The sequence below is a fragment of the Cupressus sempervirens genome, chromosome 1 (genome assembly GCF_028749045.1).
Source record: "Cupressus sempervirens isolate cs-2001-9-10 chromosome 1, ASM2874904v1, whole genome shotgun sequence".
Lineage (NCBI taxonomy): Eukaryota > Viridiplantae > Streptophyta > Pinopsida > Cupressales > Cupressaceae > Cupressus > Cupressus sempervirens.
Genome location: NC_143118.1, coordinates 50,343,548 through 50,631,905, shown reverse-complemented (window position 1 = coordinate 50,631,905; position 288,358 = coordinate 50,343,548). Strand labels below are relative to the sequence as shown.

General features: G+C 34.7%; 1 protein-coding gene across 1 annotated transcript; it reads left to right on the top strand.

The window, feature by feature from the left end:
- Positions 1–164,136: 164,136 nt before the first annotated feature.
- Positions 164,137–167,071, top strand: LOC149576119 (pectinesterase 2-like). Its single transcript, XM_089795036.1, has 2 exons — positions 164,137–165,115; positions 166,401–167,071. Exons 1-2 carry the CDS (start codon positions 164,149–164,151, stop codon positions 167,069–167,071), a joined length of 1,638 nt encoding a protein of 545 aa, XP_089651162.1. The 5' UTR covers positions 164,137–164,148.
- The last annotated feature ends 121,287 nt before the right edge of the window (positions 167,072–288,358 follow it).

Below are 288,358 nucleotides of genomic sequence, written 5' to 3'. Positions count from 1 at the left end.
TCATCAGACTAAGTCTACTAAGCTTAGTTGGTCAGCAAGGTAAAGGAAAAAGTCTATTGAGCTTAATTGGTCAACAAGGAAAATGACAATCTACCAAGCTTAGAAGGTTAGTAATGAAAATTTTCTAGATAGTTGTTACCAAGCTTTCAAAGAATTTAGTTGTTACGGAGCTCACTTGGTCATAAAAGGGAAATATGGAAGAAATAGTTCTTACTAAGCTCTCATGGATAAAGAAGTAATTTAGTTCTTATCAAGTCAACTTGGTAACCAAAGAATTTTTTAGAAGTTGTAATGTTAACTGAGTCAAGATGGTTAACTCAAGAAATTTCTAGAAGTAGTATCTACCGAGTAGGGTCAGCTAATGAAGGATTTCATTGATTTTTGAAATAATGTCTATTTGTCCAAAGTAATATTTGTAGCTAACTAATGTATGGTTATTTGGTAAATGTAATATGTGAATGATCTAACTTGAAAATCTGAATGGTATAAATAAGAAGTCAAGATTGTGAATTCTAAGTGTTAGTGATGGACTAGATGTGATATGAAGACTAATTATTATGAAAGTGAATTTTGAAGAATGATTAGAGATCACTAAGGAACAACAAAGCTATACTTGATCAAGGAGGATCTAATGATGATGAAAAAAGACCTATAATCAAAAAAACTAGTTGCATCTTAATTTAGGTCATTCATTGTTACTTTCTAACAATTGTAGTAGTGATTTAAAATCTCTTAACAGAGTTGGTTTAATAGCCATTTTGTAAATCCTCTAACAAGGTGACAATTTAGTTGAATTGTTCTAAAGAACTCTAGCAAGGTCACTCCTAATAGGGTGATTAAATCCTCTAACAAGTTCACACCTAATAGTGTGTATTGTAACCTTTAACAAGGTTGGCTCCTAATAGGGCTCACTTCAGAAGAGTGAAAATTGGTAGCTAGTTACTTGGTGGTTTTTACGATATTGGGTTTCCATGTTAAATCTAATGTCTCTTGTGTTCATTTTATTTTACTTTTGCATGCATATTATTAATTATGAGTGCTCGATGATTAGTAACTAGTTAATCTACTAAGTTACAACATTCTTATAGTATTGACCGAGTATCAACAATAAATAAGTATTAAAGACATCTAAGGGATCTATGGATTTATTTTTGTGGTAACTAATTCACCCCCCCTCTTGGTTACTCCATCTATAATTCCAATAGTAGAATAGGTCACGAACCTTGGATCCAAGTATCAAACTTCAGATCACATAATAAAACATCAGCAATGAACTCTCCTCCACCTTCACTTTGCTCTGCTTATCTTCACATTCTGCTCTTCATGTTGCTTACAATAATTTACTTGCATCCATGCATGATCAAGAAAAATTTCCTTCCTTTATACAAAATCCGTATAACAATTCCTTGAGCTGGCTATTACACCTTCTCAATTAATTATTATAAGACCTCATTAAGAACATGTTACACTTAGTGATAACATTAATTTTTTACCTTGTAAGTTGAATAACTTTTGTACATGTAACATTATGATGAGTGAGCTTAGCTACATTATCTCTAGGATGTCTTCTTCACATATTTAACTTTGGCTTCTCAGAATAACAAATCTACTAAGAGATATATCAAGTTTACCAAAACATGCCTTTGTCAACTCTATCTCATAATTGTCATCACCAAAACTTGCATAAATTTTTCCAGACTTAATATCTTATGCTTCTAAGGTTAGTTGCATATACTAGACACTTAGTAGTATCTCCCTTTAACCTCACTTAGTGGAAAATCTCAACTGTCTATCCATGCCAACTTGATCTTTCCATTACTCTTCTGTCAGATACCATAGAAAACTACTATGTTGACATCAATGACAAACATAGTCAAGAATGTAACATATCATCATGATAGTAATCTAATAATGTATCTACAATACTCCGCAATAAGAATATCATCAACATTCATGCTTCCAACAAAAAATTCCTCCAACTTATTAATGTGTCTTAGATCTTCTCAAAGACCTTTCCAATCATGGAAGAAGGAGTTAACATATGGCCCACCCAACATGTGGCTTTATCACAAAAAAGGTTGCTCTATTTTCATAGCTAGTGCATTGAGGTGGCATGGAGGAGCTTCATGGAAAAAATTTGGCATTTCCCACATCCCTTTGGAAAATGCATGTGTTTCTTGCATGCACACAAAAATTAAAGTGCCATCAATATCATTGTCAAAGGTGTAGGAGGGGGATGGGTGGCCATGCATAAAGAGATGCACCACATCATGCCTCACTCCACCCTCACTCTTGTTATCATCACCATAGAATTAAGATCTATAACACTAATTTTTGCTTCCTCCACCACTAATTTTCAAGTGGGAGACCCGAATTTTTTTCAGCAATCACTGGAATCAAGTTAAAGAAACCAGAGAATCCAAGAAGTGTGCCTTTAAAGGTACTGAGATGACCTCAAGTTTGATGTAGCAACTAAAGATCATGTGTTGGTAGTAGTCAAAAAAGGCCAAGTTGCCAACCACATGGTGCAAGAAGATGCTGACAATGGAAGGAGACCAAAAGGCCACTGATGTGGCACATACACTAATATTGAGGTAAGTTGTAGTCCAAGGTGAAAATCTTTGTGTGTAAATAAACTATATTTCTAATCATTAAGAAATTCCTAACAATCTACCAACAAAGGCTTATAAATTTCTTCAAGTTCTCATGAAACACAATGAAAATATTGGCCCTTCCAAACAAGGCACAAAAATCAATGCACATTAATATGAGAAATCTAAACAAAAAATCATAGTCTCTTCCAAATTATTTTCCTACCAAGTCAAGAAATACATCAAACAAGTCTTTCACATGATCATCATCAGCATCATCATCACTACTCTCCCTATGAGCAACATAATCCTCAATTACTTTCACAAAAAAATCATTAAAAAAAAAATGATTTCATTTCATGCCACAATGAAATCCTCCAAGATCAAACCAATCAAGAAAAGGGATGAAATAGAGCCAACCTATCCCTTTAAGGTCCATGCCAACCTAGCCTCCTTATCCCTTTAAAGGGATAAGGAGGCTAGGTTGAGATTTCAACTTGGTGGCATGTCCCTTTAAGGTCCCACATTTTAGTTGAAGCAAAGAATGGGAGTCCTCTAGAGGATGATAATGTTTTCTCTTTGGTTGTGGCTAACTCTTCTGATTATGAGAAGTAGACTTGCATTTTACATACTTAGAGGGCTGACTTTCTCGAGCACCAAGTTCGTCATGGAGAAGGATTGAGTGAAGGGATCTCTAAGGAGGTGGTACATGGGGAAATATATGTTTCTTTACAGTCACATAAAATGGTTGAGGTTGAGAAGGTGGTATCTCATTCTTCAAATGGGATTATCCATAATTTCAAAATAATGTTACCCAAACCATCATTCTCTTGTCTCGATGTTATGGTAAACTTTTTGGAGCTAGGTGTTTGGCCCTAGAAGTCATCTAATCCTTCAAAGGTCCTTTCTCAAGTCTATAGAACTTTTTTTTCATTGTTGGGTTAGGAATTGGAAGCTTTGGTAAAGTTTAACTCCTTGATCTCTTCTTTTGAGAAATCATAGAAATTTGTGAACTATAGGAAAAAATTTAAGTAGCAAGTGTCAACGATTGTCAATAAAAGGACTAGGAATCTCATCAAACTAGATATGGGGGGCAAGAAATTAGGCCCTACTAAGAAAAATAAAAAAGAGGCTCAGAAGTCAGCCAGGAAACAAGATATATCAAATGGAAAATAGAGGACCATCCAGGAGATCTTCTCCCCTAGTTCTAAATGAAGATTATGTCCTAGAATATAAGGGGACTAATGGTTCCCATAAGAAATATGTCGTGCAGAATGTGGTTATGGATCATAAACTAGATGTTTTGTTAATCCAGGAAATTAAAATGTCTAAAGATAATGTTGAAGTCCTTTCTCTTTTCTTGAATGGAAAAGTGGTTGGCTGTGATTCTGAAGGAGCCTCAGGAGGTGTGGCAATCTTTTGAAATAATTTTATTGTTCAAGGTGAGGTTTTTTTTGTCTGAAAATATTAATATTATTTGTATTAAGTTTTCTCATATTAGGGATAATTTCACTTAGATTTTCTCTAATTTCTATGTCCCCAAGGTATGTACAAGATTATGGTAATCCAAAATATGGCCTTAAGTGCCAGTAAAAAATTAGCAAATTAGGGTTATGTAAACTTGACACATTATTTTAAAGTAGTTATGAACATTATATCAAATAGTTTTAAGAAAATTATAAGTAGGGAATTGACTGTATTTTGTAAAATACTAGGCCCTATCTAAAAAAATTGATTGGTCAAAATTTTGGATTTAAATAGTACAAAAATTTTAGGACAATTTTTTTTTAAAATAGGTGTATGTCTGACCACCTTAATCAAAATCAAATAATTTTTAAATATAATTTTGGGTATAAGAAGAAGAACCATGCTTAGATGTAGTACATATTTTTGGGTATTTTTATTCCAAATAATTAATTAATTATGAATTTTATACTATAACATTTTTAGAATAAATAAACTCTCATGTCTCACCACCTTAACTAATTGAATTTTTACAAAAGAAAATCCTCTTATAGTAGGAAAAGCACAGAATGTGACCCAAGTTTTGGATTTCAAAAATGTTACACCGTTTGAAATTTATAGTTATTTTTCAATTAGTGTGTAAATCAGTTATTTACAAACATCTTCATTTGAGATTAACCAATAAGTACTTATTGAACTCATAAATTGTCAGTAATTATATTGATGGAATCTTGAGATTTTTCTCAAGAAACCCTTTACATTTCATTGAAGTTTGATGAAAAAAGAGTTGTTAGATGCTCAGTCAAAATTTGAATGTCAAATAAAGATGGCTCAAACATGTTTTCTTAGTTGACTAAATAAGATGGGTAAATACCAAGCCTAATCATGTACCCAAAACCAAATTGGGTATTCAAAAACTTTGGGTATGTGATCGAGTTTTGTATACCCAAAAAGTGGCGACAAAATCCAAAAATTGAAATTTCAAATTTTTGAGACCACATTGTACATTTAAAACCAAAAGGTTTACAAACATATTTAAATGTGTTTGAGTAGTATTAGTATTTAAGTTATAATAATAAATTAATATTCTTATTTTATTATTATTATTATATATTATATAATAAATACTATTATTATAATATTATATACTGTATTAAATATAATTACATAGTATTTTATTTATTTTTGATCAGTAAGAGGCCAAAGCCAAGATTAGTTATTATTATATTAATTATTATTAGTTATTAAGCTCAAGTAGATTCAAACCTAAGACCTCACACATACGAGGCTCACAATTTACCATTGTGTTGTAGGCTCTTGCCTCTTGCCTTATAATTACAGAGTATATTAGGATCATAGTACTATATATTATTAAATATATTATTAAATATATCTACTATAAAATATATTTTGACATAGTATTAGAAATTATTATATAGTATTATATATTTTAATAAATAAACATAATTTTTTAATTATATTTTATTTTATTCGATTGAACTAAGTTGTCATTTCAATAGTTAAAATGACGCATAGGGTAAACTATGATCCCTTATGATCCATTAGAACACAACATTCATGTCCCTAGGAACACATGTTGTCATGTGAATGGTTGAAAGGGGTCATAGGGTAACTTATGACCCCTTTTGACCCATCAAAACACATGTTATTATGTGAATGATTAAAAGAGTTCATAGGGTAGCCTATAGCCCCTTTCAACCCATTAGAACAAAAAATGCATGTTCCTAGGGGTCCTTGGTGTATATCTCTAAGTCTAATTGTCTATTAGTGAAATGTTGGCTCATGATTTAATAGTTTTGAAAATAACAAAGAAACTAGACCAATGCATCTAAGGCTAGCAATTTCCTATGATGGATACACTCGACTACAATCTTGGGCCAACTATAATGAATAACTCCTTCACTTTAGACTCAGCAAAACCTAGGCGGGTTAACCTTGAGGTTCTAATATATGGTACCATTGCAATTTAACCATAAATGTGAACCTATTGATAGTAGATGAAACCCTTTTATCTTTTGATACTCATGTAATAACATAAGAAAAAAATAGCTAAAAATCATAACCTATGAACTCATAAGGTATGTGAGGGTTAATTCTTTTCAACCCACTACAAAATGTGAAATACTAAATTTATTTGATTAAAAAGTTTTGTGCAAATGCCCTTCATGTCACCTTGCATCTGATTTAGTGATCAGTGCCTTATCCATTGAAACATAGAGTCATTACTAGCAAGATGACCTAACTTGATTTCCGTACAATTAAGTTTGTCAACTAAAATCCTTAAATTCCATTCTTACAAAATATCCCCTCCATACACCCAGAAACCCTATCAGAACATTGAAGCATTTACCTAACTCCTTGAGTCAAAAGCAATAATAGATCTAACATACAACTCATCCAAGCTGCCTTAAATCAAATGAACCTTATTCATTTAATCTCAAAGTCAATAGCATATGAAGAATTAGGAGATAGAATAAGAAAACCTAGATAATTTGTGTAAATCCCCTTTTATATTCATCCTTGGAAAGATTGAATACATAAATAGATAAAACTAAATGAATCTCTAGATGATTCACATGATCTAGCATCAATTTCCACTATCTCACAATAACAATACATGAAATGAAAATAAATCTACACAAGAGTGGATGTGTGGCCTTCACTGCTAGAGCTCTACTCAATTAGATAGGAAGTAAAACCATCAACAACCTTGGTTTCAAAGTGAAAACTAGAACCCTACTTGTATCACAGAAAAACTAGCAGTCCCAATATCACAATAGTGAGAAACTTCTCTAAAACTAGAACCATTCCAATGAATGAAAGAAAGAAATATATAGAAGGAGAGAATTCCCAAATCTGATCTAAGAATGACATGTTTCCACTTGAAATTCCATCCTTTGTAGTTGCAAAACCTCTTTCCTCTTTCAACCCATTTGATCTAATTTTGTTTTCTTCATTATCCTATAAAAAACTTGTGAATATCTCTATTGAATGATGAAAACCATTAAATCATAACTCCAACTTCAATTCCTGAAATTAATCACATTTGAAAACACAACATTCTCAAAATTGAAAATTGGAGTCAAATTATACTAGAATGGCATAATATCCTTAAAACTATCCCAATAGACCTTTTATTATGTGTTTTTACCATGCCTGTAACTTTGTTTCCAATTTTAGCCCATTTCACTAAGAAGGCTCAAATTCCACATTTCTATCTATAGCCACTCATGGTTAACATCTGCACAAAATCTAATTGTAGAAATGGAAAGTAAATCCTCTCTCGATTTCAGAAATATATCATACTTCATATTTTGGATATAAATCATGCCTCTAAGGTCCATTTTAATTTTTAGGCCCCGAGTCAAGAACAGAGCATTAAATTTGAAAAATTAAAACTACATAGTCAAAACTATATAATATTATTAAATTTATATCCTTTTTAACACTTTGAACTTTAAAAATCTGAATGTTGAAAAACTCTAACCCTTTAATTTTGATTCCTTTTCCATTCTCCCTTTGCCACTTGCCACCTTTTCTTTTGTACCAACTATCTAACAGTTGCCAACTATTCATGTTGCACTATTAGCCCTCAAAGACTGTAGGCCAATGATATCATCATATGCCACATGTCAAAGAGGTACTTGCCCACATTATTTAAAACTTGTGCACTTTCATATTGTGGTCATGTGCCACCCATTGATCTCCTTAAGATCGGCAATCACACTATTTTGTTCTTCCATAACACCCAATCAACTGTATCAACTAATAGAAAACCTCCACGTGAAGCAGTACATTTTGAAAAACTCCACACAAGCAGGTTCATTATTCTCTTCTAAAAAGGTGGGTCCCTAACATTACATTTTCCATGCATCAGGTTGGCACTCCCCCACTTTATCTAACCAGTGAGCAATTTCAAAATGTGGGAAAGCACTAGCTGTCGATCTTTGAAAGATTAATGGTGGAATAGCTCAAAACCTTTTGAAAATTTGAGATAAAAGTGATGACATGAGTGAGGACACATGTCAATAAGGTGCTTACCCCCTTTTTTTATCTATCATGTAACTTCACCAAGCAGGATAGTGCCATCCATTGATTAAGTCAAGATCAACGGCACTGGAGCCAAGTGATTTTATTGAAAACCATGTCAACCCAAATAGCTTATGGAATTTTTATACCTATGATATAGAAGGAGAACAACTGTAAGTAGTGCTAGTTTATCTTGTGGCATTAGCATCATCATGGACACATGTCCACAAGGTGCTTCTCCACATTATTTAAATACCTCGCATCTTGAAAATGTGGGCAAGCGCTAGCCTTTGATCTTGCACAAATAAATGATCACAAAAACTTGTACCTTTATATCATCCAGTTAGCTATCATGACCAATAGTATATCACCTTTCAAACCAACATGCTTTGATAGGTCTGACAACAGCACTAACTATAATATTAATTCTAATAATTTATGTGCCCATGACATGATCCTTTCCAACTTGGCCCATACATTTCATGTCCTACCAATAAATGTGCTTTGATTCAATATGAGTTTACAAACTAGTATGACTCAGCATCCTTCTTCACAACTTGGTCCCATTATGCCATGTGGCGCATTGACACTTGCCCGCATTATTTAAAATTCTTGTAGGTTCTTAATGTGGGGAAGTGCCCTTTGTCAATCTTACCAAGATCAACGGTGAGTCAAAAATTGTGCCCATTTGGATCTAGTGAACAATATTGACCAATGAAATCTGTTCTTTTTGCTCTAGTTTATTTGACAGTAGCCATGAGAAAACTTCAATACTACATTTTGACAAAGTGGGTCCATGTCATCACTATGTGCTACATGTCTCATTAGCACTTGCCTGCATTATGTAAATGTCATGAAACTTCATAAAGTAGGTAAGCGTCAACCCTTGATCTTGACAAGATCAATGATCAAAAAAATTTGCATCCTTATAACATCTAATTAGCTAAACTGACCAATGAGACATTGCCTTTTTCATCTAGATCACCTGAAAACTCCCATAGAAGGAACATTAGTACTTACCTCTAAAAAAGGTGGGTCCATGACATCACATTTTCCATGTGTTAGGCTGGCACTTCCCCACTTTATCTAACCAGTGAGCACTTTCAAAATGTTAGCAAGCACTAGATGTCAATCTTTGAAAGATTAATGGCAACAAAGATTAATGGCAACACAATCTAAATTTTAAAGGTTGCTAGTAGCACATCATCTATCATCATCTTGGATAAGTGTTAGAATAGTGCTTGCCTACATTATTTAAATCTCTATCAAATTCATCAAGTGAGCAAGTGTTGATTGTTGATTTAGCATAGATCAATAGTGTAGGAAAATTCAATGCAAAGTGTCATCCTTATTAAATGGGTCAACCAATGACATCACTGGAAATTAGAATGTGCACTGACAAGCACTGACAACTCTATAGAAAAGGTTTGACATATCTAATAGGTCCTAGTCTTTGCAATGCAATTATAACCCAACATCACCAAGTGCTATGTGGCATAAAGGTGCTTTCCCACATTCTTTAAAAGTTGAGCAGATCCATCTTGTAGGTATGCGCCCACCATTGATCTTGGAGAGATCAACAACTAGCCAAAAACAAACCATCATAGTTAAGATGCTTTGTGAAACACTAAATAAAATAACCATGGTTAGGATAAAGGTGACTAGGGTAAAATGGTTGAGAAAGGATTTTTAAAAGATATACATGAAAATTTTGAAATAAAATATTTTAAAAGGACTAAAACTTTCGATGCATATTTTAATTCAAAAAAATGAAAGCCCTACCCTTGGAAACATGGAGCACAAACAATATTAGGGTAACATTAAATCAAGGGTTTTTGTTTTATGACAAACAAATCTTGAAACACAACCCTAATTTTGAATAAGTAGCTAAATTTTCACTGTAATATGCAAAAATTTTGAATGGTGAAAAATTAGGCCAATAGTGGCTCTATTTGGGGATGGATGTTCCTTGTGGGTTTGGCAAGGATTCAGATCTCTAGGTGAAGTAGACCACACACTTGACAACAAAAGCTTCTCTTGAATAGGCTTTATTGAAAGCAATAAATGTACTCCTACTATGTACAAATGATGGCCCCAGGCCAATGGAAAGTTTTAAAAACTCCTTACCTCTATTATATACCTGATTCCCATTGACATTTTCATGAGGTAAACTAAAATTATCTTTCTCATCAATTCCACCAATCAGATTAGCATCTTGAAATAGAACACTTGGCAAAACTAAATTTACACCTTCATTTTCATAGTGCATGTAGAAACCAGACATATTTTCTTCATCTTGCTCACTATGAAAATATGAATCAGCATGATCATAACTACTAATATCAAACTAAAAATGATCATCATTAACTGATTCATGGACACCTGCAACTGGAAACACAAAAGTTTGATATTCTACTTCATTCAACAAGTTACACGAATCAAATTGTAACTCACCTTGTGCCTCTGGATGTGAAGAGTATGTAAAATCTGATTTCTCCTTGGCTATAATATCAATACCCCATAAATCAAACTAAACATACCTCTTCAATACAACCTCTTCACACTCAAACAATTGATTAAGTACCAGGTCATAAGAATCATCATGAAATTGCATGTTCACAATATGCTGATCCGTATTAGTGTTTTCCTCAAATAACTCACTAGAATAAATCACTTCATTAGTATTACTTTCCTCATCACATGAGCAATCTAAATGTATCTCAGCCTCATGAAAACAAGAAAATAATGAACCAAAAATAGACCTTATCTTTACATTTTCATTCTCAACATAGAAGTCATCATGTGTATTGATATATGGATTATCATCACATACACCTCCCAAAATTAACATATCATATTCTGAAACTATATCTTCTTCAACATAAAATTTAGGGGAAATGTCTATACCATATGGAAATGCAAAATGTGGCAAAGCACAAGCATCCTTGGATAAATTTGCATACCTTTCAAAATCATGAGCCAACAAATCTTAAATCTCATCAACACTTAACAAGACTTCATTACTAGTTTCTTTTCCTTGGCTGTGATTATTATCTAGATTGCTTGACACATTTATAATAATAGACTCATTAGTAATACATCTTGAAAAATTAGAACTCTAATCATTCCATAATCATTCCATACATCTTCTTCTTTAGTCAATACCTCAACAACTGATATCTTACAATATTTACATTCATCACTAGAAGAAAAACTCTTACTGTTGTTACACTTTTCCTCTTCTTTACAATAAATCATCATAACAAGATGATTCCACATCATGCATTTCATCAAATTGCTGATTACTGTCCTCTAATTCATAAAATTGAGACTCTTCATATTCAATATCACTTTCAATGGACTCATTGCATTCACTATCATTAGATTCATTAGCATTCAAAGCACTTTCAATCTCCATGGTAGAATCTTGGATTTCACAAATCTTATCTAATCTTGACTTTGCTAAACAATCAATAGAATGTGGCATAGAAACCTCTAAGAGTACCATTGGTCATGAAGACTCCTCAACTCTAAAAGATGTATCAATATTCATAACTACTTATTTAAACTTCATATAAGTTTGAAATCTTAAGACCCTTAATATTACCAATTGTATTTCTTATGCCAATGATGGTCTTATCATGAATTTCTCTTTTCAATGAAGCAATATTTGCATGAATACTTTCAAGAGTTGGTACATCATTTTTAGACCTAGACTCCGAGTCCATGTTTCAAAATTTTAAACTCCTATATCTATTTTCTTAGTGCTTAAACCACTGGATGGAGGCAACCATTTTGTTCATTCAACATTCATGAAATGCACATATATGAAAATTGAAAATACCTTTTATGTGTTGTTGTTTGAAACCTCTGATCTCCTAATTGGCACTATGTAAACATAAAATCCTTCACACCATAGATAGAATCCTTGTAGAGCCGCCAACTCCTTGAAGAGGAAAATGAAATCACAATAGTGATTCACCTTTTGAAATCAATTACTTCAGCAGATACGAACAATCACATAAACTATCAATCAAGAAACTTATACTTCTTCTTTCCAAACAAACTAGATCTGCCCACAAATACTAAAAGCCTATGATATTAAAATAAACCATGCACTACCATAGAGATTTAGACTAGAGTCGCCACTCACACTTTGTGAGAAAAGATTTTGAAGCAATTTACAACATGCAAATTCTGAACCAGACTTTCAATATGGAAAAAACTTATAGAATATCAATACATTGGAAAGAGACTACACTTCATAAATTGATTCTTAACTCTGAAACTTTCTCAACAATATATGAAAAAACTAGACTAATTGAAGATAGAATTATAATAGTCATAGAACACAATTTACATCCAATTCTCACATCATACTGCTATCCATGAACATAGATTAACTGGGGAACACAATGCCTTGCATACAAAACTAAAAATAGGTCATTTTGTTGGTGACTCAGATGGGCAAAACCATACAAAAAATAGGACTAAAGTATTCAATTAACACCAAAGATTCTTGTTCTTGTAACAAGATGTATTTCCATGTTATCTCCCTAGTGGAGTCACCATCTTGTTGGCTCCTGATTTAACAGTTTTGAAAATAACCAAGAAACCAAACCAATGCATCTAAGGCTAGCAAATTCCTATGATGGATACACTCAACTACAATCTTAGGCCAACTATAAGGCATAACTCCTTCTTCACTTTAGGCTCTACAAAACTTAGGTGGGTTAACCTTGAGGTTCTAATAAATGGTACCAATTTAATTTAAACATAAATCTAAACCTATTGATAGAAGATGAAACCCTTTTATCTTCTAATACTCATGTAATAACATAGGAACAAAATAGCTACAAATCATAAACTATAAAATCATAAGCTAAGTGAGGTTTAATTCTTTTCAACCCACTACAAAATGTGATACTAAATTTATTTGATTAAAAGGACTTGTGCAAATTGCCTTCATCTCAGCTTGCATATGATTTAGTAATCAATGCCTAATCCATTGAAACATAGAGTTATTATCAGAAGGATGACCTAACTTGATTTCCTTACAATTAATTTTGTCAATTGAAATCCCCAAATTCCATTCTTAAGAAATATCCCCTCCATACACCTAGAAACCCTATAATAACATTGAAGGATTTACCTAACTCCTTGAGTCAAAAGAAACAATAGATCTGACATACAACTCATCCAAGCTACCTTAAATCAAATGAACCTTATTCATTTAATCTCAAAGTCAATAGCATATGAAGAATTAGGAAACAGGATAAGAAAACCTAGATAATTTTTCTAAATCCCCTTTTATATTCATCCTTGGAAAGACTGAATACATAAATTGGTAAAGCTAAATGAATCTCTAGATAATTCACATGATCTAGCATCAATTTCCACTATCTCAGAATAACAATGCATGAAATGAACTAAATTTTGCACAAGAGTGGATGTGTGGCCTTGATTGCTAAAGCTCTACTCAATTAGACTGGAAGTAAAACTAGCAACCACCTTGGTTTCATAGTGAAAACTGGAACCCTACTAGTATCATAGAGACAACTGCCAACCCCAATATCATGGTAGTGAGAAACTTCTCTAAAACTAGAACCAATGCAATGGATGAAAGAAAGAAAGATATAGGAGGACAGAATTCTCATATCTAATCTAAGAATGACATGTGTCCACTTGAAATTCCATCCTTTGCAGTTGCAAAACCTCCTTCCTCTTTCTAACCTTCTGATCTAATTTTGTTTTCGTCATTATCTTGTAACAAATTTGCAAATCTCTCTGTTGAATGATGAAAATCATTGAATGATAACTCCAACTTCAATTCTTGAAATTCATCACATCTGAAAACAAAATATTCTCAAAACTAAAAATTGGAGCCAAATTATACCAAAATGGCATAATATCCTTAAAACTATCCCAAAAGACATTTTACTATGTATTTTTACCATGCTTGTAACTGTGTTTCCAATTTTATCCCATTTCACTAAAAAGGCTCAAATTTCACATTTCTGCCTATAGCCACTCATGGTTAACATCTGCATAAAATCTAATTGTAGAAATGGAAAGTGCATCACCTCCTGATTTCAAGAATATACCATACTTCATATTTTGGATATAAATCATGCCTCTAAGGTCCATTTTAATTTTTAGGCCCTAGGTCCAGAACAAAGCATTAAATTTGAAAAACTAAAACTATATAGTCAAAACTATATAATATTATTAAATTTATATCCTTTTTAACACTTTGAACTTAAAAAATCTAAACATTAAAAAACTCTAACCCTTTATAATTTTGATTCCTATTCCATTCTCCCTTTTCCACTTGTCACCCTTTGTTTTGTGTTGACTATCTAACAACTTCCAACTATTCATATTGCACTATTAGCCCTTAAAGAATGCAAGCCCATGACATCATCATATGCCACATGTCAAGAGGAACTTTCTTGCATTCTTTAAAACCTATGCACTTTCATATTATAGTCATGCACCACCTATTGATCTCCTTAAGATCAATGATCACACTATTTTATTTTTCCATAACACCCAATCAACTATATCAACCAATAGAAAACCTCCAAATGAAGTAGTACATTCTAAAAAAGTACATGCAAGTGGGTTCCTTATTGTCTTCTAAAAAGGTGGGTCCCTGTCATCACATGCGCCATGTGTCAAGTTGGTGCTTCCCCACTGAGCACTTCCAAAATGTGAGCAAGTGCCAGTTGCAATCTTTGAAAGATCAACAGTGGAATAGCTCAAACCCTTTTGACAATCATAAATAAAAGTGATTGTATCAATGAGGACACATGTTAGTAAGGTGCTTACCTACTTTATTTATCTATCATGCAACTTCACCAAGTATGAAAGAACTATCCATTGATTAAGTCAAGATCAATGGTGGAGCCAAGTGATGTTATTGGAAACCATGTCAACCCAAATAGCTTATGGAATTTTGACACCTATGATATAGAAGGAGAATAGTTGTTAGTAGTGCTAGTTTATCTTGTAGCACTGACATCATCATGGACACATGTACACAAGGTGCTTTGTCACATTATTTAAATCTCTTGCATCTTGAAAATGTGGGCAAGCACTAGCCTTTTATCTTGCACAAATCAACGATCACACAAACTTGTACCCTTATATCATACAATTAGCTATCCTCACCAAAAGGATATCACCTTTCAATCCAACACACTCTGATACATCTAACAATGACGCTAACTGTAATATTAATTCTGAGATTTTTTGTGCCCATGACATCATCCTTTCCAACTTGGCCCATTTATGTCATGTCCTACCAATGAATGTAGTCTGATTTAGTATATCTTTACAAATTGGCATGACTCAACATCCTTCTTTATAGCTTGGTCCCATTGTGCCATGCGACATATTGGTGCTTTTCCACATTATTTAAAATTCTTGTAGGTTCTTAATGTGGGGAAGCACCCTTCATCGATCTTACCAAGATCGACAGTGATTCAAAATTTGTGCCCATTTGGATCCAGTTAGTAATATTGACCAATGAAACATGTTCTTTTCACTCTAGCTTGTCTAATAGTTGCCATAAGAAAACTTCAATACTGCATTTTGACAAAGTGGGTCCATGACATCACTATGCGCTATGTGTCTCATTAGCACTTTCCTGCATTATGTAAATGTCATGCAACTTCATAAAGTGGGTAAGCATCAACCCTTGATCTTGGCAAGATTGACAATCACAAAATTTTGCATCCTTATAACATCTAATCAGTTGAACTGACCCATGAGACACTACCTTTTTAAACTAGATCACTTGACAACTACCATGAAAGAAACATTAGCACTTCCCTCTAAAAAAGGCAGGTCCATGACATCACATTCACCACACATTAGGCTAGTGCTTCCTTACTTTATCTAACCAATGAGAACTTTCAAAATGTAGGCAAGTGCCAACCGTCAATCTCTAAAAGATCAACAATTGCACAATCTAAATCTTAAAGGCTGCTAGTAGCACATCATTTGTCATCATCTTGGACAAGTGTTAACATAGTGCTTGCCCACATTATTTAAATCTCTATCAACTTCATCCAGTAGGCAAGCACTGATCATTGATTTAGCATCTAGATCAATGGTGCATTGAGATTGAATGAAAAGTGTCATCCTTATTAAATGGGTTGACTAATGACATCACTAGAAATTAGAACATGCACTGACGAGCACTAACAACTCTACAAAAAAGGTCTGACACATCTGACAAGTCCTAGTCTTTGTAGTGTAGTTATAACCCAACATCACCAATTGCTATGTGGCATAAAGGCACTTTCTGACATTCTTTAAAAGTTGAGCAGATCCATCTTGTGGGTATGCACCCACCATTGTCCTTGGATAGATCAATGGCTAGCCCTAAACAAACCATCATAGTTAAGATGCTCTGTGAAACACTAAATAAAATAACCATGGTTAGGATAAAGGTGACTAGGGTAAAATATTCAGGACACAATTTTTAAAAGATATACACGAAAAATTTGAAATAAAATATTTTAAAAGGACTAAAACTTCCCACACATATTTGAATTCAAACAAATGAAAACCCTACCCTTGGAAACATGAAGCACAAACAATATTAGGGTAACATAAAATTAAGGAGTTTTCCTTTATGGCAAAAAAATCTTGAAACACAACCCTAATTTCTTATAAGCAACTAAATTTTCATTATAATATGCAAAAAAATTGAATGGTGAAAAATTAGGGCAACATGCCCAACACTTAGTCATTCTCTAGGCAGCATTGGTTAGTCATCACTATGATTGAGCCATCCAAAGAAGGTTGAGCTACAAGGACTTGTTTGTATATCACTACATGTTGAGAAGGTCAAAGGTTGTTGAGCACCCTAGTAGACATTGAGTTAGCATACATGCATAGTAAAAAAATGGAGACTAAGAAATGTAAAGTTAACCTTTGTTGAGTGAGTTACTATATGATGAGCCCATAGAAGCTGAGAGTGAGCATGAATGTTAGTTATGACCAAGCGTTAGAACATTTAGTTCTTGAGTAAACCAATTTTGGCATATGTGTTTGTAATGGCACAAACACTTATGTAAATCATTTTAGCTAACTTTTATGCAACATTTAAGGATTGTGGAGAAAGTTATGGAGTGAATTATGCATTTTTTCAAAAGGCATTAATCCCAAGAATAGAAGATTAACCAATTAGAAAATTCTAAGGGTAAAATGACAAAATGATGAATTATGGATTGTTGACTGTAATCTAGAACATTCTATTATTATATATTTAAAAAGGGTTTTAACCCTAAACCATCATGGTGAGTAAGAAGAAAGTGCTAGGGAGCTAATAAGCTAAGGATAGAACAAGGAAGGCTAAGTTCTATAGGAAGATCATACAAAGAAACCTAAAAATGAAGAGAAGAGCAACGAGAATCATATAAGGAGATTGGTTTTAGACATTAAAGAGAGGAGATTTGTAAACATCTTTTAGAGGAAATTGAAGAATTGGGTACTAAGACATTCTAATAGGTGAATCAGGGCAAATCTCTTAACAAAGTTATTTTAATAAACCTTGTTTAAATCTCTGAATATAGTCCTTACTTTATTTTGAGTTTAAATCCTTTAATCAAGGTAGACTAAACACTCTTATATTGCATTTAACCAAGCAGAACCCTTACAGGGTAGGTCATCAAAAGTGCTCAAATTGTAGCACTAATAGGCAAATTTTTTTGTTGTAGCAATAAAAATTTATGGGTTTCATCCTCACCCTAGTTTTACCTTCACCTTGGAGGGTTTCTAGTTTACCAAAATCTTTGTGTTATGCTTTTATATTTTCATGGATTTTATGCTTAGAGAAATTTCATTTCAACATTACAATTTATGATTAAATGGTATGAGATCTAAGATATGGGATGGATTAGGAGTGAATGTAATTAATATATTATATTGTTAAGAAATGAAAAGTGTTATAGATCCTGATTCACCCCCCCTCTTAGTGTCATGTTTCCCAATAAGACTTCCAACAATCGGTATCAAAGCCTAGTTCTCTTGAAAGAAGTCTAATATTTTGAGAGTTCAAATCTTGGAGATGGAGGCTTACAAAATGGGAAAGATCATTGAGAATCAAATTGTTGAAATCCAAATCATACTACAGCAACTTGAAGCAAGAAAATAAGAAATAAGGAAATCCTTTAAGAAAAGAAAAGATATAGATATTCAATAGAATTATATTCTATATAATTTTTCAACAGTCATTTTCCAAGATTCTTAATGGTGTAAATCTTTTTGAATCTCTCTCTTTAAAAGCTTATCAATGACTAACTCCAAGGTTCTAGATGGTTCTTTTTCAACATGTTGGGTAACTCAATTGAAGATAAATGTGTATGTCCACAAGGAGGCCTTTTTTGGTACAAAACATTCTACACACCTATTGCTGAAATGTAACCACAAAAGAGATATATTTTTATGTTTTATTTTTTTATGATGAATGTAATTTTATCAATGCAACTATATGAATTCCTATTTTAACCAAGTGTTTTGAAAAGAAAATAACAAAGATAGAGTAAATAAAGGTTGAAGAAAATATCTGAAAGGAAAATTCCTAATGCATGTAATCCAAAGTAACAACATGTTTGCAAGTTAACTTATCCAAAGGATCTTGGTAGGAAACTAATAAAATTAGGAGCAATGCTTCCTCAACTCCACTGATACAATCATCAAAGGGAACTTCAAAAATAACCAAAAGATATTTCACATTTCGTCAAATTGTAAGACCACAAAAAGTGCACTCACATGAGACAAAATGTTATATAATAACAAAGATGATCCTTCCTCCAATTCATCATAATAGTAGAATTTATTAACACAAGGAAAACACAAAAACTAAAAGAATGCATGATTATATCAACTATTGAAAATATAAGAGAAGTAACTGAGAGGGGAGGGGTGAATCAGTTACTACAAAAATAAATCCCAAATCTCTTAGATGTCAGTAAAAAATAATCTCCAAAAATTGAACTCTAGTGTTGCTTAGTACACACACTGAAAAATGTTGTAACTTGGTAAATATTGAGAATACTCGGTAAACACTTAACATGAAAATATTAAGATGTTATCTGTGGTTACTTCATACTTTAACATAGTTGCAAACACATTAAATAAATACCATGAACACACTTGACGCCAAGATTTAATGTGGAAACCCAATTCAAGAAAAACCACCAATTGCAACTATTGTCAATAGGGATTGTGCCTATAGCAAGATATAAAATCTAGCTATCCTGTTGAAACATGGAAACTCTCTCAAGTTGTGGGTTGTCCTAAAATGAGAGATGAATCTTTGGAAGCTAGGCTGGTTCCTAAATAGTGATCACCTAATCTTAAATTATATGCGAGATAAGGGGTAAGCAATGAATAACAAATAATGAATACTATCCTAAATGAGGTGATACACCAATGGTTTTGAATGTAACTTCAATCAAATTAACACGAATTATGAAAGACACAATTGATTCACAATACTTAGATAAACATACAAACACAAAAGTGTTTCTATGCAAGGACCGAGATCTTTTGCTTTGAGAGGAATACCTAGGTTTCACCAATTTTCTGTAAAAAGAACAATGATCACAAACAAAGACCTGTAATCACATATATCAAGATTCAAATCTTCAATAAGGAATGTAACTTAAATGAAGGTGAACACAACATTAAAGTAAAAAGTTCACAATATTGCATGAGAATCAATGAGAAGGAACCACTAAATCTCTATAACCAATGTTGAAAAATCTCTGCTACAAATGTTCTTTTATCAACTCAAAATCTACAATGTGCAAAAATCTAAATTCGAAAGAAGATCCTTCATAATGAGGTGAATATACAATATATAGAAATCATAACCCTAACTTAGATTCCAAGATCATGCCTAGAGAAAATTAGTCAAAAATGATGAAAAGTATGAAGAAGCCTCTAAAACCTACTCTAAACCACCTGCCCAACTAATAGATAACTCGAAAACTACCTCTAGCTCCTAAAAATCATGTACAAAACCCACACTCAGATTCATCAAATAACCCAAAAATATAGCATATAAAACACCTCATAATTATGCAAAACATGCATAAAATAGGCTCTCATCACAAAATACATGCATAACTAGTCTTAATTGCTCCATAAATCACTAAAAATGGCATTAAAGTACCCCATCAATGCATAAGAAAATCAACCTATCCTTAGCCTCCAAAAATAGCTCCTCATGAAAGTGTTAACAGAATGTTTTTTTTGGAGTTCAAAAATAGCCATTCAGCTCCCCTTCCTTGCATTTAGTCATTTGAAACCATTAGCTCCACTTAATTCCCTTTATTTTAATTAATAAAATCAAAGATTTTATAATTGTAACCATTTGATTTATTAATTTTACAATCAAAAGTTCTTTTTTATTATATTTATTAATATTATTGTGTTTATTATTATATTTTATCAATTTTTTGTAAACACGTTAGTATTAATAAGTATAATAAAGGGAATATTAAATATATTTTTATAAGTTCATTTAATAATAAATAATCATAATTGTTTTAGCACTTATAAAATATATATATATATATATTTTAAACTTTTAATATGCATTGCATGAAAAATATAACATTTATTCATTTAATGCATATAAAAACTTAAGTAAATGAATAAAAGTAGAGTTTCTAAATATCATAGAATGCCTATATGCATGGACCCAAATTCTTATACAATATAGCAAAGGAATGTAAGAAACTAAAGACAAAAAAGGCATTTGTCTTCTTCATTTTGTTCATTCATGTATGAAGGGAAAATATGGGGTTTTCAAACCCTAGCTACATTTTCTTATCCTCCTACAAATTTCTTGCTTTAGACGCTTGTTGGTTGTAGAATTCCTTCTTCTTGAGCTTCTTCCATGCAATTTTATGTTGTTCTAGTTTGTTTTGGATGCCATACTGTAGTCTTTTGTGAATTTTGTGCTAGTCATGGTCATGAGAAATCTCTAATTTTTCTTCTTTCATGGCCGAAACTCCTATTATGGTACAAATTTGTGGGTTTAATGTGTTGGTTATCGACATTCTATCTACTATGGTTCCTTGCATTTTGGATGGATGTTGTGCTCTACTGGGTGTTCACTATGGTTTTATTTACATCTTTGGCCATGAATTTTGCTATGACTTGAGGTATATCCTACACTTTTTGTGAGTTCTTCTTTTCCATATTTTAGTTGGGCATTTTCCTATACTGAACTTGTTGTATCTGCATTCTGGGTACAAATTCCTTGCTGCATGGTTGAATTCTAAAATATAAGGGTTTTATTTTTCATGCTGAAAGGCTATCATTCCTCCTGGGTGCCAATTCTTTTTGTGTAACCACCAATTTTCTAACCTTGGCAAAGGATATTCATGGGTTTGGTTGCTAAAGTTTGAACAAAGAAAATCTAAATCTTCTAGTTCCTATGTACACCAATCAATCAAATACTCAAACCCTCTAGTCTATGCTCAGAATTTATGATCTTAATCAATGCCATGCAAACAATCCTACAATAGAATACAAGCAACACACTATAGGAAATGATTATCCCTTAAAAGACTTCAAACTTCAATCCAGTGACCCAGTAAGTCTCATAATTTTGATAGGCATTTCTCAAAAGCCTAAGATGTTGTAAATTTATGAGAAATATCAGTGCCCTTGTAAGCTCAAACATACCCAACAATAATAGAACTAAGATGATGGAAATTTACTATAGCAATCATGATGATGTAGCAGGCATGTGCACTGTAGCATTACAGTGTAGCTATGGTGCAGATTATTGTGGCACACTTTTAAATTTTACATGTTTCTTTTTTTTGTTGCTTCCTTTTCAAGGCTAAAACAAAGAGCTTCATCTTGCAAGAAGCTTGGATTATCTTTGGCCTAATTTTCTAACATAACAATTGTTGTATATAGATTAACAAGAATAAAGTCTTCCTCATATAATATTCTATATTTCCTAGAGAAACACATAAAATTAGATCAAAAATCAGTATCATGTGCTACTTCTATTATCTTTTATTTTCTAAATACTATCATGAATTTTATTTCACCTTTCATGAACCTTGAATACTTTACAATAGATTTATCCTCTATTTGGTGGATGCTGCAATTTTTTATATTTGTAGCTTCTCTGTTGATAATTCTCCAATTGCTTTGTATACAAAACTCCATGTTCTCTTCCAATATATCTTGATGGTTGTAGGTTACTGTTGTTCATATTTTAATATAATTATTTAAGCTTTACTCTTTTTTATTGTTCAAAAATCAGATATTGGTACAAAACATTCTTTTTCTTACCTTGACTAGTTGTTGTTCTTTATCTCGTACCATGTTCTACCTGTATACTTTGCTGCCTTGAAATTATTTCAGCTTGTAGACTCAAAATTCTATATGTTCTACATGATTTTACTAAAAGATTTCATACCTATAACACATGTATGTCCCTTTAACAATCTCCTGTTGTCTTCAATCTCTTGCTATGGTTCAACTAGAAGGTCTCATACTTGTAATTTATGTATGTCCCCTCGACAGTCTCCCCATGTCTTTAGTCTTTGCCTCTACATGATTTGACCAGAAGGCTTCATGCTTGTAATTTATGTGTACCCCTTTGATAACCTCCTCATTCCTTTAGTCTTGGCCCATACATGATTCAATTGAAAGGCTTCAAGCGTGTAATTTATGCAAGATCCTTCAACAACCTCAAACTTCATACCTGTATCTCCACATGGAACAAACTCATTAGCATAAAAATGTTTTGTTTTTAGATTTCTCTTTTTCTTTCTTGTCTTTTAACATTTATCTGAATAACCATGTTGTAGGAATAGTGGAGTATAGATGATTGGAAAGATTTACATCGCTTAGTTCTCATGAACTGACCCATCTCTTCTTTCTTTTTTTTTGTAGGTTTATTCCCAGAAGGAGATGTAGGCTCAACCCTTCAACATTCAAAACAAAAAACCTTCCATCTAGGCAATGGATGTCTTTCCTCTTATCTCTTTTTACGGCTTTTTTGTTTATACAATGTGTTTAATTCAAATATTAAGTTAGGAGCTGAGAATGCTTGTGATATCTGAATGCATTTAATTTAATTACTGTGTAAAACTTGAACACTTTTTACCTCATTAAAATAGTTTTGGATATTTCAATGAAAAATGTATTATTTTGGTATTTTTATTATGAATAAAGGTTATCAATTTTCCTATTTACTGATTGTTGTACTTTACTTTCTGCATTCTTTTCATTCTATAATATGTATTCTTAGCAACCAAACACACTTAGCCAGCAAATAAAATACACTTAGTTCAGCATATAACATAGCAATTTAAGAGGTATGTTATTTTTCACTCTTCTAAAGTGAGCCCTACTAGGAGCCAACCTTGTTAAAGGTTACAAAACACACTATTGGGTGTGACCGTGTTAGAGAATTTAATAACCCTATTAGGAGTGGCCTTGTTAGAGGTCTTTAGACAATTCAATAGAAATTCCACCTTGTTAGAGGATTTACAAATAGCTATTAATTCAAATCTATTAAGAGATTTAGATCACTGCTACATTGGTCAGAGAGTAATAATGACATGACCTGATTTGGATGCAACTAAATTGCTGATTATAGATCTCAATTTTGGTTTGTATACTTGATCCTTCATGATCGAATATATCTTTTAGCTTCTCAAGGATATTCTTCTTATCCTTCTTGATTCACTTCCTCTTAGCATCATCAAATCTTCAATTATCTTCCATGCATTTTCATACTTCTAATCCTCAACTTGACCTTATATTTATATCTTTCATAATGTCAAGTCAGCTCAAATACAACTTAGAATAATTAATATTCATCTTCTCAGTCAGCTACCAATAGATAAATCAATTGATATCAATATTCCAAAACAAGAAAACCCTTCATTAGCTAACCTTGCTCAATACACACTAACTCAAAAATGATTTTCCTGTGTTAACCAAGTCAGCTTGGTCAACATTACATATTTGCATAGTTCCTTTGGTAACCAAGTGAGCTCAGTTAATGCTAGTTCTATCTGACATTTCTTTCATTAACTAAGTAAGCTCGGTTAACACCCATCTTCGACAGACTTTCCTTTGGCACCCAAGTTAACTCAATGGATACTACCTTCTGAACTAAACAAATATTGGAATGCTTGATAGCCATAGAAAATTGTCTTCAATGTTCGAGTGAGCTCAATATACACTGACTAGAAATAATATGAAATTTTGTGTAACATCAAAGACAATACATAATTAATCAATTGTTTCAATAAACAACACAATGAAACCATTGGCTCCATTATTATTCATGAACATGCATTCAAAAAATAACAAACTCCCGTAAGAATAACTACACTCATAATGAGAGAACAGATAGCATATATTATTGCATCAAAGTAATGACCTAAGTGACATATTACATCCATGTATTTAAAACAAATCCTCTCTACCTTTTGTGTTAGGAGTGAGAGCACTTTTAATGCAAACTTATTCTAAAAACTAATTTAAAAAATCTAATTATATACACACTAACTCTATAAATGGTGCTAAGTAGGTCTCCACCCTTGTTTATATCAATTAATAGGTGCATGAGTCTTTATGTGACTTAAAAATAATAAAATACTGAAAAGATAGAAGTCATGAGATAATCTGGAAGTCTCTGAAAGCTCTAAAAATGGAAGCTTGACCTTCTTTAGGAATTTCTAGGAGTTGAATTGGCGTCAAAATACATTTTTGATGTATGGAATTCTCTAAAAGAGCAATTGGAAATTAACTATTGGCATGGTTCTTCTTCTCCAAAATTATAGGTGCACTTCTAGGAAAATTGTACTTACACACCTTGGTGACAAGTTCCAAAAATAAATTTAAGTGTCAAAACTAAATTTCTAACATCAGGGTTTTCTTCCCCTTTATACCAAAATGATGTCTAGATGTCTATATTTGAACTTCTCTATTATTTCCACAACTTCACTAACCACTAGTAAATCTAATGAATCATAATCATCCTTAGTTACTTTCCAATAGTTGCTTACTTCTATCCTAGTTTCCATAAAATCCTAAAGCTCAGTATCTAGTTCCAACAATACCTCTTTGATTTTGGATGCTTGTAGCACATCATCTTCTGAAAAAGAATTTTCAAATGTATCTAAGAATTTTTGAACTATTGATTTCATCAAGGAAAGCTTGGTCTTTGGCTCATCTTCCAAAACCTCAAGGCTAGCAACAATATATTACTTTTCTGCTTCCCAAAATTTCTCTTGAAATTTATCCTTTATTTTTTGGATTCCTTCATGTAGTCCCTCCATGACCTTTTTCCCCAAGGATATATTCTCTATCCAATCATCTATCTTATCTAGCTCCTCTCTTGAGTGTATCTCCATCAGCATTGAATACTTTTTCCCCTTTATAGATCTAAGTACTTGTAGATTGTTAGCCTAGGTGCACACTTCATCCATTAGCCCAAAATATTGGTTTAAAATGGAAACCAATTTGTCTATATTAGTGTGGATGTTGAACAATAGGTTTAAATTGCCCTATATTATTTGCACTCTTCTCTCTTTAAAATTGTGATGTGATTACTGGCATGCATCCAAAAATGAATCCAATTGTAGCCTACTTCCTTCCCAATGTGGCTCCAAGAGTGATCTCAAAATTTTCCATGTCTATAGGTCCTACCACCTCATTCAAGTAGCCTCTAGACCAATCTATATTTGAAGACTGGAAAGAACAATGAAGTACTACTATCTAAAACATTTTTTGATCACATTATATTTGTAGGAAAAGAAGCACTTTGTAAATCATTTGCTAATAAAATAAAGAAGGAATTTGAAATGTCTATGTTTGGTGAAATCATTTTTTTTTTGGATTGCAAGTATATCAAATGAAGTTTGGTATTTTCAATTTTCAATCCAATTACATCAAGGAGATACTAAAGGTTTTTATAATGGAAGATTCAAGACCAATGAGTACACCTATGTCTACAAGACATAAGTTATCTGAGAATGATGAATCTACTAATGTGAACCAGGCACTATACAAATCGATGATTAGAAAATTACAATATGCTGTTTTGATGGGGACACAACCCAAACACAGAATGGACACAACAGGAAAAGGGAAATTGTATTAACTATGAAAATAAGCTAGTACATTCAGTACAGAGAAAATAGACTTCATAACATGCCCTATGGGCTTACAATAACATAAATCTTGAGATAATTTCTCCTTTCAGTACCTCCTCTCAAACTCTACTCCAAACTTCCTTTTACAATGCAAAAAATGTCTTGAAATAGACCCCAGAGGGTTAAGGACTAGGAATACATTCTAGAAAGTGCTAGTAGGCATCCACTGACCAAATAGAAGGCTCCAGAAGCTATGTTAGAAGTTGACGCAAATCTAGAAGAATCCAGAAATGGTAACCAAACTTTCAGGAGGCATATCTTTTGAACCGTAGCTCCGATTGACGAATCGTTACATTTTTGGAAAGCTCTCGAAGTGCTCTATAGCCTTATGGACCAGCTTCACTTGTTTTCCATTTTTTGGCCCTTTTTGAGGTCATTTAATGCCCCTAACCTGACTTTGAAGCATTCTTAGGAGGTCTCCAAAGCCTGAAAAACTGTGATAACTTTCAAACCATGGGGCCTTTTAACCTGATTCTTTTTCTGAAATGCTTTAAATTACAATTACACTCATCTAGCCAATTTACACCTCTTAGTTCACCAAAATTATGGCTCAATTACATACTCCTATTTTTTTTGACATTTACACGTATCCCAAGGTGTTCAAATACTCTATCCTAGAACACTGATAGTGGAACTGTGAGAGTTGGAACCTTTATTTGACCCAAATGGGTATCTAGAAATAAAAACAAATGAAAAAAAAACTAAGCCTAAGTACATTTTTTTGGGTGACACAGGATTGCCCTTATACCTCTAGATGCTCTTGCATCATGTTCATAGTAGACTAGATGTTGCATTGGTAGTTGAGATAGTTGCTAGATTTTTAGAAAATCCTAACGAAAATTGCATGAATGAAGTGAAAAGGATTTTTAGATATCTATAAGATATAAAAGACTATGGATTGTGTTACAAGAGAAGTGATAAATTTGAATTGAAGGTATTCACTGACTTTAACTAGGTAGGAAATATTGATGATAGGAAAAGCACTAGTAGAAGTGCACTCTTTCTAGGAAAGAGATCGGTGTCATGCAAAACCAATAAACATAATTATATTTTCCAATCAACAGTTGAAGTTGAGTATTTTGCAGCTATATTGAACTATTCAAACATTATGTGGATCAAGAAGTTACTAGAAGGAATGAAATAAGATATTACGGATTGAATGGTTGTCTACTATGATAACACAAGTGCTATTAACATTTCAAAGAATTCAGTGATGCACACAAAAATAAATCACATTGCTATCAAGTATCACTACTTGAGGGAACTAGTTCAAGATAAAGAAGTGAAGTTAGAATATGTACACACGAAAGAACAAATTGTTGACATATTCACTAAAGCCTTACCTAAAGATCCCCATGTATATATTAAAGAAAAATTAGGGGCGATTCCCCTAAGTAAAGATATTTAAGGAGAAGAGGTGCACTGCATCAAACGTGCTAATTAGAATATCCTACACATTGATGCAGTAAGCTCTACTTTGGGAGATGCCTAAGGTTGATAGTCAAGGACAATATAAAAAATCAGTCATAGATAGATGATAGGGAATTTAGCTTGACATGAAAATAACTACACAATTCAGATCTATGAAGGTAGGAATGCTAAGTGTCTTTGGCATTATTGTCAAAGACGAAGAGATATGTACTGAACAAGAGATGTACCATAGAGGGAGATATGGTATAGGAAATTTTGAACTTGTAAAGATGGGAATAAAAATAATACTAAGGATATTGCTTTTTGGATTGTATGATAATGAAGAGGGAAATTTTTGTAAAGATATGAATTTTGAGATACATTTAGATGTTACGATGTTGAGGTATTTCCATCAATGCTAAAAATGAAGATTTTTTGGAAACTTACAATTGGGACAATTGTCATTTTGTCATTGATGCCAAATCTACTTATAAGACATATTGCTACCTAATCAAAATGTCATATCTATTTTGATTGATAATGAGGAATTGAGAGATTACTCATAAAAATAGCACCTCGAGGAAAGGTTGATGAAAAGGAAGCTATAATGGACATTTGATTAGTTAGACCTTGATAGCACAAAGTGATTATTTATATCAAGAATGTAAAGCTAAGTTGAGCAATATAGTAATAGCTTAAGGGATGTCCATTGATGCTAGTGTCAACTAAGCCATAGTAATTGTTGAGAAAATTTAGTGTTGACTACGCATCAGTATCAACTGAGTAAGTTATGATGTCAAGCCAAAGAGTTCTACATCGACGAAATGATTAAGTGATGAGCAAGTACTAGAACTTAGTAATTTTCAAGTGACAATATTTTGAATATGTTTTGAGGGATTGTGATTTCCAATTGACTTAGTTGATTTCTTGGGATATGTAGATTGTGTTGAAGACACAATTGATGAGTTGAATCATTAAATTCAAGAAGAAGATTAGGCATTATATCTATGATTGGATTCGAGGAATAAGAAGTTTCTAGAAAAGAAGGAAGACAAATAGATATAATGAATCTAATGAACTAGATATTAAGCCTTGAGATCTACAATGATCATGGAAAATGGCAAAGCAAGAATTAGCTATTTAAGGAGGTATTGAGCCAAACTTTAAGAGTGTGTGGAGAATAAAAGAGAGTATGTGCATGGAGAAAATAAATACACAAAGTTGAACACAAGTGTGAGTGTGAGGACAAAGAAAAAGGAATTGCTTCCGCGTATGCTTTTGATGTTGATAAGTGAATCTAAGTAGAAGGCTTAAGTTTTAATGTGAAGGGGGTTGACCACTTGAGAGTTGCCAAGAAAGTTAAGGAACAAAGATGACAATGGGAAGCTTATGAGTTAATCAATACTTGAACTAAATAGTGATCTAAACCTACAAAAGTGAGTTGTAATCATACAGATCAAAATCCTACTATTTTCTTTCTAATCATTGTAAATAATTTATATTGAAATATTTTTAACATAGGTTGACCTAACAATCATTTGAAGGACTTAAAAATCTATGTAAATCCTTTAGCAAGGTGACATTCTAAATGGAATGATCAAAGACCTCTAACAAGGCCACTCCTATTAAGGTGATTAAATAATCTAACAAGGTCACATTTAATAGTGTGTATTGTAACCTTTAACAGAGTTGGCTCCTAACAAATCTCACTTCAAAAGAGTCAAAAAGTGGTGTTATGTTGTTGGTGGTGTTTCCCATATTAGGTTTCAACATAAAATCCTAGTGTCATATTTGTGTTGAATGTTTTATATGTTTTATATTTGATAAATTTTACATTCAACAAAATATGTTATGATTAGGAAAGTGATTTTGTTTATCAATACAGTAGCGACCAAGCATCAACAACATGAGAATAACTATGAATGTTTGATGTTTAATTGTTCAAATGGTGCTTATGGACCTTGAGTAAATGATTCATCCAACCTTCCCCCACCCCCCCAATTATTCTAAAAATTTCTAACACTTGTTTTCCACTAAGACTTCCTACACTTGGACCCCTAGGAACACATGTTGTGATGTGAATTGTCAAAGGGGTCACACAATAACCTATGACACCTATGACCCCTTATGTGCCATAAGAATGCAAGCTACATGTCCCTAGGGGTCCTAGAACCCCTAATAACACATGTTCTCATATGAATGGTTGAAATGGGTCATAAAGTAACCTGCAACCCCTTACGACCCATAGGAACACAACATGCATGTCCCTAGGTGTCCTAAGGTGCGTAGGAATATATGTTGTCATGAAATGTGTTGAAAGGGTTCATAGGTTATCCTATGACCCCTTTCAATCCATATGAACAATTATAATAAGTCCATAGGGGTCCTAGGACCACTAGGGAAATATGTTATCATGAAATCTTTCTAAAGGGGTCATAAGTTATCCTATGACCCCTTTCAACCCATTCAAACAATTATAATAGGTCCCTAGGGGGTCATATGACCCCTAGGGACATATATTGTAATGAAATGTGTTGAAAGGAGCCATAGGTAATCCTATGACCCCTATTGACCCATATGAACAATTAAGATATGTCCATAGGAGTCCTAGAACCCCTAGGGACAAATGTTGTCATGAAATGTATTGAAAGGAGTCATAGGTTATCCTATGACCCCTTTCAACCCATATGAAGAATTTTTTTACAATTGAAAATTCATGTCATTAATAGAAAATGATTGTTATATTCTACTCAAATAATTGATTTATGAAAGTTTGAGGTTCCAATAAATAGGTTAATTATGTATTTATTTTTCAAAATGTATTCCAATAGCTAGTTATGAAAAACATTAAATGCTTACTAAAATGACTTCTTTATTGATAGCTTCCTTCATTTTGATAAAAAAAACTCTTACTAATATCACTCTTTATGTTTCTATCTTTTCCTATTAAATGATAGGTATAAAATGTCAAATGCTAAAAAATCAATCACCATTTATTAATAATTTTATGAATCATATAAACATTATCATCAATACATCCAATCATACTGGTAGATACTATAGATTTTCTAGAGAAGGGACCAATAGATGTAACAAATAACATTTAAGTTCCTAAAAAAATCTTTACTTTTTTAGTTGAATGATGTATCCTCTATGTTAGGGAATAAAGGATTAATTGTTGTAGTATTGATTTCCTCTTTCCTCACCGAAACTTTCTTTATATCACTCTTTACTTATTCATGATTTTCACTAGTTTTACTTTCTTATCCTCATTGTTGGGATATCAGTCTCTACAAATGTGTACATGATGTCCAAACTTGTGAGAGATGTAACATACTACACATACTATTTTCTAGGGTCTAAATTTACCACTATGATTTCTTAGTTTTCTATTCATTGCCTCATGTCCAATGTTTCCATAAATAGTACACATAGTAGGAATTTTACTTTCTCTTTTCTATGTATTTATTATTTTATTTTTTATCATTTGTAATAAATCTTTAATTCTACAATTTTCATGTTTATGCCCATAGTGATTACATGTGTAGTAATAATCTACAAAACTTCCTCTAGATGATCTATTTCTTGGTCTTGTTCTCCATTCATGGTATTTATTACCAAATATGTTATAGTTGTAGGAATGTCCATTATATGGTGTATCTCTTAGAATATTAACTAATCTACTTCCACAAATATTTGATGTATGACCAAGTTTTTCTAAGCTATAACAAGTAGGCTTAGTAGGTTTATTACATTGTGTTTTGACATGTCCCTTGTACTTTTGTGTAAGGTTTTCAGCTCTAAATTTGCATGATTCTCCAACTTCAAAAAAAAAAAATTAGATCGGTATACCCTAGGCTAGATGTGTCTCTTAGTCCTCTCTGAATCTTTAATTTGTCATCAACTTTGTGCATGCTTTGTTCAAACTTTGTACGTCTTTCATTGACTTCATTTTTAACTTTTACATTGTTCTTCAATTTCATAATCTCTTGTCTCATAATTTTAGTCTTAGTAATAATTTTTCTATTCTAATCACCTATTTCATTCAAGTTTTCATTTTGTGTATTGATCTCCTATTTTGGTGTTTAAATAATTACATCATCAAATCTCTAATAGTTTGTTCAATATGTCTATTTTCTTTTTCAATATGTACTTCAGAACTTTCAACATTTCTCAATCTCTCACTTGTACTTTAGTCATTCTCATGGATTGACTCTTATGTTCCCTTTTCATTTCAGAAAACTCTTCTTTCACAAAATATTATTCACCATCAAATATATAGAAGAAACATCATCTTCTTCTAAATTTGCAAGTTATTTTCTAATAGTTTTGCATTGTTGTCTAGACTTATCTACATTTGTTCTAACACTTCCTTTCTCTTTGCAAATGAGGCCTTTGTCTTTCTTTTTAGGTCTTGTATTTTTTCATTATCTACTTGCAAATTGTCTTCTAATTGTCTTTCTCTCCTACACCTTTCCAAGTTCCAAATCCACTCTCAAGCTATTGAACTTTCCCTTTAGAGAATTTATATATGATACCAATTGTTGGAATGGTTAGTAGCAAAAGCAGGGAGGGTGAATTAGTAATTCTATAAAATTTACCTATTCAAATTTTATCATATACTATATCTATAATTCTTTAAGCAATAACTTGTATTCATTAATTTTTATCCATTTACTTATGCAATGCAAACCTATGTTAGCACTTAGCCAAATAGTTGACATCAATGACAACAAAATGATTGATTTAGCTATCATCAAATCTTTTTCTAATCCTTATCAACTCATCATGTAACATATCTACAACATCATATTCATCAATAAACTTAGCCAACATTCTCCTCATACTATTACTTCATTAATTATGCAACAAGATAGTCATCTATAAATGAAACAAAATATGATGAGCCTCTAATAGTTACAAGAGATTACCATGTATTAGAATTAAATAAATATAAAACATATTTTTTTGAGGCATTACTTCTAGAAAAAATAGTCTATTCTATTTTTCTAACAAGCAATATTCACAAAAACCCAAATCTCTAAATGTAGCGCTTGGGAGAAGGCTTTTATTTAATAACAACTTGAGACCTCATTCACTCATATTTCCTAGCCTTCGATCCCAAGTGGTCAATGAGTTCATCCCTACATAATTTACCATAAGAGGTGCTCCATTATCAATTTTACCAACTAACCTATAGAGATTGCTAACTCTTTCTCCATTTAGTGCAACCAAGACTCCCTTTATTACCTTTAGACAACTATTTTCACCACTAAACTAAAATCCTTGTTCATCAAACATTTCAAGTGGAATAATTTTTTTTTTAAACCAAGAACATTCTTAAGATGCTACATAGTTCAAATGACTCCATCAAACATTTACCTCTTCTTCACCATGGCTTCACATGTGTTGTTGTTTCCCATTTAGACCACAACTCTATCAAGATCTCAGTAAGTAGAAAACAATTCTCTATGAGGAATCATCCAAAAGGAAGCACACAAATTGATAATCCAAGCATAAATTAAATTAATTCTCAATTTATTAGTTAATATCTTTCCACCTTTTAGTGGCATCTAAACTTTTGCAATATTAACTTCTAATGTAGTTGAAGGAAGCTTTTCTTTGATTGATTTTGACAATCTACAATCCTTTTGTCCAATGTCCATTTTTGACATAGTTCCAACACTTCACATTTTCTCACCCCTTGGGCTTTGACCTATTTTATCTATATTCAATATTGAATATCTCTTGAGTTTTGCCTATAGCAATTAAGGCTTCAAATTGAAAAGGGTCATTTAGATGTCTTTGTAATCCTTAGAGATTAAAGAAGATACAATAATTTCAAAGACCAACTTCATACATGGTGTAAAATTAATCAAAACCATAACCATGTTCTCCCATAAATTAGGAGAAAGAAAAGTAATATTAATGTTTTATCTTCTTCATCAATCTAACTCTCGTTTAAGATGGCTTTCTTATGAATGTGTTAAAATTATTTAGGTGATCAAATGATTTGTAATGAGATTTATTTTTATGCTTCCTCAAATTATAAAGTTGTCTTCTTATCAAAATTTATTTTTCAGAGACTTTGTTTTAGAAAACTTTGAAAGCTTACACCATAATCTATGAGAAAATTTATCCTCTGCAACATTAAATATAATTAAATCTGCTAGAGATAACTAAATTGTATATTTAAGAACATTATCCATAGTATTCAAACATAATGTGATTTTATTTGTTGGTTATGATGAAACTAACTTAAGATCTAAATTACATCCATTCTTCAATAGTAAATCTTGAATCTTTAGCTTCTAAAGGGAAATATTTGAGCCATCAAAATTTTTGTAGCTCAAATATGATAAGAAAACCTTTTGTTATTGCTTAGCACTCTAAAAAAATTTTTTTTACACAAATAACCTTGATTAGATAAAAATTATAATGAATATTAACAAGTATGGAAAAACTTAGAGAACAAACACATATAACATAAAATTAACATAGAAAAGCCTTATAAAAATATACAAGTAAAAATTCACCAACAATGTCTCACTCTTCTTTTTCTCCAGAATTTTCACAATTACAAAAATATTCAAAATGCATGAACAATCATGACTTCAAGTCAAATATAACAAACGAGTTGCAGAGTCCAAATTACATATCACTTTCTAAATTTAGTAACTATAACTTATACAACTACATGTAAAGTAGTTGTCAAAATTACTGTTTCTTTTGAGTCACCAAAATGACTTACTATTTATAGTAACTCAACTCATACAAACTTTATAATTATAGTAAGTCTCAAAAAAAGTGTGCCTCTGATAGGATGCCTTTGGTGTATTTTCCTTAGGGTGAGTGTCTTAATGGTACATTACATGACAATCTATGATGACTCAACCCCATTTGATTTCTCAACCACAACTAGATCCTATCTACAATGAATTTTCATTTTAACATATGCCACATTTCTAAAGTTATAGCCACATTTGATAATTTTGGTATTGTCACTTACCGAAATTGTCTGATCATATACTATATACCCTTCCTAGACTTAGGCATTTTTCACATACATTTTAAAACATAATTTATTCTTGCATCAAATGATCTTGTGGATCATATATATTTTCATCATTGACAATATCTGACTATTCACTTATCACTCACTTTCCAACATTAATTAACAATATAATTTTTAGTCAACAATATAATTTTCCTGCTCTGTAACTTGGCCCTTTTTCCCCAAATGTTTCTTGGCTCTTTAGCACCCTTTTCTCTTCTTCCTTTGATTCCCCTTATTTACCTCTTTCCCCATCCCTTTGGTTTGGATACCTCTCCTTATGGATCATGGGGGTTTTCTTGGCCCTCCTCTAGTTGCAATAGACTTGGTTATTTCTACTCAGACCATTAATGGGCACCCTTCTAGTAGAGTAGTGAGCTTGGATGACATTGTCTATATTGTTGAATAACCTATTGAAGATTCCTTTATGGATAAAGTTTCTAGGGTTGGTGCCGCCCCCTTGCCACCACCCCCCCCCCACAAGGAAAAATGTTCATGTATTATTAAAGGAAGTAGTATAACAATTCTATATGACATTATTTATGAATTAGAAAATGACCTTGAGATCTCCCTAGTTGGAAAGTTCTTTCTTTTTATGTCATCCATCAAGTGTCTTAAGAAATGGGCCTCCTGTACTTGGGCCTTGAAAGGAAACGTGAATATCAATGCTCTAGTCAAAGGTTTGTTTGTTTTCTCTTTTGTTGTTAAGGAGGATCTCTTTGTTGTTTTTACTAATGGAACTTGGTCTATGTGGCCCAATTCTAAAAAAAATCTTAATGTTTTCAAATAGAAAACTATGTTGGACTTAGCCATGAATTTAGAAGCAATACCCCCATATGGGTTATGCTTCTGGGTCTTCCTTATGAGTTTTGGAATAATAAGGTTTTTAGAGGTATTGTAGAATCTTTTGGCTCTCTCTTGCCAATGTATAAAGTTACCCAAACAAATTTCCACATTTTTTTGCAAGGATTTGAGTCAATGTGATGGAAAAAAAAGTTCTTCTTATGCCTATTACTATTGACTCTATAATTGGTTCTTATGTTCAACCCTTCATTTATGAAAAAGTAAAAAAATTTTGTACAAGGCATAGGAGATTCATACATGTGGATATTTATTTCCCTATTGTTCTTGACAAGGAGAAAGAACACTTAAAAGGTTTTGAGAAGAATGCTTAGGGTTTTGTCCCCCCCTTTCATTCAACTATTACCGTGTTGGTTGATCATGAGTCTCATTTTGAGACTAGGAAGCCCCAGATTCAATAGACCCCTCTTAAGATAGGTAATGGTCCACTTCTTACGCCTTCTTGGAAAAATATTATAGATGAGACAGTGAGCTCTCTTCAACCTTCCTCTTTGAAGAAAGTTAGAATTATAAGTCCTTCTACCCCAGTCCCTACCGCAATCCCCCCCCCCCCCCCCTCAAAGAGAGCACATGCATTTTAATTGTGTTACAAATACCCTCTTTTCCTATAAAAGGGGTCAAAATAGGATTCAATTCCATGCCTCCTCTTCCTATAAGAATAGGCTTTTCTAATGTCCTTTGAGATCCCCAGATTGACTCTAAGAATAACCTTTTTAAGGAGTTTCATTGGGCAGTATTTGAGAAGAAAAAAAAGTAAACTAAATGTTGATAAGGATGGTAGAGTGATAAAGCATTTAGGACATGTTTTAGGGCCTAAGATATGGGACATAGAACCTACTTTTTGAGGAAATTTTTTTGTGGAAGATTGCACGTAAAATGCAAATGAGATTTGAAAACATCTTGAGTCTTTTGATCTTTTTGGACTATCTAAAATTGGAGAAACTTATTCTAAAATATTTTATGGTTAGAATAATTTTTTAGAACCTAAGGAGTCTTAATAGTCAATTGAAGCAACAATGCTAAAATGTACTTTATAGGAATTTAAGGTGGATATTCTACTTATTTAGGAAATGAAGATGGTTAGTGAAGGTCTGGAGAAGGAAGTGAAACATATTTGGCCAGAAGCCTCTTGGGTTTCTAAGAACTCCTAGAGAGCTTTACATGGACTAACTATCATTTGAAATATGAGTAACTTGTTAGGTACTTTTTTCACTCTTCTAATAACTCTATCACTATTTCTTTCCACAATCTATCTATAGGATGGTCTTGGAATATTGTGAATGCCTACACCCCTAATAATAGAGGTATGAAGAAATAGCTCTAGAATTACTTATCTAACATAATGAGAAATTTGAATAATAAAAAATGGATGGTGGTGGATGATTTTAATGCCCCCCACTACCCTTCAGAGAAACTGGGAAGAAATGAAGATTTATCAGATAGAATGGTAGATCTGAGAGAGTTTTTAGAATATAGAACTTATAGACCATGGACATAAAAGTGGATAAATTTACTTAGAGTAATAGGAGATAGGGTAATAGCCTCATTTAGGTTAAGCTTTATTGATTCACTCTCTCCTCTAATTGGAGAGATAGTAATGACTTCCACTTGGACAATAAACCTTGTACTGGGTCTAACCAAAGTATTATACTCATGGATTAGAAAGAGGGAAAAATGATGGTTGGTCCCTTTAGATTTGAAATATGTGGTTGTTTAACAAAAATCTCTAGGATCTAATATAATCTTGGTGGAACACTCCAGTTGTGGCTTCTCTCTTGGTTAATGTAAGCTTGAAACTGGGAGTTGTCAAGGATAAAGTCAAAAAATGGAGTAAAGTTGCCTTTGGCAATATCTTTGAAAAGAATAAAGAACTCTAAGGAAATTTGGACAAAATAAAAAAGAACTTAGAAAATAATCATGAGGAAAATGGATTATTTTTGTTGGAATGTATCCTAAGAGACCATTGGCTATCTATGTTAGCTTGCGAAAGGACTTTCTAGAAATAAAAATTGAGGGTTCAATGGCTAAAAGAAGGTGATAGAGATACTAAGTTCTTTCATAAAACTATGATGAAACATAGAAGTAGAAATAGAATAAGATCTCTTGCCTCTAGTAATAGGGAGAAGGTCACTGAAATGGTAGATATCAACACCAAATTCATCAATTATTTCCTTGAGATGGGAGATCAAGATTTAAGAATTGATAAGCCCCGTGATCTATTTTTTTGAAGTTTATTGGGAAAGTATGATATTGAGAAGGGGAGTGAATCAGGATCTATAAAATTTCTATCTTCTTGAAGCAAAAAAAAATTATTCACCTTTAACCCATCTCATATTAGCATCATGAATCATATTACCATTAATTGAAATAGATCTAACTATTCATCACATCCATAAACATGAAAGTATATTTAAACACATAATAAAAAAGATTTGATTACCTAGAAACCCTCCAAGGTGAAGGTAAAAGTGGGGTGGGGATGACACCCACAAATCTTCACTACTATAACAATAAAGTGTGCCTATTAAGGCTACAATGCTTGATCACTTCTAGTGATCTACACTGTGAGGGGTCGGCCTTGCTAATATCTTACAAGACTTATATAGTCTACCTTGATTAAAGGGTTTAAACTTACAACCAATTAATAACTATGTTAAGAGATTTGAATAGGCCTATTAGGACCACTTTGTTAAGAGATTTATCTTGATTAACTTGCTAAAATATATCAACTCTGATGTTAGATTATGGATCTTCTCTTTCAAATTCTAATGTGATCTCCTATTTGATAAAATTTGTTGTGTCCATCACTTCTAGATTTCTCTGCTTGGTCTTTTCTTTTGACCATCAAAACATAGCTTCTTTCAAACACACAAACACACACACACACACACACACACACACACACACACTTGTCTCTTCAATCTCTACATCATCTCTCTTGAATTAAGGTTTATACCCTCCTTAAATAAACAACTAGAGAAGGTTAAAGATCATAATTAATTATCCAAATTTCTCCATTTTTTCTTAGTCCTTTCATTTTTATAATTTGTAACAATGCCTTCATAGGGATTGATGGCCTTTGAAAAAATGCATAAACAAATTCTTAGCTATATCTGCAACTTTTAAATAATCTATACAAGTTGCCCAAAATGATTTAAATAATTTTTTGTGCCATTCTAAACACATATACCAAGATTGGTTTATTTGGCACTTGAAAACCATGATTCTCATACATAACTAATACTCATGATGTCACTCAACTTTTGAATGCTTGACACTAACTATGTGATCAACATGAACAAGCTATATTTAGCTCAACATTTTTTGACTTATAACTTACTTGGCATAAACTGAAACTCGGTACATACTGGACTGCTCAACAACCTTAGACTTCCTTGACTCAAACTAAAATGTAATTTAGTCCATAACCATTCAGCCTTCATTGACTGGCTCGATTGCAGTGATCATTGACAAACTCTACCTAGGAAATGACTAAGTGTTTGACACTAATAGGCAGTATGACTTGGAGATCAAAAATCTCCCCCTTTGACATTAATGATAAAAACACTTTGTCATGACTGATCAATCCATTCAAAATTTCACTTAGACTATGACTCGGTCTTTATAAAAACTTCACTATATACATCATGTATACATGTCTTCAAAAATAAGTAATACATTCTTCTAATTCCCCCTTGTATAATATATTTATTTTGCCCCTTATTTTTGTCACTTATGGCTATTGGGGTGAAGAGGTCAAACCATATTTGTCCAAAAAATGTTTGTGAATCTATATAACCATGAAAAGTGTATTATCCCAAATTGTTCTAAAAAATTCTAAAATTAAAGTTTTAATCTCGAGTTGAGTACCTAATTCAACTACACTTTCTACAATTGATAGATGAGAATCTTAGCTTGCTATCTCCTTTTCTAATGCTATCTCTCTCTACATTACCTCCAAATTAGGCATCAGCATGGGTTGAATAGAAATCATTTTTTTCTCTCATGTAACCATATGTGGCTTGCAATTCAACCAATCTCCCTTGGGAAACAATTAATATGTTAAAATGAATAGAGCTTCAACTTTCATTCTTGCTCAAAGAATGTCCTATAGACTTTAGGTCTAGATGCACTTTCTCAATTCGATCTTGAATATCTTGTGTTAACCTTGGCATATTACACAATGTATTATACAAAATTTTAATATTCTTTACAAATTCCTCTATATTTTTTACAAGGTTAGAAAGTTTAACTTTCCTTATAGGAATCTCAGTTGACACTTTCTCTAAAACTTGTTTCTCAAATTCCTTTTCAAACCAATGCAATAATTTTTCATTAGCCTTAATATCATCATTTTTAAGCTTCTCAAAAATGTTAACTAATTGGTCTATTAGAGGTGTCCTCTCATTAATACCTTGTATATCAAATGCATCAAGAAAAATATCCTTGATGTCATATAGTACTTAGCTCTATTGGTGTTCCCTTTTCATTTTTTCTTGCTTTATCTTCTTTGCCAAAACATCTTGAAAAATTTGTGTTTGATCAAGAGTCATACTATCAAAATCAACCTTATGAATTATTATTAACTCATCCAATGTCACTAGCTTTCTAGGTGACTTGATCTTCTTCGTCACCTTCTTCACCTTTAGTCTACTGGCACTCAGCAATGTTATATGTAATAGTGGCATTTTAGTACTTGGCCCCAACATCTCTTGGGTTGATGTAGTGATGTTGATTATAATGGTTTTCTTATAAAAATATGCCACCTACTAATTAGGTGTAGTAGTTTTCTCTATTGCAATTAGAATGGAAAGCACTACACTCGGCAGTTGAACCAATGCTTGAACTACCACTTGCTCTTTTCGTTCTTGTGATTCCCTGGTCCTTTCTTGCACAACCCCCTTTATTTCTTCATTATGAGGTCCTAAGGCATCAATTTCATACTTATATTATTTCTCTTTCTCCTCTCCTTTTTTAATGACAAGATTAGCCTTGGGTGTTGGATGTAGAAGTGTAATTATAGCCTTGTCCTATTTGTTGGCACTTACACCTTGTACATTATTTTCTTCAACTGTGATTATTAAATGAACAAGTGTTGAATCCATAGTTTATGAACTCTCTATCCTTTGATAATAATTATTCTATATCAAAATTGTATTGATGCATGGTAGAGGTGTATCTAAGGTTTCATTGATGAATGCTTCATTCTTGAGTTCTTACTTAGTCAAGACAATAATATTTTGTTGTGTTTCCTTGAGTGTGTCTTCAATGGTGACAACATCTTGCTCTTCACACTCCTCTACCTTTCTTCTTATTTCTTCCCCTAGATTATCTAACTCATTATAATCTTCCTTATTATCCAATTCAACTTCAACTTCTTCTTCCTATTTTTCTTCTTCTATTATTGAGGTTAACAACCCAAATTCCTTCTTCCAAATTGATTTTCTTTCTTGCACTACATCTTCAATTTTGTTTTTCCAAATTTTGTAAGCCCTTTTCTTGGGCACAAAATTCTTGCATAATATCTTAGGGCTATAGACATATTTGTCTTCCCTAAATATGGCATAGTCTGGGCTAATGTGGTTTCTCTTATTTATCTTTTAATAGACTATGCCCATTTTTACTTCATATCTATTTTATTATATAATTCTTCTAGGATTTCTTTACTCAACTCTATAGGTCTATATTTGAACTTTATCGTCATGACTAAAAGTACTTGCTCAACCTTTTCTTTATCAATTTTCTTTAAAGAATCATATTTAACATTTTTAAAGCCTAAAATTCTCGCTGAATTCTTGATATTACTATATACCTATGCAATGTCTTCAGGAGATTTCCTAGGAACAACCTAAATTTTTCTCATGTCATCTAATTTAGTTCTTTCTCCTCCACCATCTTCATCATTAAGCATAACTAAAATTATCCTCCTCTATTTCTTCTTCTAACCTTTCTCTTTGGTGGGGACTTTCCCTTAATTGGCTTTCTAATCTTTATTGTTCCTTTCTTTGGCTTGATAGTTGCATGAGATTCTACCTTAGATTCTTTCCTAGTTATTCTTCTCTAAGGTGTGGAGGATGGTGGTGTAATCCCTTTCTTTAGATCCATCTTGACCTTAGGATCTACAATTACAATTTTCTTTTGTTCTAGTGCCTAAGGCTTGGAAACCACAATTCTTTTCCTTTTTTTTCATCTTTTTCTTCTTCATCTATCTTCTCATATTCCCCTTTTCCTTTTATGATCTCAAGGGGTGCCTCTCCAAGTTTACCTTCAAGATATTCTATCATTTTCTTTCTTATCCTATCCATCGTGGGCACTTTTGTTTGTGTAAGTATGTTGATCTTTTTTGTCTCATATGTGTGAAATGGCTTAGAATTATGATCAATTTCTTCTAATAACAAGGTTTTCACTATTGTAGATATCTCATCAACATTCACTTCCTATTTCATAGGACTTAGCCATGCAACCCATGATATGATAGCTTGGGCATAGGTGTATTCAATATCCACCATAAAGAAAATGTGATCATAGTAATAATCAAAAACTAACTTGGGGATTCTCATTCTCTTCTTCATTTTACCTTTGAATTCATCAAAATATCCATCTAAAATAGTTTCAATTTTCTCTCCTAATTTCTCAATGTAACCATTGATTTTCTCAGTTGCAAGTTTGGATTTATCTCTCACAATATTTCCTATGGTAGGAAAGGAATTTTGTACATAAAAGAATATGCACATCACCAGTGGGCCAAACTTACATGAATTTTTTTAGCCTTCTTGATGACTCCAAGATTTTATGCTAAATGGATCAATTGTAGCTTGACAAGATCATATCTATGATCCTTCTTCATAATTTTGTAGCCCAAATATACTACTATGTATGGTACACTATTGAATTGACTCAATTGATAAAATTTGTGGGAAATCACTCAAAATTTAAAACTCAATAATAGGATCCTTAATCTAATCAATAGACATTCCTCAGACATTCCTTTTAGCCTTTGTTTCTTCTTCTATCACATTCTTGGTTTGGCATGGAACAATCTTTAAAAGATCTAGGGTAGAGTACCCATTCACTTGATGAACAAATATCTTTGTTATCTTTATTGGCTGATTCTCTAGCCACATCTTCACATCATATACCCTTCTCAAAATCTAGGGCATGAGTAAGCCCTTTCTTGACAACAACTCTATTCTTCACTTTCAAAACTCCATTCTTGCACAACTTCTCATAAGAATTTCTTAGCTAAAAATTAACGATTTCTTGAATCTTACACATATAGCATGAATGTATAGCATATACCATGATGAGTCAAGGAGTAATGGATGATAACATGCTAGATGTTCTCTAGTTATTGTGACTTCCATATATGCCTTCAATTTCGGCAGGAGGCATGTCTTATTCCTCATAATTTGTGCATTATTGTATTTTAAAGCTTCCTTTCCACTTTCGGATGAAGATGATGTCATAATGAGATAGGGTTTTGAAAAAATTCAATGACTTCATGAAACAACTAATCTTGGTTCACAAACTCCACTTACTTTTGGTTTTGCTAATGACACACTATTGAATCACACAAATTTTTGCACAAATCACTCTGTCAATCACCTTTGAATTACTCTATAGGTTCTCTGATCACTGGGTGAGTAAAAATGATCTACAAAATTATCTATATAGCCTCAAATGATCAAATTAGGTCTTCAATAAATGCTTCATACAATGGTAGGTGTAATAGAGTTGGTTTGGCCTTAACATAAAAAACTTGGTTAATACAATATCTTCCTTCCATTACTCGATCAAGACCACAACTTGTTCATCATTACCACTTTCACACTTGGCTTGGTCAACACATCATCTTGGTTTGTATGGAAGCCCATTTCACATAGTGATACTCCATCATTATAGACATTAATATTGATACTCAACATCAATTATACATATGAACTCCTTGCTTGGTTCTCGCCTCAAATATGTCCTAATGCATCTTGATTTATTGAAATATGAACTTTTAACACATCTTATGTTAGGAACTAGTGTATAATGTACATTCAAATGTACAATTCCTTACAAACCTTCTTTGCTTAGTTAGAAGTAGTGTGATCACCTAATCCATTGGATTAGGTGACCTTACCTTTACTGGTTTCACCACATTCTTCTTCTTCCTTCTTTCTCTAGGTTTGATTCATCTGGTTGTTTGTCATCTCAACAATATTTTCACATTTTCTTTGTTCATTTCTTGGTGTCGGTGCTCTGGTTCTATAAAAAAATTACATGTCCAATCTTGTGATAGCTATAAAAAACCAAACTTCCATTCATCCAACTCTTTTATTTGCCTCTAAAGTGTTTCCTAATGTAGTTTTCAACAATGTGACCATATTCATCATAATAATGACAATTGTACCCTATTTTATTATCCCAATTGTGGAAGTTACCTTGTTTGGATGCCTTTCCTTGATTCTTGGTTGTCCAACTATATTTTTCCTTAGATTTGCATTCTTGGTCTCTATGTTCATACTTCTATAAGTTTTAGAAATATCATTCAAATCTAGGTGCAACAGGAGTATTACTATTCTTTGACCTACATTCATGTGCTCGGTGTCCTTGCTTCTTATAATTAAAATAGTATCCACTAAATTTTGGTTTAGGATTTTCCTTACCAATCTTTTTTTTGTAGATATTTCTTGTATTTCATGGTTTCCCACAATGATGACATATAGGTTTATTTTGTTTTGGTATTTCATTACTATATTCTCCACTCTTTGATGATTCTTCTTCTTTGGTAGATGATAGGTACTTGTTATATCCTAGTCTAGAGTGTCACCAAGTATTATTGGTGTTCTCATCAATTCCTCAAAGTACTTCACAACTTTATCAGGTCTATTCATCCTTTCAATGAGTTCCTTTTTGGATCTTAACTCATTCCTTAGATTTGCAATTTCCATGACCTTTCTAGTCAATTCTTGATTTGAAAGTTACAATTGATTCACCATACCTAGTTGATTGTTTGTGAGCTTCTGTACATCACATGTCCTTCTATCAAGTCTTGTATTCATTTAGCTCTTGTCATCTTTTGCCATTATTTTTTCTTCATCAGCTTTTCTTTTTAGTTGAGTCACTTTACATAGTCTTACTAATTGGATTTCATGTCTTTTCAATCCTTTAACCTCTTCATTTAATATATTATTCCTCTCCAATAGATCCACTATTGATACATCACTTTTACCAAAATTTACATCATCAAGTAGTCCTTCAGTGACTTCTTCTTGATATAAGGTGTCATTATGTTGGATAGAAAATCCCTTTCTTCTCTTTGAAGATTTCTTCAACTCATCTCTTTCTATTTCAAGATGCTATAATATGATCAGTATGTCAAGATTTGGATTCTCAATGATCTCAAGTCTCAAGTGGTTAGACTTTTTCTAAGAGAACAAATTTTTGATACTAATTGTTGGAAGTCTATTGGGAAAGTAAGATGTTTAGAAGGAGGGATGTGAATCAAGATCTATTAAATTTCTATCTTCTTGAAATAAACCAAATGCACTCATCTTTAACCCATCTCATATCAACATCATGAATCATATAACGATAAAATGAAATAGATCTAACTATTCATCACATCCATAAACATGAAAGTAAATATAATTACATAATGTAAAATATATGGTTACCTAGAAACCCTCCAAGGTGAAGCTAAAAATAGGCTAGGAATGGCACCCACAAATCTTCACTACTGCAGCAATAAAGGGTTCATATTAAGGTTAGAATGTTTGATAACTTTTGGTGATCTATCTTGTGAGAGGTCTCCCTTGCTAAGATATTACAAGACTTATATAGTCTACCTTGATTAAAGGTTTTAAAATTACAACTAAGTAAGAACTCTATTAGGAGATTTGAATAGGCCTATTAGGACCACTCTATTAATAGATTACCCTAATTCACTTGCTAGAATATATCAGTACCTAATCCTTCTATTAGCACTCTAATGCTAGATTATGGATCTCATCTTTCCAATTATGATCTGATCTCCTATCTGAAAAACTCTATTCTATCCTTCAGTACTAGGTTTCTCTCACTAGTCTTTACTTTTAACCATCAAAAGATAACCTCTTTTGCACACACACACACACACACACACACACACACACACACACTTGTCTCTTCAATCTCTAATTCATCACTTTTGAATTAGGGTTTAGACCCTCCTTATAAAATAACCAATTGGAGAAGGTTCTAGATCATAATAAATGACCATAATTTCTCCATTTTTCTTCTTAGTCCTTTTTTTTTTTTTGATTGGTTACATTTCCTTCATAGGGATTGATGAACTCTAAAAAAATGCATAAAAAAATTCTTAGCTATCTCCACAACCTTTAAATAATGTATAAAAGTCAACCAAAATAGTTTACATAAGTTTTTGTGCCATTCCAAACACATGTACCAAGACTGGTTTACTCGACACTTGAAAACTTTGATGCTCAATCATAACTAATACTTGTATTATCACTCATCTTTTGAATGCTCAAGACTAACTATGTAACTCAGAATGATCTAACTCTTTTTAGCTCAGTGTCTACTAACTTTTGAATTACTTAGCATAAACTATTACTTCGTACATACTATGGTGCTTGACAACTTAAGACTTTCTAAACTCAAACTAAAATGTAAACAAGTTGATGAAGGCTTCTCCCATTAATACCACAAAGACATAATAGAAATGAAAAAATAATAACAATTTACGAGAAAAAAATGAGCTTCTTATTATCATAGGAAATGTGGAATTACAAAATTTTGATATATAATATGCAAACCCACATGGCCACCTTTCTTACATTAATTTGAAATACATAGTTGTGAACTATCACCTAGAGTTGTCCTAGACAATGTACAAGATTCCTTAAATAGGCACTTTTACACTACCTAAGAAGTTGCTAGACATCAAACCCTAACCCTTGAGATGACCAACTCTAAAATAAAATATAGAGTTGGATTAATAAACTTTTGACATTTATTTTGGAAATTTTGGATGGCCCAACTTCAAAAGGCTATAAATTTTGAACCATTTCTCTATTTGGCTATCATAGCCCCTTTTTTTAAATCTATGGGTTTTGATCTACATGGTCTAACTTGTAAAAACTCTAGTTGACCCCATTTCAGAGCCCATCTAGGACCTTTAATATCTTCAATGGTGAGATTAAAGTTTTTGTGCCAAAATTGCACACCACAAATCTGTAATAACTCCATGAATACTCTTGGTATGGCACTCAACCTCTATTGGTATGCTAATATATCAAAGATGAACATCTACCTCTAAAATTAGGCCATTCTGAGATCGTATGATTGACTTACTAAGTAGCAATCCTTCATAGACAACAACTCTACACTGAGACAACCCTTATTCAAGAAACAGAAAGGAAATATTTTTGGGTGATGAAAGATTGCTCATACACATAAGATGCTCTTGCATCACAAGTCTAGAACCATTTAACCTTCATTGGGTGGCTCAGTCACAGTGATGATTGACCATCTTTGCCTAGCAAATGACTAACTACTATATGTGTGGAATGTGGCCTCTGTTAACACACACACTTCAACATGGTCCTTATTTGCGGATTCATCTCGAAATAAACATTGGATTGTTCATTTGAAAATTAGCTAGCAAGGTGACCTGTTGCCTTCTATCTAAAGGGATTTTGCTTGTTAGATAGCCTCAGATTTGAGGTGTTAAGCAACTAGACCCTCTACGAATGAAGGATTTAAGAAATGAAATTAATCTAGAATGAGAAATGCATTCTAGTCTAGGAACAATTGAAACAAAACTAGATTAACCTATGCATATTAAGCTAAATGAATTTAAACTAAGAATACAAGATGTATGCAAAAATGTGAACAAATGTGAGCAAATGTGAGTATGAATTTCAACAGAAATTCGATGCAAATTCTAACTCATCCTCCCTAAATGAAGAGATGAGGGTGTCTTAAATAGATTTTCTTGGAAACCATCAACGGTTGAGATTGATTTCAATCAACAATCAGGATTGAAGATGAAGTTTAGTCATAAAGGAAGATTCCCAAATTAAAGGGAGTTAACTAACTTAGATCTGAGTGTAAGAGTTAGTCAACTCAGATAGACTTTAGTGTAAAAGCAAGTGATCTGGGTCACTTCTAATTTGATCAGCAGTGAACTAGGAATTTTCCTTTTTTGAACTGAAGAGAGATTTTGGAGAGATATTTAATTTAATAAAATGAGATATGCTCTCATAAATACATTTTCTATTTAATTAAATAATTCTATTTAATTAATTAGAGACACTTTTCTTATTTAATTAAATAACTTCATTTAATTAATTAGGAATGACTTCCCATTTAATTAAATAACTTTGCTTAATTAATTAGAAGTAGCTTCTCCATTTAATTAAATAATTTTTGTTTAATTAATTAAAAATAGGCGTATTTATTAAATTAAATAAATTTACTTCCATAGTACATTAGCCTTAGGTCATAATTTAATTTAATTAAATTGTAAAATACTTTAAATTAAATTAAATTGTAATCAGTAGGTTTAATGTGACTAATATGAATCAATACTTTAGGAATTAAATAAAGAGTATGATGAATGCAGATTTAAGTTTTCTATATTTGACAATTAATTCAAGTAGCGAGTAGCAAAATAAGAATTGCCTAGTGACATAGGAGTTTAGGATCGATCAGAAATATACTAGAATTGGTGATCATGGCAATAAGCCAATTTTGGGGTATTACATTTTGCCCCTCTTTGAATGAATGTGCAAATAGCATGTTCAATTCAAGGAAAATCAGAAAGCATGATGCGAAGATGAGATTGGTTCCAAAGTTGATGATATGAAGACCAATTGATAAGCTTTTAAGGACTGTCTCTAGAACAGAGCTTAATCCCAAGGAATCCAAGTAGAATACCTAGATACCTAAAATTGATAAGCATTTAAAAGACTATCTTCAAAATGGAGGGTAATCTTTAAGGATCCAGATAGAACGTCTAGATACTTAAAATTGATAAGCATTTAAAAAGTTTGTTCAGAATGAAGTTTGACCTTTAAGGATCTAGATTGAACACCTAGATACCTGAGTTGATAAGCATTTAGAAGATTATCTCCAAAATAGAGCTTAACCTTCAAGGATCTAGATAGAACACCTAGATACCCGAGTTGATAAGCATTTAGAAGATTATCTCCAGAATGAAGCTTAACCTTCAAGGATCTAGATAGAACACCTAGATATCTAAAATTGATAGCATTTAGAAGATTATCTTCAAAATGGAGCTTAACCTTCAAGGATCTAGATAGAACACCTAGATACTCGAGTTGATAAGCATTTATAAGATTATCTCTAGAAAAAATCTTAACCTTCAAGGGTCCAGATAGAACACCTAGATACCTAAAATTGATAAAAGATAACAAGGTCCAATCATGAGTCATAGAATCATCCCTAGAACAAGGCTTGATCCTCAAGAGTTGGGGTTTAGACTGTCCCAATACCTGTCCATCAAACTATGAGAAGAGCTGTTATAAGGTTGATCAATTGATGAAAAGATAAGATAGATAAAAAAGATGCCAGATAGGAGGGAAAAAGATGCCCTGAGTAATGAGATGCCCCAAGTGATGAAGATTTAGATTAATTTGAAATTCAAGTTCAATGATGTAATCATCCTGCCCCCTCAAGAGTGAAATCGAAAGATGACACACCAAAAATATAATGTAAAGTAGCATAAAGAGACATTGGAGAAATCCAAGATTCGGTAGAATATGGAAGAGATCAGAATGATCAAAAGAAATATAAAGAGATTAGAATGATCTGAAGAAATATGAAGAGATCAGAATGATAAGAAGAAAATATGAAGAGATCAGAATGATCTGAAGAAATTGGAAGTCAATCCAAAGTGACTTCAAAGTCCAAAAGACCAAGTTTGACCTAAAGTTTACCAAAATTGGCCATGGTTGAGTTGAGTTGTCTATTTCCAAAAAATGGATTTTGAAAATACAAAGAATGTAGAGTTGAAAGGATTCTAAGAATCGTAAAGTATCAGAAAGATTTGGGTTGCACAAGCATTCAATAGCATTGGTCCCAAAATTTTAAAATGCATTTTTGAGGTATTTAGGTGTGTCAAATTTTGAATTTGATCCCAAAAATGGATTTAGAATGGTCCAATTAGCCAGGGGGTGATTTTTTCTCAAATCAGAGCACTTTGAAAAATTTGGTCAACAACTATATAAGGGTCCAAGGTGTCATTTTCAAAATCATTTGTGCTTTTTTCTTCTAGTGATTCTGAGCTCTAAGAGAGATATGGTAGTGAATGTGAGATACCATTGTTTTGAGTGCTCCAGACAACACAACCGACTAGCAGACTACAGACCACTTGTGAGTCATCGATTTTCCATCTTTGTACTTTCACTTTCATGCATGTTTAGGTCATTTATTGCATTTATTAGCATTTTTTTAGGGGGTCCCATCAGTCTTCATGCGAGACCAATCTTCTTTCGCATGAAGGTCTTCTTTCTTTGTGTGAAGAAATAAGGTGCATTGTTTCTTCGCACGTGGTGGGAGGATCTTCACGCGGGAGGTACTTAGGTCTCGCGCAAAGAATGAGATTCTTCATATGAAGGGGATTCATTTCTCATGTGAAAATATCTTTTCTCATGTGACAACGTAATTATTCATGCAAGACTTGAAGAACTTCATGCAAAATTTTACAACTTCACGCGTGATTTCACAAACTTTGTGCAAAATCCCATGACAGTTATGATTAAAATTTTTAATTTTGTGCTCAAAAATTGCATTTTAGTTTGTTTTGGTGTATCATTTAGACTTGATACTGATTGTGTCATTTAGCATTTTTTTTGTGCTTGCAAGAGGTCTTCGGTGATGTTGCATTCAGATCGCACTACCCACCATATGGGGAGTTATTGTGGAGTCTTGATGATGTTGATCGAGCACACATTGCTTGATTGGGTTTGTCTTCATTGTGTCAGATTCCAACCATGATGGTGAATCATGGCTTGCTGATAGCTTTGGTGGAGCATTTCCATTCAGAGAAAAACACTTTTCATTTGTCGATGGGTTAGATGATAATCATCCTAGAGGATATATGGAGGATACTGAGGATCCCTTTTCATGGTGCACAGGTCATCTATGATACAGTGCCCAGAGCAGGTACAAAGGCATTGTCTATTATGTTTGGGAGAGAGCTACTAAGAGGCAGGGCCATCAACTGGGATGAGCTGATGCATACCTACAGAGCCACACATAGGTTGGCATCTGTGTTGATTATATTTTTGAGCTATTTCTTATGTCTTGACAGAGGAAAACAAGGTTTGGAGTGTGGGTGGGGAGCCATGCTTTGCAAGATGTTGGAGGCACCCGAGATCTTTGGGTGGGGTCAGTGCATGTTGGCCCATCTTTTCCATGAGATGCACGAGGTCATCTTCCATGAGAAGAAGACGATGGTGGCTAGAGTATATGTGTTACAAATTTGGGCCCAAGAGCATCTTCTCATATGCAGGCCAATTTTTGAGGATGCCAGAGAGCCCATGGAGCCCTATATATGCAGATATCAAGGGCACATTACCCAGGTCCACCTGGGTAAGATTGAGCAGTGGAGGATACGTTTTGATAACCTGGTGTCCATTGTATGGTGACCCTGGTGAGAGACAAAGGGCTGGGATGATGCCCCCAAAGAGTTACCATGGATGTTCAGTTCTTGACCTTTAGTAGGCAGGACCACATCAGTTATTGAGAGGTTTGTGATTTCATGAGTGTGGCAGCAGTATGGCCGACCACAGGATGTTTCTATTGAGTACTGTGCCTATGCTAGGTTGTAGAAGCATGTTGAGCAAGGATGGCTAGCATGGATGGATCTAAGGTAGTCGATGATAAATATTCGTAGCCTAGCTAGAATTTAGTGGGACTACCTACCAAAGGTAGTAGATGCAAGGATGACACCTACATATCAGGCATTTTTGATCAGCCATCCATTCCCATGATTTAAAAAACTAGTGGGTATGGCAAGGTAGGCATAGAGGCAGGTGCCTTAGTAGTAGCAGGCACAACCATAGCCATTAGGTCAGCCATAGTAGTAGTCATAGGTCCATTACTGGGTACAAAAAATGTAGATTTCCCCATCTCAGATGGGATTAGACCCAAGTGCTGGGGGTAGTGGGATAGGACACAATTGATGGTAGAGATAAAGGATAGAGGAACATACCCCTCAGCAAGAGGCTCCATAGTAGCAAGTGCCACCACAGCCATAGGCACCACTACAGCAACAGGCACCACCACAGTGGCTAGCACCCAAGATGCTTGATGAGGACATGCTGGATCAGCCTATAGCTGGGGTACAAGACATGGTATAGTAGTACTAAGAGTGGATTCATGTGGCCTCTCGATAGTTGGGAGAGTTATAGATTTTAGTGGCAGTCTAAGATGCATAGCTGGTGGAGAGGCAGCAACAGATAGACTGATGGAGAGAGCTCATAGAGATTGCCGAGTAGAGATTGGACCTAGTGCAGGATGAGATCCACTTTCAATCAGCTTGATCTACCTACTATTATGTTGTGTATACGAGTGCAATATCAGATGATACACTGGAGGTCTAGCACTTTTCTTAGTATGCATGAGAGTCTGGAGGCACATGACCTCCTGCCAGACCAGAGATGCCACCACCGCCTACTGCTCCTACTCCTCTTGGAGGCAAGGGTATGGGATAGAGTTGGATGCTCTATGCCTAACTCTGATTTTGATCTCTGGCTATGTATCAACTGGTGTGCCAACACCACATGTATCATTTTTGATCGATTGTGCTTGAGTAGCTCCCATTTTTGTACTGATCCATTCTTTATATATATATATGAGATCTTGAGCTGAGTATCCCTATGTATATGTCATTGTCTATTTTGCTTTACTTTGATGTACATGAGATATCAATATGATGATGATGAGATACATGTTGTACTTTGATATTAATGCCTATGAATTGTGATGTGATTTAATGTGATGTGATTATGAGCATGTAGAGTAGATGTTATGAGTATATGGATGCAATGCACATGGAAATAGAATGACATCTCATGTAGTATTGCATTTTTGTTGCTTGACAGTGATAGGTATTCTATTGAGGAGCATGAATCGATGAACCAAATGCTTGTGCAGCCATGAAGAAACCTAATACATGTGGAGATGCCCCCAGTCCTTCATCACAAAGAGTAGGAATAGAATGACCATCGAATTGTGTGCTTATGCATGTGAAGTATGTAATGCAAGACTATGTTAAATGCAACCCTAGGTCTAGTTACCAAACCTCGATATTTAATCATCACGGGATATAGAACAAAGTTCATAGGTCATACAATTCCCACTAACATTGAAATCATAGAAATATGAATATAACATACATTATTGGTTTGTTGGGATTAAATGTAAGCATTCGAGGCACAAGAAGCCATAATGACCAAAACATTTGTCCCTTTTAATGTACCAAGTTAACATAAGCATCAAAGCATAAACACTAGGATGACCTGAATTTTGTTTGCATACAAACACGCCAGACACATGAGAGATCCATATTATCCTAAGTATTCAGTATTTACTTTGTCCACAATGAACCTTGCATTTGTAACTTTAGATGAAGTGTGCTAGATATACTCGCAATGACCCATACGTTCACTTAGCAGGACAAGTATCAATATTTACTGTAGCATGAAGAGTTCAATCCAACAAACAAGGAGAAGAACCAACATTATTGATGTATTCATATAAAAGGGGTCGAGGTACACATGGCCATCCAATATGAAATGGAGGCTCTTATAGTGGACACCCCTTTTATAGGAATAGATCAACTTATTAGAACTAAACCATAGACAGAAAGCAAAGGAAAGATCATGCCCCCAGTCATTACTTCTCTAGTCAAAGATGACATCACCGAGTTGCTCGAGGAGATATGATAAAGAAAAAAAAAGCAAATAAAGAAAATTCTTTGCATATCCAAACATATCATTTTTGAGTTCAATATTTTTGGGATTGATGTCAAGTGTCAGTGTCCAAAACATGCTTGAAAGAAATCTCTTCAATAGGGTGACAATAGTAGGCAGACACAGTCAAAATGACTGGTGACTAAGATCAAAGAGGGATCTTCATGATGAAGAACCTAAGAGGGACTGAGTGATAGTAGACAGACATAGCCAGGATGACTGGTGAGTAATGCAAGAGAGATCTTCCATAAGGGAATCTAGAGAGATGACCCAAGCAATAGTAGGAAGACACAGCTGAAACAACTGGTGACTGTTGCGAAATAGATTCTATGAGGAGAATCTTTGAAAATAGTGACACTAGTGACAGTAGGCAGATATAGTGAGGACCACTGGTGACTATCGCAAAGGAGATTTTATGAGGATAATCTCAAAAAGAGTGACACTAGTGATAGTAAGCAGATGCAGTGAGGACCACTGGTGACTATTGCAAAAGAGACTCTATGAGGAGAATCTTGAAAAGAGTGACACTAGTGACAGTAGAAAAACATAGTGAGGACCACTGGTGACTGTCACAAAGGAGGTTCTATAAGGAGAATCTCAAAAAGAGTGACACTAAGGGGGAATTCCCTCAAGCTATGACAAGACTCAATCCATGGATACATGAGCAGAAAGTAGGAAAAACAAGAAAGCGAAAGCATGAAAGCAACTATATAGAATAGCTAGAAGATGCACTACATGATGGAGCATTAGGAACAAGAGGCATCTGTTTACTAGGTTTTCACCTTCTTGGCAGGAATTTCTATTTTTTTCTACCATGATGCCTATTTCTAGGTTTTCACCAATGGCACTTTTCTATTTTTTTTTGTTTTTTTTGCATTTTTTCTCTTTTTGATTTTTTTTTTGTATTTTTGATTTTTCACTTCTTCTTTTTTTGGTGTTACCAAGGTGCCTATTGCTAGGTTTTCACCAAGGTAACAATTTTTTTAGGACTTTTTCTAATTTTTAGATTTTTTTAGGACATATAGATATGTACAAAGAGCTTACTAATTTTAGATCAACTGTAAAACCGCTTCAGGTGAAGAGTATTGACAAGTTCTTTAAGCACTCTTTTGGTTGTGGAAAGCTGATAAGTGCCAGATCCATATACTGTAGTGATGATGTACGGACCGAGCTAGTTTGGTTCAAACTTTCCTTTTTGTACTTGCTATTGTTGATTCTTGGGGTTCTCTCTCAGGACAAGATCACCCATCTGGAAGTCAAGTGGCTTGACCTTCCGATTGTAACTTTTGGCCATTCTTTGTTGATATACTCATAGATGATCACATGCCACTTATCGTCGTTCATCCAGTAACACAAGCTCTTGAAGTTGAGCTATCCTATAGTCATCATCAGTGATAATGCCCTTCATAGAGATTCTCAAAGTAGGAATCTCGACCTCTATTGGGAGCACAACATCTGCCCCATCTACCAAAGCAAAGGGAGTCATGCTCATTGGTGTCTTGATGCTTTTCCTATAGGCCCACAGAGCTGGATTGATCTAGAGATGCTAGTCTCTCCCTGACTTACTGATTGTGCGATGAAGAATTTTGAGGATTGCCTTATTGGATGCCTCAGCTTGGCCATTACCCTAGGGGTAATAAATGGAAGACCAATTTTGTGTGATTTTGAATTTTTTGCACAGTTCTTTGAGGTCTTTATTCTTGAATTTTCCTCCATTATCATTAATGATTGAGGATGGTAAACCATATATGCAAATGATGTAGTTTGTGATGAAAAGTGTTATAGTTTTGCCATCAACAATTGTGAGAGGTATTGCCTATACCCACTTTGTGAAATAATCTGTAGCCATGATAATGAACTTATGTCCATTAGAGGAGGTTGGGTGGATCTATGCCACTAAGTCAAAGGCCCATTGTTGAAATGGCCATGTTGTAGTAGAGGGAATCAGCTCTCTGGCTAGAGCATGGATGAGATTCCCATGTAACTGACACTCCTTGTAGGACCTAGCATACTTGATAGCTTCTTGCTCCATTTTGGGCTAGTAGTAACCAAAACAAAGGAGTTTGCAAGCTAGTGTTAGGCCATTGAAATGAGATCCGCAAATGCCCTCATGAACATCAATTAGTGCGTGTTTGGACTCTTCGAGTTCTAAACACCTAAGGAGTGTTTTGTCGAGACCTCTCTATATAGATCATCAACAATAATGACATAATGTGAAGCATTATGAATTAGGTAACATTTCTCATTTTGGGTTAGACCTTCTAAAATGGTTTGATTATGTAGGTAGGAATAGATGTGATAGTAGCAAGATGATTCTTGTCCTATAATAGAACAGATCATCTTAGAATCAGGGGTGTCATAGGCTGGGTAGTGTAACGCTTCCACCAAGAACTCATGTCAGAGATCATTTTTAGGCATTTGTAGTAGAGAGGCCACGGTGGCCATGGCATCAGCTACTTTATTATCTACTCGAGGAACTTGCTAGAAAGTGATGTGTACAAAATACTTCTTTAAGTCATCAACCATGCACTTGTAAGGAATTAGTTTCTCATTCTTTGTTTGGTATACATCATTAACCTAGTTGACAACAAGTTGAGAGTCACCAAAGATATCTAACTGATCCACTCTCCATTCAGCTACAATTTTCATGCCATTGACCAAAGCCTCATATTCAGTAATGTTGTTTGTACAAGGAAACAAAATCTTGTATGCTTTGGGAAATGAGTATCTTTATGGTGTAATGAAGAGTAATCTAGCACCCGATCCTTGTTGTGTGAAGGATTCATCGAAGAACATAACCCATGTGTGGTACATGAGTATCAGAATTGACTCATGTGGGAAATCAATGTTCATTGGTAGAAGAATCTGTATGGGTGCATCAGCCAGTTGATTTGAAATTTGTCCCTTGATAGCCTTACGTTCAATGTATTGGATGTCAAACTCACTAAGTATCATAACCCATTTAGCCAATCTTCCTGTGAGAGCTGCCTTACTAAGCAAGTACTTTAATGGATCTATTTTAGCCACAAGCTATGTAGTGTGAGCAAGTATGTAGTGTCTCAACTTTTGGGAAGCAAAAAAAACTACCAAGCAAGCTTTCTCAATAATGCTATAGTTCTTCTCATAAGAGACCAATGTTCGTCTCAAGTAGTAAATAGATCTTTCTTTCTTGTCCTTATCTTATTGAGCCAACAAAATGCCCAGAGATGTTTTAGTGGCTGAAAATTATAAAAGAAAAGGCTTCCCATGAATAGGAGGCATCAGGATGGGTGGATTGACAAGATATTGTTTGATTTGTGTTAAGCTTTTCTCACAATCCTGACTCCAATTGAATTTCACACCCTTATGTAAGGTCTTTGTGAAGGGTTGTGATCTATCCACCAATTGTGAAATAAACCTACGAATAGATGGAAGCCTTCCCTGTAGTCCTCTCATTTGACTGATGTTTCAAGGTGGTGGCATGTTTTTTATTGCTTCTACTTTCTCCTAATCTACTTCAATTCCTTTTACAGAAACAATGTATCCCAAAAACTTCCCTAATGTGACACCAAATGCACATTTCTTAGGATTGAGTTGAAGACTAAACTTTTCCATTCGATCTAAGATGGGACCCAAATCTTGTAGATGAGTATTGCATTTAGCACTTTTGACCAAGGTGTTATCAACATAGTCCTCTATGGTTCTATGCATCATGTCATGGAAAATTGTAGTAACAGCTCGCTGATACATAGCACCAGTATTCTTCAAACCAAATGGCATCACATTCCAACAAAAGGTTCCCCATGCACATGTGAAAGTCATTTTCTCCTGGTCTTCTAGCACAATTTTTATCTGATTGTATCTAGAAAAACCATCCATAAGTGAGTACATCTCATAGAAAGTAGTCATATCCACGATCATATCAATATTAGGGAGTGGAAAGTCATCTTTAGGACATGCCAAGTTAAGATCATGAAAGTCTGTACAAACCCTGATAGATTTATCATGCTTGGAAACTGGAACAATATTGGATATCCATTCAGCATAATCAATTGTATGAATGAAACCAGCCTTTAGGAGTTTCTCCAATTCTGCTTTGATGACCAATGCAACATGAAGGTGCACTTTTTGAAGCTTCTGTTTAACTAGTTTGGTGCCTAATGCTATGGACAAACGATGCATGATAAGATCAAGATCCAATCCTATCATGTCAGAGTATGTCTAGGCAAAATTTATTTTCTTTTCCTTGAAAAAGGCAATGAATTGTTCCTTCTCTTCAGGTGACAATGATTGTGCCATATGTATAATATAAAGATGTTCTTCTGTGCCTAGGTTAATTGGCTGCGTCGGCTCTATCAACACTAATTATCTCTCTTGAAAGTGACTGGGAAGGACATCAAATATCTCATCCATGGGTGCCTCAGAGAGCTTTTCACCCTTGGATACATCTTTTGTTTTTACTTTTTTTGGTTCTAACACTGCCACAATGTGGTTTTCACCATTGGACCTTTTGCATTTTTCTTTTTAATTGTGTGACTGAGATATTTGATGTTAGCCTTAGTCATGTTGATGCTCTGCTCATTGGTGGAAGACATTACAGGTTCGATAGTATTTAGGTAACAAGCGAGAGCATAGTCATTCTGGAACGTGGGGACTTCGATAGATGTATTAGGGTCCCATTCTATAAGCTCAGGATGTGTGAGTGAGAGAGTAGTGGCTAGTTCAATTGCTTTCATAGTATAGTCATTAAGTGCTTGGACCAGAAATTCGAGACCTATGATGACCTTGTCCAAAAGTGTGTTCAAATTCCTTGGAGTATGAATGTTAGTAATTGATGATTCTAGGACACTAGTTAGATCTAGCCCATGTGACCTAACCCTAGACATTTCACCCACTTCGATTTGGTTTTCATAGACATGCACTTGGTCAATGTCTTTATCAGTTTTTTCTTTTAAAAGAGAGTCAAACTCATATTCCTTAGAATCAATGCTACATGGTGAGAGATTATAGAACTCCCTAACAGTGATAGGAACATAGTCACCTTCATCCTTTGGGTTCTTACACAAATACTCAACATGGCATGACTAACTAGATTCTCCCTTTTTAGAATGATATTTGAACTACTCAATATTGTCCTCAAAAGAATCACTATTATCATCCATAGTCCTAACATGTGGCACAAAGTCATCTGGATCATCAAAGAATTTAGCGAGATCATAAGGGATAGGATGAGGATAGGAATCTTCATCATCAGATTCTTCCTCTTGAGTATTTGACTCAGTTTGTGACTCATTTTCAGATGAAATCTCAGGTGTTGGTATGAATTTATTTTGTCCCAGATGAAAGGGAACCTTCTTAAATCCTAGGCCAGTTGTATCACGGTTGCTTCAAGCTCTTGCTTTGATAGGATCAATTAGGGCATTTTTATTTCACCCAATAGGGCCAGTTCCCTTGTAACCAAATCACTTCATAAGCCTAAGACCAGGTCCATATTTCTTAGGAGTTATTTCTCTAGTTTGTTCTATTAGGTCCACTGGAGCCTCCTCTTTGTAAAACCATGCAGCAATGGCTCTATTTTCACTTTCATCTTCTAAGGGAATTGTAGCCTTGACAAAAGCACCATTATAGTTGGTCTGAGGTGTCAACACGAATGGTTTCTTTGCTTCTGAGGGTCTCCCATAATGTCAAGGAGACTCTAGGAGAGATGTTAATGACAACATTGGTTCAATGTGGTACTCTCCCATGCCAGTTTCTTTTAGTTTAAATGATTGTTCAATTTTTTTCAGCTTATTATCGTGATAATCAGTAGACTCACAATTAGCAGGGACAAAAGTTTCAGCAACTTTGAGCATATTGTAGGTGTGGCTAGTAGTGGTAGGAATAGTAACTTTGGAGCCATGAAATGGAAGCTTAATGCATTGATGGTATGTGGATGGCACACCATGCATCTCATGTATCCATGGCCATCCTAACAGAATATTGTAGGCGAAGGGAATGTCAACCACCTGACAGGTGACATCCCTTTTGGTAGGACCGACGCGAATTGGTAAAACCATAAGACCTAGAGACTTTTATTCCACTTTGTCATATACTTTGATAGTGATATTTTGTCAAGGATCAACAAAGTCCTAAAAATAATTCAATTTTCTAAGCAGAGCAGTGGAGTTAATATGTAGGCTATCACCATTATCAATGAGTACCTAATGAACATGTGTATGATGATCATAACCTCGATGTGTAGAGGTTGATTGTGTGGGTGAGTCAACGAGTTGTCATCTTCCTCAGAAAAGGTCATAAGATATGGCGAGGTCAAGTGACCTACCATGGATTGAAATCGCTCAAGATCAAGATCTTGAGAAACATTTTCCTCAGCAAGGGCTTTATCCAAAATCTTCTTATGAGTAGGTGAGATTTTAAGTAGCTCAAAGATGAAAATCTGAGCATTAGTTCATTTTAGTTGATCAAGAACACTATAACTGGTTGTGGTCAAGTTCATTGTGGGTTTTGCACCTTTTCTAGATGGACCAGCAAGGGCTTTGTCTTTGTGTTGTTGAAGATCTAAAGTAGGAGGCACAAGGCCTTTGAGCACCAACTTGGCATGCAAGTAAGTAACAATGTTAGTATAGTATTGTGAAGGCTTATTATCCATTTCATTGAAAGTAGGCCCCCTCAAGCCAAATGGTGTCTTGGGTTTGTCGTTATTTTTGTAATAACATTGCAATATTCAGAATCTACAAACTCAACCATGTGAATGACATTTTCATCATTGGAATATGTATAGTTGACCTTGTTGTAGGGTTGTGGTTTTGAAGTCTCTCCTTTTTCATAATCTAGGAAAGGTTCTTTGAACACCTTGTAATCCGAGTTTTTGTTATGTCCATCTACCACAAGATCACCAACATCAATCATTTCCTAGACTTTATGGCGCAAGTTTATACGGTTACTAGTTTTGTGTCCCTTGTTTTGGTGATACTCACATAATGAGGTCTCATTCCACCATGGTGGACAAGGTTGTGGATCATAGGGATGAGGGTTATCCATTGGTGAAAGAATCTTATGTTGTAGCAATGTTTTGTAAACCACATCCAAAGGTTCTCCCAAAGGCATATAATCTCATTTGGGTCGTGTTGTCCAAGAGTTTCTCAATTTTTTCCTGGATGTCTTATTGTCAAGAGGAGGTTTCTCAGCATTTTTGGCCACTTTGAGGCCATTTGTGAGATTAAATGTAGCTTTAGTAGGTTTAGGTGTTTCGTTGTCAACAACTCCATCATGTAAAATTTCTTGGTTCTTGTTGATATGTTTGGTTTTATCCCTGTTGGAAGTGGAACCTTGTTTTATGTCTCTCTAAAGAGTGAGTTCACCTTTCTTGACCATAAATTCTTCGATACAGATAGCCTATGTAATCATGTCTTCAAAGGTACATGGATCTTGTAGTTGAACTCTATACCCGAAATCAAGTAAGAGATTATTAGTGAAAATGTCAAGCTTCTCCATTTCTGGGATTTTACAAGAATACTTAGTGTATAGTTGTCTCCACCTTTCGAGGAAAGTGAGGAAAGGTTCAAAAACCTTCTGTTTAATGTTGCATAGATCTTAAATATTGAAAAGGTTTTGAATGTTATGAGAATATTGTTGAACAAATATATTGGCAATTTCATCAAACGTCTTGATACCAGGAGGTAAATGTGAGAACCACTCCAAAGCCTAACCACCTAGGCTTCTAGGGAATAAACACATGAGGTAGGTTTCATCATCTATAAACTCCATAGACAAAGCACCAAATTCTTGCAAGTGATCTTGGGGATTAGTAGTGACAAAGTACTTCTCATATTTGGTTAGTTTTATGCCTCATGGGAAAGGTTGCATGCTTATGCTTTTGTCAAATGGAAATGGAAAAAGAGCATGCAATGTGTATGTCTTTGTGAGTTTCTCTTTCTCATGCATCATTTGAGCCAATTGGTCTTGCATAATTTTCAATTGTTTTTGGAGTTTAGAGGTCTCAATTTTGTCTTCAGGTGTGACAATGGTTTCCACATTGAAATGAGAAGGTAACTTTGCTCCCTCTTGGGCAAGTTTGAGAAAGTATTTTTCTTTCTCTTCATTGAGTAGGATTCCCATGACCTTTTGGAATTTTTTGTCTCTTCAACACTTTTCTATGTGTTCAGGGAGTATTTCCACCTCTTCCTATTCCTCATTGGTGTCATAGTCTTTCTCTTTCTCTTTGTCATTCTTAGGTGTTTCTTGATGTCGACTAAAACTACCATGTTTAGGTTCACGATTAGTCATTATAGGAACATGTTCAGTTTTAGTGTGTTGTGTTTTAAAAAATCCTCTATAAAAAGGATTAGACATCATGTTTGGTAATGCAGGACCTATACCTATCTCAATATCCTCTTGGTACAAACGATTCTTAATTTTTTGCAAGTTTATGGAAAATGTTTGCTAAACTTGAGATGACTTGGTAGGTGAGGGAGATCGTGAAGATGCCTCACTAGCTGAATCAGATATAGATTGAGTAATAAAAGGTAAGCAACCTCTATTGCGATTATGACCCCTATCATGACCACGTTTAAGGTTATAAGGATAAAAAATGTTGCCACTTCTAGTTGCGACAGTCATAGACAAAGACAAAAAGCTAGAACCTAGACAAGAGCTTCACTAAGACTAAGTCTCAAAAAGGACAAGATAATAGTAAGAATGATGTTCACTAAGGCACAAATGGTTTGATTTAAAGGCTAGAACAGCCAGAGATTATGACCAATGTGACACAAAGTATAACAAGCATTAAGACAAGGACAAAAATAAACTTATGAGACGAGACTAGTCAAAGTGCAAGATATGAGCCCTTAACAAAGCAAAGTGTCATTGTTTCAAGACTGTTTGCAGATAGAGAGTGAAAACCGAATGTAGAAAAAGGTAGCGTGCAGGCCACAAATAGCTAAAACAGACCTAAAGTGGAAATGCTAACACAAGATTTCACATGAAAATCTTTATAGGCTGCGTGAAGAAGTTTTTTATTCCACGCAAAGAAGTTTTCTGGATTACGCGAAGGTCATTGACAGTAGTTTAATTTTGCACGAGGAAGTTCAAAGGTCATGCAAAGACTCATGGTAGTAGTTTAATTTTGTGCAACAACAAAATGATTTCATGCAAGGACAAAATTATTTTGCGCGAGACTGAAACAATTTTCATGCGAGCAGGCGGACCAGTTTTAGTACAATGACAAAATTTGACAAGATTTTTGGACTTTTTAGACAGAGTAGATAGATTTATCAAACAAATTGATTGGATATGTAGCAAGGTTGACCAAGTAAGATGTTTGGACAAAGTTTTAAAGTTTTCAATCCAAGAAAAGTGTTTAACAAGATAGTGGGAAGCAAGCAGTAGTTGAAAACAGTCTTGCCAAGGACAAAGCAACTCAACAGGATAAGGGAGTCTTGACCTTGTTTGTTGTAATTGGTTTGGATGTTGTTGATGACTTGATAAAAAATACACTTTATCCCTAGAAAGAAAAATTGGTAGAGAAGGAAAAACCTTTGTCCCACATCTTATGCACATGCGTGTACCTCACATAGCCATGTCACCCCCTAGAGGGCACCCTTGTTTTTGGTATATTCAAAGGACTCAATAGTATGTGCTAAATGAGCACCCTTGTGGCGGGGGATGAGTGCATATACTACCTTCAAATGTCTAGTAGCATTCCTATGGTGAGTTCTAACTAAGAGGTTTTTACTTGGCTTCTAACTAGGGGATGAGTGCGTATACCACCTTCAAATGTCCTTGCACAAAGATTATGCCTCCTTTCAGAGGTGAACCAGGTGGCTTCTGTTCAAATTAATCCTCAGTGGCTTTGTATGTGGAATTGAGGCCAGCAGCCCACACCAGAATCTGAAAGTGCACACTACTTGCTTAACAAGCTAAGGGCTAGTATTGACCAGTGCATAGATAGAGCTTCCCCTTGATATGCGATATCAAGAATTAAGGGGAAGAAATTAATCTGGTCTTTCACTCTACAAAGCATCTTGATTATAGTGAGTTGGAATCTTTAGCAAAAGGAGTATGCTCACTTGAGTCATTCCTAGAGGTTGGATCACTCTGGTAGGCCCTCTAAAGGATTGACATGAACTGGTGGTTTAGATCTAAGGGTCCGAGTTTTTGATTTCCCTCAAGGGGAAAGAGCATAATCCTCTACCCTATTTCCTCACCCAAAAATGCAAGACAAATTAATTACTAACTTGGCTTAATCAATCCAAACTCATTCTTCCTTAAAGATTTTGATTCCCTTAAAGGAAATCATCGTCTTATCATAGAAGAGAACAAGTTTTGGAGAAACACCAAGCTACTTGCCTTCTTTGGAACGCCATCTTTCAGAAGCATCTAGGTTTTTGATTCACTCTTGGTAATGACCTCCAAGAAGTGACAAGCATATTCTCCTATTCTTCCATCTTGCACCCTAGGAAGTTCACAAGCCCCTAATTATACTAGTTTTGAAAGCAAGAAAAGAAGACACACATTGTTTTGTGGGTTTGAAATATTGTCTTTGACAAGCATCCTGCAAGAAAATAGTTAGTCTATTTTTGAGTGGGTTTTAAAAGGAATCTTTGGCTAATGTCCTACAAACAACAGTTAAGCTACAAGAAATCTAGAGAAATAGATCAAGAAAAGCATGTTAGTGAAATCAAACAATCTGAACATCGAAAAATAATGCTTAAAATTGAAACTGTTGTTACAAGATTTTGCGTGAAATCTCTGTCTTGGCCGCGTGAAATTGTTTTAGGCTCACATGAAATTTCTTTATGGCTCACATGAACAAACAGGTGTCATGCGAAGTTTAACACACTCAGGCACCTTCTTGCGTGACACACAGAGAATCTTTGCATGAAGATTTTGGATCTTCGTATGAAAATGAATAGTCTCATGTGAAGATTCTTGAATTTGTACAAAACAGTATAGACAGAGAACACAAAAATGATTTAAAAAAGAAAAAAGAGGCTAGAAAAATTGATTGTTTTGGCCCCACGGTGGGCGCCATAAATGTATGCATGGAATGTGGCCTCTATTAACGCACACACTTCAACATGGTCCTGATTTGCAGATTCATCTCGGAATGAATATTGGATTATTCATCTGAAAATTAGCTGGTAAGGCAACCTATTGCCTTCTATCTAAAGGGATTTTTCTTGTTAGATATCCTTAGATTTGAAGTGTTAAGAAACCAAACCCTCTACGAAGGAAGGATTTAAGAAATGAAATTAATCTATATGATTGTGCAGATTAATCTAGAAAGAGAAATGCATTCTAATCTAGGAACAATTGAAACAAAACTAGATTAACCTATGCATATTAATCTAAATGAATTTAAACTAAGAATGCAAGATGTATGCAAAAATGTGAGGAAATGTGAGCAAATGTGAGTATGAATTTCAACAGCAATTCGATGCAAATTCCAATTCATCCTCCCTAAATGAAGAGATGAGGGTATCTTAAATAGATTTTCTTGGAAACCATCGACAGTTGAGATTGATTTCAATCAACAGTCTGGATTGAAGATGAAGTTCAATCATAAAGGAAGATTCCCAAATTAAAAGGAGTTAACTAACTCAAATCTGAGTGTAAGAGCCAGTCAACTCAGATAGACTTTAGTGTAAAAGCAAGTGATCTGGGTCACTTCTAATTTGATCAACAGTGAACTAGGAATTTCACTTTTTTGAACTGAAGAGAGATTTTGGAGAGATATTTAATTTAATAAAATGAGATATGCTCTCATAAATACATTTTCTATTTAATTAATTGGAGACACTTTTCTTATTTAATTAAATAACTTCATTTAATTAATTAGGAATGACTTCCCATTTAATTAAATAAATTTTCTTAATTAATTAGAAGTAGCTTCTCCATTTAATTAAATAATTTTTGTTTAATTAATTAAAAATAGGCATATTTATTAAATTAAATAAATTTAATTCCATAGTACATTAGCCTTAGGTCATAATTTAATTTAATTAAATTGTAAAATACCTTAAATTAAATTAAATTGTAATCAGTAGGTTTAATGTGTCTAATATGAATCAATACTTTAGGAATTAAATAAAGAGTATGATGAATGTAGATTTAGGTTTTCTGCATTTGACAATTAAGTCAAGTAGCGAGTAGCAGAATAAGAATTTCCTAGTGACATAGGAGTTTAGGATCGATCAGAAATATACTAGAATTGGTGATCATGGCAATAAGACAATTTTGGGGTATTAAAACTACTTGACACTAATAGGGAACATGAATTGGAGAACATCACTATTAGGTAGTATACCTATGTTAGTTTCTTTGGAGGACAATAAGGCTCTAATGAATTGGGTTAATGGGGATGAAGTCAAAAGAGGATCCTTCTCTTTCCAAGCATTGAAATCTTATGGACTGGACGGTTTCCATTGAATTTTTTCCATGACTACCCAAAGATAGTTGGGGAAGATGTTTCTAAGGTAGATTCTAATTTCTTAAGAACTAGTCCTAATGTGGATTACACTATTCAAGCCTACATTTTCCTAGTCCCTAAAAAGGGAGATCCAACTTGCATTAATGACTTTCACCCTATTAGCCTCCATAATATCATTTACAAGATTATTGCTAAAGTTATGGTTAGTAGAATGAAACCAATGTTGGATAAACTAGTCTTGAAAAATTGAAATTGAATTATAGGGGGAAGATGTTGACAATATGGTCAGTTAGATATCTTGATGATTGTCATTTCTGGAAACATACATTCACCATTTCATTTATGCTTTTAGAGATAGAAAATTGTCAAAGTATTAGATAGTTTGTAGCAACACAAAATATATATCTTAAGAGTATGGATGATGCATAGAGAGTTAGCTTATGTGTAGTTGAGGAAAGGTTTGTGACATTTTCATGATGATGTGTACCAGTATGCATGTGTGTATGGATAGTACAATGCAACTTATACTAAGATTAATAGTGAGCATTCAATAATACAAAAGAAAGCATGGCAATTAACAAAGTTGTATAGCTTTGGGAATTATTTTGGCTAAAAAATAATTACTAAGCTATGTTGATCTAACTATGTGGATATTATTCCATTGATTATTTTATATTATGTTAAGTGTATGAAGACATGAAGGCAGATAGTGCAGAGTTTTATGATTGTGTGAGGTATATGTAAAGATCTTATCTTGCACAAATAATGTTGAAGTTGCATGATTAGATGTGACATGCAAATTTCTATGAGTCCTATGTGATGTGAAAAGTAATGTAAGAATAGATCAAGTGCGAGTTACAAAAACAAAGAAAGAATTGTATGTATTCTTATCTTGTGAAGGAATTGAATTGTATAATTTCATGTTAGGGCAGTGGGCTCTTCTTGCATACATTGTAATTGTTCTACCAACTTCTAACAGGATTGTAGCAACTCCTAATCCAACAATGCCCAATCCTCTAACAAGGACTCAAGGCACTATATGTACTTCATAGAATCCTAATAAGGTCAATATCCTTAATAGGATCCGATTGTTTAGTGAATCATCTAGTGGGTATCATATCCACCAAGGTTTTCCCTTGGCCAAGATTTCTCTAGTTAACATATAATGGTGTTATGAGTTCTCTATGTGCATGGTTATATTTAGTGTTCAACATTGTTGGTTTCCTTTCATATGAAAGTTATAAAGTAATTAATAATATTCAATTATGGGAAAAAGTTTGTAATATACTGATTCACTCCCCCCATCCTCTCAATATTATCTACCTTTAACAATTGGTATCAAAACCTAGTTACTTTGAAGAGGCTTAATAGCTTAAGTAAGATCCCAGTGAATATGGAATAGATGAAGAAGAATTTTGAAGAAGCCCTTGAATAGATTGACCTTCTTATTAAAGAGAGACATAACTTGAAAGATGGATACAAAGATGCAAAAGTTTACATTAGTAAACTAAAAGATGAAATTGATGATCTTAAATCTAGCAAAGAACCTTCTATGAAAATTATTGTTAATGATGATACAAAAAATCTCAAGAAAGAGAATGAGATCTTGAAACGTGAGTTGAAAATTATTGAACAAAAGTTAAGTCTTAAGATTAACAGCAATAAGAGTGAACCTGATCTAAAATCTAAGAATGTAAACCTTAGATCCCAGTTGAGTCAAGTGACATCTAAATTAGATTATATTAATATAGAGCATGTAGAGTTAGAAAAATACAACATCATTGTGAAAGGAGAGTTGATGCAAGAAAAATAGTAGTTAGAGAAACTTTACACAAGTTCTAAGAAACTTGATGAATAGTTATTTCATCAAAGACCTATTGGTGTTTTGAAACGCTACAGGTTTCAAATTATCCTAATGAGAAAAAGTTATATCTAGGGGCAACTAACTTCCATCTTCAACATGTCATTTCAAACACCAGGTCAACTATAAGGCTAGACCCTTCTTCTACTTTAGGCTCTAGAAAACCTAGGCAGGTGGACCTCAGATTGAATCTATATGTTACCACTGCTAAACATATTCTTGAATCTATTAACAATAGATTTAACTCTTAATTCTCCTATTAACTCATGCAATGACATAGATTTGCAGTAGCTAAATGCAAGACAATGCAATTCATAAGCCGAGTGAGGGTATTATGTTTTAGCTCTTCAACATAAAAGGGAAATACAATTGATTAATGATGTTGATCTTAGGAAAACATGACATGAACAACATAACCCTATGATCATTCAAAATGATTAGTGCCTTATCTATTGGGAAGTCACACAAATCCCTAACACACATCCCTAAAAGTCATTGACATATGCCATACATTAGGGCTTCCTGATCTATCTATCCACTTTATGAATTAGACATCTACATCTTTTTGAATCTCATACTCAACCTATCCCGTTATGAGATATATAATCTTATGATGATGAATCAAGCATTTACATAACTCTTTGAGCCATAAGAAAAATAAATCAACATATACAACCAAAAAATTGCAACTAAGTTTCATACTCTTTGTTTACAAAACACAAAAGATCACAAACAACATGAATGGGAGATAAGATATTAGAATGAAGACTAACTTTCTATTGAATTTTATTTATTTCTTTGAAATAAATACAAGAGATGCATGAAATTGAAATGAAAAACTACTTAATAGATTAGCACTATCTTTATTCTCATTGTTTGTTGTTCATTACAAGAGAAATCACTGAAGAAAATGGTATCATAGTAGTGAGTGATTTTTCTCCCAAAACTGGAACCAATGGTCTTATAATGGAAAACTAGAACCCCCACAAAGAATGAAAGAAAGAAAGAAATAGAATAGGAATTCCTAGATCGAATCTGAAAACAACACATGTCCACTTGAAATTCCATCCTTTACAACTATAAATCATCTCTCTTCTTTCTACCCTTTTGATCTAATTTAGTTTTCATCATTATTCTATAACAAATTTGAAATATCTCCTGTTCAATGATGAAAACCATTCTATTTGCCCAAAATATCTGAAAGTATCGTGAAAGATGATAAAAATTTGGGTTTAAACTGGTTTGAAGATGACCAAAATTGACCCCAACAACATTTTTACCATGTTTTAGCAAGCCTATAACTATGCTTTCAATTTTTACCAATTCCACTGAGAAGGCCCAAAGTTTACATTTCTTCCTATAACTTGAAGTAGTGAAGACCTATGTGAAAAAAAACTTCATAATCAAAAAGTTTGTCTTCTTTAGGTTTCGACGATATATAATATCACTATGTTTGGTTACCAAAAATCCCCTAAATCTCATTTTGAAAAATCTACCCCTCTGTTATAAAACTCTGGTCTGCACTTTGAAATTTCAAAAAAATTTTAAAATTCTTAAGTTCACACTTTAGTACAAAACCCTTATAGACTTAAAAATTTGGGTATAGGAGCTTTTTAGGAAAATTATTTCAAATCAATTTTTTTAAATCATTCTTGAATTTTTCCCTACCCATGAATTCTGGGTCAACATTCCTTTGACTTTTTGCCACATGTCAACCTCTTATTGGTTGACCTTTACTTTCTCATGTGATTGTGCCACCTCAACATGCCACATCAGTGCCATGTCACCTTGACATGTCACTACCACCTAGCTGGTTGATATGTCACTATGTTAACCTTCCTACAAATTTCCTTTGGTGACATGGCAACCACCATCAGATTCACTATATGTCACAATCTAGTGACCTTTGATCTCGATCCACCACATTAGCACTTTATTCATAGTCTTCTCACCACATGCTACCAAGTGTCAGATTTTGGTTTGTCAACTCTACTACAGCTTGGTCCCACATCCTTCTCACCAGGTTTCAAGGTTTTCTGGCAGATCAACATGTTGCATGCCAAAAGACCTCACTATTTTTCAATGGTGACATGGTTCCATCCTAGATTCTTCAACATTTTTGATAGAATTTGACGTCAATGCACTTGGTCAAAATTTATTGGTTATTTCCACCTGGCCAGCCAACCATGGGCCCACCATGCAATTGCTACCTTTCCAAAAGGATCATGTCTTTTAGACATTTACCATTGGAGTGTGATTGTATTTAAATACTATAAACTATCCTTACATAGGCAATGTGGGATAAAGGCTTAAAGAAAACTCCTCTATCCTCCAACTTTCTTGCTTACAGTCATCTGTTCTCTGTCAATGATCTTTCCTTCAAGAAGAATCCTTTTTTGGAGGAACCCCTTAGTGACACATATGGAACTTGTCATTCCATGTCAGATAGCTACCACCATCATTATTGCAATTGGATCTTTAGTTGTTTTGGAGATGTCCCACTATCAAGTTGTTTCATTATCAAAGTCTTTTTAATAATCTAAATCTAATGCACTCAGTGTTTTAGATTGTGAAGGACACTACATTCTGTGAGGAAAAAACACAACTTTGAAGATAATAGCCTCAAAACCTTCCTATTTCTTAATAAGACAATGGTGTTCAGAATTAAAAATTGTGCTTTGCAAATATGGAAAAGGCATTGCTTCTTGGTTGGGAAAAGATGTCTCCACTTGTCCCCTACTGCTACATGTCGATGGAGTTGTTCCTTAGCACCCCTACTTTTGTGTGGGATATCCTATAATTTCCTTCTTTATAATTGAAAGGATTCAATTAGAATGTCAGCAAGTTAACTCTACTGGTATAAGTTTTAATGGTCCAATACATTTCCTTTCGAAAGCATAGGATAAGGATCTTTTTTGGGGAAGTTTCTTGTTGATACTCCATATTTAATGCTATGACTCTCCTTGCACTTGAATTTCCTATAGATTCCTACTTGTGGTTGTGGGTGTTCCATTCTTCTTTGCCATGGGCTTTCCTTAATCCCCTTCCACTATTGTGAGATGTTCCCCTCTTTCTTATGTGGGGATACACATTGCATATGGCTTCCTTGGTGGTGTCTCCTACTCCATCATGGTGCCACACTTTTGCCAAGTCATAGTGTGCTCTACAATTTGGGTCTCTCAACAAATTCACCCACTTCTATAATACACTAAAGTTTCCTTATTAGAAGATTTCTGCTAATAGTTGCAAGTGAATGAATGGATGACTAATGATTTATCAAAACCTTTTTGAATCTAGAAATTGGCAAGGTCAAACTAATAATTTAATACAGCTAAAGTTGCAAGCTCTATACCAAACTCATAATATAACAACTTTCATTTTGTGGCATTATCATGTGCATCATGTACAAAATTTAATAATAACGGGCTATACATTGGTAATTTAAGAGATCCCTTGATAAAAGAAAAAGGTAAGGACCTTGTATGCCTAGAGACCACAAAGTCTAAAAGTCAGGTTCTTTTGATGCTTCTTTATTGATCCTTCTGTATTGATCTAAAGAAGTGTGTCCTCCATTATATCTTTCCACTGATTCAAGACATGCTTCTAGTATAAGAAATTCAAATGGCAAAGCATTTGGATAAATATTACTTGATAAATTTAAACTTTCTTGAGGCCTCGAGCCAATTGCTTGAGAGCACATATAAAAAATAATGGACCGAGTAAACTTTGACTTATGAGTATTCAAAATTGCTGATTGGAATGAGTGTATGTGGATATTATAGATATATGGTAGATGACCCTCATGGGTGTATATATTTAGATGATTTAATTTCAACTTTATTAATGAACCCATTTTATCTACAACTTCATCCAAACTCTACTTACCATCAAATGATTTTACAAACTAAACATTCCCTCACTGTCATGAAAACCTAGATTCTCTTGATCTTCTTCCATCTCCATCTCAAATACATAGACCTTTCTTGAATCTTCATGTAAAATGTATTCCAATATTATTTCAACATCAATCTCAATAAGTCTATTCACTACTACCATAGGTATTCTACTACCAATGATTTCTCTGACAACACTCCTTTCCACCCTGAGCATGTTTTCCACACATAAAACATTCCACTCACATTTCATGCAACATTATTGGTTGAAGATGATAGGTGTAGCTACCTTTATAAATAAGTTTGTGAGGCATCCTTTTAAAGACTATTAGTTGTAGTTTCAAAGTAGTAGTTGGTACATGTTTTGCAATTTGTTGTATTGCCAAATGCACACGCTCCAAAATTTCACTTTTCCTTTCAAGGTGAGCCCGTTAGTCGGACCTCAAAAAGGGTCTAGCTAAAAAAAAAATCATTTTAATATAAATAAACCTTAAAATTTATCCAAAGAACATCTAAGAGTAATTAAGATCAAAATCAACCACTGAAACACCATTTAAAACTCACTTCACATCTTATTTGTGATCTATGATTTTCTGCTAGCATGGCCTATCGATTGGCTTTAAAAAATGACCCAAATAGGTAACTAAGCTCTAAAATCAAACATATTGATTCTTTTTTCTATACACTCTTACCCTATCAAATCTTTTCTCACAAAAAATTCTCAGTCAAAAGATATTGACTACTGAAGTTGTCCTTTTAGAACTACTTGCAAGCAAAAATGTTAGAAAACCATAAAGCACATTTGGATTCGGCTTTGAAAACTGGGTAAACTGACACTTGGAAAAATTAAAATCATGATATTAGTACAATATCATGAGGAAAACATAAATCTAGGATTTGGGGTCTTGAAAAATAATAGGACACAAATGGCAAGCAGTCAAAGTAGGCTACTCAAAATTTGTAGATTGAAAGCACTGGCAGAAAACTAATTTCTTGCAAATGGAATGGACTAGGAAAGTGTGCTAATAGATTCATCAAGATTTGAAAATTGGCATGCTTAAAGTATTTTAAAATTACAACATAGTGATATAATGCATTCAATCTCACCTATCATGGATTTTGAGATAGAACATCATGAACAGGGCTACTGACAACTCCACTTCTTAACACTAGTAAAAAGTTGCAAATTGCATTTGGAATTGTGTTTGAAAATTGATCAAATGGATTCATAAAAAGCTCAAAATTGAAACATAGAAAGTTTCTAACCTCTAAAAGGAAACACAAAAATACATTTAGCATTTTGGTCAACTTGGTCAAAGTTATGGCAAGTCAAACACAGCCTCCTAGATTCAAAACAAATTGCATCAGCATGATAGCAATAAATGACCAAATTTGAGGGATTCAAAACCTAATAAAATGCATTCAAAATGTATTGAACTCTAAAAAATAGTTCCTATAGTATGGACACTAAACACTCCCAAAGTGGTGAGTCATGAAACATTACTGGGTGCAAGATATTCAATTACAAACATAGCCTCCTGTTGTTGTTTGAAACTTAGGCAAAAATGCAGAATTGGACATTGTTCAAAATGGGCCTTCACGAAATGGCTCAAGATGAAAATTTATCTTCATGAAACACATAGACACACTGAATTCAAGGTGTTAGAAACATTAAACACCTCTTAGGCCTTAAATGGATAGCTAGGTACATATGCATCAAAAAGCATTTATAGGGCTTAATTACTTCAATGGTACTTAAAATCAGGGCTTCAATTTTGAGTCCCAATAGTGGTTCTATCTGGGGATGCATGTCCCTTGTAGACATGGCAAGGATTAAAATATCTAGAAGAAGCATACCATTCCTAAAATAGAAAAAAATTCTCTCGAACAACTTTATTGAATATGAAACAACAACTACTCCTACTATGTCCAAACGATAGCCCCAAGCCACTGAACTTCAATAAATTTTTTTACCTCTATCAAATACCTAATTCTCATTTACATCTTCTTGAGGTAAACTAAAAATTTCATTCTCCTTTGTTTCACCCAACATATCAGCACTTTCAATCACTTCATTAGGCAAAACAAAATTGTCATCATTCTCAAAGTGTATATAAATCTCAAAGACTATTTTATCATCATGCTCACTATGAGAAAAAACATCAGCATGCTCATAACTACTAATATCAAACTGAAACTAATCATCACTAACTGATTCATGGACACTTTCAACTAGAAACACAAAAGTTTGATATTCTAATTCATTCAACGAGTTACATGAATCAATTTGTAACTCACATTGTGCATCTGTATATGAAGGGAATGAAAAATCATTTTTCTCTTTGTCTATAATATGAGTACTCCATAAATTAGACTGAACATTTACTGCAATCTCTTCACACTCAAACAACTAATTAGATACCAAATCACAAGAATCATCATGTAATTGTATGTTCACAATATGCTGATCCATAGCAATATTTTCCTCAAATAACTTGCTAGTATAAATCACTTCATTAGTATTACTTTCCTCATCACATGAGCAATCTAAATGTATCTTAGCCTCATGAAAACAAGAAGGCAATGAACCAGTAATAGACCTTATCTATACATTTTCATTCTCAACATAGAAGTTGTCATGTGTATCAATATATGGATTATCATCACATACACCTCCCAAAATTGACAAAGCATATTCTGAAACTATATCTTCTTGAACATAAAATTTAGGGGAAATGACTTCACCATATGAAAATGCAAAATGTGGCAAAGCACAAGCATCCTTGGATAGATTAGCATACCTTTCAAAATCATGAGCCAACAAATCTAAAATCTCATCGACACTTAAAAAAACTTCATTTTTAGTTTCTTTTCCTTGGCTATGATTATTATCTAGATAGCTTGACACATTTATAATAGTAGACTTATTAGTAATACATTGTGAAAAAATAGAATTCTAATCATCCCATATATCTTCTTCTTTAGACAATACATCCACAATTGGTATTGTAGCACATTCAAATTCATCACTAGAAGAAAGACTCTTACTATTGTTACACTTTTCCTCTTCTTTACAATCATCATCATAACAAAATGAATCCACATTATGCATGTCATCAATTTTCTAATTACTACCCTCTAATTCATAAAACTGAGACTCTTTAGCTTCAATGTCATTTTCAATGGATTCATTGCATTCATTATCATTTGTAGCATAGTCATTCATATTATCATTAGATTCATTAGCATTCAAAGAACTTTTAATCTCCATGATAAAATCTTGGATTTTACCATTGGAAAATAGAGATGGAGTAACTGAGAGGGGAGGGGTGAATCAGTTACCACAAAAATAAATCCACAGATGCTAAGATGTCTTAAAATATAGTTGCTGCTGATACTCAGTAACCACACAAATGAATGTTAAAACTTGATAGATGTTCTATTAAATTATTGAGAATTTAAAGTGATTAACATGCATGCATAAAGAAATAACATGAACACAAGAGACACCAGATTTAACATGGAAACCAAATCTGGGAAAAACCATCGAGTAACTAGTTACCAATTTTCACTCTTCTAAAGTGAGCCCTGTTAGGAGCCAACCCTGTTAAAGATTACAAAACACACTATTAGGTGTGACCCTATTAGAGGATTTAATCACCCTGTTAGAAGTGGTCTTGTTAGAGGTCTTTAAAACAATTCAACTGAATTGTCACCTTGTTAGAGGATTTACAAAATGGCTATTAAACCAACTCTGTTAAGAGGTTTTGAATCAATATTACAATGATTAGAAAGCAACAATGAAGTAATCTGAAATATATGCAACTTATCTATGCTAAATACAAATCTCTATTCTGCTTCACTAGATCCTCACTCATCCAATACAACTTTGTAGCTCTATAAGCATATCTAATCCTTCTTCAACATTCACTAATATATTCAATATTTTCTCATTCCATATCCATACATTTGCACTCTTATTCATCCACACTCTTACATCTTATGAATTCATGTCGTAACCTTTCATATATACCTTATAGATTGTCAAGTCGGCTCAATTACAAGTTACAAAAACTGAAAAACATTAAATCAGTCGGCTGGACAAATCAATTAAACTTAATTCTTTAGAACAATAAAATTATTCACTGCTCGACCCAGCTTGGTGACCACTGCTCTAGAATGGTTTCCCCAATGTTAACCAAGTGAAGCTTAGTAAACATTGCAAACCTTGCAACTTCCTTCGGAGACTGAGTTAATTTGGTAAACACTGACCTTTCTTCGCTTACCGAGTGAGCTTGGTAAAAGCTAACCTTCCTTCGCTTACTGAGTGAGCTCAGTAAAAGCTAACTTTCTCTTCGATGACCAAGTGAACTCAGTAGACATTGAACTCGGTAAACATTGACTTTCCCTTTGTTAACCTTGGGAGCTCGGTTAACATTAACTTTCTGCTACAAGATCCTTTGATGTCTGAGTGAGCTCGGTAAGGGCTAACTTACTGTGTAATGTTCAAGAACATTCGATAGACACTGTAAATTGCTTTGCTGACCATTTGAGCTCGATAGACTCTGTCTAATGGCTGATATGACATTTGTGTAACATCAAAGACAATACACAATTAACAATTGTATCCAACAATCTCCCTCTTTGACATTGATGGCAACACAACATGTCATAGCAGAAATGAAATTTGAAAACAAGTATTTATCTTATATTGAAACACAACATGTCAACATAACAATTCTCCCTCTAAGATAGAAAACTCTCCCTCTTACAGTAATCTCCCTTTGTGAAGGAATTACATAGCAAGCTCTTTATATTTTGAACAAATTTCAAAGAGATATGATAGTAAAACTCTCCCTCTTTGACAACACATGCCAAAGACAACTCAACTCAAATGATTTCAATGTATCTTTAGTACTGATTCATATGCAATATTTCTTGGTTATGTTGCATCAACTGATAGATCTTCAATCTGGTATGAGTTGATGCATCACTAAAACTTTATTTTAATGAACTTTAGATAGGGGAGTGACCCCTAACTTACCTCTTAGATATAAGATTGCATCCTTAGGTAATGGTTTTGTGAATATGTTAGCAATTTGTTCCTTTGTATGAGCATATTCCAATCTAATCTCCTTATTTTGCACCAATTCTCTGACAAAATGATATTTTATTGCAATGTGCTTGGTTTTGGAATGCATCACTAGATTCTTAGATATGTTGATTGCACTTGTATTATCACAGAACATAACAATTGGTTCTTTGATTTCCATATTCATGCCTTCAACAACTATTTAAACTAAACAATATTAGAATAGTTTACTGCTGCAGCAGCATACTCTGCCTCTACTGTAGATTGAGATGTACAATTTTTCTTTTTTCTTGTCCAAGAAACCAACCTCTTTCCATGAAAGAATGCACCTCCACTTGTACTTTTTCTATCATCAAGTTTTCCTACCCAATCAGCATCAGTAAACACTTTCAAATCCAAATTTCCTCCAAACTTATACCATAAACCATACTCTTCGGTTCCTTTCAAATATCTTATTATTCTTTTGATTGCCATCATGTGATTTTCTCTTGGTTTTGCTGAAAATCTTGCTACAATACCAACTGCAAGAACAATATCTGGCCTAGTATGAACTACATACTACAACTTTTCAATCATAGATCTATACAATGTTTGATCTACTTATTTTGATTCATCTTCCTTGGTAAGTTTTAATCTGGTACACATAAGAGTCCCAACTAGTTTATAATCTTCCATTCCAAACTTTTTCAATATCTCCTTGATGTATTTTGATTGAGTTATGTAGATACCATTTTTATTCTATTGAATTTGAAAACCAACAAAGAATTTGATCTCACCAAACATAGACATTTCAAATGTCTTGTTCATTTGTTTTGAGAATTTTTTACACAGATCATCATTCGCTATGAAAACAATATCATCCAAAAATATTTCTGCCAAGACAATCTTATTATTTGGTCCTTCCTTAATATACAAGCTACTGTTATCATTAGTTCTTGGAAAACCAATCTGAATAAGATAGTTGTGTAATCTTTCATACCATGCTCTAGGGGCTTGTTTCAGACTGTACAATGCCTTGTGTAATTTGCAGACCATGTTCTTCTTATCTGGATCAACAAAACCTTCAGGTTGTTCAATGTAAACCTCTTCATCTAGTGTACCATTGAGGAATGCTGACTTGACATTCATCTGATAAACTTTGAATCCTTTGTGAGCAGCATATGCTAGTAAGGTCCTGACTCCTACCAATCTTGCAACAAGAGCAAAAGTTTCTCCATAGTCTATTCCTTCTTCTTGAGCATATCTTTTGCATACTAGTCTAGCTTTGTTTCCGGATACCTTACCATCTTCATCCAACTTGTTTCTAAATACCCACTTGGTTCCAATCACATTTTAATCTTTAGGCCTGGGTACAAGAGTCCATGTCTTTTTTTTCTTGATTTTCTCTATCTCTTCATTCATAGCCTCAATCCAACTATCATTTTCCAATGGATCTTTGACATTTCTAGGTTCAAAATCAACAAGTAAACAAGTACCTTTCAACTTATTTCTTGTCATGGTTCCTTCAGATTTATCTCCAATGATCTGATCTGATGAATGATGTCTCCTGACATACTTAGCTAATAAAATTTCCTTACCTTTTGAATGGATTTTATTATTATCTTCTTGCATTTCAACTTTAGGTTCTGTCTATTCTAACTCGGTAGATACTTGCTCGGTAGACACTGAATTTAACTTGGTTTGCTGTGGCTCGGTTTGAACTTCCTGTAACTCGGTTACAGATGACTTGGGAGTAGAAGTTTCCTAATTCTCTTATGTAACTGGTACTATATCAAGTTCACTGAAGACAAACCTTTTATAATCTTCTGGTTCCCTTTTGCTTTCTTCTTCAGTCCTTTCCATAAACTCATTAACTTTCACATGTGCACTTTCTATGATTTTGTGAGTAGACAAGTTCAAACATCTATATGCCTTACTTTTGCATGAGTATCCAAAGAATATATCTTCATCACCTTTCACATCAAATTTGCCTTTTCTAGATTCTTTCAAAATGTAACATTTATTTCAAAATACTTTAAGGTAACTTATATTAGGTTTATAGCCATACCATAACTCATAGGGGGTTTTGAATGAGTCTTTCTTCAGCTGTACTTGGTTCAAGGTATAAACTGCAGTGCTGATAGCTTCCTTCCAGTATTTGATAGCAATGCTCTTTTCAATCATTAAAGTTCTTGCACAATCCATGATGGATCTATTTCTTCTTTCAGCTATTCCATTTTGCTGGGGTGTTCCAGGGACTGATACCTATCTTTTGATTCCTCTTTCAATGCAAAAGTTATTAAACTCATGTGAAATGAATTCTCCACCTCTGTCTGACCTCAAGCATTTTAATCTTTTCCCTGTTTCCTTTTCTACTCTGGCCAAATACCATCTAAACTTTTCAAATGCTTTTGATTTATTTCTTAGATACATGACTGTCATCATTCTTTAGTAATCATCAACAAAAAGAATGAAGAAATTTTCTCTAGTATAGCTTTCAATTCCAATGGGTCCACATAAATCAGTATGCACAATTTCTAATATATCTTCAGACTAATAGTTTTTACTTATAAAACTAGTCTTTCCCATCTTTTCAATCTGACATTTTTTGCATAGACTAACCTCAGGTTTTTTTTTATGTTAGAAATGCCTCTTACTTTCTTGAATTTGCTTATCAAAATTTACATGACAGAACCTTTTATGCCATAACCAACTTTCTTCTACTTGAGCAATGAAACATGAACATTCACCTAGTTCAAGATAGAACAAGTTACCTTTAGTTTGAGTACCTAATCCAATCAGCTTTCCTTTGCCATCCAATAGTCTTGCTTTACCATTTATGAATTCTACTTTGAATCCATTATTGAGTAGCTATGCCACACTTAACAAATTATGCCTTAGTCCTTCTACCCAATAGGTATTATCACATATAAGTTCCTAGGTTAGAGAGATTCTTTGTCTTCCTTTTATACAACAAGGTTCATTGTTACCAAATCTTACACTGCCACCATCGTAGTCTTCAAAGTATTCAAACTTAGTTTTTTCGCTGGTCATGTGATGACAACAACCACTATCTATGATCCATGTATCATTTTTGCTCATATAAGAAATGATTGCCATTTCCTCATCATTATCAGATTCATCTTTCACAGCAATGTAGACAATTTGATCTTCTTCTTCATCATTAGAATCATTAGAATCTTTAGCCATAAAACATGTTTTCTTACCTTTATCCTTGAATGATTTGAAATATTTCTTGCCATTCCATTTGTGATCTTTCTTTTCATCTTTATTCTGCTTGTTTGGACACCTCGTAGCAATATGGCCAACTTGTTCACATGAAAAATAGATTAGGGGTACTTTACCTTTGTATTTTCCTCTACCTCTAGAATATTTCCTTGCTAGAAGGGCTTCAATTACTTCAAGATCACTGTTTGAACTTTGGTCTAATTCATCTTCACTTTCTAACTGAGATTCCTTTTTCTTTTTGCCTTTCTCCTTGAGTGAAAATTTTGCTTCAAATGCTGATTCAATATTCTTGGAAGTTGGAACATAGTTATCAAAGTTGTCTAGTTCAAATGCAGTCAATCTTCCAACTATAGCCTCTAGATTTATCTTGTGGTTTGCTTCACATCTTCTTTCTTGAATTGCAGAAACTTTGATTGCATAAATGGGAAGTAGAGTTCTAAGAACTTTACTTATAACTGTCTCTTCACTGATATCTCCTCTAGAAGCTTTGATTGCACTAACACATGCTTTAACTCTTTCAACATATTTTGCAATGTTTTCATCTTCTCTCATCCTTATTTGATCAAATTGTCCTCTCAGACTTTCTGCTTTGTCTCTTCTAACATTATCATCTCCGCCATAGATCTCTTTCAGATTTTCCCACATTTCAAAGGCAAATTTACAATCTTTGATATCATCGAATTCTTCATAACTCAGAACAAATGCTATATCTATCATCATAATATTGCGAGTCTTTTTTTTAGCAATATCATTAACAGATAGTGTACCAGCTGGTTCTGCATATTTTTCATCAAGGTATTTTAGTCATGTGTCTCCAATAGAAGCGAAATGAAGTCTCATCAACCCTTGCCATGCTGAGAAGTTATTCTAGTTAAGCCTTGGAATTTCCCTCTTGTAAGACATTCTGATCTTTAGCTTAGATCCTTGAAATCTTTCCTGCAAGCACCAAAAGCTCTGATACCAATTGTTGGAAAATAGAGATGGAGTAACTGAGAGGGGAGGGGTGAATCAATTACCACAAAAATAAATCCATAGATCCTAAGATGTCTTAAAATATAGTTGTTGCTGATACTCGGTAACCACACAAATGAATGCTAAAACTTGATAAATGTTCTCTTAACTTATTGAGCATTTAAAGTGATTAACATGCATGCATAAAGAAATAACATGAACACAAGAGACACTAGATTTAACATGGAAACCCAATCTAGGAAAAACCACCAAGTAACTAGTTACCAATTTTCACTCTTCTGAAGTGAGCCCTATTAGGAGCCAACCCTATTAAAGGTTACAACACACACTGTTAGGTGTGACCCTATTAGAGGATATAATCACCCTGTTAGAAGTGGGCTTGTCAAAGGTCTTTAAAACAATTCAACTAAATTGTCACCTTGTTAGAGGATTTACAAAATGGCTGTCAAACCAACTCTATTAAGAGCTTTTGAATTAGTATTACAATGATTAGAAAGAAACAATGAAGTGATATGAAATATATGCAACTTATCTATGTTGAATACAGATCTTTGTTCTACTTTACTAGATCCTTACTGATCGAATACAACTTTGTAGCTCCATAAGCATATCTAATCCTTCTTCAACATTTGCTCATATATTCAATATTCGCTCATTCCATATCCATACATTCACACTCTTATTCATCCACACTCTTACATCTTATGAATTCACATCTTGACCTTTCATATATACCTTACAGATTGTCAGGTCAGCTCAATTACAAGTTACAACAACTGAAAAACATTAAATCAATCAGTTGCACAAAACAATTAAACTTAATTCTTTAGAACAATAAAAAATTTTGCTTCTCGACCCAGCTCAGTGACCACTACTCCAGAATGGTTTCCCCAGTGTTAACCAAGTGAAGCTCGATAAACACTACAAACCTTGCAACTTCCTTAAGAGATCGAGTTAATTTGGTAAACACTAACCTTCCTTCGCTTACTGAGTGAGCTTTGTAAAAGCTAACCTTCCTTCAGTTACTAAGTAACCTTGATAAAAGCTAACTTTCTCTTCAATGACCGAGTGAACTCGGTAGACATTGAACTCGGTAAACATTGACTTTCCCTTTGTTAACCTTGGGAGCTTGGTTAACATTAACTTTCTGCTACAAGATCCTTTGATGCCCAAGTGAGCTCGGTAAGGGCTAACTTACTATGTAATGTTCAAGAATGTTCAGTAGAAACTGTAAATTACTTTGCTGACTATCTCAACTCGATAGACTCTATCTGATGGCTGATATGACATTTGTGTAACATCAAAGACAATACACAATTAACAATTGTATCCAACATTTACAAATCTTATCTAATCTTGACTTTGCTAACTAATCAATTGAATGTGGCATAAAAACTTCTAAGAGTACCACTGGCCATGAAAACTCCTCAGGTTTGAAAAATGCATCAAGATTCATAACTACTAATTTAAACTTCATGTACATTTGAAATTCATTAAGACCCTTAATATCAACAATTGTATTTCTTATCATTATGATAGTCTTATTATGAATCTTTCTTTTTAGCCTAGCAATATTTTCATGAACACTTTCAAGAGTTGGCATATCACTTTTAGACCTGGATTCTAAATCCATTTTCTACCAACTTAGCTTTGTAAATGTAAAAAGAAAAAGCTAAACGCCATATCATTTGTAGCTTGTGGATTTGATTATGTGCAATCATTTCTACTTATGATCTAAAATTTCTTGCACACAATTCCATCTAAAAGATATAAACAATATTATAAGGGTTATAGAAATATTATAATTTGAAGTTATTGTATTTTTCAATTAAATTTTTTAATAAAAATAATTATTATTATTGTTGCATATTAAAAATATTTTAATTATTTTATTGTAATGAAATTTGTTATTATATGTTAATGGATTCTAGATTTATTAGTGAAGTTGAATGATTTTGAATGATCGTACAAGTGAAGTTGAAGTCGAATGATTATAAGGCTTTGATATCACAAGAAATTAGAAGTCCATAACTATTGGAAGTCTATTGGGAAAGCAAGATACTAAGAGGGGAATGAATCAAGATCTATAAAACTTTCAATCTTCTAAATAATTATCAAACTAACATCTTTCACCTCTAACCTTTATCTCATCAATATAAAAAATCACATAAACATATACTACAATGATTTATTAGATCTAATCTACTAATTAAAACCATAAACATGAAAGTAAATGATCAACACATAACAAAAAGATTTGGTGGGGATGAGACCCACAAATCTTCACTTCTGTAGTAACAAATTTTTCCTATTAGGGATACAATTTTGATCACTTTTTATGATCTACCCTATGAGGGATTTGGCTTGCTAAGTTCTTGTAAGACTTATTTAGTCTACCTTGATTAAATAATTTAAAACTTACAAGAAAGTAAGCACTTTGTTAAGAGATTTACATAGGCTTGTTAGGACCACTCTATTAAGATATTTACCCTGATTCACTATGAAAAAATATTTATCAATACCTAATCCTTTGGTTAGCACTATAATGCTTGATTATAGGTCTCCTCTTTTCATTGTCAGATCCTTCACTGATCTAATATAACATTTTTATGTAGTTCACTTCTCTACTTGGTCACTTTTCCTTGTTTTACCTTCAAACTTTTCTTTTGCATCCAAACCTTGTACACACATATACACCTTAACCATGTTGAAATTGCAGTTTGGATCCTCCTTATATAACCAATTGGGGAAGTTTCTAGATCAAGATCAACAATCCAAATTTCTTCCTTTTTTCCACTTAAACCTTTCATTTTTCTAATTGGTTAAACTCCTTGTACAAGGATTAATGATCCATGATAAAATGTGTAATCATCTCCTTAACTACTCCTTAGTCATTAAAACATTCATTAAGTTGGCAAAAAACTATTTACCTCAATTTTTGTGAAATTCCAAACAAATATGTTAATACTGGCTTGCTTGGTAGATGAACACTCTAATGCTTAGTCATGACTAATCTTCATGTTTTCCCTCATCTTCTTAATACTCAAAACTCACTATATAACTTGGCATAAACTGACTCTATGTTTCTTAAAATGTATAGGAGAACTTAGGGATCATAGAATTTCTTAGCCTTAACTAAAATGGGAATAATTCTAAGTACATTGTTTGGCCTTCAATAGATGGCTCAGTCAGTGATGACCAAACACCTCTTCCAAATACATGACCAAGTGTTTGACACTAATAGAAAACAAACTATAGTGATCAACAATCTCAAAACTAAAAAATAATGCTCCCCCTTAGACTATGACTTGGTCTTCATAAAGACTTCAATATGTTCAACATACATACCTAAATTTCATACTTTGACTTCAAAATGAGTATCAATTACAAAAATTTTAAAAAATCATACCTTTGATATCCATCTTCATAAATTCCTTTTAAGTTATGATTTATTTCCCCCATACATATATATATATATATATATATATATATATATATATATATATTCCCCCTTGTTTTTGTCACTTATGGATGTTGGGTTGAAGGGGTTAAACCATACTTATTCAAAAATGGTTTTTGAAGTTGTAGTATCATGGCTAGTGCATGATCCCAACAATTTCTTATTAGTTATAGTAGATATATCTTGATTTATAGCTTAGCAACAAGATCAATTAAATTGTCAGTCATTGATAGATTTGGATCTTGTTGTGCTACCTTCTTGGCTGATATAAGCTCTTTATGTATAACCTCTAAATGAGGTAACAATATTGTCTTAATAGAGACATTCTTGGCCCTTATTTTACCATCATTTTCCACTAGCTCGGCTAATCTCCCTTGGGAAAAAGTTAATTTATTGAAAAATTTTGAACTAGAACTTGGGTCCATTTTCAAAGAATGTGTTGATGCTTTTAAATCTAATTGTTGTTTATCAATAAAACCATGATTCTCCTTTGTAAAGAATTTGACATCACACACTTTTTTGTAGAAAGAAAGAATGATAGTATTCATTAGATTTGACAATTGTACTTTCCTTATTGCAATTTGAGTAGAGACCTTTTTAATGACTTTCTTCATAAATTTTCTAGAACTCCACTCCATCAACTTTTCATTTGCATCTACATCAGTATTATTTATCTTCACCACAATATGAACCAATTCAGCTATAATAGGAGTATTCTCATCAATGTTTTCCACATCAAATGCTTTAAGGAAAATTTCCTTAATCTTATGTATCACTTGCTTTTGTTGTAACTCTCTCCTCATTTCTTCCTATTTGGTCTTTTGTGCCAAAAAATCTTGCAGAATTTGCATTTGTTCAAATTTTAGATTGTGAGTATCATATTTGGGTATGACAATGACTTTGTCTAAGGTTATAGGCTTTCTAGATGAGTTTGCTTTCTTCTTCATAAATTTCTTCTTTGGTGTCTTTTTTCTCAGTAGTCCTAGTTGAAGTGAGTGTGATGAAACATCAACACTCAGTCTCAATGGCTATTTTGTTCCACTAGCATCCATACTTTTTGAGTCTAACTCCTTCTAAGTTTCAATCAATTATTTTTTAGGTGTACCATTTTGCTTAGCCTCGGATTATGTAGGGAGTTCTACACTCAGTCTTGTCTTTGTTTCCCCTGAATTTTGACCATGTACCTTAGTCACTACTTCATTTTTTTTTGTCTATCTCCTTATTTCCCTCTTTATGAGGTCTTGAGGCTGGTGCTTTTATCTCACCAATAATAGATTTGTCTACTTGTGCATTCATCCCATCAATCTAACCTTTTGTAGTCTGATTGATCTTAGTAGGATCTTCACCTATCTTTTCTTCAATTTTTGATCCACTATGTTCCTCAACATCTATGACCAAAGTGCTTTGTTACATTCTTTCCAATTGTTCATTAAAGTCAATAGTAATAATAGTTATTTCATTAATTGTTATAGTTATCTATTGTTCTATTCCTTTCTCTCCAATCTTAGGATATTCCTTGATTTGAACTAATACTAGATTGGATGTATCAATCAAAGTGTCCTTGATAGATTTTAAATCTCAGTCTCCTTGTCCTAGCTTGATAGACACCATCTTTTTTGGCTTGATTGACTCTAGAGTCACATCAGGAGTTTCATTACTAATGGTGAATATCTCTACTTCTTTTTCTTTTTCTTGATTCATCCTCTTTATAGTCTTTATAAACAATTTAGTCTCACTATATAGATCCTCTTTATTATCCAATTCTATTTTCTCATCTTCTTTTTCTTCTTCCTTAGTTGGTACCAACAATCCAAATGCTTTCTTCCACACCAACATGCTCTCTTCTACCACTTCCTCAATTTTTTTTCTCAAAATTTTGTATGCTCTTCTCTTGCGCACAAATTTCTTCACATAATCTCTTAGGGCTAAAGACATGTGAGTCTTCCCTAAATCTAGCATTATTTGGGCTAGAGTTGTTTCCTTTTTTTGGCTCTTAGTAGAAAATACCAATTTCCATTTAGAATCCATTTTATTATATAGCTCCTCTAAAACACCTAACTCAATGGGAGTATACTTAAAATTTATCATCATATTCAAAACTACTTTTTCTACTTTTTCTTTATCTCATTTGTCTAAAGAATCATATTTTACATGCTTAAATCCAACAAGGCCTATTGAAATTTGAATATTTTTACATACCTTGTCTATATGCTAAGGAGGTTTCTTGGGAAAAATCTAAAATTTTCTCAAATCATCATATTCTATCCTTTAAATCCTTAATCATCCTCCTCTTCATCATCAGGCTTTACAATAAACTTCCTCATTAGTCTCTTCTTTTGACCTTTCTCAGTCTCTTTAGCTTATGGTTTCCTTTTATTATAAGACTTGTCCTTAGCTAGCTTGGTGATTTTCAAAGTTCCTTGATTGAGCTTGGCATCTTTAAGAGATGTTTCCTTTTATCCTTGTCTTGTTACTCTTATTTGCATGGAGTAGGGCGCTGTAACCACTTTCTTCAAGCTCCTCTTGACCTTAGGATCAACAATTAATATCTTTTTGCATTTTGTTGCCTAAGGCTTGAAAACCATCAATTCCTTACCCTTTGATTCACCTTCTTCATAATTAGTCTCTCTTTCTCTTCCCCTTTACCTTATATAATTTGCAAGGGTACCTCTCCAAGTTTTCCTTCTAAATTTTCTATCATTTTCTTTATTTTTTTGTACATCTTTGGAATTTTTTTTGCACCATAATCTTAATCTTAGTAATTTCATATGTCTTGAATGGCTCAACATTCTCATCAATTTCCTCTGATAGTAATGATGTCACTATTGCAAACACTTTGTCAACATTGACTTCATATTGCATAGGCCTAAACCATACAATCATTGGTTTAACTATTTGAGCATAAGTGTATTTAATGTAAACCATGAAGCATATATGATCATAATAATGATCAACAACTAACTTAGGAATTCTCATCATGTTTTTCATTTTTCTCTTGAATTCATCAAAATAACCATCCAAAATTGTTTCAAAATTCTCACCTAATTGTTCGATGCAACCATTAGTCTACATGGTTACAAGCCTGATCTTGTCCCATACTACTTCACCAATGGTAGAAAATGAATTTTATACATAAAATAATATGCATAAGATAAGTGAGCCAAAATTACATGAATTATTCTTTTCTTTTCTTATGGCTCCCAGATTCTTTACTAGTTTAATCAACTGCAACTTGGCCAAATCATAGTTGTTGTCCTTCTTGACAAATTTTGTAACCCAATCAACAACTACACAAGGTATACTAGTTATTCCTCTTGATTTATAGAATTTATGAGCAATCTCCTTGATAGAAAACTCTATAATAGGATCATCAATACCATCAATTGACATCTTGTGGCCATTCCATTTTTCCTTGGTAAGTTCTTTAATTACATTCTTGCCTTGACATTGTATTTCTTCACTCAGTTTATGATAGGGTAACTAGTGACTTGGTGAATGATTGATTTTACAATCTTCACTGACCCATTTTATAGCCACAACTTCATATTGTGTATTATGCTCAAAACTATTTTGATCAACTTGACCTTAAAGACTAGGAAAGGCTAGGGTACAAGTAAGCCCTTTCTTAGCTACTACTCTATTTTCTTCCTTCAAAACTCCATTATCACATAGCGTGTCATATGTATGAACCTTAGCTCAAAATCTCTAATTTATCCAATCTTTCACATGTGACAAGATTGTACATCATGTACCATAACAACTCTTGGAGGGATACATGACAATACACCAGATGTATCTCTAGTCATCACAATCTTAGGATAAGCCTTAAATTTTGGTGGGAAGCATGTATCATTTCTTACAATTTGTTCCTTTTGATCCTTCGATACCTCCTTCTTTCCACTTCCAAATGTAGAAGATGTCATTTCAAACTAGGGTTTTCAAACTTTGAAAAAAATTCACAATGCAACCAAACTCAATTTAAATACACTTTACAAACTTACAAGATTTTTCCAATGACACACACTAGATCTCTACAAACTTTACACAAATCACTCTAGAGTTTCTTTAGAATCACTCTACAAACTCTAAATCTCTAGGTGAGTGAAGAAATGAATACAACATTCACTATATACCCTCAAACATTTGAAATACCCTTGCATTTAATGTTTCATACATATAGTATGTATACAGATAGTATATGATAGTTATCTCGACATCCAATAACAATTTGACATTCATACTTCATTCACTAGGTCAGTTGATTGAGGAGTTCAGTCAACATTATGACTATATCATGATAGACATTAATATTGATGCTTGGCATCAACTATTCTCCAATTATGTATATGTACACTCTACTCAGTTCATGCTTCATGATTGTCCTAATGCATCTTATCTTATACAAATATGGACATCACCTCATGTAACGGGCACCCTAGAAATGCCCAAAAACTAAACCAACTGTTGAAAGTGATTTTAATGTCTTTGCATAGATTTCAATCCACATAACATGAACAAGAAGGAATTTATGCAAATTAAAGATTGAAACACTGCTGAAATAATATTAGTTCTCAAAATGATAAAATCAAATACATAGAAATGGATTCCAAAGGCCAAACCCCAAGGGAATGATGTGTAGAATGTCACAAGAGAGGATGAAAGTCCTCTAATGCCAATAAAAAAATGCAGATCTAAGTTCCTATCAAATGCAATTCACCATCACCTGATGCTAAAAAATGAAGCTCCCACCTCTACTTATACTTTCCCTACACCCTTCTAGAAGGAAATCAAATATTAATTAATTGCAAGTACTAGAAGCTTCCTCCTTCCAATAATTAATGTACTCTCTAGAAACTCCTCTCTTGCAATACAATAATTAATTGTGCTTCTATAAAATTAAATTACCCCCTTTCCAATAATTAATACATATTCTAGAAGCTTCTCCCTTGTAATACAATAATTAATTAAATTAATTAAATATAAAGTAACCTTTTACTTTTTAATTTATTTAATGACTTTATAGGAAATTAATTTAATTTCCTCTTATGCTCCACTTAGCCTTTGGAGAATGTGAAGGCTAAGAAATCCACTTAGATGCTAAAAAGATGGGGACATTACAGTCCACCCTCCTTGAAATTGCTTGTGCTCAAGAAATCTAGCAACACAATGAACTCCAACCTCCACTTGGATCCCAATTGAAGTAGTATGTGACATCCTTGTGGACATTAAACCAACTACAAACTAGCATCATCAATACCAACTACATGTACTATAGCCTAGCACCCAAAACTTGTGTTGATGATGTAGAAGTCATAATGTCACCAGAAGGAAACTCCATAGAAGATATATAAAACCTCTTCTTCCTTGTATCCATCCACATAATATATATTGGACTGAAATCTTGATCATCACCAACATGCATTGAAAAAGATATCACAACAAGAAAACCATATGCACTCATACCAACTATATCAACAATAGGTGTAGCCATATCAAAATATGTGGACATAGGAACAACATTAATTACCATAATAGAAAACTAAACTAAACCTGTAGTTGATGAAAATTCATAATCAGAAACATGTGCAACATCATTAGGACACACATCAACAACTACATGTGTACTACTAAACACCTTGTTGGATGGTTTGACTGATACTAAAGTGGCTGCTGATCTGATAGTATCCTTGCATTCTCCTAATACCACTATTGTTGCATCACCATCCCCCAAAAAAGCCTCATATGTGGACTCTTGACTCTCCACACATGACTCAAAACTAGATTGCAAGGCAATAATACCATAGCATGAACCTACATCTATGAACTCTATTGAAAAACCCACATCACCAACATCATAGCTAGGTGGTTCTATAAGTGTCTCGATCCCACTTGAGGAATCAACTACCTCCTATACTAGAGCAACACCATGACATCTCACATACAAATCTTCAATATTGATGCCCATCTATCTAGCCATAAACTACAACATCATGTCCATTCTCCTATTTTTCTCTTGTTGCATCATATGCATTCACCTATTCTACTCCTATTGCATATGTTAGCCATCCTCTAATGTACTTAGTAACCTAAACATTACATTTTCCTAATCTAGACTGATATACATTTTGTCAAACACTTTTCCCTCTATTCGGATATTCCAAATTCCCTATAAGACCTCCATAGGATGGTAGGACTTATAGCTCTAATATCACTATAATAGGAACCCTGTTAATGCCTAAGAAATACTCTAATACCACTATAATTGGCACCCTAGAAATGCCCAAAAACTAAACCAACTGCTGAAAGTGATTTTGATGTCTTTGCATAGATTTCAATCCACATAACATGAATAAGAAGCAATTTATGAAAATTGAAGATTGGACCCCTACTGAAATAATATTAGTTCTCAAAATGATAAAATCAAATACATTGCAATGGATTCCCAAGGCCAAACCCCAAGGGGATGACCTCTAGAATGTCACAAGAGAGGATGAGCATCCTTTAATGTCAAGAACGAGCTGCACATCCAAGTTTCTATCTATAAGAATTTTCCTAAGGGAAAAATTCACCTAGGAACTAAGAATTCAAACACAAGCAAATAGTAGACCAAAGAGAGAGAGAGAGTATGATCAGAATAAAAATGCATGCAATAATTGTCTCATCATAGTACACTAGGAGTGCCTGAATATAAAGGCCTTAAGAGAGCTTCTAGAATGCATAGAAGTTAGCATCATGATGTGTCATACAACCAAGCACATGTCCACCAAATATGGGTTATCCTCCATTAAGCATAGAAGTAAGTGTGGTGATGAGAGGATAAACATACAAAGGTGGGACACACAAAACAGTGTTGTAGACACTATGTGCTCAAATAGAGTTGCATACTCCTATGTTGTCAACATGAGAACTCAAAAGGTGTGCAAAATCCTAAGTGTCGCACAAATAAAAATAATAAAATAATGCAAAATAATTAAATAATTTATTAACCTAAGTAGACTTAAGTAAGTGCAATAAGTAAATACTTATTTACACCAACACCCCCCCTTAAGTGCAACTTAGGGGAATGCCCTTAAGCTTTCAAACTAGGATGAATATGCATAATGGGTCCCAACTACTAGGCCATATTAGGTACCCAAGTACATGATGAAAATGCATATCTCCCATAAAGCGAGGAAAGAGGGAAAACCTCATGGGAAAAACCCTCCCCCAAAAAGAGAGATAAGTAAGGATGCATCGATGGATGGAGTGATCAAGACCCTCCCATTACAACATACATCCAGTATATACATAAGAGAATGAAAGAAGGAAGAGAGACAGAATAAGCTCCCCCCCCCCCCCAAAAGAAGAATGCCAATAAGTGAAAGCAGCTCCGATGAAGAAGCTAGTCCAAGAATGTAGAATGGTGCTCCTCCCCTTAGGAAGAAACAATGCCAAAGGTACAATCTTGAAGATGTGTGGTGGCCCTGAAACCTATTCAAGTATCCCTATAATGATTCTAAAGTTCACCCCTTCCAACTATGCTGAAAAGAATGAATGCAGATCTGTCAAGGATGTCTGTTGAACCTATTCCACTAAACCATCTGTCTCCTCAACTAACAAAGAGACCTCCACTAATTGTTGTTCATAAGGATCCACAATCACGCCAACCTATTCAGATTGATCATGTAGAGAATGGACATGAGGTTCAGAGTGAGCCCTCGCAACAATTGTAGAAGAATCACCATCAATAAAAAGATGTAAGTCCTCAAGTCTATCTCCCAAGTCAATTGAAGTTGGAGCTGGAAGATGAGATGTACCATGATGTTTTGGACCTTTCACTATGTCAATATAAGCATGTGGACTGGACTAATGTGACCTCTCACTACAACTATCGATAGAACCCCACGTTTCTGAACCTGGTGAAGTGTTATTGCTAGTGTCACTATTAGTTTTCACTGTGTATGATGTGCAAAGAGGAGTAGAGGATAAGCTGGGAGAACTTTCCTCGAAGTGAACATCCTTCTCCACAAAAATCTCATGTGTCTCTAGATCCATAAGTCTGTAAGCCTTCACATTGTCTTCATAACCAATAAAGGTACAAGGCCTAATTTTCGATGCCTTGCAACTCTTGGAAGAAAGGTTTGCCCATGCTGGACAATCGAAGACTCTAAGGTCACTCACAATTGGTTTTCTATCGCACCATGCCTCAAAAGGAGTCTTGCCATCTAAGGCTGGATGAGGAGATCTATTAAGAATGTGAGTAGCACTACTAATGGCTTCAACTTCAAGTGTAGGATCAAGAGACTTGGCCTTTATCATGCAACTTGCCATGGTCTTGAGAGTCTGAATCCTCATAGCTGCAACATCTATCTTGTGCGGACTGAATGCTGGTGAGTTCTAAAGATCAATTCCCTCAATTTTGAAAAAGTTCTTAAGTATTCTATCAACATATTTGTTCTTATTGTCTACCCATAATACTTTGATGGCTTTCCTTGACTTGAGATCAACATGAGTCTTGAAGTCTTGAAGCTTATGACCCAATTCATTCTTATAATGAAGGAAGAAGACCCAAGTGAATCTCAAAAAGTCATCAACAAATATGAGTATGTAGCGGCCTTGGCTGATCGAAGTCATGGCAAAGGGTCCTGCTAACACCATGTGAACTAGCTAAAGAACAACCGGAGCTTGAGAAGACTTCCCTTTATCATACTTCTCCTTGATATTCATAGCCGCTAAACAACATTAACATTCTCCCTTAGAAAAGATGATGTTGGGTAGACCTTTGACCATATGTTTAGAGCAAAGTTGTTGAAGAGAGTGGAAGTCAAGGTGACCAAACTGCTCATGCCATAAGTTGATTTATGAAGTAGAGTGAGTTAACAAGGCTTGAGAAGAACTCTTAGGAACAAAGTAGGAGAAGGAGTATAACCTCTTTTCATCATTGAGTTTTCCAACTGCTACCAATGAATCATCTTTGAGACTTCGCACCATCACTAAATTTGGAAGGAACTCAACCTTATGACCATCTCCAAGGTGAGTGATTTGGTAAATTGATAGGAGATTGGAGCTTAGATTTGGAACATAGAGAACATCTTTGAATTCCCCATCTTCCATTTCCACATGTCCTTTTCCTTCAACTTTCATTTTAGCATCATCTCCCACGAAGATGTGTGGTACCTTTGACTACTTCAATAAAGAAAATTCTTCCCTTGAAGAACCCATATGGTAAGAGGCACCTGAGTCAAGTATCCATTCTGAAGAAGAACTTGTGTTTGCCATAAGTGCTTGACCTTTACCTATTGAAGAGGTAGGAGTAGAATCCTTGGAATTACCTAGCACTTGAAACTTGTTCTTCATGAGTAGATTTTCTAACTCATCGATTCTTTTTGTCTTGTAATGATGCTCGTCATGATTTGGCTTTTTATAGTATGCACAAAAGAGTTTGTCCTTCTTTTCATTACTTCCCTTCTTGTTTGAAGAAGAACCGCCTTGTTGAGAGGAGTCATGTTGTGTCTCAGATTGTGTTTTATGCTTCCACTACTTCTTCTTGTTTTTGTTTTTCCCCCCTTGACTTGATTTGTGATCATCACTAGCCACTAAGGCTTTGGTCTTAGATGAATTGAGAACTCCAAAATCCACCAAGTGAGATTGTTCAACAATTAACATGTCTGAAAATCCATCAAAGGAAGGCTTCTAGTAAGCAGATCCCATGGTTAACCTATGAGTATTAAAACTTGAAACAAAGTTGGCATACTTAGAAGGTAGCTTCTTCAGGATGTAATGAATCAACCTGTCATCCTTCATGGGATTTCCACAATCTTTTAGAAGTGCCCTATACTCATTGACTTTGATGATGTAATCCTAAATTGTGTCATAATTCTTAGGATCCAAGAGAAGTAGATCATCTTCAATCTAAAATTCCTTTTCTTCATCCACTTTACCATACAACTTTTCAAGTTTGTCCCAAGCTTCTTTAGATTCTGAACAACTTTTAATGTGAAAGAGAAAATCCCCATGTACACAACTCCTAATTACACCTAAAGCCTTTTGGTCTTGTCTTTTCCATTCAATGAGTTCTTTAGCATCAGTAGGTTTAGTAATTGTATCATCAACATACAGACTATATCCTTTTTCCATTAATCTACTCCATGCAAAATATCTTTCCAAGTAGAATAGTTGCGTAAAGTTAGAGGAGGACATTTAAAACCCATGATGCAAAAATGAAAAGAGCACAAGATAGAGAGACACAAACATAGTACACATCCCCTCTTTTCACTCAATCAAAAGATCCCCCACAAAAAAGATGCTTTGGCACTTTATAAGTAGTGTGCTTACAATGGGGCACTTGTCAAAATGAACAAAGTAGACTTTCTAATTTTGATTTTACAACTACCTTATGAGGCTTAAATCTGTCACTCAAGCACTATAGCTTAGCTTTACAACAATTCTAAAAAAGAATCAAAGATTACAATGCCAAATAAGGCCTAATTCTGAAAGTGAGAAATTTTTTCACACAACCCTAGAATTTGACTTCAGATCTAGAAAGTAGACAAAAAATACACACTTTTAAAAAAATGGAACTTGGAAAAATGACCAGATGTGCCCGTACAGAGCTTCTGAAGTTGCAAAATGCAAGATTATGCAAGTACAGTCACCAAAAGATGCAATTTTTGCACCAAAACTAGAAAAGAACACCATTGAAAAATTCAAGAAATTCTACACAATTTTAAAAAATATTGCACCTGAATCAGAGTCTGGATGTCCAAGTTATGGGCTCGCAAAGTCAGGCTACCAAACTAAAAAGCAATCTGAAGAGGGGTCTAGAGGAGAAACTGCAAGTCTAAATTTGATAGTCAAATGACCATCACTGTACTTATAAAATGCCTTTGAATGATGTTCAAATGGGCATCAAATTAGGCCAAGTGTTCTGATGATGTCAGTAAAAAAAGAAATGCCATTGGGTGACGTGGCAGCTAAGTCATTTGTCCGTACTGTACAGACATGCACATGGAAATCTGTACAATGACATGGTAGTCTAACTTACTATGCAACTGAGCCACTAATGATGTGTCCACCTATGCGCTTGCATGGTAGAATGCAATTTTCCCAAGTGTCTACTCGCGTGGGTGAGGAGTGTTAAATGGCACCAAATAATGTCAACTGGGACCACAGGTGAGAAAATCTACAAACCCTCACCAAAATTTGTTGAAATAGCACCAGAGTGTATTGGTATTGTTGAAATATATAGTGCATGGCTAGAGTTTGAAAAACATGGCCGAGAATCTCAAGTCTACATGTGCCAAACTTTTATAACCCTGCCAAAAAATGACTGCATGGATCTAGCCAGAAAGTCTGATCTCATGGGCAGGAAAGTCTCCAACCATAGCCAAAAAATGTCTCACGCTACCGAGAATAGTTGGGAGTAGTGATGAAATGTGACATGTTAGAATTACAAACCCCTACCGAAGTTTAGACCTTGATCGCCCAAAAAAGCATGCGAGAGTCTATGATATCCCCAGGATCTTTTGTGCAGGTTACGGGATCCAAAAAATGCAATACCGAGAAGACTGCATTGTCAAAAATAGTGAGCAAGAATGCCAGAACTGTTAACTATGTGTAACCATGATTAACTTTAGACAATTGTCAATATCCTTCAATTCTATGTGTAACCAGTGTCTTGCTGATTTTGGATCTACATGCATTTGGTTAATGTCCTTTCTTCTTGAAATTAAAATAATTACCAGTAAATTTAGGGTTAGGATTTTGCTTACCAGTTTTTCTTTTGTAGATGGCTTTTGTATGACCTATCTTTTCACAATGATAGCATGTAGGTTTATTCTTTGGCTTTGAATTTCTTTTTTCTCCATTCTTTGATGACTCTCCCTCCTTGGTAGATGATAGGTGCTCAAGATAGCCTAGATAATATGTATCATGAGGTCTTAGTGTGATCTCATCAGCTCTTCATAGTATAACATAGATTATTTAGGTTTGTTTAGCCTATCAATGAATTCCTTCTCATGTTTCAATTCATTCTTTAGATGCTCATTCTTAGATTTCATATTTGCAATCTCCACATCCTTCCTATTGAACTCTTGAGTTGTAAGAATCAGCATATTATCCATGTCACACTAATTTCGAGTAAGCCTTTGTACTTCATTATTCTTTTCATCAAGTCTTGTATAGATATATGACTTTTTTCCCCTTCATCTTTCTTTTTTTGTTCAGTCAGTTCACAAATCTTACTGACTAGATTTCACACTCTCTCTTTAGTGCTATTACCTCTTCATTTAGTGTGTTGTTCTTTTCCAATAGATCTTCTATTGTTGCATCACTCTCACTAGAATTTTCATCATCATGTAATCTTTTAGTGTCTTCCTAATATTTTTTATCATGTTGAAGTAGATGAAAGATCAACCCCACAACTCCCAAGAATCACCTGCATGCAAACACCTATCACAGAAAGAGAAGCAAAAAGCTATGGAGGCTAAAAATTTTGATTCCATAGATGAGACATTCTTGATGAGAAAAAAAAAATTTCTATTATCAAAAGTGAATGAATTAATTACAAAGAGATCAATCATTATAAAAGGAGATAAAAACCCTAACAGGATAAAACATAAATTGCATAATAATAATTAATAAAAGAATTAATTATTATATGCATAAATTTTATCTTAAGTAAACTAGAGAGACAATTGACTTAATAATTAAATCAAAATTATCTAATTAATAAGGCAATATCTTATTACTCTAACGTATCATTTTGTATGATTAACAATTCTTTTATTTTCTTTAAGGATTCCCTCAATTCTTCTCTTTCTAATTTAAGCTTTTGCAATATAAGTTGTATCTCAAGGTTTTTTTTAATGATCTTTTCCAACTTTTAGGCCTCCATCTCCAATATCTTGACTCTCAAGTGGTTAGACTTTTGTTAAGAGAACTAAGCTCTAATACCAATTTTTGGAAGTCTATTAGGAAAGCAAGATACTAAGAGAGGGGGGTGAACTAGGATCTATAAAAAATTTAACCTTCTAAAAATTTAGCAAACTAATATCTTTCACCACTAACATTTATCTCATCAATATCACAAATCACATAAACATATACTACTATGATGACACTTGCCCACTTGCATAGTAGATTTACTACATGTCTATATTTCCTCTAGGATTAGTTGATACTTGTGCCTTGGTACCCTTTGAGATAGTTTTCTTTTAGGTGCTTCCTTGACCTAGATGTTGGTTTTAGCTTTTGTATTTGTTATCCTATTTGGGACTTGATTTTATCTCCTCAATGCAATGGAAGTCGACCTATTTGGGTTCCATGAGGTTAGGTGGTAGTGCTTTTTCTTATACCATTGAGATTTGACCATTGGATGCCATTGTTGGATGTATTTGTGCAGTTGTACCTTTCTTTCTAATTGTATAATTTTTGATGGATAGTTATTCTCTATTGTACTATAATTTATTAGAAGAGATCTTACAAGATGATGTAATCTATTTTATGGTGTACATTCTTTTAGCCTTTCATACCCTATGACTTGTATAGTGGATGATTGTCCATTTTTATTATTGCCAAGTTGCATTCGAGATAATTGTATATTGTTTAAATGGAATTTTTAATTGTAGTTATTCTTTAATGTGGATGTGTTCTAAATTGGTTTAAGTATTAATTAAACTTAAATGTGATTCAACATCATGGGACCCTTAAGAATTTTAATTTGTTTTATGGTATGTGCTTATATGCATGTTATTGCTTCTGCTATATTATATCTATTGTTGTTAAGTTATTATCTTGCAAAAATAAAATGTTTGGCAAAATTAGTGAAACTTTAGGTTAATCTCTTTTGGGTTCTCTAGTGAGGAATTACATCCGGTATCAAAGCCAGAGTTTCTACATTAGAAGCTCTGGGTATATTGGAATGCCAGTAGATGTTAACTAGTTAAATTGAAACAAAACTTGAACTATTATGTGTATCTATTATAAACTTGAACACTTGAACTAGTTGAATTGAAATGAAATGTAAATAGTGGTATGTATCTTTTGCAACTTTAACACTTGGAAACTTCAAACTTGAACACTTGAAATTTGAAACTTTAGACTTGATACTCGAAACATAGAAAAAGGAAAAACTTGTAAACTTCTTGAGTTGGATTTCAGACATACTTTCTTATGATTGTGCTTTAAGGTGGCATTCCTTTGATTGATTTTTTGAGCATTTATGTTGTTCTTAAATTTTGATTTATGTCTATACATTATAAATTCTATGTTTTATGATGGATTTAGAGATGTTGATCTTTTGTTTGGAGTATTTTAGGGGATCTATTTCAGTATTTGTTAAAAAGATGAATGTTGGATCAATATGGTTTTTGGTTTATTATTAAACCAAAATCATATTGCTCTAAGTGACTAAAAGTGTATACATAGTTAACTTATTTTTATTAAGTTTCTTAAATAAGCTTTTTGTGTGTTATTGTAGATAGTACTTTTTGACTTGTAGTTACCATAGTCATTGTAGTAGGCTTCTAGGAGTAAGCCTAAGTGTAGGGGGAGTGGATGTAATGCTTAACCCTAAATTAATTTTATCTTACTTGTAGGCTTCTAGGAGTAAGTCTAATTCTAGGGGGAGTGGATGTAATGCCTACCCCTAGTTGACGTATTTTTTGTATTGCTGGATTCTATTAGGCTAGTTTTCTAATTGTGTTTTATGATTATCGATACTTGGTTACCAGATTAGATTAAATGCATTTCATACTCAGTTTATATATGTGATGAGATACTAAGTTATTTTAAGATTATTTTTATGATGATATATACATTCATTTAGTGACTTTTAGCTATTTCATGATGTTAGAGGAATGATTTATATGTAATTTTATAGTTTCTTACCCCATACTTGCATGTGTATGATGTACCTATCTATTTTACTTTATGTATGATGTTTTTGATGTGGTTGAGGAAGGAAATTGTAGTCACCTACTTGTTAGGATCTACATGATGTACCACTTCCTATCATTGCATGCTTAGTTTAGAATATATGTGTATGTACATGCATGAATTTTATGTAGATTATAGGTACTGGGTATCAACTTCTTAAATTGCCAAGATAAGTGTACCCTATCATAGTATCTTAATGGTATAAGTGGGGAGATAACTCTTGATTCCAAATCCTAAACCCTAAGCTAATTTTCCTAAAAAATAAGATAAGTATCTGAGTTAGTTTCACCCGTTTGTATTAGTCAAGTGACATGAATCGTGACTTTGACCTTAGAGATTGATTATGTGCTTTGTCTTCAGTTGAGTTGTCATATTTGATTTCGTACATATGTTGTGATTTCTTGTTATAATTAATTCAAATTAAAAGATAATTTAATTATTTAATTTAATGAAAATTTTATAAAGAAATTTGATATTTAATTATATTTAAAATATTTTATTAAAGTCGTAATTTAGGCATATTTATATTTATTTACTTTAATAATGATTATTTAAGAGTTTTATTTTAATAATAAATTCTAAATAATTCTATTAGTTGAATTAATAAATATATTATTAAAAAGTCTCATAATTAACTAGAGAGAGAAAACATAAATTTAATAAAGTTTATTTTAATTATATTGCATAAAGATTATGCATGAAATTAAAATATAGTAAATTAATTAAAGAGAGAAAGCTAATTATTTAAATAAAGATATTTTGTAATTAAATATCTAAAAGTTTGCACATGAAAATGTAAAAAGATAATAAAATAATAAAAAATAATGGTCAATAAGTTCCCTCATGTGATTGCACAGTAAAAGCCCTAAATTTAGGGGACAACTCTTTATTAGAGATTTGGAGCTCATTTTGCAAGAATCGAGATTTTGGAGAAGCATTTTTCAAAGAAGGAAGTTTTCAGAAGAAAGGGGTTTTCTCGCATTCTTCGTGTGATTGTGTGTTTGTGTGTTTGTGTGTTAGCATCAAATTCAGGTAGAATCTTATGTTTGATTTATGCAATAAGATTTTCATTTTACAATCTTCTGTCTACTTAATGTTTAGATAGATCTATTCTCGGATATTTGTTGATATCATTGATAAAACCCTATTGTGAATCTTAATTTATATTCATATTGAAGTCCTCTATGTTTGAGGAATGGAGTTTTTAAAACCCTTGTTCATTTAAGTTTTAAATAAATGAGTTCTAGATTAAAAATTAAATTCTAGAATGTAAATTCAAATGATTTTTCTAGGTTTCCCTATCAGAGTATTTGATCATGTTTTTATAAAAATAATAATAAATTAAATGGGGGGATTGTTGTGTTGTTTTGTTTTTGTAAAATAAAATAATAAACAATAAATAAATAAATAAAATATTATCTGGGGGCAGGGCCAAAAAACTTGATGGGGTCAAGCCAAATAACAAAATGGACACAACGGGAAAGGGAAACTTTATTAACTTTGAAAATATGCTATTAAACTTAGTACAGAGAACAACAGTCTTCAAAACATGCCCTATGGGCTTACAATAGTAAAAATCTGGAGATAATTTCTCCTTCTAGTACCACCTCCCAAACTCTACTCTGAACTACCTTTTACAATGCCAAAAATGTTCTTAAATAGACCCCGAAGGGTTAAGGATTAGGAATTCATTCTAGAAAGTGCTAGTTGGCATCCACTACCCAAATAGAAAGCTCCAGAAGTTGCATTAGAAGTTGATGCAAAATTAGAAAAATTCACAAATGGTAGCCAAACTTTCAGAAGGCATAACTTTTGAACCGTAGCTACGATTGACGAACCATTTACATTTTTGGAAAGCTCTTGAAGTGCTCTATAGCCCTATGGACCAGCTTTTCTCATCACCTATTTTTTGGCCCTATATGAGGTCATTTAATGCCCCAGGCCTGACTTTGAAGCATTTGTAGGAGGTCCCCCAGAAGCTAAAAAATTGCAATATCTTTCAAACCATGGGGTCTTTTGACCTAATTCTTTTTCTAGAACATTCTAAATTACAATTACAATCATCCAACCAATTTACACCTTCTAACTCACCAAAATTATGGCTCAATTACATACTCCTATTTTTTTGACATTTACATGTATCCCAAGGTGCTTAAAAACTCTAACCCAGAACACTAATAGTGGAACTGTGAGAGTTGGATCCTTTATTTGACCCAAATGGGTATCCAAAAATGAAAACACATGAAACAAAAACTATATCTAGGTTTTTTTTTTTTCGGTGACACAGGATTGCCATTATACCTCTCAATGCTCTTGCATCAGACACCTAGGGTAGATTGAAAAGTGACCCTATCACTTGATGGATGGTAGAGGAAATCTCAAATGGGAAACCTTAGCTATTTATATCCAACATAAGTCCTCTATCGGTCATCCTTTCCACTTAACCAATTACTCTTCATACCTTCTATTTCTGGTACTTCTACCCACGTGACTATCTAGAATCTCTTCTATCTCCTTCTTCTTAGAAGTAGGAATTAGACATGGTTCCAACATCAAACTCTCAGCTGCACCATCATCATGATACTCTGTTAAGTCTACAATGTTGAAGATAGGAGAAATGTGAATTCCATCTGGCAAATCCACCTCATATGCATTTCATGACTCATGTTTCTTTAGAATTTTGCAGGGGCCAAATTTCTTCATTTTCAATTTGTTGTAAGTACCTACTAGAAATCTTTATTTTCTTAAGTGTACCATGACTAGATCCCCTACTTGGAACTCCTTATGTCTTCTCCTTTGATCAGCCATAGCTTTATACTGTTGGTTCATCTTGGTAATGTGTGCATGAACCTCCTCATGTAGATGCTTGATATGTTCAACAAATTCTTCGGCTTCAACACTTGTCCTCTCCCCTTACTCCATCTTCCTCAATTCTGGTGCAGTCCTTGGGCTATTTCCATATATAATTTGGAATGATGATCTACCAGTACTCCTATTTATAGAGTTATTGTAAGAAAATTGTGCTTGTGGTAGAATCAAATCCCATCCCTTGGGCTTATCCCCAACTAAACATCTCAGCAAATTACCCAGGCTTCTGTTTACTACTTCAATCAGTTTGTCTGTCTGTGGGTGATGTGTAGAACTAAAATTCAAGTCCATTCTCAACTTCTTCCATAATGTTCTCCAAAAATACCCCACAAATTTAGTATCTTTGTTAGAAACTATACTCCATGGGAGACCATGTAGTCTTACCACCTCTCTGAAAAAAAAGTCTGTAATATGGACAACATCATGAGTTTTGTGGCATGGGATGAAATGTGCCATTTTGGAGAACATATCGACCACCAAAAATACTAAGTCATTACCCCTTTGTGTCCTCGACAATCCAAGAACAAAATCCATACTTATGTCCTCCCATGGTTTTGATGGAACAGGCAATGGTTGATATAGTCCAATATTGTGACTAAATCCCTTGGCTTTTTGAAAAACCTGGCAACTCTGTACAAACTTCTTCACACCCGGTGATAATTGAGGCCAAAAATAATGTTCTCTAAGAATGGCAATGGTCTTATCACAACCAAAATTTCTTGCCATCCCTCCACTGTGTTTCTTCTTAATCAAATTTTCCCTCATGGAACTACTTGGAACGCACAATTGACTACCCTTGAACAACATACCATCCTAAGTCTAGCCACTTGGTTCTATCTATAGCAACAATCTCTTTACAAGCTTTCCACGCTTCAGCAAAATCAGGATCCTTAGGGTACAAATTCTTGACTTCACCAAACCCAACTACTTCAACCTACATTAATATAAGAAACAACTACCTCCTACTCAATGCATCTACAACCCTATTAGACTTTCCACTTCTATGCTTCAACACAAATGTATAGCTCTACAAGAATTCTACCCACTTCATATGCCTCTAGTTCAATTTACCTTGGCTATTTAGTTACTATAATGTCTGGTAGTCAGTGTACAAAAAAAATTCTTTGGGCAATAAATAATGCCTCCATTTCTTTAAGGCCTGAACTATTGCATTGAACCCTTGATCATAAATAGAATACTTCTTTGCATCATTCAATTTTTCACTGAAATATGCAATAGGCTTACCTTCTTGGCTCAATACAACACCAATAGCACTGCTGCTAGCATCACAATCCACCTGGAACACCTTACTAAAATTAGGAAGTGCCAACATAGGTTATTCTTTCACCTTCTTTTTCAGCATTTCAAAACTTCTCATATCTTCCATAGTCCACTTGAACTCTTTTCTATCCCCTCTTATTGTGTCAGTCAGAGGTGCACAAATGCCACTAAAATTCTTAATGAACTTCCTATAAAAACTAACCAGTCCATAGAATGATCTTAACTCAGTTGTAGACCTTGGAGTAGGCCATTTCAAGATGGCCTTTACCTTCTCTAGATCCATTTTGAGACCTTCAGGTGATATAACAAACCCCAAGTAGACTAACTCTTTTTTAGCAAAGTTACACTTCTTCAAATTAATTAACAGTTTCTGTTCCCTGAACCTTTCATGAACACTATGAATATGCAATAAATTTTCTTCAAAGGTCTTGCTAGAAATTAAAATATCATCCAAATAAACAATAAAAAACTTTCCCAAGAACTTCTCAAGTACCTCATTCATAAGCCGCATGAAGGTGCTTGGGGTGTTTGTCAATCCAAATGGCATGACTAGCCACTCATAAAGACCCTCCTTGGCCTAGAAGGTATTTTTTCACTCATCTCCTTCTCGTATCCATATTTGGTGATAGCCACTCTTAAGATCTATCTTTGTGAAGTACTGAGCTCCACTCAAGCAGTCTATAAGATCATCCATTCTTGGCAAAAGAAATTGATACTTGATGGTTATTCTATTTATAGCTCGAGAGTCTATACACATTCTCCACTCTCCATCCTTCTTTGGTGCCAGTACTACTGGTACTGCACATGGAATTAGGCTCTCTCAAATCAAACCCTTCCTCAATAGCTTCTAAACTTGTTTGTTTAACTCCTCAATTTCAGTAGGATTCATCCTGTGGGTAGCCTTGTTAGGGAAACTAGGTCTAGGGATTAAATCTATCTGATGACTAATTTTCCTTACTGGTGGAAATCATTCTAGAAAATTATCAAAGATGATATCTCCAAACTCAATAAATTTGAAACTTCGAGTTGTATTTCACTACTACCTTCCTTATCTTTTCTAGGAATCAAAGCATAACACATACGTTGATATTTCATGCCATCTAAAAACCTTCTTCCATCAACAAGATAGATCTTAGCATTGATGCATACCTTTTCAACTTCCTTTATCATGGGCTTTAGTTTGTGGCAAACTCCATCCTTTTTTAGAGAGTATGTGTTTGCACGACCATCATGTACTTAATGCCTTTCAAAGTGCCATGATCTTCCCAACAATAGATGGTAGAAATCCATTAGAATAACATCACAGAGAACTTCATCATGCTAACTCCCAATTTTAAAATTCACCAAACATTGTTTGCTTACCAAGACCTTATGATCATCCTTCACCCAAGAAAACAGATAGGCCTAGGGGTGTTTCTCCCTCTTGAGCTTTAGCTTAGAGACCATCTCCTCTGACACCAAGTTTTTAGTGCTACCACCATCAATGATCACATTGCAACATTTATCCTCACACTTGCACCTGGTATGAAATAGACTCCTCCTTTGTCCTAGTTGAATCTCACCACTTAGTAGGACCCTTTCATTTACTAAAGTCTCTCCTCTTTCTACATCCTCTAAATTTGATGATTGTGCATCCTCATCCACATGAGCAACCCTAGCTTGACCCTTAGCTCTCCTATCTATCCTTCCTTGTCGTTGAGGGCATTCAAAGGCATGATGACCTTCTCCATTGCAATGGAAATAGGTACCATGGAAACCTCCTCTTCTTGAACCTTTTCCATGTCCTCTACCTCTTTCTCTCTAATCTCCAAAGTCTTGATCACGGGAGTGGTTGAAACCCTTGTTCCTCTAGTTCCTACTAGTACCCACATCTTCATTTTTCTTTTGGGTCTCATTTTGGCCTCCAGATGACCTACCACTGCCCCTTCCCCCTTGAATGTTCCCTCTTTGTCTCTCTTCAAACCTTTTATTTAGCTTCTCTTCAACTTTTAGGTCAAACTGGTATGCCTCCTCAACATTGGCCATTCTTACCAGACTTAATTCCTCTTGGATGCTAGGTCACAACTCGCTAATATAACGAGCAACCTTCTCCTTATTTTATTTTGCATGCCTTGCTCTAATCAAAAGTTAGTAAAACTCCTCTATATATTCTTGGACTGATTTTCCCTCTTGCTTTAACACATGCATCTTCTTAAACAAATCTAGCTCATAGTTAATGGGAATGAACTACTTCTTTAGTTTTTCCACCATGCGATCCCACCTTGTGATCTTTTCCTTTCCCCTTCTATTTCTTTCCAATTGCACCTCTTGCCACCAAATTTTGGCATGGCCTTTTAGTTTGGCTTTTGCAAACTTAACCCTATCTGGGTCCTTGATATCCTTATACTCAAAGTACTCCTCCAGTTCATTGATCCACTCAATCAACTCGTCTGATTATAGATTTCTTAAAAATACATACACATCAATTGTAGGTCTTTTTCAAAACTTAGTAATGGCCCTAAAAAACCTCTCCTCTACCTGATTTAGAAATTCCCCTTCAACTTCCCCTTTAACTTCTTCTTCTTCATTGTCGTCGTCACTTTTGCCACTTGTGGCAATATTTGTTCCTCTACAAAGCTCCTCCTGCAATGTTTGAACCTGCCTTTGGAGGGCTCTAACCTCCTAAGGATTAATAGCTCTGACCCTTCCACCATGTTCTCTTTGTGGAGGCCTCTTCTTAGGTCAAACCCACAACCACACAATCCTAGTGCAAACTACCTCACAGTCGGCACTCTGTCTACACACTCAGGAAAACTTCACTCTGATAACACTTGATGGGGTCAAGGAAAATAAAAAAATGGACACAATGGGAAAGAGAAACTTTATTAACTTTGAAAATATGCTATTACACTTAGTATAGAGAACAACAGTCTTCAAAACATGCCCTATGGGCTTACAATAGTAAAAATTTGGAGACAATTTCTCCTTCTAGTACCAGCTCCCAAACTCCACTCTGTACTGCCTTTTACAATGCCAAAAATGTTCTTAAATAGACCCCAAAGGGTTAAAGATTAGGAATACATTCTAGAAAGTGCTAGTTGGCATCCACCACCCAAATAGAAGGATCTAGAAGTCGCATTATAAGTCAATGCAAAATTAGAAAAATCTAGAAATGGTAGCCAAATTTTTGAAAGGCATAACTTTTGAACCGTAGCTCTAATTGATGAACTATTTATATTTTTGGAAAGCTCTTGAAGCACTCTATAGCCCTATGGACCAGCTTCACTCATCCCCCATTTTTTGACCCTATACGAGGTCATTTAATGCCCCAAATTGACTTTGAAGCATTCTTAGGAGGTCCCCCAGAAGCTAAAAAATTATAATATCTTTCAAACTATGGGGTCTTTTGACCTAATTCTTTTTCTATAATGTTCTAAATTAAAATTACAATCATTCAACCAATTTACACCTTCTAACTCACCAAAATTATGGCTCAATTACATACTCTTATTTTTTTGACATTTACATGTATCCCAAGGTTCCTAAAAACTCTAACATAGAACACTAATAGTGGAACTGTGAGAGTTGGAACCTTTATTTGACCCAAATGGGTATCTAGAAATGAAAACACATGAAATAGAAACTATATCTAGGTATTTTTTTTGGGTGACATAGGATTTCCCTTATACCTCTAGATGCTCCTACATCAAAACCCCTACCCCCTCTCCATACCTACTAGCGGTAGCAACTATTGCACATGAAGCAGGTATTGTTGCTAACACAATAGTACTTTATTGCAGTCATAGTAGAGCTACATCTGGTAGCCACCAATGATGGCAGACCGATGGGCCTTAAAATGCATCGAAACTTTTTATATAAAATTTTATTTTATTTAAATTTAAACTTTAATATGTATAAATTTTAATTTGATTAAATTTTAATTTGATTAAGATTTTATAAATAGTTTATTATTATGATTAAAGTTTTATGATTTATTAAATATTTTTAATTAAGGTATAAATTAGTAGTAATTAAATTAATTAGTATTATTTGTTGGTGTAAATAAGTATTCACTATTTACACTTACTTAAGTATACTTAGGTTAATGCACTATTTAATTATTTTTATTTTTGAGACACTTAGGAGTTTGCACACCTTTTTGAGTTGTCATGTTGACAACATAGGAGTACACAACTCTATTTTAGCACATGGTGTCTACAACACTATTTTGCATGTCACACCTTTATAGGCTTATCCTCTCATCATCGCACTTACTTTCGTGCTTAATAGAGGATAACCCATATCTGGTGGACATGTACCTGGTTGTATGACACATCATGGTGTTGATTACAAGGCATTCTAGATGTATCTTAGAGGCATTTATATATAGGCACTCATAGTGTACTCTTAACATGGCATATTGAATATATCATCATTTTGATTATACACGCTCTCTCTTGGTCTACAATTGTGCTTGTGTTTGAGTTCTTAGTTCATGGGTTAACTTTTCCCTTAGAAAAATTCTTACATGGTATCAGAGCTCTTGGAGATTTACTCATCACATAGTCATTTGAGACCACTATTGCTTCAACACCTTAGCCTAAATCTAGAGTACTACAAAAATTGGGAGCGTTTAGAGCCAAATCTAACCTTGCCATTGCATCGAGAATGCTAAATCACTGAAGATCAACTATAAACTCAGCTACCTTGGCCCAAAGTCAACTTTGAGGGAAATTTTTTTTGCAAATCGAACCCTGGAGGCCCTGATTTGCAATTTAGGTATGGTCATTTTATGTAGATTTAATTAATTATTCAGATCTGCATATTTCATTTTTCTCTATATTTTTGTCATATTTTTATTCACCCTTTGGGCACCTAGTAGAAAAAAAAAGTGTAGACCTAGGTTATCAAATCTCAGCTCTACACAATTTATTTTATTTGGTCCAAGGCATATTTCATTTACATTGTGGCCATACTACACTCATCATAGAGGTCGTACCATAGAATTGATCATAGTGGGAATCATAGAAAATCTAGGCCGCATCTACAATTTTTCAGAGAGAAGGCCACCACTAGCCAAAGGTCAAATCGGACAACCACACTTCTCAAAGTAGTGACCATTTCCATATGCCCAACAAGATCTTTAGTTTGAAGTTTGTGGCTTCATATATTTAAATGGCACAAAATTCCTTCGCATGACCCATGTGGGACAAATCCCACTAATTCTTGATAGCCCACCTATGAATTTAGCATCATTTTTTAAAAATCAGTAGCATAAAACAAGATCCTAGCATCACTCACTTGGCAGTAGTCTAAAATATATTCTAGCATTGTTTGAAGCATATTCTGATGACTCTTGCACTTTTTGATGCTACATTTATTACCCTATTATGAAACTTCTCACAGGTGTTGGTATAAGGTTTTTTGACCTCCCCCTCATGCTGCTACAAATCTCAGCTTTACTAAGTGGTTTTTGGCAGTTGTTTATTGTTTCCTACCCACACAAGGTTTGAAACCCTACCCACCACAAAATTTATAATTTGGCAACACTTTAGTTTTTCGATGTCCTTTGTGGATTTTTTTGGTGACAATCAAACATTCAACAACCTACGGACACGTAGACAACACTAGTGGATAGACATTTACCATGTGGCATTCTTTTATTGACAACCTCTGCCATGTCACCCACTATGATATGTAGCCAAAATTGCCATGTCATCCATGTGGAATCCAACCATGTCATCATACACTCAGTAACCATTCTTTCCACAATAGTGTGTAGAATTTTGCCACATCACCATATCCATATAGTATGGACAACCACCTCATTTACCATGTCAGTAGGCACCAATTTTTCACTGACATCATCTTTTTATCAGGTTAAATTTGACACCCATTCAACCATCAAACCCAATCATTTTATAACTATAGTGATGGTCATTTGACCATCAAATTTAGACTCAAAATTTTTGCTCAAACCCCTCTCCAGATTGCATTTCAATTTGGCAACCTGACTCTGCAAGCCCATCACTTGGACATCTAGACTCCAATTTAGGTGTATTTTTTCTTGAAATTGGGTAGAATTTCCTAAGTTTTCTAGTTGTGGTGTTGTTTTCTAGTTTTGGTGCATAGATTTTGCAAAAATTGCATTTTTTGGTGACTATACCTATATAATCCTGCATTTTGCAACTTTAAATTCTCTATATAGGCACACTTATTCACTTTTTCAAGTTCCATTTTTTTTGAACGTGTGCATTTTTTCATCTACTTTCTAGATTTGAAGTCAAATTATAGGGTTGTGTGGATCAGTTTCTCACTTTCAAAATGATGCCTTTTTCAACATTCTAAAGCTTTGATTCTTTTTCAAAATTATTGTAAATTTGAGCTATAGTGCTTAAGAGACAGATTTAAGCCTCGTAAGGTAGTTGTAGAAGAAAAATCAGAAAGTTCACTTTGTTCATTTTGACAAGTGGCCCATTGTACACACACTACTTATAAAGTGCCAAAAGCATCTTTTTTGGGGGGTCTTTTGATTGAGTGAAAAGTGGAGGCAAGGGGGGGGGTGGTGGCTATGTTTTTGTGTCTCTCTCTTGTGCTCTTTTTATTTCTACATCATGGGTTTTAAATTTTCTCCTCTAACTTCTCACAACTATTCTACATGGAAAGATATTGCATGGAGTAGATTAATTGAAAAAGAATATAGTATTTATGTTGAAGGTATAATTACCAAACCTACTAATGCTAAAGAACTCATTGATTGGAAAATTCAAGACCAATAGGCTTTAGCAGTTGTTAGGAGTTGTGTACATGGGGATCTTCTGTTTCACATTAAAAATTGTTCAGAATCCAAAGAATCTTGGGATAAACTTGAACAGTTGTATGGTAAAGTGGATGAAGAAAAGGGATTTTAGATTGAAGATAATCTACTTCTCTTGGATCCAAAGAATTTTGACACAACTCAGGATTACATCATCAAAACCAATGAGTATAGGGCACTTCTTAAAGATTGTGGAAATCCCATGAAGGATGACAAGTTGATTCATCACATCCTGAAGAGGCTACCTTCTGAGTACGCTAACTTTGTTTCAAGTTTTAATACTCATAGGTTGACCATGGGATCTACTTACCAAAAGCCTTTATTTGATGCATTTACAAAGATGTTGATTGCTAAACAATCTCACTTGATGGATATAGAACTTCTCAAGTCATCAAAGACCAAAGCCTTGGTGGCTAGTGATGAGCACAAATCAAGTAAAGGAGGGAAAAGCAACAAGAACAAGAAGTAGTGGAAGTAGAAAACACAATTTGAGACACAAAAATCCTCATCACAACAAGGCAGTTCTTCTTCCAACAAAAAAGGAAGTAATCACAAGAAGGACAAACTCTTTTTTGCATACTATAAAAAGTCAAATAATGATGAGTATCATTGCAAAACTAAAATAATCAATGAATTACAAAATCTACTCAATAAGAACAAGATTCAAGTGCTAGGTACTTCAAAGGATTCAACTCCAATGTCTTCAAAGTGTAAAGGGAAAGCACTTATGGAAAACACAAGTTCTTCTTTGGAATGGATACTTGACTTAGGTGCCTCTTACCATATGGGTTCTTCAAAGGGAGACTTTTCTTCAATTAATCAATCAAAGGTACCACACATCTTCATGGGAGATGATACTAAAATGGAATTTGAAGGGAAAGGACATGTGGAAATAGAAAATAGGGAATTCAAAGATGTTCTCTACGTTCCAAATCTTAGCTCCAATCTCCTATCAGTTTACCAAATCACTCACCTTGGAGATGGTCATAAAGTTGAGTTCCTTCTAGATTTAGTGATGGTGTGAAGTCTTTGAGATGATTCATTGGTTGCAATGGGGAAGTCAATGATGACAAGAGGTTTTATTCATTCTCCCACTTTGTGCCTAAGTCTCCTTCTCAAGCCTTGTTGACTCACTCTACTTCACACATCAACTTATGGCATGAATAGTTTGGTCACCTTGACTTCCACTCTCTTTAGCAACTTTTCTCAAAACATATGGTCAAATGTCTACCTAATATCAACTTTTTTGAGGGAGAGTGTTCATTTTTTTCATTGGATATGAATCTCAAGGAGAAGTATGATAAACGGAAGTCTTCTCGAGCTCTAGTTGTTCTTTAGCTAGTTCACATGGTTTTAGTAGGATCCTTTGTAGTGACTTCAGTCAGCCAAGGCCACTAAATACTCACATTTTTTGATGACTTTTCATGATTCACTTAGGTCTACTTCCTTCATCACAAGAATGAAGTGGTTCATAATCTTCAAGACTTCAAGACTCATGTTGAAAACAAGTCAAGGAAAGCCATCAAGGTACTAAGGGTGGACAATGAGAATAGATATGTAGACATAAGACTTAAAGACTTTTGTAGAATTGAGGGGATTGATCTTTATAATTCTCCAAAATTCAGTCTACACAAGAAAAATGTTGTAGCTTTGAGGATTAGGACTCTCAAGACCATGGCAAGTTGCATGATAAAAGCCAAGTCTCTTGATCCTACACTTGAAGTTGAAGCCATTAGCAATGCTACTCACATACTTAATAGGTCTCCTCATAATGCCTTAGACAGGAAGACTCCTTTTGAGGGATGGTGTGGAAAAAAACTAGTTGTGAGTCACCTTAGAGTCTTTGATTGTCTAGCATGGGAAAACCTATCTTCTAGGGGTTGCAAGACACTGACACCTAGGCCTTGTGCCTTCATTAGTTATGAAGACAATGCTAAGGCACATAGACTTATGGATCTAGAGACTCATGAGATTTTTATAGAGAATGATGTTCACTTTGAGGAAAGTTCTCCCGGCTTATCCTCTAATCCCCTTTGCACATCATACATAGTGGAAACGGATAGTGACACTAGTGATAGTGCTTCAATAGGTTCAGACATGTGTGGTTCTATTGACAGTTGCAGTGAGAAGTCACATCAGTCCAGTCCACATGCTAATATTTCTACAATGAAAGCTCCATCATAGCATGGTACATCTCATCTTCTAGCTCCATCTTTCATTAACTTGGGAGAGATTCTTGAGGACTTACATCTTCTCATTGATGAAGGTGATCCTTCTATAGTTGTTGCAAGGGCTCACTCTGACCCTCATGTCCATTCTTTACATGATCAATCTTCATAGGTTGGTGTGATTGTGGATCCTTATGACCATCAATTAGTGGAAGTCTCTTTGTTAGTTGAGGAGACAAATGGTTCAGTGGAATAGGTTCAACATACATCCTTGCCTAATTTGCATTCATTCTTTTTAGTACAGTTGGAAGGGGTGAGCATCAACTTCAGCACAGGGATACTTGAGTAGATTTTAGGGCCATCATACATCTTCAAGAGTCTACCTTTTCCTTTTTTTCTTCTAAAGGGAGGAACATCATTCAGCATTCTTGGACCAACTTCTTTCTCAGAGTAGCTTTCACTTGTCGGCATTCTTCTTTTGTGGGGGGGGGGGGGAGCCTATTCTGTCTTTCTTCCTTCTCTCATTCTCTTATGTATATACTAGATTTATGTCGTAATGGGGGGGTCTTGATTACTCCATCCATCCATGTGTCCCTATTTATCTCTTTTTTGGGGGGAGGGTTTTTCCCATGAGGTTTTCCCTCATTTTCTGCTATATGAGAGATTTGCATTTTCATTATGTACATGGGTACCTAGCATGGCCTAGTAGCTAGGACCCATTATTCATTTGCATCCTAGTTTTTGTAAGCTTAAGGAAAATCCCCTAAGTTGCACTTAAGGGGGGGTGTTGGTGTAAATAAGTATTCACTATTTACACTTACTTAAGTTTAATTAGGTTAATGCATTATTTAATTATTTTTATATTTTAGACACTTAGGAGTTTGTACACCTTTTTGAGTTGTCATGTGACAACATAGGAGGACACAACTCTATTTTAGCACATGGTGTCTACAACACTATTTTGCATGTCACACCTTTGTAAGCTTATCCTCTCATCACCGCACTTACTTTCATTCTTAATGGAGGATAACCCATATCTAGTGGACATGTGCCTAGTTGTATGACACATAATGGTGTTGATTACAAGGCATTCTAGATGTATCTCAAATGTCTTTATATATAGGCACTCCTAGTGTTCTCTTAACATAGCATATTGAATATATCATCATTCTGATCATACTGTCTCTCTCTCTTGGTCTACAATTGTGCTTGTGTTTGAGTTCTTAGTTCGTGGGTGAATTTTTTCCTCAAAAAAAATTCTTGCATTGTTAATTAATTAATTTTTTAATTGGATATTCATGGGAATTATTTAATAAATTCTTTTACTATTATTTAATATTGTTAAATGATTAATGGTTAATTATTTAATAATTATTAAATTAATAATTATTATTTAATATATGATCCTAATAGAGACAATAATTTTGTGAGCTAGTGCTAATTGGGTGATCAAATTTAAAAGTGAATATGTGTTAAGTTGTAAGGGGGATTTTAGAAACTTTGTCAAATTAAAGATTTACATTGAAACAAAAACTTGAACCTTATTACTAACTTAAACTATGTGTTTTCAAAGCCAAATAGAACTACAAAACAACACTACCTATTGTATGTTTACTTCTATGTTGGGTTTGGGGTTTACTTAGCTTTGGCTAGTTAGGATGTTTACAAGAGGCTTGTGAGTTTTGTTCTATGATGTCATGATGATGTTTTATACACAATCTTTTATACCTGACAATGATGAGTTTGATCAGATGTTTTGATGTGCTTTCTAGTTTCTTATGCAGGATTGAGGTGAATGGTATAACCTTTTGAGTCTTCAATCAATTATCTTTGGATTGCTTCCTAGTTTCTTGTATAGGACTAAGGTGATTAAATGATTTATTTCTGGTGATGTCATGTTATGACATGGATTTTTATATGTATACTTGATTTTAGATCAATCCTGTTAGGATGATCATATTGGTGAAATCTATGATTTTGATTAGTAATATTTTAGTGCTTTCTAGTTCCTTATTTAAGAATTGATGTGTTGTTTATAGTCTTTTGAGATCTTTTTCTTTTGTGGAAATTAGGGTAGGTTATTTGTATGTCATGTTGGGAAGTGGCTTACAATGGAGGCTGACGCCTTAAAGAGGTTGATAGGTAACCCATTGTAGGTTATTTTCATGAGTAAAAACATTTCATTAAATGGGTTTAAAATGAACTAATAATATATTGGTACAATAGAAAGTCACTAGGGGATCCGAAGTATTAAAAGTGTTAGAAAGGTTAATATTTCCTTGGATATATTTTAATTGGGATATTCCAAGGGTCCCTACATGTAGTTTGTCCACTTGTACACATGTGGAGGACATGTCATTGTTTGTCCTTTATTCCACATGTAAGGACAACTCTTGTTTATTTCTTTATTTAGTTTATCCTCTTTAAGAGGATTGTGACACTTTGCACACACCTATTATGAATGTGGCATTCATAGAAATGGGAGTTACAAATGCAACTCCTCTCTCATCTCTATATAAGAGATGCTCCTCCTTCTTTCTTCACAACTACACACCACTCTAAGCACTTGATGTTATTGTATTGAGCTACCTTTGCTCCAACACTCTCTCTCTCTCTTCTTTAGGCATTTGCCTTCATTCATAATAACTCACAAGGGGTTTTCTTTGCTTTCCCCTTATAAATCCTTGTCTCCATTGTTGAACCATCTTGGTGTATGCTCTTGGAGTTGCTTATCTTATGGTAACATTGTTTCACACTTAACTTACTTGGATTGTTTCTCGTTCCTTGCTCAACATTATTCATTTCTTACATGGTATCAGAGCTTGGTTATCTAATCCTTGTTTTAAGTTTTGTGGTGAAGGTTTCCATTCATTGGAGCACACCTTATTTGGAGACGTTATTGAGAGAAGAAGATTGTGTTGTGATTTTAGCTCTTTTTAACTAATCTTGTGCATGCAAGCTTCATATTTTTTTTACTAACCCTCTTTGGAAGGCTTGCCGCCAAAGGGTTTTCTTGCAAAGCTTCATATTTTTACTAACCCTCTTTGGAAGGCTTGCCGCCAAAGGGTTTTCTTGTAAAGCTTCATATTTTTCACTAACCCTCTTTGGAAGGCTTGCCGCCAAAGGGTTTTCTTAGTAAATTTTAATTTTTTTTAAAAAAAATTTTAGTTTGTTTAGGACGGCATGCCGCCAAAACAAAACATATTACATTGGTAAAGCTTTTTATAAAAAACACAATAGTAAAGCTTTCTATCTCTCTATTTTTTTTCTCTTACTTCATTTATCAAAAAAAAAAAAAAAAATTCTTTAGAAAAAATAATATATTTTACTACTTTGTGCCTTTTAAAAAAAAAAAAAAAAAAAAAAAAAAACAAAAAAACATAGTGCAAAGTTTTTTATATATATAAAAAAAAAACATTCTTTTATTTTTAATAGGGCGGCCGCGCCACCCCGTGCCTCAGCGAAGCAACTGCCGCCGAAGGCACTGTGCCCATATCTCTACGCGCAAGCACCGCCGGTCTCGATTCGCACCGCCGCGCGCAAACACCGCCGTTGAAAACTCGCGCCGCCTCAGCCGCCGGTTCAAACTTACACCGCCGCCGCCGGTACAACTCTGCACCTCTGCGACCCTTGCCGTGTGCAACCGCCGCTTACGCCGCTCCCCACTCTGTGTGCCTTTTTTAAACCCCACAACCGCTTCCTCCCCTCCCACCACGCGGCGACCACCGACCTCAACCGCTCCCGCCACGCGGCAACCACCAACCGCGGATCGCCGCTCCCACCACGCGGCGACCACCGACCGTGGCCCTCCTTTCACCACGCGGCAGCCACTGCCCGCTCCCCTCCATTTTCAAATTTTAAAAAAAATGTTTCCCCCTCTTTGTTTTCTAATTTTGTTTTAACTAAAACTAATCCAACTTGTATTATATTCATTTTTTAATTGTTTAAATTACTTTTTTAATTTTCTCTATCACCATTAGTTAAAATTAAAAACAAAATATTCTTAATCTTATAAAAATAAAAATAAAACAAAAAAAAACAAATTTTGTTCAATTAATAAAATTTAAATTTTTTTCTTATTTTCCAATTCATCTGATTCTCAAATTAAGGGCATTTTTTAATTTATTTTTTCCAAAAAGCGAGGAATTTTTTTTTCCTAATCATGTCAACATTAATTCCAGAAATCAAACTTAATTATTCAAATTATCATTCTTGGAAAACTCATATCTCATTTATTTTTCGTTTTAAACATCTCTTCGAAATAGCCACTGACCCTTCTCTTGAGCCCGGTTCAGTGGCTACTCAAGACGAGAAAGATACTTGGAAAGCTAAAAATGAAGAAGCTTTAGGGTTAATTGGTATTTCTATTATTCCAGATTTATATGTCTTAATTGCTCACTGTTCTAAAGCTCATGATGCATGGTCCATCTTGAAAATCAAGTATGACAGTGGCGATGAATACCGCAAAATACAATTGCAAGATCAACTCGAAGATCTCAGGTATGCAGATTTTAAAGGTATGGATGAATTCCTCTTAAAATTTGATTCTCTTAAAAGTCAAATTATGGCTTTAGGTGTTCAACTAGAGGACATTCGTTTAATCCATCTTATTCTTAAAAAATGTCTTCCAAGACAGTTTCAACAGTTTATAACCAATATTCATGCACAACTTGCTATTCCTACTTTATCTTCTCAGTTAACTTATGTTATTTTTCAAACTTTATTGAGACAGGAAGAAGCTAAGCTAATTCAGTTTGGTACTCTCAAATCAACTGAACATGCATTTGTCTCTAGAAATTCAACTAATAATTTTCGTTCCAATAATCATAATTACAAGCAATCTAATTCAAATAACACCAACAATAAATTTCATCCCAAATATAATAATACCCATCATCCTAATAATACTCGTAATACTAATAATCAAAGGAACCATTCCAATTCCAAACCTCATTGTTCTTATTGTGGCAAAGATGGTCACCTTGTCAATAACTGTTTTAAAAAACAAAATGATAAAAAACCTATGAATCATAGTACCAATCATCAAACCTCAAACCATAGAAAAGGTAATTCAACTAGTTCTAATCCTCGTCATGCTTTTACTTGTAGCTTTAATCTTTGTAAACCTTTAGAATGGATTGTTGATAGTGGTGCATCACAACATGTCACCTCTCATAAAGAAATTTTTTATTCCTTACAACCTGATATTGCTAACATTCCTATTCAGTTAGCTAATAATCAGACTTGTAAAGTTGAAGGACTAGGTGATGTTACTATTCCTAATGGTAAATTGCATGATGTTTTATATGTACCTGACTTGAAAACTAATCTAATTTCTGTTTCGCAGCTATGTTATAACTATAAAGTTGAATTCTACAAAGATACATGTTATATTATAGATCCTCAAACTCTCAAAGTAATTGCTTATGCTAAAATGGATAACGACAATTTGTTTAAATTCCATGAATTTGCTAGTTCACGATATTCTTTACATACTTCTATTGATTTCAATATATGGCATGAAAGACTTGGTCATTTAAATTCTGATTATATTACTTTCATGCAAAAGCATAATATGGTTGATGGCTTGCCTAACATTATTCCTTCCAAGATTACCTGTACAGGTTGTATGAGTGGTAAGATGCATAGGGAGCCCTTTCCAAGTGGAAAATCATGGCGAGCAACTCATAAGTTGCATCTTGTCCATAGTGATCTTTTGGGTCCCATGGAGAATACCTCCATCCAAGGTTCTCGGTATGTACTTACCTTTGTTGATGATTTTTCTAGACGAACTTGGATCTATTTTTTGCATAGCAAGGATCAAGTTCTTGATATATTTATTGAATTTCAGTTATATGTTGAAAGGCAATCTGGGTATAAACTTAAAATTCTTAGAACTGATAATGGGAAGGAATATGTGAATAATGCTTTTCATTCTTATTTGAAATCGTGTGGAATTAAGCACGAGCTTACTATTCCTTATACACCACAACAAAATGGTGTAGCGAAAAGAAAGCATCGGACCATTGTTGAAATGGCTCGAAGCATGTTGCATGCTAAGAATTTGAATTATAAATTTTGGGCTGAAGCCATGTTTTGTGCAACTTATATTCTTAATTGGACTCCTACCAAAGCTCTCAAGGCTATCACTCTAGAAGAGGTTTGGTCTGGTAGGAAACCGAATTTACATCATTTACGAATATTTGGTTCTATTGCTTATGTCCATACGCCTAAACAGAAAAGGCATAAATTAGATGCTAAGTCATCTCCTTATATGTTTGTTGGCTATGATGAAGATACTAAGGGTTATCGTGTTTATGATTCCACTACTAACAAAGTTCAAGTTGCTAGAGATGTTTGTATTGCAGAAAATGGAGTTCATGATTGCTCTACTACAACGGATGAAGAATTCAGTGGCACTAAAATTGTGCTAGTGGAGGACCAACCTCCTTCTCTTAACCCTACTCTTTCTCTTAATCAAGTACCACCGGTTATTTCTGCTCCTACATCTCATGATACTCAAATAGATACTAATGATACTTTTCTTACTCATGATTCTTCCTCTAGTGATAATTCCATCACCACTAAACGTAAACCTAAATGGGCTCAAAATCTCATCAATGAAGCTGATGATTATATTTCTAAATCTGGTGGAATTAAACATAGAAGGATTAATTATTTTAATTATGCTTTGATGACTACTATTATGAATTCTAACAATCCTAAGTCTTTTGATCAAGCTAACTCTCAACCTCATTGGTAGAAAGCCATGCAAGAGGAATATGATTCGTTACTTGCTAATCACACTTGGGACTTAGTCACATTACCTCCTGGCAAAAATCTAGTTTCATGTAAATGGTTATATAAAACAAAATTGAATACTAATAATGAAATTAGTAAATTTAAAGCTAGACTAGTTGCTAGAGGCTTTTCCCAAATTGAAGGCTTAGACTATAATGAAACCTTTGCACCTGTTGCTAAAATGCCTACTATCAAATTAGTTCTTGCTTTAGCATCTAAAATTAATTGGCCCATTCATCAAATGGATGTTAAAAGTGCCTTTTTAAATGGTGAGCTACATGAAGAAATCTATATGGCTCAACCTCCTGGATTTGTTAAGAAAGGTAGTGAAAATCTAGTTTGCAAATTGAACAAATCTATTTATGGTCTTAAACAATCACCTAGAGAATGGTATTCTCAAATTAATTCTTTCTTCATTTCTCAAGGTTTTACTAGAAGCAAAAATGATCCTAATCTGTTTATTAAACATACTACCGATGATATTATCATTGTTATTGTTTATGTAGATGATTTAATTCTCACTTCTAGTTTAGACATTTTGATTTCTGATATTAAATTCCAACTTAAACAAAAATTTCAAATGACCGACTTAGGTATCTTACATTACTTCTTAGGTATGCAAATTTTTCAAACTCCTAATGGTATCTTTGTTTCTCAAAGCAAGTATGCTTATGATCTTTTAGAAAAATTTAAGATGAATGACTCTAACCATGTTTCAATTCCATGTGAATTAGGAACTAAATTAATGAATGATATGAATACTCCTTTTGTTGATGAAACTTTGTATAGACAGTTAGTAGGAAGTTTAAATTATTTAACTCTTACCAGACCTGATATTGCTTATAGTGTTTGTTTAGTGTCTCGTTTTATGTCTAAACCTCAACAAACTCATTTTAAAGTTGCTAAACGCATCTTAAGGTATATTAAAGGAACTATTAATATAGGCTTATTTTATGATCCAAACTCTAAATTCATTTTACATGGCTATACTGATTCTGATCTAGGTGGAGATCCCAATGATGGGAAATCCACTTGTGGTTATTTTTTCTTTGTTGGTTCAGGTCCAATTTCTTGGAAAAGCAAAAAGGAACACTCTATTTCCCTATGCTCAACGGAAGCTGAATACAAAGGTTGTACCAATGCAGCTAAGGAAGCTTTGTGGATTCGAAGAATTCTTGATGATTTCGGTCTACCTCAACAACTACCTACACCTATACATTGTGACCATCAAAGTGCTATTGCCTTGGCAAAGAATCCAGTGTATCATGCCCGCACCAAACATATTTCACTTCAACATCACTTCATTCGAGAACAAGTTGAAGACAATCAAATTATTCTTCTTTATTGTAAAGGAGAAGATCAAGTGGCTGATATTTTAACCAAATCACTTTCTAAAGAGAGATTTTAGTTCCATTGTAAAAATTTGGGTTTACAACCTGTTGAAGTAAACTCCCCAAGTAAAGATTAAGGGGGGGTGTTAGAAAGGTTAATCTTTCCTTGGATATATTTTAATTGGGATATTCCAAGGGTCCCTACATGTAGTTTGTCCACTTGTACACATGTGGAGGACATGTCATTGTTTGTCCTTTATTCCACATGTAAGGACAACTCTTGTTTATTTCTTTATTTAGTTTATCCTCCTTAAGAGGATTGTGACACTTTGCACACACCTATTATGAATGTGGCATTCATAGAAATGGGAGTTACAAATGCAACTCCTCTCTCATCTCTATTTAAGAGATGCTCCTCCTTCTTTCTTCACAACTACACACCACTCTAAGCACTTGATGTTATTGTATTGAGCTACCTTTGCTCCAACACTCTCTCTCTCTCTTCTTTAGGCATTTGCCTTCATTCATAATAACTCACAAGGGGTTTTCTTTGCTTTCCCCTTATAAATCCTTGTCTCCATTGTTGAACCATCTTGGTGTATGCTCTTGGAGTTGCTTATCTTATGGTAACATTGTTTCACACTTAACTTACTTGGATTGTTTCTCGTTCCTTGCTCAACATTATTCATTTCTTACATGGTATCAAAGCTTGGTTATCTAATCCTTGTTTTAAGTTTTGTGGTGAAGGTTGCCATTCATTGGAGCACACCTTATTTGGAGATGTTATTGAGAGAAGAAGATTGTGTTGTGATTTTAGCTCTTTTTAACTAATCTTGTGCATGCAAGCTTCATATTTTTTTTACTAACCCTCTTTGGAAGGCTTGCCGCCAAAGGGTTTTCTTGCAAAGCTTCATATTTTTACTAAGCCTCTTTGGAAGGCTTGCCGCCAAAGGGTTTTCTTGTAAAGCTTCATATTTTTCACTAACCCTCTTTGGAAGGCTTGCCGCCAAAGGGTTTTCTTAGTAAATTTTAATTTTTTAAAAAAAATTTTTAAGTTTGTTTTGGACGGCATGCCGCCAAAACAAAACATATTACATTGGTAAAGCTTTTTATAAAAAACACAATAGTAAAGCTTTCTATCTCTCTATTTTTTTTCTCTTAATTCATTTATCAAAAAAAAAAAAAAAAATTCTTTAGAAAAAATAATATATTTTACTACTTTGTGCCTTTTTAAAAAAAAAAAAAAAAAAAAAAAAAAAAAAAAAAAAAAAAAACATAGTGCAAAGTTTTATATATATATATAAAAAAACATTCTTTTATTTTAATAGGGCAGCCGCTCCACCCGCGCGCCACCCCGTGCCTTAGCAAAGCAACCGCCGCCGAAGGCACTGTGCCCATATCTCTGCGCGCAAGCACCGCCGGTTCCGATTCGCACCGCCGTTGCAAACTCGCGCCGCCTCAGCCGCCGGTTCAAACTTACGCCGCCGCCGCCGGTACAAATCTGCACCTCTGCGACCCTTGTCGCGCGCAACCGCCACTTACGCCGCTCCCCACTCTGTGTGCCTTTTTTAAACCCCACAACCGCTTCCTCCCCTCCCACCACGCGGCGACCACCGACCTCGGCCGCTCCCGCCACGCGGCAACCACTGACCGCGGATCGCCGCTCCCACCACGCGGCGACCACCGACCGCGGCCCTCCTTTCGCCACACGGCAGCCACCGCCCGCTCCCCTCCATTTTCAAATTTTAAAAAAAATGTTTCCCCCTCTTTGTTTTCCAATTTTGTTTTAACTAAAACTAATCCAACTTGTATTATATTCATTTTTTAATTGTTTAAATTACTTTTTTAATTTTCTCTATCACCATTAGTTAAAATTAAAAACAAAATATTCTTAATCTTATAAAAATAAAAATAAAAGACAAATTTTGTTCAATTAATAAAATTTAAATTTTTTTCTTATTTTCCAATTCATCTGATTCTCAAATTAAGGGCATTTTAAAAAAAAAAATTCCCAAAAAGCGAAGAATTTTTTTTTCCTAATCATGTCAACATTAATTCCAGAAATCAAACTTAATTATTCAAATTATCATTCTTGGAAAACTCATATCTCATTTATTTTTCGTTTTAAACATCTCTTCGAAATAGACACTGACCCTTCTCTTGAGCCCGGTTCAGTGGCTACTCAAGACGAGAAAGATACTTGGAAAGCTAAAAACGAAGAAGCTTTAGGGTTAATTGGTATTTCTATTATTCCAGATTTATATGTCTTAATTTCTCACTATTCTAAAGCTCATGATGCATGGTCCATCTTGAAAATCAAGTATGACAGTGGCGATGAATACCGCAAAATACAATTGCAAGATCAACTCGAAGATCTCAGGTATGCAAATTTTAAAGGTATGGATGAATTCCTCTTAAAATTTGATTCTCTTAAAAGTCAAATTATGGCTTTAGGTGTTCAATTAGAGGACATTCGTTTAATCCATCTTATTCTTAAAAAATGTCTTCCAAGACAGTTTCAACAGTTTATAACCAATATTCATGCACAACTTGCTATTCATACTTTATCTTCTCAGTTAACTTATGTTATTTTTCAAACTTTATTGAGACATGAAGAAGCTAAGCTAATTCAGTTTGGTACTCTCAAATCAACTGAACATGCATTTGTCTCTAGAAATTCAACTAATAATTTTTGTTCCAATCATCATAATTACAAGCAATCTAATTCAAATAACACCAACAATAAATTTCATCCCAAATATAATAATACCCATCATCCTAATAATTCTCGTAATACTAATAATCAAAGGAACCATTCCAATTCCAAACCTCATTGTTCTTATTGTGGCAAAGATGGTCACCTTGTCAATAACTGTTTTAAAAAACAAAATGATAAAAAACCTATGAATCATAGTACTAATCATCAAACCTCAAACCATAGAAAAGGTAATTCAACTAGTTCTAATCCTCATCATGCTTTTACTTGTAGCTTTAATCTTTGTAAACCTTTAGAATGGATTGTTGATAGTGGTGCATCACAACATGTCACCTCTCATAAAGAAATTTTTGATTCCTTACAACCTGATATTGCTAACATTCCTATTCAGTTAGCTAATAATCAGACTTGTAAAGTTGAAGGACTAGGTGATGTTACTATTCCTAATGGTAAATTGCATGATGTTTTATATGTACCTGACTTGAAAACTAATCTAATTTCTATTTCGCAGCTATGTCAGAACTATAAAGTTGAATTCTACAAAGATACATGTTATATTATAGATCCTCAAACTCTCAAAGTAATTGCTTATGCTAAAATGGATAACGACAATTTGTTTAAATTCCATGAATTTGCTAGTTCACGATATTCTTTACATACTTCTATTGATTTCAATATATGGCATGAAAGACTTGGTCATTTAAATTCTGATTATATTACTTTCATGCAAAAGCATAATATGGTTGATGGCTTGCCTAACATTATTCCTTCCAAGATTACCTGTACAGGTTGTATGAGTGGTAAGATGCATAGGGAGCCCTTTCCAAGTGGAAAATCATAGCGAGCAACTCATAAGTTGCATCTTGTCCATAGTGATCTTTTGGGTCCCATGGAGAATACCTCCATCCAAGGTTCTCGGTATGTACTTACCTTTGTTGATGATTTTTCTAGACGAACTTGGATCTATTTTTTGCATAGCAAGGATCAAGTTCTTGATATATTTATTGAATTTCAGTTATATGTTGAAAGGCAATCTGGGTATAAACTTAAAATTCTTAGAACTGATAATGGGAAGGAATATGTGAATAATGCTTTTCATTCTTATTTGAAATCGTGTGGAATTAAGCACGAGCTTACTATTCCTTATACACCACAACAAAATGGTGTAGCGGAAAGAAAGCATCAGACCATTGTTGAAATGGCTCGAAGCATGTTGCATGCTAAGAATTTGAATTATAAATTTTGGGCTAAAGCCATGTTTTGTGCAACTTATATTCTTAATCGGACTCCTACCAAATCTCTCAAGGCTATCACTCCAGAAGAGGTTTGGTCTGGTAGGAAACCGAATTTACATCATTTACGGATATTTGGTTCTATTGCTTATGTCCATACACCTAAACAGAAACAGCATAAATTAGATGCTAAGTCATCTCCTTATATGTTTGTTGGCTATGATGAACACACTAAGGGTTATCGTGTTTATGATTCCACTACTAACAAAGTTCAAGTTGCTAGAGATGTTTGTATTGCAGAAAATGGAGTTCATGATTGCTCTACTACAACGGATGAAGAATTCAGTGGCACTAAAGTTGTGCTAGTGGAGGACCAACCTCCTTCTCTTAACCCTACTCTTTCTCTTAATCAAGTACCACCGGTTATTTCTGCTCCTACATCTCATGATACTCAAATAGATACTAATGATACTTTTCTTACTCATGATTCTTCCTCTAGTGATAATTCCATCACCACTAAACGTAAACCTAAATGGGCTCAAAATCTCATCAATGAAGCTGATGATTATATTTCTAAATCTGGTGGAATTAAACATAGAAGGATTAATTATTGTAATTATGCTTTGATGACTACTATTATGATTTCTAACGATCCTAAGTCTTTTGATCAAGCTAACTCTCAACCTCATTGGCAGAAAGCCATGCAAGAGGAATATGATTCGTTACTTGCTAATCACACTTGGGACTTAGTCACATTACCTCGTGGCAAAAATCTAGTTTCATGTAAATGGTTCTATAAAACAAAATTGAATACTAATAATGAAATTAGTAAATTTAAAGCTAGACTAGTTGCTAGAGGCTTTTCCCAAATTGAAGGCTTAGACTATAATGAAACCTTTGCACCTGTTGCTAAAATGCCTACTATCAAATTAGTTCTTGCTTTAGCATCTAAAATGAATTGGCCCATTCATCAAATGGATGTTAAAAGTGCCTTTTTAAATGGTGAGCTACATGAAGAAATCTATATGGCTCAACCTCCTGGATTTGTTAAGAAAGGTAGTGAAAATCTAGTTTGCAAATTGAACAAATCTATTTATGGTCTTAAACAATCACCTAGAGAATGGTATTCTCAAATTAATTCTTTCTTCATTTCTCAAGGTTTTACTAGAAGCAAAAATGATCCTAATTTGTTTATTAAACATACTACCGATGATATTATCATTGTTATTTTTTATGTAGATGATTTAATTCTCACTTCTAGTTTGGACATTTTGATTTTTGATATTAAATTCCAACTTAAACAAATATTTCAAATGACCGACTTAGGTATCTTACATTACTTCTTAGGTATGCAAATTTTTCAAACTCCTAATGGTATCTTTGTTTCTCAAAGCAAGTATGCTTATGATCTTTTAGAAAAATTTAAGATGAATGACTCTAACCATGTTTCAATTCCATGTGAATTAGGAACTAAATTAATGAATGATATGAATACTCCTTTTGTTGATGAAACTTTGTATAGACAGTTAGTAGGAAGTTTAAATTATTTAACTCTTACCAGACCTGATATTGCTTATAGTGTTGGTTTAGTGTCTCGTTTTATGTCTAAACCTCAACAAACTCATTTTAAAGTTGCTAAATGCATCTTAAGGTATATTAAAGGAATTATTAATATAGGCTTATTTTATGATCCAAACTCTGAATTCATTTTACATAGCTATACTGATTCCGATCTAGGTGGAGATCCCAATGATGGGAAATCCACTTGTGGTTATTTTTTCTTTGTTGGTTTAGGTCCAATTTCTTGGAAAAGAAAAAAGGAACACTCTATTTCCCTATGCTCAACGGAAGCTGAATAGAAAGGTTGTACCAATGCAGCTAAGGAATCTTTGTGGATTCGAAGAATTCTTGATGATTTCGGTCTACCTCAACAACTACCTACACCTATACATTGTGACAATCAAAGTGCTATTGCCTTGGCAAAGAATCCAGTGTATCATGCCCACACCAAACATATTTCACTTCAACATCACTTCATTCAAGAACAAGTTGAAGACAATCAAATTATTCTTCTTTATTGTAAAGGAGAAGATCAAGTGGTTGATATTTTAACCAAACCACTTTCTAAAGAGAGATTTCAGTTCCATTGTAAAAATTTGGGTTTACAACCTGTTGAAGTAAACTCCCCAAGTAAATATTAAGGGGGGGTGTTAGAAAGGTTAATATTTCCTTGGATATATTTTAATTGGGATATTCCAAGGGTCCCTACATGTCATTGTTTGTCCTTTATTCCACATGTAAGGACAACTCTTGTTTATTTCTTTATTTAGTTTATCCTCCTTAAGAGGATTGTGACACTTTGCACACACCTATTATGAATGTGGCATTCATAGAAATGGGAGTTACAAATGCAACTCCTCTCTCATCTCTATATAAGAGATGCTCCTCCTTCTTTCTTCACAACTACACACCACTCTAAGCACTTGATGTTATTGTATTGAGCTACCTTTGCTCCAACACTCTCTCTCTCTCTTCTTTAGGCATTTGCCTTCATTCATAATAACTCACAAGGGGTTTTCTTTGCTTTCCCCTTATAAATCCTTGTCTCCATTGTTGAACCATCTTGGTGTATGCTCTTGGAGTTGCTTATCTTATGGTAACATTGTTTCACACTTAACTTACTTGGATTGTTTCTCGTTCCTTGCTCAACATTATTCATTTCTTACAAAAAGACTACTAGAGAGATGACTTGTTAGTATGCCTCATCTATACGAAAGGATAATAACACCACATAGAGACACTAGGGGGCTAGATTATTAAAAGACTATTGAGTATTGCTAGAGTTGGCTCATGTGATGATACTTGCCCACTTCCATTAGATTTCCTACATGTTTGTGTTGCCTCTAGGATTAGTTGATACTTGTGTCTTGGCACCCTTTGAGATAGTTTTCTTTCTGGTGTTTCCTTGACCTAGATGTTGGTTTTGACTTTTTCTTTTATTATCCTATTTGGGACTTGAGTTTTTCTCCTTAGCATAGTGGGAGTAGACCTTTTCGGGTTTTGCATGGTCAGGTAGTAGTTCTTTTTCTTATACCATTGAGATCCAACCATTGGATGCCATTGTTGGATGTGTTTGTGGAGTTGTACCTTTCTTTCTGATCATATAATTTATGATGGATGGTTATTCTCTACTGTATTTTACTTTATTATAAGAGATCTTACAAGATGATGTAATCTATTTTATGATTTATATTCTTTCAACCTTTCATACCCTGTGACCTATAGAGTTGATGATTGTGCATTTTGATCATTGCCAAGTGGCATTTGAGATAATTGTATATTGTTTAAATGAAATGTGTACTTGTAGTTATTCTTTAATGTGGATATTTTATAAATCAATTTTAGTATTAATTAAACTTAAATGTGATTCAATGTCATGGGACCCTTAAGAATTATAATTTGTTTTATGGTATGTGCTTATGTGCATGTTATGCTTCTACAATATTATATCTATTGTTGGTAAGTTGTTATCTTTCAAAAAAAAATGTTTGGAAAACTTAGTGAAACTTTAGGTTAATTTCTTTTGGGTTCCTTGGTGGGGCATTACAACAATGATGTATGAAATCTAATCTAATAATCAAAAAAAAAAATAAATAAATAAATGATCAACACATAACACAAAGATTTGGTAATCCAGAAACCATCCAAGGTGAAAGTAAAAATGGGGTGGGGATGAGACCCACAAATCTTCACTACTACAATAACAAAGTTCACCTATTAGGGTTACAATTTGTATCACTTCTGGTGATCTACCCTGTGAGGAGTCTTCCCTACTAAGAGCTTGAAAGAATTATCCAATCTACCTTGATTACAGTATTTAAAACTTACAAAAATGTAAGCACTCTATTAAGAGATTTACATAGGCCTAATAGGACCACTCCATTAAAAGATTTACCTAGATTCACTTTGCTAAAATATGTATTAGTACTAGATTGTTCAGTTAGCATTAAAATGCTTGATTACGGATCTCCTCTTTTTACTGTCTAATCCTTCTCCAATATGGTATTAAAAAATTGCACTTCACTCCTCTGCTTGAACACTTTGGCTTATTTACATTCAAAATTTACTTTGGCATCCAAACCTTGCACATGTGCATACACCTTAATTGTATTTAAATTAGGGTTTGGGTCCTCCTTATTTAACCATGTGGAGAAGGTTCTAGATCAAGATCAATGATCCATATTTCTCCCTTTTCTCTTCTTAAACCTACCATATTTTTTGTTTTTTAAACTCCTTCAATAGGGATTGATGATCTATGCTAAAATGTGTAATCATCTCCATGAATTACTCCTCAATCATTAAAAAATGCATTAAGCCAACCAAAGACTATTTACCTCAATGTTTGTACAACTCCATTAAACTATGTTAGGACTAGCTTGGTGGACACATGAACACTCTAACACTTGGTCATGACTAATCTTAATGCTCTCTAATGCATTTTAAGGTAGGAGAATCCCCAAACAAGATGTTCAAACCCCTAGAAAATAACCACATAGCTAAAACACAACAACCATGCAACAATAATGAAAGATCTGATACCAAATCACCACTTTTTATTCATAAAATAACTTATTAGATGCAATATTCCTGGTTGTAAGGCCTTCCCAATTAGGCCAAATAGAAAAAATAATTACAATATCAATTCTACAAGATCCCGCAAGATCCAATGTAGAATCTCAATCCTAGCTAGTCTAGATCCACAACTAGATAAGAACACCAATAAGAATCCACACTTAAACTCTTGATGGTTTCTCAAGCCATAGCTACTAGCCCTTCAAAATTTGCATCCTCTCCTCCAAGAAAAATAATCACACTTCTCTTGGTACCTAAAGACACCACAAACCCCTTACTTATACCCAACTAAGCCAAAAGTCATCCCAACTCATTACAAACTAAATTAAATCCATTACATTAAATATATGTTGAGCCACAAGTCAGCTACAATAGAAATGAAATACCCATACATAAATTAAATGCCAAAAGTTGGCTCACAAAAAACATAGCACCAACAGAAACCAAGACCAAGCCAAATGTCAGCAAAACCAAGTTGAGCACTAGTAAATTCACAAGCATTGCCAAGCTCCTAGTCCATACCAAGCCTCATAGTGTATGTCGAGCTCCTAAAGTATGCCAAGCTCCCAAGCATAAACTATGCACAATAGCGGTTGAGCACCACTTCTTTGGTTACCGACTCCACAACTACAAACCAAAATCCCTCTAACATGTAGGATTGCAAGAAAGCCTAGGATTTTCTTGCATTAGACACCCTAGGTTTGAAAATATTTTCTATTCATTAGAAGAACATCTTCTGGGATTAAGCATATAAATCCCAAACTAGTTCTTCACATACATATCCTCCAAGTCTTTAACATGTACACTCTTTCCCTTATTCTTCTTCTGCTTCTTCACATCCATCCTTGGTGTGCTATAGTTCTACTTTCCACACTAATCTCTAATCATCTTAGAATCCCTCAACTCAACATGACTATCAATACTTAGGTTTCTTCTATTGAGCTCTTTATTCTACAAAGGAATCAGGAAAAACTTCCTACCACCTTTCTCAATAGTAAACACATTCCTAACACAATCATGCACAACCTTGCAATCATACTACCAAGGTCTACCAAGAAACATATGACAATTGTTCATGTTCACAATATCACACAATATTTGATCCTTATACTGTCCAATTTGGAAATCAACAAGGCATTGCTCCCTCGCTTCCAAAGCATGCTTACCTTGCAACTAGCCAATCCTATAAGGATAAGGATGTCTCACTCTCTTCAAACCAAGTTTCTGAACCATCTCCTCATCAACAAGTTTATCAGTACTACCACCATCCACAAGCACTTTGTAAACTTTACCACCAGACTTACAACAAGTCCTGAACAAACTAGTCCTCTGACAAGAATATGTTTCCTCTGACCAACAAGTACTCATTAAGCTAGCAAATTCTCTCCTTGCTTAGGCTGATTGTCTTCTCTTGCAACCTTATTAACAACAACAATTGTCCTACCATGTAGACATTCAAAAGATCTATGCCCTTCTTTTCCCAAATTTGAAATAATTACCTTTGAACCCACCTCCACCTACCCTTAGTTTTTGATCAATAGGTTTTGGTTGACCTTCAACACTCAGTTTAGCTTGTGTTGAGCTATCCTACTTCTCCTTCCCTCTAGAATTACTTTGAATTTTCCTCTTCAACTTATCTTTTTCCTTCATTGCATACTTATAAGAATCTTCAACTAAAGAAATATTCAACATACCAATCTCATCCTAAATATTGAATCTCAAACCATTAATTTATTGAGCTATCTTTTTCTTTGACAATTCCTTAGGACTAGACCAAATAGTCAACATGTAGAACTCCTTAGTATAATTTTTCATAGTCATATCTTTGTGTTTCAGATTTTGCAACCTCTTAAACAACTCAAGTTCATAATAAAAAAGAATGAACTTAGCATTCAATTTAGTCACCATCAATCTCCATCTAGAGATCTTCAATTTGCCTTCTTCTTCTCTATCTCTTTGCAGTTCTTTCAACCAAATAGTAGCATGTTGTTTCAGCTTAGTTTGTGCAAACCTAACTCTAAATGGATACTTAATATCCTCAAGCTCAAAGCAGTCTTCTAATTTACCAATCCAATCAATCGGGTCTTTGGTAGTAAAAGTACCTGAGAAATTAGAAACCTTTGTCTTATGCTTAAGCTTCAACTGAGATCTAGGTCTAACAAACTAACCAATCCTAGTTCCAGTTAGTCTCTACACATGATTACTTATATCCTCACCACTAGATCTAGTAACTTCAAAGTCTTCAACAGTTTCCTCATAACTACTTTCAGCACCCATATGGCTATGTACATCACCTAAAGAACTCACAATTTTAGCAAGCATGTCACTCTTCATCAATCCAATCTCAAATTTGAATTTTACTCTAATCTTCTTTGAGATCCTTTCTTTCACAACATCACTAAGATCATCAATTTCCCTATGGTCTAATAATCTTGGAAGCATCTTCCAAAATTTGTACAGCCCTAAGAAATAGATCTACAAACTAGAAGATCAATCAGCCACAAGATCAACCTTCTCTATAAATCCTAGTGTAAACTACCTCAGCTTTGGTGATCTGTTAACACAGTCAACAACAACCTTCTCTTTAATACCACCTAATGCAGTGCAAGGTAGGAGAATCCCCAAAGGAGATGTTGAAACCCCCAACAAATAATCACATAGTGGAAACACAACAACCATGCAACAATAATGCAAGATCTAATACTGAATCACCATTCTATATTCATAAAATATAATCGATTACATGCAATATGCCCATTTGTAAGGCCTTCTTAGTTAGGACCAAATACAAACAACAATTACAATATTAGTTATGCAAGATCCCACAAGATTGAATGTAAAATCTTAATCTTAGCTAGTCCAGATCCACAACTAGATAAGAACACCAAGAAGAATCCACACTTGTACCCTTAGGTCCACCAAGCAATCCTCTAATTCTCAAGCCATAACTACTAGCCCTTCAAAGTTTTCATCCTCTCCGCCAAGAGAAATAATCACACTTCTCCTACTACCTAAAGACTCCACAAACCTCTAACTTATACCCAACTAAGCTACAAGTCAGCCCAACTCATTACAAACTAAATTAAATCCATTACATTAAATATATGTTGTGCCACAAGTTAGCTACAATAGAAATTAAATACCCATACATAAATTATATACCAAAAGTTGGCTCACAAAAAAATTAGCACCAATAGAAACCAAGACCAAACTGAGCACCAATAAATTCACAAGCATTGCCAAGCTCCCAGTCCATGCCAAGATCCATAGTGTATGTTGAGCTCCCAAAGTATGTCGAGCCCCCAGGCATAAACTATGCACAATAGCAACCGAGCACCACTTCTTTGGTTACCAAGTCCACAAGTGCAAACCAAAATCCCTCCAATATGTAGGATTGCAAGAAAGCCTAGGATTTTCTTGCATCAAACACCCTAGGTTTGAAAATATTTTCTAGTCATTGGAAGAACATCTTCTAGATTGAGTACATAAATCCGAAACTAGTTCTTCACTTACATATTCTCTAAGTCTTTAACTTGTACACTCTTTCCCTTGTTCTTCTTCTGCTTCTTCACACCCATCCTTAGTGTGCTATAGGCTTGCTTTCCATACTATTCTCAAACCATCTCAGAATCCCTCAACTCAACTCAGCTACCAATACTTAGGTTTCTTCTATTGAGCTCTTCATTCTACAAAGGAATTAGGGAAAACTTCTTGCCACCTTTCTAAATAGTAAACACATTCATGACATAATCATGCAAAAACCTACAATCATACTGGCAAGGTCTACCAAGCAACACATGACAAATTTTCATGTTCACAATATCATACAATACTTGATCCTTATACTGCCCAATCTAGAAATCAACAAGGCATTGCTCCCTCACTTCCAAAACATGCTCACCTTGCAACTAGCCAATCCTATAAGGATAAGGATGTCTCACTCTCTTCAAACCAAGTTTCTAAACCATCTCCTCATCACCAAGATTATCAGTATTACCACCATCCACAATCACTTTGCAAACTTTACCACCATACTTTCAACAAATCCTAAACAAACTAGTGCTCTGACAAGAATATGTGTCTCTAACAACAATTGTCCTACCATGTAAACATTCAAAATATATATGCCCTTCTTTCCCTAATTTGAAACAATTACCTTTGAACCCAGGTCTATCTATCCTTCTTTTTTGATCAATAGGTTTCGGTTCACCTTCAACACTCAGTTTAGCTTGTGTTGAGCTATCCTACTTCTCCTTCCCTCTAGCATTACCTTTAATTTTCTTTTTCAACTTATCTTTTGCCTTCAGGGCATACTTATAAGAATCTTCAACTGAAGAAATATTTAGCATACCAATCTCATCCTGAATATTGAATCTCAAACCATTAATGTACCAAGCTATCTTTTCCTTTCACAATTTGCTATGACTAGACCAAATAGTCAACTTGTAGAACTCCTCAGTATAATATTTCACAGTCATATCATTGTGTTTTAGATTTTGTAACCTCTTAAATAACTCAAGTTCATAATCAGTGAGAATGAACTTAGCCTTCAATTCAGTCACCATCAATATCCATCTAGAGATCTTCAATTCACCTTCTTATTCTCTGTCTCTTTGTAGTTCTTTCCAAAAAATAGTAGCATGTTCTTTCAACTTAGTTTGTGCCAACCTAACTTTAAATGGATCCTCAATATCATCATGCTCAAAGTATTCTTCCAATTTACCAATCCAATCAATCAAGTCTTTAGTAATCAAAGTACCCAAGAAATTAGAAATCTTTATCTTATGCTCAAGCTTTGACTGAGATCAAGGTCTAACAAGCTGACCAGTCCTAGTTCCAATAGGTCCCTCCACATGATTACTTCTATCCTCACCACTAGATCCAGTAACTTAAAATTCTTCAACAACTTCCTAATAACTACCTTCAGTACCCATATGCCTATGTGCACCACGTCAAGAACTCACAATTTTTGCAATCATGTCACTCTTCATCAATGCAATCTCAAATCTAAATTCTACTATAATCTTCTCTGAGATCCTTTCATCTACAACATCACTATGTTCATCAATCTCCCTATGGTCCAATATTCTTTGAGGAATCTTCCAAAAAAAAATCAAACTCTAAGAAATAGATCTAGAAACTAGAAGATCAATCAACCACAAGATCAACCTTCTTTGCAAATCTTATTGTAAACTGCCTCATCTTTGGTGATCTACTAACACACTTAGGAAAAACCTTCTCTTTAATACCACCTAATGCAATGTAAGGTAGAAGAATCCCCAAAAGAGATGTTGAAACCCCTAGAAAATAATCACATAGTGGAAACATAACAACCATGCAACAATAATGCAAGATCTAATACCAAATCACCATTATTTATTCATAAAATACAATTGATTACATGGAATATACCCAATTGTAAGGCCTTCCCAGTTAGGGCCAAATACAAACAATAATTACAATATCAATTATTCAAGATCCCACAAGATTGAATGTAAAATCTTAATCTCAGCTAGTCCAAATCCACAACTAGATAAGAACACCAAGAAGAATCCACACTTGTACCCTCAAGTCCATGAAGCAATCTTTTGGTTCTCAAGCTGCAACTACTAGCCCTTCAAAATGATCATCCTCTTCTCCAAGATGGATAATCAAACTTCTCCTACTACCTAAAGACTCCAAAAACCCCTTACTTATACCCAACTAAACCACAAGTTGGCCCAGCTCATTACAAACTAAATTAAACCCCTTACATTAAATATATGTTGAGCGACAAATTATATACAACACAAATTAAATACACATACATAAATTAAATGCCAAAATTTTTCTCATAGATAACTCCACACCAATAGAAACCAAGACCAACCTGAGTGTTAGAAAAACCAAGCCAAGCACCAATAAATTCACAAGCATTATTGAGCTCCAAACCATGCCAATCTCCATAGTGTATGTCAAGCTCCCAGGCATAAACTATGCCCAACATCGATCGAGTACCATTTCTTTGGTGACTGAGTCCACAACTACAAACCAAAATCTCTCCAACATACAGGACTGCAAGAAAGCCTAGGATGCTCCTGCATCACTATCCCTCATCTTCTGAATGCTCAGAACTCACTATATAACTCGATACGAATTGACTCTATGTTTCTTAACATGTATAGGAGCACTTGACAATCATAGAATTTCTTCACAATAACAATTTCTCAGCCTTAACTAAAATATGAATAGTTCTAAGTACATTGTTTGGCCTTCAATGGATGGCTCGATCATAGTGATGACCAACCATTTCTTCCAAATAAATGACTAAGTGCTCAACACTAATAGACAACATACTATACAGATCAATAATAACAACTCGATGAACTTTCTTAAACTCATTGCCCTTTAGATATTAGTGTCTAGAGAGGATTCTTCAAATAGATGAAGACAATCTTAAGATGATCCTTTACAAGATGCCCCACCCTTTAGATAGCATAGTCTAGTCAGGGAGGGAGCCTTTATGAAATACAAGAACCATCTTTACCACTTAGAGGATGGGGGCTAGAACCTACCCTTCCCTAACCACCTACCCTAACAAAAATAGAAGGTGAGAGCTTACAATAATAGAATAGTAGGGCTTGGGTAGGTAGCCATAGAATTAATAGAGAAGCTTTATTTTAGAATCAACTTTTTTCAATATACATGAAAATGATTAATACAACTCCTTTATAATAATTTTACTATCATCTTTTTGTATCGTAGGTGGTGACTCATTTAGATTTACCTGCAACTTCCATTTTACAATCATAAGACTTGTGTACATTATCAAATGAAAATTATATTAGATCTCTCTATTTGGTAACTACATATTCTCTAATTGTAGAAAAAATAGTGCATTTATCATGCATTTTAATCTCTAGAGTAACATAGAATATATGATATTTTTTAAATTAAAAAAATGAACATATATATTAAAATACATAACATAAATACATAACATAAATACTCAAAATTAATATTAGATAAGAAATTTGTTGAAAAATTCTCTTTGGCACCTCTAAATTCTTATTGTATGAATGTTATTTAATTCATATTTTTAATTATAATTTATTTATCCCTTTTAAATCTCAATCATTAAAGATTATATTTTGTTATTAAATGAGCTACATAAGTTAATGTTATTTAAGAGACAAGTTATGAATTATTAATTAATTTATCATCATTCTATTACAACAGTTCATTAATGGTCCTAATTACTTATTAGATTTTAAAATATGAGTGAGAATTAAGAGAATTCTAAATCACATTCTTATATTTAAATAATAATTGTTATATCGTTTCTAAATGTTGATCATTAAAATTTATCTTTTATGGTTAAAATTAACTACTTTAAAAAAATGTTATCTAGAAAGTGATCTTCCAATTCTTGACTATTATGCTATTACAAGGATTCAATTATGATTCTAATAATATATTAAAAAAATTCAGCATGCATGAAATTGATTAAAGTAACACTTTCATATTTATTTTTTTCTCATTCATTTGTAACAAAAGTGATGGATGTCTAAGCATTCAAATATGGAGAGTGAGAGCAGGAGTGGTGGCCAAAATGGAGTATTTAGGGTTTTAGAGGTAGAAGGATCAAGTGATGGAGATGGAGGTGGGGAGTTAATTGATGATGATCCTAGAGGAGGAATCAAAGATTCAGTGATTTTTGGGGTTGCTACATCCAAACCTAGACTATTGGGTGTTGAGGATTTGAGGGTTGAGGTTATTGGGGCAATGTGGATTTGGGGGTTGTGGTTGCATGATATGCAATCTCTCTCTTCTTAGTAGTGTCTCACATTTAGTGAGAAACTAGTCTTGGATGGCTTAAGAGATTCCCTTGGGAAGCTAGGGTTTTTTGTGTTGGCTCCCACTCTATTGTTTGGAGTTTCTGGTTTGGGATGCATCCCACTCTACATCTTGTGGGTGCTTTATGTGGATGGGCCTTCTATTCTACGAAGCTTAGTGGATTTATTTTGGCTAGCTTTTCTAGGCTCACCCCTCCCTCGGTTCTCTCATGTGGTCTAATTGGAGGGATTTTTTTGGGATTTCTTCACCTTTTTTTTTAATTTTTGTGGCTCTCCTGGGTGAGCTTGTTAGTTTGGGTCCTCCTAGGATGGAACACGATCTATGATCTTGGTGGGAATTTTGAGTTAGGGCCAACAAGTATTGGATGATTTGTGATTCTCATTTGAAGGGTAGTTATTTTTTTCCCCTTTCTTATTTCCCTTTGATCCATGGGGCTCTTTGTGATTTTACCAATATTTGGAATATGTGGGTGTCCTTTGCCTAGATTCATAAATGGGTTCTTCTAGGTTGCTACCAAGAGGATGTTGAAAAGTTTGTAGGGCCCTCTATGGCTTAATCTTGTTTATGTTTCAGTGGAGGTGAAATGTCCCTTTTCTGATTTTACATGATATTTCAAGCCTCAAATCAGATTTTTAAAATCAAACAACCAATATTACAAAGATCCACCAATTTCTCAAATAAACCCAAATCGGGTATGTTCGAAATAGTGCCAAAAACTTCACAACTTCACAAATTATTAATAAATCTGAAAATGGAAATTTTTACAGAAATTTCAGCAGCATAAAAGCCTACAAAATGGCATTTCTAGATCTGTATACCCTTTACACAACAGCTCACAAATGTAGGACAAAAACTATGCTCATCTGGCTCTCGAAATTAACACAAAAATGTTCGAAAACACCACAAAAACACTAATAAACTATCTCAGAAGTTTAATCACATCCCAATACATATATTCAGCTCTATTTTAACATCTTAAATTCTAAAATACAGCAGCAACCCAAACTGATATGAAATACTCAATTGAAAACACCAAACTCATACCAAAAAACAACCTCAAAAATCCACAAATCTGCACTATTCAGCACAAAGGCAAACTCTGTATGAGCATGCACATGGAATGGATTCAAAATCCCATCCTTAGCCTTCCTGGAAACCTAAAAACTTCCGTTCTTGGGTCTCCCTGGAAACCTACAAACTCCCATTCTTGGGTTTCCTTCTCCACAGGTTTGGTAGCCTCTGAAGAATAATGAAGAAATGAGCAAAAATCAAGTTTTGGAATGAGCCCAAAATGCCTCCAAACTCCTTAAAAGAGGGCATAACCCTAACTCACATCCAAGAGGGGTTAATAAAACATGTTTTAATAATAATTTTCATTTATTAGTCCATTAGCTTCTAAAGATCATCCCCTTTTTTTGAAACTTCACCTTTTTGGGCCTGTCTGCCTTAGAAAAAGATTATTATTTTTAATTATTTGAAAAGGGGACATGAAAAGTCTTCCCCTCCCAAATATTGCTTGTCCTCAAGCAATGAATAAACAATAAACCAATCAATCCACTTGGATCCCAAATGTAGTCATGAACTATACTACTGCCAATTAACACAGGCTCCTTCAATATCCTCTACAATATGACCAAGAGGAATCCATAATCAAACTGAAAATTACAGCTCAACCCAACTCCAAGATCACCATTGCCACAGTCAGAAACCCATGAGACACAAACTCTTAGAACATCAAAACCCAAGTAAAGTGGCCAAATCAAACTACCAACATAGTAAATACCATCAACGCATCCCACTGGCCTATACAAAATGTACAATCTAACTCTGCAACAATGGTGAATGCTCTCGAATGAAACTATACCAAGTATGGAGAATCCACACACTATACAACTCCTACAGTCAACACAACTCTGCAAATCACCAGCCACTATCTCATAACCATAACTCCCATGCACTAATGATGGTGAAAAGACATTACAAGATAAAGAGTAAGAAATGGAACCCAAACCAAATTTTCCATGAACAAGTTTTATAGCCCACTGTGACTAACTACCAGCTAAGCTAGGAGATGTCATAGCCAAAGGAGTAGAATCAGTAACAACAACTGCTGAAGCATCACTCCCAAACTCCTGCTCTAAGTCATGTATTATCAAGCTGTCAATTGCAAAACCTATCACCATGTCATGCCCATCACAACTCTCATCCCGAGACATCAAATTGTCCCATAACTGATGACAAGCACTAGGAACCAAAGTACATCTTTGTATCATCATCTCATCAACCTGGTCATCAAAGGTAAATTGATGAGTGTACCTCATAGTGTAATGCCGATAGGATGTGCCAATCTCATTCAGTGGCTCAGACTATAATCTAGATGAAACTAACTACAATTGATCATTAACCATGTTGGAACTGACTACTACCTCCGAAGATATCACCAAGGGAGTAGTATTACTAGCAGGAACCATGCCAACTGCCGACTCACCAACATCACACATGATCTTTGATACATCTCTAGTCTCTGTGCCATCAGTACTAGAGGCCACTACCATGTCAGGCATACAAAAATCTACTACAACACCCAACTCAACTAAACCTGACTCTAGTGGGAATGAACCTCATATGCCAATGTTAGTATCAAGGATGGATGCATCCCCATCTCCACTGTCTCTGATAATCTCAGCCATACACATCCTCAGATCACCAAACACCATAGCTTGTGACTATATAAAATTAGGTAAAGACTGTAGCCGCTCTAACTCCATGGTCACCTTAGCCAATTGAAACTGTGACTCCTTGAAAGCCAACCGTGTACTCTCAAGAATCTCAGAAGTCACCTCAAGCTGCTCAGTAAGCTCACTCACCTCATCTTCCTTGGCCAACAATGCATCATATGATGTACTACCCCACTCCATAAGATAATCTCTGTCGACTACCAACTACATTTAATTCTATCTCAAAATCTTAATAGCCTCCCATAAAGAGTGGATCTTTGTCAAGGAAAGATAACTACCTTCCTACTCATCACTAGTAAGAGAACCCCATCCATAAACTACTAACAACTGAGGAGCAACATCAAAATGTTGGCAAGTGACATCAATGTCTCAGTCACTAACTCTCAACTGATTAGACACATGATGGCACTAGCTTGACTGTCTCCTACAAACCTCCTCTGATGCACGGTCTAAAGGAGTATCCTCAAAGTTACTAGTCTCTAGAGTATTACCATCCATATCCTATGAATCAAATCTAAAGCTCATATCAACATACGGAGTATCAAAAACATTAGCACTGTTGTCCAACTCCTCTCTACCCAAGGAAACTAAGTCTTGAAAACTGCCCACTGCATCCTCTTGGATGTCATCAGTGCCAATATGATCCTGGGACTCATCTGTACACACTACCAAATATGAAATATCATCAACACATTCTAGCAAGTATGGTCGACTGGATATATGAAAAAAGCCCAACATCGGTGTACAAAAACTAATACGAACATTGGATAAGCTCCTGGCACAAGAAAAGACAACACCGTGCAATCTGCTAATCAAATCCATGATAGCACCCAAACAATCACTGCTAGCAAAAAGTGTTAAAGATTTCCAGTCAACTGAATCCCAAATGCCAATATAACAATCTCGAGTCCATATCCATAAACTATAATCAGCTGGTAACTCAAGCAAAATCCTCACCTGAGTAATATGACCAATACCAACTAATTCCACATACCTATCTGACATTATCCCTATATCTTGGATGTGAATGCAAGATGAACTCGCAACATTATCAATGTCCACATATGATCTACCATTCGTAGAAAGTTGAGTATTAGGAGTGCAAGATGAAACTAAACTCAATTCCATGCCATGCTTATCCCCTTGTCTCTACCAGTCTTGTAATGCTAATGGAGTATTCACCAAAGAAGCTTGAGTGTCCTCAAGCTCATGAGAAAGCCTGTCAACTTCCTCCTCCTTCCTCCTCAAGGCATCTGAATAGTCCTTGACAAGGCTAAGAAGATGGTCATGATTTGATAGAAGATGTAAATAACTCAACTTCATCATTCCCATTCCTTCCCTAATCACTTGTAAGTCAACACAAGGAGACTTGTCCTGAACTCCCTTATGTCTACCCTGTAACTGAATCATCTAAATGTGATCCTCTATCATATCTCGCATCCTGTCATGATGAGATAATGAAGTCACAATACTATCTTTGTTTACCTTCAGCTGGCTGGACAAATCATGTGAAGTACTACCTACCTCAACCTCACGTGATGAAGCATCTAACTATGCCTGCTACTCTTTCTTAGCAAAGTCATGAATGCTCAATGTCTAATCATCTCTACCAAGTATCTCACCATCATGCACAAAAAAATCCTCATAATCATCATCTAAATCCACTACCTCCTATGGCAGAGTAGAATCTGAGACCTTTGCCTGGCTATAAGCTAGTTTCTCAAACTCCTCATGCAAGTTCTTGGTAATTGTGTCATCTGCCCTGTGAGAAAATCCACCAAATAGAAATCCAGTCAACTTATCCACCTTAGCTGGGTCGGACAACATTTCATTCATCATATGGTGGTGCTCAACCAACTATTCAGACATGTCATGGCTTATTTTCATAAGTTTATCTCGAACGTCTAAATAACCATCATTTCTACTGTTTTGACTCTGGATATCAATTGTCCAAGATCGTTTCCTCTGAGACTCTGTACTATACCTATCCATTTTGGATAAAGTAGAGTGTAACCCCAATAGGATATAACTTCTTCAAACACCAAGAACTAACATGCAAATGATGAGAAGTAGCATGCAACCATAGATTTTGACATACAACTGATTAGAAGCAACATGCAACCACCAAATTCACCAAGAACTAACATGCAAATGATTAGAAGTAGCATGCAACCATAAATTTTGACATGCAGCTGATTAGAAGCAACATGCAATCATAAATTATGACATGCAAGATCTGGGTAGTTATCAAAACTGACATGCAAGATCTGGGTAGTTGTCAAAAATGACATGCAAGATCTGGGTAGTTGTCAAAACTGACATGCAAGATCTGGGTAGTGTCAAAATTGACATGCAAGATCTGGGTAGTTGTCAAAACTGACATGCAAGATCTGGGTAGTTGTCAAAACTGACATGCAAACTTCTACAAACCCTCAGGCTAGAAAGATCATAGCTCTGATACCACTAAAATGTCCCTTTTCTAATTTTACATGATATTTCAAGCCTCAAATCAAATTTTTAAAATCAAACAACCAATATTAAGATCCACCAATTTCTCAAATAAACCCAAATTGGGTATGTCCAAAATAGTGCCAAAAAACTTCACAACTTCACAAATTATTAATAAATCTGAAAATGGAAATTTTTACAAAAATTTCAGCAGCATAACGGCCTACAAAATGACATTTCCAGATCTGTATATCCTTTACACAACAGCTCACAAATGTAGGACAAAAACTATGCTCATCGAGCTCCCGAAATTAACACAAAAATGCCCGAAAACACCACAAAAACACTAATAAACTATCTCAGAAGCTTAATCAAGTCCCAATACATATATTCAGCTCTATTTTAACATCTTAAAGTCTGAAATACAGCAAAAACCCAAACTGATATGAAATACTCAACTGAAAACACCAAACTCATACCAAAAAACAACCCTGAAAACCCACAAATCTGCACTATTCGACACAAAGGCAAACTCTGTATGAGCATGCACATGGAATGGCTTCAAACTCCGATCCTTATCCTTCTTGGAAACCTACAAACTCCTATTCTTGGGTGTCCCTGGAAACCTGCAAACTCTCGTTCTTGGATCTCCTTCTCCACAGGTTTGGCAACCTCTAAAGAATAACAAAGAAATGAGCAAAAATCAAGTTATGGAATGAGCCCAAAATGCCTCCAAACTCCTTAAAAGAGGGAATAACCCTAACTCACGTCCAAGAGGGGTTAATAAAACATATTTTAATAATAATTTTCATTTATTAGTCCATTAGCTTCCAAAGATCATCCCCTTTTTCTGAAACTTCACCTTTTTGGGCCTGCCTGCCTTAGAAAAATATTATTATTTTTAATTATTTGAAAAGGGGACATGACAAGAGGAGTATCTTCCCCTAATGGGGACTAGTTCCTAAGTACTCAAGGGCCCTCTCTAGCTCCTTGTGTTTGGTTAAGTGCAGATCTCTTTCTGGGGTGCTTTCTCTTAGCAAAGTCTGATGCTCTCTTTTTCTAAGTATCTAGTGGTCTCTGTACTTTCTCTTGCATTTATTCCTAGAGATTTCTATAGAGATAAATTCTTACCTTTGGTTTCAAAGGAACTTTTGGTTGACTTCCTAGATTGAGGACTAGTTCTTGCTTTTGTCTATTAAGCTCACAAATCTTATTGAGGTGGAGATATCATCTATTGAGATGGTGATATGTTGTGTGGGTATTATTGATAATGAGATGGATATTCCTTCTCAAAAGGTCAATGCTTGGAAGGTGGGGTGGATTCAACATAAGTCTTTTTGGGGATTCTCTTCCTCCCCATTATTCTTATTGAGGTGGGACTCATTTTTATGAAGGACGAAGAAAGCTATGTATGGAGGATAGTTTTTGTTATTCTCCTTTTGTGGATTTGGGATGTTCCTCTTAAGTGGCAAACTTGGATTTTGATGGTTTCTCCCTCCAAGTTTTTGATAGTGAGATTGACTCTTATAGAGGTGGAGTTCCTTGTGATTTTGGTGGTGAAGGTAGTATTTATTAGTGGGGAAGGTAGCTGGGATACCTTTAGTGATAGTACTTATGTTTGCAAGTTTCTCTCCCCTAGCATTTGATTTATGAACATTCCACCTACTACCTCTATGGAGGTGGATCCCTTTGACATTGTGGCAAGAAGGGAGTGTGTGGAGGGGTGCAAGATTTTTGGGAATGCTAACTTCTATAGGTAGTTCTACTAGATGTGGACCTATGGCTATCAGGGTGAAAGAAGAATAGGCTACCTATTGCCTGAGGTTTGTTTCTAGGTCTCCTAAGGATGAGTTTGTCTTCCCCTCTTTGTTTCATTTCTTCATGTGACTGTGTGGTTATTGATTTTTTTAAAGGGCTTGCTTGGGTCCTTTGTTCCTATTTTTGGTTTGAGAATTCCAGTAGTAGGGGGAATTGTCCCGTGTTGATCCTTAGCAATGTGAACCATGGTTGGTGGACATTCAGACCTTTGTCTCTTATAGAGGTAGAGTTTAGTCAATATGTTTACTAGATATCTACCACGAGATGTTGTTAATATGGTGTGTCATAGTGTCTAGTATATATTGTTCATAATATGGGTCAACACCCTCTTGCTACTTTCTCTAATAAAAAACAAAAGTGACGTCTCATCTAGATTTATCGTTTAACTTTTGTTTCATGATTAATTTTTTTCAATATATATGAAAATTGTTAATACAACTCCTTTTTAATAAATTTCTTTGGATTTATGCTAAAGAAAAAAGGAAAATAGCTTTGGTCAAGTGGAATCAATTTTACAAACTAAAAGGCAAAGGGGGTTTAGGAATCAAAAGCATAAGGAATATCAACAAAGCTTTGGTTTCCAAACTGGGGTGGTCTATTTTAGAAGGGACTAAGGAGTGGACAAATATTCCTAGAGCTAAATATATTGGTAATGGTAGAAAAGCTCCTTTTTGGGATGAGATATGGAAGGATGAAGTTCTAATCAAGGATATTATATCCAACCAAGGTTTTATTGATTGGCTTGCTTCTTACTGTTGGGAACAAGGTGGGGAATTATTTAGAGTGGAATAATGGAAATGATAGATGGGTGGACTTGCTTAATATTTGGAAAATACATAGGAAGGCCTAAAGGATTGCTCATATTAACAGGGAAGATGTCTTCTCTCTTAGGGAGATGTTACCTAGCCCAACTTTAAATAACTAGGTAGAGGAGGATAAATAGGTTTGGAGGCATAATAACAATGGTCCTCTCTTAGTTATCTTGGCATACTTATCTATAGAAACTATATGAGGTAGGCATAAGTTCTAGAATAAAGTTTTGATCCCTAACCCCCCACCCCTAAGATAAAATTATTGTTGTGGGTGTTAGATCATGAGAAAAATACTACTTTAGATAACCTTTCTAAAAGATGACTTATATTTTCTAATAGATGTGTGTTATGTGAAAAAGATGAAGAGCCAATAGAGCTTTTTTAATGCATTTTTCTTATGCTTGTGAGTTGTGGAGATTAGTTCTATAGGAGGTGCAATTTAATTTGGCAATGCCTAGTTTGATCAATGACTTCATCTCTCTATATAATTACTCCCCTTTTCACCACTTTGTTTCAAGGAACCTTTGGCTTCTAGTTTGACATGCTATGGCCTAGAGTATTTGGAAAGAAAGAAACAATAAAATCTTTAGAGAAGTAAAGAAATTAGTTTCTAAATTTTATATTATCAAAAGAATCATCATAGGAAATATTAATAATGTGACTTTTTCCAAAGTTCTTACTTTTCCTAGATTACTAGACTTGAGAATCAAATAGAATGGGAATATTAACTAGAGCTTGATCAACATTAACTAGAAAAGAATTTGGAATGGGAGACATTATAGTTGAAGTCCTCTAGAAGTAGATTGGCTAAAATGTATTGTGGATGGTTCTTCTAAAGGAAATCCAAGGATAACTAGAGCTAGGGGTCTAAGAAAATATTTTAGAGGGAATCTAGCTTTGGGCTTTGCTAAGAATTTTGGTACTAATTCTAATAACTTTTTTGAAGGAATAGCTATGTGGTATGGCATCAAAATGTTGTAATACTATGGAGCAAACAATAATGTGATGGAAGGAGACTCAAAACTAATTATTGATATATTGTATAAAAAAGATAAATGCCCATGGAGACATCATAGGCTTTTATCTGACATTTAATAAAGTCATAATTCAACACACATTGATAGAAGGAAACAATGTTTCTGATTATTTGGCTACATGGGGCTTAGCCCATGAGGAATGGAATCAAGTTATTACTTTGGACTGCATGTAGGAACTAAAGGACATTGTTAAAAATGATAGAAGAAAAATTCAAGGGATATGGTGGGAAATTTTTTTGGCATATTCCCAAAAGGTACATGTGGAGAGAAAACACTCTTAAAGTGTTTCTGAAAAGGATTTTGTTATATATGCACCAAAATCATAGGAAAAAGTGGTTAAGTGTAAGGATTGATTTGGGTGGGAACTTTAGGGATAGAAAATATTTAAATCTTTTATATATAGATTTTGAAGGCATTACTAAAAATAGAAAGATTACCTTTTTAGGGGTGATGATTAATTGTTTAGCAGAGATGAATCCTACACCAATGATCATGAAACTTAAGCTAGGCAATATTGCCAAAGTTACAAAAATTGGACAAAAAATTTAAATTACCTTCTATAAAAAGGAAGTATGTGTTAAGCCTATTCTTTATTAATTACAAATGTCCCATCATAATTTGGAAAGTTACCAAACTAGTCAATAGGTGTACCTTGAGAATTGAGGAGGTGTGTTTTAGTAGGGATGATAAATTTACAAGTGTCTCAATAATTATTATGCATCACCTCATATCTAAAGTTATTGATTCTTGACTCTCTGCAAGCCTTCCTTAAAGAAACCATGTTGATTGTGCTATTTTAAGTTGGAATTTTATCATGCAAAGCAAAACTATTGAGTGGAGTTTTATGAAGATTGATACCAACTTTGATGAGGGAAACATAATATTCAATAAAGCCTACATCATGGGTGGGCCTCTGAAATATGTGTATTATAACCTATAGTTTGACTATGCTATCCTAAGTCCATTATTTGATTAAAAGAACATGTCCACTTTTAATTAAATAAAAAGACACCATTCTCCTAACCTACTTAAAGTGCACACGTAAATTTTTTTCTATTTTTGAAATTAAAAGAAAAGCTTATGAGACTTTTCTCTTATATGACAAGTCAACTCATTTTCTATTGGTTGACTTGTGTGTGCACACAGATCCATTCCCTTTTTGATCTCAACCATTGATCATCCACCATCTACATCTTTATCTCTATCATCCATACAACTTTAAAGGAGAGAGCTTCCCCCCTCAAAGGATCCACACTCTTGAGTATTGTTATGCTATAGGATTTTTATTGGAGTACTTGAGAGCTTCTTATGGAGAGTAATATCTTCTTGTCTTCATCCTTTTCATTCATGGCATTTAATTTGAATGGAATCTCAGCTTAGTTTTCACATAGTGTAGTTCCTTTAAGGCAAGTAACTTAGATCACATAGTTTAACTAGGATGGTTGTAATACTTTCATTTGTGTAGTTTAGTTGTATGGTGCATTCCATTTTAGCATAGTTGTATTCTTGCATTGCATTCATCAAGAGTTTCTTTCACATTTGCATTCTTGTTCTTGCTCAAATAATCTCCCATTACATGGTTTACTAGCAAGGGTTACATCTCTAAGGCTCAGCTGAGAGCCATTTTATGCTTATTGTATGCTTTTGTAGTCCATGACTAGGGAGCCTTAAGTCAAAATTCAATCTTTCCAATCCATAGAAAACCTTGGATAGAATGGTTTAGAGAAGTGCAATCTTTTTGGTGTACATTTTTGGTGCCTACCATGGGGTAGAATAGTATTTTTGTCTGTAGATTTTTTTTTTTCATCACCGTTTTTATTTTCTATTCTATTCTTTCTTTCTTTTTTACAGTCATAGTTTTGGGCAACATTTTTCTAGTTTTGTATGATAGTTCACAGTACTATTGTGTGATACATTTTTGGAAATAGTGTCACATGATTATACTGAACTCTATTGTCTCTATGTGCAAACTTCTATCACTTGGCCTAAGGAAAAATATTGCATAGAGAAGTTCTATCGTATGAGTATACTATGAAGTATCATACAATAGTCTTCCAATGAATACTATCACCTAACAGAGATTTGTTTGTTGTTTGAGGTGTCTTGGTTAGTTTTGATCATTGTTTGTTGGTTGTTGGTTTTTATAGGTCTCTAAACAATTTTGTAGAAGTCCATTTGCAGATTTATTTTTGTTTTTGGAAGCTAACCCTTAGTGCTAATGATTGTGGTTGTAGGTTGTAATTTTGAAAGTTTGAAACATTGCTTAAAAGAATGCATGTCAAAGGTTCAAATGCAAAAGGGCTACAAAATGATTGTTTGCAGGGTTGCTTGATGCATAAAAACCAAAACTTTCTTGTTCATTTTATTTCATGTGTAGCATATACTAGTTGTTCATTTTTGTAGGCACATTAAAACTTGTAATTGGGATTCCTTGGTGATAGGAGATTATGCTCTTCACCCTTGTGGTGATTTAAAAATCTTGACCCACCTTTGGATTTTGAAAACAAGTGGCTAATTTACTCTTCTTGGTGTGTTTGGGTGACACAATTGGAATAGAAGAGTATGCTCTTCACCCTTGACATGAATCAAAAATTTTGACCTCCAAGAGTTGATCCCCTCGATATTTAGTTAGGATCCTTTAGCGAGCCTACTCTCGAACAACCTAAGAGGAACGACCCAAGTAGGACAAGTAGATTACCTAGCTCTTCAAACCCACTATAAACTCAAGGCTATCAAGGGCATAAAACCTTGGTAGATGTAGTGTTTTTTTCACTTAGTGTTATCTCTTATGGTATTTTGACCATAGGGAGATCACTAGATAAGAATGCTTAAGGTTCTCTTGTGGCCACGAGGCTTGTGACCCACCACAAGGTGGGGTGTCCCATAATTGGGAGAAAGAAGAACACTATGAACAAAAGCCCTATCTAGACACCCTAGGTTAATATCCACCCTATTTTGCCACTCAACTTCTTGGTGCAAGGATTGATCCTAGTGGACTACCCAAATCACCCCAAGATTTACACTCACCATATGTGTTCCCTTAGTTGTTCTTATGGCACTTCTATGGAAAAACCAATATCTCTTGTGGGTAACCACTTGGTGTGAGGAAAAGGAGCATCAAGCATGGGCCAAGTTGTTGAGTAATGAATTGTGACCTTAAGGTAGATTGTTTGGTTACTGTTTTCGAATGTATTGACTAGTGTTAATGTTCTTACACATCAACCAATTGTGGTGATATTACTAGAAAGGTTGTTATCATATCAGAAGTACATGTTGGCAAGGTTGTTTTTACCTTTTTTCAACTATTTGAAGACATGTTAAAACACTTACTATTTGCAAAGCTTGATGATAACTGACACAAACTGGAAACCTACACTATCTGATTCAAAAAATTATCTGATTGTTGAAACTGAAATGCAAAATTTTGAGTCAAAATTGGTCTCTTTTTTTTGCACAAACTATCACTTTATCGCACAATAGAAATTTTTCAAAATTTTATTACTTACCTGTTTGAGTTATATCGCTCTAGGTCCTAAGTTCTATCGCATCACTTTGTGTGAACTGTTGCCTACTAGAAAAGTATTACCCTATTATTTTGCAAAGTATCATACAAAATTTTATGTTGTTTCACTATCACCTAGTAACTAATAAAGCATTGTCTAGGGTTATTTCTTACCAAAATAGCATCTACATTCTATTGTTTCTAGTTTAGAGTGTGTCATTCTTGTTCCCTAAATTCTAGTTACATATATGTATGTTAGCAAACTTTCCAAGGTTGAAAAGATGGGTCTACTTCATTAGATGGAAGTCTTGAAACATCACTAATAAATCACTTTTCAAACTCCAATTACTGTTCTTTCTAGCTACTTGCTATTGAGCTTCTTGCTCACTTGCTCGGCTCAAGTCACCAGTGTTGTAAATTCTTGAGCATTGCTTGACAAGCCATCTATCATACTTTGACAAGTGACTAATCTTGATTGTAACAGCTTCAAATATGACTTACTCTTCTTGTCATATTAAACAAAGATAAGTCTTTACATGGTGGTTACAACTAGATTTCAAGTTAGGAGTGAGAACCATACCCCTTTTGTTTTCAAACAATTAGAAAGACCACCTAGATGTCCTTGCAGATAGCCTTGGGTGGAAGACCCTGAGCCAATTGAAACACAAACAACTAATGTTAGGCATAATCTGCTTTACAATTTTGAAAACCCATTTGGCACACCTTGTGAGACACCTAAGGGTGAGAATCATTTTGTCACCATAGTACACCCCAATTAAGTCCAACAATGTTTAGAGGAACAAGCAAGTGAAAACTAAAGGATCTTTGAAGCCATGTATGCTAGGGAGATAGAACGTCAACAAGCTGAGAAAAATAACTATACTCATCATGAAGGGAACAAAGGGACTTGCTCTCAAAATCCTTTTGATGGCAATGATGGAAACAACACACCTCCAAAAACTCCTAGAGTCACCATAGGTGACGCCCTTCTCATCATGACAGTGATAAAGAAGTAACTAGCAAAGATGTCATAAAATTCCAACAAGATGGTTTTGCTAAAAAACTAATGCTTAGAGCTTTAGAGGAAAATGGAGACCAATATTTCTGATACATGGCAGCAAGAGGATAGAAACTTCCCCAAGATTTTGATGTAGAACATATCATTCCAAAACAAGAACCCACTAAAGTTGAGATATTAAGGGAAGAAATACAAGAGCTAAGGAAACAATTTACACAACTACAAGCTTCAAAAGAACCACCTAAAACTTCATTTGTTGACTCAATATGTGCCCTTCCATTTGATAGGAGTCTTTACATGCTACCATTTCCTAAGGATATAGAGGTTCCTAAGTATGAAAAATACGATGGAAATGGTGATCCTCACAATCATGTGAGACATTTTTATGCTCTTAGCATGGACTTTATGCATGAAGACACTTTCTTATGAGATTATTTCCTAGGAGTCTAAGAGGGCAAGCTATGGAATCATTCACCAAATTGAGTCCTCCCATTAAGACATTTGATGAGCTTGCACAACATCTTATCCAGCAATACTCCTACAATATTCAACATCCTATAATAGTGTTGGATTTAGGCAACATCAAACAAAAACTAGGATAGCCATTTGTAATGTATCTTCAATGATGGAGGGCATTATACTCTCAATATCCCTGACAAGTTACTAAGGCTAAAAAAATTGATATCTTTGTGAATACTCTCATACAAGAATTATACTTTGATCTAAGGAAATAGTTGTTCACATATTTTAATGCCATGGTTGAGACTATGTATCATATTGAAGAAGTTTCTATAAAAAAGGGTGATATTGTCATAAACAAGGATAAGAACAGCAGTGGAAATGATAAAGAGAAAGGTAAACCTTGAAATAAAAACAAGTATGTTGTCAATGATAGAGTGGTGGATACTCCTATGACCAAGAAACTAGCATTTAACCTTTCCACTACCATCTATAATACAAAGCAACAAGAAAATGTGTGACAACAAACATTTGACACAAGCTCTAAGTTTACCAAGAAATGACGTGTTTACACACCCATGGTTGAGTCCTATGAAACGGTCTTGAAAACTTTAATTGCAAACAAATTGATTACTTTTCCAGATACTTCTTGACCCTATGATCCACCCGTCAAACCACCATGGTGGAGGGATGATCATGTTTGTTGTTATCATAGAAGCTAGGGTCATAGCACTAAAAACTATTTCAAGCTCAAAGATGTGATTCAAGATCTTGTTGAGGAAGGAAAATTTGTTATAGATGGTCTCACTGAAAATTTTGATCACAAAGATTTTAAACAACCCTTACCAGAATATGGGAAGGGTGAAACCTCTAAAGCTACTAAAAAGAATCATGATGCTAAGATCAACTATGCTTATGCTAACATAGACAATATCATAAGTATTCTTGAGCCTGTTGAGTATATATGCATGGAAAATTCTAATGATGGTAACTGATATGTAAATGGATGACCTAGAGTTTTCTTTAAAATGTGTGATGTTCCTCAAAACCATATTGACTCTTGACCTAAGGTGGTGCTCCAGGTGATCAATTCTTTTTCATCACAAAGTGAACCACTTAATGTTGTTACTAGGGGGCAATCTAAGGTTGTCCTAAAATTTTCCCAAGACTCCAAGAATGCTTCATCTTCTAAGCAACCAACTACTTCCACAATCTTGAACTATGACCTTGTCAGTCAGTTACAGCATACCTCAGCCCAAATTTCTATTTTTGAGCTGTTAGAGTTATCTCCCTTGCATAAGAATATTCTTGAAAAAGATTTATGCTCTACCAATGTTCCCATAGATATTAATGTAGAATTATTCCAAGATATGGTGAATCATATCTCTTCACCTTATCACTCACCTTTTTTGAAGAAGATGACCAAGCTCCCAATCATCCCCACAACCTTGCTCTCCATGTCGAAGTCCAAATTTGTTGTACTCACATTCACTGAGTCTTGAAAGATAATGGTGTAGGGTTAAACATTATCTCCTTTAACGTCATCCAATAGTTGGGCATGTCAAAATTTTCTATTGATCCTAGGCACAAGATCACCATAAAAGCTTATGACGAGGTTGAAAGACCTTCCAAAGGTTTAATTGTGCTACCAATTCGAGTTGGTCCAATGGAAAAGGATGTTGTTTTCCAAGTTCTAGATATACACTTGCATATATTTTTTGTTAGGATGACCATGGATTCATGACATGTAAGCAATGCCTTCTACATATCATCAATGCATCAAGTTCCCTTTCAATGGCACTGAAGTAGTTGTACCCGATGACAACTCAATGTTGGGTGATGCGACGCACTCCCCTGCCCACAGGTGGTTAATTATGTGGTGTTCCATGTTCACTAATAGTCATGGCTTTTGTTGCAACGGCAAATGGGCCCTACAATTGGTATCAGAGACTGGTTTTGGCCTGGTCATGGGTTCAAATCTCCCTGGTGCCTTCCCGACCCACGTAAGCACCTGGTATGCATGTCGAGGGGGAGATTGTTGGGTGATGCGATGTGCTCCCCTACCCACAGGTGGTTAATTATGTGGTGTTCCATGTTCACTAATAGTCATGGATTTTGGTGCAATGAAAAATGGGCCCTACACTCAATGTCCATCAACACATTGTCTACTACTGACACACTAGTTCCCAACAATCGCTCTTCTCATGAGCCAACACCATCTCTTACAGAATGTGAATAAAAAATGAAAATGATGAGTCTTGGTATGGGAGAATACACTTTAGACTCTATTGCTGCTCTACTGATTTCCCCTCGGTCTTATGGGAAACTATCCACCAAAAAGAAACCATTTGCATCTGCCATGACACTTTTTGGCACCTTTGTCTAGTCCTTAGTTCCTTTGGAAGTAGAAAAAGAATAAGCTATTAAAGACTAGATATATAGGGGAGAGGATGATGAAGAGGATGTTACCATTGCCACTCCCATTTCCCCCAAATGATATGGAAAAGGATATAAGATGGTTGAAAATATGGGCTATCAAGGTCATGGGTCTCTAACTAGTAACTAAAATGCTCTAGCTAAACCTTTAAGTCATACCCAAGGTCATGATGCTCGAGACATTGTTGGTTTAGGATTTGGGCTAGAGCATAATATGCTAATGTCTACTCAAAATGTGCCCATATCTAGTGAATCAAAGGATGATGACCCTCCCTTTGTTGCTACCACTTTGCAAGATGAAGACTTTGTTCCTACAAATTCTCTTCTTTGGGGGGAAGATACACCAAATATCACTAATGATGCTGAAGCTTCCACTTCTCAACAACTAGAACAAGATGAATATGATCATGAAGACATGAATAGAGGCTAGATTTGATAGAATATTGTTCATCTAATTTCTAGAGATCATAGTATAGACTCTCAAGAGTATGAATGGGAAATTTTATTGGATGCTTCTTGTGAACTAGGAGTGGATGTTAGTCACACCTATGTAACTCAACCAAATGTAGTTGATGAGTCTATTGTAGGGTTAGATGAGTTTGGCTCACAATATGCTTTAGTGGATCATGCTAGTTCCTCTAGGGCTATTCCTGATCTAGATACCTTTGCAACATTCAATATAGGCTCACCTCTGCATGTCACCGAAGATGACTCTTTTCATATCAATCATCTTGAAGCTTCTCCATCACTTTCATTAATCCATCCTGATCTCATAGGTTGGTCCATTCAATATCAAACAGCGCAAATACCATCTTTTTGTAATGACTATGAGATCACTTGTTACCTAAATGCCATTGAACTTGTCACTTCTTCCACCAGTGAACCAATGATTCACATGAAAAAATCAGATATCAAGTACCTTAGTCATAAAATCAAAAGAAAAAATAAATGGTCAAATGGAGAAAACTCTAACAGTGAAAACCTCTTTGAGGCACCCTCAAATGAGGTACTTGGTAGTCTACTAAGCTATTTTCAAGGTAGATCGTCAGTTCTTATTGAGCCTACATAGCCAATCAACTTGGGCATAGAGGAATCTCCTAAAATTATTCATGTAGTTCAATCATTGTCAGCTAAAGAAAAAGGAGCAATTTACCCAATTTTTCTAGGATAAGAATATCAACTTTGCATGGACATACTCAAACATGCCTAGGCTTGACACATATCTTATCATGCATCATTTATCTATTTCTCCTAATATCAAGCATGTTAAACAAAAATTGAGGAAGATGCATCCCTATGTAGCTTTGTTGGTAAAAGTAGAGTTGGAGAAACTTTTGAGTGCAAACTTTATTAGAGCAATTGACTATGCAAAATCAATTTCCAACATTGTACCTATATCCAAGCATGACAAAACCATTCAAGTTTGTACTGACTTCAGGGATCTTAATAAGGCATGCCCCAAGGATGATTTCCCATTACCAAATATTGATATGATCATAGACATGACTCTGGGATATGAAATGTACTTCCTTATGGATGGGTTTTCTAGGTATAATCAAATTAAGATAGCTCCAATTGATCAAGAGAAGACAGCCTTCACATGTGCATGGGGTACTTTTTGTTGGAACCTTATGCCTTTTGGGCTTAAGAATGTTGGTGCTACCTACCAAAGAGCAATGACCTCTATCTTACATGATAGGATGCATAAAAATATGGAAGACTATGTTGATCACACATTGGCAAAATCTAGAACAAGAGACACACACCTTCAAGACCTTAGTGTGATATTGAACTGTATGGAACAATTTCAACTTAGGCTAAATCTTAAAAAGTGTTTCTTTGGTGTCACTTCGAGAAAGTTGCTAGGCTACATTATCTCAACAAAAGGTATTGAGGTTTATCCTAAAAAGGTCTAGGCTGTCATGGATATGCCTCCTCCCAAAATTGGTTGATAAATCTCAACCTTTCAACAGGAATTTACACAAAGGTTCTACTCATATTTGGAATGATGAATGTCAACAAAGTCTAGATCAAATCAAAGGGTACTTGGAAAAACCTCCAATCTTGATGCCACCTATTCCAGGGAAACCTTTGATCTTGTATATCTTAGCTACATATTCTTCTTTAAGAGTGCTATTAGCCCAAAGTGATGAGACTAGTAAAGAATGCACCATATATTTTATCAGTCAAACTTTGGTTTCCTATGAGATGAATTACACTAGCAATGAGAAAGCTTGGCTTGCGGTGGCCTTTGTTTCTCAAAATCTTCCACATTACATGTTGGCATATACAATTCACCTAGTCACTAAAATTGATCCTTTGAAATATCTGTTGAGTAAAGCTACGCTTACTAGTGGTCTCGCTAAATGGATAATGATTCTTTTAGAATTTGACATTCAGTATGTCGAATGTAAAGCCATCAAAGGACAGGCTATAGCTGATCAAGTTCCTAATTTTTCTTTAGAGGATACAACACCCAGAAAAGCTAAATTTCTAGATGCCTCAATCATGTACATCACTAAAAGAACTTGGAAAATGTTTTTCAATGGTTCTCACACACAAAATGGAGCTAGAACTGGTATATTATTTGTTTCTCCTCATGGGTATGCGATTCCCAAATCTTACAAGCTCTTGTTCCCTTGTACAAACAACATGGCTGAATATGAGGCTTTAACAAATGGGATCAAGATGGATCTTGAATGGAGAATAACTGAATTGCATATCTACGAGGATTCATAACTTGTTATTAACCAAGTGAATAATGACTATCAAACAAAGGATGACAAGTTGATACCTTATAAAAGGTTGATAGATGCACTAAGGAACTACTTCACTTTTGTGACATTCCAAAAAATTCCTAGGGCAAAAAAAAAAGTTGCTAATGCTATGGCTACTCTAGCATCTATTCTCCAACTACAAGAACATGAATCTTGATTTGAGTTCCTAGTGGAAGAATTACATCATCCTACCTATGATTACCCCGATAACCAAGTGATTTGTATTGTTGTAGGTCATGATTCTTCTTGTTATGCTAACATCTTCTCTTAGCTTCATGATCAAATCATTCTTAAGAACCTCATAGACAACCAAAAATGCCAATTCCTTTGTAATGCCTCACATTACATTCTGGTCTCTGGTGACCTATATAGAAGGGGTCTAGATGGAACTTTGCTTAGATGTTTAGAGCTAGAAGAGTCTGAAAAGGTGCTTTCCAAAGTCCATGACAACATTTGTGGGGCACATTCTAATGGCCTTGCACTTGCTTGGAAGCTTCTTAGAGAGGGTTATTATTGGCCAACAATGCAAGCTGATGTTGTTCCTTATGCCAAGTCCTATCAAAAATTCAACTCCATGGTAACTTAATTCATGCTCTTGGACATGAGTTGATCTCTTATGTAACATATTGTCCATTTCAACAATGTTCCTTTTTCCTCTAGTGGCTACAAGTTCATCATTACTGCAGTTGAGTATTTCACTAAATGGGTCGAAGTTGTGCCATTATCTATTGCTATAGGAAAACATGTTTCCCTATTCATACTAAATCACATCATTTGTCGATATGGTATCCCTTCTTCTATTTTCACTAATAATGGAGGACAATTCAAAAATAAGGACCTAAGACAATTATGTAAGAAGTTTAAGATCAAACAACACTAGTCTTCTATTTATTACCCTTAAGGAAATGGTCAAGCAGAGGCCTCCAAAAAAACATTATTGAAAATCCTACATTGCACAGTTCACAAGTCTGGGAGAGATTGGCACTTACAGATAAATCTAGTACTTTGGGCCTACAGAACTACTATTCGTACTCCTATAGGGGCCACACAGTTTTCTTTAGTCTATAGTTTTGAGGTTGTCCTCCCATTAGAAGTAGAGATCCCTTCCTTGTGAGTCTCTTTGCACAAGTTGATAACTGATGAAGATCATAGAGCTATGTGAATACAGGAATTAGAAACCCTTGATGAGTGACATAAAGTAGCTTTCGATCACATGAGAGCTTACTAGAAGTGCATGTCTACTTAGTATAATAAAAAGGTTCATCCACATGAGTTTCAAGTTGGTGACGTTATGCTTAGAGAAAATCCAAAGAATCAACAACATAGAGAGAAGAAGGGAAATTTTGAACCTAATTGGTTAGGCCCATACATTATCACAGCCGCATTTGGGTCTAGTGCTTATCAGTTGTCTACTCCTGAAGGGGAAGAGCTTGTAGAGCCTATCAATGTCCTACAGTTTAAAAAGTTCTATGCTTAAAGGCCTACTACTCAACTATCTTGTACATATTTATGATCCTGAAAAAAGTTCTGAATAAATGATCATCTTAGTGAAAACCTAGCAATAGATGCTTTGATGTATCACCAAAAAATTCAAAAAATTCAAAAAAAAAAATGCCAAGTGGTGAAAACCTGGAAATAGGTGCTGCTTGAAATCCTTGCACCTATGTCTATCAGTCTCAATCACCCATCTTGCTACACATTTCCTAGCTTGGAATTATTTCTTGTCCTCGTCTTGGGGGCACAACTACTTAGCCTATTTGAGGTCTCCTTGTGCATTAGGGTTTCTTTGGCAACTCGCAAAACAATGTTTCTCAATACTACCCCCCAACTAGACATCAAGTGTTTCTTAACACTTTTAGATAGTTTACCTACAGTCTTTGATAGTTTACCTACAGTCTTTGATGTCGCGATATTTCTCACTATCAAGATCAAGCTTTGTAGAAATAGCCAAATGGCTTACACACATACACTTAAAATCTTAAATGATTGAGCTATGCTAATATTTATTTACTTTGTGTGTTGTCTATGAAATTTTTTTTACTATGTGTTTCCTCCCTAATAGTCTCTTAAGGATGTCATTGACTAGAAGACTGGGGACATGGGGCATGTTTTCTTGATTTCTACTTGTGGGTATACTTTATTTGTCTATAGTATTTTCAAGCATTTTATGTTGATCTTATTTGACACTTGGACTTATAAACATATCAGCCTTGACTATTTTTTGCAGGACTGCACTTGGGGGTTATTCTAGCATTTATGCCTTGATACAGGTGTTATCTTGCTATATCAAACTTAGGGAATCTGATAGTGTAGTCATCTTGACTCCTATGTCTTTGATGCTTAGATAAGATTTCCACATATCTATCTGATATTTATCATATTCATATCCTCATAGTTATACTAGTGATGGTTATATGATCTCATGATGTCCCTAATAAAAGCTCAATGATGAAATAAGAGTCTAAATGTTATGTGTCCCTTGCCGGTAAACCACTTTGCATATTAGCTTGCATTTTAGGTTCATTTTTTTAGTCTAGTCTTGCATTTCTGCATATGGGGAGAAATCTCTCTTTATCTTTTTTTCAAACCTATCAGGTAACTACTTCCGTGCTCTTCTTTTCTTTCTTTATCATGTCTTTCACCTTCTTGATCTTTCATTTCATATCTATCTTGCTATCATGTCATCACAAGGGGTTAATCTAAATATCACATTCAATCTATCCAAGTGTCACATATTCTCAGAAACATAAAAGTATATATCATACACATGAGAGCTAACAACATCATACATAAGAGAGACACATGAGCAAGAAATTAAAACTAAAACATCACATGAAAAATGAAAATGTTGAAATATCCATTTGAGACAAGTACACAAAAACTACAAAATCAAATCCAGTATCTCATATATATATATATATATATCAATGTGTCACAGTACATATATACAAAAATGAATCCAAAATTTGGATATCTGTCTATGTATCCCACCCTCCATAGCAGGAAGAGGTGGTGGCCTTGGTGGTGGAGCCTATCTCCTAGTTGGCAACTATACTGCACCTTCTGATCTACCAGCCTACTTTGAGTAGTCAGGAAGTCCCTACCCTGGTGGCACCACACCCTTATAGGAAGCATAATAATATGCAATGCATGAACCATGATGTGTTGCCTCTCACCTCGCAGTGTCCCACTCCCTCCAGAGCTCATCCACCCATGCTCGCTCATCTATCAATTGTTGGTCTCACACTCTGATGGCTACTTGAGCTGTCTAAAGGTCTACTTCCAAGGCATGGATCCTCATGTCCTAATCATCAACCCCAGCTAGTTGCTCTGCCTACACCTCTACTCTCCCCACTCATCATCGCCTCAGTGGCACCTCCTCCTCCATCTCCCTCGTGACTTGTGCCTGCATCCTTCCCTGCCCCAATCGGGACCCCTCTCCAACCTCCATCCACCTCACAACCACTCATAAGCTCTCAACAACTCACAAAAGACAAAATGAATTTGAAAATGACACTTGGGCACCTTTTAGAACTTCTGACCTCATTTTGACCTAATTTTTAAACCTCTCAGAATTGTGTGAAAATTGCACCCTTGGCTAATTTCGATGTCCTAGATCCATTTTTAGGATTGAAATTGAAATCTAAGTTCATCTTGATGGTAAAAATCACATTTTAAAATTCTATCTTCTTTTGAGCAGTTAGCTGACCTTTTGAGGCCTATTCTTATCTCCTATTCACCTTTTCATATCTAAAATCATTTTTGACTTATTTATTTAATGCTTTATCATTCATGGTCAACTCTAGTCAAACTAGAGCATTCTATTACTTCTTCATAGTCACTCTTTGGTTCTAATCATTCATCTATCATCTTGGAAATTGCTATATCTTGATTTGTTCATATCTAGGTCATTTCTGTTTTTCCCTTATCTCATTTTGATTTCAATCCTGAGGGGGCAAAAATACTCTATCATCGCTTGCTATAGCTGTCTATTTCTTAGGAGCATATGATTGATCTTTTCACTTGCTCCTGACCTAACTACTTTTCTAGGTGTTAGTATTCTTCTTGAATTCTGACATCATCTTTTCCTAGTGTTCAGTACTATTGTTGTCGGGCTGTACATTCAGGATTCACTATCTCTTTCTCCATTTTGTTCTTTGGAATCAAATTTATATTGCTGCCTACTTGGCTTCTATTTTCTTTGACATAATGTGTTCTCAAATTGATCACACATTAGTCAAAGAGGGACAAATGTAATCACCCAAAAATGGTCATCTAGACTATTAGCCCCTTTCTTAGCATTTTGGCTAATTTAATTTATCATTTACCAAGACCAAATTGCTAATAATCAATTAATTTGATTATAACCTATAGTTTGACTATGCTATCCTAAGTCCATTGTTTGATTAAAAGAACATGTCCCCTTTTAATTAAATAAAAAGAGCCCATTCTCCTAACCCACTTAAAGTGCACACATAAAGTTCTTTTCTATTTTTGAAATTAAAAGAAAAGCTTATGAGACTTTTGTCTTATATGAAAAGTCAACTCATTTTCTATTGGCTGACTTGTGTGTGCACACGGATCCATTCCCTTTTCGATCTCAACTATTGATCATCCACCATCTCCATCTTCATCTCTACTGTTCATACAACTTTAAAAGAGAGAGAGCTTTCCCCCTCAAAGGATCCACACTCTTGAGTATTGTTATGCTGGAGGATTTTCATTGGAGTACTTGAGAGCTTCTTGTGGAGAGAAATATCTTCTTGTCTTCATCCTTTTCATTCATGGCATTTAATTTTCATGGCATCTTAGCTTAGTTTTCACATAGTGTAGTTCCTTTTTTGCAAGTAGCTTAGATCACATAGTTTAACTAGGATGGTTGTAATACTTTCATTTGTGTAGTTTAGTTGTATGTTGTATTCCATTTTAGCATAGTTGCATTCTTCCATTGCATGCATCAAGAGTTTTTTTGACATTTGTATTCTTGCTCTTGCTCAAAGAATCTCTCATTTCATGGTTTACTAGCAAGGGTTGCATCTCTAAGGCTCAATTGAGAGCCATTTTATGCTTATTGCATGATTTTGCACACCATGACTAGGGAGCCTTAATTTGGCATTCAAGATTTCCAATCCATGGATAACCTTGGATAGAATGGTTTAAGGAAGTGCACTCTTTTTGGTGTACAATATGTTGAACCAAAAAGTTGCAGATAGTTGATTCAAAATAAAGAAACTTGAGATTACTTCAAAAGGGTAGGGCTATATAGTCATATTAATGTGATGGGAGGCCACAATACTTTTCCTTCTTCAAAATATTCCAACTCTTGGCATAAAGGTATAGTGACTCTAGAAGTAATTGGTGAAGCCACTAGTCTTTCCTATGAAAGGGGTGAAAGAGGAAAGGAAGGGCTCCATCGATTATAGAAAATTTAAGCACAAATTTTTCAAGGACACTAAAGAGTTGGTTAGGGTTAAGTCAAATAATTAGTATGAACGCCTTTCTCTCCCTAGTGCTTTTTCTATTATTTACATGTGGATGATGAAGTATTTTACCCTAGAAGGATGCTTTACCACCTACCATGGGTATCATTTTCCTTTACTCAACATGTTAAGGCATGGTGAGAAAATTAATGTTCCCATGAGATAAAATGCCTATTCAGCAAAGATTTATTTTTGTCCTATATCACCATGTTTTCTCCCATCATCCTAGTCTAGATAAGTGTCTTCCTAGGAATGAAAGGTTCCCTTCTAGCCATAGGTCCTCTATTGTCATTGAAGAAATTGAAGCTACAAAGGTTCTTGAGAAAACCCTTCCAGACTCAAGAAATATGGGTAAAAAAATATATATATATCAAGGTTTCTAAGGTCAAAAACCAAATCCTTGAGAAAACCTTGTTATTTGAAACTCCTGCTAAGTGCGAGAACACTTTTACTAAGTCTAGTCATGCAAGAACCCCTAAAGATTAGGATTTTAGAAGAAACCATTAATACGGATAGATAGGACTCATAAGGTAATTCAGATGGTGAAGGGGGAAAAAAGAAGCCTTTGTCTCAGGGATATAAAATTGATTCTAGGTCAGGGGAGACAGGTTCTATAAGACCGAGAAACAAAAAAAGGCAAGAACTATAAAAAGGACAACAAAGAGGATACCCAGGACACTCAGAATGAAGAGGTGATCTATAAAACTGAAGTGGAGAAAACTGCAAAAAAGATAGGGAATAGCACTATTGAAGATTAAGACTTTGAAGCAGAAGATGTTGAGGAGATAGATGATGATGAATATGAATCTCAAAAGGAACATTTCAACGTTGACCAGGGGATTCATGAGGAGGTCTTGTTTCTTAAGACATCGATGGAGGAGGAAATTAAAGAAATAATGAATTCTCTATCCTCTATGCAGAATAGGATTGACAATGTAGAGAAGGACTTCACAGGTAAGAACATGGAGATTCATGAGAAAGTTGACATCCTCAACAAAAATTTTGCGAGTGCTCTAATAGGTATTAAGCTCAACATGGGGATTTGTGGGGTTTGAAGGAAATGATGAGGAAGGTTGTGTCTAGCACCATCATAGGTAAAAACAAGCTCAAGAATGTTGGTCTTCTTAAGAATGTCGATTCTCAAGAGGTGAAGGGCCTTAAGGATGTCACTAACTAGATGGAAGACCTCAAGTTCCTAGTCAAAGACAATGAAAATGTTAAGTAGGTCTAGTGGCTCTTTCCCTCTTTGGTTTTCTGGCTTTAGTTTTTTTTCTCTTTTTCAGTGTTTGTGTTTTTCCTGCTTTGGATTGGCTCTTGTAATCTCGCTTGTAATTTCAAGATACGAGCTCAAGGCTTTTATGTATTTTGATGATCCCCACTCCTGTGGGGACTGGAAGACTTTTTTGTGCTTTAGTAGTTACTATAGTTTGAGTAATGTTGTTTGGGCTGATAGTATTGGTTGCTCTTTGAACTTATGTAGGTTTTTGATTAATTTTGATATCTAGTAGGACTCTGGTTATTTGGGTTTGAGTGGCTCTTTTCTGCTACTTGAGTGTAGTAACTAAGATCAGTTAAGATTGAAATCTAATGTTGTTACTTAGATTTAAGACCCTTTTTTTTAATAATAAAAACAGAACTAGTTTGTGATATAACCGTCGCCTAATTTGATTTTCTTACACTCCTTGTACCTTCCTTGAATAGTCATACTTACTAGAAAAATCCTCACAGCTACTAAGAGGATAACACATGGGAAGAAAGAAAAAAAAAGCTAGTAGGTTGATGGGAGGGAGCATCCTAATCCATTGCTCCAGCTCGAGTTGGAGGTCAAGTAAAAGAAAGTGCCAATCCAGTCTGTCAACTCGGGGGCCACATGAAATTCACGAGCACTTCTCCATCATATATCGACAACAGGAAGCATCGTGCTCTTTACAATGGGAATTCGGGACCTACGAAGTTTGGTGAGCCGTCATCCGGCTTACCGTAATGTTTACTCCATGGCCTCACTACTTTTCTAACACTTAGATAATTGGCAACAGCAAAAATGTACAATATGAATATGTAGTCTGAATCTTTCCAGCCCAACATAGTGTTGGGAATGTGAAGGTCAATAGTCACATGACTTTATGTATTCTCATTTCTTTCTCTTCATGTGCGTGTTTACATTGTGTATACACCGATGTAGCCTTCATAAATTGACAATAGATATAACCAGATTTAATGAAGAACTGTTATAATTTCATGTATTATACATTTTGTCTTAGTTTTCGATTGCTGTTTTAGCTGTGTCAATTAATCATATCTGCTTTCTAAAACTCAACAAGTGGTGGGGTGATCACAGAGTCATCTTTGCAACTCTTTACCTATAAATACCACCCAATTCCTACTCAAGTTCCCAAACATTTCCTTACACTTCGTTGGGTTTCCTGACATTGCCTACACAAACATACATTCCTTTATACCTAGTTTGTTGGGTTTGAAGTAGAGATGAATAGGATTAGCCAGCCTTTTGGTGTTATCTTCTTGTTAATCTTCTCTCTCTTTGCCTGTGCTACTGGAGGGCACAAGAGAAAGAGTTTGAGAAATGCGAGCCCTAACTTTTTGGAGCATGCGTGCAATACCACGCTGTACCCAGAAGTCTGTGTCTCGACCCTGCGACCTCATGAGTATTATGAAGTATCTTTGAAATCAGAGAGTCATGTTATGAAGGACATGGCCGTAGTTTCGGTTAAGATCAGCCTCGAGGAAGTTAAGAAGTTAACCGTTGCAGCTTCTTCTCTGGAGTCAGTAATGCTGAGCTCGGGTCATGAAGAAATGAAGCGTGTTCATGCAATTAAGGAGTGTGAGATGCTGTTGGAATATACGGTCCGGCAATTAAAAGAGTCGTTGATATTGCTCAGCTATAAATCGGGAGATCAGCCATGGGGGAAAGAGCAGGCGAATGACGTGCAGACGTGGCTTAGTGCTTCAATAACTGATCACGTCACATGCATTCAAGGATTCAAAGGAGCTGAAGACGAATATGCGGAATCTGTGAGAAATGTTTCGAAAGTGGTCAGTAATTCGCTTGCAATTGTTAACAGTCTTCCCGTGGGAGTTGGTAATTCTCCCGGCAAGAACAAGCGCCGCCTTTTAGCTGAGGATGGTGAATTACATGATTTCCCGAGATGGATCTCTTCGAGTGACCGGCGGCGGCTTCTTCAGACGGCTGGCGGCGTGAGAACGAATGTGGTGGTGGCGAAAGACGGGACGGGGAATTACAGGAGCATCTCGGAAGCCATTAAAGCTGCTCCTAGTTTGAGCAATGGGCGTTATGTTGTTCATGTCAAAGCTGGAGTTTACCAAGAAACGGTGAAGGTGGACAAAGGCAATATCATGCTGGTTGGTGATGGGAAATACGCTACCATTGTTACGGGGTCCAATCATGGTGTTATACAATCCGTAGCTACGTTCGGTACTTTACTGGTTTTCCTAATTGCTATCTCTCTCCACCTTTTTTTGAAAAAGTTTTTGGTCCCAGGGACTAATTTTTTTTGCTCTTAAGTCATTTTTTTATTTATTACAATTATAATATACTTTATCAGTTTTAGAAATTGATGTTTCTAATCTGAAGATTCTTACGGTTCAGTTTTTCAGTTAAATTTCCTTTAATGAAATTGAATGGTCTATTTATCATTCATTATGTCTTAGATGCTGGTGTTTATAAAAATGAATTATTCTTTTAATACTTTTCAGTTTCAGATATGTTCTTTTATGGAAATCTAAGGGATGCTATTTTCACTGAACCATGTTTAAACATGAAGTTTCTTTTTTACTATTATTGTGATTTAATTGGACTAGTATTACTTTAATTCAATTGAAGTGCAATTACCCATTGCTTATGGTTACAAGTGCACATCATCACTTTTAAAGAGAGATTTATTTTCAATACAATTCTAGTTCTAACATGTTCAATCCTAGAGTTCCACACAATATTACCTTGACTTGAACACGCTTAATCATCAAGGTTCCCTGAGCTCTAGCACTATGATGCAACCATCCTCATTCAAATTCTTTTAGTTATCATATAGTATTTTCAATATTACTCAAATTCAATCATACTTGACCATAGAATTTATCACATTACTATGCACACTTAACTTTATGATTTTTGTCCATGTGACTTTATCTCAAATATATTTATTTGTGAGGTTTCTTTTCGACTCAAGCATATGTAATCATTGAACTGATCCGAATATTACACCAAGTCAAACTTATTTAACTATAATTTTTTTTCCTTCTTCTTTAAGATGCAAATTTCTCACTAATAATAGAAGTAGATAAGTCAAGTCTTGTGACCTCTTATAAAATTTCTAGTGATTCACTTCTTATCGCCTAAATGTGAACAATTCATTCTAATACAAAATAAAACAAGTCTATATAATTAAATACACAAATAATTTAATTAAGAAAATACAAGTCCAAAATTTTATATTAACGTTATGATTTAGCACATGTCATCAAAACTCTACTAATGTACTTTTAGTCTAGAAATCAATGATTAGTATCTAATGAAGTAGATTCTATTCCCATATCTTAATCTTACAACAAAATTTCTTTATGAGTTCTCACCTTGTATAATATTTCAATAATTCAAAATTTAAATAGTCAAAATCGATTTTTTTTCCAAGCTTAATTTTCTTTTAGTGACCCATCAATAGAGCTTTCATTGACTAAGCATTTTCTTGTGGGGGGCGCAGCCGCTACGGGAAAGGGATTCATAGCGCGAGACATGGGATTCGACAACACGGCAGGAGCAAGCGCAGGGCCATCCGTTGCACTTCGAGTATCATCAGACCGCTCGGTATTCTACCGGTGCAGCATAAAAGGCTACCAAGACACGCTCTACGCCTACTCCCAGCGCCAGTTTTACCGGGACTGTGACATTTCCGGCACCGTGGATTTCATCTTCGGCGATGCCTCCGCCGTCTTCCAGAGCTGCAACATTTTGTCGCGCAAGCGGCAGACGAAGCCGAATGTGATTGTGGCGCAGGGAAGGAGCCAGCCGCACCAGAAAACGGGGTTCTCGATCCAGAACTGCCAGGTGTCGGCGGAGTCCATTCAGACATTTCTCGGGAGGCCGTGGATGCCATACTCTCGAACGGTCGTCATGCAGTCCTTCTTAGACGCCAACATCGATCCCGCCGGTTGGACCTTCTGGAATGGGACCTACGGATTGAACACTCTCTACTTTGCGGAAAACATGAATTCTGGGCCCGGTGCGGCTCTTTCAAGGCGGATCAGGTGGCCTACGTTTCATGTCATTACGGATGCAACGGAGGCCGCCAAATTCACTGTTGCTCAGTTTATTTCTGGGAAATCGTGGTTGCCTTCCACTGCCGTTCCATTCCAGCCTGGTCTGCTCCGCTGACATTATTAAAGATCCTCATGTACCAGGAAGGAATAAGGCTTGTGATATGATTATGTGCTGTCGTTTCTGATTCTGACGTCACATGTCTTGCACACAGTTATATGCCCGTGGCTAAACAGCAGAAAATATGCACCCTGATGTGACTGTTTCTTGCATTTTATTAATTAATTTATAAATCACAGAACTATTAATTAATAAAATGCAGAAAGTCACATCAGGGTGCATATTTTCTGCTAGATAGACATCGTCTCTCTACTAAGTTATTAATAGTATTCATATGTGCTCTAGAAAAATGTGAAGTAGTTACATTTTTTAATTGAAAATTGTAATAGAAATCATTATTTGTTATCTACTACAAAATGCTTCCATTAATATGTTTATGGGTTTTTGGTCAACTGATGAAGTTGAATGGATTCAAATGAGCTTATAGATGTGAAAGATTTGGAGTTCATAACAAATTGAAATGAAGTCTAAATTTATTATTATTATTAATTATTATGCTTAATTTTTATTATTTATTAGGTTTAAGTAAATTCAAACTTAAGATCAATTCGGCAAGAGCCTACGACACAACAGTAAATTGTGAGCCTCTTATCTAGGAGCTCTTGGGTTCAAATCTACTTGAACTTAATAAATAATATTAATTAATCACAATACATAATAATTAATCTTGCCTTTGGCCTATTACCTATCAAACAAAACAAACAAAACACTCAAACCTACGAGCTCCAAGATAAAAGACTCACAATTTACCATTGTGTTGCAAGCTCTTGCCTCTAATGCTTTGGAACCTTGGCTATAAGCATGACAAACAATAAGCCCCACTATTTCCCCAGTGGCGGAGGGTTACAACTCTCTATTAAGAACTATGACAGAGATCAACCACGCAGGGACTTGAACCGTGCATGAGACACTATAGGCAAGAAGTCCCACTATTTCACCAATGGACCAAACCCAATTCTAAATCTTTAATATTAATATCATTTTTTTAAATTATATTCCTTAGTTATTTTCTCTTATTTTATTTTTTATTTTCTTTTGGATAAAAAATAAAGTGAAAATTTTTACTACTAAAATTATAGACTATGCACAATATTCGTATAGGTTATAAAATTCTCTCATACACTTCTAATTAATGTATGAATGTTATAAAATTTATATTTTGAAATGTAATTTATTTATTTATTTTAAATGTCAATCATTGTAATTTTTCTTCTACTTATTAAATGAGTTGTATAAGATAATGTTATGCCAAACAAAACAAAAAAACTCAATTAATGTCCCATCATTCTATTACAATAGCTAATCAATGATTTTATTTATTTATTAAATTTTTAAAATATGAATGAGAGTAAGAGATAATTTTAAATCATAAATGTATGATCTAAATTATATGTATGTCGTATCTAAATGTCAATCATTCAAATTTATCTTTTATGTTTAAAATAATCTATTTCAAAAAATGATATCTAAAAAGTGATTATAAAAATCCCTTCACAATAGTTTTATTCTCATCTTTTTATAGGATAAGTAATGACTCATTAAGATTTATCAACTTTTATTTCACAATCATAAGTGTGGTTTTGTTTTCTTGTTTGGTTGTTTGTTTTTTTGTTTATCTTTCATTTGTCTTTTTTTTTTTTTGTTTTTTTTTGTGTGAGTGTGTGTTTTAGAGGACAAGAAAAATATATTAGATATTTATATTTGATGCGTACTTATTTCCTAATGATAGAGAAAATAATATATTTATCATGCATTTTAATCTTGGGAGTACAATAAAATTTAACATTACATGATTAAATATATAGCATAAATATTAAAAATTAATATTAGATAAGAATTTGGTTGAAATACAATAACTATTTTTAAGTTTAATATTTAAAAACTTTAAAAAATATACCAAATTTGAAAACTTTTCATATTTTAATAAATGAAATATTACTCACTTGGTGCTCTTCAACTTGATATGATGGGTATGCAGACCCCATGGATTCTTGATATGATGGTCTAACACTTACATAATTCTATAATGTTAATGGATTCCAATTTTTCCACCAATAAATATGGTGTGAGACATCTACAATCGCGCTTGCAATGAGTAGTAAAAAGCCATCCTAATTGTTATATGTCATTAACATATTGTAAACATTATCAACATCTTTATCTTATACAATATCACCTTTATTTGTTGTTCAAGTTTGGCAAGAAATGGTCAAGGGTGCATGTTTCATAGTCCATGCCCTCTCATAACAAGATTGAGGACATTGACGATTGTAAGTCTATTATACATAAATGAGGAAGGGAGGCCAGAAATTACCCGATGGTGAATGTCTTCTTGATCAATGATGTCAATGCAAAGATACATATCATTCAATAATTGCATCTATATCCTCTGTTGACTTCTCAGTTAAACTCCCTATACAAGTATCCTTTCCCATTTTCATGCTATCAATCCACTCATGCTCCAATTCATATCCACCAGAGTTTCTTTTCATTGTCATGTCAATCTATGCAATTAGCGTGTGCATTAGGCATGGCTGAAGAATGTGCTCAACTACGCATAAAAAGATAGAGAAAAATCAATGTTTTTACACCTCATGACTATAATGAAATAAATTGGGGAGGGTAAGGAAATCACTCATAGGCTATTGGATTATTTTTGGTTCAAGTTTTGGATTAGTTGCAATTTATAGAATATTGTTGGAGCACATGGTGTTAAGAGGACAAATGTATATAGGTAAGAGACCCTTGTATTTTTGTGAGATTATTTTTTATTTTGTAATTATTATTCTAATAATTATAGTGCATTTCCATGATACGTGTTCTTTTTTTATACATGCATAAATGTGGTCCAAAAACTCTAGACTCTTCTCACATGAAAATTAGAACACAAACATTGTCATGGAATCATACCATTTGACATTGAAAATGTGGATCCTTTGCTACCTTCAAAAGAGATGAATGTATTAGATGGATCATCTATACTTCACCCTCATGTATAAGCTATAATCATTCTATAGGAAAAAGTATAAGTCATAGGGCTACTATTTCATCACAAGCTACATGGTGAGAAAATTGTAGAAAAGTATAGGGAAGGGAAACAAAATTTGTGATGTTGATTGCTTTCCTAGTGAAACTATAAAAGGACACGATATCATGATAAATGATACAATATTTAATTTATATTTGTTAAACCCTGCAACAATTGCATGTATGTCTATAGTGATCGCCTCTAGTTTTGTGATTGTACATATCCCATATTGGGAAATAAAAGAAAGAACACATTGAAGGTTTTAACCATGATTTTTGGCTTGTTAGACGTTGTGGAAGGCATTAGTGGACAATCAATATTTTCTAGTCATTTACTCTTTCTTTGAATAATGTACTTAATGTACAAATTTGTGCGTTGATTGATTTCCTCTAACATGATAGATGGGATTTAGGAAATTTCTATACATGACATATTAAACACAAAGAGTGCACCACCCTATATGGTTATTAAGAACGCATATTAGCCATATTAAACACAAAGAGTGCACCACCCTATATGGTTATTAAGAACACATGACATGATGTAGGCACTTTAGAATACCTTGAAATGGTAGTTGATGTTCAATGAACTCTTCAAATAATAGTGCAGTAGAAAATTTTTATTAGGTTATTAAAGACAAATGAAGGAGTGAATGTCATTGACACTACCCTGATACCTTCTCCCAATGCATCACTCTTAAAGATGAAGGGTTGGTTGAAGTCAAGTAGTGCTAGCACTTGAAATGGACTCATGACTTCCTTTAACTTGTCAAAGATGTGTTGTTCCTTCTCATCCCAATGGAAAGATCCTTTTTTTGTCAATTCTATCAATGGTGGAATGATTTGTGAGAACCCCTCCACGAACCTTCTATATTAACTACACAATCCAAAGAATTCATGTAGATCAGAGAGATTCTTGTGTGGTAGCCAACCTGAGATGGCTTAAACCTTTTCCTAATGTACTTGGACCCCTCAAGCACAAATGATGTGTCTTAGATACAATATCTTTGTCATTCCAAACTTACATTTGGATCTTTTTGCATGCAATGATTGTGATTCCATGATCTTGGGCACTTAATCTAAATACCTCAAATGTTCCTCCCATATCTTAGTGTAAATAAGTATGTCATTAAAAAACACCAATACAAACTTGCATGGCTATTAGTTGAAGATGTGGTTCATCCATGACTAGAAAGTGGCCATAGCACTAGTCAACCCAACTTGCATGACCAAGATTTCATAATAACCATAATAAAAATGAAAGGAAGTATTCTCCACATCTTTCTCCCTCACTCAAATCTCATGATAACGAGAATGAAGATCTATTTTGGAAAAAGAGACTACACTGTGCAACTCATCCATTGATTTATTGATCTTGGCAATGGAGTACCTATGTTCGATGGTTTTCTTGTTCAAAGTATAATATTCCACAAAAATCTATAGGGTTCCATCCACCTTCTTAATGAAAATTGTTGACAATGTAGAGAGACTAGAACTGGGCCTAATCCATCCTTTCTCAAGAAGTTCTTGGGTCATCTTTTCTATATCATCCTTAAATCTTCTAGGATGGTAGTAGAGTTCAGTGATGATGGGTCTAGCCCTTTCTCCAACTCAATGGTGTGCAAAAATCTTGTATGTCGATGTATGTCAGAAGGGGTGTAGGCAAAGACCTAATATGCTTATCCAACTCTACTTGAAGCTTATCATCCTAGTAGTCAGTTTGTTTCTCCTTAACTGGTTCTAGGGATATCAACTAATTCTTTCTCAAAACAATGTCATCATATTAAAAAATGGATACCATCTATTCTGTTGAGATTTCCTTTGGCCCCCATTTGATACTTCCCTCACAACCACCTTCTTTCCATCTACTTCAAATGAAAATACATGAAAATTTGTGTGTACTAGTCTAGAGTTTCCATCCAATAGATGCCTGTAGCCCAATATGACTTCCATGTCATCCAAATCTATTACAAAGAAGTTGACTATCACCATATGGTTCACCATGGTGATGCTCAATTTTGGGACTAGATGGGTACATGATAGGAGATACCCTCCTACTACCCTTACTTGAAATCAAACATGTGCCTTTGTAACTAAACCTCTTTATCTCATGAGTGATGAATTAATAAAATTAATGGTGGACCCACTATCAAGCATGACTATGACCCATTGTCCCTAATGAGTGCCTTATACATTAAAAATAGTACACCTTAGAGTGTAAGTAAGAGTGATGGCTCTTCCTCATCATACTAATGCGGAGATCTTCTATGCATAGTTCATGTTAACCTCTTTGGAAGCATGTCAATCGTCTTCTTTAGTTTCAGTTTCGTCATTCTCCTCTTCATTGTCTAACACCACCTCAATGTAATGAACCTTTCCTTTTCCTAAGAATTGATGTCCTAGTTCCCACAACTCTTTTCAATTAAAATTGAGATCTATCCTCCTAATTTTTCATCTCATGGCTTCATCCAATGACTACTTCTTTAGAAGGGGCTTGTTGTGCTTCTCCTTTGGAATAAGAGGTAGTTTGGCATGTGAATAACTCCTGCAAGAAGAAGCAAATGTTGCCAATTCACATGGCTTCTTGATTACTACCACATGTGTGTTAGGATTAAAACCCTTCACCCATCCCTTTGAGGGCTTAGTTAATCCATCCATGAACAACATAACAAGTTTACTCTCTATATGTCAATCACTAATAACAACAATATCTGAAATTCTATGATGTAGTTAGCCACTAATCCATTTTTCTTTAGTTGTGCCAACTCCTTGAAGTTGAGCTCTAGATCTTTTCCATTAAAGTAGTCTATAAGTATCTCTATGAAGTCAACATATGAAGTGACTTTTTCAAGGTTGAGGATGACCATCCCATGGTGCCATAATTAATGAAAAATTCTTTCTAGGTGAAGTGTTGGAAACATGACTTTCTCTTCTTAGGGTATGGGGTTGATTTGGAAGTATGTATCACCCTTTCGAACCCATGCTTGTGTTGATGTTTTCCCAGTTCCATCAAAACCTTATAATTTTATCTTGTCAATCTTCCATTTAATGTCATTATTGTATTAATGTCATTTGATTTCCACAATCCATTTGTACTATCATGAGAACATTTTCTGGAGCTTGTTTGTGTTGCAATTTTTTAAGCATCAACTTTTCAGATCACACACAGTGATCCATAATCAAGATGAGGAGTGCAAGAGAATGGAGAATATATTGTAGTTGCCCTTGTTGGAAACTTACAATTATTGTAGTTGCCCTTGTTGGAAACTTACAATTATAAAAATTGTTGTTTTGTCATTGATGTCAAATCTATTAATAACACATATTGCTACGTAATATAAACTTGGAATATATATTTGATTGATGAAGAGGATTTGAGAAATTGCTCATAACAATAGAACCTAGAGGAAACGTTGAGTTATGAAAAGGAAGCTCCAATGGACATTTGATTAGTTAGACATTGATGAGACAAAGTGATTGTTTATGTCAAGAAATTCAAGCCAAGCAAAGATATAGATTAAAAGGCTATGGAATGTCGAGTGATGCTAGTGTCAATAGAGCCTTAGTTAGTGCCAAGAAAAACTAGTGTTAACCAAGCACTGGTATCGACCAAGCAAGATTCATGGATTTCTATGTAACACTATTGAGAATCAATTTGACGAAATCATGATTCCCAACTGACTCAATTGATTTATTGGGAGATGTAAAGAGTGTTGAAGATAAGATTGATGAGTTGGATCATTAAATTCAAGGTGAGAATTAGGTAAAGACCTAATAGATAGATTCTAGAGAATTTTCTAGAGGAAGATCAAGAATATGGACAGATACAATGAATCGTGTTGAACATGATTGTAAATCCAAAGATCTATGGTGATCATGGAAAATGGTAAAGAAAGAATTTCCTATTTAAAGAGATATAGAGATGAGAAAATGTAAGAGTGTAGGTGTGAGTGTATGTAAGAGACACATATAGAAGAAGGCTGATCAGAGACACATAAGCTTATGAGTGAATGTGAAGCTAAAGGAGATTGATTATGCAAATGTTGATGTTGATAAGTGAATCTAAGCATAAGGGTTAAGTGTTGATGAAGAGAGAGGGTTGATTTCTTAAAGAGTTCCCAATAAAATCAAGATCAAAGATGATAATGAAAGGCTTATCAGTAAGTCAGCACATGAACTGAATAGAGATCTATACTTGCAAAGTGAGTTGTAATCATACAAATTGAAACCCTGATGTTTTCTTTCTAATCATTGTAAATAGTTTCTATTAAAATATTTTTAATAGAGGTTGACTATAGTCATTTGAAAGACTTAACAGTCTATGTAAATCCTTTCACAAGGTGACACTCTATATGGAATGATCAAAGTGTTCTTACAAGGTCACTCCTAACAGGGTGATTAAATCCTCGAAGTCACATTTACTAGTGTATATTCTAAACCTTTAATAGGGTTGGCTCCTAACAAAGCTCACTTTGAAAGAGTGAAAAAGTGGTGAAATGTTGCTGGTGGTTATCCCCAAATTGGGTTTCCTCATAAAATCCTAGTGTCAAATCTTAGTTGAATGCTTTATATGTTTTGCATTTGATAATTTTTTCATTAATAAAAGCATGTTATGTTTAAGAAAGTATTTTTTGTAGTAGAGACCAAGCAACAAAAGGATAAGCATAATAGTGAGTTTTTATATTTAATTGTTCAAATGGCACTTAAGGACCTTGAGTAACTGATTCAACCCCCCCCACCCCACTCTCAGTTATTTTAAACATTTCTAACAATTGGTATCAGAGCTCATTGCTTACAAAGAAAATTTTGAAGGTACTTAATGCCAAAGATCATGACTCACAAGAGAGATGTACCTAAGATAAATAATGAGAACTTTTCTGCATGGAAAGCCTTGATGAGGTTGTACATATATAGTATTAGTGATGTTGCTATCAACTTTTTGGAGAATGAGCATGTGAAGGTAACAACTACTCCTTTGATAGCTAAACAATTGAAGTAGAAGCAAGAACACAATCAAGAAATATTGGAGATTTCCTCAGCCCTAAGCTATGCCAAGTTTAACGACTTAAAATATTGTGACAATGCTAAGAAAATGTGGGACAAATTAAAGACCATATATGGAGGTGATGACAATGTCCTAGTTTTTAATAATATATTTATTGAAATTGAGGAAGGTTTTTGGGATGGAGTCTCTGAGAAGCGTTGGCTGTCGGCTGGGCTAGGGTTTTTCCCCTAGCCTGTTCTTGGTGTTTGATCTTTGATATTTTTCTGTTATGTTTGGATTGTTAGCTACTGGACATAATTTGCGTCGGTGTTTTTGGAGATCTTCTGCAGTCAATTTTGGATTGGGGGTTTTATTGTTTGCATGGCAAGGCCTGGGATTTCTTCTCCGTTGGTGAGAACAGATGGTTCTTCTCCAACTATGCATGCAATGCGATCTGAATCGTTTTATTCACGGGAGAGCTCCAAGCTGAAAAAAGTTAATGGTTGTCTTCCGCGTAGCCATGATCGCCCTGTTCTGGTTATTCCTCCAACGACTGTAATGGAGGACATTGATTATTGGACCAAGCATGCTTTGATATGCAAATTTCTTGGAATCCAGATTTCCCTATCCGCTCTTGAGGCATGGATCCGCCGCTCTTGGCAGGTGGAAGGCAATATGGAGATTATGTTGGCAGGGAATAGTTTGTTTTTTTGTTGTATTCTCTTGCATGTCTGATCGTGATCATGTTTTTGAAGGAGGCCCTTATTTCTACAACAATGTGGGGTTATTTGTCAAACCTTGGCATTCAGGTTTTAATTCTGCTGAGGATCTCCCTTCAACAGTGCTAGTTTGGGTTCGCTTGCCTCGTCTTCCCTTGGAATTTTGGCGTGAAGACATCCTTTGAAAAATTGCTGCTTTGTTGGGGAATCCAACTGCGATCGCACATCAAACCCTCGATAAAAAGGTTATTTCTTTTGCTAGAATTTGTGTTGAAATTAATTTGAATAACCCATTACCAGATTCTTTGGAAATTTGTCTAAGGGATTCTTCTTGGGTGCAGCAGTTAGATTATGAATCCCTCCCTTTCCGTTGCCGGATTTGTCATGAGTATGGTCATTTACTACGGCAGTGCCCCCGTAACTCGAGTTTCAAAGGAGTGGATCGATCTACAGCTGGAAATGCTGGTGGTTTGGCAGATACTATAGGGAAAGGACAATCTCAAATGGTTAATACTACCAAGGGGATGAATCCACAAGATGCTACAAGTAAGGGTAAGGCTCCAATGCAGGATAAGGATAGATTTACCCCTATTCGTCCTCGAGCTAAGGGACATGGTCAAAACAGGCCTTTGAAAGAAAGATTATCTGATTCAGGTTTTAACCGTTTTGAGGTACTGGATAGTATGGTTCTAGAGGAGGGTATTCCTCCTCCTATCTCTTCTGATCCAACTTGCCCAAATGAGAGATCTGTTCCTAATGATGCTTGTGGGGCATCTAAAGTTGTAGTATATCAAAATTGTGAGGTTCCTGTAGCTCCTGTGACAGTGGCTCTGGTGACTCCTGTAGTGTTGGAAGATGATGATGTTTTTTTGGCTGACTTGGTTAAGGATGTGCTACCATCAGGTAAGGGCAAGGGATCTCCTCTCCCCTTGGGGTTGCTGCCTCGACCCTTTAAATGGGCTTCTTCTTCTCCCCCTCTAAGGAGTGGGCCCAAAATAGACCAAGAGAAGATTAAACTCACAAGAGATATATTGATTGAGTCTGGTTCAGTGAAACCTTTGGATTCTCATTTTCCCAAATCTACCCAATGATGATTATTCTCTCATGGAATGTAAGGGGGTTGAATAGCATCCCTAGACAAAAGGCTATTCATAACTTGGTGGTTGATCATAGTCCTAATGTTTTTTGTATCAAAGAGACTAAGCTCTCTGTGGAGTCTATGGTCCAACATGCCTCTAGTATTTGGTCTCGTGGCCAATGCCAGTGTGTTGGGGCAACATGCAGTGCTGGTGGTTTAGCTATATTTTGGGATCCTCAAAAAATTTCTCCTCTTGGCTGGATGTCTTCTCGCTCAGCTCTCTCTTGGTAGCTTCTGCTCTAGACTCAGGAGAGGTAATCATGGTTACTAATGTGTATGCACCTGTTGGTCTTGTGGGAAAGGAGGAACTTTGGGAACATATTCAATATGTTAGAAATTGTCATCCTTATCATCCTTGGGTGTTAGCAGGGGACTTCAATTCAGTTTTAAGTTTGGAAGAGAAGCATGGTGGTTTGGCTAGATTGGGGCCTTCTTCTGCTCTTCTTCGGCAACACATATCTCTTTTGCATCTCTCTGATGTTAAGCCTTCTAATGGCCTCTATACCTGGAATAATCGCAGGACTAGTGCTGCTGCTATCTCAGAACGCTTGGATAGATTTCTTGTTTCTTGCTTCTGGCTTAGTGGCACCCTTACTATCTCTTCAGAAATCCTTGATTGGAGGGGTTCAGATCATTGGCCAATCAAATTTTCCACTATAGGGGCTTATGTTCCGAAGCATCCTCCTTTTAAGTTCCAGTTGATGTGGCTTCGTGACTCCTCTCTTCATGATTTTGTTTTTTGTTGGTGGAAAGATGGTGTCCCTGCATATGGTACTGCAATGTTCTCATTTTCTAAAAGGCTTCAATATGTTAAAAGGCAGCTCAAGATATGGAATAGGGAATTCTTTGGGAATCTTCACATTATGAAGAGGCTTGCTCAAGAAAATCTTGATGTCATCACAAGGGAGATTAGAGATCGAGGTTTCTCGGAGGATCTTGGCCAGGCTGAATCCCTTGCTTCTAGAGCTCTAGAAGAATGGGAACTTCGAGAGGAAATTTTTTGGAAGAAAAAGGCTCGAGTTGATTGGCTCTAGGAAGGTGATCGAAACACTGCCTTTTTCCATAAAACAGTGCAATCTCGCCGGAATCAGAGCACTATCTCTTCTTTGGTTAATTCTCAAGGTATCTAACTGAATTCCTTGCCAGCTTTGTTCCAGGAGGCTATTTCGTACTTCTCTACCCTCTTCTCTGAGGACTCTCCTCCTGGTGATAATGAAGAAAATATTATTTTGTCCTGTATTCCTTCCCTTATCACTCAGGAAATGAATGATTATCTCATGCATCCTATCTCTTTGGAAGAGCTGGAGGCGGTGGTCTTTGGCATGCCTAAGGGGAAGGCTCCTGGTCCTGATGGTTTTCCAGTTGAATTCTTTCAGGAATTTTGGGACATCATTAATCATGATTTGTTGGAGGTGGTTAAAGAATCCTATGCTAGCAAGCAGATGCTTCGAGCTTTGAACTCTACATTCTTGACTCTTATTCCTAAGAGAGAGGGTGCTAATCAATTGGAGTTTTTTAGACCAATTGCCTTATGTAATGTGGTCTACAAAGTTATTACTAAGCTGATTGCTGAGAGACTAAAAAGGTGGCTTCCCATTATTATCTCAGAAGAATAAGGTGGTTTTGTTGCTGGAAGACAAATTTTGGATGGGGTGGTTATTGCTACTAAGGCTATTCACTCTATGGCTACTTCAAGGGAGAGAGCCATGTTTGTTAAGCTGGATATGGCTAAGGCCTACGATAGAGTTAAATGGAGCTTCCTAAGGAGTATTGTTCTTTCTTTTGGATTTAGCTCTGCCTGGGTGAGTTGGATTATGAGTTGTGTTACTTCTGCCTCTTTTTCTATTCTTATTAATGGTCAACCTTCACAACTATTTGGTGCTTCTAGAGGCCTCTGCCAGGGTGACCCTCTCTCCCCATATCTATTCATTAAGCATCAGGTGTCCTAGAATTCTATTCAAGGCTGGCGGTGGGGTAATGACTTACTTTCTCTTTCCCATCTTCAATTTGTTGATGATTCTGCTCTTGCCGGTCTTGCTAGGATCAAGGAAGCTGAAGCCTTTCGACATGCTTTGAACGTTTATTTGGCAGCTTCAGGCCAGAAAGTTAATGAGCACAAATCTTTCATTTACTTTTTTAACACTCCTGATTCTATTCAGCACAGGATTGTTGGTATCCTACGGTTTCAGATAGGTTCACTTCGTTTGACTTATCTTGGCATTCCTATTGTTGTTTCCAGGCAGCCACGTCTCTTCTGGCAAAATTTTATTACCAAGCTTTAGGATAAGGTAAATCATTGGACTCATAGATGGCTTTCTACTGCTGCCCGGGTTACTCTTCTTCAAGTTGTTATCCAAGCTCTTCCTACTTATAGAAGCATGGTTCATGCTGCACCTATTTACTTTCTCAAGGAGTTTGATGCTCTTTCTTGACAATTCCTTTGGAGTGGTAATTTGCGTAGTACTAAATGGAGCTTGGTTAATTGGGCAACTGTTTGTAGGCCTAAAAAGGAGGGTGGTCTTGGTCTTCGTTTTGCTCTATTGAGTAGACAAGCTTTGGCTGCTAAACTTTATTGGCGATGGTGCTCTGGACAGCATCAACTTTGGGCTCGTATTATCACTCATAAATATTTTTATGGTGCTAATCCTTGCTCTGTTTCTGCACTTCCTCTTGAAGGTCGCGGCTCAATGGTTTGCCATACTTTGAAGACAGGTGTGATGTTGGTGAAGAGGGGTCTGTTTTGGATATGTAAAGGAGGTTCTCAAGCTTTGTGTTGGTCTGATGCTTGGGATGGATTCCCTTCCATTTTATCCATATACCCTCATCTTCAGCCTCTTTGTGACTCTTTTCTGGCCGCTGGATGGGATAAAGTGGCTCATTACAAGAATCCTTATCAATTGGGACCTGTTGTTGGTTATAGATGGAAGCATTCCTCTGATTTGCCTCCTAGAGGTACAGACATGGATCGTCAGGAGCTTTCTCAAATTCTGGCCTCTAGAGAGTGTTCCTCTTTGCTTGGTCCAGATGTATTGGCTTGGGGCGGTACCTTGTCTGGTAAATATCATGTCTTTGCTGGGTATCAGGAGATAACTAGACAATTATTTGGGGATGCTGAGGTCCCTTGGTGGAAGCAAGTCTGGAATAAAGTTTCTTGGTCCAAGTGCAATTTTTTCATGTGGCTAGTGGCTTACAACCATTGTCTTACCTGGGATAATCTTTGTAAACGTGGATTTCAGGGCCCCTCTTATTGTGTTTTGTGTGGTAATGGAGAGGAGTCTGTCTCCCATCTGTTCTTCCATTGCTCCTATTCTACTCAGATATGGCACCTTTGGTGGAGTGCTTGGGGTTGCTCTTGTCGGCATGCTTCCTCTTTGCCTGAGTTCTTGGCTCGCTTGGGTAGTGCTCCCTCCAAGTCTTCTTCTCTCCATGCTACTTGGATTGCTGGCTCATCTTTCATGCTTTGGCATATCTGGTTGGAGAGGAATCGTCGCATATTCCAAGATGTTCGGCTTGGTGTTTTGCATCTTTGGTGGAAAATATCACATTCTCTCCAGGAAACTATTCTTGTGAAGTGTGAGCTTGATGGGGGTATGGATCCGGTTGATATTGCTATCTGTAATCGCCTCAATTTTCATCTATAGGATGGGGTTGCGACTCATAGGTTTCCTTCTATGTCCAGGCAGCTTCACCATCAGAGGAAGGGTCAGGTTAACCGGGATGGGCACTGGACTCCTCCTCCCTGTGGAGTTCTGAAAATTAACACTGATGGTTCTTCTCGTGGGAATCCTGGTCCGGCTGGTATTGGCAGAGTGGCTCGTTGTAGTTCTGGGAATGTTAAATTTTTCTTCTCAATTCATAAGGGTGATTATACTAATAATCTCATGGAAGCTCAAGCTATTTTATATGCTGTGGAATAGTGTTGCTTGTGGGGATGGAGTAAGATTATTTGTGAGTCTGATTCCCAGGTGGTGGTGAACATGCTTTCTTCGCAAGAGCTTGAGGATGTTAGTTGGCAGCTGGCCACTGTTGTTAAGCAGATTCTTTTCTTCTCTTCCTCTTTTCAGTTCATTAAGTTCAAGTATATTCCGCGAGAATGGAATAGACCTGCTGATTGTTTAGCCAAATGGGCTTCTAGTCATGATCCGGGTTGGAATATTAGGGATAGGGGGCAACTGTCCTTTGAGATGGTGCAAGAATTTGATGATCTTGTTGCTCAGGATCGAGCTCCTTGTTGAGCTCTCCTTGTTGTATTCCTTTCTGTCTTAATAAATTTTTACCCCTCTTTTTGCGATGACAATGTCCTGAGAGCCAAATCAGAGAGCCTAAGAGGTAAATTTGATGACATCAGAATGATGGAAGGTGAGAATATAGTGCAATATTACACAAGAGTCAAAGAGGTTGTTAATGCTATTCATGGTGAAAATGGAGAAATCAAAGATGAAACTATGATAAGCAGCACATTGAGGACTCTACTCCATATATGTGTCATTAGAGTTTTTGAAATCCAAGAGCTGAGATGCACACCATGTTAGGATTAGCCATGAATAGAAATAACAATTACATGTAAATATAAACAATATTAGAAATTAATAAATCGTACAGAACAAAACACAAGACACCAAGACTTAATGTGGTTCACCTAACCCCTAGGCTATGTCTGCCAAACAACAAGTCCAATATTTTTACGATCTAGTGACTACAACCTAATTATAATATGTAATCCCTTATAGCTCAATACCACTGCAAGAATTAATTTTTGCATCACACATTATGAAATCCATAACCCTAAGCCTCTTTATAATAAAAATTTGGTGCTTTAGGATTATAATTAATTACGATATGTCGGCCCAAAATTCATGATAAAATAGGGCCCAAATTTTTTTTTGGGGCGATGCTCTAGGTTCCAAAGATTTATGAAGTATGTACAGGACTTCCCTAATCAGCCACCACAAACTAACACACTAGGTAACACTTTGACCTTAGAAGGTGTAATTGGTAGACTTTCTTTTGAGATGTCCAACTTTGATAATCACACACCTGCTAATATCGAATCTACCTTTAAGTCACAATTAGTTCTTAGCAAAAAGAAAAGAAAATATGTGAAGAGTGATAGTGACAATTCTGATGATGAGATTGATAAACTTGAAGCCCTTATTGCAAAGTGATTTAGAAGAGAAAAAGGTAAATACAAAGGTAAATTACCTATTATCTATTTTTAATGCAAAAAAGTAGGTCATATTGCTGCTAGGTGTACTAATAGAGAGGAAAAGTATGAAACGAAGGAAAGCAAGTAGAAAGGAAGAAGAGATGAATGAGACTTCAAGAGAAACAAGGTTGAACAAGGTAAGAAATCTTGTTATATTGCTGAAGAAGAAACTTCAATAATGAATCTAAAAGTAATGACGATGAAGTTGTCTATATTGCTATGAAAGAAGACTCTAATGAAGATGAGAAAACTGCATTGATTTCATATGTAAACAAAAGTGGCATATGGATAATTGATAGTGGATGTTCAAATCATATGATTGGTGATGAAGACAAAGTTGAGGATATTGGTCCATCCAAAGGTGGATGTGTTAAATCTGGTAATGCTATTCCATGTGTTGTAAAAGGTAAAGGAACTATTCAACTAACTGACAAGATAAAATGTAACAATGTTTATGGGGTTGAAGGACTTAACTATAATTTGTTGAGTGTTTCACAATTGAAAAAATCGGGTTATAGAGTTGAATTTCACAATAGGAAGGCCAAGATACATGATGTTTATGGTAAGCTAGTTGGAAATGGTGATCAAACAAGAGGTAACTTATTCTATCTAGATTTATCTAATAGGACATGTTTGTTTGCACAACAAGAAGATGTTTTTTTATTGCACAAAAGGTTATGTCATGTAAAATTTGACAATTTGGTGGATATCAGTAAAATAAATAAAGTAAGAGGATTTCCTAAACTAAAGAAGCCTAACAATGTTATGTGTAAATAATTTCAATTGGTGAAAATGACCAAGTCTAGTTTTAAGAGAATAAACATACACTTCTAATGATATTTTGGAACTAGTTCATACCAACCTATGTGGAACCATTGACGTTCCAAGTTAATGTGGAGATAAATATTTCATTTTGTTTGGTCATGATTACTTTGGGATGTTGACTATGATGTTTCTTAAAGCTAAATCTAATGCTTTTCATTTATTTAAGTGGTATTTAGCTAGAGTTGGAAAAGAAACAGGGAAGAATCTACAGTGCTTGAGATCTGACAATGGTGGTGAATTCATTTCAAATGAGTTCAATACATTATGCAATGAAAGACGAATTAAAAGACAAATGTTAGCACCAAGGACCCCTCTGTAGAATGGGATAGTTAAAAGGAGGAATAGATCAATAATGAACTGTGCAAGAATATTAATGATGGATAAGAGTGTATTAAAGAAATATTGGATAGAAGTTGTTATTAATGTTGTCTATACCCTTAATAGGGTACAAGTCAAGAAAAGTACAAATTTTACACCTTTTGAAAAATGATGGATATGCTACTAATGTGAAATATTTCAAAATCTTTGAAAGTAGATGCTATATACTCAAAGATAGTAGGAATGGAAAACTTATTGCAAAGAGTGAAGAAGGTATATTCCTAAGATATTCCACTAAGAGTAAACCATACAAGTGTTTGAATTCTAACACTACCAAAGTTTAGGAAAGTGCAAATGTGAAAATTGATAAGATGCAAAAAGAAGTGACACTACATGTAAACAAGAACCTAAAGAATACAATACATTCATCTATGTGGATGATGATACTCCAAGCACTCCTAAAGAACAAGCTAATCAAGTTGTAGCCTCTCAATAGACAAGAAATGTTGCAATGCAACAAATTATTGACCAGTAGAGAGTGGGTACCATGCAACAAACTGAAGATGTCAAGTCACTAATAAGAAATGCCAAAAATCAGATAGAAAATGTCCAGTATGTAGAAGCTAGACCAGAACCTAAATAGGGAAGATCAAATGAGCTTGAGATTATTTTTCAAGATGAACCTATAGTAGAGCAAAGAAGTAAATTACCTATGCTAGCAAAATATGTGAGAAGACATCAAAAACTTGAACAAATCATTGGTGATGTTGAATCAAGTGTTATGACAAGAAAGAGACTCAAAGATGATACATGCATTGTGAATTTGAGCCCAAGATAGTAAAAGATTCTTTAGATAATGAAGATTGGATTTAGGAAATGAATGAGGAAATTGAACAAATTGAGAAAAAAAATATTACTTGGACTTAAATGGCAAGACCTAAAGACAAAAATGTCATTGGAACAAGGTGGATTTTTAGGGGAAAAAAAAAACACTCAATGAGAATGGTGAAGTAACAAGAAATAAAGCAAGAATAGTGTGTAAAGGAGGTTATCTTGTATTTTACTGTGAAGTAATAAGAAATAAAGTAACGTGTTGACATTTCTGGAGCTTATCTTGTAGTTTACTATGTTAACCAAGTAATTTAGGCTCTACTGAGTTCTACAGTTGATATCGAGTTCCAAAAATAATATTCAATTCACATTGAGTAGTATCTACCAAGTTGATGATTATTAGTGTAAACTGAGCTTCATAGTGATTGCTGAGTTGCACAGTGCAAACTGAGTTCTCTAGTGTTTATCAAGTTCATAGCATCAATGATGAGAATCTAGTGTTGATTGAGCCAAGATATGTCAACCAAGTGATTTAGTTTATACTAATCTCTTGGTGTTAGTGTTTACTAAGCTATGTAGTGTCAACCAAGTGATTCAGTTTATTTGTTGAGTTTCACAGTGTTCACCAAGTCACCAATGTTTACTAAGTTTAGACTACTTGGAAGTGATTAGTATGAACCAAGCTTCTATGTCTACCGAGAGCATGATGATGTAAAGTGAACCTCACCAAGTTTGTATTTAGAACCTGAGTACCAGCAGTTGGTTTGACTTTGTGTATTTTGATGAAACTTGTATTGTAGCTAACTTCGATGAATTTTAATTTGGATTGGTGTATATGTAATGTATTGTATCATGTCCGAACATAATAAGTATGAGAAGAGCATGGAAAGATATGTGTAAGAGGAGAAGTGTGAAGTAAGAAGGCTACAAGAAATATAAGGAGCAGCAAAGATTTATCTATCACAACAAGGTGATCATTACACTCCAAAGGAATCTCAATTAGCAAATCAAAGTTGCAAATCAGAGACCAACCACTAGTTCATCCTAATAGGTGGAATAGTTAAATCCTTTCACAAGGTGGACCTAGTAGTCCTTAGGATAGATCATTAGAAGTGATCAATTGTAAGCCTTATCTGACCAACTTTATACTATAATACTAAAGCTTGTGGGTATCATCCCCACCCCAGTTTTACTTTCTATTTGGAAGGTTTTTGGGTCACTATATCTTGTATCAAAGTTTTATGAGTGTTTTAATGCTTTTAGTTTTTCATGCATGCAATTAGATCAAAATACATATGAAAGATTAATTGGTGAATTAAGAATAAGTTTTATTGGTTCCCAATTCACCCCTCCCCTCTCAGTAACCCAGACTGTCTTATATTTCGAACAATTTGTATCAAACCTTTATGGCTCTCAAAGAAGAAGTTTAATAGCTTGAGTAAATATCAGTGGCAATGGAGGTATTTAGACTTGATAAGGCTATTGTCAATGAAAAGTTGGATTTGGAATTGGCTATTAGGCAACTTAAAAAAGAAAAGGAGAAACTCTCTCAATCCTTGAAAAGAAAAAAAGATCTTGCAGAACAGATGGATGACAAACTCTACATTGAAGAAAGAATTGAAGATGTCTATTGAGAAAGAAATGCAAATGAAGTTCTCTAAGGAAATCAGAGAACTATTAGAAAAGAATTGTAACCTTCAAGAAGAAGTCAAAAAGTTGAAAAGAGAACAAGAAATTCAGTTAGTAAGATTGTGTGAAATCATGGAAGAAAAAGACAAGGCCAAAGAGGATATAGAAGGAAAGAATAATTAAATTCAGCATCTATCCCTTCAAAGAACAAATTCATTGATCAGCTTACTAATGCAAATGAAGAAATCATGAGTCTAAGATCAGAGAATGAAATATTGCAAAATAATCTAAACACTAAAAAGTAAACCAATGAGAGGATGATAAAATCTCAAGCAGACATGAATTGATTGAATGAGCAAAGTCAATATAGACAGAAAGGTAAAGTAGGAATAGGATACACAGAAGAAGGTGAATCATGCAAGCAAGGAGCTCAAAAGAATCAAAGGCCTAATTGAAATCACTATGGTAAGTTAGGTCATACATCAAACCAATGTTGGAATAATGGTAAAGGTAAATTCAATGGAAAATGTTACAATTGCAATAAGAATGGTCATAGAGCTAATGAATGCAAAGAGAAACCTAAATTTGAAGGAAAATGTCACAAATGCAAGAAGCATGGGCACAAATCTTTTGAATGCCAAAACAAGATATTGAACCCAATAAAATAGATTGTGAAAGCTATATTTGGTTAAGACTACAACACATGGTGTAGATGCCACTACTATGGAGAATTTGGACATATTGGAGAAAATTGTGTGAAACATCACATGAGGACAAGAGACACCACTAGAAGATGTTTTATTTGTACATAACATGGACACCTTGCCAATAACTATATGAACATGCTAGAAGAATTGAAGTTGAAAAGAAAATCAAGGCTGACAACATCAGAAAGAAATTAAGATTAAGGCAATAATGAATTCTAAAATCTTCTGAGAATGCAAATTTGAGCCATGAAGCACATGTCACTCAAGAATTGGGTGATTCAAGCATTTCTACTTGATATGATAGGGATAAATAGAACTAAGACTCTAAAATAGATATCTTACATCAGTTCTAGTTAGCTAGAAGGAAAGATCCATATCATCATTCAAGATGCACAAATATCAATGAGTGTCTAAAGACAATCTAGACCTTACCGAGCTAGGTCAGGTTGCAAGACCGTGCTAAGTAATGTCGTGATACCCTAAATCACTATGTGGACACTGAGTCATGAATGAATCTATCAAGCACTAAGGTCAAACTAAATATCTATGCATTTTGTTGCTGAAATTTTTCATAAACCCTACCAAGCATGGCATCCTCTTGTAGAAAAAGCAAGAAAAGATCCAAAATGTTGGTTCGAGGAGTTGATTAGAAGGCACTAGACTTCAAGTTGAGTCTAGAAATTGCAAAAGTGCTTGATCCATCTGAAGCTTAGTTGTAGATTCCACCAAAGGTGCTACTTTGATATTCATTCACATTTTCACTATTCAATTCAAGACATTAGAACCATAGAGATGGATGAGGCTCTAGAAAAGCTATGTGTGAATAGTGCATTGAAACATGAGCATCAACACTTGGAGACCAAAGGTTTAACTCACATTCCACATATGCCTTAAGACTTTTAGATAAAATGGATAAGGTTTATCCGTAGCCATGTACACAATGGGTAGTTATGGTTGGAGCAACCTATTCAAATAATGAAGAAAATGATTCATCAAATCACTAGGCTCCCAGTGTTGAACAAGGAAAAGACTACCAAAACCCTAATTTGGATAGAACTAGAAAGCAAAACTCTTGTCAAGAGGGATGGAAGAGGCATGAAGATCAATAGTGTGACTGTCATGGAGCTAAAATTTGGAATTCACATGATAACACATAAAAGATATAGCTCTAGTCATCTCAATAGTATGTCATGTGAGGTAGTTGATCTAGCTCTGAAGGTGGTGAAGAAAAACATGTCCTTTGACCTTGCCAAGATAATGTTAATTCATGACCTTGTTTAGCCTATAGCCCCATTCGACCCATTTAATATCAACATGTTTCCCTAAGGGTCCTAGGACCCCTAGGGATATATTGTAATCAACCATGTTGTAATTTAATAAACTATATAATGCTATGTAATACTTTCTAATATTATGCAAAAATATATATTATAGTCTAGTATATGTAATAATATATATTTTATATTATATATATATAGTAGTAATAATATATAGATAATATTTATTATATTATAGATAATATAGAATACTATATAATAATATATAGTACTATGATCCTAATATACTATCTAATCATATTTAATATCATATAATATTATAACAATAAAATTTATTATTATAATATATAATAATAAAATTAAAATAAAAGTATTCAAATATCATTATATCTTAAATGTAAAAATATATTTAAATATGTTTGTAAGTCTTTTGGTTTAAAATGTACAATTGGTTATGACTATCTCAAATTTGAAATTTTGTGCTTTTTCGCCACATTTTAGGTACCCGATTAGGCTTGGTATTTACCAAACCTCTTTGGTTAACTCAAAAAACGTATTTGAGACATGTTTCCCTAAAATTAAGACTTTGATTGGCCATCTTACAATTTTTTTTTCATCCAAATTGAATGAAATGAAAATGGTTTTTTGAGAACACTCTCAAGATTCCATCAATATAATTGTTGTCAAATTATGATTTTGATAAGTATTTATTAGTTAATTTCTAATGAAGATGTTTGTAAATTGTTGATTGACATCTTAATTGAAAAATAACTATAACTTTCAAGCGATATAACATTTTTGAAATCCAAAAGTTGTATCACATTCTATGCTTCGCCTAATATAAGTAAAAGAAAAAGAAAAAAATTGTAAAGTTTTCAATTAGTTAAGGTGGTTAGGCATGAGAATTTTTTTTATTTTGAATAAGTTATAGTAGAATATTCATATTTAATTATTTATTTGGAATAAACATATCAAAAAATATGTGTCACATCTAGGCATGAGTCTAATTTATATATATAATTATATTAAAAAATATTATCATTTGATTTTGATTAAGGTGGTAGGACATACACCTACTTTTTATTTTTGCCCTAAAATTTTGGTAGTATTGCATTAAAATCCAAAATTTTGACAAATCAAATAATTGTTTCTCTAGATAAAGCCTAGTAGTTTAGAAACTACATCAAATTTCCTACAAATTAAAATTATGTGTCAAGTTAACATAACCATAATTTGCTAGTTTTTCACTGCAACTTAAGGTCATAGTTTGGTTGACCATGATCTCGCACATACCTAAAAGAGTGTCAACATCTAATGAATGGAGTGATTTAGAACAAGAGTTCTAGTGAACCTTGAGTCCCATCCTGTCTAAGAATTAGATGAATATAAACATTTTAAAATTTAAAAAATTAGATTTGTATATGTAGGAACAAGGTTCAACCTCAAATAATCTCATACATGCAAAAAAATTCTAAGAATCTGCATTGTACTGCAAAGGTACAGATAATGGGATGCCTTCCATTACAAGAAACTTGTTCTTTGTGTTGGAGATAGGGGATTAATTTGACGGTTGAGAACATTTAATGGCTTGAAAGGAATTGAGGCCGTCAAGTTTAGTAATGAGTTATGTGGTCAATTCACCTTATGCAACACACATTTTGAAAGGAAAGAGAAAAATATTTTCCAAGAATCTCATGTTAGTCAAATAAGGGAAACGATGCAGTAGCCACCTAAGCTAACTTCATGCACCTATATTTCCTAATGTATATGTCAAAATTTACCAATTTTTTCAGTGAACCTCCATAGGTGAGTGAAGAGCTTAAAACTAAGCTTTTTTATTTCCCACATTTATAGAGCTCTTTGTAGAACTCATAGAGTATGAGGTAGTCTAAAAGTTCCATACGAAAATGTTTGCCCAATACCTACCACTAAGACACCCCAATAATTGTTATAGTACTTTTTGCACAAATGGACCAATCAACAATCAAGAAAACTAAAAAAATGATAGAAGTGAATGGTTATTGGTGTTCATGGCGATTTGGCTTTTTTGGGCAGTAATTAGGGGGGAAAGGTAATGGTTAATTTGTGGTAGCATTGTGTACATGGGTAGCAATTGGCTCGTTTCGCTTATATATTTAACATAAGTGGGAATGCTCAGTAAGTTTTGCACCACATTCACCCTTCAAAGAGTTATATACCATATCATCCTCGTGGGATGTCTATTTAGTACTTTTCATGGTAGTTTTTATATGGATTTCATGGGATGCTTTAATTGATTCTTAGAGAAAAAATGCTTTGAGAATATCTATGTTTGAAGCAGTCAGATGAGAAGGAATGAATAGTCTAGCATTTATAAATTATTATAGAAATATAATATTTATTTTAGATTTACATTAAATTTATATTTTTTATAATGTTTAAGCAATATTATCAAAAAATATAATTATTACAAATTTTTGGTATAAAATCAAAGTATAAATGTATAGGTAATATATGATTAAGATTGATATGGAAAATGTGAACTTTTGTACATGAAAGTATGTCTATTTTATTTAATGTAACACATATATATATGTCTAAAGTTCTAAAATGTGTATTATTCCACAATATTTGTGAGCTTATGTGCAAGTGTTCATCTTGTATCATATATTGCAAAAAAAATACAAACAAAAAAAACATATTATAGTTTATGCAGATGTGCATAGGTTCATTATTGCTTTAATTTTTTTCAAAATGGTGATTTCCAAGGGCACTATGAGGGATGTGAAAAGGAGAGGGAGAGAGTGGAGATGGATAGAGGGAGAGAGGAGGAGATATTGTGTGTGTGTGTGTGTGTGTGTGTGTGTGTGTGTGTGTGTGTGTGTGTGTGTGTGTGTGTGTGTGTGTGTGTGAGAGAGAGAGAGAGAGAGAGAGAGAGAGAGAGAGAGAGAGAGAGAGAGAAAATGCAAAATTAATCAATAAAAAGAGAGAGAGAGAGAGAGAGAGAGAGAGAGAGAGAGAGAGAGAGAGAGAGAGAGAGAGAGAGAGAGAATGCAAAATTAATCAATAAAAAGAATATAACTAAATAAAGAGAGTGGTGAAGAGAAATAGAGACAAAGATAAGGATATATAAATATTGAGAGAGACAATAATATATGTTAGAGAAATAGAGTAAAAGAGATGAGTGGCAGAGAAATTTAGCTAGAGAAATATAGAGATCAATATCAAGATCTAGATACATGAAAGTATAAAAAAAGTGACAAACAAGGGGATATTAATAAAAACAAAAGGATGTAGAGGGACATAACAATTAGAGAATTAGGTCGATCAAGAGAGAGAAAGAGATAGTGAGAGTAACAACGACCAATCCAATACATTATTTTCTTAAGGACTTAACCATTTTCCTTGAAGACTTCTTAGTTGTATCCATCACAGATAATACAAACATTTTTTGTGGATGATGAAATACATCCACTCAACTAGAAAAGGAAGTTGACTTTGACAAATAATGTAGATGCCTAATTTTCATATGATTATAAGGATCTATAATATGAGATTGACAATGGTCAAATATAAGCTACTATTGTTAGAGTAGGGTTGCTATTGCACCAAAAGACCAATCTATCAATGCTCGATACAACCACTCAACTTATAGTATACAAGAGGTGGTTAAGCCCTTCCCATGAATCCCAAGAGGAGCACTGAATAGATTTCCAACAATCTTCCCCTCATTATTAACTAAGGGTCTAAGGATTTGAACCTATGACCAAGCTCTAATACCACTTTTTAGAGTGGGACTGTTGTTGCACCAAAAGATTGATTTATCAATACCTGATACAACCACTCAACTTATAGTACATAGGAGGTGGTTAATCCCTTGTCACAAATCTTGAGGGGATCATTGAATAGATTTTAGACAACCATTCACCACACATTCTTTAAAATTTGTAAAATTAATTGCAATCAAATATAAACCACAATTAACATATACACGTTCACTTCACATGCTTTAAATTTGTAAATGTGAATAATATATTCACTGAATGAAAGGCATATTGCAACTTAGTTGACATGTCTAAAGGTTCTTAGCATGAAACATGGTTAAATATAGCTCATCATCATTATATACATTTTGTCAAACTATTGAAAGAGGGGATTGAGAAGAAGGAAATATAGGGAAGAGAGGGGTGTGTGTGTGTGTGTGTGTGCACGCGTGCATGCGTGCATGTGTGTGTGCATGTGTGCATGTGAGTGCATGTGTGCATGCATGCGTGAATGTGTGTGTGTGTGTGTGTGTGTGTGTGTGTGTGTGAGAGAGAGAGAGAGAGAGAGAGAGAGAGAGAGAGAGAGAGAGAGAGAGAGAGAGATATTAATCTATGAAGAGGAGATGAAAGAGGGAGAGGTAGACATGAAGAGAAAGTTAAAGAAAAATAGGTGGTGAGTTAGATTGAGAGAGAGAAAAAGAGGTATAGAGAGGATGAGAGGGGGAGAATAAAAAAAGGACAAATACTTGGTTGAAATTTCATATCTATTCAGCATACCTATTACATGCAAAGGTGTTATTGCTAGTAAATCTAAAAAATCTCATCTAGATAAAAGTATGAGGGAACCATGTTAGAGTGGACATGGACATATAAAGATTCTCTTACCAAACACGTCAATCCTACAAAGAAAAATCTAATTGAATAGTAAGTTAAATGTAGTGGATGGAATTTGGAGTGATCACTTTAATCACTAAATAGTGTAACTCATAAATGAAATCCCTACCAAACTATTGCTTTTGACATTTCCTTCTGATTTTAAAATTTTTTTAAATACACATTTTTTTATTTTTTTTTCGATTCAATTCAATATCAATGGAATTGAATATCTAAAAATCAAGACCAAAATAAACTAATTGATGGGATAGAGATGATCAACTATTTTACTAGTGGATGATATATCACCGTAAAAATTATTTTAAAAAAATGAGTGCTCATGCTTGGTTCCCTTCAAATTTAATGCTTACCAAAGAAAAGCTAATGCTTGGTTCCTTGCTAATTCTAATCTAATACTAACCAAAAACATATTGTTGACATGATTTGAGATAATCTTGTTAGACATCCTTTAATAGTTATTTCTTGTGACAGTTTTTCCATTAAATTTGTCATTATCTTTCTATTAACATTTGGCACAGACACCAGGTTGAAAAGGTTGTGATTTGATGGCACTGTCTACACAACAACTTATTTGCACTTTGGTAAAAAACATATTGATCACAAATAATAGTATGTTACCAATTATGTTATTTAATTGTAAGTGTTTGCAAATTACTAACACATATTAATACAATTAGTTAACTTAATTGCTAACGTATTATTGTTTGTTAGAAATATGTTTTTTACCAAGATGCAAATAAGTTGCTAGATAAATAGTGCCCAATTTGACTAACTCAACTAAAATTAAGCTCTTTTATTTTATTATTATTATTATGTGAATACTAATTGCAATAATTAGGTTATTGATCACATTTGATTCTAAGTTAGGCACTTGTGGAAAAGGTCCAAATTGTCATTTATATTTCTCATGTTTCCCAACACCATATCTGTGATTAGGGTTTTGATTAATGTTCATGTAGTACAAAGTGCCTAACTAGGATGATTCATTGAAGGTGAGTTTGTAAAAAATTATCCTATCTCTGATATATCAGTGGCCTAGTACAAAGAGAAATCGGGCGTACTACTTTTAAAAAGGTGGTTATTTGAAGTTGATTTAATTAGGAATAGGATATTGTAAAGCATTCTTTAATACAATTTTAGTGTGTTGTATGATATTATAAAATAATTTTATCATTTGTGGTGCCAATATTAGCTTTGAATCATAGCTTTAGGTGTGTTCCTATCCCAAACCTGCTACCCAGCCCATGGGTTTTGATACATACATGTAGATGAATGCAAGGAGTAGTGCATGACATTGATTGAGCTGAAATTAAGTATTGCTAATATTATGTAATCTAGAAACATGATTTTGCACAATCTCTTTAGTGGACCACAAATTTATTGAATGTAAACTAATTATGAAAGGCAAGGCTAGATATCACTTAAAGATATATTTTAATTGATTATTTAATACAAATAAAATTAGACTTTAGAATATGTCCTTCAATATCATGTCCTTTGGAAAAAGAGGAGATGTGATCTTGTGACCTTAGACTTCATAGCAAGAAAAAATTTTCAACCCATTTAATTTATCAAACTTTTTATGTATATATCTTTACTTATTTTAAATTAAATGAACAAAAATTATCCACATGCTAACCATTAGTCACCAAAAATACTTGAAAACCTTATTTGATGTTAAATACATATTATATTGAATGAAAGAAGTCATGCCATAATTGTTATATTAGAAATGACTTTATTTTAAAAATTATTTGAGAGAATGAAATGATCATATTTCAATACATTTTACAAATTTGAGGATTTTTAAAAAATTAAATTAAAATATCAATATGAAAGAAAAAATGATCACTAAGAGTTTGGATAGATTTAAGGATTTAGAGAGTAAAAGATTTTGGGTTTGACACTATTTTTCCATGTCCATGAAGTCTTGTATTTTTTATGATTATTTTTTATAATATCAACTTTAGTTAATTTTTTTTTTTTTTTAATTTAAAATAATATCTTATGTATTTTTTTCATAACTTTTCTTATAGTATTCATATTTATTTATTTTTCTATTTTGTACAATGTATAAAACTATTTTAAATGTTCTTAATTGGATCGGTGCATGTTTGACGATGAAATAAAAGAGATTCATTATTATTTTAAATATACTAATTTTTATAGTTTCTTATTGTTTTAGAATTTTTCTACATAAAAATGTTGTGTATTATCATCATTTTTCAATACTCTATATTTTGATATGCACTACTTCTATTATAAAAGGTTAAAATTAATTCTTCCAAGGACATTTGAAAGGTTATATTTCAATAATGAATTAAATCCCAATGAAAAAAGGACAATTTAGTGGAATAAATTAACTAGGAAATAAATCACTTCTATGAAGTAGATCAAGGAGTTAATAGATATCTACACCCCTCTTGGAAGTAGACTTTTGTTGATTTTTTATCTAATCCCCTAAAGCATTTACACCATAGAAAAGTGAAAGTGGAGAGTGGGTTACCCTCTGCTCCCTTATAATTAAAATTATTATTTAGTTTTCATCTATAAATTTGAGCCTTAGATATCTTGCACTTCAAGTGGACTATGGAGAATCGATCTCCTCCTAGTTTAATACCTTTTTCTTATTATTCCTTGTGGTGAACCTTTTCTAGAAATGGGAAATAATTGTATAGTGTCTTCATATGGAGGGATATATCTTACTTTGGAAAAGGATAATCCTCTATGGTAAGGAGTGTAATGTTGTACACAATCTTTCATTTCCTAGCTATCCCTTTTGCATGTTCAAATATGGCACCAAGGGGACATACATTTTTATTTAACTAAAGTGGGGAGAAATATGATTTTTTTGAATCCACAAGGAATAACATCCTACTTGAATTACTTTAGTATAGTACAAGTGCTTGGTGTGTCTTCTTATTTAGTACTAGTATTTCCTATCAATCCAAATGTTCCTCGATCTCATTTATTCATTTGTGTGCCATCAAGATCACCCCCAATTCAAGAGAATGCAGTTTCAACCAACCATCTAATATTTCATTCATATACCTTATATATTTGTCTTATCAAAATCCCTATCCATATTTTTGGCAATTTTCTTAAGGTAGAAATTGGATGTTGTCATTTATGGAAACATATCTTTAGTATGAAGAAGGGGGTGCTTTAAGATTAAGTTATAACATTCATACTTAGAAAATTGTCTATGTATTATAAAAATTATCTGGCAAAACTGATAGAGTTTTGGTTGGCAAGCTTCAAATAAGTCATATTGGCACATGGGAACTTAAGGAAAGGTAGTATAGACTATGATGATGACGTATGCCTTAGTGCAAGCTAGTATAGACATAGTTATGAGTAGATTGCCAAGTTATGGTAATACACAAACAGAATAAAGCATAACAATGAACTAGGTATTTTGGGTTAAGGAATTACTTAACTAATTAAGGATGACATCATAGATGTTAACCCTAAGTCAATGAGTTATAATAATACATTTTGTAAAGTATGTAAAAGCATGAAGGTTGACTGGACAATAATATTGTAATTGAAAAGGTATAAAGGAAAGCTTGGAAATGCAAAGTTAAAGTGTGAATGAATGTGATATGTGATATGTGAATTTTGATGTATGATCATAGGAATGTGAACTAAAGATTTGTTTTGAGTAGCAGAGGCAATATTAGATATTGAGGATATCAACAATAGTATAAAAGAGGTTTTTATATCTAACTCTTTGTACTAAGGAGGCACATTGCATATTGCATGTTTGGGTAGTGGGCTCATCTTGCATACATTTTGTATTTATATATAACAACTCCTAACAAGGTTGATGTTTCTAACAAGGACTAAGACACTATATGGATGTAGTAGACTCCTAACAAGGTCAATATCTATAACCAAATACTTTTGATTAGTGAATTATTTTGTGGGTACCATCCCCACTTGGGTTTTCTCTTGGCCAAGGTTTTTGTAGTTAACAAAATATGGTGTTATGAGTTCTCTTATTGCATGGTTATGTTTACTATTTAGCATAATTAGTTTACTTCCATATGCAAGTTATAAAGTTATTAATAATACAGCATGGTCAAACGGGCCCTTACATACATATACATACTAATTCAAGAGATCTACAAAGAAACTGACACTTACAAGTCAATGCAAGTGTATATTAGATTGACTTAGGTTAATTAATAAGAGATACTTGATTAGAATAAGTTATAACTCAAATTTTATAAATGTGAGATTTAGATCTATGACTCCAAAAGTGACTTTGGTTAGGTCTTACATCTACAAATCTAAAAAACATTTTCAAAGCCCTCACCTTTTAGATGGGTATATCTATGGCACTGGCTATGGTGCAACTTATTTGCATCGTAGGAATCTATGCCAACTGCTACCTTGCCCCAATGATGTGCCCTTCTTCCATATGCATTTTGTGGTAGTACACAATGGTAGAAATTTATTTATGTATTTAATTTTCATTTTTATATACATCCTATATATTTTAGTAAAATTCAACTTTTTTATATTGTATTTTTTAACCAAAGAACATTTAGATTTATGTAATAAAATTTTGTATTTATTTTATATACATTTAAATAAATATGTTTAAATATTAAAAAGATATCAAATTTTAAATATAAAGATCATATTTAAAATAGAAACATTTCTATTAACGATTTGATAAAAAAGATAGAGAATTTTAAATATAAGTAAAGATTATATTTAAAATAGAAAAATTTCTATTAATAATACATTGATGTTTCCTTTATTTCTTTACATGGAAATTTAATACTAGTAAATTTCGTTACATGAGATGAAACAGATTGTCTTCAGATAAAGGAGGGCATCTGGCAGATCATCTTCAATTAGTGGTGTTCTACTTTCTTTAGTTCATTTCATAACCTGTAGTCATCATCAAAAGGACAGAACAAGAGAAACTTCCATAGAAGCCCATATTAGTATTATTAGAAAATTAATAAGAATGTTAGGAATGCAGGGGCAAAAGGGCAGTTTAGTTAATAATTTAATTAATTGTTGTTATTTAAGGGTTTGAGTTGGGTAAAATTAGCAAAGTAAGATGTGCAGGGAGTAACAAAGGGATAAGGATATACTAGAAAGGGAGGGGTTCCAAAAATTGGGCGTGTATAGTTATTGGACATAGCATATATCTATCTATGATTTCATTCACACATACATGTAAAAATTTCCTCATACAAACCTTGGTGGCATATAAAAGGATTTCTCCATATATATGTCTATGCTTTACATATATAAATACATGAATAGTTCTTTATATGTGTATAATCAGTAACCTGCCAGTGTTAGGTTAAAAACTACAGTAACAATATTCTCAAAAAAGAGAAAGAGTCAGGGAGTAGCTAGGGGGGAGCAGGGTCAAGGGAAATGCAGACAAGGTTATCTTAATACAATCTCAAAGAGGTTTGGGATAGGTTTATAAAGGGGGATAAACCGATCTTAGAGAAATCCTAGAGGAGAAATAGGCTATGAAGAGAGAGTTGATAATTATAGGAATGAGAAAAGCTCAGAATAAAAAATAGGTCAAGAGGCGGGGGCACAATGAAGAGAAAAGGGAGGGGGAGATGCAACTAAGAAAAAAATAAATCTTTGATCATAATAAAAATACATTCTATTGAGCAATTTAAGAGTCTATAATCATCCGAGTGCCTTTAATCTTAATAAATCAAAGTAAATAGTGATCATAGGGAAAAGAGAGGGGAAAGAATCCAGAGGAGAAGGGCTCCCAAAAGGGGCTGTTACGAGAGCAGATCATATAAGGGATGAATCATATATCTATCTATGGTTCATACACATATATATGAATTCATATCTATATACAAACCTTAGGAGGAGTGAGTGAGGATGGATCTGTGTATATATCTATGATTACCATATATACTTACATGCATAGCTCTTTATATATGAATATACTGTAATCTGAGAATATTAGATTATAATTCTACTTACAGAAATACTAGCTGAGGAGAAGACTAGATTGTTCAAAGCAGCAAGGGGGAAAGGGAGCACATAAACAAGGAGGAAATATGGATAAGTCATAGGAAAGCGTTAGCAATCTAAATAGTCTATATGCAATCACTACAACTTTCAGGTTGGATACAGGAAATGGGGAAATCATGGCCACAATGGAATCCCAAAACTGAGAAAGGCATCTCAGAGAGAAAAAAATTAAAGGAAAGGGGAAAATTCAAAGGACATAAAGGCCAAGAAATGAGAGATAACTGAAGAAAGCAACCAAATCAAAAGAGGGGAGTGATTTTTAAAGAAGGTCAAAAAATCACTAGATCGAAGATTACTTGCATTATATAGAATAGAATTTCAGAGTCTATAATTATCAGAGGATCTAGGAGATCCCTTCAATTGAGAGTCTTTAATAATCCAAAACCACATCCTAGCTATGATTTACCAAAGATTCGATCTTTTGTAAATTTATGTCAATACCTTAGTGTATAGAGGGTTTGTTCAACATCTAGGTTTTAGGGGTTAGAAAAGGAGAGCCTGGGCATTTTAGCCCATATTTATATATGCATACAAACTTAGGTATATAAATATATTTGTATTTAATATATCTATAAATCTATATGTATATATCTTTATATTTTTTTAAATGTTCAATGCTAGGGGGTTGTTAGAAGATTCCTTAGGTAAGAAATAAATTTATGATTTCTTTTTTAGATTTTAATTTCTATTTTTATGAGAAGGATCTCTTTGCCATTCGTTCCTTCATTAGCTAGCCTATCTGCTTCAGTATTACCTTCTCTATAAATATGTTGAATAATGACTTCTTCTAGATTGTCCATTTTTCTGGTAATGTTTTCTAATTTAGAATTGATTCTCCAATTAGGGGCAGTTCTTTCCCTTAGTACATTAAGGATAATCTGAGAGTCTCCTTCTATGATTAATTTCTTGATTTTAAGTTTGACACAGTAGGAAAGTCCTTCGCTTACTGCTTCTAGCTCTGCAATGTTGTTGGTTGTCCGACCTTGGGGCTTGGCTTTTTTGACAAGCCATTGTCCTAGATGATCTCTTAGGATGAATCCCATGCTTGATGCCCTAGGATTTCCTCAGGAGGCTCCATCGAAATTGAGCTTTATCCAGCCTTGGGGGGGCGAGATCCAACTACATTCCTTCCTAGCTATGTTGTTCTTGGACTTGTAATGCAACAGTGGATTATTGATTTGTGGTCAATTTCTTTTAATTTCTGCATCCCAAGATGTGAATGAGCCTTCAATTTTATTAGTATTTCTAAGATGATTGTTCATAACTTCGGTTATAAATACTTCAATTTTGTTGACTATTTGGTTTCTTGTCATTTCTTTATCATTAAAGATTCTTCTATTTCTCTCTTTCCATATTTCCTAGGTTGTAATTGCTGGGGTAATATTCCATATTCTATCATAAACATTTTTCTCTCCACTTTTGGGCCAACCTTGTATATGGTCCTTCCAAGACCCAGGGAGTGGTGGAGTCTAGTTGAGTTTTTCTTTAATCCTTTGCTAGCGTTCATTGGAGAAGCTGCATTAAAAGAGCAGGTGATCCGTTGTTTCATTATCTTTTTTGCAAATAGGGCATCTAGAGGGGCCTTCAAAACCTATTGTTTTAAATTCTGTTAGCAGTGAGAATACTGTTTTGAAGAGCCGCCCAAAGGAAGATTCCAGCTTTGGGTAGGATTGTTGGATCCCAACATAGGTTCATTGGGATAAGTTAATTTCCTCCCATCTTTGGGAATTGAGGGTCACGTTGTATCCTTCTTTTACTCTATATGTTCCATCATTAGATATGGCCTGTCTTAGTTTATCCTCTTTTTTATTTAGGTATATCTTGTGATTTTGAAGGATTTCCTCTAATTTGGTTTGACCATTTATTGGGATGTTGATGCTAGAGAGCGATTTCCATTTCCATGGGTTGTCTTTGTTAGATAGATCATTTTCCACATTGTCCACCAACTTTGTCCCCAATCTCATTTTTAGGAGATTTATGGTTTGACTAGAGATGTTATAAGTGTCAAGACGGGGTAGCCCGTTCCAAGAATCTTCTTAGAAGAGGGCTTTATTACCATTTCCTAGATCCCAAGTTACATATTTGGTAATGATATCGTGACACTTAATTAAAAAATTCTACAATGCAGACCCTCTAGGTGGGGTTTTAGTTCTAAAGAGTGAGGAGAGATCTTCCAGGTTAAGGTATTTGTTATAAAGGATTCTGGCCCATTTACTGTTTCTGTCCTGGAACATACGCCAAACTAGTTTTGCCCCTAGGGCTTCATTTTGTCATTCGAGGTTCTTAATACCTAGTCCTCCTTAATTTGTTCTTTGGTTTGCAGATTTTCCCCATCTAATCAATGCTGTTTTCTTTTTATCTTCAGTTCCATTCCAAAAGAAATTTCTTAATTTGGATTCTATTTTTTTACTGGTGTTTTTAGAAATTTGAAGGCAAGATAGCTGATGTATTGGTAATGCTGATAGGACAACGTTAATTTTAGTTGCTCTGCCACCTTTTGTCAGCCATTTTTCGTTCCAGTTATCAATGTGCTTATTGATTTTGTTAAGAATCTCTTGCCATCCTTGGTTTTGCTTTTGTTCGTTACCTAAGAAGACCCCTAAGTATTTGCAAGGAAATTTCCCTTTTTAAAATCCTAGTATATTAAAAATTTGGTCTTCCTGATTTTTCGATGTGTTCAGAAAGTAGATTTCAGATTTTTTTGCATTGATTTTTTGCCCTGATGCTTTGGTGTATTTATCTAGGATAGTCTTGTAGTTTTTGGTTTCATAAGTTATACTTTGTCCAGCTAGAATAGTGTCATCTGCGAACTACTGGTGTGTCATGTTTTCAACATTATCAACAACTAGAATGCCTTGAATTTTTTATTGGCTTTGAGAAAATTTGATAGATCTGCCCAAGGTTTCAGCCATAATAATAAAGAGGAAGGGTGAGATTGAGTCACCTTGACGAATGCCTCTAGAAGTGCTAAAGAAACCTTATGGGGTTCCATTTATAAGTAGGGAGAATTTTGGGGTAGAGATGCATTGATAGATGAGATTGATCCATCTACGTGAGAATCCAAATGCTTCCATGGTTTTGCATAAGAATCGCCAGTCAACTTTGTCATATGCTTTCTGAATATCAAGTTTTAGAAACATGCTTGCTTCTTTATTTGACTTGGCAGAGTGGATCGTTTCCTGGATGATGGAGATACCAAGAATATTGAGAAATAATGTTAATATTAAAAGACAACATTAAGTAACATTTTTCCTTCATTAAATCAAAGCAAATTTTAAAAACAAATTTTTAGTTCAATCTAATATAAAATCTTGAATTACTTAAAAAAATTAATACTTACTCAAATTTACTTTTAAATATTATTAGTAGTCCCGTAAATGATTTATGAACAATGCAGATAAAATTAAATTTGAAGTACAATAGGACAGGGTAACTCTCTGCTGCGAGTACAAATCCGGACAGGTAAAAAATGCGTACAATAGGACAGGGTAACTCTCTGCTACGAGCACGAATCCGGACAGGCAAAAAATGGGCACAGGTTTCTAGCCGGTGCCTGTAATTCCCCGCTCCGTCCTTGCCTGCAACCACGTTCGCCGTCACGCTGCCCGCCGGAGAACTCTGAAGAAGCCGTCGCTGACTTGGAGACATCCACCTCGGGAAATTATCTAATGCCCTTTCCGCTAAAAGGCGGCGCTTCTTTCGGCCCGTGGAAATTATTCCGACGGAAAGATTATTAACGAGTGCAAGCGAATTACTGAGCAGTTTTGAAACATTTCTCACAGATTCTACATAATCGTCTTCAGCTCCTTTGAATCCTTGAATGCATGTGACTTGATCAGTTATTGAAGCGCTGAGCCACGTCTGCACGTCATCCGCCTGCTCTTTCTTCCACTCTCCCGATTTATAACTCAGCAATTCCAGCGACGGATTCAACTGCTGCACAGTGTATTTGAACAGCATCTCGCAGTCTTTAATTGAGGCGCGCTTCATTTCTTCATCCGAGACGAGAAAGAGGGAGTGATTAGAAAAGGCTACATTAACGATCAACTTAACGGAAGTGATAGCCTAGAAGAGTGTTGAGAATCTGACAACATCATCTAAGTAAACAACTACAAAGATCCTTTCCCCATGTATTAGAATCTATTTATCGCTGCATTTTCTTTCCTTAGATTAGAATCACTTAAAAAATATCTAAAGGAACCCGTGCCCATTTAATTTTCTAGTACGTGAGATGAAAAGATTGAAAACAACATTAAGCACGAGGGGTTCGAAGGGAGCAAAACTGTCCCAGCTGCCAGAGCACTGAGATTACAAGTTATTGGTCAACCGTTGGATGAAAAAAAAAAGAAACTATGTTGTGTACACATATAATTCCATGTGGCAGTTACAATCTGAAAAACCAGTCCCCCCCACCAATTCCCGTATTTGTATGAACCATCCATCCCACATTACCATATTATGTCCTCCCAACTTACAGTGCCGTCATTGTAGAAGGGACCTAAGAGCATTGCGCATCATAATTTTGTACAACACATTATGATATATGTTGTATGTTCTGTATGGTTTTCAAGGGAAATAAACAGTGAGCGTGAACCACACCATAAAGTGAAAACAAATTTTTTTTTACAGCTTTTTAATATTTTAAATTATGTTGTTATTATTATTTTATGTTTATTGTGTATTAAGAGATAATGATTTTTTAATTCTTATGGTAATTATATAAATATAATTCAACTAGTGCTTGTTGAGGGTAATGAAATATGACAATAGACATTATCTTGAGAAATAAAATCATAAGAGTTGTTCTAAGTGTTAGGGTTACAATACATGGGCTTTTATAATGTCATTGGTAGAAGCATGAATAAGAATACCTGTCATAAATGTCAAAGCAACTTGTATAGATTGGAAATCTACATTGTCTCATATTAACAAGATTCTAAGGTTTGCCCAAACATAATGATGGTTACCATAACTAGAGATAGTGAAGGATTTAAGAGCCAAGAATTGATAGCTTTTATTACTATAAGGAAAATTTTGAAGAAACAATAGACAATTGACAATCAATTTGTGATTGTTAAGACCATATTTTCTCAAACACACCACATGCCAAAATACATGTATAAAATGTGGAACCATCAAAAGTCAAAGTCAATTGTTGACAACACATGACTCCTTAGCCATTTGACAACATCCATCTTCTTGAACAAAATGGGAGTGTGGCCTAAGCATTTCTTTAGCCCATCTACAAAGTGGTAAACTCCCCTAGAGTTCTTCCTAACATGAAGAACTCCCCGGTCCCTACAATAGAAGCCTATAAACACAAAACTAGTGGATCAAAGCATATACACCTAATTATAGAATATAGTCAAAGATATGACAAGGGGGTGAAACAAAATGATCATGCATAGAGAAAACATAGGCAAACTATTAGCTTTGGCCAAAGAATTTTTCAACAACTTTTTACCGGCAAGAAGAATATATCAAGGACTATTTTCTTCTACCCTCCCTTGAACCCCAAGATTCAACACCCTTCCAAAATGGATACACAAAAAGAACACATAAGAATTTGAAACAAAAATGCTCATAACTTTTGCTAATAGAATTACTAATTTAAAACTAGAAATAAGGTTCATATAGCTCATAACTTACTTTAACAATAAAACTAAAAATAAGATTCATATAGCTCATAAATTACTTTAACAACATTTAAATTGTAAATAAACTCAATATGGAACCAAATTTATTGTCATTCACAACTCCAAAACACTCTCATTTCTACAATCTAATTTAAATATGAAAATGTTGCAAACAATATTATCATGCTTCACTACCTTCTATCAAATAATGTTGTGATACACAAGTATATGAAAACATATGGCTTAGACAAACATCATTCAATACTCAAAAGAAATGATGATACCTACAATGCAAAAATGTGCAATTAGAGACAACATACTAAAGTCCATGGAGGTAATGTCTTAAATTGTATATGTTACAGGTATGAATGCCCCACTTCATGATGTGATACGCTAAGATTTTAACTAATAAATAAAGAATTTGAAAGTTAATAATTTTTAAATTAATAACACACAAAAATGTGTTGGCCTCTATAGTCGTATTTGGGTTCCAAAAGAAAAGAAAGAAAGAAAATTGAAGAAAAATTTGTGGCACATATGACACCAAAGTAGAATTATATCAAAAGACAATATCTGAAAGGAATCCAAAGTGCAAAAATGCTTCCAAATAATAAATCTAATAGGAAAAATGATGCTGAAATTTATCTCACAAATACTCAGAGTATTCCAAGATAAATAAACAGATGCATAAAATGGATTTCACACATGTAAACATAAAACACCATATATACGTGGGAGACCCTTTCTAGAAAAAATTGCCACTTTGAAGTCAAACTCAATTGTATTATCAAAAAAAAAGTTACAATACAATCTCTAGAGACACAAATCTCCAAGAAAAATCATTTGTGATATCTTAATCCAAAATCATTCTTGCAGCATAACAACACTCTTCAAACTATTCTCTTTCACACAACTCTCTACACCAATGCCTCAAGTACTTATAGAGTTTTCATACAAGAGGAAATAATTTCTAAAGCATCTAGATTCAACACATCTATAAAATATTTTATAAACTTTCTTTATGCATAACTCTTGCCTTAAAAACAAAGCAAAGAGAATAAATTAGAGAAAGAAGGGAAATATTCTATTTTCTTCTCCAAATCCATCCTTGTGGAAGAGTTCATCTTCATTTATAATCTTTCTAAAAAGAATAAATAAAATGATAAATCATGATAAGGCTATGTCACCTTATCTCAACAATCTCCCACTTGATGAAGACCTTACAAGAGTTATTGTATCACAACATAGGCCCCAAGGCCCATAGAAACAACACACCATCTGAACTTCTCAGTGCTCACTAGCTTTGTCAATGCATTTGCAACATTCTCCAAAATAGAAACCTTTTCCAACTTCACCTTTCCATCTTCCACCATATCACAAACAAAATGATATTGTACATCAATTTGCTTTGTTCTAGCATGAAAAGTGACATTCTTTGCTAAATAAATAACACTCTGACTATCACAACATATAGTAATTTGTCTTGCATCAAAACTAATATCATAACACAATCTCTTAACCAAATGGCTACTGGAAGCTCTATTTGGAACAATTGTTATGTTGTCATTAATGTCAAACCATGTTGTTGAGATAGTTTCTACCTGAGTAGAGAAGAAAAGATTACAAGAAGACCTAGTAGAAAGGTTGAGTTATGTGGAACTACAATGGGTACTTGATCAGTTAAACTTTGACAAGCCTAGTTGAGATGATCGATGAAGGACCATATACATATGATAAATTGAGCTACGTAGTAGAAGATTAAGGAACTTATAGCAAAAATTAAGTTATTCTTGTGTCGACCGAGGGAACAATATGACCGAACAAAAAAAAGGGTTAGCTGAGCATTAGTAAAAGTCTGAGAAAAGATAGTATAAGTGTTGGAATACTTTAGAATAATAGAGAGGGGGTTGAATCAATTATCAAAGGTCCAAATGAATAAATAAAACTTTTCACAACTTAGTGAACCCATAAAACACTATTCATCATGCATGCATCCATAAGATTATGCAATTACTTAAAACTTGTAGGTTACTATCAAATCAACTTGCGAAAATGTAAAGCATGAAACATAACAGATTCGTCAACACATTTGATACAATGATTTACATGGAAACCCAATTTGAGAAAAACCACTAGTAACATGCTACTCTTTTCACTCTTCTGGAGTGATGCCCTGCGAAAGGCCAACCCTATTAAAGTTTACAATACACACTGCTAAATGTGACCCTATTAAAGGATTTCAATCACCCTATTAGGAGTGAGCCTTGTTAGAGGACTTTAGACCATTCACTTGGAATGTCACCCAGTTAAAGGATTTACAAATGACTGTTAGGTCAACCTTAATCCAAAGGATTTACCCTAGATTGATACAATTGTTAGAGAGTAATAGTAAGGCTTTGATCTGATACAACTTATAGATTCATTTGCAGATTACATATTATTGTTCAATCCTCAATTTTGCTTGGCCTTCATACTTTACAGCTCGGATAGCTTGTTCACCCTTCAAGCATTCATACCCTTAAGCCTTCTTGCTTAACATGTCATTGTAAAATCTTCTTTTAGGTCACTAGATGAAGCAAAATCCTTTACTTCTTATCTTCCTTAGGTTCTCACACATAAGAAACTTGCTTTCTGATCAACCATTCCTATAAATAGGAAATTAAGATATTTTTTCGCTCATTCTCTATTGTCCAAATTAGGGTTTGGATGGATTAGGTAGGATACAATGAATCTACTTCACATTCCATATCTCTTCTAGAAACTTCTCCTAGAATCCACTAAGAATTTTCCTAAAATGGTTTACCTTGAATTTTGTGCCACCAACTCATCAAACTTATCTTTTACCTGGTTCACATAATCCAAGAAAACACACTTGTCATCTCAAATTCATCAAAGTCACAATCTTTTGAATAATGTAGCAACTTGGCATTATCAAGTTTCTGATTCTCGACACATACTATGTTGCTCAGCATCCACTATGAAATTACTCGGCACAAACTAAAGTTTACTAGTGCTTAGCATCAACTAAACTTTACTTAGCATCCACAGTTCTACTAAACATACACTAGAATGAACTTTTACTTGGCTCCAACTAATTTTCTACTCAGCTTGCACTGACTTTTCTTGTCACCTACTATCCACTTGGTCAAGCCTAGTAGACAAACTTTGTGTAACTTCTTCTTCTAAACTTTCTTAGTGTAACCAGCCTTTGTAACCTTAAGTAGATTATCAATACATCATGTTATCACTATCTTGACTGATTCTTATACTTCATTACATAATCATAACTCAACCTTTCCTCTAGGTGCTATTGTTACATCTTTTCATCAAATCCTCTTCATCAATCAAATAAATGATAGTACTTGAATATTATAAGTAATTGTCTCACCATCAAATAGCAAGTTTGATATCAGTCGCAAAATAATGATAGAAGCATATTTTTCATACTTGTATGTTCTTAGCAATCTCCCTCTTTCAAAAATCTCCTTCTTTGATTAGCTTCTTCAATCGATTCTCAAAAATCTCCCTCTTTGGAATTGATGGCAAACCAAACTAATCAACCAAATCAACCAAATGGTAAACACTGTGTTCAACCAAACTGACTAGGTTAAAATAATAAGACAATAAAAAAAAAAAAAAACTTATTTTGAAATCTCTCCCTCTATCAACAACTTCCATCTTCTGAATAGGTTACAAACTCTTTCTTATAACTCCCTCTTATTCTTCTTATATCTCCCTCTTTACTGTATCTCCCTCTTACTACTCGCAGATGTTAAGATTTCTCTTTCTTTGCTCTCCTAATCAACAACTATCTCCTCTAGCAATTATCTCCCTCTTAGGATCAATAAACTCTCCCTCTTTGACAATAATCTCTTGATATAATCTCTCCCTCTTGATTACTTAATCTCTCTTGATCAGTAAAACTCTCCCTCTTTGATAACAATGACAAAGACTTGTAATCTTTAACATGAAAGGTATATTTTTTTCTAGTTTCTTCAATTTCTCCCTCTATAACCTTGCTTGTGACTAATTTGAAGTTTTAGATCTTTGGTTACTTTAGGTAGCTCCTAAAGTAAGATCCTCTACATCAATGTCTAATATATGAACATCAGATTGTTTGATGCAAGGTACTCCTCTTGTTACTATATGTTGGTCTAATTTTTTACAGAAAAAAAATTCTCCCAACCTAGATATAAAAAATCAAAATTGAGTCAAAATTGTAGCCCTAGTTTTGAGAATTTTGAGAAATTAAGCCCTATAAATGCTTTTCATGCACATGAACCTGGCTGTCTATTTGAGGCCTAAGAGGTGTTTAATTATTTTAGCACCTTTCATTCAATGCGTCTATGTGTTTCATGAAATTAAATTGATAGTTTGAGCCATTTTGTGAAGTCCCATTTTGAGCATTTGTCAAATTTGCTTTTTGCTCAAGTGTCAAACAACAACATGAGGCCATGTTTGCAAGTGAATATCTTGCAAGCATTGATGTTTCATTACTTGCCACTTTGGGATTGTCTAGTGTCCATACCTAAAAGCCTATGTTTTAGATTTTGAGTCATTTTGAATTTGTTTGACTAGGTTTTGAATCCCTCATTTACCAATGTCACATGCTGATGCAGTTTGTTCATAATTCTAGGAGGCCCTATTTGACTTGTTATAACTTTTGACCAATTGACCAAAATGATGAAATTCTTGTTATGTTACATTCTATAGGTTAGAGAAATTTTATGTTTCAATTTTGAGCTCTTGATGAATCTGTTTGATCAGTTTTCAAATGTGATTCCAAATGAGATTTCTAACTTTTTACTAGTATCGAGAAATGCAAATTGTTTAGTACCCCTGTTCATGATGTTATAACTCCTAATACATGATAGGTGAGATCAAATAGATTGTACCACTATGTTTTACTCTAAAAATACTTCAAGTGTGCCAATTTTCAGGTCATGATGAATCCATCTGCACACTTTTCCAAGTCAAATCCATTTGCAAAAATCATTTTTCTGCCATTGTTTCAATCTGCAAAATTTGAGTAACCCACTTTGACCACTCGCCATTTGCCCCCAATTATTTTTCATGAGATTGAATCCCAAATTTATATGCTCCTCATGACAATGAACTAATGCCCTAGTTTTTGTGCCCCCAAGTGTGAGTTTGCCCAGTTTTGAAAGCCAAATCCAAACCCAACTTGTTTTTTGACATGTTTTCTTGCAGGCAGTTCTAAAAGGTCAACTTTGATATTCAATATCTTTTAACCCCAAATTCATCATGGGATGATATTTGAAAAGGTAAAAGTATGCAGAATAGAGAATCAATGGGTCAGATTCTAGAGTGTAGTTAGGTGTTTTTGTCAATTTTTAAGACCAGTCAAATGACCTACTAGCAGAAAGTTGACAAGTTGTAGACAAATGTAAATTAGGTTTTAAGTGTTGTTCAATGGTCAAATTTTATTTGGTCATTATTAGATAATGAATGGATCAATCTAAACAATCAGGTGTTTGGAAATGAAATTTTTTTTAGTCAGACCCGCGTGGGGCCTGACTCATTTCATCATATTAATGTAAAATATGTATAAAGTAATGATTCTCAAAGGTTTTCCAAAGGGAGTCCCTAAATTTTTGCTAACTGCCATGAAGATCAATGATATTGTGGCATTGCAGATAACAGAACACAACAACTCCATAATCCTGACCCCATGTCAATAACATCAATCTTTTGAAGAATTGTTATTGAACATTCAAATTTACTAATAACATTGACATGAAAGTATGAAACAATCACACACTCTTCTGATTATGTTATTGATTCATTATGTAGCCAATTATATGATCTGTACATTTGAGATACTTGATAAGGGTAGTGTGCATAATTGGTAGCAAAGATTGTGTCATGTGCAGATGATCAATGGTTTTGTAAAGTTTTCAAATGGCTTTGAGCTTCTCAACATAATTGGGGTTCTAGATTTCAAAGGGAGGATAAAATACCATGTGTGAGAAAATTGGTTTTAGAAACCATTCATAGAGCAAAGCTGGTTTTAGATAATTAATGTTTCAAGTCAAAGAAAGGATATGTAACAGTGTTATTCTTTCTTGTTCCTCTGAGGAGTCTACAAGATTTAATGAACATGGTGGTATTGAAGGTAAAAATAGAGGTGGCCAATAAATTAAAAACATATCATTACAGAGGTAGAATGCCCACATTAAAGGGAGAGGTGTCATGTGGTAAAAGAAAAGGTTGTTTCTTTTGAACAAAACTTAGAGTAGAGATACAGACTAGCGTTAAAGTCAGAGTACCCACGCATCTTTCAAAAGCATTTTGTCCCAAATGCCATGTTAAAAGGAGCCTCACTGCAAGCATCTCATGCATTCAAAGATGGAGTTTTTGTTTTGTAAAAGGAGTATACTTGCCAGAGAAAAACATGAGCAATAAGAGGCATCAAACAAAAGTAGAAGCCATTGGAGGTTGGATATGTGGTGGAAATGTTTTTAGTGTTGGTAGGGTAGAGAGATGGCCACTCTCCTCTACCATGGCTAAAAGATGAAACATGGGAGATTTAATGAAGATCTCACACCAATCAAAGAAAAGATGAAGCCGCTAGTAAATGAAAATAATCCATGCCAATCAAGGAAGAAATCGTACAAAGCTATGACACATATACAAGGCAACTCGTAGATTAAAGGTAGAAGCCGCTTGTTAAGAGTTTGAAGATGGTTTGGGAGATTCCATTTGCATGTAAAGAATCCACGCATTCAAAGAAACTAGGTAGCACAGCTTAGGAATGGTGCTCATTTTTCCATTCGTATCTCATATCTAAATGTTACAATTTTGATGGTGGCAGGAGGGAGTGCATATCCTTTTTTTACACTAGTTTTTGCTAACTTGGGTTGATTCTCCCATTTTTACCCTACTTACCAAGTTGGATCTCACTAAGGGGCAATGGCATCCTCATATTCTACTCTAGTAACTGCTGTGCAGGTGGGAATTTATTTCATTAACTAGTATTACCAAGTTCTGCAATAGTATCTAGAATGTTTGTATCAATTTTACACAAAGATAAGCACCATGTCCCAAGTGAATGGAGAAGAGGTGACATAAGGAGAAAATGAAGACTTTTATCCCACATTCCCAATGGGAGGGATTCTTTTATGTTTTAAATAAAAATCTACACAATAAGTTGAATGTCTTAAAGACAATGGCTTTTGTGAAAGCCAACTCATGCATGTGGTTCCCGATCGGCTAGCTAGAGGTCGTGAAACATAAATTTTGAACATGCATGCATGTCCAAATACTGACGTAGAATGTGAAGGACAAGATGGTGCCATGTGGAGAATCTCGTGGCTATCGCTATGTCACTTAGTGAAGTTGCTCACGTGATAAGTATAGCAACATAGCGAATGTCCAAGTGGTGCAGTGATGTGGCAGTAACATAGTGATGAGCAGGTATAAATGGCTAGTAAGATGATGACAAGTGGCACTTTTCAAATGGTTAAGGGAGTATAAAGAGTTTTATACATATATATATATATATATATATATATATATATATATATATATATATATATATATATATATATATATATATATATATATATATATATATATATATATATATATATATATATATATATATATAATACCCTCTGTTCATTCAAGCAAAAATTTGAATTTTGTTTTAAAAATATTGAATGTTCTATAGTTTACACTGTAGAAGTATTTTAAATTTTTCAAATGCATTCTTGTTAATGTGCAAAGCCATGGAGTGCCACCCTAAATTTCAAATGGCCATAATAGGGGCATTTTTTTCTTAAAATAGGCACTCCAATATACCATTGGAACTGGGAAGGGACAAACTTTCTAAATCTAAGGTCAGTTTTTGCACAAGTGTTCCCTAGTACATGCTACAAGGGGTTTTTTCTTTAGGAGTGATTTGTGTGTTCTTAGGGGTGTTTTGATTATCAAATTGCAGAATTCAGTGACAAAACATTTAAAACATGTTCAAAAGGTCTTATATGTAGTATGTTTCAATTATGTGATGTTTTGGCTTCAAATTTATCAAAATTGACATATCTAGAATTAGTTATGAGAATTTTGTCTTTTGCTGAGGTTTTTGCTTCTAGAAAGGCAAAACAAAATGGGATATGATTAGCAGTTGAGGAGAGAAGGTAGAGAGATTATTTTCAGCTTCTTTAGGGAGAATTCTAAAGGGACACATGTTAATTGCAAATTCGATCTAGGAATTGCCCTTTTCATATATTCTTTCTTTTCCTCTATAAAATGGTTGGTTGTTGGTTTTCATTTTCTAGTTTTAGGAGCTCTACTCAGGCTATGAAAACCACACACCTAGCATTCTCTCTTGTATTGAACAACAGTTTGAGTTTCATGCAGATAGTCTTTGCTTGTTAGGTGATTTGTGAGTTATTTTCTATACATATTTCATGTATTTGTTTTCAAGGAGAATGAATAAAACACAACAAAGAGTTTTAAATTCAGTTTGAATCTTGTCTCTTGGTCATGGATTTGTAATCTTTTCTAGTTTGTGAACAAAGAGCATGAATTAGGTTGCATTCTATTTAAGGATGTATGTGATTGAAATGTCTTTCTTGTGAAACAAAGAACCATGTAATTGCTTGGTGTTTATCAGGTTTGTAGATTTCATGATGGGATAGCCTAAGTCGGTGACCGCAAGAAGTTCGGTCGCAATTTTGCGGAAGTCAGATCCACGAAATTGTACTTCTCAGAAATGGGTACCCGATTTTTTAAAAATCGAGTACCCGTTTCTAAAATTACGCTTCGGGCACCCAAGCCAAATTTTAAAAATTGAGTACCTGATATTTAAAACGGATCAGGTGCCCGAGCTGCTTAAGTATCAAGCGCCCACCTTTTTAAGAATCGGGTACCCGAGTTTTAAAAAATTGGGTACCTGATTGCTTAGAAATTGGGTACCCGATTTGTTAAAGTTTATATAAGTTCTTTTTTGGCATTTTTGAGGTCATTTTCATGACCTCAAAAATGGGAGTTTGATTAGAGATGCATACGGGAGCCCATTTTTTAGCCCTACCGACTACCCCCTTGCTGCTAGTTTTCGATACACAAGTATTATAATATGTTTTATACTATTTTACTTCTTCTTTTTTTCAATTTTTAATTTAATATGTATGTTAATTTATTGTTTTTTCACTTTTAATATGTACATAAAATTGTAAATTTACATTATTAATGAACTTAAATGTTTAAATTTTTGTATTTGTTAATTAAAATATAGTTTCGTAAATGTTTATTTAAAAAATTATTAGTTTAGATGTTTTGAAATGTATTTAATTTATGTATTTATTACAATGTTGAATGATTAGATTAGATGTAAATTTATTGTTTAAACATGTAATTTTACAAATAAATATAACCTCGACCTAAAACCATATAACCTCGACCTAAATTCATTGTTTAAACTATAATCTCGACCTAACCATATAAATAAAACCCTAAACATATATAAAATACTTAATCACATAACAACCCGCCAAGGGATCCAAACAAAAAACTTATAGTATTTAAAATGATTTTACTTAAATTGTATTGTACTTTGTTTCATGGATCGAAAATGGATGATGTAAACTATTTTATAAATTTATATTCTTTCAGCCTTTCATACCTTGTGACATGTACAGTGGATGATTGTGCATTCCGAATTAATTTTCCAAGTGGCATTCAGAACAAATGTATATAAATTATTTAAATGGATTGAACTGAAGTAGTTAATATGAACTTCCATGTGGATGTGTTATTTATTTTACTTTTAGTAGTTTATAATTATTTAAAAATGAAATGTAAATGTGCTCATTAAGGAATGCAATCTCTTATGTTTTTTATAAATGTAAATTATTGTATGTATGCTATTGCTTGCTTAGTAAAACTTTTGATTAGTTCTTTGGATCCCTTGGCTAGGCATCATTTAGGATTAGTTCTATAATGTCAATTTGTATTGAATTTAACTATAATCATAACCTTTACTATCATCTTAACCTTAATCTTAATTTGCTAAAACCTACACCAGGTAATATATAAATAATTAAATAACTTTCCTATCTTACCTTGAGTACTAATTTTATAAATGTCAAACCCTAAGATTGAAAGGTAACCCTGGCCCTTAACTAATTAATATTATACTTATAAACCAAATTGAATTAAACCATGATCATAAACCTCATTATATATCCCAACTTAAGAGTAGAAACCTTGAATTTAACCTTAAAAATCCTTTCCCCAACCATTAACCAAATTGAACCATTACCTTAGAAGATTCAACCAAGTTAAACATTGACCTTAAGACTTGTTAGATTGTGGTGATTGATCAAGAGAGTACTGTACATACTTCATAAATAGTGGGGTTCGGGGCATCGGCCCGAAATTTTTTTTTGGGCCATGGCTGACATGGTAGCCGACATATTATGGCCGACATATGGCCGAAATGTTATAACCCTAAAGAAGTTTAATACTTGTATAAAAAGAGCTTAGGGTTGGGTATTTTTTATTATGTTGTGATGCGAAATTGGTTCTTGTGGTGGTATTGAGCTGTAAGCGATTACGGATTGTAATTAGGTTGTAATCACTGGATTGTAATAAGATCGGACTTGCTATTTGGTGGACGTAGCCTAGGGATTGGGTGAACCACGTTAAATCTTGGTGCCTTGTGTTCATTTCTGTGTGTTCTATTATTTTTCTGTTATTGGTTATATTTGCATGTAGTTTTTATTTCTCTCTGTGGTTTATCCTAACAAGACTAAACCAAATCACCCTAAACTAGAACTCAATAATATATTGAACACTTTAAAACAAAATTCAAACCAAACTTTTTTGAATTAATGTTGGTTTTTAATCTAAAAGCTCTAACTATAATTCTATATCTAAAACCAAATTTAGCACTTTAAAACTTAATTCAATTTATTAACTCTTTTCCTAATTGAAACCTAAGCATGTAAACCTAATCAAACAGTACAAACCAAATTGAACCCTAATCCTAAAACTAATTAAACATTGATATCAAGGTCTCAAAATGATACATCATAAAAAAATTAGAAGAGACTTGAACGAATCAGGCATCTAATTAAGTAACCCTCCCTGACCATCAAGAGGTGGAGGTGTCCACATCAGTGCGAGTAGGAGCCAGGACTAGACCCTTGGATGGGTAGCCTAAATCTTTATTACCTTTGCAGAATGGAAGGCCACATAACAAAATATTGCCTTATTCTATAAAAAGAAATACCCACCCCCTAGTGATATAAATAGTAAGATATTTTTCCTAATTTTACTATCAATTTTTTTGGTTAGAAGACGATGATAGTTCAAAATGATTTAGAAGATAGGGATAAAATGAGAACCATCATTCCTAGAATGAAGATGCATTATTCCAAGTGATAAACCCATTTCTATCATAAATCAACTCCTCCATCCAAAAAATTAGTAATGAGAAATCCCCACGTCAAGTAATCAATGGAGGGCTCATAAAATTGATCAAGTGATCAATAGAGGGCTCATAAAATCCTTAGGTCAAGTAATCAATTGATCCCCAAGGGGAGATAAGAATCTCATTAAAAATTAGAGACATGACACTCCTAAATGCGTATCATACAAAATAATTATTGCCAAGGTCTTAGCCTCTACACTAGAAGATATCCTACCCAAGATCATTAACCCTACAAAAAAGTGTTTTGTTAAGGATATTTATGCATATTGGAGAACTTGATAACCTATTGGAAGACTTTGGATTGAGAAAAATTTCTAGGATAGAGTGTAGGCATGCTCAAGTAATTGATTATGAAAATGTCTACAAAAGGGTGGAATGGAGTTTCACTATGATGATGTTGCAAGCCCTCCGTCCAATATTAAATGTCAAATGGTGTCCTCTCTTATGATTGGTGTTAAGGTTTTAGTAAAGAAATTAATGGGGTTAGATCATAATTTTTAGGACTCTCTAGATCAATTATGAAAGGGTGTCCTCTTGCATCCTCTTTATTTTTTATTGTTGAACATTGACTCATTACATTATCTCCTTAGAGATAACCAGTTGTCTCTAAAAGTTAGAGGATCTACTCTCCAAATAATTAATAAGTATCTAATGTTCATAGTTTGTTGATAATATATTTGTATTCTTTTTAAGCTAGAAGAGTGCAACACGAGTCATTTAATGATCAAATTGGACCTCTTTTCTTTGTATCGGGTAGTAAGATTTATGTCTCTACATCTATCTTATTGGGGCTAAATATTGAGTCCCCTACCTTGTGTAGTAAATATGGTATTGGATGGAGATTTCATAATTAAGTGGTTAGGTACCTAGGGATTCCATTTGTAGTAAACCCTAACATATAAATGAAATGTGTCTTTATATCAACAAGAAAATCTTTGGAAAACTCAACAACTAGAACTCTAATTATCTCAATTTGGTTGGTAGAATTCAAGTATGTTAAAAGATTCTCTCCTTGAATATTGGGTGTAAGTTTGTCTTCTTCTTGCTCATTTTATTTAAATCAATTTGGTCTTCTATATAAATCTATTAGGACCATTTTGTGGATAGCCAAGGGATTACTCTGGCAATAAAATGGATACCCAAAGCTTCATAAGGTAATGAATTATAGATTATGATTAGAATTAGGATTATTATATGGTTAGGGATAGGGTTCACAAGTAAATTAGTTCATTACCTGACATGATCTACACTTATAGTTTGCATTAAAAAGCGGATAATAGTTAGGATTCAAACTACAATCATAAATATTTTTTAATCAAATCATAATTCTATCTCTAAGATTTCATTAGATAATTGTAACCTTAACTCTCATCTTAGGACCATAATAAATATCCGAAATAGGTAAATATAATTTTAACTAAAATCATAATCCTAGATAAGTTCCCTAACATTAAAGGATCACAATCATTATAATAATCTTAAGATTAGCCATCATGAAAATTGTTAACATAACAAAATTGTAAACCATAACCTTGTCATAATCTTAGCTTTGTTTCATCTTGAGACATGAACATGTGTAATCCATAATGAGTTCATACTTAAAAATTTAGCATTTAATGTTTAATTTGACTTAAATGTTTAGCTTTATTTATTTAATTGATATGATTTTAATAAAGATATGCGCATTTATATAGATCTAGTTGATAAATTTTAGATTTAAATTTTATTAAATAGTAATTTTTTGATGTATTATGTTGTGATGTATTTTTGATGTGTTTTATGTTTTATGTTGTTTAAATATATATGCAGATTATATTTGATGGACCCACCGCCACCCCCTCCCCCTCCCATACCCCCACCTCTGCCACCTCCATCTCCACCTCCACCTCCACCTCCACCTCCACCTCCACCCACACCTCCACCACCCACCACGGATGAGCTCTGCAAGACCATGAGGCATAACCTCAACGACCTCATGAGTGATATAGAGGCTATCCAACATGAGAGGCACCTCCCCCCCCCTCACCTACTACATCTTGCAGATAGCATGCAAGGCGTGGTTGACTCCATTCATCATTTTGATTTAGACATCGATTCATTTAGATCATGGAGGGAAAGCATGCATGCCTTCTACTCTGATGGCTTATCATATAGAGAGGTTTATAACTTGCATATAGGTAAAGGAAATTTTCAACATTATTTTGTAAACCCTAAGATGGGTGAACCAATTAGTGATAAGAAGCCTCACATTTCCATTAGGTGGTGTACACATCCGCGCATAGCAACACATTTTTGGGAGTGGTGGTGGATGGTATTTGACCATCCACCACACGCTAACCATGAGGTGCCCATGTACTTAGGAATTTATGGGATGAGTTTGAGTTGGGTTTGAAACCCAACTATTTTGATATGAAAGCATTTCAAGGGGTTGGTAGAGGGATGCCTCAGGATAGGCCTAGGGCAAAGCTGAGTGACATAACAAGAAATTGTAGGTGAGCTGAGCCACTTGTACCTCTTCCTGCGCTTGTTGTGACTGCTCCTCACCATCATCATGCAATTTCATCTTCTTTTTCCCATTTGAGTGCCCTTTTAGGTAATTTAGTACAGTAGTGGACGCAGGCGGTACATGCTCCTCCACTTGGACATGTTTGTACTAGCTGTGGAGGCATATGCATAGGCCCCCAGAGCGATCTTGGTGTAGCACACGATGGCCATTATGTTGAGGGTGCAAATTTTCATGATGATGTATATGCTACCCGTGGTGATGGTAGTGACGAGATAGATGTGTCATCATTTTTTGACCTCATGCAGCAGGGAGAGCCTAGAGAGAGTCAAGAGCAGCAGGTAAAATTTTAATTTCAATATAAATATAAAGTGCACATAACTATTTAATTTCTACATACATGTGTAATTGTATTAACTATATTAATTTGTACTTTTTCAAATAACAGAGGATGGATGACACTATTCCTCCTAGGAGGCAATATAGTCTTTTTTCGAGACCTGCAGATGTTGGCATCCCTTATACAGTATGCACTTTGAATTACACTGTAAAAATGTACATTCAAATTCAAATTTAATAACATGTGCTCATATGTTCTTTTTATTTGATTTTGTAGGGATTTTCTGCATCTACACATACTGATGTTAGTACAAGTCCTACTCCAGTTACCACTAAGGCACAACCTCAAATACATGTGGTATGAAATTTTGACTGAAGACAAATAATTTGTATTATTTTTATGTATGTACATTATTATTAACTTATAATCCAAACAATTTTGACTCACATGTAAATATATTTTATGTGTTTTGATTTTACGAACAGGAGCATGGATATCATACTCATCCATACAGGCCTCGGTATAGTCTATTTTTGACTCCATCTTATGATTATCGTGCTAGCATACCTGTAGACACATCTGTGACATTAGCTACCACTCAGGTATGATATATACATTATATATACATGTTTAATTTATAATGTATAAAAAATGTAGTGTACAAATTATGTACTTTGTAATTATTCATGTATATTTAATTTTGACTAAACGTTTATGTATCCATAATTTTAGGACTACGTCACCATGAGTGTTGTTGAGAGCATAGGAATTAGCTAGATGGAGGTACCTACATGTAAGGAAACTTGGCAATAAAGAATATAACCGTTTCCACATAACCCATAATAAATCTGAAATAAACACGGAATTAAAATCCACATGCAAGAGAATAGATAACATACCCACAAAATTGTGACACAAGATATACCCTGGGAAACCCTCATTGAGGGAAAAAACCCAGCCTCCAAAAGCATCCATCACCATGTATTATTTAGCAAAAATAACCATTTCCATACAACCATGGAAGCCTTCATGGCCATAGCCACAACCGAGCAAACTATGTGAACAAGCATGAATCCACACATCCCATGCCATGCTTTCAACCTTCACAAATGCTCCCTTGGCTAACCTGTCAAGCCTTGTCCCGCTCGACTCTTGCCTTTTGTCTTCTCCTTGTCACTCTCACTCTCTCTATACAACAACTACCCTTGTGGCTGCTTATATAGTAGCAAGTCCCACAAAATCACCAAGTGGTATTACATAAACCATGTGCTAAAACCATGTGCTACCTAACCCACTGACCCCACATTTAATATTGGGCATTTAATTCTTTTCTCCAATATTAAATAATTACATAAAATATTATCACAATGTTACAATACAACTCATCAAGAATATTCCATAGGAATCTTTACATGTTGCACGTCCATCTAGGCACAACATTACATAACAAAATAAAATATAATATAACAATATTATGCAATGTGTGCAACACCCATTATCTCAACAATCTCCCACTTGTTGTATACATTGCATAGGGTCAATCCGTAGCCACATAAATGAACAAGGGAACAATCCCTCCCAACACATCCACCATCATGGATCAAAATAAACCAAGTGCTCCATCCTGGTACCCGCAACAAAATCAAAGTATCCAGCATCTCGAACATGAATGATCTCACCTCCTATTATGCCACTCCCACTAGACATACATAGAAGTCATCCAAAGAGAAAGCCACCCAACCTGTCGCGTTAGAAGATCATAAAATCCTGTACCAACTCAAATTCCAAGAACAAATAACCTGATCCAAAGGTAATCACATGTATCCGTAGTTGTCAAAATATCCATAGCTTGAAATAGCACCCACAACAAAGTGCCAAACCCATCCAACTATCCATACTTCAAATGTATAACAAGTGAATCTCATATCACTGACATATCCAATCTATAACCTGCATCACAAGCCTCAAGAGCAATACCTGCCACATATATACCAAGAAGCTCCCACTGCAAAAGATAATGTCAAATCTATAACCAATCCACTCAACACATCTCAAAGAAGTGAATCCATGTAGTATCAAGGACATCCACAATACATAAACTAATATCCTGCAAGAACAACTCTCATAACAAGTCTCCAATGTTCTCCCAAGTTCACCACAACCAACAAAGGAAAGAGAAAAAAATAACTATGTCATCTCTCACATGACATACATGAGCACAAACCAGTGATCACAATCTCTAACCAATCTCAAATCCAATGTAGAAAAAACTAAACATCCAGGAAGATAACCAAGACCAGAGAAACCATGCAAATCATAACCTGTATCATGTCCTTCTACACACACCTCTAGATGTAAACTGTGCAAGTATGATCTCCTCCATAAAACCCCAACAAGAAGCCTCAACAACACCCAAACTATACCATATAACTAATCATGGATGTAAGCCTCTCACAAGAAGATCAAACTCATTAAACCATTCCTAAACCAAGGAATAACCATTCCTAATCCAAAAAAAATGCCCAATATAAAACCATCTCCCAAACTCAACCAGCATAACAACATATGCACATGGAGATAACCAATGCTAAACCATCTCTCAAATGAACCCTCCAGAACTAACTCATGTACCATAGCTCAAGGTCCATATCCATGAAAGACAAGCATAAATATAATGCAACTGAGAGAAACAATGGGCTATACCTCTCAAGTAGCAAACCCCCGAGTAGACCAAGAGTGGGGAATGAGAATGTTCATCAAGATACCCAAGTCTCCAACCAAGACTCATCTAAGAACAATCTCCTCTCAAGTCCATATCAGGTGACTGCCCCTCGGACTTCCTGCTGAAACCATCAACCGTCCAACAAATACTTCTCTAATCCAAGAGAAATCAGCGTCACCACCGTCTCTAAGTATCCATGAGCACCTGTAACTAATCAATCCATGCCAACTCCAAATGCAACATAGCAATATCATGAAGTATCCAGCTTATGATCAGTGTACTCAATACCAAGAAACTAAACCAAGATCAATGTCAAAGTTCCAACCATGGCCTCAGGAACATAAACATGACAACATGATCTTACCATCTCAACTAAAGAGATAACATGCTCCATATGAACACACCATAACATGTCACAACTCTAAATGCGTATCAAGAGTATACCATGACATAATAATGAAACCATCCTCATACCAAGGATAACATGCCAAATAAAAGCATAAACCGCACCTTTTCCAAGAACCCTATGAGTCCTCAAGATGCAACCATCTCCACACACCATGAAGAAAACCATCTCCACATACCAGGAAGAACCATCTCCACACACCATGAAGATAACCAAGAACTCCATGAGTCCTCAAGATCTAACCATCTTCAAACACCATGAAGATAACAAGTGCACCATGCAAATGTCAAAGATGCTTCTGCAGCAACAGGATCTAAGACAAACCTCCAACATCTGCAAACACTTAATAAATATATCAATGCCAACAACTCCCACTCAACTGTGGTACCAAGTCACTTATGGAATCATAAAATCCATCCTCTCCAAAGCAAGAAGATATACCACCATAACTGAATCAGAAATCTAAGCTAATGAACATCAAGGATGTACTTGTATAACCAATCATGTCATGCCAAAATCCATGACACCATGATCACATCCATGAACCGAGCATCTGGCTCTCAATATGTCCAACCTGTCAGCATAAAATAGTCAACCACAATCCTCCACCATAATTGTACCTGGTAACAACATCTCATCCCTTCTACATGAAGAAAATAGTAAATCATGTGACTTAGAGCATAGACAATCCAAATCCAAGCCACCAATCTGAATATGCTTAAAAAATGAAAGATCAATGGGCAAAGACAACCCATAACCAAGCCATAAATGCAACCTGTAAGTATAGACCGCTTACAACACTGCACAACTTGTAGACCCAACAAGTCATCATGCATATCCAAATCCAAACACTGATAACCATATCATCATGAGACCAATATGAATATGAACTGAGTATACAATGACATCAAAACTTAAATCTCCAATGCCATAAACTCACAATGTTACCATAGTGAAAATATATTAATAAACTATTCAGATCAATATATCAACAAATAAATCATGCCAAACCTGCACCAAATCCAAATCAATGTGTAGAGCTCTCCAAGAGCTTTCCGTTGACTACTCAAAGTCCAAAATCCGACTCCGTATGCCCAAGTTATGCCCTAATCCGTGCTCAAAATAAACAACATCTGACTTTAGGGCTCTGAAAACCTGACAAAATTTTAAAATTATAGAACCAAACCTACACCATCTTGTAGTGCTCTGAATTAGCTTTCCAACGCCTATAAGAACTCTGAAATCCGATATTCTGAGAGAAAGTTATGGCCATTTTACTAAGACAGTCTTTTTACCATTTTCAGTACGATTTTTTATTTTTTATTTTTTTTTCAGTGACGAAAATTCCGATGGGATTAAATTTGACGGCCATCATAGGCTGAAACCAAAAAACTCTTTCATTTCCTCTGAACATGGCCAAACTAGGGCATATTATATATCAAAATTTATGGAAATGTCGACCCGGATCCAATGGTGAGGTTTGTTTTTACCCAGGAGGTCATTTCTGCAAGCTACCCCCCAAAACCCTCATTTAAAATGAAACATCCGAAAAACTCTTTTTGTCCAACAATTTCACATGCCCAAATCTTTTAACATCCCATCATAACAGCAAATCCAAAATTCTCAGATCTGCAATAAAACATTCATATATCTTGCCCTTTCTTTTATCCTCTCATGCATTCTCATGGATTCAATCTAGGGTTATAATAATAAAACCATAGCTCTGATACCACTTGTAAGAAAACTTGGCAATAAAGAATATAACCGTTTCCACATAACCCATAATAAATCTGAAATAAACACGGAATTAAAATCCACATGCAAGAGAATAGATAACATACCCACAAAATTGTGACACAAGATATACCCTGGGAAACCCTCATTGAGGGAAAAAACCCAGCCTCCAAAAGCATCCATCACCATGTATTATTTAGCAAAAAATACCATTGCCATACAACCATGGAAGCCTTCATGGCCATAGCCACAACCGAGCAAACTATGTGAACAAGCATGAATCCACACATCCCATGCCATGCTTTCAACCTTCACAAATGCTCCCTTGGCTAACCTGTCAAGCCTTGTCCCGCTCGACTCTTGCCTTTTGTCTTCTCCTTGTCACTCTCACTCTCTCTATACAACAACTACCCTTGTGGCTGCTTATATAGTAGCAAGTCCCACAAAATCACCAAGTGGTATTACATAAACCATGTGCTAAAACCATGTGCTACCTAACCCACTGACCCCACATTTAATATTGGGCATTTAATTCTTTTCTCCAATATTAAATAATTACATAAAATATTATCACAATGTTACAATACAACTCATCAAGAATATTCCATGGGAATCTTTACATGTTGCACATCCATCTAGGCACAACATTACATAACAAAATAAAATATAATATAACAATATTATGCAATGTGTGCAACACCCATTATCTCAACACTACATCATCATTTGAGGTCAATATTGTGATTTATGTACATAATGTATAGTTCATTATGCTCTAAAATCAAATTTAAAAAATGTATGTATTGTAAATTACAGGACCTCACCACTGCTGCATTTGGTAGTTTTGACAGTGCGCCTCCTCTCGTTACTGAGGGACACCCATCTCATGTGGTATAATTTATTTTATTATGTAGTGAATATTTAATTTATTTGCAAGCTACATTTTGAGACCCATTTCAATCAAGCAAGTACATGATTAGACGTGCCTCATGTTACACAGGGTGATACATCTACCTCACAGGGTGTCTGACATGACGAGACAACTCATATTACACATGATGATCTATCTGAGTCCTCTTCATGTGGAGAAAAGAGGACATTCTATTAGATATATTAGGTCTTGTTGGCACCTATAAATTGTGTTTTTATGATGTATATATATTATTTATGATGTATGTACACTTTGTGTTATGATAGTTAAAACTGTATGTTAGACCATGTATTTTTTCACTTCATAGATCATGTTATGATGTATGTTAGACCATGTACTATTATTTTACAATTTCTTATCATTCTTGCATATGTAGTACATATATTACTATGTTTCACCATGTTTTAAGTATATTCAAACCATTTTCTTTATTCTGACATATTTTATTCATGAACATATGACACATTTTGTAAGTATATATGCAAGATGAACAATAATTTTAACTATCTATAGAGCATTATTGGATAAATATCACATCAAATTTATACATTGAGATTCATACAAATAAAATTGACCTACTCGATTAAAAAATGTATTGATACCGTACCTAACAATGTATCATAAGTGATCTTAATGTGTTGTTTGGTAATGTAAGACTCATTATCACCTAATAAGACCTATTATGTGGTAGTAAACATATGAATACCTATCATGACCTATAACAGACATAATGACTTATTAGGACTCCCATGTCCCCTTAAGACACACATGTATGGATAACGTACCTAACAATGTACATCATCAGTGATCTTAATGTGTTGTTTGGTAATGAAAGATATAATCAATACAATGAATACAATGAGTAATGATCTAACATATAATCGATACAGTGAGTAATGATCTTTAAATTATCATGTGCAAGTGACTTGTTTTTAATATTACAATCAATAGTAATTTGAAACTTCAAACAAACATTAATTTAAACATGCTTGAATGTAAAAGTAATGGAACAAAATAGGAGGTCATTACTTAAATTGACAATTAATTTATAATAATTTATCAAGTGCACATACCTTTAACTTTCAAATAGAAGTAAACTCTCATTTTTTAATTAGTTTGTATAACATATTTCACAATATATGTAAGACAATGTCAATGATATATTTATAGTTCACTAAACTCATTTGAAACATAAAATTGGTTGAACACATCTCTTCAAATGAGGTCCTATAAAAAAAAAATGTAAAACAAAAACACACATGTTAATAAACACATAAATTTATATTCAAGGTATCTAAACTATGTAAATATATGTGTAATTTGTATGTACTTACTATGTGAAATTGCACAAGATGTTGATGTTCGATCCACTTTAACATTTAAATTTGCATAAATTATAATTGAGACCTAAATAAGAGGTATATAAGTTCTCTAAATTGGTATTGACAACACAAAAATAGATGTAATTAAATTATATAAGTACATATATATAAAAATAATACAATAATGAAAAAACTTACATGTGTTTGATTTAAATGTAGTCATCCCACTGTACCATCTGCATCCTCTCTCTTTTGCAATGCATCTATGATTGTCTCGTGCTTGTCCATTGAAATTGTCCATAATACATTATTGGTGGGTCTCCCTTTGTATCTTTCTAATTTGATATTTTTTGCCACAACCAAATGAGAATAGTGTAAAATCTTCTTTTCGGTTTGGTAGTCTTCAAATGCTGGCAAACCATTTCTTCTTGTTAGGTGTCTACGTAGCCAAGTGCCAGCTACAACAACAGACCCAATTGGATACTCAAAACCATCATCATCTACTTGATGACATGTCAATTTTTTCTTAGGTTCCACACATCTAGCTAGCCAATACTTAGTTTGTTCATCATTATCACTAGGTGCAATAACAGCATAAACATGTCCTACAAGATAAGATAAAGTATAGAAACACTTTAATCACTTGTGTACATATGCAAATTATATAAATTGAAGTATGAGATCACAAAAAAATCTAATTAATTTGTGCATACCAGGTTCTATGAGGTCTGAAATATGATCATAGTCTTCTAATACAAAAGTAACATTCTGGCCTTCATTTACTATATCATCTTCAAAATGCGTTTCAGTAGGCGCTAATGATCTTTGTTGCCGATCTTCAACCCATTATGTATTCTCACATTCTTCCCATTCACCTGCAAGAAAAAATTGACAAAAACAAGCAAGCTCCCTAATCCATATAGTCCAAGTGTTAGAATCTAAACTCTTAAATGAATGCCATTTAGCTGAACCACTAATTGTATCACAATCACATCTTGAAGGGATATTATTTTCTTCAACTAGGTAGAAGAAACATTTGTTTTTAGAGTTTTGACTTGATTTCTCAATTGGGTTCACATATTTTTGACCCAATTCTCAATTTAAGAACATCTCTTGAATTAGGTGATACTCTTGTATTATCATGCCAAAAATTTTCAATCAAACTTTTGATTTCACTAGTAAGTTTCATATCACATCTCAGGAGTCTACCACTAGAAGTCCATAAAATATTTGCTGGATCACATTCAAAGTTAACCCTTCTCTTTACAGCTCTTTCTAAAGTCTTACGATTCACATTAAGATATCCACTTATGTTGGTAATCAATCTTTTGTCAGATGTTGATTTGTTAACTAAAGCTATTGTTATTGCTCATCGTGCTGCATTCTTATCTTTAGACCGACTTCTCTTTTCGATAACATCAAAGGCACTAGCAACAGTGGATACAACTTATTTTAAAGACTCATTTTTATTCTTGGGTTTTCATACATTCCCAACCTTCTCATTACTTTTTGCATTTTAAACATTTTAATTAGTTGCAATATTAGCTGACATTGAAACCCAAATTTCTTATTATAAAAAAAATGCCTATACAATCTATTAGCATGTGTCCTAATTTGTCTCCATGAAACCAATCCCTCAAGATTATCTAACGCATCATTAGGAATATGAAAATTATGTTCAGACACTTTACTATCATCCTGACATGTTTGTTCAGTAGTTGTGTTTCTATGTCTACATTCATGCAATTTTTATTTTCAGACACTTTACTATTTTCATTGTTATTTGGGATTTGAATATCATTTTCAAATTTTCTTGGCATTTCTTTTGGGGCAGGCATTTCAATTGGAGTGTTTTGTGCATGATCGTTTGACAATTGCTTCTCATGAAGAAAATCTAAATCATTTAAATCGTAACCTGCTTCTAAAAAATCACCAATTTCATCACTAGAGAAAATTCAAGGGTTTGGAGACACACCTATATTGAATGCATGATTAGAATGTGCACCTGAATTTTCTTGTATTGGGTTCTCTTCTTTGACTTCTTCATCCATCGTGGTATCCTCAATGTCTTTCTCCTTTGAAACATTGTTCAAGTCTCTAATTCTTTGTCTTCTCTCTCGTTGACATTGTGCTTCATTCTCTTTATTTGTTGCAATCTCCTCATCTGTCAAAACTTTTGCTTTCTTCTTTCTTCATTGTTTTGATCCCATTTTTGCACCAATTTTGAATTTGAATCAGTAGCTTGAAAATTGTATAAGAGGACAAGAAAATAGAATAAGCGTGACGAAATTTGGTGTTGCAGGTCAAAACTATTGTTCAATCATTTCAATCATTGAAATTGGGTCGGTGGGGCAGCTTTTGGGACCCAACGGGTACATTAGAAATGGGTATCCAATTTCTTAAAAATTAGGCACTCAATTCTTTAAAAATTGGGTACCCAATTTTTAAAAGAATCGGGTACCCAATTTTCAGAAAGTCAGTATAACGGTTCAAAGCAATCGAGCGTCTGATTCGTGAGACATGAGCAGGAATTTGGTATGGCTCCCGACTTTTGCATGGGGTTTTACCTTGGGGAAAGGCATGGCATAGGCTTGGTCCCACCAAGCCATGCGTTTGTGCTCCTTTTTTTTCTAAGGCATTTAATCGACAATTTCTGGTATTGTCATAATTTTTTTATAGTCATTCCTATTGAATTTTTTGACAAGACAAAAACCCATTATAGGTCTTGCTGTTCTAATTTCAAAAATCTAAATTTTATAGTGTTATTAGTTTATTTTCTATTTTTCCATTATTTATTAATCAAAACAATTTCCTAAATGTTAAAAAGTGACATTCACGAAAACTTTAATAACTTTTTTATTTTATAATTTTTTAAAATTAATTTATATGTCATCAATCTTCATACAATTCTTTTGATGTTAAATTTTTTTTTTTTTGAAAAAAGTGAGATTTTGATCAAATTATGTGATCCGTACATGAGAGGTTTTAAAATTTACCTTTATAGCCAATTAATAATTAATAATAATAAAATTATTCAATAAAAAATTAAGAAAAAATATTGTCACCAATCTTAGGTGTATTAGGTAACTCCCTTTAAAAGGATTTGAAAAAATCCATTTATTTGTGTCAAATTATGGTGTTCGTACACGAGCATGGTATGGTCTTGAAATAGACATTTTGAAAAAGTGGTTTTTAAAGATCCATACCAAAAAAATAATCTATCATATGGGTGCACAAATAAATTACATATTCAAAAACTAGATTTCGAACACTAAAAATTTTATTTTTGGAGTTTTTCAATATTCAATCCTTAAATACCTCAAATTTTGACATCAATTGACAAAAAATTTCAAAAACAGGAAAAATACTTCCACTTTTTGGCCAAAAGTGAGACCCAACTTCTTGCACTGACCCAAGTATGAGATTTATATTGATGCAGATGTCTATTCACAAGGTGAAAGATAGATTAGGGGTCTTGATGTAGGAATTATGTCAATGATTTCTAGAAGATGTATGGTTATAATTCATTTAATTGCCCAATAAATAAGGCACTGATCAAAGATAGGATCATTAGATTTTGTTGCTCATACCTGGGTCTTGTTGTTATCAACATATTAAATCAATTTTCCCTTTTATGTTTAAAGTTATTCAAAGCTTAACCCTCACTTAGCTTACCAGTTTCATGAGTCATGCTATTAGCTATTTCATGCTTGTGATTTCTCAGTTAAGTATAGAAGATTAGGGGTTTCATCTTTTATTCTAGAGCTTGATTATTCTCATTGCACTGGTCACCTAATTAGATCTTAAGAGGTTCACCCTCCTAGGTTTTATAGAGCCTGAAGTAGAAGAAGGGTCTAGCCTTATAGTTGGCTTGGTGTCTGAAATGATGTGTTAAAGATGGGATTTAGCTGCCCCTAGATGTGTCATTTTCTCATCAGGGTAATTGGAAACCTATAGCATTTTCAAACACCAAAAAAATGACAACTTTTTTGGGGAATGTATTGAATTTTTGAGATGGAAAAACCTTGAGAATTTGAAGAAGATTCAATACATCAAAAAGAATTTGCTCCAAACAGTGGGGTTGTGAGGTGTTCTTCATATCCTTGCTGACTTTTGTGTTCCCCAGTAAACTTTATTCTCTTATAGCAAGTAGTTCCTAAATTGGATGCAAATCGTGTTGAGAAATGAGTATGCCTTCAATTGGTTCAGTTTGGTGTGAATTGTTGTTATAAAGTTTTAGAGTCAAAGGATTGGTCAATATCTTGTTCTCTTTTCAAAATTTTTGAGGATCTGCAAGTTTATTTCATGCTGAACATCTACTTCAGAATTAGATAAGTAATAATTTGTGTTTCAAAATCTTTTCTCACAATTGTGAGTGGTGACTCTATCTCTGCAACTAGTGCCATTAAATTGTATGTGTATTTTGATGAGGGCTTTTAGCACATTATTGGGCAGATCTAAATTTGTTGTTGAAATTTTTGTTTTAAAAGAGAAGTGTAGTTTGGATCTGATGGTGTTGAAGAGTTATGTTTCAGCTTTGTATAGAGGTTTCAAATTCAAGATAAATGTGAAGAGGGTTTCTTCTATCTATTGTTGTTTCAAATCAGTTTTTAGTTATGTTCAAATCTAATTCAATTCATGTCTCACTTAATGTGAGTAGCAACTCGAAGTTAATCTCTGTACCAGTGTAGTATTATACATGAAATGTGATTAATTGTTGCAGGAGAAGAATAGATCTAAAGAGGTTGAAACATTTAAATGGTTGCAAGATTTGTGGTGTGTTGATTCAAAAGGTTCAATAAGGATTTGATAAGATTTTGGATTTGCTGTTGTAAATAGTAGGTAGAGAAATTTCAACCATCTAGATCTTGAGGTATTCTCATTTTCATGTATTTTATTTTCATGAAAATTGATTGTTAAAAGTGTATTCTCCATCAGGTGGGTTTTAGCACTAAGAGGAGGAGAATAGTTTGATAAGTTTCATAAACTTCATTAGATTAAGTTTCAGCTTGTCGTATAAAGTTTTGAAGTGTATTTGAAATGATTCATTGGTAGAAGGTTATAAGTCTACTGCAAATTACAAATCAAAATTATTGTTGATGAGTGTCAAGGCTTTGAAGAATGACAAATCTCATTTCATCTAGCATGCAACCAATTAGTGATGTTTGTAGATCTTTTTCTACCAAGAGATATATGCCATTATTCTTTGATGGTATTCATAGTTTCCTAAACATCATTCCTAATAATGTTAGAAATAAATTGCATAAGTTTAGTGGGAATCATTTTGTTTCAGCTAGTCATCATGTTGAATTGTTTAGTTATTTAATGGGTGATTATGATATTGCTCATGAGGACATGCATATGAATTTATTTGTTCAAACTTTGGAAGGTTATGCTAGAGACTGGTTTTCTTTTTTACTAGCATGTTCAATTTCATCTTGGGATGAATTAATTTCAGCCTTCATGACACAGTTTGGGGAAAGAGTAAGCATCTCTGATTATTTTGATAAGTTTTTGAATATCCAAGTCAGGAATAGTGAGTTAGTTCTTGAATTTAATATCAGATTTGCAAAGGTTAATAAATGAAATTTCTAAAAGTTATAAGCCAGATGATCAAGTGTGTTTAGTGGTTTATCTAAGTTTGTTTGATAAGAAGATGAGCTATCTGTTGAGAGATAAAGAACCTAATACTTTGCATCAGGCATTCATGATGGAAATGGAGATTGAAAACAATATAAAATATGGTTTAACTAAGAGTCACTTCTCTCAGAATGTTTGTTAGAAAGATGAGGTTCAAAGAAGAAATCAATGTCATGTAGAATGTTCAAATTCTAATCAGTAAATAAGTACCCCTGCTGTTGCAAAAAATCTTGTTGAATCTTCAGAATTAAAAACATGTGTAGATAAGGTTTCTTTGTTGCAAGGAAAAGATGATTCCATTCTTATGGAATTGAATGCGCATGTTTCCAATATTACATCAGTTGAAGATAAAGTTAGTTCATTTGATGAATTTTACATGTAGGATTTAAGTTCAGTTATTCACTCTTCTATTGATGATTTGCTTTATGTTGAAAACATAACAAATCATGAAGAAGAAAGGTGTTCATCTCAATATGAGGATGAAGAGGCTAGAATTGATGTGTCAAGTGACAATGGTGAAGTTGCTGATCCAGTGTATTATGAAGAAGCATCATGTGAAGACAATGATGAGAGGGGTTGCTCAAGTCAAGAAGAGGACAATGCTATTACATGTTCATCTTCATACCAGTCTGATGCTGATTGGGAAGAAGAGAGCAATGATGAAAATGACTACTCTTATGCAAGTAATGGTATGATTTCTCGTTCTAAGTCTGAAAATAATAATGTATCTTAGTGTTTATGTTATAAAAATCAGTTTGGATATGAAAATCTTGAGAGGGATTTGTCCTTGAAGTTTGAAGATAAAGAAATGGTTGATCGATTTGATGCTAATGGGTTTGAACATGGAGTTTTGAGTGAAAGATTATTAAAAGGTTTTATGTTAGACAATGAGGTTGCAGCATATGGTAATAGCTTTAGTGATGAGTCATGCTCTATCCATAGAAGTCATCCTAAAAATGGTAATGAAAGTGATGTAGTCATTGATACTATATGTGTGGTAGATGAAGAAGAAAACAAGTCTTCATATGATTCTAATTTTTTGTCATATGCTACAAGTTTTTGTGACAATACATTGGCTAATGGCTTCAAGGTGTTTAATACCATTTTATATGATGCTGATCTTAATGAGGGTCAGCCCCTTTTTTGTCATAATGTCCAAAGAGGGCCATTGGATGGAGTTATCAATCCACTATTTGAGGAGAACTTTGAGCTTTTAGATTTAGTTGAGCTGGGTATAAATGATGATGAATTATCATACTATTTTGAGAAATTAGTTTATTCTTCTCCAAGATGCAATAGTGAATATACTAATCAGCATTTTAATTGTAATTATGAGTACATTGTGTTTGATGAGATGGTTATTGAAAATTTTCCTACACCTTGCAAGGATTTTTATGCTGAATGTTTTAATATGACTGATTCATTTGCTGATTGTGAAGAATCATTGAAGGACCCCAAATTATTCTTAGATTATGACATTGATGACATGTGTGAGTATAAATTAGAGTGTTCATTTGACTACAACTCGGCTATGCATAAGGATATACAATTTGAGGGTATGTGTGATCCTTTTCCCTGTGTTGAATATGAAGCTTTCATAGTCAAGATTGGTAGTGTGCATGATTCATTTGATGAAGAGAATTTTCAGTTTCAGTATGATATTTTTGAGCATGTTGATTAGTACTTTTATAATGAGCAAGTGATTGAGAGTGAAGCTAGTTTTTATAAGTATTATGAGAGTCAAGGTATGGATTCAGTTTTGCTAAGTGGTGTGTTTCAAGATGTTAATCTGATTGAAAAGACTGATATGAATGGTATTTCCAATTTACCTCATGCAAGTTCAGATGAGAATCATATTTTTGACAAAAGTAAGAGGTCTTGTTGAAGTTTGGTGGCCTAGGGTTATCGCTTGTATATAGTAGAGGTAGTTGTTTCTTGCTTTCAATAAAGTTGTTTAAGAGGCAAGTTTTTTGCTATCAAGTGTGTGGTCTACTTCTTTCAGAGATCTGAATCCTTGCCATGCCCGCAAGAGACATGCATCCCTAGATAGAGCCACTATTGGTCTGATTTTTTATAGAATAAAATTCTCCCAATCTAGATATAGAAAATTAGAATTGGGTCAAAATTGTAGCCCTGGTTTTGAGAATTTTGAGAAATTAAACCATATAAATGCTTTTTGTGCACATGAACTCGATTGTCCATTTGAGGCCTAAGAGGTGTTTAATGCTCTAGCACCTTTCCTTCAATGTCTATGTGTTTCATGAAGTTAAATTGATATTTAGAGCCATTTTGTGAAGTCTCCCTTTGAGCATTTGTCAAATCTACTTTTTTGCTTAAGTGTCAAATAGTGACATGAGGCCATGTTTGTAAGTGAATATCTTGCACCTAGTGATGTTTCATGACTTGCCACTTTGGGAGTGTCTAGTTGCCATACCTGAGAGCCTATGTTTTATATTTTGAGTTGTTTTGAATTGGTTTGACTAGGTTTTGAATCCCTCAAAGTTAGTAATTTACCAATGTCATGCTGATGTAGTTTGTCCATGATTCTAGGAGGCCCTATTTGACTTGTTATAACTTTTGACTAGTTGACCAAAATGATAAAATTCCTATTACATTGAATTATATAGGTTAGAGACATGTTATATTTCAATTTTGAGCTCTTGAAAAATCCTTTTGATCAGTTTTCAAATGCGATTCCAAATGAGATTTTTAAGTTTTTACTAGTGTTAAGAAATGTAGATTGTTTAGTACACCTATTCATGATGTTATAACTCCTAATCCGTGATAGGTGAGATCAAATGGATTGCACCACTATGTTATACTCTAAAAATAATTCAAGTGTACCAATTTTTAGGTCATGATGAATCCATCCACACACTTTTCTAGGTCAATTCCATTTGCAAAAATTTCTTTTCTACCATTGTTTCAATCTACAAAATTTGAGTAACCTACTTTGACCACTTGCCATTTGCACCCAGATATTTTTCATGAGCTTGGCTCCCAAATTTATACTCTCCTCATGATAGTGAACCAATGCCCTAGTTTTCTTGCCCCCAAGTGTTAGTTTTCCTAGTTTTCAAAGCCAAATTTGAACCCAATTTGTTGTTTTCTGACATGTTTTCTTGCAAGTAGTTCTGAAAGGTCAACTTTGAAAATCAATATCTTTTGAGACTGAATTTTTCATGGGATGAGATTTGAAAGGGTAAAAGTATGTAGAATAGAGAATTAGTGGTTCAGATTTCAAAGCCCAGTCAGGTGTTTTGGTTAGTTTTTAAGGCCAGTCAAAGGACCTCCTAGCACAAAGTTGACAAGTTGCAAACAGAGGTGAATTAAGTTTTAAGTGTTGATTCAGCAGTCAAATTTGACTTTGATCATTATCAACTAATGAATGGATCAGTCTAAATAACCAGATGTTTGGAAACAATTTTTTTTTTAGTCAGACCTACCCGGGGCTCAACTGATTTCATCATATTAATGTAAAATATGTATGGAATAGTGATTCTCAAAGCTTTCCAAAGGGAGTTCCTGAATTTTGGCTAATTTACACAAAGATCAATGATGTTGTGGCAATGTAGATAATAGAACACAATGACACCATAATCCTGCCCCATGTCAATAACATGAATATTTTGAAGAATTGTTATTATTTTAAATATATTAATAAGATTGACATGAAAGTATGAAACAATCACACACTCCTCTTATTATGTTATTGATTCATTATGTAGCCAATTATATGATCTATACATCTAAGATACTTGATAAGGGTACTGTGCATAATTGGTAGCAAAGATTGTGTCCTATGTAGATGATCAATGGTTTTGTAAAGTTTTCAAATGGCTTTGAGCTTCTAGAGATAATCGGGGTTCTAGATTTCAAAGGGAGGATAAACTGCCATGTGTGAGAAAATTGGTTTTAGAAACCATTCATAGAGCAATTCTGGTTTTAGATAATTAATGTTTCAAGTCAAAAAAAGGATATGTAATAGTGTTATTCTTTCTTGTTCGTCCAAGGAGTCTACAAGATTTAATGAACATGGTGGTATTGAAGGTAAAAATATAGGTGGCCAATATATTAAAAACAAATCATTATAGAAGTAGAATGCCCATGTTAAAGGGAGATGTTTTAAGGTAGGAGGGAGCTCCATGTGGTAAAAGAAAAGGTGATTTCTTTTGAAGAAAACTTGGAACAAAGATACAAACCAACATTAAAGTTAGAGTACCCACGCATCTTTCAAAAGCCTTTTGTACCAAACACCATGTTAAAAGGAGCCTCATTGCAAGCATCCCACACATTTAGAGATGGAGTTTTTGTTCTGTTAAAGGAGCAGACTCACTGGAGAAAAATGTGAGCAATAAGAGACATCAAACAAAAGTAGAAGCCGTTGGAGGTTGGAGATGTGTTGGAAACATTTTTAGTGTTGGTAGGGTGGAGAGATGGCTGCCCTCCTCTGCCATGGCTAAAACATGAAATAAGGAAAATTTTATGAAGAGCTCATGCCAATCAAATAAAAGATGAAGCCACTAGTAAATGGAAATAATCCACGCCAATCAAGGAAGAAATTGTGCAGAGCTATGACACATATACAAGGCAACTCACAAATTAAAGGTAGAAGTCGCTTCTTAAGAGTTTGAAGATAGTTTGGGAGACACCGTTTGCATGTAAAGAATCCACACATTCAAATAAACTAGGCAACACAACTTAGGAATGGTGCTCATTTTTCCATCTATCTTTTAGATCTAAATGTTACAATTTTGATGTGGAAGGAGGGAGTGAATATCCTTGTTTTCACTCTACTTTCTGTTGACTTGAGCCAATTCTCCCATTTTTACCCTACTTACCAGATTGGATCTCATTAAGGAATGATGGCATCCTCATATTCTACTCCAGTAACTGCTGTATAGGTGGGGACATATTTTGTTAATCAGTATTACCAGGTTCTCGAACAGTATCCAGAATGTGTGTATCAATTTTACATAGAGATAAGCACCATGTCCCACGTGAATGGAGAAGAGGCAACATAAGGAGAAAATGAAGTCTTTTAGCCCACATGCCTAGTGGGAGGGATTCTTTTATGTTTTAAATACAAAACTACACAATAAGTTGAATGTCTTAAAGCCAATGGATTTTGTGAAAGCTAGCTCATGCGGGTGGGTCCTAGTCAGCTAGCTGAAGGTCATGAAACATAAATTTTGAACATGCACAAGTGTCCAAATGTTGACGTGGAATGTGAAGGATGAGATGGTGTGACGTGGAGAATCTCTTGGTTGTCGCTATGTCGCTTAGCGAAGTTACTCATGCAATAACTATAGCGACATAACGAATGTCTAGGTGGCACAGTGAGGTGGTAGTGATGTAGTGATGATTGGGTACAAATGGCTAGTAAGATGATGACAAGTAGCACTTTTCAAATGGTTGAGGGGGTACAAAGACTTATATATATATATATATATATATATATATATATATATATATATATATATATATATATATATATATATATATATATATATATATATATACACCCTTTGTTCATTCAAACAAAAATTGTAATTTTGTTTTAAAAATATTGAATGTTCTATAGTTTACACTATAGAAGTATTTTAAATATTTCAAATGCATTCTTCTTAATGTGCAAAGCCATGGAGTGGCACCCTGAATTTCAAATGGCCATAACAAGGGTATTTTTTCCTCAAAATAGGTGCTCCAATATACCATCAGAACTGGGAAGAGATGAACTTTCTGAATCTGAGGTCAGTTTTTGCATAAGTGTTCCCTAGTACACACTACATGGGGTTTTGTCTTTAGGAGTAATTTGTGTGTTCTAACAGGTGTTTTGATTATCAAATTGTAGAATTTAGTGACAAAACATTTAAAACATGTTCAGAAGGTCTTATATGGAATATGTTTCAATTCTATGATGTTTTGGCTTCAAATTCATCAAAATTGACATATCTAGAATTAGTTATGAGAATTTTTTCTTTTGCTAAGTTTTTTGCTCCTGGAAAAGAAAAAAAAAATAGGATATGATTAGTAGTTGAGGAGAGAAGGTAGAGAGATTCTTTTCAACTTCTTGAGGGAGAATTCTAAAGGGACACATGTCAATTGCAAATTTAATTTGGGAATTTCTCTCTTCATATATATTCTTTCTTTTCCTCTGTAAAATGGTTGTTGGTTGGTTTTCATTTTCTAGTTTTAGGAGCTATGCTCAAGCTATGAAAGCCACACACCCAACATTCTCTCTTGAATTGAACATCAGTTTGAGTTTTATGCAGATAGTCTTTACTTGTTAGGTGATTTGTGAGTTATCTTCGATACATCTTTCATGTATTCGTTTTCAAGTAGAATGAATAGAAGACAACAAAGAGTTTTAAATTCAGTCTAAATCTTGTCTCCTAGTCATGGATTTGTAATATTTTCTAGTTTGTGAACAAAAAGCATGAATTAGGTTGCATTCTATTTAAGGATGTATATGATTGAAATGTCTTGCTTTTAGAACAATGAACCATGTAATTTCTTGGTGTTTATCATAGGGTTTGTAAGTTTCATGATGGGATAGCCTAAGTATGAGATTTATATTGATGTAGATGTCTATTCACAAGGTGAAAGATAGATTAGGGGTCTTGATGTAGGAATTATGTCAAGGATTTCCAGAAGATGTATGGTTATAATTCATTTAATTGCCCAATAGATAAGGCACTGATTAGAGATAGGATCATTAGGCTTTGTTGCTCATACCTAGGTCTTGTTGTTATCAACATATTAAATCAATTTTCCCTTTTATGTTGAAAGTTATTCAAAGCTTAACCCTCACTTAGCTTACCAATTTCATGAGTCATGTTATTAGTTATTTCATGCTTGTGATTTCTCAATTAAGTATAGAAGATTTAGGGGTGTCATCTATTATTCTAGATCTTGATTATGCTCATTGCACTGGTCACATAATTAGATCTTAAGAGGTTCACCCACCTAGATTTTATAGAGCTTGAAGTAGAAGAAGGGTCTAGCCTTATAGTTGGTCTAGTGTCTAAAATGATGTGTTAAAGATGGGAGTTAGCTTCCCTTAGATGTGTCATTTTCTCATTGGGGCAATTGGAAGACTATAGCATTTTCAAACACCAATACTGTAGACACCCAAAAATTGGCAAAAACCTGAATTATGCAATTTCAATCAATCAATGCAAATTAAGGAGAAAATTAGAAGAACACAATATACTTTCAAATAAAAAATGACATAGAGTCATTAATTATCCATCAAATCAACAAGACCTAAATCAACTTTAAATGAGGAGAAAAACAATTCAAAATCATAAAATGAAATTCAAAAAGGGAGGAAGAAAAAGAAAAAGTGTTGAAAATAAATATGAAATTTATTAAATCAATAAAGTCATTTATCCTCACAAAAGTGAAAATCCTCCTTTTTCATTTAAAAGAATTGGAAAACCCTCATTTATCCTCAAAACCAAGTCTGTTGGACTCTTCCTCCTGGTCTCTTATGAGATATTTTTAGTTTCATCTCTATTGACCAGTCAAAGGTATAAATCTTGAATTTTACCCCAACCCCTTCTGAAATCCTATAAATAGGAGGGAAATCCAAGAGCTAGAGGACCCAAGTTTTAGGCATCTGCACTATAGGCACATTCTTAGTTATCATTTTGGCATTGTCATTTTAGCAAGTTCATAGCATTTTAGCATTATTTTCATGTTATTTAGTATCATTTATTACATGTTAGCTTATTTCCTGTCCATTTTGATAGCATTCTAAGAGTTTTTATCCACACATAATATGCATTAAAGTTATAGATCTTGCATGCATTCTTGTAGATCTACATTTTAAGCATACTCCCATTCTAGAACTATCACTGATATGCTGGTCAGAGAGCTTTGTTAGCAGTTGTAGTTAGGGAAACATGAGAATTTCATAGAGTTTACATTTTGACAATGATATCTTGGGTTTATTCTAGTTCATTGTAATTTTATCTACATTCTACATTGAAATCTCATGAATACGTGAATATACCATGTACAAATTGGCACCCATCATGGGGCTTAAAGTCAAAGCCTCTCTACTTTTCAATATTTCTGTCTAATTTTCTTTTCTTTAGTATAGATCTATGTTTTTTGCTGGTTTTTTTAATAGATCTGATTGGTTATAGGTTTTACAACATTTTGGAGGCTTTGTAATAGCGATAGTAAACTCTCAAAGTCTTGAGGGAATGCACAAGGGTTGGATTTGAATCTTCTGACACTTTTGAACTCTATTTTGATGCTTTCAAGCATTCTTTTAATGCAATTAGATCTATCTGTAGCACTTTTAAAGCTTTCTATATCGCATATGAACATTCCTATAGCACATATAAAGTTTCTCATCACATATTTGCTATTTCTTATAGTGCATTTACTAGTTTAAATAGTGCATATGATACATTATGTAACACATATGAACATTCTTGTAACACATTTGATAAAAGTTGTAATTTTTTGAATCTAACTTCTAGATCTAAATATCAATTGCTTATAGGTCTATTTCGAGATAATGAAAACTCCCAAATTACATATAACACACAATAAGAATGAAGACCCTCATAAATGCACCTAGCTTTTGCTAGCTCTAAATCAAGTAAGTGGACCTCAACCCTTTTTAATTCAAAGTGTAGCATTTTTTAGTTCCAAACCTAGCTCCTCTAAATAGAATTAGGCCTATGCTCTCAACTCCTTTGAGTTGATCAAAATTCCTAACCTTCTATAAAGATCGGTTACAATTGAAAGAGGAAAGAACCCACACATAGTTTAACTAGGAGCCCCCTTGTCTTTCATAGTATAAGGGTTGGTGATTGAAAATTTTTGCTAATTATGTTTGGGAATTCAAGAGAGTAGGGATATGCTCTCACTTTTCTCAAGTGATAAAATTCTAAAACATGTTCACAATTTCCATTTTTCTACTTTTCACTAGGTAGGATTATCTACCCATAGAAAGGCTACCTCCCAAGTTGGCTTAGTAGGGCTGGTGAGAGGGATCGCCTCCCAATCTTGTATTCCCAATCAAATGCAAGCCACCCATGTTAGAAATATATCATTCCTCTAGTAGTCCCATGAGAGATTGCACCAAACCTCCCTAGCATTGGTGGGAAGCTCTCTATCACAAGAGAGGTAAATCCGAACATAGTTGGTTAGAAACTAAAACCCACTAGTCACTGGCTCTAGATAACCTTGTTAGGAAGCTCTTTTCTTCAATTTTCTAGGTGCGTGTGGTTTTATATTTACTTTGGTTTCTACTGCTATTGTGCTTGGATGTGTTTCAAGACTTAATAGCAAACACCAATGTAGATCACAATTCTTCCAAAAGATGCAAAAATAAAATTATATGAGAGACCAAGTTCCAAAAAAGAACATTGTTGAAAGACCCTAAAATAGTAAATCTACTACATGAAATAGCACATTTAACTTATCTTGTGATGCATTTAAACTCTTTTATAATGCATATGAATGTAAAACAACACATCTAAAGCTTTAAACAATGCATTTTCCCTACAAAACAATGCATTTGAACCCTTGAACAATTTATATGACAAATAAAATAGCACATTTGAGTATCTAAATAGTACATATAATCAATGAAATAGCACATTTGATCAATCATGTAATGTATTTGAGGAAAAATCTAAAACAAAGGCTATTAGCATTGGCAACACTTGCAAACCAAAAATAGATTTGGACACCCTTTTTCTCACTGATATTCTCCAAGACTGAGAGATCTTGAAATTGACTAAAATCATTTTGAGACAAGCAAAGCTACAAAATTATTATTAACCCAATAGTCCTTATTAATTCTCTTTCCATATCAAGTCAAAAATGTCCAAAGGCACACATTCATTCCCTACCTGACTTCACAAAAGTGAACTCACCCTATTAACATTGCCAAACACTTTGTTCAACCTAGCTTGTTTCTCCAAATGAATCATGATCAATGAAAACCCTCATATTGCAAAAAATGCATAAGAATTGAAGGAATCCTACTAAAATTTCATGCCACCATGTAAAACTAGTATAGCCATGAAGCCAAAATGATCACCTATATGAGTAAGTGCTTGAATAGCTAGTAGAATAATCAAATATAGGAAACCTCTAAACCTTATTAAACCTATTATGCCAATGGATTGTTCACCAAATGCAGTTACTCATGAGTCACCCTTATTCAACTAAAATTTATAATCCCTCGCCATAATGGGTTCATCTGACATATAGTATGACAAGAGCATTGAAACTAAAATTGAAGATTTTCAAAAAAATCTTGAACTTGTTGATATCATGGACAAGATACTTGAGAAACACAAAGAGTGATACATACTAGCATTAGCACAACTAGGTGCAAAATTGCCATCTAATTTTGATGTTACCAATCTAAAATGAGATGAAGAAGAGTCACCCCTAGATATTGTCACACAAAAACTACAAGACTTGCAATTGGAAATGGAGTGAATGAAGAAAGGAAAGATACAATCTATAGAATTCAGCCTCGAGAAGGTGTGTCCACTTCCTTTTGATAAAAGCATCACCTTCACACCTTTCCCTTAGAATGTCTAGATACCAAAATATGATAATTATTTTGGCACATTAGATCCACAAGATTACCTCCGATAATTCTATACCCTAAGTATAGAGTTTGACCATGACACAACTTACCTAATGGGTCTATTTCCTAGGAGCCTCGGAGGGCAAGCCATGGACTAGTTCTCCAAGCTACCCTCCATCATCAAAACCTTTAACCAATTGGCTTCCATGTTCATTGCCCAATATTCGTATAATATCAAAAGGGAGGTCATGATGATTGATTTGTACAACACAAAAAAACTTCTGGTGAGTCATTCAAGATCTTCCTACAATGGTGGAGAGACATGTTTACCAAATATTATAGAGACATACCAAACAAAGAGAAGACTAACATCTTCATCCATAGTCTCTCCAAACCAATGAATTACTGGCTCCAAGTCCAGGGGCCTAAAAATTTCAAAACCACCTTAGAGAATATTGCTAAGGTAGAGGAGACCCTACTAAATAATGACATTATTAAACTATCAAAAGATGGTAAGGGATTTTCAAACAATTCCACACAGACTCATAATTCCTCCAATCAGGCCATCAATAAATAAAAGTCATGGTGGAGAAACAAAAACAAAAACACCGTCAAAGATGGGGTGGCCAAAGTTAACCATGTTAAATCGAAAACCCAACCCCATCCAAATTAGTCATATTCTATTGTCAACAACACCAATTCAAACACACCTCAACAAGATAATGCTCGACCATTTTACCAATGTAACAAAACAACTCCCTTGACATATAATCAACAAGTTGCTTATAATCAAGATCCTCCTCTTTGAAGAAATCAATCTTCTGATATACCCAAGGAGTATGCAACTATTAGAGTGTCTTATGAGAGTGCTTTACAAACCCTCTTGGCAGATGAACTCATTGTATTACTCAAGGAAAAACCTTATGAACCTTAAGTCAAACCAAATTAGTGGAATGACAAGCACACTTGTGCTTACCAATGAAATAGGGGGCACTTAATGAACAATTATTTTTGCCCTTAAGAACACCATTCAAAAACTAATCAATGATGGAACTATCAAAGTGAATAACCTTAGCAATAATGAAGATCATACAACCTTCAAGAACCCTTTTATGAAATGTCCCTTTACTGGTTTTGTATGATATTTCCAAAGTTTAATCAGATCTTTAAGATCAAACAACTGATATCACAAAGATCCACCAAATTTCTTAAGAAACCCCAAATCGGGTATGTCGAAAATAGTGCCAAAAAGCTTCACAGCTTCACCTGTTATTAATAAATATGAAAGTAGACATTTTTACAGAAATTTGAGCAGAATAACAGCCTATAAAATGTCATTTCTAGATCTATATAGCCTTTACAAAATAGCTCACAAATGTAGGACAAAAACTATGCTCATCGGGCTCTCGAAATTAACACAAAAATGCCCGGAAACACCACAAAAACACTAATAAACTATCTCAAAAGTTTAATCACATCCCAATACATATATTCAGCTCTATTTTAACAGCTTAAAGTCTGAAATACAACAGAAAACAAAACTGATATGAAATGCTCAACTGAAAACACCAAACTCATGCAAAAAACCACACCCAAAAACTCACAAATCTACACTGTTCAGCACAAAGGAAAACTCTGTATGAGCATGCACATGGAATGGCTTCAAACTCATATCCTTAGCCTTCCTAGAAACTTGCAAACTCCCATTCTTGGGTCTCCCTGGAAACCTGCAAACTCCCATTCTTGGGTCTCCTTCTCCACAGGTTTGGCAGCCTCTGAAGAATAACAAAGAATGAGCAAAAATCAAGTTCTGGAATGAGCCCAAAATGCCTCCAAACCCCTTAAAAGAGGGCATAACTGTAACTCACGTCCAAGAGAGGTTAATGAAACTTATTTTAATAATAATTTTCATTTATTAGTCCAACGGTTTCCAAAGATTAACCCCCTTTTTTTGAAACTTCACTTTCTTGGGCCTGCCTGCCTTAGCAAAGATTTTCTTTTTTAATTATTTGAAAAGGGGACATGACAAGTCCTCCCCTCCCAATCATTGCTTGTCCTCAAGCAATGGCTGAACAATAAACCAATCAATCCACCTGGATCCCAAATGTAGTCATGAACTATACTACTACCAATTAACACAGGCTCTTGCAATATCCTCTGCAATATGACCAAGAGGAATCCATAATTAAATTGACAATTACAGCTCAACCAAACTCCAAAATCACCACTACCACAATCAAAAACCCATGAGGCACAAACTCTTAGAACATCAGAACCCAAGTAAAGTGGACAAATCAAACTACCAACACAGTAAATACCATCAACGCATCCCACTGGCCTATATGGAATGTACAATCCAACTCTGCAACAATGGTGAACCCTCTCGAATGAAACTGTACCAAGTATGGAGAATCCACACACTGTACAACTCCTGTAGTCAACACAACTTTGCAAATCATCGGCCACTATCTCATAACCATAACTCCCATACACTGCTGATCGTGAAAAGACATTACAAGATAAAGAGTAAGAAATGGAATCCAAACCAAATTTTTCTGCCATCAACTCCTCAGCACAAGGATCAAATGCTAACTGATGTACATACCCTGCAATATAATGTTGATAAAAAAAACCAACCTCAATCAACAGCTCACCATGAAGAAGTGATACAACCCACTGTGACTGATCACCAGCTAAGTCAAGAGATGTCATAGCCAAAGGAGTAGAATTAATAACAACACCTGCTAAAGCATCACTCCAACACTCCTGCTCTAAGTCATGTATTATCAACCTCACAGTGTAATGCCGATAGAATGCACCAATCTCAGTCAGTGGCTCAGACTGCAATCCAGATGTAACTAACTGCAATCAATCATTAACCAAGTTGGAACTGACTACTACCTCTGAAGACATTGCAAAGGGAGTAGTATTACTAGTAGGAACCATGCCAACTATCAGCTCACCAATGTCACACATGGTCTTTGATACAACATCTCTAGTCTTCATGCCATTAGTACTAGAGGTCACCACCATGTTAGGCACACCACAAAAATTTGCTAAAGCACCCAACTCAATTGAACCTGACTCTAGTGGGAATGAACCTGATAGGCCAATGTTAGTATCAAGGATGGATGCATCCCCATCTCCACTATCTCTAACAATCTCGGCCATGGACATCCTCGGATCACCAAACACCACAGCTTGTGACTGTATAGAATTAGGTAAAGATTGTAGTTGCTCTAACTCCATGGTCACCTTAGCCAAATGAAACTGTGACTCCTTGAGAGCCAACTATGTACTCTCAAGAATCTCAGAAGTCACCTCAAGCTGCTCAGTAAGCTCACTCACCTCATCTTCCTTGGCCAACAATGCATCATATGCTGTACTGCCCCACTCCATAAGATAATCTCTATCGGCTACCAACTGCATATAATTTTGTCTCAAAATTCGAATAGCCTCCCATAAAGAGTGGATCTCTGTCAAGGAAAGATAACTTCCTCTCTGCTCACCACTAGTAGGAGAACCCCAATCCATAAACTGCTAACAACTGACGAGCAGCATCGAAATGTTGGCAAGTGATAGCAATGTCTTGGTCACTAACTCTCAACTAATTAGATACATGATGGCACTGGCTTGACTGTCTCCTACAAACCTCCTCTGATGCACTGTCTGAAGGAGTGTCCTCAAAGTTACTAGTCTCTAGAGTATTACCATCCATATCCTGTGAATCAAATCTAAAGCTCATATCAACATACGAAGTATCAAAAACATTAGTATTGCTGTCCAACTCCTCTGTACCCAAGGAAACTAAGTCTTCAAAACTGCCCACTGCATTCTCCTGGATGTCATCAATGCCAATATGATCCTGGGACTCATCTATACACACTGCCAAATATGAAATATCATCAACACATTCTAGCAAGTATGGTCGACTGGATATATGAACAAAGCCCAACATTGGTGTATAAAAACTAATACCAACATCAAACAAGATACTGGCACAAGAAAAGACAACACCGTGTAATCTGCTAATCAAATCCATGATAGCACCCAAACAAACACTGCTACCAAAAAGTGTTAAAGATCTCCAGTCAACTGAATCCCAAATGCCAATATAACAATCTCGAGTCCATATCTATAAACTAGAATCAACTGGTAACTCAAGCAAACTCCTCACCTGAGTAATATGACCAATACCAACTAACTCCACATACCTGTCATGATGAGATAATGAAGTCACGATACTATCTTGGTTCACCTTCAGTTGGCTAGACAAATCATGTGAAGCACTACCAGCCTCAACCTCATGTGATGAAGCATCTAATTGTGCCTGGTACTCTTTCTCAGCAAAGCCATGAATGCTCAATGTCTGCTCATCTCTACCAGGTATCTCACCATCCTGCACAACAACATCCTCATAATCATCATCTAAACCCACTACACTGTAGTCACTGCCTATTGTAACTATACCATCTTGAATACTTGTGGCATCACCCTTTGACGGCCTATAAACAATTGTCTCAATTTGAGTATCAAGTTGACTGTTACTATCAATCTGTGTGATATCCTTTCCCACCACCTCCTGTGGCAGAGTAGAATCTGAGACCTCTACCTAGCTATCAGCTAGTTTCTCAAACTCCTCATGCAAGTTCTTGAGAATTGTGTCATTTGTCCTGTGAGAAAATTTTCCAAATAGAAATCCAGTCAACTTATCCACCTTAGCTGGGTCAGATAACATGTCATTTATACGGTGGTGCTCAACCAACTATTTAGACATGTCATGGCTTATTTTCATAAGTTTATCTCGAATGTCTAAATAACCATCCTTTCTACTATTTTGACTCTAGCTATCAATTGTCCAAGATTGTTCCCTCTGAGATTCTGTACTATACCTGTCCATTTTGGATAAAGTAGAGTGTAACCCCAATAGGATATAACTTCTTCAAGCACCAAGAACTAACATGCAAATGATTAGAAGTAGCATGCAACCATAGATTTGGACATGCAACTGATTAGAAGCAACATGCAACCACCAAATTATGACATGCAAGATCTGGGTAGTTGTCAAAACTGACATGCAAGATCTGGGTAGTTGTCAAAACTGACATGCAAACTTCTACAACCACCAAATTCACCAAGAACTAACATGAAAATGATTAGAAGTAGCATGAAACCATAGATTTGGACATGCAACTAATTAGAAGCAACATGCAACCACCAAATTATGACATGCAAGATCTGGGTAGTTGTCAAAACTGACATGCAAGATCTGGGTACTTGTCAAAACTGAAATGCAAACTTCTACAACCACCAAATTCACCAAGAACTAACATGATAATGATTAGAAGTAGCATGCAACCATAAATTTTGACATGCAGCTTATTATAAGTAACATGCAATCATAAATTATGACATGCAAGATTTGGGTAGTTCTCAAAACTGAAATGTAAGATCTGGGTAGTTGTCAAAACTAACCTGCAAACTTCTACAAACCCTCAGGCTGGCAAGATCATGGCTCTGATACCACTGAAATTTACCTTTACTGGTTTTGTATGATATTTCCAACCTTTAATCAGATCTTTAAGATCAAACAACTGATATCACAAAGATCCACCAAATTTCTTAAGAAACCCCAAATCGGGTATGTCGAAAATAGTGCCAAAAAGCTTCACAGCTTCACCTGTTATTAATAAATCTGAAAGTAGAAATTTATAAAGAAATTTGAGCAGCATAAAAGCCTATAAAATTTCATTTTCAGATCTATATAGCCTTTACAAAACAGCTCACAAATGTAGGACAAAAACTATGCTCATCGGGCTCTCGAAATTAACACAAAAATGCCCGGAAACACCACAAAAACACTAATAAACTATCTCAGAAGTTTAATCACATCCTAATACATATATCCAGATCTATTTTAACAGCTTAAAGTCTTAAATACAGCAGCAACCAAAACTGATATGAAATGCTCAACTGAAAACACCAAACTCATGCAAAAAACCACACCCAAAAACCCACAAATCTACACTGTTCAGCACAAAGGCAAACTCTGTATGAGCATGCACATGGAATAGCTTCAAACTCCCATCCTTAGCCTTCCTAGAAACCTGAAAACTCCCGTTCTTGGGTCTCCTTCTCCATAGGTTTGGCAGCCTCTGAAGAATAACAAAGAATGAGCAAAAATCAAGTTCTGGAATGAGCCCAAAATGCCTCCAAACCCCCTTAAAAGAGGGCATAAATGTAACTCACGTCCAAGAGAGGTTAATGAAACTTATTTTAATAATAATTTTCATTTATTAGTCCAATGGTTTCCAAAGATTAACCCCCTTTTTCCGAAACTTCACTTTCTTGGGCCTGCCTGCCTTAGCAAAGATTTTCTTTTTTAATTATTTGAAAAGGGGACATGACATTTTATGAGTCATGAAAAGGGAAAATCCTTTAGAGCTAATTAGAATGCACCTCCTCACACTAAGGTCAATTATGCTTATTATTATGACAACACCATCAACATGATCTCTTGCTTTGATGACACTGTAAATGTCATCATAATTAAGGACAAAAAAAAGAAACAATCATCAAATGCTATTACCTAAGGCTAGGCCTCTAAATTTATTTTACTAAGACCTATGATAAATTTTGATCATGGAACTATGATTTCTTCCTTGCCCAAGTATAACCTAGTCAACCAATTACTTAAGATGCCTACCCATGTCTCCATTTTTGAACTATTGCAAATTCTCTAGAGCATAAAGAAATACTCACCAAAGCCTTAGTACCAAATGACTTGGATGTGAGTATATTTCAAAACATGGTCAGAAATCTAGTTGCCTCTCACTACATATCATTTTTAGCCCAAGATGACATGGTCATCATCTAGCCACAAAACTCTCTTTTGCATATCGAAGTCTTTATCCATAGAAATGGAGTTAAGAGAGCATTGGTTGATAGTGGGGCAGCTCTCAACATTTTCACACTAAATTTAGTGAAAGCCCTAGGATATAGAAAGGATTTTGTTGACCCAAGGAATAAAACCACCATCAAAGCTTATGATGATGAGGAGAGATCATCCAAAGGCATGGTTATTCTGCCAATCAGGGTAGGACCAGTTGTGAAAGAAACTATTTATCAAATATTAGACTTGCAATTAACTTATAACATCCTATTAGGAGGAATGTGGATTCATTACTTGCAGGTCATTCCCTCCACTTACCATCAATGTCTTAAATTTTTGTACATGGGTCAAGAGGTGACTATACCTAGGGATCAACACTTTTCCTAATTTTGTAACTCCCTTTGTCCACATAGTAAGGAGGAAACTGGTACCCTATTAGACACCATCAGCTAGCCCACACCAACAAATGCTTCATGCTCTACTAGCTAAAATGATAATCACTCATCTACATTGACTAAGGGTAAAGAGAAAGTTGGTTATTCAAGTTCTTCCCTTCCTTCACCATCATCATCCAAAGATCCTAAATAGTCATACTATGAAGAAATAGATAGATTAATGAAAGAATTTGACCAAAAGTGTAAGCTACAATACAAAGGTGTAGGTAAGTACTCAGTCTCCTTATTTGATTCCCCATTTTCTTTGAAATCTAATGGAAAACCATCATCCACCACTACGCCTTATCACATTCATTTTGTCAAAGCAAATGGAGTACCTCCAAGCTTAATAGAAGAAATCGGTCAACAAAACATTAACATCTCCCCTCACCTACATGGTAAAGGTTTTCATCTAATGAAAAACATGGGATATATGAGAGATCAATGGTCCCTTAGGGAAAGGAACAGGCATTGTCCAACCTCCAATAGCATAGTTTAGGTCCAACAGATCCAAAATAGGGGTGGGGTACATTGACCAAGACAAGACACAAACTTCTTCTGAGTCTTGTCCCAAGCATAGTGGCTCCTCCTCTTCCACCTTGGTGTTGGTGCCTAAAAAAAGGGATGGTAATGCCCAAAAAATAACTAACATAATAAATGTAAATTTATCCCTCCCAATTTCACATCATGCAAGGGAGCCACCCATAAAAAACTCTAATAATGAAGACGATGATGATTCCACTAAGTGGGAATTTGAATCATTATCTGAGGAGTCTCTTCATGACACATAATGTGATGTAGTTCACATACCCACATCTAATAGTTTCACTTTGCAAGGATTCACCTCTCATCTAGGTTATACTTCACCAAGAATTAGAGTACAATAGGGAAACTTAGGAGATGATGAATGTATTGAAGGGTTTTAGTTTCAAACCCTATTTCCTAACTTCTTTCTAATAAAAATTGCAGATGACTATTATGAGCTACTCACAAGCTCGACTTTTACTAACACTTTAGAGGAAGTACATGTCATAGACCTGACTAATATAGTGTATGAGCCATCTAATGAGATTATGTATTTAAATCCCACTGAACCCTTTCCATATTATGAATCACTCTCCCTAGTCCATCCCAAACTCATTAGCTAGGATGCAACCAAGCCTTTCCATATCCCCCATTTTGACATTGACCATGATGTCTTCATTTACCTTAACATGGTTGAACCATCTCATCCAAAAAGAATGGAAGAAATGCACATAGTCGGGTTTGATATCAATCATCTCAATCATACTAGAACAAGTTGAGCATTTCATAGCCTTGATAATCACTACCAAGTTGTAGTTGATCTTGAGAAAAAAATAGAAACAAATAAAAGTGATGCATCCCAAGGTGAAAACCCAATTGTTGCATGCATGGATGAAGTTATTGATACCTTACTTGAGCCCTCTGAGGAGAGATCATCTATCTTGATTGAACCAACAAAACAAGTCACCATTGGTATAGAATAGGAACTAAAAATCATCTATTTGGCATAGTCCTTAAGTACAAAAGAAAGAAACACATTCATCTACTTCTTTGAAGAGAGGAAAATCAATTTTACATGGTCTTACATAGACATGCCAGGATTACACCCAACTTTTATCCTCCATCACCTCAACATTTCTCCAGAGGTCAAGTCGATCAAGAAAAATCTTAGGAAACTGCATCCCCATATAGTTGTACTAGTAAAGGAAAAATTAGAGAAATTGATTAGCACCAACTTCATCTGACCCTTGGCATATGTCATGGATATCCAACAGTGTGCCTATATCAAAGAAGAATGGTACCATATGCATTTGCATCAATTTTTGGGATTTAAAAAAACCATCTCCTAAAGATGATTTCCCCCTTCCCAACATTGACACCATTGTAGATCTGACAATAGGCCACTCCATGTTTTCAATTATGGATGGATTTTGAGGGTATAATCAGATTAGTATAGCATTAGAGAACCAAGAGAAAATAGCCTTTACTTGTGCATGGGGCACATTTTGTTGGAAAGTGATGCCCTTTGGACTAAAGAACACAAGGGCCACCTATCAGTGGGCCATGAATACCATCTTCCATTACATGATGCACATCTTTATAGAAGATTATGTGGATGATATCTTGCCAAATCCCATACTCATGAAGAACATCTCCCCATCTTGGACAAGATATTTACATGCCTAGAAGCATTTAAAGTTAGGCTCAATCCAAAGAAATGTGCTTTTGGCATCAAAGTAGATCCTAAAAAGGTACAGGCCATAGTTAGTATGCAACCTCTAAAGAACTTGATCCAGCTATGCTCTCTTCAAGGAAAACTTCAATCAGTTCATCATTTCATTTCCTAATTAGTAGAAAATTGTGTTCCTTTCACCCACTTACTACACAATGACATAATTTTTAAATGGGATGATCAGTGTCAGAAGGCTTTTGATTTTCTCAAAACCTACTTGATGAATTTACTCATGTTGGTAACTCCATTATCACACAAGCCATTATTTCTATACATTTCCCTAATGGATAAGTCAATCAAGGCCCTCTTAGCTCAAGAAAACAACCAAGGAAAAGAAAGGGCTATTTATTACATTAGTCGCACCTTGATCAACCATGAGCTTAATTACTCTTTTATTGAAAAGGCCTATTTTGGCATAGTTTTTGCTTCCCAAAAACTATACCATTATCTTTTAACACATAAGGTCAAACTCATCTCCAAGATTGATCCCCTCAAATATCTTTTAAGAAAAACAACATTAACAAGCAGACTAGCCAAGTGGGTGATGATCCTAAGTGAGTTTGATATTGAGTATGCTGATAGGAAAGCGATAAAAGGATAGGCCACTACCGATCAATTGGTAGATGCACCTATAGAGAGCTCAAATCCTATCTTAGCTGATTTCCTAAATATGTGCATTCTTTAGGCAGAGTTGATAACTTGGAAATTTTATTTTGATGATTCTTACACACACCATGGCTCAAGCATTGGTATATTGTTCATCATGCCACTAGGTCTTACCATCCCCAAGTCTTACAAATTACTTTTCCCCTACACAAACAACATGGTAGAATATGAAGATTTGGTCTTGGGCCTCAAACTAGCTTTAGAGTGGAAACTAATAGTGCTAGAAGTTTATGGAGATTCCCAGTTGGTCATTAATCAAGTCACTAACAGATATCAGACCATGGATGAAAAGTTATTGCCTTACAAACATATGGTTGACACACTTAAGGCATGTTTTGTTTATATTTCTTTTGAACAAATTCCCAAAGATAAGAATAGAGTAGCAAATGCTATGGCCACCTTGGCCTCCTTGCTTTAGTTACCAAAGCAGTACAAGTACTATGAGTTCTTAGTAGAAGAGGTGGTTCAACCCACGTTTACTCAACCTGATTCCCTTATTGTTTTTCATTTAGACACTCTCGATTCCCTTTGGTATAACCCCATCATCACTTATTTCTATGATAACACCATCCCCTCTGACCTCTCACACAACGAAAGATGTAATTTCATTTGACAAACCTCGTACTACACTTTGGTGGTTGATACATTGTATAGGAAGGGTCTTGATAGTACTTTGTTCAGATGTCTTGAAAAGGGTGAGTCAAGAGTTGCTGTATAGGAAGTCCATATAGGGATTTGTGGGTCACACTCTAGTGGGTTTACACTAGCCAAGAAGATTCCTAGGATGGGTTATCTTTGGCCAACCATGGAAAAGGATTCTATCAACTATGTTAAATGTAATGTCCCCTTTTAGGAACTTCTTATAACAAACTCTTAAATGTATAGTTGTTGGCATCCTCTAATGTACTATGATTAGAGCCTCCACGTGGAACCTAATGGGAGTTTGTGTTCAGTCCTTTTTGCACAGAGATTGTGGGTATTCTAACTATACCTTTGGCATAGAGACCGTGGGTATCTTGGCTATACCTTTGGAATAGATCTTCATGCAACTTGGTGGGAACAGTGCATACATTTGTAACTTCATTTCTTGTTGTCCAATCTTCTTATGCCTTCAAAGTCTTCCCTCACCCTAATAAATACCACTTGACTCAGTTGGAGTAGACATGAGTGAGGGGGCGTGTCCCAATATATGTTTTATCTATTGTTTATTAAATGTTATATTGCTTAGTTATGTATGTTAATTGGATTTATGTTTATTTATTGCTTTTAGTATAATTTATAAAAGTTATATTATATTTAATTGAAAATTATTTATAGTTTATGGTAAGGATATTTGTAATATAATTATAAGAGATGAATGATCAACTCAATCTGTAGGATAAAATGGTCAATATATTTTATATCAATATTAAATATTTTTTAACAATTTATAATTACAATTTGGCTACTTAAGGGGATATGATAGCCATCCCCTCTCAAAAATTGCTTGTCCTCAAGCAATTCCTCTAAGGTTTGAGTGATCCAATATTTGAGACCCTTCCCATGTTGTGTCTTCCACCTATAATCCTTTCCATTTAATTAGGTATTTTTCAATGGTTCTATTCCTTAGTCTTTTCTCTCTTACTCTAAGGATAGTCTTTCGTTCTAGGATTAATTTTCCTTCATCATCTAGCAGTGGTACTTCCAAGCATGGAGTAATATGTTGCCCCAAAACCTTCTTCGATCTTGATACATGGAATATGTTATGAATCTGACTATCTGAAGGAAGCTCTAATTCATAAGCTACATCACCTATCTTTTTTATGACTTTATAGGGTCCATAAAATCAGTGTTTGATTTTCTCAACCCGGCTAACTTTGATGGAAGTTTCTTTATATGGTTGTAGTCTTAAGAAGACCATATCCCCTATTTCAAATGTCTACTTTGTTCTCTTTTTATCAGCATAAATATTCTATTGATTTTGTGCTTGATGTAGGTTGTTCTTGAGTGAGTTCATGATGTCTATATCTTCATGTATGAAGTCTTTGGCACCCTGCACTCAACTCTTTGTTTGGATCAAATCTTTGACAGATGTTGCTTCATATCTATATAGTTCCTGAAAGAGGGTCATCCCTATTGACATATGGTAGGTGGTATTATAGCAATACTCCCCTAAATGTAACCATTTGATCCATCCATTTTGCTGCCCTATAACATAGTTTCTTAGGTATCCTTCTATCCATTTGTTAACAATTTATGTCTGACCATTAGTTTGTGGATGGTAATTGGTACTAGGTGTAAGCTCTGTCCTAGATAGTTTGAATATTTCTTTCCTAAATAAGCTAAGAAATTTAGGATCTCGATCGCTGACAATGTTTCCATGTAGTCTGAAGATTTCTTTGAAGAATACTTCTAGTAGTTAAGGGGCTTTGAAGTCTATTTATATGGCCATGAAGTGTGCATACTTAGTTAGGTAATCCACCACTACATAAGTGTTGTCTTTCCCTTGTACATTTGGTAACCCTGTAATAAAATCCATAGAAATATTTTCCCATTTTTGGTTAGGTATCGACAATGGTTGGAGTAGTCCTATTGGATGTGTGTGTTCTTCTTCTTTTTTTTAACAAACTAGGCATTCATTAGTATATTTGAGAACTTCCTTTTTGAGACCTTTCCATGTGAATCTTTCTCTTATTTTTTTATATGTTTTGAAGTATCCTTGGTGTCCTAAAAGTGGGTTATCATGGTAAGTCTTCAAAATCTCTTTTTTCAATTTAGATACCAGAGGAATAAACATTCTAATTTTGTATAGGATGATATCATCTTGAATCTGATACCTCTCGTCCTATATTCTTCCTTCTAATATATTGCTAGAAAATTGATCCTTTGTATATTCAGAGATCAATAGTGTCTTCCATTTTGTAGTTATTGCTATAATGGCACCCAAATGTGGTTGTCGTGATAAAGCATCAGCTACAATATTATTCTTCCCTTTCCTGTATTCGATGTCAAAATCATATTTTGTAGTTTACTTACCGATTTCTATTTTCTATCATTTAATCTTTTTACCTCAAAAATAATTTGAGGCTGTGATCTATTTTTACAATAAATTTTCCACAAATTAGATACTGTCTAAAATTTTCAAGTGCATGCATGATGGCTAGCATTTCCTTATCATACAATGAATATGTTCATTTTATGTCTTTTAACTTCTTGCTTTCAAATTCTATGGGATGCTTATGTTGTGTTAATACTACTCCAATTCCTTCGCCTGAGGCATCACAGTATAGTTCAAATGGTGAAGAAAAATTGGGTATCGCAAGAATTGGGCAAGAGCTCATTACTTCCTTAAGCTTTTCAAAGGTTCTTTGTGCTTATTCATTCCAAGAGAAAGCTCCTTTTTTGGTGAGATCAATAAGTGAGGCAGTTACTCTAGAGAATCCCTTTACAAATCTTCTATAGTAGCTATATAATCCCAAAAATCCTCTGAGTTATGTTAATGTTTTTGGCTTTGGCTAACTTTGAATTGCTTCAATTTTTTATTTATCCACCCTAACTCCTTGTGCACTAATTTTGTGACCCAAATATGAGATTTCCTCCATTCTAAATTCACATGAGATTTTAGCATATAATGATTTTTATTCCAAGATAATTAATACTTTATCAATATGTTGTAGGTGATCTTCCCATGTTTTACTATAAATTAGGATATCATGAAAGAAAACTAATAAAAACTTCCTTATCTATCCTTTGAAGATATGGTTCATACATGACTAGAAAGTAGCAAGAGAATTAGTTAGCCTAAAAGGTAGAACAAGGAATTCAAAGTGTCCATAATGGCATCTAAATGTTGTTTTTGGAGTATCTTCTTCTCTTAGTCAAATTTGGTGATATCTTGACCTTAGGTCAATTTTTGAAAAGTAGCAAGGTCCATGGAGTTCATCAATGAGCTCATAGATCCTTGGAATTGGATACCTTTTCTTAATTGTTTTCTTATTTAGAGCTTGATAGTCAATGCACATTCTCATTGTACCATCTTTCTTTTTTGAAAGAATAACTGATGAAGCAAATGGGCTAGAGTTTGGATAAATATGACCCATCTCTAGTAATTCTTTTATGGTTTTCTCAATTTATTCCTTAAATTTGTGTGGATGGAAATAAGGAGTAGTAACAATAGGTTTTGTCCCTTCTTCTAACTCAATGGAATGTTCAAACCCTCTCTTGGGAGGAAGACCTGGGAGAATCTCACTAAATGCCTTTTTATACATTTTTAATATGGGTTGTATATCTATATGAATTGATTTTTTTTCCAAAGTTGATTTATCTAGGATCAAACATTGGGCAACCCATTCTACTTTTTTGTGTCTAAGTGTTCTTTCCATTTTTTTGTTGATATTACCCTAGAAGATCCATCTGATATCCCATGCAAGGTGACTTTTTTCCTTTATCAAGGAAGCATATTTCTAGTTTTGGCAGGTCAAAGATAAAGCATCCCAAGGAATGTATCCATGGTCTACCCATGATGTCAGTATCTTTAATGTCCACAATATAGAATTTATCTTTCATTGGATGTTTTCCTAGGGTGATATTTAGCTGAGATATTTTCTTCTTACTAGGAGTCACAAATCCATCAACAAGTGTTACTTTGAACCCTTTGAAATCTTCCGTCTCTAGGTTTAGTCTAGAAACTAAACTCTGGTCAATGAAATTATGGGAAGCCCCAGTATTCACCAATGTGGTTATCTTCTTCCCTTTAATTACTTCCATGATTCCAAAAGGTTGATGTTTTGATTCCTTTGAGATGTATGCTAAAGTACCACCATCCTCCTTGTCTTCATCAACCTTTTTTTTTTTTTTCTAGGAGTTTCCTCATCTTGAAATTCATAGGATATTTCTTCCATGAACTTGACTTGACCTCTTTTCTGACATCTATGCCCTGGTTCCCATGCTTCCTTACAAACAAAACATAGTTTCTTCTTAATAATATCCTTTTGATGACATTTGTGCCTAGGTATCCAAGGGTCCTTACATTTATAACATTTATTTTGATTTTGATCCTTTCCTTTATTGCAAATATGTCCATGTTCCAATTTTTCCTTACATTTGAATCATAAATTTTTTTGCCTTAATTCTTCTCTTTCCCATTCAGGAATAAAGGTTCTTTTCTTCCCACTTTTATCATCCCTAAAGGAATGCTTTGGGTATATCTTTGATGTATTGTTGGTTGGGCAGTCAAATTTTAGGGCTTTTTGTATTGCTTCTTCCAAATTGGTTGGTTCATGAGAACCTATTACACATTTGATTGGCTCTTTTAGTCCATCTATAAATAAATAAGTATTTTTTGTGATAATTCTAGTACCATAGCTGACAATTTTTCAAATTCTATAGTGAATTCCAATACTCGTCCCTCTTGTCTAATTTGGGTCAACCTTTTAAAGTACCATTATGGATCTACCTAATCAAATTGTTTTATGATTTTTTGGGTGAATTCATCATAACTTTTAATTTGTTTATTCCTTTGGTTGTTAAGGCCATGTTGCCACCAATCTTATGCTATTCCTCTTAAATGAAGGACAATAAATTGGATAGCCCCCTTTTCTATCATAGGATTCAGGGAGAGATAAGTATCCAATATTTGTACCCATGAGTGTGTAGTGGTTCTTTCTGATCCATCAAATTTTGGGAGACTCACCTTATTTATTTTTTCTTTTAGATTTTCTATTGATGTTGATGTCTTCTTTTCTTATTGAATGATTTCATCTGAGCATCACAATAGTCTTTAAAAGGTATTTCCCTTCTAAGTTCACGATCAATTTTTGAGTACTCATTTATAATATAATTTATATTATTTATTTCATTCAATTCATCCTCTTCTCCTTGTTCTTCTCCCAGTAGGAAGGGGTGTCTAGTGGGTCTACGCTCTGATTCTAGTGTATGCAACTGATTATTATCAATTTTAGATTGGTGAGAATTTGTATATCTCCCATTCTTATTTATATTATGAAGGGCTTCTAAAAGGAGTATATTTGTTTCACTTCACTCAGTTATAGCCTAAGCATTTCTTTTAGTTTTTTCTATGAGTGCTTGAGTAGTTCAGTTCATTTACTCCATGAAGGCTTTTAATTCATTACTTATTTGACTATTCATTTTGGTGGAATGTTTCCTTCCTTCCCTTTATAATGGCCTCTAATCCCTTTGGTGTTTTTGCATTAACTACTTTCCATAGGCTAGCAAGAAAGATGGCTTTGATACCACTTGTAATTTCTCCTTTTAGGAACTTCTTATAACAAACCCTTAAATGTATAGTTGTTGGTGTCCTTTGATGTACTATGGTCAGAGCTTCCACATGGAACCTGATGGGAGTGTGTGTTTACTAATTTTTGCACAAAGACCATGGGTATCCTAACTATATCTTTGGCGTAGAGACTATGGGTATCTTGGATGTACCTTTGGTTCAAATCTTTACGCAACTCGGTGGGAACAGTGCATACATTTGTAACTTTGTTTCTTGTTGTCCAATCTTCTTATGCCTTCAAAGTCTTCCCTCACCCTAATAAATACTGCTTGACTCAACTAGAGTAGACATGAGTGAGGAGACACATCCCAATGTATGTTTTATCCATTGTTTATTAAATGTTATATTGCTTAGTTATGTACGTTAATTGGATTTATGTTTATTTATTGCTTTTACTATAATTTATAAAAGTTATATTATATGTAATTGAAAAGTATTTATAGTTTATGGTAAAGATATTTGTAATATAATTTATAAGAGTGATAGTATATTTAATTGCAAAGTATTTGTAGTTAATTGATTGGTGTATTTCAGATTAGTAAAATATTTGTAATATAATTATAAGAGATGAATGATCAACACCTTTTGTATCAATGATAAAATGGTCAATATTTTATATCAATATTAAATATTTTTAAATAATTTGTAATTACAATTTGGCCAATTAAGAGGATATGACATTAAGACTTGCAAAAATGTCAAATCTATGGTAACCTTGTTCATGTGCTAGCCCAAGATCTCAACCCTTTGGCCACACCATAGCCTTTTTATCAGTGGTACTTTGATTTGATTGGAGCCATCCACCCACCTTCCTTCGAAAAACATAAATGGATTATTTTAATCCCACAAAATAATTCACCAAGTGGGTTGCAGAGGTACCACTTGCCAACTCTATAGGAAAACAAATCTCTTCCTTCATTTTAAATTATATCATTTGTTAGTTTGGCATACCCCATGCCATTCTCACAAATAATGCCTTCTACTTTAAAATCAAATAATTGGTGAATTATGTGAAAATTTTCATATTATACACCACTCCTTGTCAATTTATTATCCCTAAGGAAATGGCCAAGTAGAGGCCGCTAACAAGACCATTATTAACATTCTTAAAAGAACTATCAATGACATTGGTAGAGATTGGCATTTACAACTGAACCCCATCCTCTAAGCCTACAAGATGAGTGTTAGGAAACCTATAGGTGCAACACCCTTATCCTTATTTTGTGGTTGTGAAGCCATTCTTCCTTTAGAGGTTGAGATTCCATCCTTGAGAGTCACTCTTCGTGACATCCTATCAAATGCAGACTACAAAGTGGCTCATCTAGAGCAACTAGAATTATTAGAAGAACATTATTGTGCCACACATGAACATCTCAAAGTATATTAGAATAGGTTATGAAGAAATTACAACAAAAAGGTCAAACCCCATGTTTTTCAAATTGGTGACTTGGTTCTCTGAGAAAACCCCAAAAATCAAGCTACTAGGGAAAATAAAGGAAAATGGGAGGCCAATTGAATTGGTCCTTACATTATCATAGACTCTTTTGGGACTAGTACTTATAGACTTTTAGATTGTGATGGTGCAGACCTAGCAGAGCCCATCAATAGGATCCATCTCAAAAGGTTTTATGTCTAGAGCTTTGAGAAATACATCATCATTGAAAATACCTATTAAAAAAATGGTACAAAAAAAGTGAGAAATTCCACCCTTGGCTTCAAAAGGAGCAAGAGATAGCACCCTTGGACTTCCCTAAACAACATAAGTCCTTCAATGCAAAAAGACAATCAAGACAGTACTCAATCAATTTCCTCAGAGACACATTTTGCTTGTTTGTGGCTTACCTAGCACAATTGACTTAATTTCACACATCCCCAATTGAGAAACACTTGTGGGTTATAGTTTAGTGGTTTCTTGGCATCAGACATAGTTCATAGTAGCAGAGACAATCAGTATCACAACACTAAAGGTAAGAACAACAAGTCAAGAGAAACATGGAGTTAGATTATGTATTGAGATACCATAGACATGGATTGCAAGAAAATCAATGCACATCTCAACTATCCATGAGGACTAATGATCCCCAATGCCCATTTTAGCCCTCATTCAAACCCATTTGACATCCCAAATTTCTTTCTAGCCTCTTGCACCTTAAATATAGCTATCCAAGCCCACTTTTCACCTTTTGGCCCACTTTTGGCCTCCTTGATTCTTTAAGTACCTCCACATAGTCCTAGTTATCCCCATATTCCAAAAAATCTCACTCACATCCTCATTTCACTCACCAGATCAAAAATTTTCTAAAATTATCAAACAAAAATTCAAAAATTGTCCAAAATTATCAAAAAATTCAAAAATTGTCAAAAATTATCAAAAAAATTCAAAATTGTCTGAAATGATCAAAAAAATTCAAAATTTGTTAAAAAAGATTAAAAAGATTCAAAAATTGTCAGAAATGATCAAAAAAATTCAAAAATGGTCAAAAAATTACCAAAAAACCTTCAAAAGTTGCCAAAAACATTCAAAAGGAGGTCATAATTACCATACATAACCGAAAAATCCTAAAAATTAACAACACCCCAAAATTCTAGTCAAATAGGGCTCACCTCAACTCAAATGGGCTATTGAATTATGCGTAAATTATTTATGCATTTTTCAAACTGATGATCCATTGATTTTATGTCAAATTGGTATCTATCTACAATTGCTACTCCTTCAAGAAAGGTTTGTGTACCTCAACTGATTTTATATGAAATCAATGGTGAGGCCCACTATATTGAGAAATATTTAAATATTTTATGACATGTTTTATGGCTCCATCACCTTTGGCAAAATAATAAGAGTGCCTCAACAATATTAAGAAGTAGTGTTGTTATGTCCTGAAACATCTTGCTGGGCTTTGGAAAATCTTGCACAACACGAATAGCACAAGAGACATTATCAAAGTTCCCTCTCTTTCCTCTTGTCAAGAACAAAAGTTCCCAACAAATTATTAATCTTATTTATGTTGTAGTGGCCACGGTTGATCTAAACCCCTTCAACAAATATATCAATGCTATCCCGAAAGCCCAAATATCCATTAGACTCTTTTATCATCACCAACAAGGAGCATAGAATAAGCAAGCATAAGTTTGAGAGAACACTCCCTGCCCTAAAATGCCTTTTTAGGTCCAAATGCTTTTTTCAAGCCCCTCAAGTGCCTTTTTAGGCCTAAACACCTTTTTCAGGCCCCTCAATCGCCTTTTTAGGCCCAAACACATTTTTTAGGCCCCTCAGGTGCCTTTTTCTACCCAAATGCCTTTTTTAGGCCCCTTAAGTGCCTTTTTAGGCTCGAATGCCTTCTTCAGGCTCCTCGAGTGCCTCTTCAAGCCCCTTAAGCACCTTTTTAGGCCAAAGTGCCTTTTTCAAGGCCATGTTTCTCCCTTTTTGGCCCCCCAAGCGCCTTATTATACCCCGAAGCACCTTTTTAGTCTCAAACAGCTTTTTCTAGGCCCTATTTTGGCTCTTTCAAGCCCCAAAAGCACCTATTTAAGCCCAAACACCTTTTTCAAGCTCCTCAAGTGCCTTTTTTAGGCCCCTTAAGCACCTTTTTCAAGGCCCTATTTTGGCTCCCCAAGAGCCTTTTCTAGACCCAAATGCCTTTTTCAAGTCCCAAACATCCTTCTCCGACCCCCAAGGGCCTTTTTCAAGGTCCTTCTTAGCCTCTTTTGGCCATCAAAGCCTCTTGTAGGCCCCAACGCCTTTTTGCAAGCCTCATGAGTGTCCATCTCAATAAACATCTAGAGAAAAATCACAACTTCAATCTTAAACTTGCCTATCAAGGCTATCAATGTATACAAATTATGTCTCACAATTTGTGGTTTAGCACTTCCTACTTTTTCCACCATCGGCTCTCCAAATGTTACACTCATCTTTTATTGAGAGCCCACATAGATCATATTGTTCCCACTTTTACAAAGGTTGACACCTTTCCAAATATTTGCCAAAATCCCATTAAGATTCAAATATCTATAAATAAATAAAAAAAACCAAAAAAATTCAAATATCTATTAAAAATTCCAAAAACATTCACATATTCATCAAAATGCCAAAAACATCCAAATAAATTTTGAAAATACCATGAACAAACATGAAAATGCATTACAATGAACATCAGTTATCTCATTGCTTACCACAATAACAAACACTACTTTTATTCTCCTACGATGATGACAACATTACATTCAAATAACATATGGAGGGTTATTTATTCTAGCCTTCTTGGGGGACGTGGCAAGACAAGGTGTCCAATCAATGGCATTTCTTCTGACCCAACTCCAGAAGAAGAAGCCCCTAGCATCAATCCTCTACATACCTACACTGCATCCATGGGAATTAGAAACCTCTCGATGCATAATTGCACATTCAATAGTTGTGTAAATTCCCTATCTACAAATTGTGTCTCTCACCAGTCCTCATTCAAGAAAACTTGATGATAACATCCCATATAATAAGTAGCTTCTTGGTGTACCTTCACTGTCTAGTGCATCTCCATGAACATATTCTCCACTAGCAGTGAATACTTGTTGGGCCATATCCTACTCCTATTGCATTTGATTAGTCTCCATTCACCAATGCTCCATGTTCACTTTTGCCTCACCCAACTACTGCTATAGGTTAAAAGCTAGGGAGTTTGATTTTGAAATTGCCTCCCTAAATGATTAAGACTATGACTGCAGCAACACTAGCTCATTTTGTGTGCCCTCAAACCCCACTTGCACCATCTTTAGGGATTCCTAAAACCTCTAAGACCACAAAAACTTTGCTCACATCCCTACATCATTTCCCTCTACTCACAATTTCTCCACACTTAGTTTCACTTCTAGTGATTGCATCCACACCTACTCCATATCCACCATCGCTTGGAGTTATCTTTCCTCTATTTGTGCTCCATATTCCCATGCCTTCTCCATTAATCCTAGTAAAAAAATGACATCTTGTTCTATATTCTTTGCTCGAACTCTCTCTGTAGCCAACATTCTTTGTAATTATTTTGCATCACTTCATGTTTGATCTCCACCCCCTACTTCTAGCTGTGGCTCCTCAACATTTACACTGCTCACTTCCCCTTCCATTGACTCTTGTCCTAGAATTCTAAGGTTAATCAATGGACATGCTTCACTCATCCCCTCACCCACACTAGCATTGCCTACATCCCTTAGAGCTTTTCCAATGAACTTTTTAGAAGATTTTATCTCCCCTACCTCCTCCTCCACTTTGGACATACTCTTCATCATCTCAGCTAGACTATTCTCTGCCTACATCATCAAGTCATCATCATCCAATACCACCTACAATGCCTATTGTATTGCAATCCTAAAAAATATCATTAACCTTGACAAGGGTGTTTCTTTTGCCTTGATCCTCACATCTTCAAGTTGTACTGACCCCCATCCCACATGACTTGATTCACCTTGCTCCAAAATTAACACTTGTAGTTTGGGCTAATACACCAGCTCCTTTGAGGTTCCTCAAATGCTCTTTGGCATTGCCTAATCCACCTTCCCTAGCTAATATCACCCTCCTACTATGACTGATCTGGTGAGCCTAACATGCTTTTACTTGCACACTTCCTCATGCTTCTCAATAAACTTGATGGCTACATTATACTCTTCACCTTGTCTTGTTCCATCCCCATCATATCTGCCTATTTATAGCTATCACTCACCCAAGACTTGTTCTTTATTGGTCTTACCATGTATCCACCCTCTGTATCACACTACCCTAGTACCAGGTACACTTGAGCCTTAGCTCTAACACCTTGACACCCTAATTCCTACCAACACACATCGCTTGATAGAATCTACTATTAAATTGTCAATAACACATCTCATGCTTTCTTATCTAACTAGTACAATAGTTACTTCCAAGAAAAATTGAATAAACTTGACACTATTACACACAACTGCCAGCATACCTAGTTCACAAATAATGGGTTTTTCCACTATTATGTACTTCTAGTACCTCGATGATGCATTTGACTAGAGGTACTGGGATGAAGTCATGTTATTTTATTTGCCTTTGGTTTTTCACTATTTAACTCCAATGATCCTTTGATTTCATGCATTATTAGTATCCACTTGTAAGTGCCTCCTCTTGTTTGGAAGGCCATGTGTACCTCTATTGATTTTTTATGATATCTTAGGTGAGGTCTTTTATCTAACATGTGACTATTTGTGTTTTTATTTTTATTCTTCTATGGCTATAACTTTTTTTTTCCAATTGATTAGTGTTCCAATCAAAGGTCCAAAAGGTATACTTAGCATAGTCACTACCTCTAAAACCCCATAGTTGTGATCAAATCCCTTGGAAGTATCTCATGTCAGGCCATCCCAAACCTAAGTTTAAGAAGGCTAAGCTTCCTCAAATACTAGCTTATAAAGAAATTGAAGCAAAGCATAAGAAGCACACTCCCAACTTGAGGATTGCCAAATTAGATCAAATTGAGAAAGATAGAGTAGAGGTAGCATTGCAAACCAAATGGGACTACAAAATTCAGAACTTGACCCTTTGACATGGTGTTAATATGAGGCTTATCAACAACTCTACTATTACTCATTCTGATTAGGTCCTTCCTTTCTTCACACATAGTTGCACACTTATAGGTTTGGTCTCTCATCTAGGAATCACACTATCCCACACCAACATTTAAAGAAAGACCATCTCCTCTCATCTTAGGTTGTTAAAGAAGAATCCTCCACCTACATTATTAAAATCTTAGTGTTATTCCCTCACTCACTTAGAAAAATTTTGCATCACATCTCTCATCATCTTGAGTATCCTTGAAAAAAAACATTTGCTAGAAATGGGCTATTATTAGTGTCCCACATCACCTTGAGCCAAAGGTTAGGGTCACACATTTTGCATCACCATCAAATTTTCACATTCATATTTTAGAAAACCACAAGTCTCCTGCATTTAGCACCATATCATTTAGACTCCTCTAGTATCATACATATCTAGCATCATCCCTTGCTACATTGCCATCTTTAGAAAAATCACCCTTTCATGCCACCCACCACACATTTTGGCAGGAACACACGAAAAAAGAAGGACATGGATCCTAGTCATAGTAATAACACATCCCAAGCTCAACCATACCCTATAGTTTCCACGATGTCATCAGATCCACCATTGCAAATTCTTGAAGAACCAAGATCCTCCATAGATATTTAGGCATTCATGAACCAACTTGGTCACACTACCATTGTAAATGCCATCATAGATCAAAACAATAAAACCATCATGGTAAATTTCTTAAGGGGCAATGTTGGTGCCTTTGAGTTTGGGCATCCACCCCCCATCAACATAACAGATCCTACCCACCCTTTGTTTGTATGGCAACCACCTCAAGTAGAACCACAGATCCAAATATACCCTTGACCCAGGTGCCTATTCCACAAAACACACATCCCACTCTCACTCAATCGCAAGTGCATACTACATCTCAACCAACCTTGAGTATAGCATCTATATCTACCTCCAACACTCATTTTTCTACTCCACCAAATCCTCTATTTGCATCCAACAACACTACCTTTTAACTTCCACCACACATCACATCTAGTCCATTTACTACTCAAATATCACCACTAGGGTCCAATACTTCATCTTCCATCCCACCTAACATCACTATCAATCCCTTTGTAGCCAACCAAATCTTTTTAGCTACATTTCCTTTGGGACCTTGGAATACTGCTGTGACAGAGGCATCTATCACTAGTCTCCCCCATAGCACTGCAATCATTTCCATACCTTAGGCACTATCATCCACCGCTTCACATAGTTATTCACTCCCACCCCTCACTAATTATTTCTCCATGCCACCTTTAGGCACTAGCCAAACCACCCTGCCCTTGCAGTTCCCTTTGACGAATACTCTATTGCAGATAAATTATCTTGCACCGGTTCATAATCAATCATACTCTCAAGTAGGTGTGCCATAGGCATTATCCACATTACCACCATTTTAATTGTTTTCTTTATGCTAGTAGTATGCTCAAGAACCCACACAAAACTATCTCATAGGGTAGTAGCCTCATAGCTACCTTCCACACCAAACAACTTATCAGTAGATGTAGTAGTATACCCAACCCACATTCCAACAACCCATAGCATCCACTCCCCTAGTAATGCAAACTATTTTTCCATAGATGCCATATGGCCATCAGGGTTCTCCATATCCAAATTTAGATTTTGGCATGTATCCTCCACTGGGGGCACTCGCTCCGCCACCTATAAACTTTGAATGGGAAGAGATGAAGAATTCTCTCAAAGCCCTCAAAGATGGAACATACACCAAAACTTTCAAGTTTGAGAATGATTGCCCATACCCTTTTGATAGAACTATCATGATGACACCATTTCCTAAACATTTTGAGATCCCCAAGTTTGACAAATTTAGGGGGAAAAGTGATCCAGTCACACATGTTAAAGAATTCTATATGCATTATCAGGAGGTAGCTTATAATGATGTGTTCCTCATGCGGCTCTTTCCCAAGAGCCTAGTAGGACCAGCCTTGGAATGGTTTTTTCATATCCCTCAAGGCACTATCAAAATTTTTGTAGAACTTTCTGAAGCCTTTGTTGCTCAGTATACCTATCTCATTAAAACTAATTTTTCTATAGTAGACCTAGTCCACACTAAACAAAAAGGAGGAGAAAGTCTTGCAAAATACTTGCAATGCTAGCAAATCCTCATAATGAGGATATCTTGTACCATTCCTAAGTGTCATCTTGTCAAGATGTTCATAAACAATGTGCACCCTAACCTCGCTCATCATATGGTTATGAACTACTTGCAAATGTACAAGGACATCAAAGAAAAAGGGATGGGCCTTGAGAAAGGCCTCATTAAGGATGGTGTCATTAGATTGTACAAAGAAAACACCCAAGGCCGAGGTCTGAGCAATGAAAAAACCTAATACTGGATCAAAAAAAAAAATACGGTGATTGATGGTGCCACTGACACTTGACAAGTTCATATCATTAGGGAAACTACCAATGTTCCTACCACATTTTGTCAGCAACAACCTTATCAACAACAACCCCCTGTGTATCACTAGCCACCCATGCAAACTCATCAGAAAATACCTATGCATCATAATTAAACTAATGCTATCACACTATCAGTAGGTAGTAAACCCTGTGTTCAGAGGCAACTATGTGTATACACCCCATTGGGGGAACCTCTTGATGCAATCTTAAAAAAATTGGCCAAAGATAACCTTGTTCAGTATCCACAAACACAACCCTTGGAGCCCAATCAATCTAGAGAATCCTAGTACAAAGATAATGAATATTGCAAATTCCATCATATCAAAGGACACACTACCCTTAAATGCATGTAGCTTAAGGATTATGTAAAAGACCTCATTGACTAGAAGGAGATCATAGTGGGGGCACAATCCTCACCTAATGTAGAATTAATGATGTATTAAAATGCTTTCCCTCCTCATAACACAAACCCAAGAAAGGAACCTTCAAACCCTCCTATTAACAAACCTAACAATGCTTTGAGTAAACAAGGTGACAATAGAGATATATCTCAGAATTTTACCTTAGCATACTTAGACTATGGTAGCTTAATTGGTTGCATATCACAAGTTGAGCCATCTATCAACATCATAAATATCAAGGGCCTAGACACCCAATGTGCAGTTGCTACCTGCCTAATGTGACTGAATATAGCTGGTCCACCTATATCTACACAAATTAGACCACCATTAGTACGACCACCTCCATCTTGAGCATCTCCATCAGAATCACCTTCATTAAGGCTACAATATAACATCTTGGAATACCTTGGAAATATGTCAACCTAGATCTCCATCCTGGATCTCTTACAAAAAAGCCCACTTTATCAAGAGATCCTTGATAATACTCTACGTGAGTCACGCATCCCTTCTGACATAAATGCCACCGAGTTTCACAACTTGGTTGGCCACCTTTTAGCCTCATGTGCCTTATCCTTCAAAACCATAGATATCCCTACAATTGAACCTGATCACATCCTCCCACTTTGCATAGTTGTCATGGTTTCTAACTTTACAGTAAAACATGTCATGATAGATAATGGATTAGATCTAAACCTATGTACTCTGAAGTTCATCAAACAAGTAGGATATACTAAAGAAAATATCATCAATGAAGTGATCACCATCAAGGCATATGACAATTTGGAGCACATTACTAAAGGAACCATCTTGCTCCCTATCAGAGTCAGCCCTGCCACTCAAGAGACACTCTATCACATAGTTGATCTTAACCTTCCATATAGCATCCTCCTTAGTCACTCATGGATTCATGCCATGAAGGCCTTTCCATCCACATATCATTAGTGTGTCAAATTTATGTATAATAGTACTGAGATAACCATCCATGAAGATCTTGAACCCTATGCTTATTGCAATGTGGTTCAAGCTTCATACACCAATCACTGTCCTAGGATCAAAATTGACACCACCATGGCTAGTTCCTCTAGCACTTTCCATGATCCAAACACCATTTTAGCCTCCACTTTTTCCATAGTTAAGATCAACTACCAAGGTTGTGGTGAGTATAGTCTCATAGATGCTTTTGTTGTTGGTGCTCTACCACTTGATCCACATACTCAAGGACATCTGACACATCAAGGGCCTATACCAAAAACCACCTCTTGAATCCACCATCTGGGCCCTACCACATTTTTTACCAAAGGTATCCTTGATGGAGCAAAAAATGCACCAAATATTAACATACAAAGAGCCACCTCCTCAAAGTGAAGCACTTCTTGATCACTTTAAACAGAAATATCCCTGGTCACACCGCCTGGCCACAGAGCAATGGGATTATCAAGGAGGTGGTTTAGACCATTAGGAATCAGGTATGAGATATCCTATAGAAGCACACCAAGGATAGAGAACCAAAGGCTTGGGCTATGGACTCCCCACAACTGGGGGAACTACAAGGCCACACCTTTATGAACATCCAAAACACTCTTGTTGAGGTCGAAGACATTCCTAAGGAAGTTAAAAAGAAAGCTTACGATGATATTTTCCTTGACAAAATCATCCTTGGAGCATCTATGTTCTGCCAACTATCCTTGAATCTCATAGACCTCCCCCTTGCTCACCCTGAACTCATAGATAGGGACCAACCAAGTGTCATTCATGTTGACAAGTTTTCTATCGAGCACACACTCGTTAAATTCATGAGGGGTAGAAACACCACATAAATAGTTGCCACCACCATCAACATATGGCTACAAGATAGAACCCATAGGTTACTTTGGGGAGGAGGAAATCTCTAATTGCAAAAATGAAATTCAAAAAGAAACAAAAAAGGAAAAAGATCAAAGAAAAACATCACATGGTGAAACTCCTCTAGAGCACCATTGGGTGACTTAAAAAAAATAAAAATAAATAAAGGATGTATTTGATAATGAAAACCTCTCAAAGGCACCTGAAGATGGAGATTTCATCCTCACCCCACAAGAGTATCGACCTCCTATATCTTCAATTTTTACAGAAGAAACTCAACTTGTAAATATCAGCTTAACAGAGATACCAAATATCATATACATTGCAGCTTCTCTACCACTTGAGTAGGAAAATCTTCTCATTAAGGTCCTCCATGAGAATGTGGGTTAGTTTGCATGGTCATATCAAGAAATTTTGGGGTTGAACCCCAAACTAGTAGTATGCCATCTGGCAGTGGATCCAAAGGCCAAGCCTATCAAGCAAAAACTTTGAAAAATGCACCCTAAGGTGGATTTATTAGTCAAAGTAGAGCTATAAAAGTTGCTAGAGGCCAAAATCATTTGACCAATTGATTATTTTGAATGGATTTCTAATATGGTACTTGTTACCAAGCCCTCTGGTGATATCAAGATTTGCACCAATTTCAAGGATCTTAATAATGCTTGTCTGAAGGATGACTTTCCATTACCAAATATTGACATGATTAATTGTGGATCTCACTGGAGGTCATGAACTCTTGTCACTAATGGATGGTTTCTCTGGATATAATCAGATTCATATTGTAGAAGAAGATCAGCATAAAATGACATTCACTACACCTTGGGGCACATTTTTCTACAACATGATGCCATTTGGGTTGAAGAACACTGGTGCAACTTATCAGCACATGATGATAGTCATCTTCTATGACCTAATCCATAAGATACTTGAGGATTACATGGATGATATTTTAGTCAATTCTCTCAATGCTTGGAAGTGTTCAATTGACTGGTAGAATATCGTCTCATGCTGAATATAAGAAGTGTGTCTTTGGTGTTACTTTAGGAAAGCTCCTAGGCTTCATTGTATCACAGCATGGTATCAAGATTGACCCTAAGAAGGTCAAAGCTATTATGGATATGCCTCCACCTAAGACACTTAGACACCTTCATTCTTTGCAAGGAAAACTTCAATTAGTCAAGTGGTTCATTTCTCAGCTTTCTGATAAGTGTCAACCCTTCACTCACCTGCTTAAGAAAGATCAAAATTTCAGATGGGACCCAACTTGCTAGTGTAACTTTGAGCTCATCAAAAAATACTTGGCTAATCCACCTATTTTGGTTCCTCTAGTTGTAGGGAACCCACTCATATTTTACATCATAACTACTCCCATAGCATTAGGTGCTCTTATAGCACAACTTGATGATGTAGGAAAGGAAAGAGCTATTTATTACATCAGCCGAACATTAGTGGGCTATGAGCTCAACTACACACCAATGGAGAAGGCATGTTTAGCAGTCATATTTGTCACCAGAAGCTGTATCATTACATGTTGAGTCATACTATGTGACTAATATCACAAATTGATCCATTGAAATATATGCTATGTTGCATAGTACTCACCGGACGCCTAGCAAAATGGGTTATGCTTCTCAGTGATTTTAATATTCAATATATTGACAGAAAGACCATTAAAGGCTAGGCTATTGTAGATCACTTGGCTAATGCACCCTTAGTTGCATATCACCCACTCATCATGGAAGTTCCAGATGAAAACCTTTGTTTGATAGAAGGAAAACCACTCTAGAAGCTATGTTTTGACAGCTCCTATACATCTCATGGCTTTGGCATGAGCATACTCTTGGTTTCACATCAAGGCAATTATATTCCTAAGTCTTTCAAGCTACAATTTTGTGGGTCTCAAAATCATTATTGAATGGAATATCACAAAGCTTCAAGTCTATGGTGATTCTTAGCTTATCATCAAACAAGCATTGAATGAATATCAGACCAAGGATGACAAGCTACTACCATACAAAGATCTGGTTGACCAATTAAAGGAGCATTTTAATCAGATCTAGTTCATACAGGTACCTAGACTCTAGAATAAGGTAGCTGATGCCATGGCTACTATTGGTTCTCTCTTGGAAATGCCATTTGAAGCTATACAATATGAATTCTTGGTTAAAATAATAAATCAACACGGGTCTATATCTTGGTTGTTCCTCAATCTTCATGGTACCACAAAATTCACACTTACCTACTAAATGGTATCATATCTCGTCACCTCACATGAACCCAATGCCAAAACCTTATTCATTGAGCTTCCCATTACACTATCATCACCCAAACCCTATATCATCATGGTTATCATGATAATCTCTCTAGATGTTTAGATCAAAACATGGTTGCAATGGTTCTCAAAGAGGTACACATTGGAATTTGTGGTGCTCACACGAGCAAGATGGTGCTAGCAAAGCAGATCCTTTGAGCTGGATACTATTGGCCTACTCTAGAACATGACGCATGTGAATTTTTGAAACAATGTTTACCTTGTCAACAACATGCTAATTTGATCCAGGCTCCAACATAGGACTTGCAACCCATTGCACCACCATGGCCTTTTTCCTACTAGGGGTTTGATCTTGTTGGCCTTATTAAACCACTTTCTTTAGAAGGGAACAAGTGGATAATCATTGCCACTAACTATTTCACTAAGTGGGTTGAAGTAGTTCCCCTTGTTACTGCTACGAGAGTTCAAGTGTCCAAATTTATCTTATATCATATCATATGTTGCTTTGGCATCCCAGCTACCATTTTCATGGACCATGGGGGAAATTTTGAAAACCTAAATATGGAGGAATTGTGTGCTTCCCTTCACATAAATCACCACTTTTCTAGCCCATATTTCCCATAAGGTAATGATTAGGTGGAGGAAACTAATAAAACCATACTTAGAATCCTCAAGACAGTTGTTAATGACTCTGGCTATGATTGGCATTTGCAAATCAATCCCGCCCTATGAGCATACTGCACTTCATTCCATATAGCCATTGGCACAACTCCATACTCCTTGGTCTATGGTGCTAAAGCAGCCCTAGCTATTGAAGTTGAACTCCCATCTCTCTGCATCTCTCTACCAGGTCAGATATTTGATGAAGAGTATAGAGTGGCTCGACTTACTCAGCTTGATCTACTTGATGTAAAAAGGCAACAGGCCTACAACCACCTCATGGTCTATGAAAGTTGCCTCCAATGTAATCTCAACAAAAAATTCCATCCACAAAGTTTTCAAGAAGGCAACATGGTCCTTAAAGAGAATATGAAGGTTCAGGCTAACAAAGAAAAGAAAGGTAAGTTTGAGCCCACATGGCTTGGTCCCTATGTAGTCACAACATCTTTTGGCTCAAAAGCCTATCAGTTATCTACCCTTGAAGGTGAAGTCCTGAATGATCCTACCAACATTATTCACCTTAAGAAATTATATGCCTAAGGGAAAAATTTGCAAATAAAAAATAGACAAAGAAAAATAAGTCTCCAATGGTGAAAACTTGGCAATTCAAGTGCCTTGGATAGGTCCCTAGTGAAAACCTAACAAATAGGCACCAAGTCTACTACAACTTTTTCATTATCTATCATTGACATGCACCCCTCCCCCGTATCACTATTCCATATCACATCAATCATCTCCCCATCTTTTCAAGGTGTTCCTCGTAGTTTTTCCTTTCACCATGATTCGCAGCATCATCCTCTAGCACATTGCAGTTTGTAAGATCCCACCTCACTCCTATATTATAGCATCCCATGTATCATACCCGATGTATTCTACTATTGTACTCTATTGCATGTATCTTATCGAGTGCTTTTCATCCTTGTACTTTACCATATGTAGCATATACAACCCATACAACTTTGTGTCTCATACCCCTACACTGATCCTTGTATCATATTTACCCTACCCATGTAAATAAAATAGTATCATGACCCTTGTACATAAATCACACTTAACATAAACCCCACCTGTACACTAAATCCTTGTATCATAGCAACACTATCTTCTCATCTTGAGTTTTCCTCCATCATATACATACCTACTATCATGTCTTTTGGTCTAGAATTCCCATGTCATTATATAGTCATACTTGTACATAATATCCAAGCCTTGTTGCAACATCTTGTGTCCCTAGCCCGTCAGAAGCTCATCAGCTGATCTCTTTAGCAAAAGGTTACTTTTGCACTTTGTAAAATCTTTGGTTTCTTTGTACATTTTGTTTGATCACTTCCATGTATCTTTCATTGTTTCCTCCTTAAGATCCCCATGATCATTTCATATCATGGTGTGTTTTGACTAGGGCAACTTAGGGGCATGGTTTTGATCACAATCTTTTTTCTACTTGAGAGTCAGTCAAATATTATCCTTGCATATTTCAAATATGTTTTTATTTCTCAATAAAACATGGTGCACTTGGGTAATATTGTTTGCTTGTGGATCACCCAACATGATTCCTACACTGATCTCGTTGAGACTCATGTGTGATGCTGGGGCAATCCTTGCATGCCTATTTGAGTTAGTCCTATGGAATTTTGGGAATGAGACCTTGATGTTCTTAGTAACCTTGGCAGATCCCTAAAATCCTATATCAAATAAAGTGCTCACACTACATAGTGGTACCTCCTCATGAAGTACCCCATGCTCAAGCTTCCCCTACACTTCACATTTCTTTTCATAACCACTAGTATCCTCCTCCTTTTCATCACCTCTCTCCCTTGAACTCTCACTTTTTCCACCCTCGGAATCATTTGATTCAAATCATTGACCATCAAATCTTGTTCATTTTCATCATGATGTGATCCCTATCATAAATCACTATCCTAGCCCTAATCATCACTATCCTCCTAATTGCGAGTTTTTTGGTCACTCATATTCCAACATCATTCTCCTTAGAGTCAACATCTCTTATAATCACTTTTTATATATCATAAGCTCCCTATCATAATTTTAGCATTAGTTATCCTATTCTACCCTTATCATTGATTTTGTATCTCCTAAACTCTACTGTGTTATATTTTCATAGTTTTTATCTTGTTATCATACCCCATAAAATCATAGCATTTTCTCTTTTATGCTCCTCTCATATGCTTATCATAAGTTGGAGATTTATCTTTTTTGGTTATGGCTTTTTTTTTAGCATATCATAAAATCTCCTGACCTCTTCTTTTGTTTGTTTAAATTTTGGCATCATAGTTCATCATTCATTTGTATAAATACATTTCATGAAGCTCCTCCCTAGTTTGTCATTTTTTTCAAAAAAGCATTATGAGTTCATCAGTCACATTGTCAACATATTTTGTTTTGCATTGTCACTTCATCATTAGATTAGGTTACATCATTGTTATTTGTCAATTCTTCCTTAGATTCTCATTCATCATTAGCATTTCATGTCCATCATTTCATTAGATTTCATTTATTGTAAGTTCAGCATTACATTAGCTTTTCATGTCCATCATTTCATTAGATTTCATTTGTTGTAAGTTCATCATTACATTAGAATTTCATGTCCATCATTTCATTAGATTTCATTTGTTGTAAGTTCATCATTACATTAGCATTTCATGTCCATCATTTCATTATATTTCACTTGTTTTAAGTACATCATTTCAATAGCATTTACAATCATCATTTCATTAGATTTTATATATACCATTGAGTTTATTTTTCCATATCATAAATCTGCTATTTAACATTCAATTGGTAAGTCATTTTTACATTTACCACTTATCTTTAATTTGTATTTCTCATCATAATAATAGAATATCATCTCATGTATCATAAAAGAAAGTCTTATCATCACAACAAAGCAATTCATACCACCTCTAAAATAACATACACCAACATCACATCATTTGGGATCACATCAAAACATATTGTATAACATATCATACCGTAAATCCTATCACCAAGGATCACATCAAAACATCTCACATCATATGTATCATAAAAAGAACTCACATGATTCTAGATCACATCGTAAATATCTCGCATTGCATCTAAAAAATCATAAAGCAAATCAAATCAACATATATCACATCAGATCTAAAAAATCATAGCTTGAATCAATTGCATCATATCCTCATCATCATAACAAAATCACATGAAAACTTATCACATCCTACATAAAAATAAAAATAAACTATCAGCACAATCATAAATCTCAACACATATCCCATCCTGTGTCACAAATCATCAGCAGTATCATCAAAACATCACATCCTACATATCAAAGTATAACAACAATACACATGACATCAATAGTTTGTAACACATCTCTCACTAGAATAATCAGGTCTATATTAATGAAAGAATGAAAGAATAATAGTCCATCAATGTCCCAATATACAATGTCTGTATCATACACATAGTTATGTGCCTGCACAAAACATACATGTATCTTTAAATTGCCAATATGTATAAAGTGCTTAGTATCCCAAAAATGACTAGCTCATTGATAATAAATCCATCATCTCTACATCATCCATCTCCTCCTCTATCTCTCCCATGGCCCCTGGTGCTACTAGTGGCATCATTCGTCCTCCCCCTATCTTGAAACTCTCTGCCACATCCCTCCTCCCCTGCCTCTAGCTTGGTCCTTTCCTCTGACTATGACCTATGTGCTAGGACCCACATGTACTCACCCCCCACCACTCCATCCACTGTCCCCTCCTCCTTGCATCACTGTGTGTGTACCAACTATACCTAACTGAGTTGATCACCTATAGTGCTCAATCTAAGATGCTAGGACTGTTGCATGGTACCTCCTTTGATAAAAGCTAGCCCTCACCCTCAACTCCTCTACCTCTACCCACAGTCTCCTCAACTCATCTAGAGCCCCTCCCACCACCATCTCCACCCATAGGGTCACCACCTCCACCACTAGCCTGTCTCTCTCCTACTCGAGGGCATTTATCCTCACCTATGCAGCCTGCCTCTCCAATGTCACTACATCTAGCCTCCCCTCTACCCATCCTACCTCTATTTACAACCTCCCTATCTCCAAATCTTCCCTATCTGCCTACCCCTGTGCTATGTATTGCTCCTATCTAAACTAATCTCACTCTATATAGAGTTGATCTTACTCCTGCTATGTATCCTGGAGAACCTGGCTAATAGCCTCATGTGCCTATTGTGGCAAGGCGTAGTGAGCTGCCAGTCCACCAGCCCCTCCCCCTATCGCTGACCCTCTTCCTCACCCCTTGCTAGCCTCTGTGGCCTTTGCTCCCTCTCCCCCTATGGCCTCCTTTGTTTTTATCTCTCCTCTCCCCCTCTCTCCTCCACTCTCTCCTCTCCGACTCTCTCTAGCTCCACCCCTCTCTCCTCTACTCTCTCCTTTCCTCCTCTCTCCCCTTGAGCTCCTCTCTCCTGCTTCCCTACCCTTCATCTCTACTATGCTAGCCCCTCCTCCTAAGCAATAGCCAATGTCCACTACCATAACTCTCAAGCTACATAATGCCCCTTTTGGGCTACTCTGGCTAGCTCTCCCACCACCATTGTTGTCCTAGTCACCTGTGCTCGACCCATTAGTCTTGGCTGCATAAAGGTATCTTAGTACTCGTGCATTTAGCTTGCATCTACCACCCTACCTAACCAATCCCACTACTATGGCTCTAGCTCCAGCCATGCCCTCAACAAACCATCTCTCTGAAGGGCTCACATATACATCAATACTAGCTCATGTGTCACATGCTGATACTAGTTTAGCTCCCTTGGAGCCATCTGCTACCATCCAAACTATCATAGAACCCTATCTGGCCTATACTACTCTACTACATAGGTCCACCGACCAAACACAAAACATGGAGATATCATATATGGTAGCTACTCTTCATCATCTACCCATAGTCTTAGGCCCATGTAGGACCTCCACACCACTGTCACTATCTCATCAATGTGGACTCTCTAGTAGTCCACTGAATTTGTGTGATGGTATGTCAGTTGCGTGGCCCCACTGTATGCCACTAGCTCCTTTGCTTGCCTCTCTCTACACCCTAGTTGCCTGAGTATGACAATATGCTCCCATGTCCACACTTGTAGCAATGTTGGGAAACCAATGCTCCTCCCCTATTGCCCACCACTGTGGTATACTATCTAATGAAGGTCCCTATATAGCTCGGCAACATCAAAGATCCCCAAGCAACTGGGAGTCCTGTGTCCACTATCCACATAACCACTAGGATTAGTGCCAAAGTAACTCCTATCCCACTTATATATATGACAATGTACCTCAAAACTAGCCCCAATACATAGAAGTGAATTTTCCTCTCCAGCGTCACATGATCCTGATGCTCGTCTAGGGTAAACTGTCCTCACCAGATCCTGAACTTAACTCCAGGTCCCATTAGTCCTTGTATAGTTGCCTTAGCTGTCATCTCTATCATTGCCATTACAGGCATCCCTCATAATAGTAGTCTAAAAATGTGGTACACATCCTCTATTGTCATCGTCATCTCCCTAGTAGGCAAATGGAAGGTTGCCATCTCGTTGTGCCATCGCTCACATAGGGCTGTGACCATCGCCATGTATGTGTGGGTATGGGGCAACCACACAAGGTAGCCCAGTCTAATAGCCTTGATCCTTTCCTAATCTATGGGCAGTATCATCTTACCTACATGCAACACTGCGGATTGTTGCTCCCATGATACTAAAGCCTTCAAGGACCACTGCACACCACAAACTAGCTTAGATGTCAGCATTCTATGTCAAATTATAATCCTCAACCCCTCCCTTTCCCCCTATCTTTTTTTTTATTCTTTTTTTCCCCCCTCCCACATTCCCATGAATCTAGCCCCTCATGTTCCCGTTGGTTTATATTCCCACAGGATTGCAATGTTGACTTTTCCTAGTTCTTCTCATTTAACTTTTGTTCTTGCCTACGCATTCCTGCGCTAGCTAACACCAGTAAACCCGCAGACCACTAATCCTGCATGATCACATTTTCCCTTTTTCCACCCCAGTCAACCCAACCCCATCCTCACTCTGACCCCTCTGCCAGCAGGAAAGCATCCTTGCTAACTGTATCATGTTCCATTTCGTAGGGATGCAATCGTGTAGGTCTACCCCCTGATCCCATATGAACTCCCACCCCGAGATCATAATCCCACCAAAATTTCCCATAAGCCACAAATTTCCTAATCATCCCTGAGAGTTTCACAGGATTGTGATCCCATTGATCCTAGTCACATTCCCATCGGACTCATGTCTGTAGGATTGCATTTTTACTTTTGTATAACAAAAAATCACGGAGAGGTTTTAGACCCTACTAATCGATCAGGCATCCCCTATACTCATACTTGTCACACTATGTCTACTTGGTGATCTGGTCGCCCAATACTTGCCATCATAATCTCCAATGTAGAGCTCCTCCCAGCAATATATCCTCCTCAATCTAAATGTAAATGACTCATTCTTGCCCCCTTCTAGCCCCTTATAGCTCCCCTTGGTGCCCTAGTTGCCCTTGTAGGTCATCCAACACTATAGTTTTTCCTCGCCCCCTCACTTTTTTCCCTCTTTCATGCCTTCTGAGCCCTTTCCCACTTAGTATCATTTTTCAAGAAGCCGTTGTGATGCTTTTTCTTTCCCTGCTACCTTCTTAAGGGGTCATCATGCAGTCCATTCTCTCCTCTTCTATCCAAGATTAGGGAAACCATGTTGCTTCAAAAAGTTTTCTTCATGTCATGTATGTTTGAACTTCTTTAAAATAGTGTTGTTTCAAAACTATGTCAAAGAGGGGCAAAATGTAGACACCTAAATTTGATTACATCAATAAGTAATGATATTTAGTCATCTCCTAGGACATTATTGATTAAATATTTACTATTTAATTAATTAATCATCAGCCCCTAGTTAATTAATTAATTAAGTTAACTATAGTCCAATTGATAAAATCAAATGATCACACAAAATCAATTTATCAATTAAATCTTAATTCCTCTATTAAATTGGATAAATCATAAAATCTATTCAATTTAATTCCATACTCCCATTTCATTGAATAAAAAATTTAATAAAATATCTAAAATCCTAAAAGCCTTTCCTAAACCCTATCCTAAACCCTAATCCAACCCATTCACCCATACTAACCTCACTTAGCCTCCTAACTAACCCATACCATCAAAGCTAAATCACTTACCCCCTAACCCCCCTTCTAAGATAATCCTAATCCCCTTATAACCATGTGTACAATCATAAACATGGGTTAAGACTTGTTAACCCAAGCCAAAGTCAACAAACTCAACCACACCTCTTACATCACCAAAATATCTCTAACACCTCCCTTAATGACTCTTACATCCCTCTTACATACTCAAACTTCCTCATTACTCCTTTGACCAACCCTTATCCTATCCTCTCACAATCATTCTCTTTGTGACACTTGTCACCTCCCCATTGGTGCTAAACAAGCACAATCCTTGTGCTCCCTTTTGAGTGCATCCTAACCCTCCCTCACCATCTCATTATTTTGACATCTTGACCCTCCATTCTTCCAACCTTTGGCCTATAAATTGAATCTCCTCCCTTCAAAAAATAATCCACCTTCAATGCAAAGTTATAATGCTATTTTGAGAGCTCATAAACTACCAAAATACCATTATAATGTTGGAATCACTCCATGAATCCATTGTTGAAACTTTGCTTCATTTACTCTACCCATCCATCTAAATCTTGAGCATATCTTGTGAGCATACACATCTTAAATTAAAGAAAAATCCATTGCATCATGATTTTATACCATTAGGAGCCTACCATTCTTGGTTTGCTTTCTGTTGTGGTGATAACAATTAGTCCTATCTTAAGTGTTAACTGCTTTAGTTATGTTAATGCTTTCTTTATTAGTTAGTATTCAATTTGCACTACTAAACTAGGTGATACAGTTCAATCTACTTGATTGATAGAATTTGTGAGAGATAACTCTAACAACAAATTCTATGAGAGGGTCCTTAATTGTTTTAATTTTCATACCCCTCTTATTCCATTAGTACCAATGTTCTTTTCAATGACCTCCTTTGAGTCAATTCTTAAGGTCTTATTTTGATCTAGGGTTGTATACCCTATGACTCAGTGAATGATTCTCTTGGTTATCTTTACTAGTCCTCCTTCGAACCATAAGCAACCATAATGAATTCTGCTTTGAACAAGTTTGATACATTCCATTTTAAAGATTGTAGGGAAGTTTGGGGCATGGGTAAGCCCCTTTTTCTCAACTATGTTGTATTCTTCCTTCAACACTCTATTGTCACATAGTTTATTATATTCTTCCCTAATCTCCATGTCTCATATCCCACCTACTTTTTAATTATATCATTTTTGAATGTCTTGAACCATGAATACTTTAGGGGGAATGATGGATAGGGCACTAGCTAGATTGCTATTGTAGGCGACCTCAAGGATTAGTTTGAATTTTGGTTGTTTTACATCACTACTAAGTAGTTGAACTTCAAACAATTCCTTATCCTTGGGGTTTCTAGATGTAGATGCCATTTTCACAAACTAGGGTTTAACAAATTCAAACACTGCATAGCTCAACACTCAAATAAATAACTTTAGATTGATGAAATTGCTCTAAATCTCTGCTCAAATTTGTTTGAATTTTTTGCCTTTGCTTAAAATTATTTCTCCATTCTATTCATTCTTTGCTCTATATTAGAATGACAAAAATGGTCAAAAAAACAAACAAATACCCTTCAATAACTAACATTAAATGCTTAGTACTCAGACAACTATTAACTTAGCTTGTATGCATTTTCTTGCATTACTTGTTAGCTAAAGGATTTACCCTTATTCAACATCAACTAGCATAGTTTTACTCAGCAACAACTAATCACTCAACTTCCACTAGTTTTGTCCAACAACTGGGCACATACTATGACTTCACTTGGTAATTGAAGGTAACTTTTCATACTCAATGACAATATGAAAGCTTTTGAATATAAACTTGCATCTTTATTCATGCTATTTATATCCTTTGTAGTACTGACTTGTCTTGGAACTAATGCATGATGAAGCATTGTATATTAGTTCCTCATACCTTCTTTTACTTAGTTGGATGAAGTGTGACCACTTGACCTTTTAGGTGAAGTGATCCCTCTATTGGATGTGCTACTTCCATCTCTTTTCTTTCATATCTTATTCATCTCTCCTCTGATGTGTTTAAAATCAACTTTCCCTTTTCCTTTGTTGAACTCAGAGTTGCCTTTGATCTTGTTGGGCAATACTTGCTAATGTGTCCTATCTTTAGGTAGCTGAAACAAGTGGTTTGAATCAACCATCGATTTTAATTGCCACTAAAGTGTGTTCTTATGCAATTCTAAGGAATGTGTCCATATTCTTGAGAGTAATGACAACTCCACCTAGTGTTGTAGTCCCAATTGTAGTGATGTCCATCACTATTTGTCTTTGCTGGTTGGTTTGGTGTCCACATAGACTTGGATCTACATTCAAAGGCTCTATGTATATACTTATTACAATTGTAGTGGTGACCTTAAAATCTTAGTGTCTTGATGGTTTTAGTCCTACAGTTATGTGCCTGATGACCTTTCTTGTTGCACTTGTGATAGTGACCCATGTTTTTAGGTTTGTCATTCTGATTGATGTTCTTGCTACTGCACACATTAGAGGTATGTCCCTTTTTACCAAAAAAATGAAAAGTGGGTTTTGTGTTCTTACCTTTGTCACTTCTTTCTTCTATAGTCTTAGATGACTTTCCTTCTTCAGTGCTAGTGTAGCCTAGTCCTGAAGTGTCATTACTGGATCTTGGTGATTTTAGTAGTTGTTCATAGTACTTGATGACATCATTAGGTTTGTTGAAGCTTTCTACAATTTATTTTTCTCTTCTCATGTCATTTTGCATTTTTTCATTCTGCATCTCTAGTGTGGAGATCTCAATGTCCTTGAAATTTAGCTCATGATGGGTTTTCATCATTTGGCTTAAGGTGTCTAGCTACATGTTAGAATCTCTTGCAAGCTCACATGACTTTTCCTCTAGTCTTTTGGCAAGGTTTCTCTTGTCATATTCTATCATAGCTTTATCTTTAATGGCTCTCTTCTTCTGCTTAGTCACTTCACAAAGCATCATGGCTTGTGATTCTTGTTCAATCTTGAGAGTTTTGATCTCTTCTACTAAAGCTCCATTCTTATCCATTAGGTCTACAATTTTTTCACCATACTCCTTATAATATCCATTGGAAAACACTTTTTTTGTGCCAATCTCCTTGTACTATGCATCATCCTTAGCTATGGTAATGTCTTTCCTTCTCTTAGGGATTTCCTCAATTCTTCCCTAGCTTCTTCCAAAGAATGTAAAATGAGATGTATTTCAATCTCTTGGTTGTCTATAATCTTCCTAAGCTTGTATATTTCCATTTTTAGATCTTTTCTTCAAGTGGTAAGGCTTCTCCTTGTAAGAACTTAGCTTTGATACCAATTGTTGAAATTTACAAGTAGGAAGTATACTTCTGAGAGGGGGGTTGGATTAGAAGTATCAAACTTTAAGCTATAAAACTTTTATACATGCATGTAACATTTCTAATTAACATGAAAGTAAAGACATGCATGAAAATAGATAATACAATATTTGATCACCCAGAAACCCTCCAAAATGAAAAGGTAAAACTGGGGTGGGAATGACACCCACAACTTATCACTACAACAATATCTAACTTGTCAAGGTTATAAAGTTTGACCATCAACAATGGTTGGCCCTATGAGAGGCTTGCCCTATTAAAGGCTCCAACACCCTATTAAAAGTGTACCTTTCTAAAGGATTTACAAATCATTCATTTGGAATGTCACCTTGTTAAATGATTTACAAAATGGATTTAAACCGACCTATCTTCATAGGATTTTCATTCTCCTAATACAATTGCTAGAAAGTATAGTAGAATGTGTTTACCTGATCACTTACAATCTTCAATTGTTAATTTTAGATCAATGTTTAGTCCATTTTGATCTGATCCTCTTTGATCTGATATGATTGTGTATGAAGTGCTGGTACTCTATTCTATTGTGAATTGATTTGGTAATTTGCCTATTTTACTAAGTCATCTTGAATGTATTCATCACCCTTCTATTCTTCACTCTCTTTCACTCTATCATTCCTCTCTTCAATTACTTGAATTATGAATCTTCATCCTTCTTAAAAAGGTTTTTGTGAATTAGGGTTAGGTATGAATCTATGACTGAGATTTATCTATTTTGCCTCTTTAACATTACATTTATTTGATTGGTTGCATGCAAAGTACATATGAAATATAACTAGATTTAATTTTATCTTTAAGATTTGAAATCTATATATTAGCTATCATGCAACATGATTTGCATTTGATTTTGTGAAGGCACAAACTCATATGACAATATTGTGTCACTCGGCACTTGTTGATTACTGATGTCCAACACATACAAAAATTCCATCTTGCTTGGAACCTATAGTTTACTCGACACATATACTAACTTGGCATTTATTAGTCACTTAGCAGTTGAAACTTGCTCGACACTATCTATCTGCTTGGCATTTGAATGTCTTGGCATATATTGTAACTTGACATTATCTTAGAAAGTTTCTTAACTATGTTGACACTCAATTGTCAAAAAAAATTTGAGATCAACAATTGGTTTACCTTCTAACCAAATCTGATTGTCATGAATCCAACTCAACACTATCTTTATCCATCTAGTCTTGAACATTTGTGGGAAATCTAGGGCATGCGTTAACCCTTGACTCTCTACAATCTTGTTTTCTTCCCTCAATACATTGTTCTTACACAACTTCTTATAAGTTTATCTTATTTCCAAATCTCCAACCTCACCTACCTTGAAGGTATAACATCATACATCCTAGGTCATTAAAACCTTTGGTGGTATCATTGATAGTGCACCAAATGGATTACCTCTATATGAAATCTCAAGAGTGTCATGAAATGGAGGTTGTATCACATCATTTCTATTTAATTGAACATTAAAAATTCCTTCCCCTCTTTCCTAGGTGTTGCTAACTAACTTGCTTCCATCTTGACTCTCTAGGGTTTGCAAAACATGAAACAATGTAACTTGGCACAAGTTAAATACCTTTGAAATCCACTAAATAATTTCAAGTTGCAATGGAATCTAGTTTGTAAATTCTTTAATCTCCTTTCACAAATCACCTTCATGTTCTTCAAACTCTAGTAAGTGAAAATGACTGAAAAAATTGAGTGTATATCCTTCAAAACCTTGCATTTAATCCTTAGTGCGTATACAACTGTAATCTCAGTCACTATAGGGTTTTCCAGAATGCTTGACTATCATAATGAGCTTGACTATCACTAACATACCTTCATTACTTAGCAATAACAAAGAAAGTAACAAAATGATAGATTTCCTCTTTGTTCTAATCACTTATTTATATCTTAATGTATGCTAATAGATCCTTTTCATTACTTGAATACTTTGAACTGATGCAAAATATATCATTTTAGATGTCAGTTCCACACATACCTTTGATTGCCTAGTTGGGGGTAATGTGATCACCTGATCCATTGGATGAAGTGACCTCATCTTGGCTTGATGTGTTGCAATCTTCTTTCTTTTTCCATACCTTTTTCATCTGCATCTTTGTCTTTTCAACATCTTCCTTTTTTTTCCTTTGTTGAATTCATTGCTCGATGCAGGTGACCGAGTTGGACAAGTTTTTCTCACATGACCAGTCTTACAACAAATAAAGCATACAAACTCATTCAACAATCTATTTTCATTATCTCTAAAATATGTCCTAATGTAATTTACAACAACATGACCATACTCACCACAATAATTACAATTGTACCTTGTATTGTAATCCCAATCAAAAGTATTCCCATAATGATGTACCTTGTTTTTCTTGTTTTCTATCCACTTGGGTTTAGATTTGAATTCATATCCCTTGTGTCCATACTTTTGAAAATTGTAACAATATCCTTCAAATATCCAAGTGTTGATGGTCTTTGTCCTACATTCATGTGCCTGATGTCCTTTCTTTTTGTAGTTATGGAAATGTCCCTTGAATTTCTACTTAGGGTTTTGATCTCTAGTGTTACTTTTGCAAATGTTTGTTGTATGGACCAATTTTCCACAATTATGATAAGTGGGTTTGTTGACCCTTCCCTTATAGTTCCTTTGTTCACCACTTCTAGATTATTCTCCTTTCTTAGTAGTAGAATAGCCCAAACCATAAATGCCCTTGTTTGACCTTGGTGCTTCCATTAATTTTTCAAAATACTTTATGGCTTCACTAGAGTTGTAAAGATTTTCTTTCTTAATCTTCAATTCATTCTGCAATAGGGTATTCTGTGTTTCCAAACTTTTAATCTCAATGTCTTTCTATTTAGTTCTTGATTTGTAATCATCAATTGATTCATTAGATTCAATTGAATTCTTGACAACTTTTGCACATTTTGATGATTGCTCCTCATAGCTAGTAATATTTTGTCCACTCCAATCATGAATCTATCTTTTTCATCTTTCTTTTTGAGTTTAGTCATCTCGCATAACAATACTGACTAAGTTTCTTATCCCCTCTTTGAATTCATGACTTCTTCATTTAGGGAACTATTCTTTTCCATCAAATATATAATAGCTACATCAAATTAATTTTAGTTTTTATCCTCAAACAATCCAATAGTGTCTTCTTCTTAATATTGAGTGCCATTTTTTTGAATGGCCAATTACTTTCTTCTTTTCAATGAATGTTGAATTTCATCTCTTGCCTCACCTCCTTGAGTTGATGTAGGGCAAGCTGTATTTCAATTTTCTAGTTCTCAAAAGTCTTTCCCAATTTGTAGACTTCCATCTTCAAGATCTTACCTCCAAAGATGTCAAACTTTCTTCTCTAGAGAACAAATATCTAATACCAATTGTTGGAATTAACAATGGGAAAGTAAGTTCGGGGGGGGGGGGGGGGGTGGAGGTGAATGAACACTTAAATTTTTACCTCTAAAACATTTCACCATACATCCATCTCATAACTTAACATGTAAACTAAAATATGTAACCATTCATCACATCCAAAGCATGAGATAAATCAACATATAATACAAAAGATATTGGTTACCCAGAAACCCTCCAAGGAGAAGGTAAAACTAGGGTGAGAATGACACCTACAAATCTTCACTACTATAGTTGTAAAGTGTGGCCTATTATAGATAAAACATTTTGACAATAAAATATGATCTACCCTATGAAAGGTCTTCCTTGTTAAAGGCTTACAAAGGCTATTAGATCTCACCTTGCTAAAGGATTTAAACTTGCAATAAAGTAAGCCCTCAGTTAAGAGATTTACAAAACCATATTAAGACTACTCTGTTAAAATATTTACTCTATATCACTTGTTAGAATTATTCAACCCTTGATCCTTTGGTTAACACCTTATAGCTTGATGTAAGGTCTCCTCATTACTAGTTATCAATTGATCCCTTTGATCAAATCTATCTTCTCTAACCTTTCACTGCTTGTCTTTGTTCTTCTCAAACTAATTCTTCATTGCAAAAATCTATCTTAGCCATCTTCTCCATGCTTCTTTTGCACCACATACTCTCCTTAGTATTCTCCTTCACAATATATGTTACCCTTAAGGTTTCCTTCTTTTATAAACATCATGGAGATGAAATTAGGTTAGAATCAATGATTGTGGTTGAACCATATTGTCACCTACTGCTTCTCTTAATCTAATTGGTTGCATACATAACATAGGGATGCTTAATATGACTTCCTCCTAATCTCTAATTATAAAAAAAATCATGTTCATGTCAACCAAAAATGGTTTCCATAGAATTTTGTGCCATTAAAAATATCTATGACATAGATTGTTCACTCAACATCAATAAGCTCTGATGGTTTGCCTTCACTATGCTCTATAAAGTGATACTCAAGTTCTAAATGGCTCAATACTCACTCTTTCTTGGCACATGAATCACTCAGCGCACTCTATTTGCTTATCTCCTTCTATTTGCATGACACCTAAGTCACTCAACATGCATTTTCACTTGGCACTAATTTTCATATTACTTTGCATGTATTGCCTAGAGACTTATGCTTGACATGCTCCATTCACTTAGCTCATAGTGATCACTTAGTTTTCTTTGTTCACTTGGCATGGACTATTATTTTCTAGATAATTACTAAGTGTTTTATCACTACCTTTTCAAAACCAAAATGAGGTTAACAAATCCTCCTTCTGGGATGACATGGTTATGCCACTAGCTTAGTTAGTTTTGGATGAGTATTTTTATGGTTGGTGGAATTATGAGTTTTTCCTTAATTAGTCGTGGGCTGATTTAGTGTAGAGGTTGAGAGAGACTCCCTCTCATTCCTAATACTCTATAATTTCCACCACCCTAATCTTGTATCTTCAAGAGGGTGTCCCTATCAAGTTTCTCATTTATGGTTAACTTGAGGCTAGAGATTGAGTTTAGTGGTAGGTTGGGTGTAGCATTCCCAGCATGTTGATGGAGGGACTCAGTATCTTTGGACACATATTACTATCTTGCTAGTTGGTATGAAATTATTACATGATTTTGTCCACTAATGAAATTCTTTGTGACCTTGTCAATAGGTGATTTGTACCTAGTTGGGCTAAGTAACCCTAGTTCCCAATGATAGTTGAGATTTTTGTACCATAGGGACTAAGTGCTCCTATACTTGGTGGTTAGTTGTGGAGAGTATCCTTTTGGAGTGTACAATTATGGTGGTGAACTGTCATCCTTTGTGTTCAAAGGATGAGTTTACATGGATTCAAGGATACTCATGTTTTGCATGATAGTGTTCTTGGGAATTTTGGGAAGGATATTCCCTATGATTCCAACTCTTGTTGGAAGTGCATAGTATTTTAACCTTGATTTTAA

Excerpts from the sequence above, each read along its gene's own strand:
- LOC149576119 (XM_089795036.1), top strand. The coding sequence starts at position 164,149 with ATGAATAGGATTAGCCAGCCTTTTGGTGTTATCTTCTTGTTAATCTTC. Across the intron at positions 165,116-166,400 it reads ACAATCCGTAGCTACGTTCG|CCGCTACGGGAAAGGGATTC; the intron begins GTACTTTACTGG and ends TGGGGGGCGCAG.